Source organism: Solea solea, chromosome 6 (assembly GCF_958295425.1).
Source record: "Solea solea chromosome 6, fSolSol10.1, whole genome shotgun sequence".
NCBI classification, from domain to species: domain Eukaryota; kingdom Metazoa; phylum Chordata; class Actinopteri; order Pleuronectiformes; family Soleidae; genus Solea; species Solea solea.
The window spans coordinates 10,023,945-10,285,015 of NC_081139.1; the positions used below are offsets into that span (position 1 = coordinate 10,023,945).

Here is a 261,071-nt window from a genome sequence, read left to right on the forward strand (position 1 = left end):
TTCAAATAAATATAGACCAGAGGACATGTCAATGTATTTACCTTTGTTTTATTTATTAATTTATGTTTACCAAACATTGATATACAGATACACATATGGTTAGATTGACAGCGTCTGTTTGACATTGTGGATTTTGAGCCATTCTGACATTGATCTGACAAAACACAACACTTCTTTTTCTTTTAAGCCAAATCGGACAAAAACCTTCTTTCTGTCTTTAGGCGTTCCGACAATGCCCAGATAATTACTTCAGAGACTGATGAATAAATTAATGCTTCATTGTGAAAGATATAATAGAAAAATAGACATGAATCTGAACTTTATACTGTCGATGAATCAACAGTGCATGCTCTGATGTGCTGATATTTGTTACTTAATAAAATTATTAAGAGAAATTAAAATATCATGCGAACATTATGTGTCAAACTAACAGCTAAGCTAACATAATAATTTGTTAATATACAGTAACTACACAGTAGTTGGAAATGATAAAGATGTGTATATATATAAAAAAAAAAACTCCACACCTACATAAATAGTAGCAGCGACCGACGCAGTTCCCTTATTTGTGTAAGAGGAGAACTTCACCTCAAATGTTTGTTTGCTCCCCTCAAACTATCAACTGGAAACTCACGTGGATTCACAAAGAAAGTCTTATATTTCAGTTACTGACTCCTTCACTACGCTGAGATGCCACGAGTATGAATTGAATGTGTCGTCAAAGTGTCTTTGTGTCATTTTAAATTCTGGCAAACGTGTAACACAGATACAGTAGAAACCGTGGAGGATGTGGCAGTTTCAGCACAACACGTAACAACGCTCATTAATGAAAGCACACGGTGACGATACAGGCTGGTGCCCGTCTACAAGTCTACAAGGATCGCAATTGGTTTTTCATGTGAGATCTTTGTGCTTTTTTCTTTTTTCTTTTTTTTGAAGGTCATATTAATGAAAAACAACAAGAAAGGAATGAATGAATAAATAAATAAATAAGGCCACACATGTTTCTGCAAAATGTGCTTCAGAGGGCATCACATTCTGGACTGAGAATCATTATATAAAGGGACATAACATTTAGAATTGCTTCTTATCTTTTGTTCAGCACACAGAAATGATGACTTATGTCCATGACCTTTTTTTTTTTTCTTGTCCTCTGCTTGTTTGCATTTTTCATCTTAACATTCTTTCTGCTTCATAACTCAATTTTGCCAAATTATTCATGCCTTACAGGCGCACAATGAGAAGCAAAGCAACATGTCTTTGCATTCCAAATCCTAATCGTGGAGGATTTAAAAAAAATACAGGATGCGAGTAACAAAGAGACACCCATGTGTTATTTCATGTAGACTGCACTGTAACTGTACTGACACGCATGTGAATGCAGATGCAGATACATAGAACATTTCGCAATGAGACTTCTTTACAACAAGATATTGGAAGATCACAATGAATTGAGTTAGAGGCTACATATTCAGGAAATCTGAAATACAGCAGTAAGCATTATTTATTCCTCAAGAATGTAATCTCTCTTTGTTTTAAAAGGGCCTTCATTTCACTCTTGTCTCTCAAAGAAATCCTTTACCACACAACAAAACTGTCTTCTTCTCTTCTCAATTGTCTTTTATAAATTACCATATTTTCTCTCACGTTATGTTTTTTGACACAGTAATAGTTAGTCACATGCCTCGTTAAAGTATAGAGCTCTGGTAGACGACATCCCATAACATGCTGTTTTGCGATATCTAAGCGTTCTATGGAGTAGCATGAGGAAAGGTTTATCAGATCGTTAAAGATGTCTACTGCAGGTCTGGAATAATGTCTGCGCCAGCTGTTTCCATACCTTTTGAAAAGCACCACAGGGACATGATATGGGTCTGCTATATTCCGACTGTCAGCCTCTGCGATATATTGCTCAATCTCTGTGGATTTAAAGTGCACAGTGAACTCTGGCAGCTTGAAACTGGTGCTGGCGCCCTTTAATCTTTGCAGAAGCTTTTCCTGCCACTATGTTGGAGTTAAACAAACTGAGTCGTGTCCAGAGCTCTAATGAAGCAAAGTGTTTGTTGGCTTGTAACAAAGCTTGAGATGTTCACCAACCCAGAGACCACAGTTCAAGACTAGCTGTTTTTTTCCCCCCCCTTGGCCTAAACCATTTGTGCTTGAACCTAACCACAGCTCATTCACTCTGCATAAACCTAAACCTGTTTTAAGTTGTTTTTTTGAATATTAATGTCATTTTCTTAAAGAAGAATGCACTTTAGTTGTGTGGTAATGTCATTTTAGGAATCTTCCGTCATTAGCTGATGACGATGACCTGAATGACCTTCGCAGACGTGTCCTTATTAGGAGATGTTCATGTTCAACACACTTAAAAGCCTGGTATGTATGAAGCCAAGTAATACTGCTGGTTTAGTCTTTCACAGACTGGAAGAGAATGTAAAGCTTTTGAGACCATCACTTTTTAAATATATGTATATACATGTAGAGTGGGATTTGGCTTTAGTGTTGCCCTCGACAGAAGCTATCACTACCTCACTAAAAAAAAACTGCATCCACAATAGACCTCTTACAGCAAACCTCTCCTCTACCAAAGCCTAATATTTGGCAGATGACAATGAAACCAGTCAACATGATGTATTAAGGGGCTTGCCAAATTTAGGTCCACTATTTTAAGTGACACAATGTTCTACATAGATTCTATTTTACAGCATATTTTGCCATAGTTTTCAAGATTACATTGTCAAAGTTTTATTCATTTCTTCCTACACAGCTTACGGTTATCAATCTAAGGAATATACTGTATACCCGCTTGATTTGTATATTAGACTCTACAGTGTTTTCTATTGTACATCAATTTGTGATTATATAATAGTGAATATAGCGCTGAAACAACGTCCCAGCTCAACCTGCCTACAGTACAGTATCCTACAGTATCACCAAACCAAATCTCGCTTCAGTGTCCGAATCCTTTGTGTTGGACTGACTTATTTCACGTGTCGGAGGAGGAGTTTGTGAATCACCTTTGAATTTCAGTGACTGAGGCTGTCAAAAAAAAACAGACGTTGTTAATAGCAGGATATACCAACATGTCATGTTATAGGCAGTTAAATACTGAGGTCAGCAAGGTCAGTGTTTTAAATGATATCCAACCTTCACTAAACGCTGATGTCAGCAGGATTTAGATGCCACAGTTGGATGTAGGATTAGAGTGCAACAGAGCTGCAATTGCGATTACACACACACACACACACAAACAAAAAACAACTTTTACTCTTTCAATACAAAGGAGGTAGAGGTCTCTCTTTGTCTCTCTTCTGGAGTGGAGCTGGGCCTCGCTACTTTTTTGTCAGGACTTTGGCTCATTGAAAATGTCCTTCATTAAGATTTTTTTTAATATGTCCATGACGACAACAACAGTACTAGGGAGATCCTAGTCACCCAAAGGGGCGCACACTTTCTCCTGTGTCCCCTCATCGCTTTGAAGTACAAGTCCTGCGACGGCCTTAAAAAAAAGTAAAACCCCTTCACTCTTCGCTTTCCTCCTCATCTCCTTTTGTGCCTTTACTCCAGCGCTGGAAGCAATGAACTGTTGAAGCCAGGAAGAAGCTTGTCATGATGGCGACCACAGACACCGAGATGCCGGAGAAAATAATGATGAGCAGGTCTGTTAGAGTCAGGGTGGCCTGGCACTCACGGAAGCTGTCCTTCGAGAGCTGGGTCAGTGATACACGTCTTCCGTCCATGGGGAGGGAGCACTCCATGCCGTCCACTCCTGCACCCAAACAGGAAACAAGATTATTCAAATCAATTAGTTTGAGATCGAAAGTAAGAAATGATATGTTACGGAAGAGCAAGCAGACATTATAGCAGAGTCTTAAAGGTCCAGACTCCAGTGTGTAGGATTTGATGGAATTTAAATGAGTCTAATCCACTTTATTTATAGAGCACATTTAAAGAAACAAGAAGTGTTTTACAGTCACATTAAAATAATATAAAACATGTAAAATAAGCAAATAAATGCTAAGTAAAGTACATTAAAACTGAACATCTCACATTCACAGGGCTATGAATGCAGCCGTTCTGCAAATAGCCAACAGCTCACACTGCATTCAAAGGCCAAGGAGAAGAAGTGCGTCTTAAGACGAGCTTTAAAAACAGGAAGTGAAGGAAGTGAAAGTCTAACATTAACTGGCAACTCATCCCAGAGTTTGGGAGCCATGGCTGCGAAAAGACCGGTCCCCTCTGAGCTTCATTCTAGTTTTTGGTGCATTCAGAAGCAGCTGATCAGCAGCAGATCTGAGGGACCGCGATGGAGCATAACCCTAACCCTGCAAGTCGGAGAGGCAGAGTGGAGCAAAGGCCATGCAGCCGTTTGAAAGCAAACAAAGGGATTTTGAAATGGATCCTGTGATACACCGGAAGCCAGTGAAGTGAGGCCAGAATGGGTGTTATGTGCTCATGCCTGTGTGCTCCGGTTAACAGGCGAGCAGCAGCATTTAGGACCAACTGAAGCCTGACTAAGCCCTAAAACTAAAGTTGTGATGAAGACATGAATCGCTCAGGGTTAGGGTCTAATTTTCACTAACTGGCTCAATCAAAAGAAGCTCCTCCTTTACATCAGAGCTGATCTGTAAGTCCATATTTAAATGAAATGAAAGAAGTGGTACTTTTTTGGTTCCATTGTCCTTTTCTACAGTAGCTAAGAACAAATAAGACATTGTCTTTAGAGCCTTTTACATTATATGTTGCCTTGTGTTACCCTTTTCTTATTTTCTTGTATAACCTAGCACTTGGAACAATATCTCATGCTGTTCACACTTGCTTCTTGTGGTCTGTGTTTATCAAGTGGGTCTATGCTGGGCCACATGGTTGGTGTAGTGGCCTTTCTGCATGGAGTTTGCATGTTCTCCCCATGTGTGTGTGGGTTTTCTCCGGGTTCTCTAATATGGGGTACTAGGTCAATTGGAAACTGAGGTGGCTGTAGGTGTGGGAGTGGATGGTTGTTTGTCTCTATGTGGCCCTGCGATGGACTGGTGTACCCCGTCTATTGCCCTATGTCAGCTGAGATGGGCACAGTGGCCCCCCGCGACCCTCATGTGGAGGATGCTGTTCAATGCTGGTAGTGCTGTGATATAAAGAATATGAATTCAACACAGCAGTGTAGTTTTTCATCCTGCAAGTGGGTGCTGATTTAATAAGTGTGAGGTTGATCAGACGGCTGAAGCTACTCTGTGTGTACAAATACACCCACGTTCAGCATGACTGCAGGTGCAAGTCATAATGATAAGAAACTGAAAAGCACAGCGACACTGTAAATACACTGTACACTCGACTGTTACTTGATATACTGTACAGGACGTTTCATAATTACTATCATGTGTTCTGTTTTAAAGGCAAGCTGCTCCCACAAGTTTGGTACATGGTTTTGGACCAAACGTGGTTTTAAATCACTTTTATTGCATCTGCCAGCTAAAAGCAAACCTGTTTGAATACAAATATGACTCCATTAAATCTCAAACGTTTACTTGTGTATCAGAACAGGAGTCCTTCTGGGACAAGGGCACCTTGACCGAAAGCCATCTCTAGATGAAAGCATGATAAATCAGTAAGGAGTGCTTTCCGTGTGTCTCTCACATTCACCTTGTTTATTGTTCAGACATAATTCAAACAGAAAAGGACAATGACGTTGTCTTACTGGACGTCAAGGGTACAAACGTCTTCCACTGAACCTTCTTTTCCAACTCACAATGGGGCTGACGGCTGACGACTGGTGACTGATGACACACAGGGTCAATCAATGATTTAGTTTCTTTGACAACTTTATTCAACTTTGTCTTTAATTTGAAAGAAAGGAAATGTATGTGTCATGCGTCTGATTTTATACTGCTACAGATGATATGCACTGTGAGTTGCCTTCATACTGGCAATGTACTTGAACTGGACATATTGATGGGAATGTTAGTTTTTGGTGGGAGGAAATGTAAAGCATTGCTGATGTGGGTGTCCTCTTTCAACAGTGCAGTACATCAATTCTGGGCTCGACGGTACAGTATGATCTGCTGTATAATATTCAATATCTTTTGTATCACTGATGTTCTTTCATCACATCTCCTTAATTCAGTCTTCACATGTATTACCTCACGTCTGGACACTAGAAAAATGAAGATGTGCAATAAATGGTTGAACTCAACTAACAATGAAATTAGATTTAAGACTAATGTAGAAAGTATTTGCTAGAATTAGCCAGTGTTGAAATGTAATAATGTAATGAAGTATAGATTTTATACTTCATTACATGTATGCTTTGTTATTGTACTTAAGTACAACATACATGTATTTGTACTTTACTTTATTACTTTATTACCTGTATTTCCTCAATGAAATCAGAGTTGGTCATGGTCTGTATATTATGTAGAGCTTTTTTTAGCCTTGATGAGCTGCTCTACACTACAGTGTATTGCCATTCAGCCATTCACACATCTTTCATACCCAACATGGGGTTAAGTGTCTTGCTCAAGGACATGCATAGACTAGCAGAGCCAGGAATTACACCCACAACCTTCCAGTTGTAAGACAACTCACCGTACCACTGAGCAACCATGGCTCAATCCTAATTCCTCACTTTTTTAATACTTTTTACTAAAACTTAAGTGTGTTTTATATCAGAAAATGACATTTAATGAAGTAATTGTCATATACTTTAGAAATGTTTCTGTAAGTAATATTATAAAAAGTGACTTCAACTTCTACCAAAGTCATTTTCTGGTGAGATTTTCAAGTATCCCTTCTTGGTACTTTATATAATGCTGGAATTAACAGGACAAAGGACAAAAAAACAACCTGAGATCAGATTAAAAGTGTTCCATGACAATGGAAAAAAGAAATAATGGAGGTTAGTGATGGCATGGAATTGGTATCCATTCTCTGCTGATTGACTCTTTACAGTATTAATTAGGTTTGTAACTGAACTCCTTAGGATCTTGATAAAACTTAGTGACACTAATCCCTTAATACAAGATAGACATTCTCACATTTCTATTAACATTCCGTTGGGAGAAGACAAGATGCACAAAACACAAAAGGTCAAAACTAGAGAAAGGACAAGAAGAAGCAGTCAGAGAGCGCAGACCTTCACCAAGATTTAAACAGATTCTTCTGCATATGTTGACAACTTTACCTGCTTATAGCTGTTCCTGATCCTACATAAACATGACAAAATGAATCATGATGTGTTAAGAGGTTGCTGCGATATTTGCATCTAAATTTATTAAATGGAACATCCCTTGTTAAATTTACATTACAGCCAAATCTGTAATCTGGAAAAGATCCAGATCTTTTATAAAATAATCAGAAAATTAAGGTTTTTTGCCATTAATGGATAGAACAGTGAAGTGTGAAATGGGGGTAAAAATAATGAACACACTAAAGTTAAGCCATCATTTTATATTAAAATGTGCTTTTCTTGTTTTTTTTACATAATTGTGTGATGCATTGGTCACATGGTTTAGATTTTTCCTCAACTATACAAGTATTGAGAATGTTCAACTGAGGTAAACGTGAATATTTTAATCTGTTTTTATTTAAAAATCTTAGGGCAGTAGCTCTGAGGATTGTGAGAGACTTACATTCTAACCACATAACATCATGTGACACAACAGTAGGACACTAATGAAATTGTCATGCATGACATTCATCTTATTTATTTTTGACATGAGTTAAGATTTAATTCCAAATGTAAAAATGATTAAATAAAAACTAAAAACTCCTAAGATATTTGGGCCATGTTGTTAACAATAAAGGTTACTGAACAGAACTTAGTAGTGCAGAGGTAAGGATCTTGTTGTTTTTTTTCTTTTGCAATAGTTTATATGTGATATGTGTCAAACCAAAAAGTAATAATTTCTTCCGTGGGCCATGACCTTCATGCCCAGGAGTCGTTGTTTTTTTTTTTAATCAAAATCTGTCCTTTCCTTTTTGAGTTATGCTGCTCACTGTCCAAAAAAGTGGTTAAGTTACAATATTACTTTCCTCCAAAGTAATGCGTTACGCTCTAATACAGAGGGATGAACTATAAATCATGTTAAACAAAGCCAGGCTTTCTTTCAGTGATCTTTCATTTAATTTTATTATTGAATGATGTGTTCATTATTGATGTGAATTTAAAGTTACATGTTACAGGTTGTCTTAAAATTAGTTTCATTACATGAAAAATGTAACTTTTGTAACGTGTTACCCCCCAACACTGTTAATTAGGATTACCAGCCTTTTTCATTCCTTCATGAAAACATCCAGTCATGGCTCTGCTGAGGCCAAAAAGTATAACTGAGACCTGAGTGAAACTTATGTATCATCATTTGTGTTCTTTTTGTTTTATTCTTCTCACAGTGTGCTGTGTATTATGCAGACTTGATCTGGGCTTATTGGCAGAACCAAGCATCCGAGTGCTTACTGGACAAGCTCCACAGAAAACAGAAGAAGTTTTGGATCAGCATCAGTTCAAGTGATTCAGAAGCAAATGCAGCATCAAGGGAGAGGCTCCAAACTGACGAGGAGCTAGGACCAACAATCCTGGTGGAGCCAGAAGACAGCGCACTGGTTCCTGGCGTGATTATTCTAAAGCATTTTACCTTATGTCAGGGGAGTCGGGGAGAAAAACACACTCAAAGCCAGACACAGAAGGAAACTGCTGAGCAGCATGCAAGTATAGGGCTTTGAGGAAAATAGACTATTTGTTTTTGTTCTTTTTTTAACTGTTACATTTCCAACAAATACGTTATGAACTCCACATGGCATCTAATTGTCTCAAAATAATAATAATCACTCTGTATTATAATAAATATTTGTGGTTTTATGTATGCTACATATATACAGTTAATGACAGAGGTTGCATTTTTGTAAATGATCTAAATAAAAGCATTTTAAGTAAAAAAAGAAAGAAGAAGAAATCACCTTTAGCATCATTGCCATGCGCCTAAACTCATTTCATTACATCTGAAAAGTCAACATATTAGAGAGCCATGCTCTGCCAGAGATTAATGAATTGTATTCACTATCACAGGGCAGTCATTGTATAGTGAAGTAACCCATCACCTCAGAGATTTAGCCTTTGCCACTGAGACAGGGGTAGCTGGTCTTGTCTGCCCTAGATGCTTTGATTAATAACCCGCTAAGAATGGAATTATCCTGGTGAGCGCATGGCCTCTGCAGGAGTTACAGCATTATCACATTCATCATGATCAAAAATAACACCGTTGTTAGCAAACAGGTCACTGGGCAGAGACAACAGAGGGGGGGATTATTAATGTTGTTTAACCGTGCTGCCCTGAAGGCATTCATTGCACTTTTTTCTATTTTAATGTTGATTTATGTTTCCAGATGGTAACTGCATAGTTGTTGCTTTTTTTGCATTTTCATTAATTAACATTTGTCTAAACTAAGCATTTGTACCAGTTTGAATTATGACATCACTTCCTGTTATAGCATTTTGAAGGTACTGCCACTTCCTGTTTGGCTGCAAACAAAGCAGCCATGAGACATGCTGTCCGGAAATGATTGTTCTGGTGAAAAATCAGAGAAGCAGAGCCGTAAGTTGATGAATTCCATGCTAGAAATGTTAAAAATGATGTTTAGTGTGTGTGTGTGTTTGAGTTCAAAACAATGGTAACAATCATACCAACAGCTGAGTTAAGCAACATACAGTACATTGATTGTTTTGTATAAATAACTTTGATAAGTTTCAATTATCTGACAATGGTTTTGTGTTGTTTGTTTACTCAGTTTTCACCTTATACTAACTTACTTTGTTGACTATGGCTAAGCTTTATCTTGGTGTTCAGTCATACACGCTGCATGTTTACATTTGCTGACCTTTACATTGTTGAGATTATGATAAGATACACTTTGTGTGCCTGTGTTCTTTCCATTTAATACAGCTATGAAAAACTTAAAGTTGTCCGCATGACAGTTATTGCACAGTCTGACAAAAGGAGGAATTAATGAACAGCTGTGTTATTTGGCCAAATGTCGAACATTCTGAAACAAACAAACAGTTTCTCATTGTTAACATTGTCTGTGAGAAAAATCAGCTTTAACTGAGAGAGAGAGAGTGCCCACATTTACTGTGGATGTGGACACAGTTTAAAGATGGAGGAAACCTGAGGCTCATATGGAAGAGCTTCCATGGCTACAGACATTTATTGACTATGATTCACTTTCTGTCAGACTCACTTTTTGCCTGTTCCTTATTGCAACCTATTCCCTTTTAAAATATGCTGCGCACTTGGCCACTGAACGAATCTCAGTGAGGCCTGCCAAAGAGACACAGGAATTACCATACTAAAGAGATAAATGGAAGATGCACACGCTCCCTGCCTTCAAAACATCTAGTGTGGTGGAATTTCACTTCCTCTCAGCATTTATTTATTTATTTATTTATTTATGTATAATATAATAATATTATAAATATTAATATACCTGTAATTTCATTTGGTGCCGATTGGATAAAATGTCATGTTGCGATAATGTGCATGGAAAATACTTGAGCACCAGTTCAGCTTCTGATCACAGTACAGGGGTTTTCCTCACAGCAGAAAAAGTGGGGGGGAATCTCTCCATCTAAATTATTATGAAAGCTATTTAATTAACTGCTCGTAGAGGTAAAAGCCAATTAAAGAATATAGAAAATTAGTGGGGGAAAGGGTATAACATCATTTTTACTATAAATGAGTTCAAGTACTCAAAAAGTATCTCAGAGGATGGCATGACTTTGCCGTTCATAAATGACCCCAAATGCCTCCATTTTTACAGTGCGTGTGTGTGTGTGTGTGAGAGAGAGAGACAGGCTACTGTGCAGTAATGTAACAAATCATGGCCTTACACTATCAGGTATGTCAGCCCACAGCTATGTTACATTCCTGGCACAGACAGTTGATGGATTACATTTAGGATTACAGGCAGCTGAAGGACTGGGCTATCTGCTGTCCCAGCCGCGATTGATCCACCTCTCTGTGACAGACTAGTATTGGAGGCTTATTTCTCCCCCCCCCCCTCCCTCAACCACACACTGTCTGTCCAGATTAATCTCCACACCAATGGCAAATGCAAGATCACGACGATATTGCTCGTCCAGGTTCCTGCAGGAGTTGACTTTCATTCTAAGGTGTTAATTACTCCCAAGTCACTGCCACCTGGAAACTCCTCCTTAAATATTCCATTTCAGATAGTGACTCTCAAACTCTGCCTCTCCTACTTTATTTAATTAGATGAATTGGCCACTCCTCTCCAATACTCCTAGATGTAAAAAAGTCATATGAAGAGGGTATGAGTATATGAGTTAGACAGTGTGTGTGTGAGTGTGTGTGAAATGACTGCACTAAATGACGAGAGTTGATATGACAGCGTGGTGAGGATGCATCATTCAGGAGGGAATCTCTTTAGTGTGGAGACTCAGTGACATCGGCATATTGAAACTGTCTCACCACAAAAGCAAAATCAGGCGATGTTAAAAGTTGAATAATAGTAGTTCATGATAAGCAGCTTGATACACAGTGAACAGTCACAATCCATCATGATAAAACGGCTAAATAACACACAGGTCTAAAGGGAATTATCCATTTTTCACTGCTGCTGCTGCTGAAATTATCTTAAGCTTTTGCCTCTTCACCTTTTTTTATTTTTTATTTCTAACGCTTCTGAGTGCAGCAGCTGATGATGTCACGCTGTGTAATTCTGTCCACTCTGCCAACACCATCTCACTCACATCCCAACTTTAAATAAACATTAAATTAGGCCAAGATAAAAGACGCTGCCAGCCCGTGTTAATGGAACGGATATTTTCTCAGCGCATACCCATGAATATTGAGCGGAACAGTAGAGTCACGCGGGCCATCGAGCGTGTGCCAGGCAAAGCTTGTGAGTGTATTTTCTGCACTGTGTGCTAACAGGTCTCTGGGGAGCAACTCGATAGGCTGTGAAGGAAAATTCTGACTCTGGATCCGTCACGTGAACTGCTTCTCTGTAGTGAAACTGCTCAGGTCATGTCTAATGTTGATAGCAATGCCTCAGTCTCTCATGGGAGTCGGCCTGCCCTGTCCTGTAGGCAACTGTGGCTCCAATTACCCCGGCCAATGTGCTGTAGAACTGTGTCACTCTGAATTATACATGGCCTTTGTTCACCCTTAACCCAAGAGCACTGGAGACAGGAGTGGATCATGTTTACACTCATCCGTCAATTAAAACATTTATGAACCGGATTGGTGGCTAAAACAAACAAAGCAAAAAAAAAACAAAACAAACAAAAGCAATGAATTTATATAGAAGTTATAATGTGCTATAGATACTTGGCTGAATTTCACTGACAGGATCAAATGTTTGTGTCTGTATATGAACATATGAATGTGATAGGGTTAAAATGTATATTGAAATTAGTTATATAGTGTTGTGGCATTACTGCCTCTTTTACCCTTCATCTATCCATAGGGAAAGGACGATGATGATGATGATAACCATTTCCTGTTAATGAATGTGGTTATGTGAAGGCACACTGTAGTTAAGTTGCCCGGTTAGAGCTAATAATAGATTGTTTCTCATAAAAGCTGAGCACATTCTGCAACACATTTTCTGACATTCAAATGTTTTTTCTGTACAAAATACAGAAATTTAACATTTCCCATGGTTTGCAGAAAAGTTCAGTTGCAACTTATTTTTTTGAGGCTGACAGGTAGCGTGTCAATCTGGCAGTCAGTCAGATTTGGCTGTGGGACAATCGTATCCTGCGGTGCATATAGGAGAGGAAAGTAACTGATGAGGAAAGAAATCTGCTTTTCTGTTGAAGAAAAGTCCAGAGTTTTCCACCCACTCATCACGGTGACCTGCAGTAATCAAAGTTATGCAAACAGAGAAGTGTGCCGCTAGTGAACTCTGAAACGCAGGGGAAATCAAGATGTGAAAAATGGAATGGGAATTGGGTTTTACGGCATTGGCTCCACTGCTGCTACATTATGCAGGCCACCACAGGGGGACGCCTGGTGATCGCAGAGCGAATACGTATTAATAGAAATGCACTTTTCCTTTTTTTTTTTTTAAATGTCTTTTGATTACCTGTCAAACTGATATCTTTTACCAGAATCAACAACAAAGAAAAGAAATTGACCATTTTTTATCATTGGGAAAATAAACATACCGCAACTGACAACAGGACATTAAAGTGTAAATGTAAAGTGTAATTTGTGGCTGCAACGATAATTTGATTAGTAATCGATTGCTAAATTAATCGCTAAATTAATTTTCCCCACCTGTGAGAATTTAAATTTTCCATTCTGTTGTAGGACAATACTGTAAAGTGGGCATGAACCTCGTTTATGTTTGATAACTAATCTGTGATGCAAAACAGACACGATGATGATGTGATAACATAGAACAGAGCACTCGCATGCAGTTTGAAGAGTAACTTGAGTCTAGATAATTGATTTATTTATTTTTTTAATAATGAATGAGATCTTGAGTTCGAACACCCACAGTGGGGATGGTTATTAAGTCGCAACATATTGAAAAGCGTATAAAGTCACTCTCAATCACGATGAGTGCCCGTCTGATATTGTGTAACTACTTCTGATACACAGATCATCACGTTTTTTTCCCCCGTGGAGACCTCAGTCATTGCATGAATAAAGGTCTGGCAGTATGACGACGATCACATGTGTGAACCAGCCACGCTTGTAAATCTAACTCCTTATTGGTTTCTGTTTGTCCAGCAGTAGATTTGAAATCCACAGAGAGACTCTGTGTGACACGTCTGTGCTCACATCACATCCATAATTCATGTGTCAAGTGTCTTCAGCAAACACTTGACATGTGTCAAATCAGGGAACTAAAGGGATGTGTGATAAGCACTTGCATGGCATAATCTACAGACTTGTCTATTTTTTGTTCCTGACAGAAAGATACTGTTGTTTCTTTCATTCTGACCATATGGAATGACCACACTAAATGAGGCGAGCCTGCGAGGTAGTTCAGGCAGTCAACTCCAGCTGCATTTCAATATCCCTTCGACATTCCTCATGCATAAATGTCCCCATCTCTCCCTCTGCCAGTCAGTGCTACCGCTGCCTTGCTGCTCATGCTGCTGCTCATGCTTTAAGCTCCACCTCCATCCACCTGCAGGCTCCGCGGGGTGTTTTGAGATATTTGCTCATCACTCCTCGATATAAACATCTATGTGGGGAGTGATTAAATTGGAGCCTGGGTGCCAAAACCTAACCAGTTGTATTCTGATGCATTAAAAACGTGACTTGTCCGACTGAAGTGTACCCAGAAGTCAGCGAGTGAGTCACAGAGAAAAATGGCTGAGAAAGTGCAGGGAAAATTCTAAAGTTCCACAGACTACAGACAAACAACTTCAAGTGTTTTGGGAGAGGAGCTTTGACAAGAGGGCTGACAGTAGGGGGTGAAATGTATCCGTGGCATTATTATGGTCTGCTCTTGCTCGTTTTTTTTACTTATTTACAGACCGGAGCTTATACTGTAAGTCATGCAGTAGTAAAAACAAAGACTTGTTTAAAGGACATATACACTCATCAGTGCATTGACAAAGAAAAGAACAACTTCTGCTACTGTGTGATTTGCCATTCATTCTGCTGGCATTATTAGCATTACAAAACTGACATATTGAATATCAAGTCCTTGCGATGACCAAATCCTGGTCCTCATGAGACAGAACCTCATTTCTAAGGAACTAGTTTGAATTGTGGTGAGGTTAAGTTTACAGTTACTGCGTTAATGCAGTCAATGCAGAGTCCAGTGAACGCTGCGCTAATCTGTGCATTTGTATGTGTGTATGTGCATTTTTTTTCAAGCCGGTGGACTCAACTCTGGGGTCGTAAAGCAAACACCTACTGATGGGGATGTAAGGGCTGCACATGAGGTGAGATATGCATTACTAACTCAATTTGAGAGCCTGCATACACTGGGGCCAGTTGGCAGCTGTGCATGGAGCTTGGCTCGGCCTTTGGCATATTTTCTGTGCTGCTGATGTCTGCCTGGCCAGCATTGCTAATGCAGTTCATTATGCCATGCAACTGACAACACTTGGGTCCCTTGATTAATGCATTTGCAGCCTCACACTACATGAAATACTGTATATGTACAGTGCTCTTGCCGTGTGATCAAAGTTGCCGTGTCTTTTTTTGGGGGCAAATATAGGAGGAGCAGAGTGGAGGCTAAAGTGGTCTCAATAGTGCCGTACAGCCTGGCCTAAATGTATATATTCTTTTGAATAATCAGCAGTTTTCAACTTTCATTTATAAGGGAGCTGAATTGAATCTTTTTTTCTGGCCAGATCACAGTTAGTTTTGTCCGTTTCTTTTGAGCAAATTGCAAAATGACATATGAGGGCATCTACACAAAGGTGTTTAACCCTTCTGTTACCATCCTGTCGTCGCCAACAGGATTTGGCATGCGTACGTCTCATTACCATAACTCTTAGACCGTTTGTGATATCTAGAAAATGAAAAAGCTATGGACTGTCGGACTGTCTAGGGTGTTTCCGCCCTTTCGCCCTTTGTCAGCTGAGATTGGCACAGCTCCCCCCCCCCGCCCCATGACCCTCACGATGAAGCGGGACGAGATTCACCAGCGCATCAGCTTCTCAGTACCATAATTCTTAAATGGCGGAATAACAGATGACGAAAGTGAAGTCATCACCTGTAGACCTGAACATGGTGTACCATACTTACAGTATGCACACTGTATTGCACATATATACAACACAGCACACTGAGCCACAGTCAAACAAAATTCTCTTACTAAACCAAAATCTTAATTTTTCAAATCTCTACTCCGAAAAAATAAGAACACTTAGACTTCAAACTTCCCTACGATCCTATTTTCCCTCTCACTTTGAACTAGAACTGCTAGTAAATCTAAATATGATAACAGCGCGAGTTAGTAGTTGTGTGTGCCTGAACAGTCAGATTGTTTATTTTTGACTCCTCAGCTCCCACGTGCTGGCTTGCACTTAGGCGTTAACTGTGAGGACATTGATAGTAATACATCTACAGCTGAATTAGTCTCATTAGAATGGCTCTAAATAACTGAAATTTATTAAATTGTTTGTGTTTTATATGAAACTGGGATAGCTTTGACAGCAAATCATGAAATCATATCTTACCAAGAGTATACTGTAATAATTCTACAAGGACATTGCCCCTTTGTCTAGCTGGCTTCAATGCACACTGAGCTTTTCTTATGTGCTCAGAAAACACCAAAATTTCAGCCCTGTTATCTAACTAAACCCTTCAGGCCCCCATCACAGTGACAGACAGACAGTCTACAGTATGGGCCTATGATTTTCTGATTCTTCCTTGGGATTTACTGCTGAATTACACTGTCTACCAGTGTATTATATAAGTATTATATAAATATAACGTGCAAATTGATCACAAGTACCACGCAAGATGGAGGTCAACATTTGTTTTCTATGTATTTCATTGTGAAACCAGAAACCATGTTAGCCAAAATACTTCCTGTGAGTTGATGAATTTCTTTTTTTCTTTACAGATACTGCCTCATTTTGAATTTTGAAATTGAATTTTTTTTGGCTCTCCCTTTAAAACAAGTGCTAGTGCTGTCTCTGCTATTGCACTGTCTCACACATTATAAGCTATGGGGGTGGAGGACAAACGAGACTAAATTAGAACAGGGGAAGGAGGTGATGGGGCGATGGAGGGGTTTTCTCTCCTACAGTGAAAATATTAATAGAACAGAGAGGTGTCATGCCAGTGGATCTGCCATAATATTGTTGTACGCTGTGCTTGGATACGCTTTATTTGGGTCAAGCATATGGAAAACAAATGCCTCTTGCTACTCACCATTTGGAAGCTTCTGACTGTTCTCCATCAACCATGTGAACAGGTTGGCAAAGTTGCAGTTGCAGAGCCAAGGGTTGCCCTCTAGCCTCACCAACCGCAGGGAGGGCAACTGACTCAGCGCCCCCACTTTTAGGGTAGACAGTGCATTACGCTCCAGTTCCAGTTCTCTCAGAGAGGTGAGGCCCAGGAACGCATCCTCACTCACCATGCTAAGATACGGGTTGTTGCCCAGTCGTAGTTTGATGAGGCTTCGGGACTCCCCAAATGTCCCCTTGGGGATTTCAGTCAGGTTGTTGCTGCCCAGATCCAGGAACACTAGCCTGGAGGAAGTGCTTAGTGTCCCCGGTTCTATGTTGGAGAGGGAGTTATTCCGGAGGTCCAGGTACACCAAGTCACTGTAGAGAACTAGGAAATCCGAGGGGATGCGGGGTATCCAGTTGTCAGCCAGCAAAAGCCTGCGCACATCCAAAGGGATCTCATTGGGTAGACGGGTCAGCCCACGGCCGCTGCAGTCCACAGTGTGAGGATCGGGGCACAGACAGGTTGCTGGGCAGTTTTCCCCCCGGGTCCATAAGACAGAGGACAACAAGATGAGGATAGGTTGGAGCCAACAGACACATGGCAACATGGTCAAGGGGGTGAAATGAATTGAGAGGAAAAGAGGCTTGGGTCAGGGCGAACGGGAGAGGGTGGGGGTTGACAACAAGAAGGTGAGGGTTAGAGGGCAGGAGATCAGGACAAGGGAAGGGAAGGGGAAAGTTAAAGGGGGTGAACGGGGATCAATCCCTGTGAAGGAGCATCCTGCCGTTGTGGAGAAGAAAATCACCCCAAGGACTGTGAGTCGGCAGAGCAGCAGTGAACGCTATCTTCCAGGAGATCATGTGGCAAGCTGCCTGGATAGAATAGCAGACTGCCTGCTTTGAGAGAGCATAGAGAGGGTGATAGTAAGCAGTAGGGAGTGGGAGAGCGAGAAAGACTGAGCTTAACAGAGAGGGGAGGGTAGCTTAAGAGAAGTAAATAGACACGAGCGAGCGGAAAGTAATGAGAAGCAGGGGGCACAAACAAGGGAGCGGGGGGTTGAGGAGAACGCTCTGTTTGCCACACTACCTCACAGTTGATCTGGCAGTGGTGACAGACAAAGGCAATAAGATCTGTGACACAAAGAGATATATGCAGCTGTGATTCAAGCATGACAAGCAGAGAGTAACATCGTTGCATCCCTCCATTAGTCCATGGTCTCTGTGCAGAAAAGGCTCACAGTCTGAAAGGAGAGAGACTCGCGGAACATCGCTCAAGTGTGGTAAAGGTTGCCTCCCCCTGATTATTTCCTCTCTATCTCCCAATGCCCTGCAACATGCTGTGAAAACATGGCACAGCTCAATGTTACGCACTCTCCAGCACCGTGTCAAGGCTGTGTGGCTGTGAATGGAGAATCCAAATGTCCAGGGAAGGAGCCTCAGGGATGTAGATCACAGTGCTGAGCTGAGCACAGCCATGCCAGTCCAATGTCTGCCTCTGAATCCACCATGGTTTATCTCATGCCCTCTCTCCCCTCTCCTTATTTCCAAGGAGGCGTGTCTGAGCCACACTGTCAACATGTGATGTCACTTCCTCCAGTGTGAAGAAATGACAGTCAGTTGTATCTGTATTTAATCAGATAGACGACATTTATGTAGTATGAGACTAAGATTACATTTATTCATGTAAATGACATTTTTATTAAGAAATATTTTGTCTTTGCCTTCCATACAGTATTATTTAATTTTTTCACTTGCATTTTAATTCTTTCAAAAAAAACAAGTGTGAACACAGTTTGAAATCGATTTTTATTAATTGTCTACAATTGAAAAACTTTATACAAACATTATACAGTTTGTTCCCATATTGCAACATTGGCAAAGGTTGGCTTGAAAAAAAAAAAAAACACTTTATAAAGAAATTTTCTTTATACTGATTCATTATCCTTGTCATTTAATTATTTTTACGACCTCCATAATATGGACAGTTAAACAGAGGTGCTGTGAGTCTCAAGGCATAAGACATCCAATTTGAAAGGTGTATTGAATTTCCACAAATGGGATTTGCTCTAACAGGTAAATGGAATTAGACCCAAGGTTGTTGCAGCAGTCGGGTGAATTACATCGGAAGAGATGAGGGCAGAATGAAATGTCCAAGAAAGTAGCATTGTCATGGATCGTTTAATGTGTATTTCCATGAAGATAATACTGTATATCCGCACTGTGAATTGAATACATTAGTGAGTGCACACACTTGTATGCAAGTGCATGCATACGTGGATGAAATTACAAACATACACAACCAGGAACTTGGCAACAAAATCCAAGTCATTTCATCACAGGTAATCTAATAATACTGCTCCTTGCTCAAGGCACTGACTGAAGTCAGATACGTCTGCAGCGTCATCAGTGATGTTGACTTGGTGCCGCAGGGAACAGAGAGAGAACACCACTTTCATGAAAAAAAGCAGATTTTGATTACAGTCAGCGTATATCAAATGAAAAACACTGCAGCAGCTTTAGTTGGTTCCAAGAAAACACATTTAAGCTTCCAAAGCTGCAGGATTGCTAGAAAAATGTCTAATTTTGACACTGCCTTGTGACATCTCTCCATCTCTGAAATCCTGGCTATGAAAAGTATCAATTGGCTTGTGTTTCAACAACCTTATATATTTATTTTTTATTTATTTTTTTTTTTTACCAAATTCAGGAACAACATTCCATCGCCTACGTGTCTCTGGAAAGGGAGGTTTGGCACTAAAAATTAAAAAAATGAATCCTATACAGAAGAACACATTCGACAATAAAATAGCTGCGGTAAAATATATATTTCGAAATGGATCTTTTATTGTTGTCTGCAACGGTTAATATTTATTTATATTCTTGGCCATTCTCAAAAAATCTGCATCTAATTAACATTGATTATTAGTGGCTTTCACTGAGGACACAACTGATGATAAAGCATCAGCAATGCTACAGTAAACTTTATGGATCTCTAGGGCTTAAACCTCCGTTAATATTGTGAATGTAGGTGCTATTTTTGCTATTCTATTCTTTATTGTCTTCTATATACCTGCCCAAAAGTTGCAGATTATTAAATTATTAGCTTGGCTAAATTTGGATCATGATGATGTCAGTTAATAGTGTTTAAATGGATTTAAAAATGCACTAAAATAGCAAAAGCTATTGACTGACACCCCTTATAAAGTCTCATAATGATGAAGTGTATTGTATTTAGCTATGTATCAAAAATGATGTGGCAGTCAAGGTGGAGACTATAAATACATTGTTTTCAAGTCCCATTTTTCTCTAAAACCCTTGACAGCCTTTGAGGAGAATGGATGGAAAGTTGCTTTCTAAACAAATGATTGCAGAATCATTTTCATCTCTTGGCAGCAAGACACATCAGAGGAGTGGTATAGATAAAAAAAGATTAAAAAAAAACATATCTTTATTCCTGTGGTTTGTTACTATAATGACACTAAATGCTGAACACAAGAACTGTGTAATCTAATGCAAAAAGAAAAAGCCAAATATAGAACAAATATTCGTTTTCATTTATCCATTACTCAAACAACCTATTTTTATTCAGACAAGTTTCAATTAGTTTATTTCTTAAAAAAAAGAAAGATTCTTTAGTTTCTCTGAAATGGACTAGTGTATACTACGTTATACATTATAAATGAAAATATATTTCAATTAATGTCACTTAATGTCAAATGTGTGTAAATTCTGTTCTTGCCTAAGAATGTATTGTTAAACTTTTTATGTTTATTTGTCTAGAACACATATTGTTGTATTTTTTGTGACTATGTACTGGTTTTGTTATTGATACAGTATCTAGGCATTTTGTCTTCTGTATAGTTCAGTGAGATTTTGTAGTGGAGTGGAAGCTTCAAAGTCACTGTTATTTGGCTAAAGCCGTGGAAAAGCAATTCAAACTTTGTTGGTTGTACTGTAAATATGGGGGGAAAAGAGCCAGGTAAAATACACAATAAAATGTTAGGAATGACTTTGATGTTCATTCCCATTCCACATGTTTTGCTGATTGATATCCAGGGTTAAAAGGCTCTTGATGAGTTTCTCCTTAACTCAACTTCCAGAGTGGATAATTATCTCATTACTGCCCCCTACCCACCTACACTCTCGTCTCAGCTCAAGCACACATTAAAGAAGTGTAAGCAGAGAGTCAAATGCGGACAAAATGGGGGGAAAAAGGGTAGAAAAACATCACTGCGGGTTATTTTTTGTGTGTCACAACCAATAGAAATCAACAGCGGTGCTCCCAGTGTGCTCAGTAAATGTGGGGCCTCAGTGGGAGGGCCCTCCCTATGGATCAGCCAGTGTGAGAGCAGAGTATCCAAGCACTCTCCCGCTGCAATTAAAGAACAGCCCATCAATAAATGATGAATGTCAAACACAGCATGATGTTTGACCTGGTAAGCAGACTGGTATCCAGTGTAGATTCATGGTAGCAGCAGGGAAGGAAACAAGGAGTGCCATGCTGGAGACACAGAGGGAGAGGAAGCGAGAGGATGTTAAGAGGACCCGGCTGCAAATGTCACCTCGTCCCTTTCAACACTTCTTGGACTGTGGTGGTGGACATTCAAGATGCAGCGGCAGCTGTCTCTTTATAAGCCATCTGATGACATTTGGGATTCTGGGCAGGCTGCCCTGCTTCACGACAGGAAGTGGGATAAGGGACCGGGGTGTTCTGTCAACCAAGGGCACGGTAAAAATGGATGTCTCCACATCATCGTAGCCATCATCGCAGTGACACCAAAGAGTTTTCATGCAATGCAACACATTGTTTTCTACATGAAAGAGATACATCTTATCAAATGTGAAAGAAAAGAAAGACCACGCTGACTTTTTGAAGTTATTGTCTATAACTTACTGCCTAGCCCTGTCCTTTTTAGCCCAAACCTTCCACTTCCGTGCAGCCCAGATTTCGGAACCGCACGCAAAGAGCTTTTTGGGTGTGCTTGGACAGCACATGCACAAACTGAATTTCCACTCCATGGGTATAGGTGGAGTATAAGCCCAGCTTACCAAGCAGAAAAAACAAAAGAAGTAGCCGCCAAGGATAGTCATCTGAGCCTCGACCTGGCAACCCACAAACCGGCTGACACCCCGACTCCCCTGCCCGACGGGCCTTTCATCTGTGAACCAGCCGTAGCATTGTTCTCTTCTTCTTTAGTAGGAATGCGTCCTATTCCCTGCATCCAGACTTGATTGACAGTACCGCCACCCGATGGTAAAGTGGGATACTACAGGACCCTGATGTGCGAGTATACCAGGGTCCGCGATAAGTGGCACAATATGTGACGCGCACTTCGGCTCACGGCATGTGCGCCAAGTATACCAGGGCCTTTACCCTAACCTCACTAACACTTGTGCCTGGTTGAGTTGAAAAATGTACCGCTCCAAACTTACCAATGGTTCATAGTCAGGGGTTGACCAAAATGACCCATAGTTATGTTTCAGTTGGAGGACTTGTTGGTGTTTTGGGTGTGTCCATGTCCCCAATAATACAGTATTTTAGCTTTGTTTATAATTTATTCACCATCAAAATCTACAACAGTGACATCACTATTAAATGACCAGAAGGCCTATTCACAATCGGGAAAGATTCCTTCTGTTGCCCATTTTACCAGCAGCGAGTTGCATGAGATGAGATTTATTATTGTTTTTCTCTCTCCATCTCATTCTCTGTGCATGAAGTCCAAATCCACAGCGGTCCACACACACTCACTGTGTAGAGTTAATTCCTGCTCTGTACAACAATAGAAACCTTCTGTCCACTTATATTACACAATCATACCGCAAATAAAACCCACAAAAATAACAACAACCTGCTGACGTGCTGTATCTGATATCAGATGTTCCAACTTAAATGACTTCCAAGCCACATGGAGAGGATCCAAGTGCATTATGGGTACAGAAACCCTTTTCCATCTGTAATTTACAGAAAGATAAACATACTGCAGTATCCCCATGTTCCTTGGATTAAAAAAATTCCTTGGCAAACAAAACTGTATTTCAAAATCCAAGGATAAACAAAAATACTAATCTAAGAAGCTACACTAAAAGTAGATATCTTAAAGGATACATATTTGACACAACAAGGGCCATTATTAGTGTTTCAGTTAAACACATGGGACATAGTGAGGATTTCAGTGAAATTGTTCTTTTTCCATATTATTTCTGGCGTGTACTGCACTGAACTGTGAATACAATTAAGCTGATAAAGATAAAACTCTGATGTCAAAGTGATTTTAATCATCATGAATAGAAGGATAAAAGGTATGAAAGAAAGTAATAATTAAGAGGGTCAATTAGTTTTCACCTCATCCATAGACATTTAAATTTAAATGCTCCATCTGGTTCATCTGGTAACTTTCTACCCTGAAGTTGAAACACCGTCAGGTGATTACTGTAAATGACCATCCGACGAACTTGGAGATTATTGCTTTCTGATGTCACCGTAATATTTTAGACTTAAAGTGACATGATCTCATTCCATTCCAGAGAAGCCATTAGGTTTCCCTTCACACTCTGCCACTGCATATGAGAGAACTCCATCAAAGCCACACATCATATAAAAGTTGATTCCTTTTTCCAGATGAAAACAAAATGATCTATGGATAAATGCAGATGGCAGAGCTGCAGACACCTTACTGTCCCATAGATTCAAAGTATTTCAGTAAAGCCCTGTCTCTGGTACTCATCAATGTTCAAACATATGGCCTCACACAAAAACCTCACAAACAGCTGCAGCTGAGAGGCCACACGTACAAATCAAAGGGTTCCTTGCTTGACACGATCAAGTCGGATGTTGTTTTTCGGATGTTTGACTCAAAGCTCAAGCAGAAAACATCAACATCTGCTGTGTGATTAGGCGCAGAATTATATCAAGGGGGCTGTCGGCTGTAAATTTAAAAACCTCAAAAATAGAGTGAGAATTACAAAGCGGCTTTCATATGGATTATTTATTTTGGTCATAAAAACACAATGATTCGTTTATTTTGTGGTAGATCCCTAAAAAGCTTGTTTCCCTATCAATAATATAATATTCCAAACTAAACTCTACTTTTGGAACATATTCCAGCGTTATGTATACTTCAGAACTTGTGTTTTCGACTGGGAATCCAACCTCTGTATCACATAATACTGACATGTTGTCATTCATTATCAAATTTTACTACCTGAGACACCTAGAGTTCCGAGATCTACATCCAGAGGTCAGTGTAGTATTCAAATTTCCATATAAAGCTATAAGGTTGTGGAATCAGCTCCCCCTGGAACTTTTAGCACATGATTTTACCAACTTTTCCAGAGAAATCAAAGCATGGTTTCCTAAGAAACTGTGACACAGATCCTGTCTTATTTTCTACGATTGGCCGTGTTTCTGGACAAACTGAATGTTTTATTGTTTGTGTGTAAGGATGAAATGAATCTTATATTGTCCTTGTATTATGATGAATTTGATGTTTAGCTTTGGGATTTATGATGATGGCACTTAAGGTACATTAAGGCACCCCCCGCACCTCATCGGTAGGAAATGGATGGATAACCTCGTCAGTGTCAGTGAGCCAATGAGCTTGCAGCATACCGTTTGACCGAGATCTAATGTTAGAGACAGAGTTGTAGCTCATTCCCCACAGGAGGAGTGGTTGAGAACATCAAACACTGAAAAGGTTTTAATGAAATTGTTGTTCAATAATCGGTATTGAAGTCTAGATACCAATATCGATACCATATTTCTAAAAATCAATACCCAGCCTGAGTTGTGAGTGGGCAGCTCCGACTGTTTTATTACAGCAGACTAAGCTTAACGAGACATTCGATATGTCCGTGTCCCCACTGGGTCTCGTTCCTCAGTCCCTGTTGTGTTGTGTTGTGTTGTGTTGTGTCATAATAAGCAGTCCTGTTTAAGACAAGAAAAACCACAATAGGTAGTTACAGAAAAATGCCCTTCATTTGTGCCATTAGCTGAGTCATCATTTTCCTGTGAAAATGTCAAGAGACTAACAGAGTGAAGGCTTATAGAGAGCCAATATACAGTGAATGTGGATGGTGTCGTTTTTCTATCACCATTATATTGAACAATAACATCATAATGACAAGTTTAAAGTGTCTATTCCAGCCTTAATAGAGTAAACATGGAGTAAAAAAATAGCTTTTCATGCATTTTCCACAAGGTAGCAGAACAGTCTCTTTTTTATCACCACTCTATCATCTAGCATTCACGATAAATTCTTTAATTTTGCTGAATAATAGCTATGAGTTTCCAGTTTTCAGACTGGTGCACAGTCTACATGTTAATTAGCAGCTGTTAGTGATCAGTTAGTGACCAATCCACCGTCAGTGATCAGTGAAATGTGGCGGCCGGAGACTGTGTTTTAAAACACAGTTAAGTTATATGGTGCACACGTTTACAAGTCTTTGATGGAAAAATGTCATATCTTGACAAATGACTGAGTTACAATATGCACTGCAAGTTACTTGAATGGAAAGACGTATACTTTATTGCTCTCCATCAATCAATTCCTCCACCTCTCAATCTATCAGTCACTCGCTCTGAGCCAACTGGCTTTTTCAGAATTAAATGACAGAAAAACAGAAAACACACATATCCCTCCATCCTGAGGATGAACTCTCATTAACCATGACATCCTAACTGTGTCATCTCCCAGCATGCAGATGAGAAAGAGACGAAGCGAGCGAGAAAGAGGGGGTGAGAGGCAAAAGAGACAATGCAAGAAAAACAAAAGATGGTTAATCCTAAGAATGAGTGGGAATTCTACATGTAGCTGTAATCGAAAACAGAACGGAGAATAACATCGCAGATACACAAATTTGGGACCTTTTCTGATCACGTTGTTTGCCACTTGAGGAGAAGCGTGCCCCGTCAACCCAGGACTCTCCCCTAAGTCGTCAACGGCTGACGTACACCTCCCCAGCCGTGCCAACTGCCAGAGCAAATGAGATGGTCGGCTGATCTTGCAGAGGGGTTAGTTTGTATTATTAGCCTCCTGCAACCAAAAGGATAAACTGCTCCCTCTTTCTTCTCTTATAGATGTTCTGCTAAACTAAGGGGGTGTTTAATGCGGTGATCAGAGCTTAAAAACACGCCCTCACATGTCTGAATCTGTGCAATTATCTCACCACCATATTTAGAAGCTCTCAGAGAGAAGCTGAGCCTGAACATTTGTTTTGCTTAGTCATCACGAACACAGAGCAAGTTTGTTTGTTAGATGTTAGCTGGGCACCTTTGACTGTGGGGCAAGTTTATCAATATAGTCATTTATGTGATAGGTAATGAAGACTGAATGTTCAACTGCATGTTCTTAATACATGCAAATACTTTATAGTGGTTTTATAAAGATGCAATACATAACATTTAGACTTCCAAGTCAGGATACAGATATTACAGTTTGTGTGCAGTGATTGGGTTTTGGTAGCTGGTGCCTGGTATTTGAATAAACCTGGAAGGACTTGCAAGGATAATCACACACAATTTATAGAATAACTTCTGTGTGTGTGTGTGTGTGAATACTCAAATGGGTTCTTTAAGCATGTTCACAAGACGAGACAATTTGAACACTCCTCATATTCACAAATAAGTTTTCTGAAAGCTCTTGTTCAGGATGTCCTGCAAACACCATCGATAACATCTATATCAAACACACAGAGTGTTCAACACTGTGTTTAGTCAATATGTAATATTTATGATCACAAATCTGTCCATTCTTGTGGGCAGATTTGTCCACAGACTCAGACTCATCTTTCCTCACACTCTCCTTCTCTCAAACCCTTCAATTGTGGGGCAAAAAGATGGCTACACTGTCACAGCATCTTCACTCAGCTATTTTCACTCTGCACATTCTGTTACAGAGATACAAAACGCACACACACACACACACACACACACAGAGAAAACGTAGACAGGCTCTTCCACTACCAGGCAGCCTTCAGGCTCTGTGGAGCAGTGGCAGTGGAAAGGTCACTGTGACTGGCACGTTAAGTGAAGGCTCTGCCTCTGCCCTTAGTCTGGCTACTGTGAGCATGTTCAAGACAAGACAAAAACAAATGTAAGTGCTGCTCATGACGACAGACAGACAGACAGACAGACAGACAGAGAATACTATAGTAGACGCAGATGGACGAAGATTAAGAGAGCATCTGTTCCTTATGTAACTCTGACTAGATACGAAAGAGGACAGCAAGACTTGTACCTTCCAAAATCATGTACACTGTTGGTGTGGTATGCATATGAATGTACATACTTTTGTCCTCTCTTTTACAGAGAATATAGTTTTACTTACAAACAGCGTTTATGTAAACTGGCAGGTCATTTATGAAATACTGAAGTTTCTGTTCTGCGAGTTTCTGCCTTACACGATGTGGATAGTTAATCTAACGGAATGTAAACATACATTACAGTTGTTTGTTTTATTATTTTGTCTCTGCTCTATATTAATAAAAGAGCAGATAGGCAGAATAACATCCTTTGTTTCCAAATCCATTCCATTGCTCTGTTTTATTATTCATTTATTTATTTTTGAAGTGGTCTTATTTTTGAGGAATTTCATCAGGAAACATGTGACATTTTGAGTAAAATATGCCAAAGATGATTATGCAGGAGTATCATATTTTCACAACAGATATAATAAATATTGCATCTTGTGCTAGTTGTTTACATTGCAAAACCTTTCAATTAGAGAAAACAACAATAAATAATATACTGAAATGAAATCATTACTTAGGACCATTAAGTTGAATGCCTTTCCCAGATGGAGAGCACAAGGAAAGTAATAAGTCAATGATAAGACATGGTGTTTTGTTAAAAATATGTGTTCATTCAAATCAGGCGATGATACATTATGTTGTTTTTATTTACTGTTGGTCTCTAAAGGTTTTGGCTATGACTCTGAGTAGAGCAATAGTTTTTGTGTTTTTTTTTTTCAATAATCAAAAATATAAGATTAGATTTTTCAACTTGTTTATTTAATATATCTACAGTATCTGAAAATGCCGCCTTTCTCAAGGGCGTAGGTTTGGTTACAATGCAAACACAAAACCTTGGTTATAATAATGGGAATGAGAACTAAATCCGTCCCGTGTCTGACATGCATTTTGAAAATAATCCATTGATAAAAATAGTTTAAAGACACAGCATATTGCTGTTAAGCTCTACATCAGTGCATAGACTCTGGTTTTAGTTCCAGGTTCATTTGCTTTACTCCAACTAAGGCTCTGCTGGAAAACATTTCAGTCTCAAATCCTCAACAGATTGGCCCCAAAACTCTGCAAAATAAGCCCATTGTGAAGATGTCACATATGTGGAGCGCACAGTGAAGACAGAAGTCCCCCGAGTTCAGCCACATGCAAAAATAGATGTACTTTGATAGACAGGAAGAAATACAACCAGGGATTTCCATTGACAGCTGAGATTCATATATTCAAGTATGAAATCGCCCCAGTGAAAGTGATGGGAGTGATCTATTGACCTTAGCGTGCGTGTAGTAGAAGGAGAAATGTGACAGCTTGGATGTCATATGTGGCTTAAAGAGACACGTAAACAATAATAAATGATCTGCTGATACAGGGATGTGGAAGTCACACGGAGCCTGACGACCTTGTCTGCTGCCGAAGGGATGTGTTTGATTGACAGGTTGCTCTCTCCAACAACTGCAAAATAATGTCTCCTTCCCCCGGATTGAACATTTCGAGCATGTGAGAACAGTTGTCGAGTCGTCACAGGACACCAGCGCCATGCTTTTGTGTTATGACAAATCAAAGCTGCTGCGTCAGCTGCTCCCAGTCATATCCACCAGATGTGACATCGGGGTGTTAATTACAGTGTGCTTAAACCAAACTACTCATCAGCACCTATATTTCTTTCCTCTCTTCAACTTACAGTAGATATGAGCTGATATAATACGTTAGTATGTTGTTGATTTAATACAGGAGTGTTCAAACTTGTTTTAACAAGAGCCAGATTTGATTTCCAGGGGCCAATGGTCACTTTTTTTTTTTTTTAAACAGTTACATTTACATACAAATGTACTGTTTTATAAAACAAATACATTTCCAATGTCACAATTATCATTTTTAAATGGAAATGTAACCAAATCTAAGCCACGCAGGAGTGAAATAACATAATATGAGAAGAGCATATAGCTGTCAGTGGGTTTCAAACTAAGGGATTTTTAGTCCAAGTCCCTCCGTGACCATAAATAATACATTATAATACCGAAGCTGTGGGCCGTGCAAAATCTCACAGACACACCGTGATTGGCCCGTGAGCCAGACTTTGGCCATGCCTGGTTTAATACGTGACAAAATCTCTGCATCACATATTGGAAAAAGATAAAAAGTAAACCCTGAATATGACGCAAATGCTCCAATAAGCACAAGCAACATGCTGTAAAGAGAGGTGTCTTTTTATAGCCCCGTGATAAATGCATCAGCACAAATGTTTTATTAATACCTAAGTTGTTTAGAGGAGGAAAAACACTGTGTCAGTCTCAATAGTAATTCAAGGTTGTGATACTGGTCCAAAAGTAGTATTTAGCCATCCTTACTCCAACTCTAAATGTGAAGCCATTTTCCTTAGTCTCAGGTCAGTCCTTGAGTGTTACAGGTTTTGTCGCTGTCCACTCTCAGTCTCCCAAATGAAATCATCCAGACTTGAACGAATACTTTAGCATCACCTACCCCTTGTCTCAGTACGTGACATCAATGTGCGTCCATCACAAGGTCAAGGGGTCAAGAGGTCCAGCTGACGGAAGGCTCAAAATGATAACGTCATTAGCTCGGTGCCAGTGGGCAGCGCGATGGCAGTCAGAACACACACAGGGTGTTCCTGAGGCCGACAGCCACTAGCTCCTCCACCTTGCACAAAGTACACTCGGTTGTGCCAAGATTGTGTGTTGAAGTACAAGGTTAACAGTGTTTGTGTTGTCAACTTCATAAATTATGAAATTCTGACCAAAAGGAGGATGAAATCAGACATGGCACAAAGAAGAGAATTCATAATCTCAACCAAAGGCCCATTACCTTTGAGACAGCTAATGGAAAGAGGTGAATACACAAAGACGCAGATTATTTCAACTGCTGCAAGTTGGGGCGGGTGGGTATTGTTGCCAAGGAGATAAGTCCTGTGAGCATGCGTCACTGTCTTCCTTTTTTTTTTTTTTTAAATAGTTTAGTATTCCTCCCTCCTCTCGGCGATGCATCTCTGTCTTTCTGCAACGTCATACATCATGTCTCAGCAGCACGTCACCACCGCCACGTACTGGAGCGGGGCCTTGCATGTCCTCCTTTTTCCAAGATCACAGGGAAAGTCACCTGTAAGGCGAGGAGGAAAAATGTTTCTGACTATCGCCAAAGACATCTCCCTCCTGTTCACATCTACTCAGCAGGTGTAAGAATGTTCTGTCAGCACATGTCACGCAGAGGGCATGGGCTCGCTCTCTCTCTCTCTCTCCCTCCCCCGCTCCCACACACACACACACACACCTTTCCAACTGGATTGTCAGACTACATCAAAAATCATTTCTAGTCTTTGCCTAATCTGAAGGGAAGAGAATTTCAATGAACAGCATAAAAAGAGTTTCAGAAATTACTTACTGATTCAAGCTAAACATCGAAACATTTGACTTATTACTGTTTTAGTTTTATTCCACTGTCAGGGTAATATGGCAATCACATCCTGATGCAGGAAATCATTTCCAGCATAAACAATTTACCTTTAACAAGTTCTGGCTATAGTAACAGCGTCAAATTACCTCCAACACAGCAGCAGCGTGACTCTGTGTTTGGTTCTTCAAATTGATTGCCAGGAAGAAACATTGGTTCAATCATTCCAAGTTTCCATTCCAAAATGCAGATGAGGCACATTTTTAAAACACAGAGCGGTCTGCAAAGCTGCATTTCCACATTTCTCGATTAATGTGTAAATAAAACGATGGAGGCAAAAACAAAGAGTGTGACAGAGAATGTCACAGACATAAACACAGAAGGACACAGAATAGAAAAGGAGGTGAGGTCAGTGAGCTGTATACAAGCTGAAAATGCTGCTTACAATGGGACATAAAATGTTTGACCCCACGTCGCTCCTTCCTTTTAAAGTCGATGACAAAAACACAAAAACAAAAAAGAGGAGTTTTTGCAATTACTTATGCATCCCTATTAAATCACAACCCTCCTCTCCTGCCTGGAAAATGTCACCATCATTGTCACAGCCTTTAAACAAGCTCTGCAGAGCATGCATATGTTTTGTGTGTGCATGTGTGCATGTGTGTGTGTGTGTGTGTGGGTAGAGGACATTGAGACATCCAAGTTTGAGATGGATTGAAACAGTGCAGGCAGCAGGATGGCGAGGGGAGAGGGGACAGCTATCATCAAACATCTCCCTCTGCCCATATGAGTCAAAGCAATTCAATCTATCATGCTCCTCTCAACTCCTCACCCCCTCCACTCACTTGTCATTCTGCCATTCTGAGTGTGATAGATGAACTCAACTCACTGTTTATTCCAACTCCATGAAGGAAGCAATCCTGGGTACTTTGTAAAGATATTACAAGTACCAGGTGAGGACGGGTTTATCACACCTGTCTTGTATAAATGAAAGCTAAATACACATTTAAATTTCAAATATTGAGACGTCTTACGACAAACAGTTTAAAGGCTGTTGGAAAACGTCCATCTTACTGTTAGTATTTCGTTCTTAAGGCATTTGTAACATCGAGACTTGATCATTGTAATGTTAAATTGTCTGGTCTTTCCCGTACGAGCACCAAAAACAATTGGTTCAAAATGCAGAAACTAGGATTCATACTAGAAGTAAGAAATTGGAACATATCACACCAGTGGCAGCTTCTCTTTATTGATTTCCTGTTCAGCATTTGATTAATGGCATGATTGCTGATTCACTCAGGCTGGATCTGACCAATACGTTTTAATAAACGAGAAAAAACTATAGTTTCAGCACACAGCCCTGCCCTCCTACCTGGCAATCTGAAAATTCACTAGTTGCGATACTTCTTAGATACTTCTTTCAGGGAAAGTTTGGGGTCGGGGGAAAGTTTTTCCCTGGGTAATTTCAGTAGAAACACGCCAAGGTTTTTCTAAATGAGAAAAGTCCCAGCGGTGGAGAAGGGGCTATAGTGGGATTCTAACCAAGAACATTCTTGCCATGAGCTGATCTTTTATTCTCACTCTGCACCCTGAGCTATGTCCTTGCAGTAGATTCGTTTGGCGAGCTGGTGGGAACACTGTGAGGAGGGATAGTGACTCAAAGTGCCAGAATCATGGCCAGCGAGTTTAAGAGTGATGCTGAACATAGATCATAGGTCATAGAAATCATCAAACATCTGCTTCCATCATGGCACGTGTGCTACAGCAGCTTCACATCCGGTAAAAAGGGCATAATGTTGCTTTAACCTTTTTCATAAAAATTAGTTTGCGTTTATTCCTCAGTAATGTTCATCAAGTGGAAATAATCTCATTGTCCCTTTAATTTATTTCTTTTAATTCACATTTTGATTCTTTATAGATGTGTTTGCAATAAATAACAAAGACAATGTCTGGTCTTAGTTGTTTAAATTACAAACAACAAGTCTGATCTTTCACGAGGTCAAAGTAAAAATGGAAATTTAGTCTGACTATCAGTCCAACAGCACCAACAGTCCACGTCTTGTTTAAATGCCGCTAAAGCATTTGTTTTATCTCACAGAGATAGCGAGAGGCTTGTTTTCTTAGCGGGAAGACCTGAATTCTGATGAAAACAGAGCAGATAAGAGCAAATATCACACCACCCAACACAGCAGATGATCCATCACCGGCGCTGCTCCCTTTCGCCCGTTTACCTCCATGGATGTATTACAACTAAGTTTCTCAGAAAGGGCGTGTACAAGACTGCATGTGCTGTATATTTCAAAGTGAAAAATGTGAGAAGCATCCCGTGCACATGCTTTGACCTTGTCTGTAAACAGTAGATACAGGCTTTTGACTCTGAAGGTCAAAACGTCCCATATTCAGTATAAAAAAACATCTCACGAATGCAACATTTTTCACATTAATGTAGCATCAGCATTCATTTTACCTCTTGCTCTTGCGACAACTACTTTAGATGCTGAAAAAGTGTATTCAGCTCACACCTCGGGTGTAATTTGCCCCCTAAAAAGGATCCCGGGCCTTTCAGACAGTCACTATGTAACATCCTAGACATCACCTTATGATTCCATTCATCTGCAGCCAATCATGAGCAGATGGGACAGTGTGACTGCCATGTTAATAATGTCCTCCAATCAATCATGTGGGGAACTGTACTGTTAGCTGCTTGTGTAGTGTGGGGAGGAGATTGAAGATGAGCTATGACCTTTCCTGGATTACAGATGGACCCAGAAATCTGCTGAGACTGGGGGACACACCTTGCTGAATCCTTAAATATTCCTTAACTGTCTCCGCCTGCCGACAGAAAGGGGGAGGGGGGTTACCTTGCCACTACTGACATTTATCAGTTCACACCGACTGATGTCACATATGCCTGTTGTTTCTCCTTGAAGCCCAATTTCACTTTCGATTTGTTTGTTGACAAATTTCTTCCGGTCAGAGAGGAAAACAGTGGATAAGCTGTAAAGTAGTCTGTTTAAACCACTCAGATAGAAATGTTCACAGAGGTGGTGCTCAGTCTCACAAAACAGAGGAAAATTGCAAGTTGTCTAGACAGGCAGAGAGACCTTGGAGGGATATTTGTCCTCTGGAGCCTCACAATGTCTTACTAGCTGTCAAACACTGCCCCCCTGTGGTGAAATGTGCAAATTGTGCAGCATATTATTACTCAATGTCATTGGCAGTTTGACCCCATCGTTCATCGGTTTTCACTGCTTTTTGTCCTTGAGAAGCTTTAAGGTTGTAAAACTGATTCCATCTGACAGGTTTTGGCAGTATCATATATTATGCAGCATCATATGTATAATGCACCAGTTAATCGGCTGTACATTGATATCACCAATATTCATAATGTAACTAGACAAGGAGATGAATATATAGCTTTCAACGTATCTAAGAACAAGACTAATGTTTTTTTTAAATAGTTTACTTACAGTAAATTAGACAAGGTATTTCAAATGTCCACAGAAATCCATATTTCTATTTAATGACATCGTCCACTTTACCCGTCTCCAGTACTGTGAAATGACCATGGAGGCCTTACAGACTGACTTTAATGAGCACCAGAACAGGCAACAACGCAAACAGCTTTCACACATCCGACTCTCACTAACTGCATGACTTCCAGTTATCTCTACTGTATCTACTGTAAAGCACATTGCAAATGCGCAACCACATTTGTATACTACCATATATTACGGCTATAGTTTCTGGTACAAACCCCCTATGAAACATCAGAGTGAGGAAGGAAATATTTGGTACTACTGGTTGTGTTGTCTTTGTGTTAGCCTATGATGTTTATACCTCTGCCTTGTCTGACTATAAATTATGAAGTATTTGTTGAACATGAGGGGCATGTTGGTCTACAGCTGTTTTTCGTTAAATATAATTATATGTTTGGTTAATTAATGTTTTGTGAGAAAGGGGCAGATTATGTAAGAATTTTCTTCTTTCTGCTCCTTTTTATTCTAGTGTTTGAGATTTTTTGTTTGTATTGAATGTTTTGTTATATCCTAGTGTTGCCTGCCCCCACAAGTGCGCAGTCAGTGAACATTTTATTTTCACCCCTGCAATTCCAAATGTATGTGCACCCCACTGGTTACCCTCCAGGTCCATCTACAACTCAATACACTGCCAACCAAAGGCATGCAGTGCTTTCATTTATTCACCAGGTGGAGCTCATCATATGTGTCCAAAAAAGTTTTTTGGTGCAAAAAAGAGCTTTATTTATTTATTTATTTATTTATTTATTTATTTATTTATTTATGTCACAGTGCAGTGAACATACAGACATCCAAGTGTAAACAAAAAAAAAACACATAGAAAAATGAGAATTCATATTTACAAAATAAATTAACTTTTATAAACTCCAAACCCATATTTATATGTTATAAATATGCAAAACATGAATAACACAATCATAAAATGAGCGTCCTTTTGTGTGCAGACGTGGTTCTGTGTACACGTGTCTTTATGCAAGTCTGTCTGTAGTTTAATTTGTTTACTTTTGTTAATTTTTTTATTTAACTGATTATTCTGATTCTACATATTTTGATTTCGTTTATTATTATAATAATAATAATAATAATAATAATAATCAAAATATATAAACGCAAGAAGAAAAGTGTATTTTTTCTTTATCTTGCTTAAGAAGTAATTATGTGTATATTGTCATATATATCTAATAATGGCATTGATATAGCATATTAAAGATGAGACTGATTGATTGATTGATTGATTGGTGACACACAACACACCTGATCATCTTCATGCAGGTGTTTTCAATCAGCTGATGACCGCACATCCGGCTTCCTTCTCTTCCTCCAGTCAGTGCCCTTACTTCGAAGAGAAACCAAATAAACGAACCGCAAAAGTGACGCTGTTTAACTACAGAAACTATTCCTGGAGCAGTAAACTTTATAAAACAAAAAACTACCGTGACGTCAGACATCAAAGGGTTGGTACGTGCAGCAGCTCCTGTATAAAAACGCAGCATGGAGATTAAATATAGCTGGTTCGACCTGGTCCAAGTTAATGAGTTGTCCACAGTGGTGAGTAACTTAGTTATCTGTTGGCTTAATCTTTGCTCAATATTAGCCTTAGTTAATCGTTAGCCATGCTGTGCCTCATTCTCAGCTTAATTTGGCCATATTGTTTGCTAAGTTTTAAGCTGTTGTTCAAGCCATTGGCAGCTCAATATTGATTTTATGTTAGCTTAATTGTGTGCTCAAAATTAGCCTTAGCTCAATGTTAGTTCTGCTCTGCTTCATTGTCAGCTCTATTTGGCCCTGATGTTATTTTAATTATTAGCACAAATTTAGCTTTGGCTCAATATTTGCCACATTGTACCTCACTGATGTCTCAACTTTGGATTTTCTTTTGCTTATTTGCTAAATTTCAGCCTTAGCTCAAACTGAATTGGCTCAATTGTGGCTTAATGTAGCTCAGTATTACCCTGGGCTCATTGTTGACCATGCTTTGTACTAAGATAAAGATAAAGAAATATTTGAGCCAACAGTGGCTGAATTATTTCTTAATGTTTGTGGCTCATTGTTAGCTGACTTGTGGGCAATTTTGTTAGGTCACAGCAGGTAAATCATTGGTGTAAATAGGGCAGCAATTAATCATTTTAATAATTTGATTAATCTGTGATTAATTTTCACGTTTTGTTCCTAAAATGTTGATGAATGTTAACTGTTTCTCAAATCTCTAAATGTTCTCAATCCCAACTTATTTGGTTTCAATGATTTATTTATAAAGAAATTTGTAAATGCATACCGTTAAGAGGATCAAAAAAAATATGATTGTTAAACTCTCTGAAACAAGACTAAAAACAAGTTGAAATGGCTGCTGTGCTCACTGTTGCAGTTAACATTATTACAATTGAGTATTTTTCAAAAATGTATATGTATATATTTTTTTTTTAAATGTTTAAAGGCAGATCCAGTGTTACATTCTTGTCTATGTATCAAGTTTTTTTTTTAAAAAAAATTTTTTTTAAAGGAAAGAACTTCTGCTCCTGCTCGTGGAGAGTCGGACTCGTCCAGCGTCACAAAGACCCGACACTGTTGAGGTGAATGATGCCTTTTAGACAATTTATACCTCAATCAAACTAGAGGAAATTAACATAATTTATTGAATCAATATCTCATATTAATTTAATCACGTAATTTGTATTCTCCTTTCAGATCAATCTTCATGAAGATCTTCAAACAGTAGGTGTCATGTATTTTGATTCTGGGTGGCCGCCGTACCCCCACTCGCTCTTTAACTTGGCCGCCATGCCCCCACTCACTCTTTTTCTCGGCTGCTGTGCCTGAAAATATGTCTATCCGCATTGTCAGTTTGAAATTGCTGAAACTGTCCTTGCGTCCAATATGGCCATGTTATTTCTCTCCTTCTTTTCTATTTGTCTTCTTTTTTTGGGTGGTCTGTATATGTAAGATGTTAATCTGGTTCTTGTTATCATTTTGTGGAACTGTTGAGCCAGTGATTTGGAAGAATTAGGTGCTTGCCTGGTGCAGGGTTTTAAGGTGTTTGGCAGCTTGTTTTTCAAAGGCTGCTGATGGGGTTGAACAGTTTTGGGTGCATTTGTGAGATGTCTGGATTGAGTAGTTGAGATGCTGTGAGAATAAGATTCAGTTCACATTGAAGTGGCTATGGTGTGAAGATGCCTGGTTTCTCTTAAAGGGCTACTGTGCCAAGTCATAAAAATGCTTGATACACTGATCACTAACATTTCCTTTTTAGGTCAATCTACAAGGGTAAGGCTTCTTTGGGGTTTACCGTGTTGGCCTCCTTGTAGTTAGGATTTGTGTAGGGGAATAACCCATCTAAAACTTGTGGTGTCTTTCTTGAATATGAAGGTTATTGTCATCTTTAGTACTTAATTGTTGGCAATTGATTTGCTAGTCTAGTTGCCCACAACTAATTAACGAAGATTGCCAATCTGTCTGATCTATCCTGGCTGCTGTGCCTTTCCTCACATCCAACAATGGTATCTAATAAAAACATAGCAATTAAAACAAACAAGGACAATTTAAAATATTAACTTAGGTTTTCAAGGGATGGAACTGTGTATTAAAAAAAAAAACCCGGAAGCAGTGTTCTATAAATCTTTGCTCATGACCTTACTATTGCTGCATTCACACAGTAATTCTGATGTCTTTAGCTCTAAATGTGTCGTGATGTTGGAGTACCAGCTAAATCAGGTTTGAATGGATGTTGTGCAGTTGATGCTAGATATATTCTGGTGATCTACGCAGTACCTGGCTTTGTATGTCCCATACGTCCCATTGAAATCGGCAATGACATGGAACCATGGAAGAAATTATTACTGTGGTGGTGGTGATTGAGATTCAGGATTTGAACAATTGTTAATCTTTTGAGTGTATTGACACTAGGAAACTGAGTTGCCTTGGCAGAGGTTTGCCCTCTGAGTGGTCTAATTATGTGTTTTTCCCGAATGTTTTATCCAAAGCGACTTACAATAAGTGCATTTCAACATTTGGGTACAAACGAGCTAGAAGTAAGTGCTTCAAGTAAGCCAAACTATAAAGTGCTAGTCTTTTTTTTTTTGTTGTCTTAGTTGAGGTAGAGTACCCTTTTTTGTTGACCTGAATCTTATTGCCATGGTTAGTCCAGTTGTACTGTAGTGTAGTGGATTATCCCCAATTGCCATGGTCCAAACACAAAAGTTGGTACTTTTTTTTTTTTTTATTGTTTTTGCAATGTCTTTGATAAATATTGCTCATCATTAGACTCATCCTAATTAAGTGTCTCAGGAAATGTTCAGACTGTAAAACCCTTTGACGCAATACTGTGACTCTAGTCCATAAGTAAATACATCTGACCAGACTAAAGCAACAAGCCATATTGTAGTGCTGCATGTCTACCACTAGATGGTGAACAAGAGCTATTCTTCTAATAGCTTCCCTGACTTGACCTGATAGTTTAACTCAAACTCAGTTTGACAGGGTTTGACAAAATGTCATCCAAAGTAATTTCTTTTAAGATAATCCTTTTTTTCGTTTTCAAATAATATAACTATGCACAAATATTACAAACATAAATTGTTGAGAGCCTGGGAAACAATAGTGTTGTGGTTTTAATAACATTAAAGTAAAACAGATGCCTCCCTGTCCATTCCAACCCACTGCCTCTCGGTGAGTTTTGCCTTCATGCTTTGCAGCCTCCTGCTGCTGGAGGCAGAGATGGAGCTCAGGCTTAAACCCACAGTGAGTGCATTTTCCTGCAAGAGGGAAAAGATACGCCCCAACGTGATGTGGCATCTGTGGGTTGTGTAACTCAAGTGGAAAGGAATTAGGGAAGAAAAGTGGTGCAGGGACTCTAAAAGCAGTCACTGAGAGTTCATGTCTTTTTGTGTAACAGCTCATAGAAGGAAAAACAATCTTCACTTTGATGCGTATTTCAGCCAATTTAGTTTGATGACATTACTGTATTGTCTAAAAAATTGACACGTGTAGCACAGATATTGTGTCTCTGTACGTTTTGCAGACGGCTTATTTGTGGACAGTGGTTTCATTTTACATTTTACAATGCTCATATTAATCAGTAATTATGACAAGGTTCTTTCTGGAGGTTTTTTTTAATAAAGAACTTGGCTGTTTCATATAATAAAGATGTTGTCTGTCCTTGACTAATGGCTTCTGTTTAAAAGTTGCTTCGATTTTCCCAGCCAAGCCAGACATGAGTGCAGCGTGGATCAAACGTAGCTTTTATTTACAGCCAAGAACCCTGCAAGGTCCGCATTAAACTCCCTGTACCTGCTGGGCTGTATTAAGCAGAGCCTGAGTCCAGTTAGAGGTGGATGTAATTCTCCAAAACCCCTAGCCCATGTCCAGATTTCTTGGACACATTAATTCATCAATCCAGACAAAAGGTCTTTTAGCAGTCTGTGCTGCATTAGCCACTGTCTCGTAACTCTTAAAATCTGGCTCCCAGGGTCAAACTTTTGAGCTTTGTGCCAATTAAGGGCAGTTGTATGGTAAGCAGATCCATTCCCCCTGTGCCCGAAGGAATCACAATGTCTTATTTCATTCTAATTCCACCTTCCATCATGTTTAAGGAAAAGGAGACATGATGGAAATGGCCCGTGACAGTTCTGACCCATTTTGAGGTCTTTCGACACGATGTGAACTCTTCTTCACTTGCTCACATTGGTCTCCACATGTCCTTGTGGTCACATTTCTGTCTCACACACACAATTTGCTGCAACATGTTTAGAGAAAACGGCAGCAACCAACTTTGCGGAAGGATGACCATTAAACCTGAAAAACAGTCCTGGCCGAACATACTTTGCAGTAATTTTTATGGCAAAGTTAATCTTTAATCATGGGTTATAGTTCATAATGTTTATGCTTTTGAATGTTTAAAAGTCATTAAGCGCTGGCATGGACAACATTTTTGAGGCTGTACAACAACTCTGACAGTAGTTGGTGAAGATCTATATGCAGCATATTTTTTGTTTCTCTTGCTGCTCTTCATTTTATCATAAAATGTTATTTAAGCCACTTAAAATAACTGAGAGGGCTGTGAACTATGTGCACCAAAATACATTTATTAAAATTTCCAACCGCTGACGGAAGTTTATTTCAGAGTGAAATACCCACAGCTCATATTTATTGTTAACTTATTCATTTCTGGCTTTTTTGGTGCCAGATGTTCTGCATGTGTTTTTCTGGAGTTGTGAACCCATTCATTATTGCTATTTCTCTTCAAACTGTTTTTTTTTTTTTTAACCCCCTCTTTTGATTATAGAGATTAAGTGTTTTAATAGTTAGTCCATGCCAATATTTTGGTGAATTCAGAATGTTATTTGCTTTAAATGTGGCCACATAGTTATTCTTAGATGAGAGGAAATGCCTTTATCTGGGTTTGGTATTCAGAAATCCCATGTGAATAATTTAAAATATAAAAGATTTTTCAATCAAGCACTGCAAAACACTGTCATTTACACACTGTAAAATGGCAATAATATAAAACCTTAAAATAAATAAGCAGATCATTGTCTATCATGTAAGTCATCAGATGTATTTTATTTCAGAATGTTCTGTATTGATTCATTTGAGATAATTCTCAATTTAATACTAGTATAAGCTGCTGTGACTGGAATGAAGAAAAACTTCAATTGTATACAATTACTAATGGTGCAAGTTAGAGGACTGATGCATCCATGTGTAAAACATACATGAGGCTCATAGTGGGCAGTAGAGATGGACACAGGGTAATATAGCTATGATTTATGGCCCATATGCAGAGGAGAAATCAGCAGCCAACTCTACAAATCACTCTTCTTCTTAGTCAACTGTCATTCAGAGCGTGACGTGTTTGTCTCCCTGCCTGCAGCTCCCAGTCAACTTTCATCTGATTTCATCTGGTAGCTGCACAAACACCACATGGAAATATTGCCACTGTTAGATATGTAATCACTTTACTCCCTGTAATCTGTAATCTTTTCTACCACAGTTGTACAACATGACCGTCAGAGCTCAGATAACAAGCCTCTCCAAGGCTTTGTTCCCATGCTCAGCCGTGCTGGGCCACGAGTCATCAAGGTGTAAGAAGGTGGAGGGACTTGTGGGTGGTCGAGGCTTTGGCATACCAGCGGGGTCTCCCCGCCACTGAACTCCTGCACCCCTCCTCTCCTGCCCACGGGCTAAACCTTTTAACACACGCATCCATTCTCTGCCAGGTCAGTCTGGGGTCTCGAGCCTTTCACACTTTGGCTGCTAATGAGGTTTCAGAATCTCAGAGCAAGGTGAAGGGAGTTTGACCTCCACTCAAGGAACTTGAGTTGTGGAGAGGTGGCGGCGCTGTTGGTCAAATCGGTTCTGACATAAAACCACAGAACAATGTGCAGTAGCCTGGCTCAGGGGAAAAGCTGCACTCGAGAAGTGATGTGAGCGCACTGTTCTATTTGACCTCACAATTTGCCTGCACAAGTATTTGCAGCTGCTCTTTGCTAAGTCCAATATGAAATGCTTAAAATGTGGCTTTCATGGAATCTCAAAAATATATTCTTCATTGTAACATGATTACTCACTCAGTTTTTGTAGACATTACACCAGCCTTTTTCTCAGTCTACTGCACTGGAAGTTAACTGTGTTTGATTTTGTATAAGCCGTGGCGTCTTTCAGTAATTTTGGAAAGTATATTCAGTCTCAACAGACTGTTTATTGTACTGTAAATTTTGTGTATAGGGAAAAAAGAGTTGAAATTCCTGACATTTTTCCTTGCCGTTTTAAAACTAAACTTTATAAAATGAAAAGCACCAAAAAGGTAAGACGGAAAGCTTAGAAAAAATTCACAATATGTGAACAACAAATTATTTTAACAAATCCTAAAACTGATTTTAAAATTCCAACTTGATGTTTTAGTGATCAAAAGCATCTATGTATAAGTCTACTGTTGGTATTCAATTTAATTTCTCATTTTAAGATGTATACAATAAATTAGATATATCATTAAATTAAGCTTAATGGCTTAAATTATGTATCATATCCTTTGAGTGGCCTTTTTTCCCTCTTCGCTGCGATTAGATTATGTAGTTCTGTAGATTAACTGAGTCATTAAACTCAGTCATAATTTACATTTTCATTAACAGAATCTTAGTAAACACAGTAAGTTAAGCTAATTTAACACTAACTCTTATTTTAGGTTTTGGTTTTTACTTTGCTGTCTAGTTAACAGAAATTTAGTAACAGATTTTCAAGATAGAAATTCTATCTGCAGTTGACACAAATGCACAAATTTCAGTTTTAATTCCTACAATTTTCCAATAATTCCAATAATAATTAATCACTGTACTGATTGTATTTAATACCTACACACATATCAATAGCATTAAATAATTTAAAAGCACAATTTAACTTTCATATACAGTCAAATTCAGTTATTTTTTGGTTGTGTATTTATAAATGTGAGATCCAACAGTAACTAGTTTATTACTAAGAATGTTCACACTATGGACCCATACACAGAAGAATAATGTTTAGTTCCCTAAATGAACATCAAAGAAATTAATAATTCAGATGAACAAACCTTCAATTATTCTGCACTTTTTTAATAACAGATCATATTTTTATTGAGGAGAGTCAAGTTGGGCTTTCCATTTTTAGAAAATAAACCAATGACAATATTACAAATAATGAAATTGTTACATCATTCACAGGGTTACAGTCAATATACATTTATACAGAAATACAGGATTGCCCACATCACGTCACAGTGGTCTGAACTGGCACTGGTCTATAATGTGGGCTTTAACGAACCAGGGGAACCCGTGAAGCTCCCCTGCCTGCACTGACCAACAGCCAGAGTGGTAGTGGTGGGGTCAGGGCAGGGACGAGTAAACAATGGACAACAATTGGACATATAAGGGCAGTGGCTGAGTGCCAAATCGGTGGTATGAAAGTTTGTCCTTGCAGCAAACGAAAAGTCACAGGCTTGTTCTGAGCTTAAGTGTCCATCCTGATCACAAGCTCTGCTTGCTGGAACGTTCAGACTACCTGGGTGTGAAAAATGTCAGTCCAATGTGCGACATTTGACCACCACAGCAGTAGAGGGAGCTCCCGTGCTTTATGCCGCGACCATCAGCCATTTTCTGTCCGTCTCTACAGGAGGCAGGACTCTTTAGTCTGACCATACTGTAGTTGGGTGGTGTTCAAAAACCGCCCAGTGGGTACAACCTGGCACAGTTTTCTGTTTATGCACACTATCATGTAACTGTAACACTGAGACTTGCTTTTTCTCCTCCGTCCTTCAGATATTGGCACAGATAGAGGACAGGGCTGACTGGTATGCTTCACACATGTAAGAGGAGAACGAGTGTTTTGCTGAAACTTGCAGTACGCGAACATGTGAAACCACCATGAGTGTCAGAACCACAATATTGCATCTACACCACTTTCCAGGGGGAAAACAGTAAAACGGTTTTAAACCAGAGATACTGAAATCTGTATGTTTACATGACATATTTGTGGTGCTATAAAACTATGACATTTTGCAATAAAACTACATCTGTAAAGTTAAATACCCTTTTTTTTAACTGAAAAATCGAACAACAGGAGAAAAAGGGAGAGAAGCAACTGAACCGTATATCTGTACCCACACATTTTAAAATTGACACACTGTGGATTTGTGTGTCAAGGATTCAAAATTCATATGTCTGACTGCACTTTTGCACTGTGAAAATGATCATAATTTTCCTATAATTGAAATATTCAGTCTGATTTCAGAGGACTGATAAAGAATAATCCTCACATTCTTTGAGAAACAGACACTGTACCATTTTGTTTAAGTAACTTGATTTGTATAAAATAGTCTGGAGACTGGACTTTTTCACAGCTTCAGTGTAAACTAAGTAGCCTGTCTGCGTTTAACAGGAAGCCAGAAGCACTTGAAACACTTAAGAGTAACAATTTGATCGTTGCTCAGCCTGAACTGTCACATCATGTCTTTTTTTTTGTGACATCAAAATAATACGATACATAAATACTTCATGCAGTGCTTCCAAACGCTCCACATTCAATCAAGAGCTTTTCTGTTACTCCTTCAGATGAAACTAGAAACAGTTAAGTAACCCATTAGACGGGAAACACAGTTTCACTTTCAGCTGCAGGAAAACACTGACGATAAATCAAAAACAATCTCTGGCCGTATGTTTGGGGGGGGATCAACTCTGTATACCCACCCTGTTTAGGGTAGTTCCTTGCAGCATAGATCTGGGATAATTGCTTGATTAATTATCTGTCGGTGTCCATTGACAAGCATGTGGATGAGCTTCAATGGACCTGGTGTGTTTTTCCTGAAAACAGAAAATCTGTCATACCACGAGAAGACACGGTCTCAGCCTCTCTAAATAAAACTGATGAGCTGTTAAGTATTAAGAAATGAAAGAGGAAGACGGTCCTCATCTCAGGAAAAAAAAAAGAAAAAAAATCATGTTGGCATCAGTGGCATTTAGGTCACAGCATCACTTTTCTCTCGCCTCTTAGCTATGACTAACAGCTCATCATTCTCCTCCCCCAGTTTTATGTTATAAAAAGCTCCCAGAGATATATTCCTTCTGAAGTCTTGCGCAGCATATGGAAATAACAAGAGAGAGGATTATGAAGCATATAGAGAAAAAAAATCCCTTCATTCCTGGCCAAACATTCTGTGGACAATGAAAAGTAGGATAACAAAGAGTGAAGTAACTGAGGCTTCTCACTTTCTTTAACGAGGGCTTTGGTGCTTCAGCTGTCTGTAGTGACACCAGAACAACTCTGGTCAGGATCAGAAGATTTGGTACTAGTGAACATGGAAGCGTCTGGATGAATCCTCTCTTTCCTTAACGTGGCATGCAACATCAGAACAAGACCAGATGCAACTGCCTCAATGATGAGTGTCAGTCCTCATGCTGCTGTTGATGCTTTTCAACTCGCCAAGACAAAACCAGACAACTGCTTAAAGCCGACTGTGAGGAGATCAGTGGGAGCGGCAGACAGGTGGCCGACAGGCATGTATGTGATCAAGGGGAGAGGGAGGGAATCAGTGCCTGGACAGAGTGGCTGTGATCAGGGTGGGGCTGCCCCGCTGTGACCGCACACATCTGACCGATGACTCACAGCTGGACGCCCATGTCTGGCTGTCAGGTCTCAGTGCAGAGCCCAGTAGGAGCTCTGCTCTGCCAATATCACATACTGACTGTATACATAACACCCAACCTGATTTACCATCTCAGGGGAATCACTGCATTTGCTACGGGTGCCATTTTTTTCCCCCTCTGACCCTTTCACAATGTTAACGGTGATGACACAAAACAATAAGTGACACATCTGTCCTTATGAGACAAGTTTGTTCACAGGAAACCATACAGTAAATGCATATTCTGTCTATAAAATCAAATCAAAAACCTGTTACAGAGAAAAGCTGTTTGTATCTACATGTGCATCAACATGATTCACGTTCCAAAAAAAATCAAAGCAGTTGTGGAGGATCCAAAGTGTATTTTGGGAGTTGCACAGGAGACTAAAATATTCATAACAATCCAATAATATCCATACAGAAACTGCAATAATCATATCACATTGCTATTTTGAGTTTAATTCCACAAATGCCTGATTGTAAAATCTATGTGTGACTTTGTAAAATAACTGTGTGGTATCAAAAACTTTAACACTTTAAACATAAAAAAAAATGTCTTCAAAATGAAAACTGGAAGAAGAAGAAACACCAAGTATAACGCAGCCACGTTATACTCGGTGAGGTATGTCAAATCCAAGCTCTTACCAAACAGAGTTCTAGTAATTGCAGCAAATCAAAGCAGTCTGAAATGAACCACTCACTCATCATGCTATCAAACCAGAGTCCTGACGCTTTGTTGTGAACATGGTTTACACGTGCACATAAGCACAAGCAGCTGGAGATGACGGAGGATGACTTAGGTGGACGCCAATGTATGCCATTAGGAAGTCTGTTTGCTGTTTTGTTTTCAAAAATGATGGACAGGAACTGATGGAGACGACAGAATGAATCCTCCCTGCAGTCAGCGCTTCTGCTCCTGTACTGATCAGCAAAAATGTCTCTGAGTCATGTCATGACAGGTCAAGTGCATTTGATATTTACAGAACAGGATCATGATCAGGGTGCAAAAAGGAAGGAGTTCTGTTTGGCAGGCGGCTGTGAGTATTTCACTGTGGAAGAAGGAAACAAAACAAACACAGTTGCGTCTGTAGTAAGAGAAAGTGTAGTCGGAGGGAATCTTCATCGTCACAAAAGTTCACACAAAATAGAAAAATGACTTGCAGTGAGAAAAGTTGCTCTTTTTCATGATTGATTTCACTGCGTGAACTGTCAGTCTGGATGAATGGTTTCTTGACACGGAAGTTTTCCATTTTGTGTTTTTTTTTGTTTTTAATTTCTTATTTCTCTGGGGAAACAGTTGGAAGTGCACGTTCGATTCCACAGTCGCCTCTGCAGGGTGTCTTTTAGAAGGCCACAGAGAACTCTGTTTCCTCACATGTCCAAAAATGAAAACAACAAAGACAATATCCACACTGTCGAGGAAGGACTCATCCCCTCAACTCTTCCTTGTTTTCTTCTTTTTTTTGCCCTTTTAAAGGGTAGCTTTCCTACTCAGTTCATCTAGCATACAACCTTATATCAACTATAAATTTAGATAAACTCCTTGCCTTTTATCAGTTTTTCTTTTTTTTTTCTTTAAAAAATCTTTACAAAATTATCAGAACAAACAAACCAAAAACAAGAAAGTTCAACATTAAATGAAAATTGGTGGAAGATTGGAAAAAAAGTGTTGCTGGTCACTTCTGACATCTCATGTTTTTGGCGCATTGGCTGATGTTCTGATGCCTCTTAACATGGATTTTTCTCTCCAGTGATAATTTCAAGGATAGAGAGAGATGGAGAGAGAGAAAGATATTCAGGGTGAGGGGATGCCAGAATGAGAGAGGGAAGTGAAGAGGGGAACGAAGGATAAATGGTAGTCTTGTGGGAAGACCAGACACACTGTCACGCAAGAAGAAAGAAAGAAAAAAAGATCCACTCCATCTTCCGCACCCAGGACCTTACATCCCAACCGCCTTTTTTCCCCCTCCCTCTGCCCTCTGCGCCGCTCTGAAGGGTCAAACCTCCACTGATTGGATCTGGTTCATCTGTGCCCGCATCATCTGGACGCTGTTGAGGATTTTCTTTTGATGGCCTGCTAATGTCACACCAACCCTCAGGATGTCCCTGTGATGAGAGACAGAAGGAGATGTCAAGCTGATGTTACCACACACTGTACACAGTCTTTTATCCGTCCTTCATCTGTCTGTGTTTCCGTCACAACTCAACACAGCGTAGTGAAAAACAAAAAGACAATAACATATGGTGAAAAAAAACAGCAGGGATATTATTTTTGCCAACAAACAGCTGCACGTTCATCTGTCATTGAGGACAGAAAATTTATACGTTCCAAATAATATAATGCGTTTCCTGCGATTCACCAGAGCAAATGCTCAAAATGACAAAAGACTTTTATCATAAACACAATATTCTTCACAGTGGACAATAAAATCAAAAGGTACCACATGGTATCAAGGAGGGTTGCATTTGCTTCAAAATGGGGCTGCAGCTAATTAAAATTAAAAATTAAATCAATAAATTATTGATTAACCTACAATACTACATGATTAATTGTTGCATTCTCACGTTAAACGCCACCACTGAATGACTGGTGTTGAACAGCTTGTGATTTCTAAAGCCCTTTTCATACCAGACAAAATCGACTAAGACCCACTGGTTTTTTGTGTTCAGTGGGGGGAAAAAAGCGCTACCACTGGAGTTCAGCAGCAGTCACAGAGAATTTATTGGCTCCAAATCCATTTGGCACGGTCACCCAGGTGAACGCGCTAACTTTCACCCCTTTTCTGCAGTATGACAGCTCTCTTTCCAACACTGTTAACACAACCTGTCACGTGATTGTTTGCGATACAAACAGCACAGCTAAGCAAAAGTAAGGGCAGCTGACTGAAGTGTCAGACGGAGGCTCACACAACGATGGGAGCATTAATCCACATACTTGAGGTGACCTGTTGTATTAATCTGCACAGCAGCTCATTCTCACTCCTGACATCCAAACTGGCCCTTTTTTTTTTATCGGTACAAGAAAAAAAACAAAATTTCATGTAATTAAGGTTTACGACTATAGCATTCCTTTGCCCCATTACTGAGTCTCAGCAATAATCACACTTATTGGATAACGCAGAACCATCTGTTCTGTTCAAAGAACTCAAACATCTCTGTATTCTTTTCTGGCTCATGATACTGTTCTCCATAGACAGGAAATGATTTATATCTATTTCTCCACGGGTGGTATTTTTTAGTTTTTTGATCACATCTTGTGTTTTGTAATGATTTTTCTAAACACCGGCAGAGAATAAAGGGCACCGTTGTAGCTTTGAGCTATTGTACCCACTGTTCAGCCTCACAACGGAAATATTATGATCGGCTAATAACATGCAGAGCAGCTAGTGTGTTTAATGCCGGGCCAGAGGCAAAGTCTGCTGCTCGTTCATGCTTTAAGAATGCAAGAGGTGCAGCAAACCCAACTTATCGGATCCAGAACAGCAGGAATCATCAGCACTTACTCCATAGTCATCTGAGACACCACGTCAAATGTATTGAAGTTAGCACTGGCAAAGTTGTCTTTGTACTGGCCCATCTTGATGGCGTCCAGCCACTCATCCACAGTGCTGAAGCTGGAGAAGTCAGGGATGCTTCGGTCCAGGAGTGGGAGATGAACACTGAGGTGGACACAAGCAGAGAACATTAAGAAAAACTATAAATAAACATGGCTGAAATGAGAGAATCCTATGAGCCAATATTTTCCAACATGATCCTTCATAAAGTGTATTTTCCAAATGAAGTGATAATCTCTAGGGATCCAATATACCCACTCAGCGTCTGTGGAAAATCAGTCCCTTGGTCCAGCACCCGAACCACAAATGAAAGTACAGACGGGGATAATGAAAATCAGTAAGCACTGGCTCTCAGAAGAAACTAACACCCAGAGCAGAAACATTTCAAAATGTTTTGTTTTGAAAATGACAGAATTGCTTCTATCCCGGATTCGCCCGAAGCATTCGTGGGAAGGATTTGATCTATCAAACCAAAAGGCTTTCATTTACATAACCACTCGGCGCCAGCAGAAACAAGAGACACTGTGTTCGGTAAAATGCAACTGTGCCATGGATGGCACTGTCGCAGGAGCATGATTTTCATGTTAGAATGAGGGGAATGTTTTACACTAGGAGAAACTCGGATGCATTATACTGTTCTAGATGTTATGCATAGTAACGTGAAATGGTCCAAAGATCCAGTGGCCTCTCATGTGGTATGTCTACAGGGGCAAGATGAAACATACAGGCTGCAACCACACAGAGACTGATGGACAGAGCAAGGAAAGAGAATAACACTTTATTTAACAGGAGGCGACTCCATAGGTACTGACTATAATCAGTACAGCTGTTCTCCTGCCACTCACCCTGACGATAATGGAGTCATGGCCTTTAGCGAGTTGGGATTGCGGATCATCTTGTCGAGGTTGTTGACAATCTGACTGAACTTGGGTCGATTGTTGCGCTCTTTCTGCCAACAGTCCAGCATGAGCTGGTGAAGAGCACTGGGACAGTCCATGGGTGGTGGCAGTCGATAGTCCTGCTCTATGGCATTGATCACCTGCAGGGGGAGACACAGATCTCTGAGTGTTGCTTTGAGGCTCTGAAAAGGAGAAGTGGATTGATGGATAAAATAATTGAAGTACTTCAAATCTTTACTTAGGGATAATAACACCTTTTAAAACTGTTCAAAAATACCCAGTCAGGAGTAAAATAGCTCCCATCACAAATCTTATTTTGCTAAACATACATAAGTATTTGCATAAGAAAGAAAATGTCAAAACAAAACTGCAGCAGACCAAATGGCCTCTGTAATATAATATAAAATGTGATATTATTGCTAGTGATGGGTAACTTTGTACACAGCATTTTATTGGTTATAGCTATTTGAATGTTGCTTTCACTCCAGCGGTTCCCAAATTAAGCCTCTGAAAATTCACAAGATACATCTGAGGGGTCACAGGAGGATTTTTTCTGTAATTTCTCAAAGCATTTTGTAAAGTATTGGACATTTTCATTTAAATTAAACCATATGCAAAGTTTAGAGGGACAATAATTCTTTCATAGAACTACTATCAGCTCATATAAACATCACAAACTTCACAAGGGGCAAAAGACACTGCCTTTTTGGGAGAGTTTGCAAATCAGATACACTGAAGTGAACTGCTTTAGTCACTGCTATGTTACTGTAATCCAGACAAGACTTTATTAGGGCTGCAACAAATTCCATTTAATTCAATTAATTGTGAATTAGTTTGATTATTGATAAATTAGTGAGTCTGTCAAGTTCTCTCATTTCAGCTTTTTCGAATGGAATATTTTCAGGTTTATTTGCTCCTCTGTGACAATTAACAATTGTTTGTGCCATTGTTGTTTCATCAATCAATAAGCTGGTCCGAACATGAATAATTAGTATTAGAATAAGTAATTTGGAAATTTATCAACAAATGAATACATAACCAAAAAAAACCATTACGCACAGGCCTACTGTTAATTATAGTAAACATCAGAGTACCAGAATGTACATAACTTCTACTTTTACTAAGACTTGTTAACACCAGTTATGTCATTAAGTACATGAACCTTATTCCACTTGCACTCTGCCTGCTGTAACCTCATCTACTGGTCTTTACAAATTATTTAATGCTCTCTCTCTCTCTCTTTGGACTGGATGTTGTTGGTGGACACACATAGTTGCTGCGCAGTTAACAGAAACAACCTGACTTGTGATGAGGACGCACAATCCCTTGCTCATTACCAGCACCATTAAAGGAGCTCTATTCAGACCCAGATTAATCTCATTCATAAGACCTCCAAACGAGGACCCCGATGGAGCAGAAACACTATCTGAAGCTGCTAATAAGATAACCGTTGAGGTCCTTAGTCCCTCTTAACACATTAGTGTTCTCACATTCAATTTGAAACTATTTTCATTATCTCTCTCCCCATAATTTGCTCTCTCCTCTGCTACCCAGAGGGAGATCGGAAATGGAGGCTCCAGTCAAGAGCAGAAATTGTCCACTGTGCACTGCTGTGCATTTAAAATGATCTGATTATGTCTCTGTGGTGACAGTGGGGGAATTTTCATATAAAACCCATGTGTAAAACCCACTGTTTGGCTAAGGGAAAGCAGATACAATGACAAAATCTTTCTCTGAGGAGTTTGAGCCTTAGATGAAACCCATAAAGAAATAAATTTATTCATGTTGTGGCATTGTCTAAAAATATTCAGAAATTTGATTGAAGATTAAAGAGGGAGTTAAAAAGAAATCACTGAAGGCAAGTAAAAGACATACATCCTGATTGGTCATGTCCCAGTAAGGCCTCTCGCCGTAGGACATGACTTCCCACATGACGATCCCGTAGCTCCACACATCACTAGCAGAGGTGAACTTCCTGTACTGGATAGCTTCAGGTGCAGTCCATCGGATAGGGATCTTCCCACCCTGTGAACATAAAGGGCGCAACCTCAGTTAGGAAAGCAAGACGGAAACCTGACCGTCACAGTGTCTTGGCTCCAGAAAGAGTCACCGTTCAGGGCAACTATGCTGATGGTAACTCAAACTGGAGGTTGGATATGACTAAACCCCTAGGAGTCACGTATGGTACATGATCTGCTTAAAGAACATTTGAATGGGTGATGTTTGTCTCAACAGCAGCAAAAAAAAATGCACTGTACTGAATAGGAAAAAAAGTAAAGCAGCACTAGAATAAAGAGAATTAAATAATTTTTTCAAACACAAAACAACATATTAAACTTTAAATATGAGTCCCAGGCTGAATGAGTGTGTGTCTCAGTGTATCATACCAAAGCACTGGTGTAGGTAGGGTCAGACGTATCGTCCTCCAGGAAGCGTGAGAGACCAAAGTCCGACACCTTGCACACAAGGTTGCTGTTGACCAGGATGTTTCTTGCAGCAAGGTCACGGTGCACATAATTCATGTCTGCAAGGTATTTCATGCCTGAGGCGATGCCGCGGAGCATACCAACCAGCTGGATAACAGTAAACTGGCCATCATTTTGCTGTAGAAAAAAAAGAACGTGTTAAAACAAAAAAGCAAAAAAATATTTTTGCATGGAGTATTTCATGAGAAAAAAAAATATGGAACAACCATTTTTAGAAACAATTTTGGCCCATCATGCCTTAAATCTATTTTATTTATTAATAAATAAATAAAAATCTGGAATTGACGTGTCTTCAAAATATATAATTATTTAATTTTGACAGTTCTACTCAGAATCCATCATGTACAGTATGTGCTGACTGTCTACAAGTTTTAATGAACTTCAAGTTTTTCCTGAAGAGGCCCAGCTGGATATAAACAGCGAGGTTTGGGTCGGCCTCAGCTGGCTGCTACCAAGCTGGGCAGGGAGGGCTAAGCTGGGACTGGCTGGCTGACTGTCTACAGCTGTTCCCCTCCATGGTTTGGTGAGGGCTTTACCTCATACATAGGGAGCGTCTGGAGTGGCAGTGCAGCTGTGTGTCCAACTGTGCACACCTGCACTCTCCCCACCACCCACCACGACGCCTGGAGAACAGAGGATTCCAGAGAACGGATCATGGGAGCTCAGGGCCGGGTGTGGACAGACAGAAAGGCTAAGAATGGGAATTTGAAAGGGCAGGCGAGCAGGGCCTTGAGCGTGACCATATTTAAGAGTCTGTATGACCGCTCCCACTGGCCTATTTCCCTTTTAAACATTTTGCTTCTCATTAGCTGAGTCAAGCTTCTCCTCTTCATGTACCACAGCAATTAACCAGAATGCATTATTCATAAAAATCCTTCTCACAAATTCACAATGTCATCTAATCTGAGTGCTGTGTGTGCATAAAATGCAATTACAAGGATTCCTCCAAAGTCTTTGGGTTCAGGTTAGCTGGAAAAATAATAGTGCAATTAATATGAAAAGAAAGTTTCATATTTTTTTAATTCGTCCGGTGTCTCAGCTGATGGTTTGTTCCAGAAAACCGCTTTTCTCTGATCAATGTATCCTCCCTGGTCTCGCTCTCTTATTGTACAGGTTTTGCTGCAAGAAGCAGAAGGGAAGGAAAATCCTGCAGTAGCTCAGCAGCTCAGTATGCAATATTTTATCACCTTTAAGATGACACAAACCATGTTTTAGCTTTGACACCGTCACCGACAGTTGTCATAAACTGTCACTGTGAGGTGCTGTTTGCAATAGAATGTGCTGTCAAATATGTTTAGCAAACATCTACATATACAAACACCCTTCACCGCGAGATCAAATTCCCGAAAGAGCTGATGCTTAGTGTCTCAGAGGTTGGTGGCGGAATGCAAATACAGACTCTCATCTGCACAGTGCACTGACAGGAGCTTGCATGTGCATTTTTTCAGTATTAGTTTGATGCCATCTCTGAGGGAGGCTTACATTAAGGGAGGAGAGGTGTTTAAAGTGCTAGAAACTGTTATGAAGACGGAAGAAAAGTGTGTTTTCAGATTAAGAATATAGTTGGCCTCTTCCGTTACTGTAATTTACAAATGATATGACATAGATAATGAGACAAAATAGTATCCCTAAAACAACATAATGCTCTTTTTACATCATGAAATAAGGTAGAATTCTTCCTGTGCGTACATTAAATAGAGAGTTCCAATTACATCAGATAAAAAATGCACCTTTCTTGGCAAAAAAAAAATCTTATTTTAATCAATTCATATAAAACGGAATCCCAAAGATGCAAAGAGAGCAACTTTAGTGGATCCAAGTGTGACATTTTTTTTATTCCACTAACCTCTCCAGACAGTTGGGGAAGGGCTGTGTGACATCTCATAACCAGCTTCATTTTTAACTCTGACATCTCATTTTAAGACTTGCAAAGTGTTTAAATTATTTATTCAGGTCGTAAATGGAGAAGCTTGGCCTGTTCTGTAATATCCTTGTGCTGGCTCAGTTATGAAAGTTAAAAATCCCCACGAACGTGTGATTGCTGCATATTTCATGTCGTCAAAAAAAAGAAGAAATGACAAGTGCAATTCCTTCATGCGTCCAGAGATGGTGCTGCAAACAGCTCAGAGTGAATGCATGACAAAGAGAAGCAGTGTACTGGTGATATTCCGGTGTCTGTTGCTTCAGCATCACGGATGACTGAGATAATATACAAGAGAAAAACACACCCACAGAAATCAGTATCAAACACAAACAGATATTCTGTGAGTTGTAGATGAGAACCACCCAGACGTAACTAGTGACTGACACGCAGAGAATCTGAGTAATAACATTTACGCGAAGATTACGGCACTTAAGCGTATTAACTAATTGGACTAATGAACTGTATGTTCACATGTGTCTGTGTTTATTTGTTAATGTGCAGGTGCCAGGTCTCTGAATGACCTGAGTGGAATAATCCTACAGCTGACTGATTAATCTTATTTAAATAGACAATTCACAAAATTAAGATTTTACAATATGTAGGTCAAAGTTTAAAATGACAAATGTTCATGTTACCAGCTATAATAATAACTACTGTCATGCTAAATTTACTCAACCAAAATAGAATAATATTCTCACAGCCTGGCCGGGGGTGATGCCTCAGGATGAATTCTGACACGGTGCTGGCAGGTAGTTCAGCAGTTGCTGTTACAAACCTTGGTGGATGGTGTTGTCAGAAACTTGTGTTAAGCCTTTAAGGTCATCATACTACTTTTTTTTTAAGCTCATCACAGTAAAAGCCCTGAATCGAGACCTACAGGATTTAGTGCAGTGAAGCAGCTTGTCGTGTCAGCCTGTGAAACCATCATTAACTAGAGCTCAAGCAGTTACACTGCAGAGCTGTCAGCAGTTTCATTAGGTCCTGTCACTCTGGTATCAAACGCTGTCGGGCCAACTGTCATTATTACTGTTTGGCCAAATATGTCGCTGTTGAATTCAGTGGTTATATTACAATATTATATAGACAATTATAACGCTTTATGAATTACAGCTAAATAATCTATTTTTCTATTAAACTGCTGAGTAAGTTTATTGAGAACTTTCTTTCTGACTAGCAAATTACTTAATTTACAAGATCAGATTTAAGTGAAGAAGCAAAGTAAGTTTTGGAGTCAATTTGGTATAAACACACTATAAAACACGGGTCATATAATGATATTTTTGTTCAACTTGAGTCATTGAAACAACACAAATAACATAAAAATGTGTTTCCTTACTCTGAGGAAGGAGTCCAGAGATCCATTTTCCATGAACTCAGTGATGATCATGACAGGACTGCTCTTGGTGACCACGCCCTCCAGGTGAATGACGTTGGGATGGTCAAACTGCCCCATGATACTGGCCTCACTCAGAAAGTCCCGTCGTTGTTTTTCCGTGTAGCCAGACTTCAGAGTTTTTATGGCCACAAACATTTCCCTTTTACCTGGGAGCTTCAGGTTACCGCTGCACACTTCTCCAAACTCTCCTGTAAGGAGGTCACACGCAAAGTGAGTAACTAAAAGTCAGCAGCCAGGTGTATTTATAAATCTGCAGACCATCAGGCTGTTTTACAGAGCAGCAATTCATCAATATGTCAGTCAGAGTTTTTCATTACCTGCACCAATAACCTGTTCAATCTTCACACAGGATATGTCAATCTCCTTGGCAAACTCCCTCACAGCCTCGTTGGGGTCCTCGTATGTGAACGGATCTATATAAATCTTCATTCCTGGAGTCACTTGGAAAAAAGGACGGAGACGCTATAATTTTTGATTCTCATGGTCAAACTTAGAACTCTACACACTCAACCAGCCAAATCCACTGAGAGACTTTAAGAATGAATTCACCTTCCATTCACACATTCCAGAGCAAGTGTAGGGTTTCTTGTTTTACATCTGGTCAGTGAAGGTTTAGAGATGGAGTAGAGGAGTGCATTTGAAAATGGTGGTTATGAGTGATGCTTTGTGAACACCATGGTTAGCTACTCAGGGAGCAAGGGCACAGTGTATGTATGTATGTGTGTGTATATATATATATATATATATATATATATATATATATATATATATATATATATACTATATATATATATATATATATATATACTATATATATGTATATATATATATATATATATATATACACATATACATATATACATAAACACATATACATATATATATATATATACATATACAGTATATTGTATCAGTGCTGTCAAATAAACGTGTTAAATTAAACGATTTAGAAATATTAAATGCTATTATTCAAATATTTACACAATGGATGCAGCTACATTTGCTTTTACTTCCTGTGGCAGCTGACCTTTAACTAAGAAGGTCACCACACCATCCAAATAATAAGAAGTCACTGTGTTTCACCTGACCCCTGACCCAAACTGACAGACTGACATACTGGAGTGCTTCAGTTGTAGGCAAATGACAAAACATCGAAGTAAGAGGATAAGATACTACTTGGCAAACTTGACAACTAAAAACTGTTGCTAAAATAGCATTGTAGAGGATGATGGAGTCAGAGATATCATCCAAAGGATCAGGAGACGCATCTTAAATTCTACCCTTGAAAGGAACTCTTGTGTCAGGAAAACAAGCATTGTATGGATATTGAATGAATATCGTTAATAGTTTGGAATTGACAGTGTGATAGTAAAAATCTTTAACAAAATGAAGAAGGTTGAGGAACTGGTCCTATGTGATTCATGATAATTACGTGTGGATCAAGGTGCATTAAGCTGTTTAAGATAGGAAACTTGCATTCAACAATGAATAAAACAGAAGAGCAATGCTTTAATATGAGTAGGAATAAGACATGATTTTATTCTACATACTTTTAAAGGCAGGCCATGCGGTTGGTGTAGTGGTTAGCACTCTTGCCTTTGCAGCGAGAAGGCCTGAGTTTGTGACCTGGTCAGAACAAGAACAAGTCTTTCTGCATGGAGTTTGCATGTTCTCCCCTTGTGTTTGTGGTTTTCCTCCCACAGTCCAAAAACATGTGGATTTGGGGATTAGTCAAATTGGAAACTCTAAATTCACCGTAGGTGTGAGAGTGGATAGTAGTTTGTCTCTGTACAGTATGTGGCCCTGTGATGGACTAGCAAACTGTCCAGGGTGTCCCCCGCCTTTCGCCCTATGTCATCTGATATTAGCAACAGTGCCCCCCCGCGACCCTGATGTGGAGGATAAAGCGGTAAGGATGGATGATGGAAACTTTTAAAGGCCTTTGTGGCTCTTTAGTTTGGGCTGGGTTTTTCTGTTAATGCATACAAGTGCATGCAAGTTCCATCTATCATTCACAGGAGAGAAAGTTTAAACTTTTACGATGATATTAAACAATAGTTTCTGAATTTATACATTTCCTTTGAGTCCGTTCTGCATTTATTCTGTGATTTTACATTTAAACATCAATTATTACAAGCTTCAGTAATGAGATAAATCAATGTCCTTAATCTCAGCAAATTCTGCAATGTAATAGTCTATTTTCTTTTACCGATGACATATTGTACATATTGCAGTATATACAGTATAATCATCTCCTGTGAATTATAGCACCATTAGTACTCGAGACAGAAACCTGGGCACTATATCAGCATCGCTCAGCTTTACTCCAAGAAATAAATTGGCTCCCCTAAACCCTGATGCCAGGTAAATTGGCTTAAGGTGGCCTTTAAGTGTTCAGGGACTTAAGTGTCCTGAGTTTTAAATCCGATTACTCGTCTCTCACCTCCACGTCGGGCCCGAGGCTATCTGAATAGAAACTGAACTCCTGCCTGGCTGCTGCAGAGGTAGAAGAGCATGCACACCGCTTCAAAACCTGGCACACTACTCTGAAGAAACGTGCTGCAGTGATGAACAGATGGAGTGGATCTTATCACACAAACCCCCACCTCCCCACACTCACTGAAACCCTGCAATCTCTCTCCGAGCTGAAGCACTTTTCAACAGACCACCCTTCCTCTATGGCAGAGACCACCAAAACACAGGGGCAACAGGGGCACAGCACTGGTTTGAGGACAGAATGCACACAGGGGCGTATTGGCTTCAGCTGTTAATAGCTGTGAAATATCAAACCTTTTACTGGCACTCAATCACAAACTGGCCTTGTTTGCAAAGCACAATCTGATGGTATTAAAAAGCATTTGCGTTTATTAACATTCGAAAGGCTGAAGTTGTGCAATCCAATACACAAATTAAGATGGGCCATGAGAAATAGATTTGTGTTTTTCCGCTTATGCCAGAGAAAGATGGATTATTTTAATATCTTAGATGGAGCCATGATGGAATTACTCCTCGTGTATTTCTAATTTATGGTCAGCTATGCCATTTGCTACTATAATTTTTTTGATTTAGTTGATAATGAAATGTGATGATGCGAAGGACACACTCTCAAACTCCGGTTTTGCTCAAAAAGAGCAGTCAAACAACAGGAGTACTCAAAGGTGGGGGACAAAAAGTGGTGCTGTGCTGGTCTGTTGCCAAGGACGCCAGCATGCAAGGTGGTAGCCATGGAGACAGGTGTGTGAGGTAGAGGAGGGCTGAATGATAGCCATGGAGATGACTGTGTGAGGTGGTCGTCATGGAGACAGGTGTGCTCAGTGATGAAAGAGAAATCAGCGGTAAACAAGGAGGAGTGGCGGTCTACTCACTGTGGCCGCTGGTGTAGTGCTGCAGTTTGTCTGTGTATTCGGAATCAGCCCTTTCAAAGCCACGCCTCCTGGAGGAAAGACAAAGAACTCTAGCTCTGGTTCAAAGACAGGGAGCGGGGAGGGGTGTAGACAGATTTAACATCCCCAGGTTTACCTATACTGAACATACCATCCACCAAGATCGAATAAACAGACAGGGTTTGTGTAGATAGAAAAGCATTTGACTTTATGCTGCATTGGAAAAAGTAGCCAGCCATGCAGTCATATCATTCTTTTGCACACTCGAGCTGGGCAGCTACACAATGAGGATGGGAGTGGTGTTTTATATCTTTGATAAATGAAAATTGGTGAACACATGAATATCACTAAATGTCATTTGGTATAGTGAAAATAAACAACCCAGGTGTGTAGAAGAAATGCACTGATCTATTCTCCTTGATTTCTTTACTTCCCAGACATCATGCAATTGATTTGGAGGAGCTTCACGTTGTGACAACAATGTGTCGTAATAGTTACCAAGAGACAATGATATTTTGGTATATATAAAATCTCTCAATAAAATTCATTTGACTTATATGAAGTAAGTGAAATAACATTTCATACATAGAGATTTAAAGCTTGTTCAGCACTGGCTTAAGTTTTGTTTTTGACTGCATGTGCTGCAGTGTGACAAAAATGCTGCTCAGCATCTTGTAAAGGTTTGTGATCGGGTCTGAAAAGTGTTTTTAAACATTAATTTCTCTAACTTACCAGCTGTTTTCAGTATTCTGAAAAATGCAACTTTTTATTTAACCCTGGTGATGTTTAAAACTATACCACAATGCAGCACTCGGTCTTATATTATATGCAAAATGGTCTACCATCTGAGACCATTGCATCACTTGCTGAATAATTATTGATAATTCAAAACGTCTTACATCTCACGTCTACATATTTAATAAGAGTCAGTGAAGAAAAAAGCACGTCTTTGATCTTTTGATTTGTTTTTATATGTCTGCAGTTGAATGACAGGGATTTTTGAAGCGCTTGGAGCTCAAGAATGTTTCAGCTCTATAACTTACATTTATTAAGCCAACAGTACTAATGCCAGCATACTGAATTCAACAAGGAAAGGGAAACGTGTCCACTTTGTGAGCTTGTGCAGATGAGCCCACAGGCAGTTTGGTACAGACTGCGATGGGACTGACTCACCGGTTACAGACGATGATGATGACGACCACAGCAATGAGGAAAACCAAGCCAGCAGCCGCCGAGCCAATGATGAGAGGGAGCTTCTCCTGAATGCTGGTGTTGTACTCCTCTATTGAAAAGAGAAAACATATTCATTAGCACAGTGTTATGCATGCACACACATTCAAAGAGTCACATGCTGAAACATATGGGTAAGCATCTGAGCCGCTGCATATGGCGGGAGCAACGGGGTGACAGACAGACATACGGCTGGGGGAACCGCTGAGCATTTTGGCATCTTGACTGGCTGCATGGCCCATTTTCCGAGGCAAGCTGAATGGGCTCAGATGCCGCGGATATGGACAAATCATCTGGCAGAAATTGTGTGAAGTGAGCAGAGAGCGCATGTTTGGGTGAGACCCAGACCGGGTCTGGGAGCCAAGCGTAGGAATCCAGCTACTGAATGAGCACATGCGGACTGAGCCAGAATCTTCTCTTGAGCATTGCAAATGACACAACTTCACAGTTTTAGCCAAAAACATGGCTAAAAGATTAAAAGTATATATTTTGTGTTTTATATAGGAGTGGTCACCTTGCAAAAACAGTAACTTAACCTACTAATAAGCAGATATAAACAGTTTCTAAATGGTTATAATAGATAATGAAGTCATACTATGTTTTACACATTTCTCAACAAAGATTAAATGTTTGCCTCTAAATTTTAAATTCAGGGGTTTATCCTTTTGTATTTCATTCTGATGACTACTGGGTCTTGATGCCAGTCTGTGGAGATTATTTGTGCTTCAAGTTTATTTTTCATAACGTTTGCGTTGTTTTTGTTTCTTTCTTTACTTTTGTTTGTTGCAGAAGTAAAAGTAAAATCTCAGTGGATGGGGACAAAAACACAAGTAAAAAGGATTTTGAACAGATCTTTTTCCTTAAAAACAGATTAATTTCTGGTGAAATAATAATACACCTCGCACAGCCTTAGTGTATTCAGCATTTACAGTGTTAAATGTATCTTGAATGCTGGGATCTGTACGTGAGGCAGCATCAGGGACTTTTCTCTGAGAGTTGAGGCTAATGATGGGCTCTGGTCTCTGCAGGCTGAAGGAAATGAGATGTTCTGAAGGGAAAACCCAGGCACTTGGCTCGAACATTAACCTACATGACTGAGGTTTACTGAATGTTCCATCCTCTTCATGTTGTGTCATTGTTCAAAGATAAGACAACTCTGACCTCATCTTTGACTTGAAGGCTTGTGGTGGCAACTGGCAATAACATACTTTTGGCAAAATATCGTTTTGTGCCACATAAGAAAAATAATTCTTTCAACATGTCCTTATAAATATTGTGATTATTATGTAAGCATAATTTGAGGGATGTTTCCAAATTGTCTATTTGTATGTAATATGTATACAGTATTTCAGGCACTTGTACTTACTTTTACTTTACAAAATGATTCCATTCCATTTCCCCAGCTGTCTGAATTAATTGTGTGTGAATGAGCCAAACATGAGAGGTGATAACAGTTCTCCGTGCTTTGGTGAAGAAAGGCTAAATTCTCACCCTCAGTCATAGTCTGGAAGTAGAGTTTGCCACTGTAGCGTCCAAACCCGGCCACGGTGCGGGCCCGAACCTGGAACACGTAAATGCTTCCTGGCTTGAGGCCACGGATGACCACTGTGTTGGTCGGGCTCCTGACGGTAGAGGAGTTATATTCTGACTGGTCCTAAGAGAAGAAAAAAAAAAACATGTTAAAAAAACCATGTTGAATTGGTGCACATTAGTAATTACAGTCCCATTGCAAAGGCTTACAATTATGAAATGCCACAGGAATAAAATATATACCCAGTTAAGATCTAGGACAGATGATACAACATTGTCAATAGACACAGGATTTATTTTTCATATGGGGATTTTAAGACAAAAACTCTGCTTCAAAATTTTACATCCCTAACAGCAAGCAAGAAATCTTGCCTGATGAAGGTCTAGCAGAGAAATGTTGAAATAATTTAAAAATGTAAGTATGTTAGACTGCGTCGCCAGACTCGCCACCATCCTGTGCACCTGTCTCTTGTAATGAACGACAACATATTCTTTTGATGAGAAATCAATTTGAATCGAGAGCTTTTTATGAAGAAATAACATTTCAATTTCTTATTTTCTAGCATCAAACCTTGAACTGAAATGTTCCACTTTTATTTAATTGTGTACATACTGCTTTTATGTACATATATAAATATATATATATATATGTATATATATATGTATATATATATATATATATATATATATATATATATACTGTATATATGTATGTATGTATGTATATATGTATATATGTATGTATATATATGTATATATATATGTATATGTGTATATATATGTATATATGTATATATATACAGTATAAGTGTATATATGTATATATATGTGTATATATATATGTATATATATATATATACATATATATATGTATATATATTACAAAATGTTATTTTGTACAACATTGATATTTATATTTGTTTATTGCTGCTGCTCTGTCTGCTGAGCTTAATTTAATTGAAGTTTATAAAGTATATTTTCTTATCTTGGGTATACTTGAAAAATCAGAAGCAGAAAAGGTACAAAAAAATACCTCTACACTTATTTGAGCAGACTTTTGCAGCCACCAAAACAGAACTACTCTGAATTATTTGTCACCACAAAAGAATAATTCCTGATAAAGCAGCAGGACTCTAAGAGCCAGGCATCCACCAATAGGAGGTAAGAAGTTACATTTTGGTGGCAGTTTTAGGTCAGACTGCTTTTTTTGAGCTTTTCTTTCTGATGATCAGAGCCATGTCTCACTGCCACACTCCTTCTTCTCCAGAGCACTGACAGGTCTGCGTGCAGAGGCTCTTTTAGTTGCTCCCTTCAAGCTTGTGCTCAGCACACACACCTCAGAGCCACAGCAGGGGCCAGGACAATTGTTTTGACAGCTCTCTCCAGCAGTGTCAGTAAAACCTTTACTTTTACTTAAGTGGAATGGCTCAGCATGTCGGCAAAAGCTCAACAGATGCTGTATATGTATATGCGCATACATGTTTATTATGCCTATATGTCTGCGTTTGCTTGTGTGCATTTTAAGTGATCGCTGTCCTCGAGTCAACGCACATTTGTGACCGCAGGTTTACTTGTGAGAAAGAATGCCGTTTAGGAGGAGCTCGGCCCCTGAGTACTATTTTTACAGCAGTCAATGCACCATTGTTTCAACCGCAAGTCTCTACGCATCAATCCTCAGCGGCCCTGCTGCTGCTGGGCTGAGCGTGGTTTCTGTTCCCAGTGACTGACTGTGATTATAACTGAAAGAGAACGAGCATAAGTTCTAAGCAAGGTTCAGGAGCTTTGTGTACATGTCTCGCAGGATGTGCTGTTATGCAAACGCGCACGGGAAGATATTCTGAATTGAAATGTATAGTTTCTACGATTAGCACACAATTTAGTTAATCGTATAGAAAGAATGCATGGCTGCATTAACGGTACCTTCTCATAGTACTGTAGCTCATAGTCCAGGATGATGCCATTAGGCTGGTCAGGCTGAGACCAGGAGAGAGTGATGCTGTCCACGGTGCGACTGACCTGGTGCATTATAGAAACAGTGGATGGAGCTGTGGAGAAACAAAAAAAAAGTGTTTAAAGATGAGGCCCATCAATCACCACCAACTTCAGTCACGCACAGAGACTTTTACAACATCCTTAATCTTGCAGCTAAACACCAGGTTCTACAAACATGTGACATGCAAAGCCATAAAACTTATATAAAGTGCTGCAGTCTGTTTTCAGACAGTCTCACTGCGGAGTGTGAAGTGCCGGTTGGCAAGTCACAGCACAGGCTAGACCACAGCACCTGCCTTGTGGAACTTCCCAGCATCAACTGTGATTTTCCTCATGATTCATTTGCACTTGTCATGCCGCTGCAAATAAATCACTTTACAATCACAAGAGCACCGCATATTACAGTTCATTCTGTCAACCACATAAACTAAACATACAGACAGAGCCACTAAAAAGATCAGTGTGACACATCCTTGTCCTTTCAGCCTAATCTAATTTAAGCAAATTCACTTTATAACAGTTTGGGCTTTATTATTTAATTTACTTTAAGTAATCTTTATTGGATTGAGCAACTCCATGATTACTCCATTCCTCTTTTTTATTATCATAAGTGATGTTTATTCTTTTTTTTTAGACAGGCAACTTAGCAGCAACCTTTTAATGCAGCACACTTACAGTAATAATGTAATTATATTTCAAACATAAATATTTGCCAGTTTGCTTTCTGGCCTGGACATGATCTTTAGATCATTTTCAGTAGCTCATTATTAACATTAAAAGTTTACAGCATCCCGAACTACATCATTAGCTCTTCCAAGCAACTGCTGCACCACATGTACTGTGCACACATAGAATACAAAAGATACAAATATACAATAACAAGAGTGGGAGAAACAATTACTCGATTAATCGATGACTTAATTAATGGTCAACTATTTTGACCAACAAATTATCGGTTTGAATGTTTTCTTATTTATTATTCTTATTAAATATTCTGACATTTTATAGACCAAACAATTACTCGATCAATCGAGAAAATAGTCAACAGTGTCTCAGCCCTAGTGTGGATAATAAAGTTAATAAAGTATTCTGATTCTGATAATGCATATTAGTTCAAAAATAAAGTTTTATTTCTTTTTTTTTTTAAGATGTCTTACTATATACTGTTCATGCACTTAACTGAGTAAAATATATCTTAAAAGGTTTATTTTCCTTTTTATTGTATTTTTCTTACTTTCCCCACATTAATTATTTTATTCACGCACTCTTAAGTAAACACAGTGTTAGATTAATTGACCTGCTTTTCATGGGTGACCTACTATAGTCTCCCAATGACCCACAATGTTGTACATTCTTTTTAGCGTAGCCATAAGGTCAATGGAGTGTGATCACCTGATGTCTTCCAACAACCATTAAGATTAGTTCAGGGGGCCATTGGTTAGTGCAAAGCCGAGAGAAGTTGAAGAAAAAAAAAAAAAAAGCACTGTCTGGGGAGCCTGACAAGGCCTGTGGGCGTCTAATGCTGGAGCCTCTGTATGTGTGAAAGGGTTGGGTGGGTTGGAGAGTCAGGGAGGAAGGGAGGGAGGGGTGCCGGGGCAAGATTTATGGACACCAAGCTCCATGCTCATCCCCTACAGGCCCGTGCTGCACACACATGCAGACCTCAGACAGCAGCTCAGCAGTTCCCCCGAGTCACAACAACAAAGACAGAAGTCTATCCACCGACACAAGTGCTCTACGGAAAAAATCCACCGACTGGAAACCTTCAACTACTGCGCCTCTTTTATCTATCTTAGAATCTCAAGCTCCATGTGTGTCTGTTTCACATCTTCTCCATATCTGTATCCACGCAGTCTATGTAAAGAAACACAAGTGTGTAACAGGCCTTTGTGAGAACCTTTCTAAAGCAACACAGAAAATATAGTAGGGAGGGCAGATACAGTCTTTTTACAAGTCACCTGTTTTGCTTTTTTCTTCACATATGTCGTTTTGGTTTCGGATTTTAGTTTTTTATTTCCCTGATATCTGACCCAGTCATTTCGACCAGTATCACACCAATAGCGATTCTGAATCTTGTACCAGCTTATTCCATAAATTGTAGTGACTCTAAGTGACCACTGTGACTCTGAGCCAATGATAAAATAAAGTCACATTTATTATCCCACTCATTCTTATCAGCTAATCAGCTAAACCTTGCATGCTCTCTGACCCGAACAGAAGCATCCATCTGAGACCAAAAATTATGATGCCTCATATAAACCGTGATGGTCAAGGGTCTGAGTACGTCCTCGTGTGCTGTTGCCAGCAGATAATAAATAGATGCTCAGTATTTCATCTCAGAAAAGCACTTACATCATGATGGCCTCTGACTCTGCAGCACACATACTGTACATCATATGCCTCCTTCCTGGAGCTGGAGGTACAATAATGTATACAGTAACAGTCAGGACACCAGTCTCAGGAATCTCCTCCATCTCACTGTACTCACGAGTTTGTTTGCAGTCACAAGACGACAGCCTAATAAGGCAGAAAGTTACTCTTAAAGGAACTCACGAGTATCCCATTACGGATGTACATATATTCAAGACCACCACATGGTCTTTTCCTGCATAGCCTTTCCATTAAACACACAGCACAGCTATGCCTACAGTAACCTGATACAGGGCCAAAGAAACAAAGGCAGCTCATGTATTCATGTACAGAGGATGGGAGAACACTGTGGTTTTCTTCTGTTAAAGGACAACTTCCAGACGGCGGGGTGGCATGCCACATGTCTAAGCTTGAGGAGCTGATAAGGGGTGGTCTAACAAAAGGCAAAACCTGAAATTATATTCAAGGGAGACATAACATTTAGTGCTAGGAAAATATGGAGCAGGAAAGTGTTGAAACATTTGTCTAATAGAGAAAATAACAATTGACCTGTGCTGCATATTTCAAGTCAATTTAGTACACGCATTTCAAGCTAAACTGACGTTCCACCAATTGACTGTGGAATGTGAGGCCGTGCCAAGTCGACGTTTCATTGCAGTATGGCCTACAGCACTGTACCACACATGAAAACCATTTTAGTACATCTAATTTATGTACTCTGAATCTAAAGGTCTCCATTGTACTTAAACTGTACCTAGATCCCCCCCCCCCTCCCCCATAAAAAAAACTTGATCTATAATTTAAAGGGTTGAGTAAATACTTGGTTTTCATTGTGTCAACATCATTCACTGAGTTATGCCCCTAAACACATGTTGTAGTTGTTTCAAGCTTTTTTTCCTGTGTTGTTACAGTGGTTATTTTAAAATCCTGCGGACGGCACCCTACTTAAGACAATTAGAAATTAAAAACAAAGATGTAATTAAGTTCACCAGTCGTTCATGTACGCCGACTGCCTACTCCTCACAAAGCATGTCAAGTCCGATCAATTTATTCAAAGTGGGTGAGCGTCACTTTCACTGGATCCTTTTATTTAGAGGTTTGCCCTGTTCATGTTCTTAAAACTAATGAAGCGGTTCTAATTACAGAGACAGGAATTATAAGTCTGTGTAATTAAATTAGATGGCTGAATTGCAAAGATAAACGGCCTTGATGAATATGTCTTGAACGGCAGTATTTTATGGGGTTTCACATATACCACAGAGGAGTGAGAAAGCAGACGAGGGAGGGAGCTGATGATAATCACATTAGATAAAATGTCTTGAAGTTGTTGTCAGTGACGTACTTTTGTTAGAATTTGTGTTAAATTGCTCTGTATTCTCACAGTCATTACTGATCTGGAGGGTTTGGTCAGTCTCTGACTCTGTAAAGTCAATTTAAGAGAAATCCCCTGCATTCATCCATGCAAAGAGGTGGTCCTCTCTGCTCGTGAGATTAGGCTGCACCAAACCTGTTTAAATAAGTGATGTATTAAGGAATGAGGGGAATGCTAAAAGCGGGAATGGACAAAAAGCTTGCCAAAACCAAGAGGTTATTGCATGCAAATGTAGCAAATGGATGTGTTGGAGTTCGGTTTTTGCCCCACATTCATTCTGTAGAGATTGATATTGAGTGTTTTGATCTCAGATGTATCCAAGCCTGCAAAGCGCTTGTGGATAATCACAGTGGCAATCAAATTAACCAGTGAATACGCTGGACCCTCGGGAGGAGTCCAATCGTAACTTTCAAGGTTGTGTGTCACACTGAGGATGGGAGTCCCCAGCTGTTGTCAGAGAATTAGGTTTCAGATCCCACATTATTACCCAGCCTGGGATCTGATATGAAAGACAGCGCTTTTGGAGTCTATTCTAGCAAGAAGCTCTGGCCTTGGCCCAGCAACACAGAACACAAAGAGTCTGTTCTACTCAACATTTCTGATAGAGGTTATACTGGTATGTTTGAAAACCTTATGACTTTACTAATCAATTACAGATGGTGTTTACAAAGATGGTTAAAATCATTTTAAATTCAAGTTGGCATAATGAAGCATGCTTCTGCTAAGACAAATACAAAAGTGAGGCTTTCATTTATCCAATCATTTTATGTCCAGAATATGTTGTTTTTATTATACTACACTCGTGGGCATTTTTACTCTCTCTTGAATCATTTCCTTGATTTGAATGCTTGATTCCCACAGTCTCCTTCCTATTGTTGACCTTAGATTTTATTATTATTATTAAAGCAGCAGATTGGGCTCATGGGCTCCTTTTGAACAAAACACACTTATTGTACAGACCTCCAGTGGTGGAGCATTCTCCAGGACCCACAATAACCGTTAAATCAAGTTTGGAGGACCAGAAAAGGGTGGGTGGAAAAAAATCACAGCAATCAAAGTAATCGCTTTTATTTCCCATACCTGAATAATTTTACTAACAGCAAGAGATTAACTCACCACATGATTTGATACCTTTCAGTTTAATGTTGCTTTGGTCTTCAGAAACAGCACAGCTTCGGAAAAAAAAAGAGAGAGTCACCAGCTTTATGAATTGTGCTCATGATGAAGTATGTTTAGGACCTTTCAAGTGGAACTAAACTTCTGCTTCTACACCCAACACCCAATTTAAAATCCCAAGAAGTGGGCTGAGAGCTGAGTGAGAGAGACAGTGGGCTAGTGAAATCTGACACCAAGTTGCAGCTGTGTGGGGTGCTCCGTGAGAAGAGCCTCTCAATCGGGGAGGGAGACTGGTCCAATGAGCCTTGCATTGGCTGGACAAGAGGGTGATGAAAGCATGTACCAGTGACGCAACTGTGGACTAAAAATGGCAACATTTGAGTACATTAGCTGGTGTTTGACCAGAGAGGCAGTAGATGTGCCGATTTTTCATCCATCCATCCATCCATCTATCCATCTCCTGCTTTATCTTCCACATGAGGGTCGCGGGGGGCGCTGTGTCAATCTAAGTTTATCACACGGAATTTCAATACAGTGGATTGTTGTTTGTCTCTATATGTGGCCCTGTGATAGACTGGCGACCTGTCCAGGGTGTACCCTGCCTTTCGCCCTATGTCAGCTGAGACTAGCACCAGCGTCACAGGAGGTCTCGTGTGGAGGATAAAGAGGTAGAAGATGAGTGAGTGAGTGAGTGATCATTTCAATAATTTACACTTAAATGTGAAGATTTGCACCTGGATCATCAAATGACGCCTAGATACCCATAAACACTGGTTTTAACCTGAAAAAAAGTGGTCTTTGTTGCACTTAATGTGCATCTTTCTAACATCCCAGTGTGTCTGCAACCAAGGCTCTGATTTGATTAGAAGTTCTGGTGCAGTGAGCAATGCTATGATTTGGAGGAAACGGAGGAGGTAGCGAGAACAGGTCAAGGCTTGTAAATCCCTTTTCCTTTTCATTGTAAAAATCAGTTTCCCCCACAGCACAATCTTTCCTGAAGGAGTTAAAACAGCTGGTCCTTTAACAGGCAGCCCTCCAAACAGGCTGCCACTGCTCCACTCTAACAGAGTGACGTCTGTTTATGAGCAGTGCATCGAGCCCTCTAAAAGAAAGAGGCTCATATTTGCACGTACTTTTAGCACACTGGCAGTCTGCCCCATTTCCCCAGATGCAAAGGATTGTGGGTTTTACATCTATAAAGACTTTCCAGAGTAGTAAAGCTACATAAGTGAGATTTCAGTTCATCAAGCTTAAAACCATCTGCATTGGAAATGATTGGGGACTATAATACACTCATATACACACACGATAACCTAATTCTAAAATAGGCACTTCGGGGGCTTGAGGAGTTTTCAGTTGCTTGGAGAAGTTAGGCTTTAAATGTAAGCCAGTTTGGTGGGTCTGCAGACGGGGGGAATACAAACCAGATAAGTATCTGTAGAGACTGTGCTGCCGAGGAAATGAGAGACAATTCTCTTGCAACCGCTAGGCAAACCGATACACAATCAAAAACAGTACAGGTTTTTACAGATTCTCTGTTGGCGGGTGGCACTAACAATGAGAACCACATTAAGCTTTGAATGAACTTTGAGTAGCTTAGTAGTTCTACACTGCAGTTGTTAGAACACTTACTGTTAAGGACTTCTATTACTTGTGTATATACATATATATATATATATATATATATATATATATATATATATATATATATATATATATATATATATATATATATATATATATAATTATTATTATTATATGGTTAGGCTTAAGTGATGTTTGTTTGAAAATCCTGAAGCATCTACCAAGAACGCCTGTCTCTGCACTGATTAATGTTTCCTATTATAATACCAGGTACACTGATAGGAATAGTCCAGTGCTGAGTGTAAAACTTTGTATTTTTCATAAAGAAGACTAAATCATTTCCTACATTTCACATTGAAAACGATTGTATTTGAAATTACAAAAAATGTTTTCCTTGTTTCTGCATTGTTTCTGCTAACTATTGTCCAGTTAAAAACTGGAAGTGGACAGAAAGGAGACATTTCTGTTGCTAATTTAAAAGATTTAATAATTTCAAACAAAAGTTTAATTTAAAAACTCACAGACAGGCAAATCTACTGCGGTCAGTCAGTCTCTCGAGATTGATTTGGAATAAACAGACAGCATTTAAGCTGTTGGCCACAAAGGGTTTAGACTTGTACAGCTCTATTGGACTCTGTTTAATCAGCAAACTGCTTCTCTGCATTTAAACAACTTTCAAACTGACATTTCCAAGAAGAAGAAGAAAAAAAACAAAACTCTGCAAACCACAGAATGCATGTCGATATCCTACAATGTTGGAAAGGCGAGTGTGGGCTGCAGCTCTCTTTTACTCTGACATGGTCAAGTTTGCAAAAATATTTTGGTTTTATTGAGTTAATAGGTTCGTTGGTAGTGCAAAAACAGTCAAATGCTGACACGAGCAGAAGAGCGCCGTGTTTTGTGGATCAGCATAAAAAGGTTTGGTCAGAATATTAAAAAGAACATGTAAAACGACATGGCACGGTTCCATTGAACAGTTTTTATATGCCGTATCAAAGACCTCTGGAACCATAGTCTCAATATTTGACAACAATTTCAAGAGAATGTCTTTATTTGTGCTGATTCAAATGTGAAATAAAAAGCATATCTAAAGTAAAACTCAGCCAGACAATTTTACAACAAATATACATCAAATCCACTCCACTGCCGTTTCAACACACAGCGATGACGCTTAACATTGAAACCATGCTTATCTACACGGTATGAGGCTGCTGCAATGAGTGGCACACAAAAGCAAGGATTATAAAAGATCATCTCCGCTTATAAAGTTCCTGACCCCAATTTACACATAAACCTTGGAGAGGATGATGGTGGATGCAGATCGCATGATCACAGTGATGTACTTGTGTAAGTGAATCGAGGTTACATTAGGAAAAGAGGTATTAAGTGACATGTGAGCAGGAGAAAAGCAGCATGTTGTTTTCAAACCAGAAACTCCAGACAGTGGCAAAGACGGTCACTGAGACAATCACAATACCGCTTTTAGCAGCCTTAAAAGGGATAATAAATCTATTAGTCACCACAAGAATTTGAACTGCACAGTCTGATTCATGTTTGGCAAAGAAAGCGGGAGAGAGAGAGAGAGAGAGAAGAGGATACAAGAGATGCCCATGATAGTGCGACTGTTTTTGTTTTATTATTATGCACATCCATTTTGTTAATTAGTACGGTTAACTACACAAGGTTTATAGAAAAATTAATAAATTCAAAAACATGAGGCATATTGTGTTGAGACCCCTTTTTTTTTTACTTCATCACCGTTATTTATTAACTTTTTTTATTATTATTTTCGACAACGTCATACTCATGGATAGCAAGAGCAAATAAATCACTTCATTAAAACACAGTCAATAATTCAAGCATTTCAGGGTACAGTTAAAGCACTCAGTAATATCTAATTGTATATTCACATTATGTTCTCTTTTACAGCCCACTGGGCCAAAAGATTGTGGCTTTTTAACCTACATTTTTATGCAGTTGACGTGCAAAGTCTGTTCCTCTGTTCTGTGCACAGGATTAAAGCTGCACATCGCATCATGAAGGAAAAGAACGAAGTGTACTCTACGCGGAGGAAAAAAACACAAAATTACTGAATGATTTATGTACAGCGATCAATTACTTAACTAGTTTTGACAATCCATATGCTTATTCTCCTCTGGGGACTCATAATAAAATGCATACAGCATGCTCAAGTTAAGTAAAGTCATCTGATGAACTTCACCATTGGCCCTAAAAGCTACTTATAAACCACTTTATTGCTAAGTGTACAGCGTCTCACTCTCTCTGCGATATTGCTTGCTTGGATGTGTCTCTGTGAGCAGTGCTGTGCAGCATCAACGGTTGCATGATTGTTGTATATGTTGGGGTTGTCTGGCAGAAAACTAGAGCGGCCCCTCTCTCAACGCTCCGTCAGTGCTGAGCTCCAGGTGCACGCTGAGGCCTCCTGTCTGTCTGCGTGGCTGACCTACACTGGCAACCACCATATGTGCCCTTCTTACACCTTCTGTCACTGTCACACTGCACGTCATGTAGAATGGTGGTCCTTGTCTGACCCTCTGTCAATTGGTCTGTTTCTCTTTTCAGCCCACGTACCTTTAGAGACGAGTTAGCCGATGATACAGTCGTCTGAATCTGTCGTTTTATTGCTAAATATGCAGGTGCAATTTTTTTCCTTTGTGGTAATTATACTGTATCTCGTACCTTTCAACGAAAGACTGAATAATTACAGAGGTAACGGATAACTTTCACATCCCTTGTAGTTTCTATTTGCACACTTTGGAAAATATGTAGATGCCGGTAAGGACACAGGTGTTTCTTTTCTCAGAGCATGGTGTTGTGTTTTGTCATAATAAGCACCTCTGCATGGAAAACATCATAGGCGCCGGGTGAACGCTTTTCTCGTCATTGTTTTGTTATTGATTTCATTGTATGAAATAACACAGTGTGTTGCTTTACAAAGTCTAGGCTGCATGTTCTGCACCGAACCCCGTCCCTGTGGTCAAGTGAATAACATAGTCAATGCAGGACCAATTAGATTAAAGGGATAGATTAAAACTACTCTCCATGATACAAGCAGATAATAAACCATGAAAGCCATGGTATTGCTATGACTGACTCACTGGCTTTGTTTTAAGTGGCACCCTGTGCTAAAATCAACAGTGCAGCAGCCACGTTTGGCTGGCTGGTGTGTTGACACATTCTGGCAGTCCCACCTGGCTTTGAACCAGTGCTTTTCACACCACAGCCCAGTGGAGCCCTGGTAGCCTGGTTACAGTCGACCTGGACAATTTGGACAATAATTAAGTCATAAATCTTCCCTAGGCCATATGAAAAGGCTGCACCCGATTATATCCCCACCCTCCAAGTAAAGTGGTTCACTTCCACAATCAGCCAGTTTCCCCTGATAAGGAACCAATTCTGGCTCTTGAAAGCATTAGCACCAGACGCCGCGGCTCACCTTGAGTTAATGAAATGCCTAAACAAATATGTCCTCTAGAAACTAATATATCCAGTCACTATAGAAGGCAATATGGCATACACATGGGAGTGTATGGGGATCAATCTTATTTGTTGTGCAATGCTGAATTACCTCCAAGAATACTGATAGCTCTCATTCAAGTAGGAGATAATCTCTTTTCAATGCACTGACGTTGATGAAGTCAGCGAGCAAATAAGTGGCAGTCATTAGTTTGCTCTTGCCGGTTTGCCACTTCATAATCTAAAGCACCAGTGTCATCTGTATACAATAAGTGTACATTCATTTTATGATTAAAAAAAAGAAAGAAGAAGAAACGATTCTGCTGGCTTCATACACACACACACGAATGACATATGGTGATGACTATAATTTCCACCCAAGCCTCACTTAATCAGAACCATGCCATTTAACTGTTACTGACAGCTTGAACACAGACTGGAGAGGGATCACTTGAAATCAGACACATGCTAACGTGTGTGCAATGTGGGAACATTAAACTATACTGTGTTATGTTCTTGTGTGTGTGTGTGTGTGTGTGTGTGTCACGCGTCTATCTCGCCACATGTCCCAGACTGTGTCAAGAAGTCAAGATGGCAGGATGTAGGGCTGTCTGTGTTGTTGCCACTCAGCTTTTTTTTTTTTTTTTTCCCCAAAAACGTCTGATTACACATCATGTTGCAAATTCATTTTCAGCAGCAGATTTTTCTCAGTGAGACTCACAGCCCCAGAATAAGCACAGAGTACGCTCCAGTGGGCACCATGAATGACAGGTACATACAGAGGGCACTGGTAAACACACAAACAGTATTTTCGTGCACTGGAATTTGTTTTAGTGTGCTTGATGGCCAATTAACCTGTCACTGTCCATGCACTCAAAACAGCTTCCCTCATTTACTGCATGCCATTTGCTTTATTTCACAAAGCATTCAAATCAGACTGAAGACAACGAAAGCTGGTTAATTCAAATATATTGTGCTCCATGTCTATGTCACTGAAACACAAACAAGCACATGCAACAAATGCAAATGCTTTTAACGTAAGATCAATGGTGTGCATTACTCTGGATTTCATTACGGCATGATTTTATATTTAGTTTTTACTTAATTTACTATGCTTTATTTATTTGTATTATTCTTATGTGCATCTGGCTACTCTGTCTTGAAATATGTTCCATCTCACCCACACTGTCACTCAGCCACAAGTCCATTCATTTGTAATGAAGATGTAAATCTCCAATAGAGCGGGTCACAAACATCGTCAGTATTTTTCCTTAAACAAATCGGGTGCTTTAAAAGCCAAATACATTTTATTTGGGACTATACAGTATATTAGTGACAAAATAATTCACATTTTGGGCTCTAATTTACAGCAGCAGAATGATGCATGTGGAGGTGACTTTAAATAAATGATGTTGACCTTGGCAACAAAGGCACATGGCACCGCCCAGCCGTGTGACTGATGTATGTGTTTTCAATAGTTCTGGGTAACGATGGAGCTCCATGTAACACAGAGGAATAAGCTAATGTATGTCCGGCTTATGTTATCCAGTCAAAGCTTTTGGTTCTTAAAAACACTGTCATCGTTAGTATCTTTATCTCAGCTAAAACATTGTTAACAGTATAAAGTGATTGGTAAAGATGTGTGCAATTAATATGTTAAACACATTTATATTTGATCCACCACCCTTACAATACTATATATACTAGAGGTACATTTGGTAAGACAATAAAAATCATATTGCGATTATTTGTACACGTTATGATTACGATAAGATTCATAATTGGAATAACTGACCATATTTACAATCCTAACTGTCAGTATTCTAATAGAACATCTTTTTTCCACACCTTTTTATCTTAAGCATTAACTGCAGTGTCTTTAGGTCTGAAGACACTTGGACATAATTGCAATTTCTATCTTTTTTTGCAATCGACTGTGCAGGCCAACTGCATTATACCCCACTGTGTGTGCGGCTGGAAATTTGACCACTTTCTCACCCACAGACGCAGTTAAATTGTCGGAAAAAACCGAGACACAGACTAAGTTTTCACCATCAGTGTCAAACACAAGGCGGCGGATTTGTAACTCTGTCATTCTTATTCTGCTCATTTAACGTCACACAGAGGCTCACGTTTTATAGGCAAAGCAAAACCAAAGTAGAGAGCTTGCATGTGACTCATTATTATAAACAAAGAAGAAAAAAAAGCTTTGGAGGCACGTTTCAAAGCTTTTGAATTTTCTACACAAAACATTAGTCATATGCTTATAAAAATGAGCTTAAATGCCATTCAGCACGCTATCTCCTTTTGTGTGGCATTACAGTGTGTAATCAAGCACTGCACTTTCCAGGGCAATCAGGTCTTTTATCACAGAGGAACTGTCGCTAACCACCTACAGGGTGGGAGGATAAGCCCCGAGGGTAACAGAGTGTGGTTGGTGCTTGATTGGATATGGAGAGTGAGAAGTTTTGCTCACATCTCACACCACTCTCCTCCTCCTGCCCCCGCCCTTCACATCAACAAGTCAGGGTAGTTAAGGACCACAGCCACAAGAAATCAAACACCTTCATGGCGCTCACAATTCATTTACTTTTCTGTTTGTTGCTTTCATGGAACACCTCTGTGCTGGTTCAAGCTCACTAGAGAACTGATTAAGACACATCCAAATTTCAAACAAAGGATTCTCACTCTCAGTGTAACAGAGAGGTGCAGGGCTGCCTCAGGTAATTAGGGGTGACATGATGTTTACGTAACCTCCAAGCCCCCACAAACCAGATGCAATTATGGGCTCATGGTCCCTGTGACCCCAGCCCTGTAGCGTGGCACCGAAAAACTGCAATCCCGTGTCCCACGAGCGAGTCTGGTTTTTCCAGGGTGATGGGGGAAGGTGGGAGGTAGGAGTGGTACAAACAAGAGTTGAGTTCTTTTCACAGTTCCAACTGACAGGAGCTCTCCCTGTCTAATCCAAAGTGACAGGCACTTCAGTCGAGAGGGCACAGAGTCCCTCAATTTCCGCCAGGACCCCTCGGCAGGGAAGCAGAGAAGCCATGGGTTGGGGTGGCGACTTATTGTGGGCCAGTGAGAAAGAGTGGGGCAGGGGCCTCATTACAACGCTTAACTGCACTCACAGGCCCTCATTAACCCACCACACCAGTGACTCAAATCAAAACAGACAATAAAAAGGGGTCACCGTTTGAGCAACAGCCTCCATTTTTGCGTGACTTGGAGTTTTAGCATTGTAACCCAGTGTTTTATGAAACTCAAACAGACTGCTTTAAAACATGAAGTTTGTAACAATGAGTCCTTTTAAGTGAATTATTCCCTTTTAAAGTGCATTCATTTGACTTGTTTTCACTTCCTATTAAACTGCAGACATATGGCCACACGGGAATTTCAGAGGAAAGTAATGAGACAGTAAGAGTGTAGTTGGAAATAAAAACCCACAATATGTCTGCCGTAAAAATAAAGAGACTGCCCCAGCGTGTTGCGTTTTAAGGCTTGAAGTCAGATGTATGGGCATGTGCGTATCTCGTTGATGAGATGTGCAAAGTTAAAGCTCAGCCTGTATTTCCAGGGTTTCTGAAGCTTGGCATGCCCAATGATGTGTTTCATAAAGACAATTAAAGAGCAAATCAATGCTGCTGCCTCTGTGAAATAAGGAGAGATGAAAGCACCTCAGTGGCATTAGAAAGCAAAGCTCCAGTAGCTTTAGAATAAAGACAGAAGCTTAGATAATGTTTAAGAAAAGTTAAACCAGTTGTGCCTCTCAATATACTGCAACTAGGGCCTTAAATCTAATAAAAATTGTAATTGTTAGGGTTACTTCATATACTAAAAGACTATGCCTACTATATGCTTTATCTTATTTTAATATTTCACCACAACCAGGTAGGTGGATGAGAGCTGTAATCACAGAACAGTCGATGAAGTGGAGAGACGGGAGTAGCAAGCCAGCTCTCTACACCACAGTCTGAAAAACATGGTGATGAGGTCATGCTGTTAAGACCAGCAGGCCGACAAATTCTGTCTGTCACATCATCAGTGGCGCTCTCCTTCCCATTTTAGAGTCCTTCATCTGCATACATCTCCATACAGGAGAGGAACATAGCTGACTTAGTGGAGGACGGTGCACTGTGCATTATGTGCTTGTGGAGCAATGAGTGCACTGGAGAAGTACGGCACAGGGCAGAAGCTACAAAGCACAGAAATAGACATGATAAAGAGAGAGGAGGAGAAGAGAAGAGAAACACATGGGTGATAAAAAAAAAAAGCTGTAGAAAAAGACAGATGGGGCCACTTACCAGCCTGGTTAGTGGTAATGTTGACTGAGGCGTACTGAGGGGAATACGGGCTCTGGTCTGACACCCCGTTGACAGCCTGCACCTCAAACGTGTACTGCGTGTGGGCCAACAGGTCACTGATGTAGACCCGGGGTTCTGTCAGGCCCAGCTGACGGGGCAAAAACTGAACGTTGTCCCCGCAGCGGGTGCAGCCTCCGCGTCCTCCGCCACAGCTCTTGCAGATGATGTTGAAGACTACATCCTCCCGGCCCCCTGAATCCCGAGGAGGCATCCACTCCAGCATCACGGAGGTTTCGTTTACGATGGAGATCACGTTCTGTGGAGCTGAAGGAACAGCTGAAAAACAAACAGAGGAAAAAACTGATGTAGTTAACATGTGAGGAATCCTCTGTGTTTAAAGATGGCTGATCCATATGGCAGATCTCTCAACTTAGGCAAACGTGTTACTAACCACCTTGTCAGATTTGAATGACTGAAAATTGTGTAAGATTTTGCAACATTTTCTGCTCTGAGATGCTGGAGGCATGTCTCCACAGACACGCATTAGTGGGGGCCAAAGCAGGTGAACGTCCCTGTTCATCAGTGTTTGTACAGAATATAAATGTAAACTCTTTGTTGTCAAACCATTTGTTTAACAAACATGAAGAGAAGCAACGTTTTCACAATCGCTTGATTGGCTACACTCCTCTCTCCTCTCTCCCTCTTTCTTTTATCTATGGTAATTGCAGCCTCGCAGCAGGACACTGCTCTTCTGTGTTTCATTTCCTCATTTTTAGGAATTTTAAATTAAGTGGCAGCGCTTTTATGTGTATTTTTGAGACGAAACATCTCAGCAAACCAAAGGTGTAAGAGCACAAGTGCAGTTACTCATGAGTGACACTGTGGCTTTTCATATCATTACAGCGTTTGGGGGGGGAGTTATGTTGACTATGGCTCTGCTGTGTCACCACAACATATTTTTGGACACTCTTAAACAAAACACTGGAGAGAAACTGTTTTCAGTCTTGAATTGATAATCTTTTACACTTCTACACTATTTTATATCTTATGAAGTATAATGTGTGAAGAGGAGAATCTCTGCATCTGCTATACAGTTCTCACACTTTAAAGTTTCCATAAAAAGACATACTATTACTATACTGTTTAATGATGGATGAAACCACATAACCTATTTCATTCGGAACAAAAAAGAAAACGGTTGAACTGGCTAGCGCTAATACAAACCAAAAAGAAAGCAAAGAAAAATGGAAAAAAAAGGTTGTGCCTTAAAGTGAAATGGACATGGTCATGAATCTCAGGTAAATCAAACTTTTCCTGGAGCCAATTGTAATCTACCATAAAATGGCCCACAATTAGGTTACTTCTTCCCTGGTTTCACAGCCTAATTTTCCTCCATAAAATCATCTCGAGTTGAACGTTGGATTGTATAGATTTTATTCCTGATTTTCCGGTACACTTCAATCTAGGAAGTTGTCAATATAATCTACATGCCACAGTACAAACTCTCAAGAGTTCTGCTTTTGTATCAGCTTCAGTGTTCTAATTTTGTGATGGAAGCTGTGTTGCGTCCTTGAAGACTTAAATAACCCCTACACAGGAGGAGAGAAAAAGCCACAAGCTCACTACGATAGCATATAGCCTCTTTGAGGTCTGAGCTGACAGCATTTCAAGCTGGCACTGCCTCTTCCCTCGGGAAGCCCATTTACATGGTCTCCTTTTCCATGCTGGTGTCCACTTTGTCAAGTGTTTTCTTAACATCGACTCTTGACCATTTTCTCATGGAGCATTGTATAGTGTTACTGCAGCGGAGAGAAACCCACTGTTCCTCCAACTGCTGCATTCTTAGCAGCATGGCATTACGGGTTGGAAACTTTCCACGTGGTGCAGCGTGGTGAGTGACAGGCCATACAAACAAACAGTGACAACAGTTTATTTTTTTAAGTCATATACATCTAATTAGGGAACGCGTATCCTCGAGGAATAATGAGATAAACAATTCCACTCCGCCCCAACATCCTAAATTTGAATTGAAAACTTCTTATTAAACCTCCTTTTAATTGGCAGCAATTAACACACATCCAGCTCTGGAAGGAAGCCCACTGAAGTGCCCTCCTTGGTTGTTTCTCATACATGAAAACATAACTCCTCCTTGCTTTTTCTTCATGGGTAGGAGGACTAATACTCCCCTTATTAGCCACTGGGACGCTCTGATGGGCCCATTTGCTTGCATTAATCAGGCTGGGCCCGGCTATGCTTAAAACGGGTGACGTGACGCTGCTGCTTTCTCATTCACAACAGCTGCTCTACTCCCAGAGCCAGGCTTATGCAAATCTCCTTTGTTGGAAACCATCAAATCTTTTCCCCTACTCTCTTGCTTTCAACACATAGAGAGGGAGAGGGAGGAAAACACACTACTAAAATGTTGAAAGGGGCTCCTTTTCTTACTCAACCATTGTGCTTTATTAAGACCACACTCTATGCACGGACTCTCTGTTTTCTCACAAACACATAACCTCTCCCTCTCCTTCATTTTTAACTGTCTTCCCCATCACGCCCTCCCCCCCCTCGCTCACTTTTCTTTTGCTTTAGTCAATCCTTCCGTCTCTTTTTCTGTCTCAACCTCGGTGTCAGCCTCAAATTCAAATTCAAATTCAAACTGCTTCATTGTCATGACAAGAGAGAGTCTCGCCCGGGCTCATTCTCCTTCCTTGCCCCATCACAAAGCTGCGCGCCCTGGCCCAGTAACCTGTGCACTGGCCTGGAGTACGGGCTGTGTGATGTTGAGGAGGGGCAGCCGAGCCTTGTGTGTTGGGTCAGACCTGGGGACAACCACACTTTGGGCATGTCAGCATTGTGTTCATGTGAGAGACAGCTCTGACAGGGTGTCTCTGTTTGGACTCAAACAGACTACGACTGTCCTTTGATCCGGGGGGGGCTCCTGTCTCTGCTTGTGGGTGTGAAATGTGCATGTGTCATGTGTCAGAGAGTTCATATTTTTTTTGAAATCAAAGACTTTGTGAGCGTGCATTCAACATAACAACATAACCACAACATTAGTACAACACGTACTTGTGCAAGGCATCTGGAGAGGATCGGAGTCGGTGCGATAGTATCCATTGCGGCAAACGCAGTTGATGGCGCCTTCACTGGTCGTACGGCTGTTGATGGGACACTGCAAACAGGGCTCATCTCCTTGAGTTGGCTTGAAAAATCCTGATGCACACGCTGAAAAACAGGGGAAGATAAAAAATAAATGAATACAGTGTTCTCAAAATACGCAGTGAAACAATTATTTGAATTTCATAGTACGGCCACAGGAAACGTTTGTCTAAGATGTGTTTCAAGTAACGTTTTTCTTTAATTAATGGCTTAATCTTTTAGTTGTTAAAAATGCTGGTCCAATTGATGTATTTATTTATTTATTTATTTTGTAGTACCAACACAATTATAATAAACTCAATCCATGAAAATATAAAGATAAATGTTTTCTTTTTAAAAAATAATCTGTTACAAGAAAGAAAGTCCAGCATATGTGTAACCCGACATATAAATACACAGCAGTGAGGCCTTGCATGTGAGGAAGCCCTCTGCCGATATGGTAACATGGAAACAAGTAGTAAGTTTTCTTTGAATTATTCAACATGCTCTAGTTGCCTAAGAAATCTCTGAAGTGCCGTGCTTTCTGTTAAGAGCCCTTTTAAAGGGCGCTCTCTCTGGAAACCTTGGAGGAAGGTAACATTCATGATAAAAACAAAGATGAACGCAGCCACACATGCTATTAAATTCACTATATGTGCACAGTTCAGGTGAATCACAGATTGTACCATCAGTCGGTGTGTTGATAAAAAAAAAAGGTCTGTGAAATCCCTTTGTCTTCTCCTGAGTCACAGTGCACCTGAACATACACCAAAAATATTAATAATAATAAATACAATCTCTTTGACTGCAGCTTTTCTCTATCTTGGGCAAAACCAGCGACAGTTTTGCTTCAGGTAATCCAGTTCCCACCTGCTCCCCAGAAAAAACGAGAAAATACAGCAGTGTGGAGAGAAACGGAGGTGTTGGAAGTGTAGCAACATGAAAAATTCACAGATGAGATGCACTGCACCTCTGAAGTTCAACACCCTCAGGTCTGACTGTGCTGCAGTTTTTATTTAGTAACAGTGTAAAAAAACCATTTAATACTAGCCATCCATTTTTGCCTCTCACATATTTTTATTATGTCTAAATTAAATGTGCTATGTTCTTATGAAGGTTTTTTAATCCCCTATAAAAGCTCGTTTTGATTACGATCATTTCCTGTGTTTGTAATATTCTAAGTGCCTAATTCATTATAGGAAAAGCTCCTTCCTTTTTCTGCGTTTCTACAAACTTACCATCGCGTTACTGCAGTTTTCTGCACTATAAAGCAAAACACACACAGCCATTATTTCATTCTGAGGCTGTTTCTGCAATTACGACTCAACTGTAGCATCTGGAATGTGGAAACATCTGCAGCTGAAACTTCCATTTAAAAGAGGGTAACTCGCAGAATGAATCCAGGTCCAGTCCCGGTGTTTATATTGGACAGACACATGACTGTGTTCAGAGACCTACAGGCCAGACCCTTAACGCACTTTCCCCCCCTTGTTACTCAAAGTACATTACTCACAGCCTTCACCCTCTAAGTGTGTATGACGATCCTGGAACTGTGATGACAGAAACTTCTCAACGGTCTCAGTGAGCAAGGTGTCAAATTACAACTAAACATACTTAGCCAATAAATAAATAAATATAACTACAATACATCAACTATGGAAAAGGAGAGCAGTGTCATGTAAATTCCATAAATCGATGTAGCTGCAGTAATGTGATTTAACTGCCAACGCATTAGTGGCGATTGGGCACATCGCGCAGTTTCACAGTATAGTTTGTTTAAAGAATAATCTGTTTGTGTTAAATATCGAGCTCTTTTGAATCCAGCTTGTCTAACAAGTGTATTATCAGACGATGCTTAAGTGAAGCACCACATGTTTACAAAGTGGCAATGGTGCTTTCTTGTAATGACAAACATCAATGCCACAGAGAGTGATTTAAAAAAAAAAAAGTAATCCATTATATCTCTTCTCAAATATTAGCCCTGACATGTTTTTCTTGCTCCATGATTGATGCGGGAAAAGGCTGTGGGTACAGAGCGAAACATGAGGCCTGGACATTCACACTGCCAGTCAACACACTCTGTGAATGAGGCCCAGGCAACAGCTATGTGGAGAATTGGGACTGAACCTCGGCAGCACAGTGAGGTCTATAGGAGAGCGGCGCTCTGAGGAGCAACACCAAAGGAAGACGCATAAAGAGGCAGCGAAGGGAGGGGAGGAGAGAGAGAAGTGTAAAGATGGAGACAAAGAGATGGGGGGTGGGGGGGGGGGGGGGGGGGTGTAGAGGTGGGGAAGAGCTGTGTCTGCATGGGGAGGAATGTTAAAACATTTTACCGATAAGCACTTAGAAAGCCACATGCTGCCGAGTGGCTGTACTTGAATAATCCGATGTTAGAAGGCACACGGGTGGGTAATGCAAATTTCCCACAAAGTACTGCAAACATACAGACACATTTCTCCTGGTGACTGCGCGTCTCGCCCATTTGGTGTGTAAATTAACATAATATATGCTTTTACATTCACATTTGTCTTGTACTTAATTCAAATGTTCATTTATTTTATATATAATATATACATTTATGTTTATACACACATATATACATTATATATATTATACCTTCAATACTATAAATGCACCAATTATTTCTGTATTATTGTGATTTATTTGCATATTAATTCATATATTCATTTTTTTCCTGCATTTGAGTTTAATATACCTTTTATATATTAACATGTTAATGTTTGAAAAATCTTTAAATGTCTATTCCAACAGGAAAATATGTTAATTTTAGACCAAACTGACATATCTGCTTACATAATCTCAGACTGAAGATCAGTTTTGTGCCAGATCATTCAAACACTGCCAAATACTAAATTAACTGTACAGAAATGAAGTAATTTTTATTAAGTATTTATTTGTCTTTGACAAGGCTATCTCATGCGGTAAATTGAAAAGTGAGACAGTCAATGAAAGAAAAGGTATTTTTTGAAAACATCCTGCCAGTTACACTATGACGCAGTGCTATGTGTCTTGACATGACTCTCTGCTCTGCCATGGTAAATATTTAGGGAATTTCCACTTCATGCCTAGATGACAGATTTTAAGAGTTGGGAAGTTGTCTGGTGTCAGATTTAGAGAAGCAAAGACGTGGAAAGCTGTGATTAAGAAACAGAACGGAGCTTTACTTCACTACCTCCCTGCCTGCCCAGATTGCTGCTGTTGAGCTGTTTGATCACCAGCCTGGCAGTCTCGCTGAACATTCCAAGGCTTAGGGCTGTTTTTTTGGATGTTTCCCCAAATATTCAGATATCCTTTTGGCTGCAGGAGTTAATTTTTGTAAGAATATTCATCAACAACAGCTTCTCTGTTGTTCCCGCGCCCTATACTAAGAGGAATACGAAACCCTGCTGCTATTAATATAATGTCACAAAGTAAACATGCTACGTTTTGTTATCAGATATCTGTGGACTGCAAACTGGATCCTGGAAATGTGACAGACACTGAAATGTGCCAAAAAAGTACAAAAGCCACACAGAAAAGTTTTAAGGGAATTTATAAACACTTCAAACTCAATTTGGTGGGTAGCTGTGTCAAAAGGCCCAGATCACCCTCAAATTGGTTCCAGAGACACAACAGCCCTGTACACTCACTAAATCTCCTATTTAAAAAGAAAACAGAAACCTATACAGACCGACTATTAGATTAACCAATTTTGAATAATACCCTCCTCAACATATACATTCCTAACCTCCAGCTGCTTAGTTATGTCTTCTTTATGACTTTTAATAAAATATAGTGACATTAAGCCTTTAATTAGGTGGTTTGAATAAAAATAGAACTGTGTGATATATGAGAGCTATGTTACTACTGGGGTGCTAGTCAGTTTTTACAGCTGGTAATTTGCTGGTTGTTTCAAAGGTTTCTAATATAGTACAGCAAGGGAGATTTATAGCGCACCGACGGTAAAAACCTGGAGCTAAAATCACCTGAATTATACAAAAGTCTGCAGGTCTGACAGTGCAAGTATCCATATGTTTGAGAGGTGGACCAAAAAAAGAGAAGACACAATAGAAGGACAGACACAGGGAGGAGTATTGTTTTAGTGGCGATGCCAATGTGACCAGCCATCCTGGAAACTCTCTCTAGGAAGCTGGCTCCTCTGATCGCATCAGCAGACACACACACAAACACACAAAGACACAAACACACTGCACATACAGTAGGTAGCTGCCAAACAAAGACCAGGCATTTGACATTTCCATCATGGCTGCCTGGGTGCTGCACAGTCAAAACCAGATAATCAAATAGCTGATACCTGGTAATTCAGCCAAAGGCCACATTTATTGAGTAAAAAAAAACACAAAAAACAATAACAACAACACCCGTGGCAACCCCTCGCGGGTTTTTTTTTTTCACCCACCATCGCTCATCTAACCAGCCAACAGAAAGACTCTTTGTCCAACAGTCTGGGGCATCACACCCCTCTGCTGCCCCCCCCCCCCCCAACACACACACACACACTCTTTCCCCATTTCCCCAGTTCCTCTTTTTCGGGATCCAACCCACCCTCCCCCCACAAACCTGCTTTATTTAATGAACACGCCATTAAAGAACAGGCAAGGAAGACAAAGACAGGCTAGGTGTGAGTATGTGTGTGTGTTCAGGATGTGAAAGAGAAAAGATGAGGGAGGTAAAAGAAGGGAAAAAAATCAAAGGTAAGGTGCTAGGTTTTGTGAGCACAGCAGGAAAAAGTGCTGAAAGCAGTGAAAATGGCCAGTGTCAGAGGTATTGTGTGTGGGTGTGTGTGTGTGTGTATGCAGGGTATTTCCCTGTTTTCCATTGTGACCAAAGAGGCTGCTGCAATGAGCCACACACACACATTTGGACCTATGTTTGCTTTGGTACTGCCTGTAAAAACTATTCATCTGCATCACTGCTGCATGGGCAGATCAGAGGCTATCGTAAAGAGGTTTCTTTTACAAGATCAACCACTGTGTCTCAGGAAATTAGATTAGGACAAGCTGTCAACTTTTGCAGAAGTTTTCACATGACCTCTACTATTCTACGACCACAACTGCAGGCTATCAGCCTTTGAACTGGTCACAGCTAACTAAAGCTTAACCTTGTGAAACGTCAGTCACACAGCCACAGATCAACCAGAGGAGAGCAGCCATGAGTTGTCTGTCTGTTCCTGGGACAAGACAGCCTGTCCCCCCCCCCCCCCCCCCGTCTGCCTCTGCACTTCCATGGGGAACACAAACTTGCACTGTTTGCAACACAGGGTCTCCGAAATTCAATTAGGACCACAGTCCTGCTCGCCATCTAATTCAATCAGGCTTGTGTGAAACCTATTAGACAACTGGTATTCGCTTCACCCCACACGCACACTGGAAAACAAATGAGATATTCATTTCCCCCTCTGGGTTTCCATGTCTAGTGCAATTAACAGGTCCGGGACACTGTGTGGCTCCTCACACTCCGTAAGCCAGGACAATGCCATTGTGTGAAGGTGGCCACTGATGAACTTCAAGGTGTAAATCAGGCTGATCTCAAACTCAAGGTTGTTATATGAGGATTTATTTCTTAAATAAAAAAGAATACAAAAATCACCTTTATAATGTTCAGCCTGAAAACAGAGCAAACAGGACTGTACCCCTGCATTACCATCCAACTAAAAATAACTAATAAAAATAATAAAAGGGGAACGCAGAAACTTTCATGAGCTTATCCAAGGGAATAAAAAAACATTACAGACACTTATTTTAATGATTAGGTACTGTTTTTAACTCTATTAACTTAAATCCTGCCCTTCAAGCTTTAAAAAAAAGACTTTGAATCAGAGATCAGAGGAATTTGGTGACTTACCCAGAAATAAGCGATTGCCCTAAAACTGCCTTTAAACTTCTGTTTGCTAATCCAGACATCTGGAATACATGTTAAATTTGTGTATGTGTGTGGCAGTGTGTATAGGATGACAGTGGAATAACTGGCAAGTGACTTTTCCCTCCGTGTGTCCTTTTTTTTTTTTTAGCCTTTTTGCTCTAAGCTGCATCTCCTCTACAGTTGTCACAGAGATCATACGATGATACCCACACACCCTCCACAGCAGCTTTCTCTGAGACAGATTAGGAGCCGCTGTGAGCAGCAGATTAGCGGGAAATATGGGATACCTGGGAAAATGAGCTTTAAGGGGGTGCGGGCACGGACACAAACAACACACATGTGATATACACAGTCACAGACGGAGAGAACTCATTATAAGCTGTAGTGTGCAACTGTAGCTGGGTCAATAATGTTGATTTATGTTGTATTTAATTTGATGTGTTTTGGATGAACTTCTTCAAAACTTGACTGACTGTGCCTAAAATGGTTTGTGATAGTTACATTTCTTCATGAGAATATGTAGATAAGTACCTATTTTGCCTGTTGCAACTGGGACATCACTTAGTGGCGCACCAATAGGTGGTACTGGCCCAAACCCAAAGCACTGTGGATGCTGAAAGGGGGAAAAAGAGATAGATTGCCGCGTGTGTGTGCCACACGGTGCTGCTTGTATGCAGAATAAACTCTTCAGATCCCCGAAATTCTGTGTCTGGTGTGTGCGGATTCCACGGATATGCAATCACTGAACTTTGAAGTCTGCTTCTTAACTTTAAAATACAAACAAATGTCTGCTACATTCAAACAGTTGTCAAATAAATTCACAAAATGCCGATTAGGCCTTTCGGGTCCACACGACGCTCTCTGCGACCGTCTGTGTGACTCACTCTCTCGGTACAGCAGTGTTTTGTTTTTGTGTCTGTGGCAACGTTCCTGCACTGCACACAGAGTGATGCCTTTTAGGTCACGACTGAGCAGGCAGCGCAGAAGACGCACACACACCAGAAGCAGACAGTTTGACAGCTTCAACAAGAGTCCATGAAAAGTTTTAGAGGTGGATTCACGACTAAAAGTTAAACCTGGACGTTCACGCCCGTGATTGTCCGTTTATGAAAATGCAACACAGCTGCTGCCGCGCTATACGGCTCCACTATATACACTGTGTTTAAAGGCGGATATACAACACATAACTTACTGAACCACTAGCAGAAGGTAGGAGCTGTCTCTGCATGTGCGTGTGTGTGTGTGTAAACCACAGTGCTTTGATGGGTAATAAAAGTTTCACACTTGAGCTTTAATTAAATGTTTTTACAATGCATAAATAAGCAACGTGCATGTGGATAAATGCTGCTAATGAAGCCCACCTGGACACTGCAGAGGACAATTCAATGCAGCGTATACTGCACTGACTTAACCTTGTATATGTGGCACACACACACATACAAGGCTGACCAACACAAGGACAGAATAAGTGTGAAGCACTGCTCAGAATGTCAGTGGCAGCTAAAAATATCCCATAGGGAAAATACTGTATTAACATATGACTACTGGTATAAACTCATTTCCCCACTAACTGACCTCATTTCTCAGATATAAAGTGAAAGTAGAGTATTTTCATGCTTTCACCTTTTGCAACTTTGTGTGTTATTATTAAAACGTTTTCTCATAGGGAAATCATTGTGGCCAATGACACATTCACAAACATAAATCTATTTTTATTCATCTTAAGTCTGTAAAGAAATGCAGATTTCAGTTTTCCAAAGCCCCACAAGACACATCTTAACTAATGGTGCACAGATGGTAAAATTCTGGTCCAATACCGAATACAGATGTTTTCAATGGCAATTTGGTAGATAGTCAAGAGTATAACCTATACTTGTGTTGTTCTTTTGTCTCAGGAACAACAACAAATCTTCATCATAAATGAATAAAAGACATGTTTTTCAATCTTGCATCTTTGAATAATCGCTAATTCAATCATGCACATTTAGGAAATTACCTTCACGACTACCTGTATGATTGTTCATTTATTTACATATATTCTATTTAACCATGTAATGTGTTACAGTGTCAGATGCAGCACTGTATATTTCGTTGCATTTTCTTGTGCAATGACAATATAGGCATTCTATTTTATTCTAATCACAAAGGTAACCGTTTTAGATAACTGCATTCTCTTTTCGATTATTCAATTAGACACCCACATAATTATGTATCTGTATTGGTAAATGGCAATAGGCTGATAACAGGCAACGAGGTGAATATTGATGTGCAACTGTTAAACGGCACACCGGTAATTATACATACTTTAGATAATGAATGAGACTATTATCTTTCCATTAACCAATATAATAATAACTCTAGTCATACAGACACTACATGAAGTGAGACTATACATACATATCTTGCCACCTAACTCCTAAAAAAACCCCACTTCAGCCAGAGATAGTGCGTCACTGCCATGTGGCAAATGTTAGTTTGATTCAAACAACACTGGCAGAGTGATTCTGTGCGAGACCACAATGCTCTCATGGTGATCATCAGGTCATAAATACCAAAGGGGAAAAAAATCAGTGAAAACTATCTTAACCACAGCATTTCCATACTGTCTGATAACTACCATCTGTCAATAGAGGAGGAAACTGAGATGAAAGGGAAGTATCACTGGAGCCATGCATGCAGCACAGTAATAACGTCTGGAATTTTCACTGCAATCCCATTTTCTTTCCCCCCTTTTCCCTTTTTTTTTTAGCACGGGGGGAGGGGGGGCGCACAAATGTGGTGCGGTGAAATTACAAGCATCTGAGCCAACACATATAGCTGTACTCTCAAGGTAAGAATATGAACAAGGCTTGAGGGTGGGCGGTTAGGGGAATAAAGTAGAAAGGGTCATTTCATGGAGGCAGATCACTTGACAGCTTGCTCTCCAGAGGATGACGGGGTCCAATCAGGTTGCTGGTGGACTCTTCGGTACGCTGGGCTGCAGATGGCTGGGGTGTGGCAAGAGGCAGGCCTTTTTGTCAGCATTAATCTCCATTTAAGATGCCTTGTCAACCCTAAGGATCCACATTGCACAGGAACCAGCTACCTTGCATGTTCCATTGTTAGTAATGAATGATTATTGTGTTACTTAATGCAAATAATGGCACTAAAATGTAATTTATGGTATGGTGCTTTATTGTGTGGTCACCAATTGATGTGCAGATGGGGTACCTAATTCAGTTAGATTCTGTTGTCTATTCCATATGGGTCGGAATTAGCAGATGTATGCATGTCTGTTAGTTAGTGGTTCAAATTCAAATTAATTGAGCTCAATCCATGTTGTACATCTATTAGATATCAATAGCTTTGCAGCCCTAATTCACAAGGAAGAGCATGTCATTACATATACGTTTTAAACATTTAAATTTGTTTACACATCAGCCTCTCTTTCACCAATCACCCTCCACCCCCAACCAGTGATTTTTCACTTGTTTTTGTGGGTGTTAACATTGCTGCATGGAGTTCTGACGTGACCTAACATTGCATGCAAGCTGAAAGCAGAGACACTTAACTTTCACTGTCATGTGACACCAAGAATAAGTTGCCCCTAGTGCTACTGTGTCCTGACACCCGTCTTTTCAGGCACAGCACTGCCTGAGTGGGTGTACTGTATTGTTTCAAATTTGAGACAGGTAGAAAACGAGGAGACTCGGATGTCACATTGTTAAGCTGTCGTTGTTGTGACAATCGAAAGAATGCGGGCAGCACCCACGCCCACCAATGTCCTCATGGGAACAGGTCACCTGCTGCACCACAGGATTCACCGAATATCCCCACATTCCAGGAAACACCCATCTCTGACAAGATTGTAGAGGTGGTGCGATGATGAGAAAAACATTCCTTTTACCTGTGAGCCGTCGCACTCATGGACCCCACTCCATTCAAGCTCTATGCCACCATTCTCTAAGCCCATGATTTATAAACGTATTGGTAAATTGCTTGTGTCTAGGGCTGTGTTTGCAGTACAGAAATCAATGTGTCTGAAGTCTCTATGAGATTTGACGTGGATGTGTCAGTGCCTCGGCTTCCAAAACCCCCCAAATGTGCCCTTTGCTCAAGGACAGCTAGTTGCTACGGTAACGGGAGCCATTTCTATGTAAGGCAGCTTCTTCGTTCCGTTCCACAGGCTGCATGCGGACCTTGCAGCCCTGATCACAGCCTCAGACTGCTGATGACAGTGTGGACTGGGTGGAGGAAGCAGAGTGAGAGAAGCGGGACGAATGTAAGATAAATAACCTCAGGTACCTGCCGAAAACGTATGGCAGGCAGTTCTAGAATTCACATTAATGTCTTGGTGGAGATAAGAAGCAATACAGGATGAATTATGCCGCCCAGTCCGTGAAATAAACAACCCATTAAAGTTTCCTCAACATTCTGGAGCTGGACAAAAATATCATCAGCTTTATGTTGATTTAGATCTATCCAATCTGGTTCGACAGCCAGCATCGTCTGCCTTGCATCCTGGTGAATACAGGTGAGAAGCAAGCAGGGAGACAGTAGCAGGCAGCTGTTAGGACCGTCATTTTTTATTCAGAATTCAATATTATTTTGAATATGGGATGTAAGGTTTATGTTGGAACTGTACCTGCTAATTACCTAATCCAATACCCTCTGTAAGACGGCAACATCTTCATGGTCTATGTGTTCTCATCAGCAGGTAGCATTGTAAATACACAGAGAGCCATACATACTAATCCTGATCAGGTTGACAGATGTTTCTGGCAATTATTATCACTTGAGCTGTTTGCCTTTTTGCATTTATTTAAAAACTGTTGGAGCTTCCTCCTGTTGTCAGTAAATTCCCATTTAGGGAATGTTTATTCCATCCTACCCTACTGAGTGTTGTATGTTATGAAATCTCTAACGCTAGCAGCATTGTTAATAAAGCAACAATTGTTCATAAATGAATGCAAATTTTGACTTTTGTGGTAGATCAAGAAAGCGGCTATGGCAGTGTACATGGAGGGGGCGTGGGATTGTTGGGGGGGGGGGTTAAAATGTATTTGAACAAAATTACGGGTCATTATAAACTAGTTTGAACTTGATTTTGGAAAAAGTGACAACCCTAGCAGCTGTGGTGGTGTCCTTTATGCCTGGAGGCAGATGTAGGAAATGGCTGACAGAGGCCATCACTAGTCTCTATATGCCTGTTTTTCTGTCTGTCTGTGTTTGTAAAGGACAACACACAGAGCAAAAGAGAGCAAGATGGAGCGAGGAAGGGGGAGGAAGGGGAGAATTCAGCAGAATCCAAACAAAGCAGCAAGAAGCAGCTCCAAGCTCAGTGACAGAGGCTCCCCAAGGTGCGGTCTCACTGATGGACAGGTGGCATAAAGGGGCTGCATGTTGTCCAGTCAAAGGGGACAAGGGGGTAACACAGGGAAGATGGTGGGGGTGTGAGGGGAGGAAGGAAGGGGACTGGCATTGTGAGGAGCAGCTGGCGCTGAATCCTGCCACTGTCCCTGCGTAACCCTCTAATGCACACACACAAACATGCAGGGAACACACACAATCGCATACAAACACACTTTAAACAAAGCACGAAAGACAAAAAAGTGCCCCGAGCCAGTATGTGAGTATCATATTCATAGTCTGGATTTTATATCTCCAGCCATCTCTCCCCAGTGTGTTTTTATTAAAGATTATATCAGTTCTTCTGACCACAAACATTTAGTGAGGCAGCAGGGAGTCTCTGCGAATTCTTATCCATCTGATCTACAAGAAGAAAAAAAAACAACAGCTGTAATTTGCCTATTTCACATTCATGCATGAATCCAAAATGCTCATGTTCATGCCTCACTTGAAACTTATGAAACAAAGAGAGAACATGAACTCTCAACAGCCGCTGATTTTTCTTTTAGCAGCAAGTACATGTATTTAATACTTCCATATTTTAAAATCGAATCAGACGTAGTGGGAAAAAAAAAAATCATTTTCTGTCTAATGACTGTGACTTTCAGGGCGCTTAGAGTAAAATGAGGTGAAAATGTTCCACTCAGCCAGCGGTAGATTCTCTCATCATGTGGATAATAAGCTCTTGAAAATTGAAGGCATGACATGACATAACATGCCACGGAAGATAAAGCACCCAAATATTTCACCTGATATGAAGACTCAAAGATGCGCCACGAAATCACACATTTACAAAACACAGACAACCTTATCCCCCGGACCACTACACCTGTGCCTGAACAAGCTGCTATTGTTAGTTGGCAATTCGTTTGAAGCCTTTAATGGCTGTTGTGTAGAGGTGGAATACATTAAATAGCCCAATCATGGCTGCAGAGTGAGGTGGTGGTCTTAGCAAATTATACCGAGTGAATAGATCAACTAATTAGCCTTTAAAAACGTCATTGATTCAGCTAAAACAAGGAATTTGTGAGCTATTCATTGGTCTGCTCTGCGTCTTCTCCCCCCTCTATGACTACATCCTTAACCCTGATAAAGGAGGGGCTGGCCTGGATGGTCTCCCTTCCATTTGTCCTAATCAATGGAAGCTGTTCAGTACAGACCCAGGGGGTACGTGAAATTAAGTACCCAACTCACACAGGGAACGCGCCAATAGTATAGTGTGTGTGTGTGTGGTGCTGGGAGGGGGGGGTCCTCTGTTACCTTGGCAACTTCCCTGCTAATGAGTTCCTCCCAGAATATAACTCTTCTCCCCTTGATAAGACAGACTGCACCAAAATGGCTGCACTTTAAAAGAAGTGATATTTAACATGGACGGAAGTAAAAGAAAGAATGGGACACAACTGTTTTTTGTTTGTTTTTTCAAGAAACACTGATTCATTGTATGTTCACAGTCCATAAATTGACCGTGAGGTGAATATCACCAGATACTGTTTAAAAGTCCATGTAAAGATATCAGTGCACAGTGCAAAAGTCAAAATATTGAATTATTGAATATACATAGCACTGCAGTGAGTGAGTAAACGACTGTACACTGCAGCAGGTACTTCTGCACCATGATAAAGTTCAATTTGCTGTGTAGAGTCTTGGAGAATAAAATATTTCATTCAGTTTCTACCTTCAGCTATATTTCATAGAACAAAACAAGTGAGGCAAGAAAGTAGGTACTTTCTATCAGGCCTAAATGATATTGTGGAGGTGATTAAGAGAAGAAGTGAGCAATATGAGGGGAACATTAGAACATTTTAGATATGTCTTTATATTTCATCCAAGGGCCTGAATGTTCCCTCACTCCACCAGTGACTGACAATCTGCACTTCACCAACTGGTACTTTAAAGAGGAGGAAGTAGAAGTTTCTTTTTTATGTGCATATTGGGTTTTTGTTTTCACTGCAAGGCCCATAAAAGATCAGGTTGTGATGCCGTGAAGCTCTTTTGCAGTTTAAGCATGAAAGCATAACTCTGCGTAGTGAATTAATTTGACAATTTATGAGGTGGGCAGTCTGATGATTTTGTGTCATGCTCATCTTGAAGATAATCAACATCTGAGTAATGTTGATCGTGGAGTCTTTGGCCCCCTTTACACCTGTGATCGGACTTTAATCGGATTCCGGGTGATAGTTGGTGGCCCCGAGCACGGCTAATGTGACTGCGCCGACATAACTGCAAAGTCTGCTCCGCTGTCGTCGGTTTCCAGCTGCAGTAGCAGTCTGATCTTACTGTGGACAATGTAAACGCGTGTTAATACCAGGTGTAAATGTATGTGTAAAGTGCTATCCGTCTAATGCCAGGTGTAAAGGCGGCCTTTTTTGTGTAGTGGTCAGCACTCTCAAAACAAATGCGACAAATCAGATCAACCACTTTAAATTGAAGAATTGAACTGCAGGAGCATGCCAAGATTATTTCGTTTCAAGAAAACTGTGGCATCCATAGACCTTAAGACACTGTCCATGCCCATTTTAATGCAATCCTGTGTGTTATGTAGGTCTATAGTGTGGCTATCCTAAACGGTAAATTTCAAAACTTGGAAGAAAGTTCACATTTACAAAGACCACAAGGATTGTGGTGTGATTCTGGTTTCATTGAGAGAAACTGTCTTTTATTTGTCGATGGCTCACGTCCTTACACACTGAGGTTTAGCTGCAAGCCGAACCCTATGGAGCAAGTGGTGAAGCCTACACGTCAATCATCCTCAGTCAAACAGGATTAGTCATATGGTTAAAATTCATACATTTCACACTCAAACCCATATAACCCCAACACAACCCATCTAGCCTGAAGGCACAGGTTTCTCCTTGCACAACACGGCAGACTCCAGCACTACATAACTGACATAGTCATACTGAACAGCATATACTGTATCCACACTGACGTTAATGCTGGTTAAAATTCAATGGCAGAGTGGATGCTTCTACATTTTGGGGGCCAGCTTGTGTGCTTATTCATAAGCTGACAGTCATGTGAGTCATCAAAGCTGCGCTTGTTTGTGTCCTCCACAGGCCCGCGATTTACAATGAAGAATAGAAATGATTGAAGTGTATAATGTATTTACAGACACTAGAAACACCCAAATCAGGATCAAAATCCAGATTTGTGGCCAGGGCAGTGAAGGTGAAGGTTAGTGATGGTGTTAGGGAAGTTAGGGCAGCTTGAAATGAGTGACGACCTGCAAAAAGAGAGACTGGCAGATTAGTCTTGGGCTCCTAGAGGCAGCAGGATTATCCTAGTGGGGGTCATGTCATTTACACTCAGAGTAAAAGCCCTTCCATAGCAGACACGCATGAAATGGTACGGACATGTTTTAACCCGGCTGCAAAATATAAGATATGTTTGGTTTGACAAAGCACTTACAGAAAGGACTCAAGTAAATGTATGTAGCGTGTGTGTTAATGGTTTGGCCTTCTTAAACCGGATCATCTACAAAACTAAGTACAAAATTGTGTGCAAAAACTAATTCCACTGCCCTGGCATAGACAGTGACAAAAGTGGACGAACTGAGTAACAGTTAGTCTTTATTTACTGCATGGGAATTTAAAGAGACATAACTAGTTGATCAAAAACAAAAGTCTGACTTGTAGTGCTGGGTGGTGACGTACTGGGTGCCACCATTTCCCCAAATCTATTTGATTCCATTTCACAAGGTTTCGATTTGATTTCTGGTTTGATTCAAGATCAATTTTTCTTGGAGATGAAGGATATCCTTAGATAACTAGACACTTTTGTCTAACTCTTCTCTGGCTTCTAAACTATACTTATTTAATCTGACATGAAACCATACATGACTTTAGTTGGTCTTGCCATGTTTTCAGCTTCCCTATTCTGTCATGTGGACAGATCTAAGACTAATTGGGTTAGAAGCTAAACAAGGACCTCATGATTTGCTGAAACAATATCACTTAATTTAACTGAAGAGTGATTTTAATCAGGTAAATAAGTCAATTTTTTTAAACTCAGCCACAGAGATGTGATGTTTTTCCGATTTCCAATCTAACTGAAATGACACACCCTCTTCCTAATTCTATGTAGGCGTGGTATCTGTACATGGGGCAAACATTTAAATTGTACTACTATTGCTGTACCTTATACCTGCTATGTTTTTCTATTCAATACAGAAGGTCTTTAAGGAATGTGTTACACATGGCACTACCAGGTGCCTCCAGAGAGGTCAAATACCTTCTTATCAGCACACCAACAGATTCGGGCTAGACAAGCTCAATTAGTCAGCATTTAGTGCAGTCTATGAGGGGATCATGCTCTCAGCGGGAGGCCCATATCAACAGAACCAGAGAGATGACAGACAAGCCAGGCCAACAAAGGCCTGATTGTGCCGTTGACTAGAAGGTCGGTGAATTGGTAAAGAGCGAGGAAGGACTTATGCTCTCAGGGGTTTTGTTGTGGGGCTGATAAGAATCTTCCATCTGAATGACAATGCCACTGTAGAAAGTCTTCGGGATGAATTACTTCCATTGAGGTCAAAATCCTTAAATGAGCATAATGGAAAAGAGTGCCCATAAATGACTTTTAAATAAAAGAATGCTCTACTTAATTTGAGGCTTTAGTGCATTTTATGCATTGTTTCCTTCTGTATATTTTAGCATTAACTGACAAGGCCAGGCAGCTCGCAGTGCATCTTTGACAAGGCAGCTGTGTTATCTGGAAGGAATTAAGATAAATAGTGAGATGTTTGGGCATGTTACCCCACTGTTTTGATAAAACAATGACAATGATTCTGGATCTCAACTGCCTTGGATAACATAACATCGATCCTGTTGGTGCCCATCCCTCTTGCAACACTACACTGACTGATAGCGAAGCACGTCAGAGCCATGATTTCAATCATAGTTAGTCATTCAGGAATGGGAAACCTGCCTGCTGGCATGGTGTAAATACAGATGGAATTCAAGCCATCTTTTGCCAAGCTTTCATTGGCTCTTTACCCCTTTGCCACACTTTAAACCCTGTGAATGATTGTTACTTTATGACGCTGCTTGCAGACCCAGTAGATTCTCCTAATCTGACAACTTTGCACCATGTCGTGGGTAGACAACACCTGATGGCAACAAGAGCACACATAAACATTCACTGTAGTGATAACGATTTCATGAAATTGATGCTTTAATATGCACTTCTCACAGGATTGCAACATAGAAAATACACCGTAAGGCCTTCATGAATACATGATGGTATTGTAACAACTGAGGTATATTTTGTCTCCACCCAGTCTGAACATGTGGCTGAGTCTTCTTCCCCCTGCAGCCCAGAGACAAAGAGTGCAGTGAAAAAAAAAAAAAAAGCTTAACTACAAGCAATCTGTTGAAATAGGTCATTATCGCAGAGGCATGCTGTGAATGCACCACGTCTCCAAATCAATACATGAATTGCTATATTTAGTAAGAAGGTCGCAAGGAGGAGTTATCAAGGCCTCGGCAAGGGATGAGTGACATGAGTGTATCAGCCTGATTTAAGCCTGCGTCTTTTAAGATGTAGATATAGAAGCTCCAAAATGTCTAGTGGCTGTTTCTGTCTGTGGAGAGTTGAGATATTCCTCACGATGACTGAAAATGTCACGTGCTGCTCGGTGTGAATGTCATAACGTTAACCTTCAAGGTGGTACACGGAGATTAGATAATGACGTATCTGTGTTCAGTGCGGTATTGTTATTACATAGTGGGCATGCAAAATAATACCAGAAATAACAGAAACCCAACATTTGAGCACTCGATTAAAAGCAGAGACACGTTGTACATCTTATTCAGAGTCAGACAAACCATTCATCACCATATGGTATTAATAACACCACGACCATGCGGATGCCAAATGAAATGCCAGTTGAAGTATTTGAGTTATAGCCTCCCAAAAATCCAATAAAAACTGAAACCTGTACTGTATATCGGCACTGACGGACAAAATCCATCATGTGAAGTAACCTATGCCATTGACATTTATGTGTGCTAATTCACATTTTAATTTACTCCCTTTACAAGTGCATAACATAATGTACAACACAATATAATGTGATTAGGAAGTGTAGAACCAGTCCACTGTATCAAAACTTTTTTTTTTTCTCTATGATGCTTTCACATCAGTTCTACGTCTCGTTTTAACTCCGTCCCCCTGCTGAGCTGACAAGGTCTGTCTTTTTGTTAAAGCCCAAATCCTCTGCATCGTCATGACGTAGCACAGCGGAAAAAAGGCAAGGCAGAGAGCAGAATCAAAACAACCTCATTAATAACTGTGACTAATGTATTCCAGACGGCTCTTTAAGCCTCTTACTTCAGAGAGAAGAGACGCTCATATTGTGAAGGGAGGCAGCGGTGGTCCTGGTGTGTGTTGAGATGGTGCCATACCGAGTCATTTGGCAGGATGGAATGAAAACACCCCACACATGAAAATGCGTTCCCCCCCACCCCCCCACCTAAACCACCAGAATAATTCTGGAGAGACCACACAGCCTTGAGATGACCATAATAAACCAGAAAACTGGTCCCAGCACGAACTGAGCATTTCCCAGGCATCAATACACTGCGAGGCCAAACAACTCTTTGTAGTAAACACTGGTGGGTGGTTAATGTCTGGTCCAGGGGGTTGGGTGTGTGATTTTTCTATTATCTGTCTTTGTCCATTGAGCTTCTCTTTGACTCATGTACATTCAATGTACAGTGCAGTGAGGCCTTGAGTTTAAGAAACAAGAAATCCTGAAAATAATGTATATTTCTTTCTTTTTTAACAAGTCAGTACAAAAAGTCTAGTAGAGGTAATGGATCGCCAGGCACCTGTTTGCTTTGTAGAGAACTATCGTTTCAGAAACGACACTTAAATAAAAATGTTTTGTGTTCAGTGAGTAGAGAAATGTACCAGTAGAGAAGCAATTGATCTCTAACTTACTGTATGTCCTTTGAAAAATGATTCCTACTACACAGGAAGTAAATATTATTGTGTATACAATTACCCGAGGTAGAGAATTACGTGAAACTGAAAGGCAATACTTCCGCTTAATATAAAGAAATTTAACAGTAATTACGGTCTAATTTTCAAACATGATAAGGATATAGGAACTTTATGATATCCCAGCACTGCAGTTAAGCTCACACTGTGAGGTGAACAGGAAGAAATTGTTATTTTACCACACAAGGCAAAACAGAGTAGCCTTCTCATTAGGCTGTTGTTTAGAGTCTCACCTCCCCCTACAAATAAAGTCAGTATAAACAGAGAATCCCTAAGGTTTTACTGTATAAACTGGGAAATTGCACTAATCACAAAGCAAAGACCTAGAGCTAGGAAGGAAGAAAAGGGAGGAGAGTGAGAACACGGTGAGATTACTGTCATCCACAAACCAGTGGTACAGAGTAGACTATAATGCACTGGGAATATCTTAACTAAGGATTAGCCTGACAGATTGTCTATGCCTTTCATCTTCAAATCCATAGCTATAGAAGTGGTATCCTTTAGATGAACCCAGTTCTTTACAAGATACAAATTTGAAAAAAAAAAAAAAAAAGAAATCCCAAACCCCTCCATGTATACTTTTCAGCTGAAAGCACAGGAATTCCACAGGAGAGGGGATTGGCTCATTATACGCAGTAATTTATTCTCTTATCTGCTTCCCATAGAGAAGCTAAAAGTTTTAACATCCAGAAAATGTTGTAAGAAGTCAATTTACAAACCCAAGCTGTGCCCTGCAGCAATGGAACACGATCCCCCTCAACAAGGCTTCAACAATTAAACCAAGCCACTGAAGCCAAAACTGTTTTTCTGCCCAGCTCAAGTCCACTCCTCCTGCACAATTAGTCTCAAATGAGAGCTTTGATAAACAGGCAAAGGTAGGGAAAAATATTAAATACTGCAAACAATATGGCTGTGTGACAAAGCCAGAAAAAAATATTCATGAACAGTGATAGTCTGTCCACAACCCAGTCGGAACAAAGGCCTTTCTGCATGGAGTTTGCATGTTCTCCACGTGTGTGCGTGGGTTTTCTCCGGGTTCTCCGGTTTCCTCCCACAGTCCAAAAACATGCAATATGGGGATTAGGTCAACTGGACGCTCTAAATGGACCGTAGGTGTGAGCGTGACAGTGGTAGAAGTTGAGTGAGTGAGTGAGTGAGTGAGTGACTGAGTGAGTGAGTGAGTGTCAGTCTGTTTGTCATTTGGTTGTTAAAGCTCTTTTGTCCAGTCTGAAAAACCCTTAATCTACATGATGAATTGTAATCCAATTTGCTACTGATGTCTATGGTGCTAACACAAGGAGTCTTTTGTAAAGCACTGATCTTGCACTAGTTATGAGCAGGCTTAAGTTTAGTTTGCTAAAAAAAATTTGCTATAAACACTAATGATTCCAAGTTGCTAAATCTTTGAATTTTCTCTGACTTTTCTTTTATTGCGATGCAATTTGGTACACTCATGCCATCCTGATGATGAATTGTTATAATAAATGCATTTCTGAGTGTGCAGGCATTACTCTTCTTGAGTGTTGACAAATGATGTGATGAAGGACCTAAGCTGTATGTCTACTGAACAAATTGTTATTCAGCAAGATTCCGTCAGCAGTCGGGAACATGGAGGTAAAAGATAAAAGAATGAACAAGGTAAAAAACAAAGTACTCACGGAGTGGTTGCACTTGACAGTGGAGAGTGGACTTAGCCCAACACTGACGGGTTTTAGTGGCATGTGTCCAATTTCAAACTCAATAACCACTCAGATACCACCCAGGGAGGGAGATAGGAGAAGCTGTTTTGCTGTGTTGCTCCAACACAGCAAAACATTGAGTTGACATTAGCCAGTGGTCTTGTAAACATTTTGGAATGAAATCCCAAAGTAAAATAAATCTCAACATAACCTGCTTGATTTGGTTGTTGATTTTGCTCAAATACTGCGGAGGCCCCAGTGGCTAGATAAGTCTTGTGTAGACACAATCACCTCATGAGATTCAACAAGTGTAAGTGAGATGTTGCCCTTTAATCCAAAGATACTCTGGGAATCTGCTGTTTTTTTCTTACTTGGTCCAAGGCGCTAGAATTAGTTGTTAATTAAACTCAGCCCTTTTTTTTCTTCTTTCCCTTCAGGAACACAGTGTACTTTTCCACATCTAAATCACTTTGTTTGCCAAATACATCAATGCCCAGGAATTTGTCTGAATGACACTGACAGAGAGACATATCGACAACTCAGGAGATTTACATTGCATACCAACTCATTATATGATTGAAAAGCAACCTCAAAGACTCCATACAGAGAGAACAACAATTTATTAAAATATTTAGTGTTTCAGAAAGGATTATCAAGAATTATATTCAGGGCGGACAGACAAGAAATCCCATAGCAACCATCAAAACTTCAGAATCATGAAATATTGGCGCAAGAAACTGAATCCACTCAAGTCTTCCTTTTAGGTTTCTCAAAGGAGATGATCTCTAGCTGTTATTGCTGCAATATGTTGATGTGGGAGTGATGCATAAAACGCTGATAAGAGAATCATTGTCTTTATCTTTATCATTATATTTTTATTCTGATCCATCTCCAGCCCTTCTTCCCTCGCATGCTCCACAGTTCCCGACTTTGACCCAGAAAGTCGGGGTGCATTTTTTGGACTAAAGAGGAGGCTGACTTAATGCTACGCCAGCTCAAACAATTGAATATTTACAAATGAATGCATTTTTATAGGACTCCAAACCGTGCTCCGCATGCTACTACCTCACTGCCAGATAGCTAACCTTCACTCAGTAGCTACAATCAAATTAAACTGTGCATGGAAACGTACCGTCTACCGCGCTGCAACAGAGTGACGTCCTTTGAGATTGAATGACCTTCCTGTGTGAGGCAGAATAAACTGTAGGCTCAGTCGTCTATTAATGAAAGACCATGGGGTTAACTCTGCATGAACAATTAAGCTCATCTGTTGGACACTGGATGTCAATGGAATAGATACACTTTGTCTTCACCCTTACTTTTAGAAAATGCTGTAATGTAGGTCAGCACCATACAACACAAGACACCGCGATTTTCTCTCACTGTTGACCGAGTTGTAATACATCATTGAAAAACAAGGTCACTGATACTCAAGAGGGATTCCTGTCTTTAACAGTGAGCCCGATTGCTTTTCATCTTTTATCCAGACAGATGCTTGATCCATCAGTTTCCCTTAGCCCAGAAAGCAACCTGAATCCTCTAACAGGACACGGGTTGAGGACATCTGAGAGAGAGAGAGAGCACATGGGGATGTTTTTGACAAAGCCCTGGCCTTGTCCCTGATGAGAAAGCAGAGGCACATATGGCCGAATCACTACACAGTGCCAAGCTAGCATTTCATCTGTCTCAGTACATCTTGTCCACTGCAAATGTATCGTGAAAAAAACAACGGGGTTAGAAGGTTGTCACCAAAGTCCTTTCGAGGAGAAACACCGGAGAACTTTCTCTAAGGACTCTAGTGTCTCTTGACTTTCGGGAGTGGCAGGATAAGGTGTTACAAGCAACAAACAGACCTGTAGGACACCTCTACAGCCCATGACAATACGGTCTCGTCATGGAAGAATAAGGAGTTTGACAATGGGGCATATGGAGCAGAGCCTGACGAGTGTGAAAACATATGGAATACATTTACTGGCTTAACAGGCCATGATCTTTGAGTTTAGGGGGATTTGCAGGGATAGTGGGCCATGTTATCACATCTACATATGATAAGCCTACTGTGAAAACAAGGCTGATAACGTGTGTGTGTGTGTGTATGGCTTTGTGTTCTTGAGGGCACACATGACTGCCTGCAGCAATTTTAATTTGTGTGCTGTAATAATTTAAGAGCTATGCATGTGTTTAATATTCCAATTTCTCGCTCATTAGACTCTTTCCCACCTCTCCGACTTTCTCTTTCTCATTCTGTATGGATGTGCGCAGGCTACAGAGCAGACAAAGAAAAAGAGAGCTCACAGGCAGGGGGGGGAAAAAAAGCACCTGGCCATACTGAAATCCCATCACAGTGGGTAAGAGAGAATAAAGACTCATGGATGTCCCCTGGGGCCGGAGCAGACAGAATGACATGTCTTTGAGTTTGCCCATTACCCTCCTGCTGAGACAACATCCTATGCTATGTATGGACCAGAGAAACAACATCTATCATATATACATCACAGGATAATTTGGGACTAAATGAAAAGATCAGTAATGGAAATTGAATCATGTTGTCTAAGATGCCATTTAACAGCCAAATGGTGTCGTAATGAACATCTGTTCAGGCACTAATTTGTTGTCCTCGTGTTTAACTCAACAGCTCATATCATGCAGCAGAAGCAGCCATGAATCTGAGAGAATAAATTTAGCTTTTACTTTTGCACAATATTGCCTTGTTGTAGCAGTAGACTGTTGACATTCAGATCTCTTATTTTATCCCCCCCCTCGCCTTTTCTCCCTCGATCTCTTTTCTACTACAGCCGGATGCAAAGCTTTTTTTTTTCATCTCTGTTTGCACAATGCACAGTGCAGCAATATCCTTGTGGGGGTGTGTTTGTTTTGTTTTGCTTCGCGTCTTGCTCCAGTGCAGAGGACAGTCATCCAGTCATCAGCGTGGCTGTTCCCCACGTGCGCTGTTAGTCAATTAGGGCTGCCATTAAAGACGGAGGCACCCAGGGAAATAAAAAGGCAGCAGCATGGATTTGTCAGTGCTATACTGAATTCCACCCTGAAACCTTCTCCAGACGAAGATACTGCAATAATTGGGATTCTGACAATGGGGTTAGGGGAATCATTTGCTGCCGTTGCCTCCTCCCCTCTGCTTCTCCAAGCGATCATGTCTGCCCAGTATCTACCTTTGCATTTGATCCCCTAACTCTGTTTATCTACAACCACATTTAGTTGCAGAATAACTGAATCCTTTCCTCCTAGTCGTATTCCAAGCAGCTACAACAAACCACTGATAGAGACCTCACAAAGAGACTGCCATTAAAAGAGGTCCTGGTGTTCTTTCAAATTCTCCACACTGTGACCTCAAGTCCTTATCATTCATGTGACTTACTGACTCACTGCAGAGCCTGTGGTGCATGTGTAGTAATTTGCTATGCTCATTACACTGTATATCTGGATCTTGAAATAGAGTCAGTGCCCGTGAAAGTGTATATCTGCCAGTGTATCAACATGTTTTTTTTTTTTGTAGAAGTAGAAATTGATTTGGGGAATGTTATTTGAAAAATGTACCCAATTTACTGTAGGACAAATGCAGAATGTGCAGAATTCCACTACATGAGAGAAAGAGCATACAGAATATGCAACAGTTGCACTTTTCTGTGCTGTGTCATGCTGTGTGATGTGATATCTTAACTGTTCTCCCTTCAAATGAAGGCCACAAGGTCACACAAAAAACTTTTTTGTTTGTTTTATGTCCTTGCTTCTCCCCAAATATAATCATTTATAAAAACATAACCGAGATATGAATCAAGCCGTTGTTATCGCTGTGACAGATTGTCTCCATGTGAATCTTCATTGCTCCATAACACGAGCCACGCTCCCATTGTCGAGACCCTTGAACTCACAATAGCATGGGTTAGATGATCAGATTACAGTGAAGAAACACACATGGCCATTGTTAGGAGAGTTTGCAATCCCAGCCATGGACATGGCTTTCATTGTGCCCCACTGAAGAGAATTCTTTTCAGTCAGAAATGAACAGCAAGAGAAAACAGGACCTCATGTGTCTCTGTGGTGCACCATCTCCTCAAGGCTCTTGAGTCGAAATCAGATCTCTCTTTTCAGGGCCATCTCTACTGAATGGCCCCGGTGTGGTTCCTTCACTCCCATTACTTCTTAGTCAAGAAACTTAATCTCACTTGTAAGACAATCACAGAGAAAAAGGCCTCTGCAATTTGATGTGAGCACCCCCCCCCCCCCCCCCCCCCCATACTGTCAATATTTTGACAGATTGCATGACAGCATAATTATTTGCCAGAATCCCTGCCAAGAATTTAATTGTAACATGCATAATTGCATGTTAAGTTGCAGGCATGCTGGAACAAAGCATGGGTTGTGTTACTAATATTGCAGTACATATCATCCCTTTTATTTTGGCTGCTTCATGCTGTCTCTGTGGCTCCATAATCCTGCTATGAAAGTGGATATCTCTTACAAAGCCTCTGAGGGCAACTCTCAAAAATCAATTCATTAGCCCATAATATCAGCAGGCAAAGACGCATCCTTCATAGATCAATTCCTCATCCAACTTCTGGCAGATGAAAAGCAGAGTGGTTGACCACAGTTTTGAGCACTGATATCAGCTTCCACTGCTGAGGAAGCTGACCAGAGAGCGCAGACCAATTTGTGGCAACTTTCCATCAAACAGGGCTTCAGAAGAATAGAGACTAGACGACAGACCATTGCTACGGTCTGAGTTGTGAGATCTACGAGCTCTGAAGTGGTCACATCTATAACTTTCCCGACAGCATGCATATGACTAAGAAGTGGCTGTGATTAGTGGAGATTTGCCTACAGCGGATTGCAAAGATAGTTTTTTTTTTTTTTTTGCAGTAAAAGATGATCAGAAGTTAAAAGATGGGTGAAATTCTACATTTTTTATGTGCTCAGGGCAGTGAGGATATAAAAACAATTGATGTGCTTTTCCCTGCTGAGTGGACAGCATTTAATTGTGTAATCCCATTTAGCACAAAAAACTCACCATGACTGAGAGGCACCTCTGAGATCTGACAATCCAGCACATGCAGATAATTACACGTAGCTTTAAATCGACAAGCAGATTTGTTTAATTATGCACGGATTTGACATCAGAGTGGTTTGCTACAGCACAGTAGCGATCGTCCCATGCTTCTGTTAGGACTGTAAACCTGAAGGAGGAGCTGGTGCTCGTCCTCAATAGAAGCCACTGAATGGCCTGGACTCTTACCCTGCCAGAACCTTGAACCTTGAACCTTGAAGGGGTGTGTGTGTGTGTGTGTGTGTGTGTGTATGTTGTGGTAATTACCACCACCCATAAGAGACAGCAGCACATGTAGAGTATGTAAAGCTGATGGGTGGTTTGTTGTGCTGGGCTGGAGCAGCACGGCTCCAGTCTGCAGGCTACACCCTGTGATGCTGTTTGAATCGATCAAGATCTCTGAGCACGTTGACTAAATACCACCTGCCAGAGTGCGGATAGGGCATGGCACAAGTAAATGCTGGGTGCACTAATGTGTCAAAAAAGTCGAAATGATTTTCCTGAGAGGAATTTCCAGCTGACAGGTAAATGCAGGTAATTCTGAAAATATCCTCTTTGTCCCTGACAGAAAGCAGGGAGCATTTACCAACAACACATCGGGAATGGGATGTTGTAAATTCAAATTATGTTCCCTGAAGCATTAGTTCTATAAAATATGCCCAGACAGCTTCTTCTCTGAAGGGCCATAAATGTTGTGTCTTTCAGTGGGAAATTGAAATATGCCGGAAAGACCAAACTCATAATTCCATGGCAGTTACACACAAAACGTGCATTTGAGGTATTTCTTTACATCTGGAGATTTTTTTTTTAATAATAATAATTTTGATTTAAATGTGCTACAAGGTCCAAGAGAGGAACAAGCAATTTGCTCTCTGAAAAGCAGCTGAAATTCATACCTGTGATGTCTGACATGAGGCACATATTACACAGTGTATTCCTATTTTAAAAAAAAAAGAAAAGCTATGTTCATTTATATGTAAAAAAAAAAAAAAAAACTGAATGAAACAACTGAATTTGAATTAACAGATCCCAAAAACAGTTTCCAGTGGAGAGTGCCCTTCCAGTCATAAAGTACATTGGTACATACCTCGACAAACAGTTCCATTCTCCACAGGCTCGTTCCCAGACTTGCACATGCAGCGCCCGATGGGAACCATCCATTCTCCATCTCCATTGCAGTAGAGTTTAATGGGCACATCCACCTCTTCTGCATTAGGGATGCAAACACCTCGTGCAGCAACAAGGGAGGTGCTCTCTGCGCCTGAGAGTGTCTCCTGGAACAATGCCCCGTTGGTGATGATACGAGGACATTTCCGGTAGAAGACACGCACAGCAATGAGTGACATGCAGCCACCGTAGTCTTGAAAGGCCAGGTAGAAGCCATTTCTTGACACAGGGCCAAAGCTCCGAACCTCCGTGTTGATCTTCATCACTCTGCCTCCTAGGTCCACCTGGGAGAAGCTCTCATCTGCTGCAATGGTGTCCACCTTGATCCAGGGGTTCTCCATCCAAGCTGGTGAGGTTCTGGTGGCTGTGTCAGCGTCAGATTCATAGTAGTACAAATTAAATGTCTCTTTGCAGGAGCCCGGAACGTTGGGGATGCTACTGCAGTCCCTGACTGAAAATTTCATCTCCACATGGATTCGCTGTGCGCCACGGCGCCGGATGTACTTTGTCCGTACCCAGTTGTTCTGATTGTTGTCAAAAACATTGCAGACCTGGTACGTCCGGATGGTGTTCATGTTTTCATCATAGCCGCTCACCTCCTCCCACTGTAGGTGAAGAACAGACAGAAAAAGAAAGTTAAGCATTTTTCATTCCACTTATCTGGAAACAACTTTTAATGAAAAAAAAATACATTAAAAAAAAAATGACTGAGGTGGTTCAAATGATTAATTTAATTAAGTGAAATCCAGCTGTGAAGCAGCAAGAGCTTTGCATGTTTCCAATTAACATAAAATGTCATTAAGTCCCCAGTGATACCTACTTTGCAGCAATAACTAGAATGTTTTCATGTGCATTTTGTACTTTGCTCACTGGCTGTGCATAAGGCACATCTGTGATTAAATTGATGACACGGTGCAAAGAAACGAAGAAGAAACTGTGTGAACTGATGCCTTCGAAAAAGTCTAAGTGATCAAAGGATTGAGTCTTTCCCGCAAGTCCTTCATTTTCATGAGGTACTAAACGTAAATTTACAACGCAATCACAATTTTGCTTCTCTGAAACTTACATTTACTTTTAAATTAGCCTATAAACCTAGTCAAGTAAATAATATTTTTTTTTACAAAACAATATTAGCTCGACGAAGGATTTTAGGACAAAACAACACATTAGGGTTCACTGAAAACTGAAATAACCTTTGGATATCCAAAGTTGAATGACATTTTTTATGAGAACAGCTGCTCAATCCCAGGTTTAGGACAAAGTAAGAGTTGGGTGTCTTTGATTATCTGTCCTTTGTTGTCACTTTAAGGTTATACATATGAGAAGCTGGAATTACTGGTTAAATAAAGTTAGTTTTCAGCATGAGCATGAGTTTCTGCTTGAAGAAATCTAGAAAAGTATGAGACCTGCTTTCATGTCTTCTATCCCACTGCCGCGTCCTCTCATTGACAAAAAACATGCACATACTGTAATGCTTTAAAAGAATCGCTTGAACACTGCGGAGACTCTGGTTTATGTGACAGCGTGTCCTATTTTTATTGTATCTTAATAGGACACATTCATAGCACATACAGGGATCGGTTACTGGCATTGTAATGGAAGTTTTTTTTCCCCTGTAGTGAAGCAGTAAAGAAAAACATAATCATATTACACAAGTATTACTATGATTACACAAGTAATCATAGTAAGAATAATCAACGTAAGTTTCAACCTGGGTTTTCTGGATACGCTATTCTACGTGTTGCACACCGACTGGAGTTTGCTCTGGCCTCCAGCCTCCAGATGCAACCTCTGTGGTTTCCTCCCCATTGGCCCTGGATCAAACACGCTTTAAACACCATGCGCGCTACCTACTGAGCAGGTTATGACCTTGACCTCAGAATTTCAGCTAAAGAAAAAAACAAAACACTGTTCTCAACCCCCAAGGGCCACTTTGCTTCAGCCTACACCCTCTGCTGCTTCCATAACTTCACCTCCCCCTTCACTCTTCACTTCACAGCTGATATAATTTCTCAAATTAGAGCCCATTTAGTGAGGATTTTGACAGATTTTGTTGGGTCAGGAGAAGAAATTCACTAGAGCATGGATGCTACGGCCCGACCCAGCCCGGGTTTGGACTAAAATCCAGAAATGAGTGTCATAATCCGGCCGGGTTCTGTCACATCAACTGACACGGTCATTTCAAGTCCTTTAAGTTAAACGTAGAGTAGAATATAGTTCATTCAAATATTTGTTTTGGTTTTTTTTAGTTGCTTCACTGAAATTACGGTATAAACATTTAATAAATATATGTATATCAAGTAAGCATTAGTGATAATTTATACAATAGAAAGTGAAAAGTAATCAGTGAACACAGGCTGGCAGGATTATGTCCACAGTTATCAGTGGTTACAATTGAACAAGATTTATAAAGAAGGACTGACGGCCGTTAATGGTGAGTCTGAAATTTTATTATACTCTTAAGTGCCAATAACTAGTAAGGTGTGTGATTTGTGTGTGTGTTCATTATGGCACAAGAAGTTGGTTGTAAAAATCTGTTTTGTAATTTGTCATTGTGACTGGCGACTTTGTCACTGGCTGGGTTCAGAAAAAAAAATCATGGAATCTCTGTTTGAGAAATCTCCTCTACTGTCTCCTGTATCCTCCTTCTTAACTTGTTTATGCACTACACGGGTTTATGTGGGCATATATGATGTATTGTTCTTTCTTTTTTTGCATCGTAAGCACTCACTTCAAAACATTTAAAGCATAGAAACATGATGTGTCTTTTGGCCCGAGATGGCAGACATCATCATCCTAGGTCATGAGCAGCTATTGACCTTCCCACTTGTTGAGGAGTGTTGGGGAGGCCATGGGCCAATTACGCAAGAGCTGCAGACCACAGAGCGCAGGACAGACACAATTTAATAAAGTGAATGTGCAAACAGGTGGGAGTTGCTGCTAATGAGGAATATAGAGAGGGGATACTGCAGGGGCTAGTGTTGGCAATGATGTGGGGGAGGAGGCCTAAGCCAGGCTGAAAAAGACCCCAAACAAAATGTGTTTTGATGGAGGGCCCCTTTTTGTCCTGTCCTGGCCTCTTTGGCCCGCTTTCATCACAGCCACTGGAGGGAAGCAAATGAGGCATAATAAGAGCCTAACAATCAAGCACGGAGTGTGAAATTAGAAGAAACGTCTTCGTTTTCACAGCTTTTTCCCCTGGCTCTTTAGAGAGAGTGCGGTAAAGGGGTGGTCATGTGTTGTAAGTACAGAAGGTGGAGGTAACACTGGTGGTGGATGTCAACATGGATTAGTTCGAGGGGATGAGCCGCCCTCATATGATTACGAAACATAAAAAGAAAGTCCAGTTTATTCTACCGAGATCCTGTTATGTTTGAAAAAAATGTTGACTCTGAGTGAGGTCAACACAGCCTAAAGAGAATATACAGTCGATTGCTATTTAAAACCAGAATGATTAGACATTTTCTCAATGAGGAACAGTGTAACAAATATTATCAAGTGCTCATTAGCATTTTAAAATAATCTAGGAAATCCTAAAGTGCAAATGATTATTTATTACTGAAGACTTCAGTGTATTTTTTTCTCCAAATACTACTGGTAATGTGTACTTCCTTCCTGTGAGAAACCTCAGCCTAGTAATAATGAAAGAGCAATGGTGTGAAACAGAACGCACGACTGGCTCCAAACAAAAGCAAACTGTTCAATGTTTTAATTGCTCCAGTCTGGGTCTACTACTTCTGTGTCGATCAGTGACTGTAAATAATTTTCAGTGTTACGTTTAACCTGCTGGGTGTTACCCATCCATTATTCCAAGCAGACTAAAGCAAACCCTAGGAATCTTCATCGGGTAATAACTGAGGTTTCAATAGAACCTGTCATTTTTAAAGAACAGACCTGTGGAGATTAGTTTAAAAGATATGAAAAAATCTATCCCTCACAATTATTACCAACATTGGTATTTAAGAACAGAATGCAGTACTCTTCACTGTCTTCTGTGCACCTGCTGTTTAGATAAAGCATTGTTACAGTTACAAGCAACTGGCCTTGTATTATCAAAACAAATTCCTGCAACTTTATCTATATCAGAATCTGCTATTTAACCGTTTGTGTGGATGCTATCTTTACTTGATGATCTGTAGAGTTTGTATACAGTGTAATGCTCGGGCAGCAATACTGAGAGACGAATGTTGTGAACGGAAAATCCGTCTGAAGTGAATATACAGTATATGGTAGACTGTTGCTGTGCCAGCGGATACTGTTACGTGTCAGCTGCTTCTCTCGTTCTAAGGTGTTACAGTTCAGTGACGTTTACTGAAAATGAGGTGGAGAATCAATATCTCTGCCACTCGAGGTTCAGCTGACCCGCAATCCATATGTCTCAATGACAGTAGGTCCCCGCTTTATCTGTAAAGTCAAGTGGAACGGGCAGTCAAGGCTGATTTATAGACGTTTCCCCTATAGCTGAAGCAACTCAACAGATAAAGCTGGTTATTTATAGCAAATAAAAAGCACCCCCAAGGACACCAACTTCAGGTGTTTTTATGTCGACCTTTGGGACAGTTTTAGCCCTAAATACATTAACAACACCCACAAAATAAATAACTTAATCCTTAACGAAAACAGTGGAGAAAAAAGCAGGGAGCCACTAACGGTCTGCCAGGAGACCACTGGTTGCAGATGTGCCGCCTGTTATCTTGCTCTATCAGGACTGTATACTCACTCAAATGCATTCACACTGCAAGTATAGCACAGTCAGGTTGTCGGGTTTCTTAATTCCTGTATATCTGCACAACAAGGAAAACTTGCCAGTGCACATATGGTCAACAAGTCTGTTGGCGGCAAAAAGGTCGACCACAGCTCCGCTCATCATGAACTAGCTGTCAACGACCAGTCAGTCAGAATGTCTGGCAAGCAGCATCGGATGAGCTGCTGATGGTTGTTACAGTCATTCAAAGCAGCTTGAATGGCTGCAAAAGTGTTATTTTGGGAGAATAAAGGAGCAATCGACCCCAAAACTAAGGAGTACATCCATCAACTATGGTTCATTTTTTATTGAGTCTATGTCTAATTATTGATAGACAATGACAAAGCAGCACTGAAACAAGTATATATATACATAGAAATGTTGTTGTAACATCTACAGTGATCCTACCGCTGTAAAAAGCACCGTCAGAACAGTCAAACATTTAATAGTTTCATTGTTTTGACATATCATGAAGTGAGTGTTTATCACATCATGTCATTTCAGCGCCTGAATTAACCTGAACAGGCGTCATGATCTGCAGGCACATTACATATCACTGACAGAAGTAAATAAATTATACACACAAAAGCAGGGGGAAACGGGCCCAGTGGAAAACTCCCGGGGAACAGTTGCTCTATTTGCAGTTGTGGGAAATCTGTCAGAGCAGGAGTGGTGTCCCTAGAGGGACAGAGGACAAATGACACCCGCTCTCTGCATTCAATTACTATGAGAGAGGCCATGGGAGCCAAATCCTGCTGCAGAGCAGGCATCATATAGTGGATAAACTAACAAAAAACACACAGAGACTTAAGCAGAGCTGTCTGCTGCAGTCAACTCCAATTACCATTGTCCACTACGTCATACATAGCATGCAAAACTAGAGGAACAAGTCTACCTTTTACTCCCTCATCCCACGTAGTTCCTCCAACATAGCTGCACAGACTTAAATTGTGAATCATGCCGAATTAGTGGTCACTTAAAACTCCAGCGAGACCAATACAATGAATTTCAGCAAATTGCTTTTTAAGAAGTACACAATGTCGGTCTGCCACAGATGCCCACAATTATATGTGAGTTACCTCAGTCTTATTCCAAAGGAATGGTAGTACAATATGCAGCGTCTTTGATGTTACACAGAAATAAGTTGTTTTACAAGCATTTAGGCCCCTGCAAAACTCTGCTGTGTCCCCATGTGACGTATCCCGGTATACAGCGCATTAGGACATGTCCACGATAAACTAGCCCACACACACACACACCTCCTCATATTTGTTCTCTGCCTAAACAGGAGACCTCAGCTTTCCTTCCACAGTAGCTTTGTGTTACTCCCTGCAGCCAGACGTCCATTTCTAAATGTGTGCCGCTGTCAGTCCTTCAGCGCAGGAGCGAGTGAGTCAGGAGGTCTGACCTGATGTTCACACATCTCTCAGCTCCACTTGAGAAGAAAAAACATTGACCACTTAACCCCTGTTCTAATAGCCGGCTACAGTATCTATAAGCGGTGTGTTACATAGCAGATTCTCAGTGGGTCAAGAACTCTGAGTAAGTTTCCACTCCCTTTCTCTTAAACCTGTCATTTTCATTTCATTTCATTCTGCTGGTCAGTGTGTGTGTGTGTAAAATCAATATCTGTAGTGTTTGTAACATTTGTGCGTGTCTGTGTGCACACAAGTGGGTCTAGGCTTTCACTCAGTCGCCCTGAGACACGTGTCTACATGACGGAACAACTATACAGACAGCGCCAGTGTTGTGCATGTGTGGGTGGAGTGAGGCATAGGATACGAGTGCTTTGTTGCAAGAATCTGGAAACATTAATCAGACGACACTAAACTTCCTAAACTGCCCCGGGACAAAGTCTGCTTGGTTAATATTGCAATAGGTGTGAATGTTTTTTTGGCAGAGCTATGAATAATGAAGATGTCTTCCTTGTCTGGCTCAGGGACAACATACGTTTAGCTGTCACTTTACATAATTAAAAGGAGGAGCTGCCAAGCTATACACAGAGCGGGATATAAAATTTGGTTTACACAAGCTTAAGTGTAGTACTGTTTTCCATTAAATCACTCTCTAAAAACCCAGTGGTGAAAGTTAATTTTATAGCTCTGTTTGGAAGGATTTCTTAAACTAATAATTTTATAAGCATTATTCAAATATCCTGTAAAATAAAAGACACCAACTGCAATAACACTTCTGACTTTTACTGTTACTTGTTTGCATTTCAACTGTGTCGCAATGTATCACATGTCGAGTTAGGATATATTTCATGAAGCCATGCAGAGTAGTGAAAGCCAACTGCTCGTGCGGCACTCTGCTGGATGTTACTGATCCACCGGCTAAGCCCATGAAGCCATGCGTATATGTGTGTAAGACAATAGCTTCTGTAAAGCACCTCTTGCTGTTTTACAGAGCGGCACAGCGAGCTCTGTTTCCACACCTGTTGCCCTGGGCCATAAGGGACAAGCTATCCTCATCACTCTCACTCTTCACTTTCCTGTGGACTGTGCTTTTGACGAGCTCAGCCATATCATCATAAACCTTCCATGCCCACGCTGATAAGGCCAACCTATACCTGACTAAAGCCAGTGGCTAAAGCCAGGGGCTTAGGGACATTTTTTTCACCTTACCCCAAGATAGGGTTATAGCGTGATTGCATGTGGATGTTATTTAGACAGGAGCATTAAATTATCTATAGCTTAAAGGGCACATATTTAAACGTCATAGATAAGCTTAACAGGGACAATTTTCAGGAAGAGAAAAGTACCACAGAGTTGGGCATATACGCCACATATTAATGAAACCCAGAAGATCTTGGAGAGTTTAGTTTTCGGATGTTTGAAGTTTTAATGTTTAGACGTTAGACTTAATAATTTCACTTCACATTTACAGAGTGCATAATGACTATAACCTTTTATTTCTACCTTTAATTATTAAAGTGTTTGAGTCTGAAGTTTCCACTTCATATTAAACCTGATTACAAAATAAGGGTTGAGTCAGTGTTTAGCTGAATCCAACATTTTACGCAGATGAAAGGGAGATGTGATGTAAACTCTCTTTGGAGTTGGTATGCGTGTGCGTAAGCACGGTCTGGGAAGATTGGATCCAGAGCTGGCGAGAGAGAAGGAAAGGAAGCGTCTTTGTTCTTTGCTATTGATTGTAGGAATTAGCAGCAAGGAGACAACGTGCCCTCAGGTTGGGAGAGATGAAGTTGTCCTAAATTATAGCTGAGATACTTTGAAGTTGTATCATGGAACCAGTGAATGCCAGCTCTCTGCGCTGCCATTCTTTGCTTATTTTATAGTGCAAAAAAGACACAGCATGATAATTCAAACCATCTTTAATACTAGCCACAGAAGCATAAATAATTGAGTAAAATTGGCAGTGGTTTATTGAAATGCACCAGCAAATAAGTCTACAACATTTTTTTCTGTCCAAAAGACAGAAAAAATGTTGTGGTGGGGTAGCAGCGAAGTAGCGAAGGAAACTGAGACTCTGTTTTTGGCTGGCTTTAAGTGGGCCTGGCTTGCATGTGGCGAGGAGAAACCAATGCCCTGGCAAACCATGTGGAAATACTGTGCATCAAACACCAACAGGGCCCATATAACACAAACCCTCTAGTCTGGCATATGAACACACGTATTAAGCTTTAAGTGCAATTGTTCATTCATACAGTGCTTGTCATTTGTCAGGCTAAAATATATATATATATAAAAAAAAAATCAAAAAAGGACAGATCACTGCAAATAAAATGCTGCTGGTGGACATTAAAATATAGGGTTAAAATGTGGAACTAATATAATGAAACCCAAAACATGGTCTTATCTCTTAAATAACACACGTTTACATTTAAATGTCTTCCGTCTAACTTTAGCCCCCCCCCCCACACACACACACACTTTTGGTTTAGCTCTCTCTCGGGGGCAGATGGTCTCATTAATTGATCTTTGACCCAAGAGTGGGAAAGCAAAACACCAGCTACCGACAAAGACAGAGACAAAGTTATTCTGAGGGGCTGAGCAAATTTAGTTATCACCTCCACAAAGCAGGGTGCCGCAGTCTTATTAGCACCTTTAATTTAAACTTTTATTATTAGACGCAAAGCGTGCTGAAGTCAGAGAATGTCACTTACGCTGTTGTCACTCGACCCTGACACGGGGTAGACTGTCCAGCCCAGCTCCGCCGTGGCTGTGGTGGAGTCCATGAGCGTCTCTGTGGAAAGAGCCAAACAAAGAAGCTTTTCAGATCATGTCCTGGCAATTTGTCAAAAACTGCTTTAATATAAGAAATACTTAGCAGTGTAGCAGCGAGGTAGACGTTAGTAGAAAAAAATAAATAAATTCAAGCCAGAAAACATTTTCAAATCTTATCAACAAAGAAATAATAATAAAAACAGGTTATTAATAATACTTTGAAATCATCGTACAGAACTATTTTACATTATAATTTTATTTTTTTCCTGGTCAGCAGAACTATGCCATTATTGTTTTAACTACGTGGGGAACACAAATCTCCATGGACTGGAGCACCTCTGGTAATTGGGGTCAAAGAGAATGTGTCTCTTGTCTGTCATGAGGTCCTCAGCAGCACACATTCCACCATGCCGACTCAACTGTCTGTCATATTTACTGAACCTCTCACAGTGTCACCATCTTTCGCTCGCTCCGTAGCCTCTGTGCACATGCCCTCATGGCCTCATGACCTTGTTTCCCTCCCTGACATCCTCTCAGCTCCGCTCCTCTCTGTATGCAACAGTGGTTCAGGTTTAATGAATTTCTGCTGCTGATAAGGCCTGCCTCAATCTTGTGCACCAGTGTTGAGTTGCAGCAGATGGAGAGAGCATTCATCAGGTCCGAGGCGTCAGCTGCTGCCCCAGAATGCCACAGTGGGATTTAGAAACCCCCCACCCGACAAACCCGGCTGTACTACAGGTCTGCAGAACAACTGCACACTGCAGCAGCGGCTCAACATCGATAGAAGGCTAGAAACTGATTGAATTTGTGATAATATTGTGGGTTCATGTAAAGTAGATCCTAGTGAGGAAAGAAAGCCCTGGAAGCAGATATCATGTAAATATTCTCTTCCCACAGGTAATGAGTAGAGGGAATTAAAGACAGACGTGAAGTCACATCTCACTGGTTTTTATTTAATGCTTTATTGCATACTCAGCTGTATACAATCTAGCAGGATGTTTGTGAGACTTCCAGTAGTTTGGTCTGATTTATATTCCAGCAAAAGCCACATCTTTTAATTAACAGTCTCCGCACGCATCAGTTTATTTCAGGGCCTTCTGCTGACTCTCACCCATCCTCACAAGGCGTAATAGTAGATTTCACATCCTATTCAGTTATCACAAAGCCCAAATCGTATAATTAGGTAGATGAGACTGCAATTGAGCAGCTATTGATAACCTTGTGTGTGTGACTCAAAGCCGAATAGCCTACTTGGGTGTTAGGCAGTGAAATGGTAATTATCTCCCATAATGATAACGATAATTAGTGGAGGAGTAAAGTGAGAATGATGAACCCCCTCTGTGGAGGTTTAGGGAGCGTAGCAGGGGAAAAGGGAGCAAATTTCCCCAGGAATGTTAACACAGACTGGCTGACTACCCTCTCCTTCCACCATCCTCCTCCTCTTTCACCCATGTCTTTCTTTAGCCGCACATTTCCTCCGTGAACTCACTTTCTCTTCCTCTGTCGTCGTCTCCCGCTCACCTTTTTTTCTCCCCCCTCGTTTACTCCCCTTTATTTCATGCTACGTCTCTCTCCTGCTATCTGAGTCCCACATGCTGGTCAAGTAGCACCTCACCCGCAAAGTCTGATCACTTTCCTTCCTCCTGCCGTCTACACTTCAGTCTCGCCAGTGATGCCGATTCATTACCGCCCCTGCAGCAACAGCAGCCCATAGCTCACCACTGTCAGCCCCTGCCTTGTTCTCAGTCTGAACCCCGAGTCATGGCAGCGCGTGGCTGCTCGGCGAGATCATTTGGCTATTAATCAGGAGGAGGACAGGGCGCAGACATTCCCATCTGAATACAACTGCAGACATTATACTTTTTACTTGTCGTTATTCTTGTGGGCACATACATTGTACCGTAGTCCATGCATTGTTTGGAGTTTGCCGTTCTATGATAAAAGCAGCAGGAGATTCTCCGGGTCAGATACATTCAGAATGGCAGAGGAATGTCAGGAGCATCCAAATCTGGGGTGGCTGCTGGGTCATGCACACAGGACAGACAGGACAGTCACTCACTTGCTCACTGGAGCATCCCCTGCTGCTCTGTCTCACATGGGATCACTCGGACATTATCCAGAGATTTGACAAGGGGGCTGGCAGTCCTGGACAATGTCAAGAACGTGTTCTGTAGACATTAACATTCTAATATACGGCCCCTTAGGACAAACTCTGGAAAAGGCCCAGACTTTAGTGCTTGATCACAATCACCCCCATGCAAAGAAATGAGGCCTGAATACTGTCAACAGACCAATAAATCTGTTAGATTAGAATAATAAAATCACAGAAGCACAAACAATTGTAATACACTCGGGTAGAGATTGGTAAATTACAATAATTGAAATGTTTGGCCCTAATAATCTCCACATCGAGAAACGGCAAAAACAGATTTGTTACACCTGGTATTAAAACATTATTTAAATGTAAAGTCCGTCAACCAGATCATTTAAGATCTATTATAAACTTCCAGAGCCCCTGATGTCATGCATGCAAAATGTGTAAGCTGTGTCTTCAGACTCGTTTCCTTTTAATTAATAAAACATAATCTAGCAAAAAAAAGCACAGTTAATCAAAGCAAAGGAAACTGAAGGTTGTATAATTGTTTTTTTTTTCCACACAGGTGGTTTGAATGCAGTACGAAGCTAAATGTTTGATGCTGTGCAACATTATTTACGTAACATTATGGACATTGACGTCTGTGATTTTATTGAAGACGGGCACATCTCATGCCCCACTGACAGCAGTGTCTTTGTATTATCTTGTGTTCTGTCACTTTTCCAAAAAATCATGCTCGGACAAGTATTATGTGACACGCTGTTAGCTCCACTAAAGCTGCAGGCCAACCTGGTAATTACTTACAAGGCTGTATATTTTACACACACACACGGATAAAAAGTAACAGCCCTAAAGTTTTGTAACTGTGTTAAAGCGGCAGTCGAAATCCGCAGCAACAATTCACTGTCAGCACTGAAAAATAGAACACACACATATGTTTAATATTTACAGAGAATATGATTACTATGATAGTAAATAATTAAAGCCAGGATGTGTTTTTTTTTCTTTCTTTCTTTCTTTCTTTAAACTTGACACTCTCAACTGCAGAGGAGCTTATGAATATGCAATGAGATCTAGGGAGTCTAAAAAAAGCCTATTAGGCTGAGAGTGCTTCTTCCGACACTTCCTGAGACTAAGAAGAGAGTTTAGTGCTGATCTGAGAAAGAGCTCTCCAGTGAGAAGCTGTCTGAAGTGACAGGCTGCAGGAGAGGAGGGGGTGGGGTTGCGCGCACGACTACGACAGCAAAGAGAAGTCAATGCTGCGTCTCAAAGCGGGAGCAGACCCAGAGAATTGTTATACATGCAAGTACAAAAACATTATTTACACACAGCGTTGTGTTCCAGCATGAATAAATAAGAGCCACTCTCCGATATTAAAATGGTATATTTGCAGCATTTCACACCATTCACTGTGAGTAAAAATGTATTCCTCCGTTTTTTTTGTTTTATTCCCTCAATATGTCAGACACTTTTTTTTCCTCTGTTTTTCTTGCCGGCACGTTTCTCGGCACTTGCAGTTGGTTTATGGTGACTGACCACTCATTCTTTTGTCCAAAGGGCAAGGAAAGCAGGATTTGACAGATGAATGGCCAATTAGTCACAGGGAATAGACAGGTCTCTGCAGTCTGAGTGACGGATGGAAACTTTCTCTGCTGCCACGAGTCATCACTCAAGTGAAGTACACCTTCCGGCTCGTGGTCTGTTCCCCCCCCCCGGGGCAGAAAGCACAACAAGTGCAGCTTTCCAGACAAACTGACATTTGTTGTCTTTCTATCACAAGTCCATATACATGTTGATACACGCCCGCGTGTAATCCTATTGTTCAGTGGCTGACTTGAGATATTTCTCTGTGGGTCTTTTTTGGCAGCACAAAGAACTCAGTTTGACAAGTTACATTACAACTTATTGCATCACGGGTGAGGAAAACCCTGCATATAAATGATTCCGACATAGTAGTTTCCAACAAAGTGGATGTATATTTAGGGCCTACAGTTTAATGGGGGTATTTTGAAGAAGCAACTGACCTCCAAAAGACATCTCGGCGGCATGCCTTGTACTCTCTTCTCTGTGTGAAACAAATCTCTCAACATTCACTTGAACGCCGACATAAACCGCATACGGTGCTTTCCGTTGCTGTGATAACTTCAGCCAGCAGGACTCAAAAACAGCTTAACATTCTCACCATAAAAGCTGTGCTGTTGAGTACAATTTAACCACTGCTGAGGGGTGAATTTACTTGTATTTCACTAAACACCTGAAACCACAGTATTTGATGGCAAATGTGGGAAGATTGTGGTATGCAGTACAGTCGCGGAGTAACATGACCAAGCTGTTCGTTGCGCTAAAAACAGAACCCTATATAGTGCAGAAATCTGCCCAGATTAAGGGACAAAGCAATGATATGCCCCTGAGGGAGCCAATGCAAGTGCAGAGACATGATTCATAGCTTTATTGATGGACACAGCTACTGTATGGCTTGTTGGAAAGAATAACAGTCTGATTCATTTAGAAATAAGAAAAGCGATAGAGCCCCAAGTCTGGAGCAACTCAGCTCAACTCGTCTGTCAGCACAAGCTGGGCCCATTAAGGTACAGTGGGGCTCGCAGCAATGTCACATAACAGCATATCGCTGTGTGTTAAATGATTTTTTAATCCTACTTTTACAATGAAACAGGGCCTTTGTGGACCATGTGGCACTGGCCCAAACAACTTTTTTTTTTTTTCTTTCAGCTCCCAAGACACAAAGGTAAAACTAGCACACAATTGTGAGTTTCCTAGTCCTGGATACTACCTGATGTGTCACTTATGAGGAATCACTGTGTCAGAAAGACGTATGTTTGGAGGAGTTTATCACTGAGATGGCAGCCTTGGGATTGTGTTTAGGGAAACGACGAGGTGGGGCTCAATGTTCAGACCCAACTCATCAAGGGTCTGCGGCGTGGTGAGTTTTCTGAAGCAAGGAAAAATGAGGGAGGAAGCCTAGCGGTTGATTTTGGCAGACAACGGTGCAGTCTGAAATATGGTACCACACACAAACGCGGACACAGAGAAAGTAAAGCACTCTCTGAGCACCAACTGATGACAGAATGATACAGCATGGTGTTCCCAAGGGCCTCAAGCAGGATGTCCAGTGGTAATCCCAACACAGCCGAGCTCTGTTATCAGTCAGTGGAACTGAACTCGTCAGCATGGCCCAGGGGAACAAATATAAGAGAAGCAAAACCCTTTTTGACGTGCAATGGTCAGGGCCAATTGCCTTTTAAGTGAATGTCTCAGGGACTTTCTTTTTTTTCTGATGAAGCAATCAAGTTCAATAAGACTGTGTAATACGGTGAACCGTTGCACACGAAAAACATTATTAATGGGCTGACATTTAAGTTGGTAATGCAGAAGAAAAGAAACTGATTATCTCTGGAGCGCATGGCCTAATCAAATTTGTATACTTTGCAATAGCATTAGTATTGAATCCGCTTTATTGTGGAGATGAGGCTTCCAGTATGCATGTGGTTTGGAAAACAAAGTCAAATGAGGCTGAGAGGGCCAGTCAGCAGTGAAATGAGCCGCATGAAGATTAAAGAGGCGTCTGGAGACGAATGAAGATGAGCTGGTTATGGAGAGGTGCGCTGTGCAGCTAACGTGGTCGAGATTTGACCAAGCAAACACAGTAGCGGTGTTGAGAAATATAAAAATACATACTACATCATTTGAATGCAGATGTAACTAGTGATATAAATTAGAAAATGAAATGACACTTTCAATGCATCAAGGTGTTTTACTTTTTCTCTCAGCAACACCTGTAGGTGTATCATTAGTGCAGTCTCGCCATTAAAATGTAGTTCGTTTGAAGGGACACCATATTTCACGGCACAGAGACCTCAATCCAAGCAATAAATTGTGAGTGGAAAATGTCACCTGGCCAGTGGGAAGCTGTGTGAAGGAAGCCTGGCTAATAACACAGGCTAGAGAATTTATAAGTACGCTTTTCCATATTTCCAAAATCCCTGACAAGCCACCGAGACCTGTTTTACAGATCAGTACATTTAAAAATTGTGCGGTGGAAAATTCTGTAAAAGTGGGTCCTACATTTTTATAAGCTGCAGCTGATTGCAGCTGCAGTTGTGATTCAAACCCAGGCCGCAAGTGACACTCATCCGTCCATCCATCCCAATCATTCATTGAAGTGTAAATACCTGCAGCAAAGTTGGGCAGCAGTGTGCAAATCCCTTTCTCATCAAAGTGACAACATTTCAGATTACACTACTAATTGACTTGATGGAAATAATCATTACAATCCTCCCACACCTTGCCTACAAGCCATTAGTTAAAAGTGGATGATTAAAAACTGTTCGGAGCTCGTGTAAGAGCATTCCACAAATGTGTGGTCCCTGGCTTCACGTAAGGGATTTCATTCTCTCTCTCTCTCTCTCTCTCTCTCTCCGCCCATATTTTTTCATTTTCTTGGTCTCTTTCTCTCCCTCTCCCTGTTTTTGATTAGACTTGGTAATAACGGTGCTAGGGGCCCTGTAGGACCACGATATGCTTGTATTAGTCCAAAAGACAAGATGTTCCCCCAGCTTAAAATACACTCAACTGGAAATGTGGGAGCAAAGGGAGCCATTTACCCTCCTAATTGTCCTACATGAGATGATGTCTGTCATAGTCAGGGGAGCAGCCATCTCCCTGCCAACAGTTTTGATTGGCAGCTGGGTGGGTTAATGGTGGGTTATTAAACGAGGTGCATCACACCAACTAGAAAGTGTGGCGGCGATATAGTGCAAAAAAGAGAGATTTGGATTCGGGGGCCTTGCTGCTCTTTAGTTAAACTTTGGTTTGAAAAGGAAGTGCATGTATGGTCTGTGTGTCTGTGTGTGTGTGTGTGTGTGTATGCAAAACTTCATTGTAAAATGTAGGTAACGCTCATTATTGTGATGGCCTGTCCTTTTCTGCTGATAAGGAGATTGATCTATTTGATATCCATTCAAGCTCCATCCTCCCACATAATGTGCAAAGTCAGTTTTATGACCGATTCTATATCCTTTTAAAAAGGGCCTTTCATCCCTTGAAAGAGCCTTTAAAAGCTGCTGTAAATTCCTATGCAGAGGCTCTGGCTCCTTATCATTTGAACGCTGGTGATAGAGTTGGCCTGTTGCTCTGCAAACAGCGCTGTCTCCTATCAGAGCTGTGTAAGAAAAAAACAAAATGTCCGTCCCTGTTTGAGTCAGGCAATGAATGCCAACCTATCCGGTAAAGACAAGAAGAACTAAATGAATTATGTATAGGACAAGACTGTGTATTACATGCTGTTTTAGACATTATTTGTGGAGACATTCACACCCACAAACACACCAAAATATCCCAGATAACCAGGGGTTTTTGTGCGTTTGTTTTTGCTTTGTTGTTGTTATTGTTGTTTTTTAAGGGGGTCTGGTACATCTAGCCTTTGTGAAGTCCACTATGTCCAGGCAAATCAGTGATCCATTAACTGCACAAGTTGTGCTTTAATGGAGAGACCTTCAGAAGGACGGAAACCTTAAAAAAAAAAGGTTTTACAAGCATCCTGCTCCAGCTGTCTGCTTGACCACGAAAATATATGACAGAGAAAATGACAAGACAGATGTTTCCACTCTGCTTATCACATATAGAGAGAAATATTTCCACTACCATTTCAATATCTAGTGAATCAAAAATAAAAACCACAACAAAAAAATAATAGCCAAAAGATGAGAAGCAACATAAATCTGTGACCTTTGCTGACATTTTTAAAATTGAATACCAAACCATCACGGTGACAAAACACCTTTTGAAGTTAATGTGTCTGACATGGTGGAGCACTTTTACAAATGTAGTTGCATTTACGCCATTAAATCTAAACTTTCAGCTACTCTGTCTGGACCAGTCTTATACGTTTAGCTGGATTAAGCCCCTTAGAGCTTGAATTTCAGAGCTCTTTCTGATACATATCAACACCATTCACACACACAACCACTGCTGCAAAAGACAACTGAAGACTGCAGCAGGAGCCCGACAGATTAGTTTTGCACGTCATCATATATCAAACAACTAAAACTCAGAAACGCCTTTTTTCTTCTTTTTTTTTCCCTCTGAGATTTGGTTTCTGGGTCAAGTATAGGGGAGAGACAAAAGATCCTTGTGTTTAATGATAAATGTGGCTCATCTAGAGCTGTAAATGTTTCACCAAATCAACATGACTGAGTAGTCGCTTCTCACTTCAAGGCTGTGTGGATTTCTTTCTTGGCTAAATAATGATTACAAGCAATCACACTAACAAGGAACGGTTGCTCTGCTTGAGAGGATTTCTCTGTGCCAAAATAATCAGCGTTGAGGAAATTAAGCTGCAATAAAATCTGAAACAACTTCACTGCTACTGTCAGGGATTGTACCAAACCCTTTATTACCGTCAGCAATGCAACAGCTTCCTTGCTCATACTATAATCACTGAAAGTGCACTAAAAGTGTTCTACTACCAATAAAAGAATGATTATGAAATCACACGTTTTCTTTTACTGGCTTAAATGAACAAAAGAAAAACCCATGTCTTTTTTTAACGTATAAATAAATAAAAATTGAAATTGGTAGGCTACTGTAAAGACGTGTGTTCCAGCTCATCTGCCATATAAACTGGCAGAGACTGGCCCAGTCTGTCCCAGGACTGCACCAATATTGTGATGATATGATCTATGAAAATCAACTTTAGTCATTTAACTATTGTTGTCTTTATAAGTCCCTCTCTTAATGGCTAGTTTTCTCTCCTGTTACCAGGTGGAAAATGCTCTCCCTACTTGTCAGGCAGAGCAATTTGAACAGAGTTATTGATGTGTGAGAGCATCACAGGGTCAACTATAGGTGAGCTGATCTCCAGCCAGTCGATACAGTCTGTCTGCCAAGAACGTCAGCAAATCAGAGTTGTTTCTTTGTCTGAGGCTAAACCCTCGCTCTCCCCACATTCACATACACGCGCGCTCACACATTAACCCGGTCGTCCACCAACCGGACCCCTCGCTAGTTAATCAATGTCACGGTGTAGTTGGTAGTAACACATTTTCTCACTTCTTCATAGCTTCATGTTCGGGGGCAGAATAATACCTGAGACAAGAGACCTTAAAATATGTGTGTGCATTAAAAAGCAATGAGGTGGGCACAGAAAAGAGAATGAGCAGTGTGCAGTAAAATAAAGTTGTTACGGATGATACGGTGCCATCATATGAGAGGGAGGCTAGATGTAAGGGTGTAATGGTATGTATTGATGGGCGTTTTTACGTGTGTTTTACAGTGCCTGAAGTCATGGAGGAATGCTAAAAGAGAGGCGGTGATTTACTCTCAGTCAGCAGTATGCCAAAGACACCGTGTCTGAATTCATCTCCCAAACTGCCTCTCCTCTTCTCCTTATTCTTCCCTCACTCTTGACTTCATCTTTCCCATTACCCACATCCCCTAACGTCCTTCAGCTCATTTGTTTATTTCCTACTTTATTCCATCAACACGACACTCCACTTTCGGCTCCCATCCTCTATACTCGCTGACCTGAGGAGGAGACGTCTTTACCTCTTAACAGCCATGACTGTTTAACTATCACCGCCCCAATCCATCCCCACCTTGCTTCTCCTAATGGGGACCACACATTATACAGCAGAGCAAGGTGGTGATGGCAGCAGCAGTGAGGGGAGATCATATGGGAAGTAAGGCACATTGGTGGATTCCAGGCCTATGAGCATGCTCCACTCCCTCTGGCTTTGGAAGAATTATGGTGGGGTCATGACCTCCCTGCAGGTCTATAAAGCAGAGAATGGGAGGCAGTGGAAGTCAGTACCTCGGCCATATGCCTGCCTGGCTGCTGCACTGCCGGGACCATTACTGTATCCAATCACACAGACACAGAGCAACAACAAGCCTCAGAATAACCCAAATATCACTTACAGTACAGTCACCCCTAAAGCCCCTGCAATCAACATCCTATTAATCACAGACAGCAAGCCACAATGGAAATTGTGTTGGCCAACCATTAAGGCACCTTAAGGACCTTCTGTTAGTCAAACTAACACACACTGGGAGATATTGGATACCAGCGGAGCTCAAACAGAGAGCTAATGGTTTCATGGTGGTCAACTCGGAATGAGTGATATCAAGATGGCGAGAAAAGATAGAGGAGACAGCACAGCCCAACAGACTTTTTATATGAGGAAAGAAAACTGACCTATATCCGACCTCAGAGTTACAGGGTCGACTCTCTGTGTCAATCAGTCAGATAGACCTTATTCAAACACGTGGGGTTTTAACAACATGTAAAAATCATTTTTATAAAAGAGAAATAACTGCACACAAAAGAAAATGATTATACATATTTACATATTTTTATACTCATATTCTAGAGTACTTAAGAATATCATGACAATGACAGCCTCACAGGCAGACTCTGCAGGAAACCTGTTCACTGTGTCTATCAGTGCACAAATAATTAGTATTTATTTACATTGTCGGCACTTTGTCTAAATGTAAAATAAACACTGACTGAGAAATTGTAATGGACATTGGGAGGAAAATGAAGGAAAAATCTTAGTTCAGTTGGTCCTTAAAGCAAACTGTATCTTAATCAAACAAATGCATCGACCCAGCTTCAGCAATAGATTGCCGGCTTTTCAAATTTGTATTTCCCCTATTAGGATGTATCCTGTGCAATAAGAGCCAAGTTGCTTTATAGACTATCTGTCTCGTGGCATTATGTCTGGGAGAGGAAGGTGTACACCAGACTTAGCTGATCTCCCATAAACTCAGATTAATGTTTACATTACAACCTGCAAGGTAAACAAACAGTGTCTGGCTCAAGTTAAGTGGAGAGATGCTTTGTGGTCATCTGTGGAATGTGAAGTTCCTTCTTTCCTCTAAAGCAGTGAGTCCTCAGTCTGTTTGCTCTGTAGCCATTACAGCCACTTATCCCGACAGAGCACTTTGTTTCCCTTATCTACTGCACAGCTAAAACGTATAAGTGTTTTCAGCGTCTGGTCGACCTTTGCTTTGACTTCCCATCAGCATGTTTACTTGTGACACAGATAAAAGACGGATTGCTTTGAAGCATGCAGTTGTGAGAGCCGCGGTATGTCTGTGGGTGACTTTATGGTTCCATTTCGACAGGGAAAAAGACAAAAGGTGTAGTTCAGCATAAGCTCTGACAGGTGACCACAGGAGGAAGATGTCCAAACAGAGCAGATAATTCTGCCAAGGCGAGAGGAACCGAGTGAGAGAGAAGAGGAGAAGGAGAGGAATATTTGTCTGTTTGAGTGATTTGCCTGCGTGGCGTTGCTCAAAGTCAAGGAGCAAAAAGCCTTCTCACCATCCTAGAGCAGCTGTTTCCTGCTATGGTAACTAGTCAGCAGGGTGCTAAGGTGTTATAGACAGCAAGTCATTAACAGCCAGGAATGACTCGCCGAGATAACGTTGTTGTATGGGAGCAAGAGGGAGTGATGACGGAAGCTGAAGGAGATAAACCTTCTGAGCTACATGGTGATGGATGATCCTGTCTGACCATCCAGGTATTCAAGTCTCTGTAACTCCACAATAAAGTTTGATTTATTTTCTAAACAATTCCATCTGGGTTGCATTGCAATCGACCAAAGCCTAAATCCGGTTTTGTTTTGGCTTGAGTGTTACAACTAAAATCTCATTCTGCTGTCCAAAACAGAGAAACATCGTCAACACTGACTCTATTCATTCTCTGAAGCATCCTTTGTTAAACGTCATCCGACAAACTTGTTTTGCTTTTGGACACCAATAACAAATTGCTTCTGAAAGCTCCTTACTTCATCCGTTTGGCTTAATAAAGTTATTCCATTACAGTGTTGCACAAAAGCATTCTTGCTGTTAGGAAATGACGTCACGTTACAGAGTGGATTTGTGTCAGACATGTGTTTTTCCATGAACCTGAAAGATAAAAGGCAGCGTGCTGAAAATCAGATGGTGTCATGTTAGGTTAAACAGCAACAGTCCCAACTGAAATATGTAGAAGGGTGTCTTTAAGGCCTTTAAACCTATAGAGACCATAAAGGGTTGCCTATGCACATGTTTTCACATGGGGAGAATGTAGTGTAGCTCAGCTTCTAAGGCATTTTCAAGCCTACGTGTCTGAAGTGCAGCAAACTTGTCATTAGAACTTTACAGCGTTGACGGAAAATGATTAGAAGACTTTGATCTGTGTTAAAGAACTTCCAACTATAATTTTGGACTTGCGACACTTACGATCTACAGCCTGCTAGAACTGGAAGCAGAAGAACTTTATAGGCATAATACCTTGGGCTGGGTGATGGAGCCAAAAACTTTATGAAGATTAAAATTACAGATAGGAATAATATCTGATATTTTATTTATATGAGAATTAAATATTTGTGATTGTCATGACCTGGGAGTCATATTTAGTTGTATATGTTAATTTTGTTGTTTTTCAGTTGACCCTCCCTGCCTGAGGATGGCGCCGCCATCTGTTTCTCTCCCTCTCCCCCCACCCCCCCTTTTTTTTGGATCTCAGCTTCACCTCAGGAGCACATGGTGTGCTATGGCTGCACCTTTTTGAAACATTTTCATTTATTAAATTACACGACATAATGTCATAATGTTCGTCCGTAATTCTTTCGTTTGGTGTCGTATTATTATTTTATTAAAAAAACATAATAATTCCCCCTAGACTGATGTTTCTTTTCTTATTTTAGTTAGGAGATTCATGCTGATGTTGCCACGTGAGGGAAGTTTTTTAAGTTTGACTGGTTTAGTAAGCCTGTGGGTGTTGGAGAGTCCAGTTTTATTTTTGTGCAGTAACCCTGGGTGGCCCCTGGCAAGCCTGGCAAAGTCAACAAAAGACTAGTTGGGTTCTAGTTACATAGAATTATAGTCTCTAGACTAGGTTAGTTAGAAACGCCAACATCAAATCTAGTGATAGTATGTGGTGATGTTTGCCGGCCTTTGTTCCTCGTTTGAAACAAATGGCATGATGAGCAATGCTGTTACTGGGCTAATATTACATATTACATCCCTGTTTGCTGCAAACTCACCTCATTTCACATCTCTCTACTAACAGCTTGATTAAATGCCATTAATACATAGAAAATAGAGGTCTCAGCTCATGTGTATTGTGAAGATGATACTTGCTATGATTGGCCCATGGTTTGAGGGCGGAGCCAAGCCATGTCAACTGCCCAGTATCAACTCGGTCTGAATTATGCCTCAGTGTAAACTTTTTAAAAGGACCTTACAAAGCTGCCTGATAGAAAGGTATCAACAGGTGGCAGTGAGGAACACTGAGGACAGTCACAAAAGTGGAAGAACAATGCTACAAGGACAGTCTTGAAAACCGAAAGAACAAGTAGAGACATGGGAACCAAAAGGGAAAAAATAATAGATACACAGACGGACAGATAGACAGAGTGAAGGATTGAGCCAGCGGAAACAGAGGAACTGATTCACAGGCATGGTGAACGGTTGGCATGCTAATCAAGCCAGTATGTGGTCACAGGCAGGGTGAGAAGCGGGTGCATGAAGGAGCTTCACAGGCAGTCATTTGCCAGCATTCAGCTCCCATCAATATCAGGGCCGATTAATGAGGGAATTGAGGGGAGAGGAGGGAAAGGGCAGAGAGAAGTGAGAGGGGGGGGGTGCAATAGCCAGGTGTCAGAAGAGGCACAGAATGGGAATAAAGAGGGTGCGGGCAGTGATCCGCGAGGAATTCCTGCCGAGCGGCAACAAGAACGGTGGGGGTGACGGCCAGTCATGCACTGAAAAAAGGGTCATTAAAAAGTTGCACTTCTTTCTATTTTTTTTAGGTAACTGTCATCTTATCAACTCTAATCATAAGAACCTATAATTAAAAAAAAGCCAACAATTGGGATGACAAAGAGCTGTCTTTCCTAAACAAAATGTTGTTTCATGCATATACAAATTTACTCTGAACCTTTATTTCTTCTGAACAATACTGAGTGAGTAATCAGAGTCTGGGTGGGTGAGCAAAATCATTGGGTCATGGTATGTTATGTCTGTGCACAGAAGTTGGAACTGTTTTTTTAACAATCAATCAATCAATCAGTACTTTTACATCTTTGTGAATCACAATACTGGAGCACAGTAAAATGAAATGACAACTATTTCAGTTGTTTCTCTGTGTTTTTGTCGACGGATCATTTAATAATGCAAGCGTGACAAGACGTGACTTACTTATATTTTTTTTTGGGGGGGGGGGGGGGGGGATTAAGGAGAGGGAAGTAAGGCTTAACGTGCATGTGTCAGCATGAGGGCCTCTAGTGTTTTGAGAGGGAGGTTTTAAGGCTAAAATCATGTTTGGACCTTGAATGGCTCGCCGCCCCAGGAGGAAAAGGTCCCAGTATGGATGACAAAGGGTAATGTTCTTTCAGGCACATGTGAGCCCAAGGTTGTGTTTAATTGTCGGTCATGCCTGTTGTGCATGTGGGTGGCCACGCATACATGTATGACTGTGTTTACACATATGGGTGTCTGCATGAGTGAGTGTGTATGCAGGTTTGGAGCATCTGTCATTGTGTTAAGTTGTGTATGTGTGTGCGTGTTTGTGTGTGTTGGCACAACAGTGAGGCATTAGAGCAAAGTGGTTTAGCATGTTTGTGGACATGAGAAAGGGCTGTGGCCCCACAAAAGCAGGATCTTCAAGAAGACCGTGAGGGGGGGGGGCAGCCAGCCAGGTCATCTGACCAATGGTTCTCACAGGGGCAATGACCAGTCGGAAACAAGAGGGCAGCGTGTTACGGCCGACGTCTGTTTCATTGTTTGTGCGGGGTGCCTCACTGCTGAATGCAGACGAATCAATCCTGAAACATCAGCATCAACCCACAAGCACAAACTGAACTGGACAAGAAAGGACAGAGGCAGCACTGTGCCGACTCGTCTCTGGGAACTGACTCAAAGGCAGCAGAGAGCATTTCCTCCTCATTTATCTGTCTCTATGCCTCCTCTGTCCCTGGCTCTTCATTTGTCTGTTTCTGTTGTCTCTTTCTCAGGACAGCGAGAGAATGGAAACTATGTCTCTTTCTTTCTCTCCTTGTCGTGCTCAGCAATTCTGCATTTGCTCAGAGCAAGCAGTAAATCCGACACACTGAAGGTACTACACTACATGTGAAAACACAAGATGGGGTTGAAGGAATACTGAGTACTAATTTGAAATCTCCCAGTTACATCTCCGGTCTGACACGCAACACTTGAATTCCTTCACTGACAAAGTGTAAGACAGACAAGGAGCAGTTTATCAATGCACACGCACATTGCCAAAGGAAGGATAACAACCATGTGATATGTTACTGAGGGTAAATGTTAACCAAGCAGACTGACGAGCAAGACACTCTGATTTAAAAGCCGCCCCCCAGGAAGGCGGTCGGGAAATTGAACCATCCATATATAACAAGTCCTGAGAGTTCGCTGGCCTTGACCAGATTGGCATCCTGAATGAAACATATGCTGTCTTGCTCTTTCACTACGTAGAATCTAGAATCTTGATGGCTTTTGATTTCTCCAGAGAGTTACTGGGATGAGTTGATGGTTGTAGTAAGGTCAGCTTCAACCATCATCAGCTAAATTAAACAAAATAAATTGAGGGGGGGGGCACAACTCCTTTGGACGTAAATGCAGCCGCAGCTGTGAAAAAAAACACAAGGCACAAAGGTCGCCTTGATTTCCAGACAACTCAGTGATTCCCAAGAGGGGACGAGGCCTGGTGAGGACAGTTTTGGAGGTGTTGGAGTGCAGGGAGAAACCAACTGTGCGCCTCTGACACGTCCCAGTGGTACCGGGTGCCTCTCTCTCTCCGGTGACCTGAGAGTGTTGGGCCTTCACTGAATAACCAGCCCCATTCTCCACATTTAGACGAGGGCTAAAAGGTTAATTGAACCTCTGCGCTGAGCTTTCCTCTGTGTAATTTACTGTGATTAATGCGTGAAGGTTACTGTCAGACTCATTTACTAATTGTCCCAAGAAGTACATAATTAACCACATCTGTTAAAATGCGTCTGGAACAGTAAGGGCTTGGCAGAACACAGGGCCTGTGTCTGGATGGCTATTTGATCAGACTACAACCATTTCAAAACATCAGCTCTCGTATTGCACTGTCATCCCTTTACTGCTTTAAAACTGATTTATTTGGATTTTTTTTAGGACAGGCTCTTCTTCAGCAGCAAAACACATAGTTACTCACTTCAGAGAATTAACACCTCATCCCACCAAGGCTATCTCACAGAACTTCCTCCTAAAATAACTGACTGCTCTGACATGAAGAAGTTTTCATCGAGAGAACAACTTACGTCAAAGAGATCACAGAGTTCTCAAAGTACTTAATGTGTTCCTGACGAACAATGTGATCTCCAGGGTAAAAAATTTCGAAACTTTTCTCTTTCTTTTTTGTTTAATCCCTGTCAAACCCGGAACAGTTTTGCTTTGCAGTTATTTCTGGAAGTCCTTTTAGCCTCACTGTCAGGCAGCTCTTGTACACAAAGCATGCAGCTCTGTAAAGTGAGAACACTATGTGAACTCAGCTTGTGCTGACTGTGTGTCTGCTTGTGCTTTAAAAGTCACAGGAAAACATTTTCTGGATTGCTTGCCATACAGTAAATAGCATTTTTAAACCAAAAATGACAAATATAGTGTCTTATTCTAAGCCCCGGTTCTTGAAAGGTTTCTTGAGAGGATTTTCCCCTGATGATGTGCTGTCACAACTCATCTCTGAGAGAGAGAGATGGACAAAGAGAGAGAGAGGTAGAAAGTGTGTGTGTGTGCATTAATTTGGCTGTGTGTTCTCCCTGCTGGGGTGTGTGCCTGCATACGTTGAGCACATTCTGTCAGCCCAGTGCCGTGACCTTGTGTCCCCGTATGTGTGATTGTGTGTGTACTTAGCGCTCAGGGTGCCTGGGCTATTCTCTCACTCTATCTTGATAATAGGTGTATATACATTTTAATCTTAGATTACTCAACGACTCAGTGGAAGGCTTTTCTGTCAGCCTGGTGAATGCAGACAGACATTTCAACGTCCCCAAAGCTGCGTAACACAAACACTTTTTTCATGCTTTCTCCCATTTTAGCACAGCTATACAGACAGCGTCTTAAATCCTAAATCCTAATTCCTTAAAATACTGAAGGACAATGCTGGCTCCATTCCCCCCGAAACAATCCACCTTTTTTGGATGAACCCACAACCTGACAATAACTATATTTACATGAATTAAACACCACTTCCCGAAGCTTTAATAAGATTCCCAATGCCATGTTTAAATAACACAGTATATTCTGAGGGCATCTTTTAGAGGTAATTAGAGCAAAGTCGAACTTTCCTGCCATTAATTGTTATTTATGAGGGTGAATTAATTTTGAAATTCAAAAGATGTGAGCTACTTTGAAATGTACTTCGACCTTGGTAAAAGGACACAACACAGTAATGCATTCATACCTTTGGCAGAATTTATGCAAAACGAACAGCAAACTGAATATTTGATCAGTTTTTTCCTCACCAAGGTTACATGTTTGGATGTTTTCCCTGCAACTCCTTCATTCTGTATTCCTTGTAGACATTCTGCTATAAAGTATGACTGGTCAAGACTGACTATGCTACTATATAAGCAAATGGTATCATACTACATTTAAAATGTTCTGTAATGTTTGGCGTTTCCATGTCTCTGGCTGCTGCTGACATCCAGCCTATTTGAACTAAAGTGCAAATGTGGTCAGCTCCCACAGGGAGTACGGAGTGGAATGAGGGATTGCGGTTTGTAATTAATTTACTGCAAGATTACACTGGATAATGCCCGTATCATTACAACATTGGGTTGACAGTGCTCTTGGTGTAGATAGTGTCAGGCCCATGTCAATACACAGAAGCATGTGCAATTGTGTGTTTGTGGAGATTATTGTGGCCCTTGAGACACCCCTAAGTGGGGACGGGTGTTAAATTATACACAAGCGCATGTACACATGGGCAAATAGCCTGCATAACTCACTGAAACAAAACAGCTTGGGCATGATGCTGGGTCTGTTGTCTGATTGCAAGAGAGCTTTAAGGGTTAAGTTAAACCAAGCCCAATAGCCATGGAAATTAATTTCAAAAGAGCAGCATCCACAGATCGATCAAACCAGTATAATAAGCATAATACATTACTGGCCGTTATTAAATCTCACATTTAGTTTCTGACTGAATATTTAAGACTTTCCAATAAGTATCTGATCAATGTGTAATGATCATTTCATATCAGTATTGTTTTCTTTTAGTTGAACCAACTTTGGTTCAAGTTTTTCCATCTTTCAGTGATTTTCAATGTTCTCATGAGTGGGCAGGTGTAATTTTATGCCAACAACTGAAAGTCAAACTTATATAATAAGAAAGCTGTTCATTTCATTGTATAATGCTACATGAATATTGTTTGTGGTCATTATTAAAATTCCATAACTGGTAGTCATTAGGGATTGTACTGTATTAAGTGGAAACCTGCAAAGAAAAACTTGCATGGCCGAGGAAACACTACCATAAAGTTTTAAAATTAACCACTGATCATAACCATAGATTTATGGCAATTCAGACTCAATTCATCTTGAGGACCATTTCATTCATAATTACCTTTTCTACATTTTAACACAATTGGTTAGAACTTCACAGTTGAGCAGGAAAAAATGATCAGACACTGTCATTATGTCTGGCTTAATTTTCTTTCCTTTTTTTTTGCTCTTTTCTGGTTGAACAAAGCCGACACACGCTCTGAAGAATTCGCCCTTCATGAAAATTTGCACATTGTTTGTTCTACAACATCAAAGCTCATCCCTACTGCTGTAACACGGACAAAAAGGTTTCAAGAGGAGCCTCCAGAAAACACCAGACCATCCCTATTCTGTCCTTGTAATTTGCACTTGCACAAAGGCAGTCAAAATGCAAAAATGCTTGACCATTCCACAGGCGTTCTCCCTCTGCATAAACTTCTCAGTTGCCCCTTTGTCTGATTAATACCTTCATGTCTTTCAGACTCGCGTCCAACCCTCCCAACCCCACATCGCCATCGCAGACAAGCCTTAGTCCTCATTATACACAGCTTCCACTCTAGTTCCCAAGATTAGGCAAATGAGCTCCAAAGCGGAGTCTATAGGCAGAATCAGACCCCACTCCTCTTTCAGTCCTAACATTCACCCAAATATAAGCTCTATTTTACTTTCATATACAATCTAAATATGTAGTTTGACAGGATATTGCTGCAATCATGACAAACACCTCCTATAATTGTTGCTTTTCTTTGGTTTTTCAAATTCAGCATGATTCATTCAGAATTCCTATCAGTAACAATGGCGTATTCTTGAGCAGTGGGGTAAATCTCTTCACAGAGTACCAAATGAAGCCTCTTGAACAAAACCCATCACATGCAATGCAAACATAATTCACTGCCATTTGAATCACTTCCTGGCATTTCAAAAGCAGCATGCACCAATACATAACTGCTCACTTATTCTTCAATGAACTCCAGCGGCACTTGCTGTTGGAAAAAAGCCACGGTTTGAAAGAAGACTACTGAAACACACAGAAATGTCTTTCACTGTTGGTCTATTAACAAGTTCACAAGATGAAGGCTGCATTTACAATGAGTGTAGTTTGTGCAAAAAAAAAAACGGTTTAAACATGAGACCAACAAAATTATTGATATAGTTTGTATAGCTTTCTTTCCCATAGAAAACAAGCAAATGCAGTTCTTTAAATTATCTCATGATATACAGTACTTCCTAAACTTCCATATAAGTACAATAATTGCATGAGGGGGATGTGAAAGAATGACAGCAGCAGTTGGCAGCAGGCAAAAGAAAAGATTATATGATTTACCACATTTCAAATTGTGAGTTAATTTACCACAGTGCAAGTTGTAATTCCAATTTACAACCGGGCGCACAACATTTCTCTGGGAAAGTCATTTCTTTCCTTATCAGATAATGAAATCTCAAATTCGAAAATCCCATATCCCAGCTTGTAATATATCCCTACTGTGCATTATCCACCAAACAACTGCACAGCACAGTTAACGGATGGACACAGTATAGATTTGAGCCACAGAGTGATGTGAAGCTAATGATTGACTCCCACTGCCTACTGCTCCCTGGGTCATCAAGCAGTCTTAACCCTCCATCCTCCTCCCACCTTCCATTCCCACCGGTCCTGACACCAGGGACTCGGGTCAGCTGAGAGAGGGTTAAAGATCAGAACCAAAATCAGGCTTTGCTGCCAGGGGTCACACTCTTTGGGATTTGTCCAATTTGATTTTGACTCATCAAGGTCAATATTTTCATTTAAAATCTATAATATATTTTACAAAAATGGAATGTACTTCAACCATTTCTAGTTGTGCAAGTGTGCTTTATTTATATAAAGGCTGTCATTTGCCTTCAGAGCTGCTCACACAGTGCAGTCGACCTTCTGCTGTTTGTTTTAATCTACAGCAGTTATACAGTAGTATTATTACTACTACTACTACCATCACTACTACTACTACTACTACTAAGCCTGAAAGCAATGGTTTATTGTTTGGGAGGTAATGAAATTATAAATGGATTGCGACACTTGAATATGAATACATTAGTTCATAGCATAGCATGACATCGTCCACAGCATATCAGTTAACTTTAACTTTAATTCATCTATATTGTCTCTGGTTTTATCTTCAGGACAATAAGGTGTCATCACTTATTGACAGATCTGAACTCCAAGTCGTCAAAGGCAAAAGTCTACGAAATTCAGCCCTTAAGTTGATTAAACAACTCTCTACATCTTATTGGCATTAACCATGACATACATGCCTACACGCATACTCCCTCTCTTACACATAAAAACCACATGAAGTTAAGTTGTTGTAAAGCCAGGCAGTACTCGCTCCTTGTCACTTGCCCTAATTTAATCCATTTATGTGAGCTTATCTGTAAAAATGGGGGAAAAAAAACTCACGTTATAATGGGTTTATGGACATTAGTTTTCTAGGGACAAGCATAAAGGAGGGCCAGAATCTTTGGAAAATATGGATGTGATGTGCATAAGTTGCCTGATAAATCACTTGCTCTATGGCTGCATTTGTTTGGTTTCATCTTTGTACACCGGGACATACGGTATTATTTGCAGATAAAACTTTTCTAAAATCCATGTCGCTACTGCTTAATGCGCGACAATATTGCAGCTATTTCAAAGTGGGAGAGAAGTGTTAATCCCAAGCAGGCTGCCAAGATAATAACAATTCATCATACATAGCTACTGGCCTGATTTAAGCTGGAGGACAGCCAAAAGAGCACTTTCAAGAGAGAAAAGACACCTTTGCCATTTAAAGCAGCCATAAATCCCATTGATTGGAGTTAAATGCTTTCATTCTGTGAATACTGGCTATTACACCAAGCAGCGTGTAAAAGGGGGGAGAGATCATTCCAAAACAGCAAGGTACTCAACTAATGTTCATTTTAGAGGGCGTCAATATTAGACTAAATGTGTAGAATAGTACTGCAGGTCAGATGTTTTAGAAACCTCTGGAAACATGACTGTGCATATTTTTACTGAGCCGCAGGTATCTTGAGGGAACCGAAATGAAATGAAGGCCAAAACATGTCATCACCTTTGCTCTCCCTGGTCACAATTGTGGTTAGTTCAGTCTACTCACTACTCATTTGAGAGAATGCAGGAGAAACACTGATCCCAACCTTGCACAGTACATTCTGCATCATCTTTACTGTTAGAGGAAGAATAATTTATCATGTCTGGCAAATGTCAGCAAGTGGGAAGATAAGCATCAGCCTTGTCCTTACATCTGCTACCTTCACCATGTTTCCTAATAGGGAAGAACAAAAAAGTAGACGGAGTATGTTGCAACCAAGGTTCTCTTACTGGAGGGAAGCGGCGTTTCTTGGCTCGACCACTGTGGCTATTTTTAGCACAAAGTTTTAACCTGGAACATTTTGCAAAACATTTACACAAAGGCCAGTCAAAGCCTTGACTGCAATGGCAGAAGTGTCGGAAACGTTGGGAGTCACCAATCTAAGACCGACACTTTGTACCTGAGCTCCACAGCCACCAAAAATACAGATAATCATTAATTTACAATTAGCATGAACCTTGTTCTTAGACAATTACATTTTTAACAGTTAAAAAGATAGCAAGACATATTATTAGCTCCATACTGTCATTGTCATATTGGCAACCAGTGTTCAAAGCAATCCACAATTGATTCCCAATTAATTCTGGTTCATATTGCAGAGTAGTTGCTTTGTGGGTAACACAATTTGTGGTTGTTTACCTTTTTTGTTAGCTGAATTTGTTATTTAGCTGGACAAAATGACGTATTGATTAGTTGTCCGGAACATCAACATAATCTCCCATCACTGGGTAGTATGGACATCATTTCTACTCTGACTAAAATACTGAACTCCTATGTGGCTTCCTGATTCTATCGCTGCAATAATCTGCAGATTTATTTCAGAGAATCATAAATTAATGTGTCACTCTAAGTGTTCATATGTGTTCCAAGAAATGCAAGATGTGAGGCAGTGACTAAGCAGAGCAGGTCAAATCCCTTGCCAATCATCTTGTTGCAGACATGAAAGCAGAAAACTCTATGATGAAAAACAAGACCAGAGTTTGTTATGCTAACCCAAGCAGCATATCACCGACTGTATAAAAGAAAGAACAAAAGGGGGGGCATGCTGAGGAGAAATTATAGACCTATATATTCCCTTGTGGTTTCTGTGCTTCTATCTATCTATCTATCTATCTATCTATCTATCTATCTATCTATCTATCTATCTATCTATCGCTGCATTTATTGGAAAATCAAAAACAACTATTGCACATATAATCTTTCAAGCCAGATACTTCTAGAGGGCTTGAAAATGTAGCTAACCACACAGTTCCCTGTCCCCCCTTCTGGCCTAAAAAGCTATACACTAACTTTGCTAATGCAGATAAAATGCAAATGGCCACTTATTAGATATTCGCCATTGAGAATGATGAACGTTTGAACTTGCTCAGCTGTGTAATAACCATAGATAGTCTGCTAGCGTCTCTGAAATAATTGCGGAAAGAAGGAAATGATATGCTGATCATGACAAAGTGTGATGAACCTACAAACGAGATAGGCACTCCCACATCTGCTTCAAGTGTCCAGCAACAACCTATAGCCTGATCCAGCAGAGCCCATCTCCTGATGAGGTAACAAAGGAAGCACACAAACACATAATAACAGAAAATGACATGCTGCCTTCTGCGTTTCTAATTACGAGATTAGGTATGATTTTCCTCGCTACAGTTCTTGTACAAAACTTCATCATGTCTGTCTAATGCCTTGCTCCAACCTCATCCTGCCAAGCCTGGCTTCATAATCAGCACATTAAATACTGCTGCAGACAAGGAAAAGGCAGTTGGGTGCAGTCAATTCAGGATCTTGCAGTCCAACAAAAATATGTGATTATTGTTCGCAGTAAGTCCCTCCGCAATTCCAGACCTGAGTCAAATATGTGCAATCTGTTCGTGTCTACTGGCCAGGGAGCTAAAAGGAACTAATGACTCATGTTCCACTGATAGATCTGATGTGTTTTAAGTGAGACAAGGGGGATCTTTAAGAGTTAACCCCTCACTGTCAGATACTCCTGACCAAGATGGAGGATAACAGGGAAGGTGCCACGGCAGGTTAATTCACTTAGGATATTAGCGTGTTCTCAGTTATCTACATACTGAGGCATATGCTGCGTGCACAAGCAACAGATCCTCAGTGAGTGCAGATGGTCTTCGTTGGAAAATCCCATTCGACTCTTACTCAGCCGTGTAAACTCCTGTTGGCATTGGATAAGGAGCTATACAGCCACACATCAGTAAGGCGGCAGAAATGAGCAACAGGAAGAAAAAAAAAACATGGAGAGTCACCAAGATGAGGTTCATACAAAAATATGTGATATGCTGTTCTTCATACTAGCAATGACAACCTATGCTTCTTTAAGGCAAAGTTTTGCTCTTCACAGTTCTAGTAGGAAGACAGAGGTTACTTGGGGGTGTAATTTTCCGTCTCAAAGGTGAACACATTGTTGATGAATGGTGAGCTTGCTGTATGTTGACTACCATGTATGGCCAAAAGAAACGTCAAAGAAAACACACAATTATCTTGGCCATAAAAGAAAGTTTGATGTGTCTGCTATGACTGTTTTATGTTATTTCAGCAGGCAAACATAAAGCAAGTTTTTAAAACCTGGACTGCTCTCAGTCTGATAATTGAAAGAGTAACCAGCACAAAAAGAAAAGCCTATAGTTCAGACAGGGACTATCTGCTGTTTGTAGCTTTTGCTGCCGAGTGTATATTACAAGGGGATTTTTGCCTGATTTAAACTGAAGACTGCCAAAGGCCCAGCTCTTGTTTGAAACTGATCATAGGGTGAAAACACAATGAGGAAAAAACCCTGTTATCCAGCGTTCTCTGGTAACACATTACATTACATACACCAGCTCGTATCCTCAGTGACACTGCCTGAGAGCTGGGTGCACTGTCTAGCCAGAGTGTTGAGAGTTTTAATTGCAACTGGGTGATTAAGGCTCAGTGCAAAACTTGATTAATGCCATCTACCCTCCCAATCAGTCCAATCATCATTTGCCTTGCCCACCTATTGTGCATGGCATCTGCAAAATGTCTTATGACATTTGAGACAGGGATGTTTCAGGGGTATAAGTAAAGATTAGTATGAATTTAAAAAGTGTTAATGCTAAACATAAGCACCTACTCTTACATTACACATACATTGTAGATGAATCAGTTATTTTTGACTGTGGTTGTCTAGTTTTATTTTACTTTATTGTTCTCTCACTTAAAACAGTTTCACCGCTACACATTTCAGATATCTCAGGTATCCACTTGTTATGTATTTAGCTGTAATTTGCACAGAGAAAATTTCCCCAATGGACCTGAATGATGGCGCCAGCCACGTTTACTGGAAATGTGCGATGCAGCTGTACTGACTCGTTAAAATGGATGTCTGCACACTAAATCCAACCATACTTTGCTTCTGACACAACCTTGCACCTTCTCCGGAGTGCATCCCAAAAGAACAATTCACTGTGTCAGTGATGTTAAATGCCTCTACTGACCACCTACACATCCACTCTACTGCTCTCCGGCCTCTTCCACACTCCTGCGCTCTACCAGGTTAGCAGTAGACCCATTGCAAGAAAAACTGGTTGGATTAAATGAACATGGAATATTTTTCTTTCCTGTTTCCTATGAGATGCCTTGGAGCTAAACACAAATCCCCAACTACTCCGGCAAGAGCTGCACACTTCCGTCTGTACAAGTTCCTAGTAAAACAGCTTGTTCTATTCTGTGTTTGCATGGTGCATAAAGACTTTACATCAAGTATGTTTTTCTTTGTTTCCTGGGGGGGGGGGGGGGGGGGGGGGGGTTGGAACAGAGCAGGGATCTGGGCTGTGGCTCTGGCTGTAGTGGGAGGAATGGAGATAGAGCTCAGGAGGAAGGCTGGGACTAGACTAGGCATAAAGCCAGGCAGAGAGGAATGGGGCTTGGGAGGGATGTGGTTAGAAGAGGGCTGAGGCAAACTCAGGCTACGGAAAACAGCAAAAGAAAACCTCTTGAGTTATTTATCAACCAAAAAATACATGATGTAATCACTTTTTAAATAAATGCTTCAAATGCAGGTTTCCATCTTTTGGGAACTGTCATTGAAGAATGCAGCGAGAAAAAGTGCACTACATTTGGATTACACTGGATTACAGAATCTACCGGGGGGGAAAAAACTGCCTGATCAAAACTGAAAAGCAACAACACGCTGAGCAGAGCAAAACAAAGAAATCTGAAGCCTATGCTGAGAGCCCCATAAATACCAGATATCCACTGCAAAAGACTCAAGTGTAGCATGAATCATCAAACATTGTATTCATCTTTAAAGGTCCCATTTTGACCAATGGTAAGTCTTTGAATAAGAGCCGTTTTATCAGATTCAATACAATGATAAAGAGCTTCTCCATGTGGTGTGTCGGGTAGAATGATGGTTTCAGACAGCCCATTAACCACTTCAATTACACCTGCTGGTTCTCACCTCCTCCTCACTCCACATGGAACCGACTTAACCCTACCTCAGTGCAGCTGCACACGGCATCTGACACACACTCTAGTGAGAGAAAAAAAAACCCTAACACCATTCACCACACACATCTGGTGCTGCCTAACCAACGCCCTCAAAAAAAGGAGAGAGGAGAAAAGGCACATATGTTTTTTTTATGGACAACCTTGCAAAAGGCCCTTAAATCATTTGTCACTGGCAAAGTCCTAATCCAGAGACAGAGTGATAGGTAATGTATTTCTATGCAGTGGTGAATTTCTATCCAGGCTCCTAGGCTGTTAATGTTTCACATTAGTGTAGGGATGACAGGTGGCGGATGGTCAAAGCAAAATAAAAATTGTGAGGGTGTAGTTTTACAGAACCAGCCTGCAGCAGAACAAAGGAGGTAAAGATGGCGGTGAATATAACATTTTGAAATGGGACATTCAAGGCTGTAAGAATGAACTGCTGAGAGGTGCCCTCCGGCTATCTAACACTAGTGAAAGCGACAACCAGTGAGAGTTTAGCACACTTCTTTTGTCTGCTGAAGGATTAGGTACTGTCAGTTGTTCCCACCACCTTGAAAAGGCAGGAACATTGAGTATCAGGGTTCCCTTTTGCCACGTTAGTGCGGAAGTAATCACTCTGTAAAATGCGTCTGATTCCAACATCCAGAGAATTTGTTGATGAATAAATGGAACTATCTGGGCTCCTTTTTTAAAAGTGGCCACAAAATACACGCATGTGTCCTTCAATGGTTCCTTCATCCAAATCTTTGCTCTCTAATGTCTTCATCCAGTAGCATACAGACCTGGCAGTTTACTCATTGTTCGCCATTTTAAACTAATTCACATACTTAAACTAATGTATCATTAAATTAAACTGTATGGTAGTTGGAGTGCAAGTGAAGCATTAAAAATCACTTGTTGTTTAAAGTGCTCTTCATATTGATTTAAATCATGTTTATTGGGTTTGTCAGCTTGCACCTGCCTGCTTTACAATGCAAATGCATCTAAGTTTATCACTTCAGTAAACACTGTATTTGTATTCATGTTGCGTAGTCCATCATTGACATTTCGAACCTGGCACAATGTGGAATGTGGTTTTTGCGGAAAGCAATGCATTTCAGCTTTGAACGCCCATAAAAAGATGACTGTCAAATGTCTGTTTCACTGACGGTCTAATCTTTAACAGTCGAGGCAGATCCAGTCTGTGCTGTAAAAAGCTACCACAGCCTTGCTTTGTTAGGGTGTTGAGCATACAGCTCACTAAGAAATGGTTTAGTCAAGAAAGGGGATTTTAAGGCTCCTTAAAAAGAAAATACTGCCTCGAGCATACTGTATATACAAGAATAAGATGCAAGTAAATACATGAGAGAAGAACACAACCACTATAACTAAACTGCAAAATGAATGTTCCTTTATTTGCGACAGAAAGTTTGTCTGTGTAAAGAACCAAACTTCTGTGATTAGACACACAAGGGTAAAAAGTATGATAGAAAATATTAGCGGAAACACTGTCTTTGCCCTGACCTTGTTCACACCTCCTCATGACTAATCCAACTTCAGGCCTCTGGTTTCCATGTTAATGCCATAATTCCAAAAAAAACCCTGACAGCCAAACCCTGCAGGTGTTGTGTAGACAGAAGTGCTCAGACATTTGTGTGTGTGTGTGTGTTTGAAAGTGTGAAAGAATTGGAGAGATAGATAATTAGCATGCTAGTATCCTTGTAATAGAAAAAGTAAAAAACCACTAAACACTATTATGGGTCTCAATTTCTATTTTTACAGAAATAGGGCATATCACTGTAGGCACTAAGATCAAAAAGGGAAAAAGAATTGTGTTATGGGAGGAAAAGTCATAAAATGACTTGGAGGCTTTCCGTTTTGTACAATGAGGCAAAATGAAGCTAATTCAGAGCAACAATTTTGACACCGTTGAATCCAGTGAGCCCACAGGATGTCTGGATCGAGGATTTAAATGATGTCTTCTTATATTCTCATTAAGTGGTGGCATGACTCTATGGAGCCACAGCGTGGGGACATGTACGGGTGGATGTGTGGGCATCCAGATTTGTCTGTCGGCACAGTCTGGAGACCTGATGTCCAACATCACTCCGCAGCAGCAGAGCCATGCAACCCCTGGAAACAAACTCCTGCCTGAGAGTCACACACACACGAGGACAGACAGCTAATCCCAAACATGTTTTTTCAATCACTCAAGCAGGCAGGCTTCCTGACAGCAGCACAGCAGCTCACACAGGCACCGTTATACAAGTAGCCTGCCTGCCTGACCAATACATGTCAAACTATTTCTAAAGTAAAGCAGACTGTACTATGCTTGAGGAAGGTGTAATAGACTAGAAGTCTAATATTGGCAGCCTTAATGTAATATACTGTGGCAGGATGAGGAAAGGCTGAGACTTAGGTGAGTTTCACAGGTTTATTCAGTATCAGTTAACAGCGAGAGCACATGTGCCCCATACAGCAGATATATATATCTACAGAACCACCCCTTACCCAGAAACCCACTGGGTGAGAGAACACACCTCTGAGTGCCCGCCACACAGCCCCCCCCCGAACATCCAGAGGGAAACCCCAGGGTAAGAATCAGTACCTCACAGGAGGCTTAACCAGTCTGCCATAACGGGTACGTCGCCCCACGTCCGAAACCACAGGGGGGCGACAGGCAGGAGAGAAATCGACCACAACAGGGTCCAACGTAGGACACACAGCCGGAGAAGACACAACAGGGGCCTTGGAAGGGGGGCGACCCCGACGGGGAACCCGGGCCGGTAACACTTCTTCACCGGCCACGAAATGAGCCGGCTTGAGTCTATCCAACGAAACACGCTCTCGACGCCCGCCCATATCCAGCACAAAACTTTTCGAGCCCGCCTCCAGCACCCTAAACGGGCCATCGTAAGGAGGCTGGAGGGGCGACCGGTGAGCGTCATGCCGCACAAAAACAAAACGGGCCGTCCCGAGCTCAGCAGGCACAAATGACCGAGGAGAAAAGTGGTGAACCGGCACCGGAGCAAAAGCGGCATCAGACGGAGGACACGCAACAGGAAAGGAACAGGGGGCCAAGCTCGCAGGCAAAAACTCCCCTGGAACACGGAGCGGCTGTCCGAGGACCAACTCTGCGGGTGAAGCATCCAGGTCCTCCTTAGGAGCTGAGCGCAACCCAAGCATCACCCAAGGCAAACGATCCACCCAGTTAGCATCAGAGAGTGCAGCACGCAACGACGCTTTAAGCGACCGGTGAAAGCGTTCACACAAGCCGTTAGCCTGAGGATGGTACGCGGTAGTACGGTGAACCTGCGTCCCCAGAGACTTTGCCAATGCAGACCAGAGGTCCGAAACGAACTGAGAGCCCCTGTCAGAGGTGATGTCCGATGGGGAACCGAAACGCGCGACCCAAGCAGAAAGAAACGCGCGTGCCACGTCCGCGGATGTCGTGGAGGACAGAGGAACCGCCTCTGGCCACCTGGTGGTCCGATCCACCATTGTGAGCAGGTGCGTGAAACCCTGTGAGGGAGGTAGAGGTCCCACCAGGTCAACATGCACATGGTCAAAACGCCTGGCTGGAATCGAAAACGGCTCGAGGGGCGCCCTAGTGTGTTGGTGAACCTTAGCGCGCTGACAAGCCACACACGCGGCTGCCCACTCCTTGACCTCTTTGCGCAGGCCAGGCCAGACAAACTTAGACGCCACCAACCGCACCGACGCCCGGACCCCTGGATGAGAGAGTGAATGAACCATATCGAAAACTCGACGGCGCCAAATGACTGGCACGACCGGGCGGGGACGGCCAGTTGAGACATCGCAAAGGAGGGCGGGACCACCGTCTTGCACCACCGCCTCCTCCAATGTGAGACCGGTACTGGTGGACCTAAGCGCAAGGATATCGGGATCACCAGGCTGATCGGCAGCCATAGCGGAAAAATCAACCCCTAGATGCACAGGACACACCAGCACCCGCGACAGGCAATCCGCAACAGGGTTCGCTTTACCCGCCACATGCTGAATGTCTGTCGTGAACTCGGAGATGGCTGCCAAGTGGCGCTGCTGGCGAGCAGACCACGGCTCAGTCACCTTCGCCATAGCAAACGTTAACGGTTTGTGGTCGACATAAGCCGTGAAAGAGCGGCCCTCCAGCAGGAAACGGAAATGGCGGGTAGCCAGGTAAAGCGCTAACAGTTCCCGGTCAAAAACGCTGTATTTGCGCTCATTGTCTCGCAAACTACGGCTAAAAAACGCGAGAGGCTGCCATGCACCAGCCACACGCTGCTCGACCACCGCCCCCACAGCCACGTCCGACGCATCGGTTGTGAGAGCAATGGACGCCCGAGACGCAGGATGCGCTAGTAGCGCCGCGTTTGCCAGGGCAGACTTAGCCCCATCAAAGGCCTGAATGCGTTCAGGGGTCCAGTCGACCTGGTCGTTGGCCTTCTTCAGCCTCAGGGCCCCATATAGAGGCAACAAGAGGTGGGCAGCACGAGGTAGGAAACGGTTATAGAAGTTCACCATGCCCAAAAACTCCTGCAAGGACTTGACCGAGACCGGACGGGGAAAATCCGCCACCACTTGCACCTTAGAAGGCAAAGGAACCGCACCCTGCGACGAAATGCGATGGCCCAAGAAATCTATCACCGGCAGTCCAAACTGACATTTTGCTGTGTTGACAATCAAGCCATGTTCATCGAGGCGCCGGAAAACTTGCTTAAGGTGCGACAGGTGCTCATCAGCCGACGGGCTGGCCACCAAAATGTCGTCCAGATAGACGAAAACGAACGCGAGGTCACGCAACACCGAGTCCATCAGCCTCTGAAATGTTTGTGCCGCGCCCTTGAGGCCAAACGGCATGCGCAGGAACTCGAAAAGCCCGAATGGCGTAATCACCGCGGTTTTGGCCACGTCCTCCGCGCGCACGGGAACCTGATGATAACCACGCACCAGATCCACCTTAGAGAAAATCGTCATTCCCGCCAGGCGGACCGAAAAATCCTGAATGTGCGGAATGGGATAACGGTCATGTGCAGTAATGTTATTCAGGCGGCGAAAGTCACCACACGGCCGCCAAGACCCATCCGCCTTGGGCACCATATGGAGCGGCGAGGCCCACGGGCTGTTCGAACGCCTCACGATCCCTAAACGCTCCATGGTAGCGAACTCCTCCTTAGCCGTAGCTAATTTAACAGTGTCAAGGCGTCGCGCGCGTGCGAAAACTGGCGGACCTGTAGTCGGAATGAAGTGTTCTACGCCGTGCTTAGTAACCGCTGTAGAAAACGCGGGGGTCGTTAAAGACGGAAAATCTGCCAGTAAACGCTGAAAAACATCACCCGATGCCGAAAAGTTAGCGTGTGTTAACGGCCCGGAGCCCCCTGTCTGACATGGAAAGGTAGCAAAAGACACAGCATCAATCAAACGGCGATTAGCGACATCCACTAGCAAACCATTAGTACAGAGAAAATCTGCCCCGATAATGGGAACTGTAATGGAGGCTAACACAAAGTCAAACTGAAATTTGCGTCCATTGAAACAAACAGTCACAGACCTGGTACCAAATGTCTCGATAGAGGAGCCGTTGGCTGCACTCAACCGTGGGCCGCTGCCACGGGCCGACAGGTCCGCTGGTGCGGGGGGAAGAAGACTCTTCTGGGAGCCGGAGTCCACCAGAAACCGTCCACCTGACAGTGTGTCTTTAACAAAAAGCAGCTCCTCTCGATCACCGGCGCCCACAGCTGCTATTGAGCGCCGGCTCCGCCGTTTCCCGGTGCCTCGAACGCGCACGGAGGAACGCAGCGCCGAGCCTTGCCGCCAAAACGCTGGTGGAAGAAACACAGGTCTCCTCGCCGCCTTCTGGTGGAGACTCCAGCCGTCATCGCCGAATCCGCGCCCTCCACCGTGGGCTGCAGGTAATCCGACGCCACACTCTGTACGGAAACACGTCTGGAAGTCAGCAGGATCCGATCCGCTTCCTCAGCCAAACCGCGGAAGTCGCCAGCGGCCAGGCACGGGGAGTTTGCCAGGGCTGTGCGCACCGGCAGCGGGAGTTGGCGCAGGAAGATATGCGGGAAAAGGAAACCACCGTCCTCCGTGCCCAGTAACGACAGCATACCATCCATCAGGTCCACCGCCGAACCATCGCCCAAACCGGGAAGCGAAAGCAGCTTATCCGCTCTTTCCGCGGGGGACAGGCTGTAGCGCCGGAGGAGAAACTGCTTGAGCGCGGCGTACTTTCCGTGCCGCGGCGGGGCGCGCAGGAGCTGCATCACGCGGCGAGTGGACTTCTGATCCAGTGCCGCGACCACCAAATAATACCTGGAGTCGTCAGCCGTTATTCCTCGCAGGTGGAAAAGCGCCTCGATGTGCTCAAACCATGGAGCAGGGTCACTCTGCCAAAACTCCGGAAGCTTCACCGGCCCGGTAAAGCCGGCCGGCGGGAGTTGGGCCATGGCTGAAGAGGAGGCATGTCCACTATTTGCCGAAGAGGAATCACACTCCTCTGCTTCGTCGAACATGTTCAAAACAGGGTCACCAATGTGGCAGGATGAGGAAAGGCTGAGACTTAGGTGAGTTTCACAGGTTTATTCAGTATCAGTTAACAGCGAGAGCACATGTGCCCCATACAGCAGATATATATATCTACAGAACCACCCCTTACCCAGAAACCCACTGGGTGAGAGAACACACCTCTGAGTGCCCGCCACAATACCACATTTTGACTAAGTGAAGTGAACAGCCCAGCAATACCAAAGCAACAGAAGTATGTTTAATCTTAGAATGCCCACAACCTGACTGCTACGGAGCTTTATCTGCTATTGCTGCTTATTTGGTAATAAAATACAGTGAGACACAGACCAAATAATATATAAACCTTTCATTTAGATAGAATCATCTCTGTTGCCAACTCCTGTCTTCAAGGCTAAAAATAGGTCAGAGACATGGACTGTTTGACTAAATCTGTGATGTCTTTATTGACATACATGTCTGCCTGTATTATCTGTAGATGAAAACCCAATTTGGACAGTATGAATAATAATTTTCTCCATGTTAACCCTATCATATAACATGCATTTCCTTAAACGGTCTCAGCTGGATCTCTGGTGATTGATTTCACAGGCACAGTGACTCTCTCTCGAGATGTTCTATGGATTTTCCAGCTGCCCTCCAATATGATTGTGATATCTACCCAAAAGGCCTTGCCAGAAGAAAGCCTGGAAACCAGTCCTTATTTCACCATCTCCTGATATACCTGGCTCCCATTTTGTAAGCTTTCTTTGGCAGTGTTTGTTTGTGTTTGTTTGCATGTATTTTTAGGTCGCACTTTCTGCTAGAAATTAGAATTAAATAACATTGCATTGTCAAGGGAACCAAGAGACGAACAAGATGTTTCATAAAAGGCAGCTTTTATAAGTGCGAGTCTAGCAGATGCTGCTGATTGCTCCTGACACTAGATCCACTTTTCAGACAAGTGGTTATGGAAATTTAGATAAAACTCTCTCAGCCCAAAAATGTGCATTTATCATCAGATTTGCTGCATATGAAATTACTACAATGAAGTGTCAATTAATAAGGCTCCTGGGCATAAACACAGTGATATGGCCCTCTTCTTTGCTGACTCTAGGATATTGATTCTGGAACCATGAGCCCAGGAAGACTGATGAAATTGGCTCGAGGTCAGAATAAAATAAATAAAATCCTGCTTTTAATCAATCAAAATTATGGCCCTGTTTGAAATTAAATAAATCGTCAGAATAAAACCACGGGCAGGTTCACCGTGTCCTCCTGACGACCAGAAATCATTCACATGCCGACTTTTAACTCTGCTGAGCTCAGTTTTTTTTCAGTTTAGGAAGCAACGTATCTGCTGCAATAATTTCATATCAATTGTATTACTCAACTAATGCCAAGTTTAACAGTATCCGACTACACATTTACAAAAATCCTAGTCATGATTTTTATTTGTTTCCCATAGCATCACCTTAATACTACAGTTATGCATATTTAATCTGACTCACTTTGATTTTTTTTTTTGTGCTATATTTGTAAATTTCTAATTTTGTATTTGTATGTTCCCTCAGAACATTTTACAAAAAAATATCCTCGCTTTTGTGCTGAACACAAAACAATAACTTTCCATGGTCCTCAGCAGTATTCAGCAGCTTGTGAACGTGAGAGGTTTGTGTCTAACGCCTGCATCTTCACAACCAGAAATTGGGTTTATATTTTGCTTGGTGGATTGGTGAAACACGCAGGACATTGGAAATTTACAGAAGTCATGGAAATTAGTTTAGGACTGGAATGACATGCCAACCTAATCGAGTCCATGCAAATACGCTGATTTGCGTGGAATGACTTAATACATCTAGGTTGAAAATCAGACTTTACCTCAAAAGCCAGAACCCCTATCAGCCAATGTGTGAATAATTCTTTAAACAGAAAACTCTTCAAATGGTGCTGCTCTGGCTTCTTCTCCAGAATACTCATTCCTCTCTTGCACATAGAAACAGCTGTTGGCTTGCAGTTCTCTCTCCCTGTCCATTCACTTGAAATTACAGCTGAAAGTTTTATTTACAACCGCAAAAAAATAAGCAAACTAAGAAAACCAACATGTTATGTCTGCCTGTCAGTGGAATTCCCACACACAACCAATGGCAGTCTGAGCTGTGTTGGTTGGAGCATGTGTGCGTATGTGTGTAGACAGAGACTATCTATGTTACAAATAAAACAGAATGTTGACGTAAAAACAGATGTGCTAAAGAGATCTGAGAATCTGCCTCTAATTATTATACAATGTCATCGTGAGACAGGATAGACGACTTCAGCGTCACTCTGTATAATGCAGCATTCTGCAGTTCGACAGCACCCCAAACTAATGATCAGTTGATAGAGTTGATTCAACAGTTTCAACAAAGACGGAACAATATAACCTTCCTGAGGCAAGGATTTATAGCAGGACAGCTGCATTAAACTGGATTTGTTTTAGCTGCGTGTGCCCAACAAATTGGCAACCCAGCGTATATTAGCCCTTAAAAAGCCTAAATGTTTTCACGTTCGGCTACATTTCCTCTTGAAATAAGCTTGTATTCATTATAAAAAAGGAAAAAGTTGTTCTCGCTCGTCCACGATGAGTCATCCGTCCAAACATGTGGCTTATTGTGACTGTAAATATGTGAGGGTGTAAACCAGCTAAAGTGCCTCGGTCTCAATGCACTGTTCAGGTCACATGAAGAGTCTCATTAAGAACACACTCCACTCTTCAGTGAGGAATATAAATGAGGTGTCCTCTGCAGTTCCCAGCAGATCCTTCCCTGAAAGCTGAAATAAAATTACACCCTTACTGTTGACAATTAGCCATCGTGGCCTGGCAGTTCTCAGTAATTGGACTGCAGGTGATTAGCCACTAATGCATTTACTGTACTGTGCCTTTACGATGACCCTTACCTTTGGGATTCATCACCTCTGAAACTCCCCCCACCCCCATGCTGCATTTTTTATTAGGTTTACTACAGCTTCATCAAAGTGAACCATGAAGCAATGGTTGGTTTCAGTTGTGCATTGGTTTACGTATTTCAACAAGGTATATCCCATTCTAGGACTCCCAGTGAGTTTACTAGGTTTCAAATCTGACTCGCTGTAATTTCAAAATGAACACACAATGGGCTCCTGCTCTCTAAATTCACTCAAGTCACAGTCAAAGGCCAGATCACTTACTTGCTTTGTGTTTCCTTCCAAATTCTCCACATATACTGTATGTAGCCACTTGAGAACAGAAATGAACAATCAAACTTGGAAAACTGTTATTTTCTCCCTTTCTGTACCTCCCTTAGCCATACAATATATGGAATCATTTTAAGTAGCAGATTCAAATATATATATATATATATATATATGTATATACATTTCAGCTTCACTTATCCTGAAATTAACATTTTATTTCAAGAGTGGTACAAGACTTTCAGGTTTTAAGTTATGCAAGTAAAACAGGGTTTAAAAAAGTAAGATGATAAGGACGATGATGATGACGATCAGGTACTGCAAAATAAAAATCAACATAAGGCTTGTCATAGACGCATGTCTAAGTAAGTATAAGGAGATAATCCAAAAACAGAGGCTTGATCCATCTCTGTCATGGCTGGTGGAACTGGCTGGGTCACCACCACAAGACAACAGTCATCAGTTGTAGAAGAGCAAAGCCTGCCTGCCTGAACACTAATCAGATAAAACGTGTGGCTTACTGGCAGCACCTCAGCTGGGGTGCTCTGTCTGTCCGAGTGAGACCGATAGACCTGTTAGGGTCTGACAGCGGGAGAGTGGGCTTTTTGTCTGATGTGTCTGCATGTTTGCCGAACTGAGATACAGCTGGCCCACCACAGCCAGAGGGGGAAAGAGGAAGGACATTGGATGTGTTAGTGGCTCTTTGTCGTGAAAGATGATGTACATCTCACTGAGCACATAACTATCTGCAAAAAAAAAAAACATAACAGTTCTGGTGTAGACTGAGAAGGTAGTTCAACTGAGGAAGGACGGGGGGAAGGGGGAGGGGGTCCTGCTGTTGATGAGCCATGGTGGACAGACGGTGTGGGCCAGAAAGAAAGAATAGGAGGGGGGGGGGGGAGACAGAGGGTGGTCAAAAACACAAAAGGCAGATGTCACGTGAGTCCAGAGTTGCTGATAGATGTGATGTGCAGTGTGGCGCAAACACAACGGTTCAGGTAGAAAAGGCTTCTCTTTGTGATGCAGATGACCACGCAATCAGCCGCGCTTTGTCTCGCCCGATGGGCTCTGCTCCCGGGGACATTGAGAGCCAGACACTAATCCGGTGGGTTTGTGTTCGCTGGGCACACTCATAAAGACAGTGTCACAGTACCTGGGGTGTGTGTGTGGTTGGGGCTCTCTGAAACAAGGTCTGACCTCTCTCAGGGTATACGCTCCCTCCACCTCCTCCTTATTCTGTCCGTTCTCCCTGCGTACTAACCCCTGGGTTAATATTTTTAAGCGCCATATTGTTAATGTGTACGACACAACATTCATACGAAGGATGTGAGAGGAACGGGGATCACATTGATCAGTCCAACGCTACTGTCCAAGCCAATTCACTCATTGTTGTCATACCTATGAACAACAATGTTACTGACACGAAGAGGAATCACACAATGACAAAGATGCTAGAGAGTCAAATGAAGCAGACTGCACAAAAAATTCATATGAAACAGTAGGCTTACGTGTCGGGGCCATTTGGATTGTGAGTACAACAACATTTTCTGTTATAAATCATGTATGGAAATATATTTCACTGTCCCATAATGATTTCTATTCCCAACGGGTTGGGATGAATCGGGCCTGCCAAGAGACTGCGCATCGCCAATTAACATGTGCTAATTAAGATAGCAGGATAGAAGAACATCCTTGATCTAGATTCCTGTGCGAAATATCAGAGGTTACATGGAGGTAAAGCAAGTTTCTTCCATCTACTCTACAGTAGTCAAGAGAAAAATATGCAAAGTTTACATATCCAAACTTAATTGCACACAGGTTAAGGCAGGCCAGTGAGCCATGAACTTTAACAGAGTTGCAGATTCAAACATCATGAATTAATTTATACCATAGATCTGGAAACCTATCTGTGTAAAAACAACCTTCATCAAATCAACTCAATTCTTCTTCTTCAATTTTATTTTATTATTATTATCATTTTTTTTTTATTTAAGGACTGGAAGCACTACATCTTGCACTGTAATACTCTCCAGTTCTGGTGACTCTCCACCAAACATATAATTTCTGGAAGAAAAACAAGTTTCTAAATCCAAATTGTGGTTGTTCCTAACATTTCCTACCTGATGCATCTTTTGACCAATGATATGAACTTGAAAACATAATTTCCAGATAAAGTCTAGACATTACAGTTAAGTTTTTTTTTATCCTAGGAGTTAGGTGCAACTTTTAATTAACGGACACATGCTTTAATTTGGGATTACCAACCCCAAAATTATGTGAAAGTGGATTGTAGGGCCCTTTATCTTTATGTGTTTAAGATTAGATTAAAATATCTTTTCAGACTTTCTTCTGAAAAGATTCGTCAACTGAAACATGTTCAAACTTGTGACAGATTATAATAATTGCTGTGCCCATGCAAGTAGAACATGCAGCTGTCAAACGTTAAATTTAACTGTACGTGGCAATGTGCTCTCACCAATAATTTGACATTTAAATTACACAAATACACCTTTTTGGTACCTTTTAGAGTTAAATTCCATTTATCTATTACATTTCCAAAAACTATGAACTTGCAGCACAAAACCTAATGCTAATGGACACATTATGGTGATTACTGAAATATGTAATGCATATAATGAAGGCAAAAAAAGCTTTTCAACACAATCATTTGTGTTAATTTAACACTGAAAGTGTTTTAAATCAAAACCATGCAAGCATCTAAGTAATTAGGTTTACCAGTAATTCATGAGGAACTGCACTGGGTGAAAACAGTTAAATGGTTGCTTTCCCCCCTTTTGTTTCCCCCTTTAGTTCTTTTTTCCTCGTGGCACTTTCTCACTTTTAAAGCTTAAAAGACAATGGGGGAATTTCATGCCTGTCATATTTACTTTTAAAGAAACAGTTTTTATTCAGTTGCTAGTTGGAGTCACACATTGTTGGTATTAAGTTGAATATCGAAGAATTTGAAACAACTGGTTTGAATAATTTTTTATTCTTTAAAACGTATGAAGTAGGAGCCAAATCTAAATGGCACTCTGAATACAGCTGACAGCAGAAATAAACATAATATTTTAAAAGGAAATAAAAGTGGGGGAAAGCTGCTGTCCATGTGGTAAACCTAGGGTATGTGATGATGCATGACAGAGCATGTAAAAGCACAAGCTAAGTTTTTACTGAAAAGACTATTACATTGTGTCGAGCAACAGTAAGAATTCAAGCCACTGTGTGCAGTCTGTGTTGGATGTGCATTCAATTACATTTCGGATTGTCATCTTATAGGAGCAGGCTGTTTTACCCTTTTTTTTGTGTGTGTGTGTAGTGTAACCCAGTATGGTTTTTAATTTCAGAATTCAAGTAAGCAGATCATTAGATGCTTTCAATTTAAATACAGCATGAAAGCAAGTAAATCTGACACGGATATGACAAGCTTGTAGATCTGTGCGAGCTGTGCTACAGCAACAACCGCAACTAAAGTCATATGCTGCATAGATGTGTAAATCTTTCACGTGTACACTGCAACAACATTCCACATCAGTCTTTTATACCAACCTCCCTGCACAAAACAAATTCCCAAAGCCAAAAAAAATTTTTTACAGAAACCAACTGCAGCCAGGAGCAACATAAGCAACTATTTCGCTTTCGGAGCCAGCTGGGGCCAAAACCTCAAAAGGAAACTACCTTAAAGGAAATGTCCATCAATATTTTTTTCATGTTTAACTTTACAAAATAATATGTAAAAAACAACTGAAAATTTAACTACAGAGCCAGTCCAATCGCCAGAAGAAGGAAAAGCAGCTCAGTAACAATGTCACTAACCTTATACCAAGCGAAAGGCACTAAATTTTCTTTCGCAAAGCAGTGATACTTCTGCCCCAATCTCACCCCAAAAGCAGCCCAAGATGTCTCTGAAATATGACACTCTTCTTCAAGTGAAACAACTGGTACCAGCACTAATTGAAATTTTGCATGCAAAGTGACAATGCCTGGGCTCTCGGCAGCATGGATTAGGGCTTGAATAGAGACAGATTCTTTGTGAAAGCCTACTGTGGCGGTTGGCGTGCAGACCAGCTCCCTGCATCTGCTCATTGGGTGGACTGAGAAAACAGTGGATTGCATACGGTCGCTCATTTTACCTTTATCTAATCCCGTTGCTGAGCCCACCTCCGCCTGTCTTCTGTTACTCTTCCACAAAACATAATGCTGCCATGTTACGCTCACATTTCTATGCCTTACAAAACAATTCCGGTTCCCAAATTTACATATGAAAACGCCTTTAGCGAAATTGGCAGGATTTTCTAAACATTAACAATCATGTGGTGCCTTGAACTGTCAGCCTGACGTTTTTTTTCGTGCAAAAAAAAAACCAAGTTAACTAAAAAAGGGTCATGCAAAAATGCTAATGTAATTAAGCAAATTAAATCAAACCACCAATATCAGACTTACAACTTAGTCAGTGTTTGCCAACTTTCAAATGAGTGGGCTCCAGTGCTCCACAGAGCAGTGAAGGAATGCAGCGCATATTGAAATGCAATCAAATCTGTGAGACATTTTTTAAAGACTCCATGCTGTGATCTCATTCTAACCCACTTCTCCATCCTCTGCTGTGGTTTCTGTCCCATTATGTCCTCTTCAAAGAACCAGAGAGAGAGAATCTTATATCAGAGTGATCTATCGTCCTGTTAACCCAAACAAGTACTTGCAGACAAGGCTGGGTTATTGCATCATAGCAACTCCAATCCTACCAGAAAATGATTGCAGTGCTTGCATAGTACAAACAGTAATACCACAGCAGAAAGGGTGGGCACAACATGGAAAAGCCAAGTGATTTGTCTGTAAATTTCACAACAATGGAAGCTACAACAATTTTATACGTATGAGTCTAACGTTTCCCACTCAGCAGAATTACACAAGCGCCGTTGTTAGTACATGACTGTCAAGTGAGCACTGATGACAATGAATGGGTGAGCTAATGAAGGTATAAATCCACAGCGTGTTTTCATAGACATGTTTGACATAGCTCGGCTAATTTCCTTGGCAATTCTACCTCCATTAATTTTTGAAAAGAGCCTGTCTTTTCCTGTTAACCACACCAATAATACATGGCATCAATTGCAGTTCACATTAGCACTAATCAACAAGTTAGAGTGGTTTCACATTTGACAAGGGAATTTAAATGCTTCTTTTAAAAAAAAAAAACGTCAAATGCTACTAATGAATGAATTTACACTTGTCCAACATGGCAATACTGACTAGAGAGAGGGGAAGATATTGTCTAAAAAGAGACAACACGCCAAAATAAAGGTCACAGGCTGACATTAGCACTGTGCAGTTTATAGTACATAAGACTTAACAAGTTTGAAAGTCCTGACACACTATTCGCAAAATGGTTACTTGGGCACAGCCAAGACGTTCTTAAGTTTGGCCCGGTTTTAATCCTCTAATCCGCTCCACTATGGTGCCTGCCTGATTCATTGATCATTTGTATAACAAGTAACCCTTTCGTATGATTCTGTCCGGCAATGTGGGAGGTTATATAAAAAAATATATATATATATATAAAATTAAATTTTTTGATCAATGAATAAGAAATTAAATTGTTTGCGAGTGAGACACAGAAGTATTAAATAACCTGTCTCTCTCTCTATATTTAAGAAAAATATCAACAAGAGAAACGTAGCGTCCCAGCATTAAATGTGTCAAAACAATCCACAGAACAGTGCTTTTCTGTTGCATGCTGGGATGTTTTTTTTTTTCTGGATTAGAGCTGCAGTGACCTCTTTTTCAACCCTTTATTTTTTTTCACACGTAAGACATCCTTGAAACTTCATTGGACAATCGGCTTGGGTGATTCACAGGGCAAAATGGAGGGGGGCTACTGCGTTGGCGATGGGACTAGCTGGATTTCTTTAATTAATAAGTGACGCAACACAGGTCCGAAAACGCACCGCGTATACACCAAGCTATGCGTCTTGTTTTTAAAGTAACATTACATATCAGCAGCACTGCTATCCATCAAGCAATAGGTGTATTTTAACACATTGAAATAAGTATGTGACGAGCCGTGCGGGGTGGCATCTGAGGCACTGAATGCTCTCGGCTTACAGACACACAGTGGATGTTGCATGTAGACAACTGTGTTTGCTTTTCAAAAAGCCTCCTCTTTTTCTTTTCTTTTTTTACAACAGAGTGATTCACTTAATCGTAGACAGAAGCGAGATACAATGATAACAATAACCATAATAACACCGATTATGACATAAGTAATTTAAAAAGAGAACAAATCATATGGAATTTTCATGTACACGAAGGGCTAAATGCATATTTTCACATATTATATTTATACACAAATCAAACACACATTTAGTGTATATCAATATTAAATGTATTCTTCATTATAACAAAGATTGACATTGATTTTATAGTGTGTGTTTATGCTGAATTTAAAAAAGAAATCTAAAAATGTATCCCAGAATAAATTCAATTTCAGGAATTGTATGAAATATAGGTCATAAATTCTCCCATTCATTAAAACGGTCTTGTTTTGTTTTTAAAACTGTACAACGCATAAAATATCCTACAATATAAATAATATTATCAGGACAAGTGTTCTGTCACTATACCTAAATGTATATGACTTAAATTTTAAAGCTATGATGCAAGACTTAAATCTGCCGCAATGGGTAACACAATGTCGGCCCTGAAGATTTGCTTTTGCTAAAAAACATCTTGGATATGTTACCACATTGAGACCATAAACACGAGCCGTCAGTACAAGTCTGCACAAACACGCAAGACGATTGTCAAACTCTGTGCCAGTCCAACAGGAGACTTGACAGGCCATCAGTATCCCTTCATGGGTTTGACACGTTATTACACATGTACATTGGAAATGATTTAATTTCTCACACTTGTATTTATTACAGGGTGTCCTTTTGTTGTTTTAGTTACATCCTGTGGTTGCTTTCAGTTGAGTTTCTCGCGGCGTTTTCTCAGCTCCGTCTGTAATTATGAGGTTAAGTCTAACTGACCAGAGGAAGAAGACACATTTGTTTTCTGACAGCGTTCTAAAAATAACCTGAATACATGTAGGATTGGTTTGACACGTTCCATCCTTCAGTGTCTCCTGTCCTGACACAGAGGCAAATGAGTCCACCTACACAAAAACACAATTTACACTGCAAAGTACTCACTCATCACCTTTTATATTCATGGGAATAATGGAAAAAATGCTATTGTTGTCTCAAAATAATGAATAAAGGAGTAAATGGGATTTATAGATTCCCATTGAGTATACATGTAATATTTTAAAAAGACAATAATACTGAAAGATCAATACACTGTTATTTTTAGACTCCAGTGTAAATACATTATAGATATTATTTTCATTTTTCAACCTGTTTCTTCGTGTTTCAAGCCACACTGCTGCCTTTTTGTCAAGCTTTACGTCCTTATTTAAAGCACTCATTTAAAACAGACAGGTTTGATGTACTGTATTATGAATATTTAAATTAAATCTCTGTGTGAAAAGCGCCATTGTTTATAATTCACGTTTGTTTGTTTTTTGATTTGATTGTATTATTTGTTATTTAACTGTGAACCAACTGTGACACACCTCCACACAGGATGCGACCTCTGAGATTTCAACGCATGAACACGAACCTGCTGCAGCTCTTGCTGCGTGACGCAACAAAACCCCCGCAAATTAATCCGCAATTAACAGCAGCAGCATCCGTTTACCTGCGGAGATGCTGGAGCACGTTATTGTGTCCCACCATCATCATCACCACCATCAACCCATATACCTGCTGCTTTCACCTCACTCTGTACAGCACCAACAACCGCCACGTTACCCTCCACGCAGTGGAATGTATTAAAGGAAGAAGAGACTGATTCATTTAATTGTTGGCTGTTTAAATTTTTTTGAAGCGCAAACGGCCATTAACGGGCTTTGTCTCAAACTAAAAGCCGGCATGAGGAGGAGAGGATGCGGCTTCAGTCGCCGGGATGAAGACACGAGCTTACCTTCCACTGCTATTACGGCCGGTATGGTCCATAATATCCATAGAATATCCATTATTGGTCACTTCAAGGGCCCAGGCATTCACATAAAATACGTCCCGAAAGCCATTGACAGCGACGGCAGAGAGGGGACAGGCGGTCCTTCACCTCCAGTCGAGCGATCTCAGATAGCAGCGAAAACCAACTCAAATCTGAACCAAGTTTGGGCGAAACCAAAAAAACACAGACGGAGGGGAACACCGGGCGCTACAGAAACACCCTATCACTTCAGGACGTCACAATAATCCACCGAGCCTCTTTTAATGCATAAAAATAAACTCTTTGTTTCGAATTAATATCAGAATGTTTAAAATGTTCGAATTATCGACCGAGCCGCGCATCTACAGCACTCGTCGTCCCCTTCAGAGCCACTTTAAGTGACCCCACTGTCAATCACTGAGAGGAGGACAGCCTTACCTAGCGATAATTAAGTGTTTTGGGAGCATGTAGGACATTTAAGAAAGATGGAGCAACTTCATTCTCTCGACCACCACTCCGCGCGAAATGGGAATAACGAATGAATTTACTTTTTTTTTGCTCTAGTTAGCTCTCAAACATGGCTGTGAAGATTCAACACTGGGGTTTTTACCCGTCAACAAGGGACCTTATAGGTGCTCTAATGTGTGATTGTAGCACAGGGAAACAATCAAAGTAAGTTTGACACATTGTTTTTATGACTTTTATTCTGTTTTGTGTGCAGGGAAACTGACATATAGTGTTACTAAAACTAAAAAAAAAGTGTTATTCGTATTACTTTCATCAGTAATGAGTAATAACTGACAGTGTTTTGGAAAAATCTAATTCAGTGTATGATTGAATAATACCTTTTTTTTTCAATGCATCAGTACTTTGACCCACTTTTTTACAAGTGCCCCAGCATCATGTTTTTTTGTCCTGATCTCTGACTGCCATTACCTCACACTTTTTTATTTCATGCTGATACAGTCAATTTGCAGTGTGATATCATTAAACATCTGAAAAAATAGCAGAAGCTGCTACAACTCATTTTGATTGAATATAATAGTGTGTGCGTAGTTGCTGAGTTTGCAACCGTCACTTCCCGGCATTTTAAGAAAATTGTTTCATAAACTTAAAGGTGCATATATGAGGCTGATGTCATTTCACAACATTAAGATGGACTGACGTCTACTAGGTGAGGGTTAATCAATAAGCACAGACTGGGCTGTTTCTGTGTTGCACAGTAAACAATTTAATTCAATTTAGCCAGTAAAAGCAGGAGGTGCTGTTCGGTTATTTGATTTATTAAATGTGCTGTATAAGGCAGATGAATATGAGCAGCTGTCAACTAGAGGTTACTTTTCCCAACCCAGAGCCAAAGAGCAAAATCTGAAGTGAAATGTAACTTCCCTTCTGAACGTTCCACTTTCCTCCCTGCGTGTGAATCATCCTAAAACCAAAACCGGTTGATGCAATGTCGACCCACAGTTCTGCACAGTGTAAAAACATGCCACAATTAATTATGCAGAATTGTAAAAAAAAAAATAAATAAATAAAGAGCTGTGTTTGCACTACGCTGATTTAGCTTGGCAATCATTTTCCAACAATCAATACAAATGTTAAACATAAATAAATGCATATTTATAATCATTCAGATGTTGACTTTGCTGTCTTAATCTGATTAGTCTCTTCCTCAGCATATCAACAATTCATTTTCCATAATTTGACATCTGAATCATTTTTTTGGTTTTCAGTTTCTTGCCTTATTTCCCTGCAACAAACACTCGTGTTGAAGTTCCAGAATTTCCACACGTGGTTAAAGAATAAAACACGGATTATGACGTGGTTTGCTGTCTTAATCTGATTAGTCTCTTCCTCAGCATATCAACAATTCATTTTCCATAATTTGACACCTAAATCATTTTTTTGGTTAGCATTTTCTTGCCTTATTTCCCTGCAACAAAAGCTGCTGTTAAAGTTCCAGAATTTTCACATGTGGTTCAAGAATAAAACACGGATTACGACGTGATGATAGACATGCGGCATCTGGGAATACACTGAAACAACCACAGAAATTATTTACATGCGGAAATGTTACTCCTTTGTGTCAACTCTAAAGAGGTGGCACACAGAGAGGATAACACATTTTCATGACAACCAAATTGTTGTTGTTTTTTTGTTATACAACGAAAAAGACCAGTGTCATAGTAGAGAGAAAGAACTATGTTGGCCTGCAGGTGTCACGGACTCATGGAGACTTAAAGTAAACATGAGGAGAGATGCCTCACTTTGTGAGTCACAGGGGAGCAGAGGGCTTAGAATAAATTATTTGTCATCAGGCATGTCTTTCTCATTACGCTCTGCGCTGCTGTAGCATGTGCAGCAGGAATCTTGTGGGTTAAATGAGCCAGGCTGATTTATTTGCCTCCACTGAGTTGGACTGTATTTATTCTAGGTCACTTAACTGGCTGACTTCAGATCATGTTCAGGTGACTACAACACAGATGGAACAAAACAGCAAGGCACTGGGAAAGCGGCTTTGGCTCAGAGTAATGACTTCCATGCAAGCTCAGTATTGACTCAAGCCAAAGGAGACGTGAAAGATGCCGGAGAAAATGATATTAATACTCCTCTAATATTGCCCACAGACATCATTCTCTCACGCAATCCTATAATGGCCCAGATAGTCATAAAAAGAATATATATAATGTAAAGCAGAGATGTCTGAATGTGGCATAAATCTTCCCTGTGTGACTCAGTGAGCCACTAAAGGCAAAATGTGCTCTGTGACACTGTGGAGTCTGAACACAGTGGTAACATTGGCTGCTGCGGCAGTAAACACAAAACATACGTACAGTATGATGCATGCAACAAATTACATCATAATGCACACAAGGTGCAGCGAAGAGAAACTGGTTCAGACATGCTTGGAGAATGTCAGTGTACTGCTTAGAATAATCACTAAATTAATGATGTGAGGGCATCGTGCATGTTTGTTTGAAAGTAGTCAGCACGTTGGGATATTTCAAATAATATATCTTTGATTTTTATCCTTTCTTTCAATTATATTTTCACACTATACGTGTGTGATGTCACGAAATGTATCTATAGAATTTATAGCATTAATTAATCCCCGTAATCTTAATTATTTTCTCCTCACGAAAGTTTTATGGTGTATGTTAGTCACTATATAATTTTGCCCCAAAAATGAACATAAAATAGACGCGCTGTATTTCGCCGTAATCAGGCAACAACATCATTCATCATTTATTTATGTCATTTATAAAATGTATTTATTATGATATGTCTATAATTATAATTTAGTTCAATAAAATCTAAAATAAAAAGCAATTAATATTACTCTGTAATATTCAATTCCCTAATGTATCACATTTATTTTATCTTTTAATTTCTGCGTTGTTTTGTTTATTACAAATAAATTACAAATGTACAAAGTTCAAAATTTCATGTCCCAGTGTTTGAATTAATCTGATTTATTAGAATTTCTTTGTCAAAATCAATATTAAATTCACATTGAAGAAAATAGATGTTGAATACCAATATGATTATATGAATTATACAGATATTTGAATAAATGACTGCTGTCTGGATATGTGTGAACAGGGATTGATCATTTAGAGTCTGATATACTCAAAAATTAACCAAAACAAATACATAATTCTGTTTTCTTTTTTTGTAAATAATGTACGACTAAAAACACAGTGTTAAAATAAGTACCTACATTTTTTAAACTGGTATAAGAGGTGGATTTCTCTCCCGGAAGCCGTGTAACATGTCATTGCATCAACACTGCCACCTAGAGTTTAACCAATGAACAGTCATGGGTTCATTTTTTGAACTGGGGTAAAATAAGAGTGAGTGTTTTTATACATTTGGCTCAAGGTCTCATCTTTTATTAACACTCATTGACATCAGCAGTTTTTTTTTTTTTCTTTAATCCTGCAAACTCAAAACATTTAGAAATGATCTTTAATTTAACTGAGCAAAACAGAGAAAAGGCTTTTAGAAATGCATTTAATCAATGGAAAAATACTAAATAAGTGTTTTAATTCGTATTATATTATTATTATGTTTGGTGTTAGGGTCCTCGTGGTCTCATGTGACCCTGCCGTTCTCTGGCTTCCTGTTAAATCCACAGTCCTATTCAAACGCAGTATTAACCTTGTGGTCCTTCTGCAGTCATATTGTCTTCTTCTGATCATGCGTTTGCTTGTGTAGTTTTTCTTTATTCACTGTATTATTCATACGAGTTATGAAAAATATATATATTTTTTCATCTCCCCTGTGAAGACGTGACCGCCCTTGAAACATACTATTATGTTTGTTTATGACTTTAATTATTATTTTAACCTCACACAAAATAATGATATAGCCGGGGTGCAATATGAGACGTTAGTATTTAACACACAAAAAAAAAACTTTTACGACATAATTATCTTCTGACAACGAGGTAGATTTAGAGTCATTGAAACAAAAACAAATGACAAGTGACCCCGGACAATCACCGAGCCTCATTATCTTTTAAGGCAAGCAGCTATTTGTCAGGAAGGATGAAACAAAGCTGATGAGGGTGAGAATGTGTATCCTGCAGTCCATGAGCTATGACTTATCCTCTGGAATATTTAGCCTGACCTTAGGCCCATTCACAACAGCCACTCTGGGGCTGGAATCAATTTCACCTTGAGCCTCGCGGGGCTTACAGTGAAGTATTGCACACACACTGTGGGCATCAGCAGCTGGATAAAGAGCGAGCGGGGGGAAAAAAAAGCCTGAAGTTGTTGCGTGATCCCTGACCCTGTGCTTAGAAAGAGCTATGGACTCTCCTAATCTATAGAGACCTTTTGCACATGGATCAGCCTCAGCTGAGACCACGTTTTCGCAGACATGCAGGCAGAGAAGAGTCGGCTGATTGAACTCTGACGAGCACAGCAACCAAACCTGACTTGGATAATCCGGGATTTTAAGAGCCCTATTTACTTATTTGTCTTGAACAGATAAGGCTAAAACCTCATCTCCGTCAATCCTTTTCTTATTCCTGGCGCCGCCGCAAAGGACACAAAGACGTCCCTAATTGTTTTTGAAAAGATAATATTTTATCAGCAGAGCTGAAATAAAGATGGGCTCTCTGCTTATCTTTCATAAATAGTCTCACCCCACTCCACTCCACTAACCACAACCTTCCCAGCGTATTGGTTTACTCCTGCCAAAAGTTTAATTTAATCCCACAAAACTGTCCTTGCTTTAATTAAATAGACTGAAAGCCTTGGCAGGACTTTACGCTTTACGTTATTGTTAAGGGAACATTACAGATTTTTCACCAGTAAACGCAGCCTCTCAACAATGAACTTTCACAAACTCAATAAAAAAAAGAAATGAAAACAAAAGTCAAAAGAGTCCAGGTGAGGACAGACAGCAGCGTCCTCATTTGCGGAAAGAGTGCGTTTGTGTGGCGCGCAACAGTCGCGGGGCAGACAACACTTTTTATCGTCCCCGTAAATCAAAGCACATAAAACATAAGCCCAGTAAAAAGTGATTCAGCTGACAGTCATGACGAAATGAATGCCTCGATTAAATGGCAGTCATCAATCATGGCTTTTGGTTTTTGGATGCTAACATCCCCAGGAAGCTCTCGGCTAATTGATATGAACTGTTGGCATAAATCAGCAGCTGTGTTTTTGATGCTGAGAGCCGTTGTCGCTGTGGTCTGCGTTTCAGAACCGCACGTACATATATATATTTCCCCGTGTAACACAGGCCGAGCCGTCGTCGACATGTGGTTTAGTCGTTGGTGGGTAGAGTTTGGTGTCTGATGTAACAGAAATAGCCTGAAATACGGAATGTTCTCACTTATTTGAAATGACTCGTGGGACAATTAAAAAAGAGTCTCTTGAATAATTAAATAATTGCAATGTTCAATAGGAGTTTACCCTTCTTCTTTTTAAAACTGAATTTTATTGGCTCCAAAAAGGAGCACAAATGTCAATGAAGAAGCTCATTACCAAAATGATAATAAAGACATTTTCATTAATATATACATATATATATATATATATATATAGCAGTGTATTATTCTTGGTTTTTTACCATAAGTGTACTCACTTTCATCTTTAATTGGCACAAAAAAGGGGCTTATCTTACTCTTAATAATGATATTCTTATTTCTTTTATTCCGTGTCAAACTAAAATGGGTTACACATTGTCAATAATAAAGCGGAATGTGAAGTACAATATTTACTGATGAGCCAAGCAATATATATTCAATTCACAACAACGACAAACAATCGTTTGGAACAAAGGTTCAATGCCTGTGAAAATATTCATTGTCCTCCACAATAGCAAAACAAATGAACAGATCCATAACTGTTATTGATGACTTGCAGTCGTTCATCTCTTCCTGTCGTCCTGTGCATAAAAGAATAATTGTAGGCAGAAAATGATTTTGTTTCACTGGTTTTGAGTGTTTTAAATACATTTTACACTTTACTTTTAAAGAACACCTGTAATTCTCTTCACGTTACTCCTCCCTGTGTTTTCTTCTCCCTTCGTCTCCAGCAACAGATGGACGTGCACACCAGGATATTACTATTAAGAGGATTCCTCTTTCCTTCTCCTTCATGCTGGACTTTTTTCTTTCTTTCTTTCTTTTTTTTTCTTTCTGTGGAGACAGACTCTTTCGTCGTGAACCGGCTCGACTGGGTTTGCAGGAGCTGCTCTGGGGTTGTCGGCTCAGCCCGCTGAAGCTGGCCCGCTACCCTCGCTAAACTGCTCGGCAAACAGTCAAGAGTGTTGTAAATGACATGAAAATAAGTCACCAGGTGGGATCAGAAAGTCTTGATAGCATCTTGGTTCTCTGAACTCTGACCTTTTGTGTGCGTGTGTGTGCGTGGACGGCCTTGATCACCTTGTCGTGCGACAATAACAGTCGGCAAAAACTCATGTGCAGGGATTATAAATGATCAACTGTTAACATAATCATAAAGAGAATAGAGTGACATTTTCACAACACTGCGACAAATGAGCGATGACGCTGTCAGACAGACAGACAGACAAATTGTGTTTTAATGGCCAATAACTTGTCCGTCTGACTGCAGGATGACTCAAAAACTACCCAACGTCAAAGAAATGTCTTGTTGATATGGGGAGTGACCCGAGTATGAACCCATTAAAATGTTCAAGTGGATCCAAATTAACGGTGCATTTTTGTGTTTTTCCACTCTCTTTGACGTGGTGATATGTGCATTAGTGGAGAGGAGGTATGTCGTCTTTTCATAGGCGCTGAATAGATACAGCTTATTTTTGTATATGTTGTCGAACACGGCGGGTTTAGAAAGATGCTGGCACTTCATACTGAAGGTGTCCTCAGACCTTGGAAGTATGAGGTTGCACAGGTAAAAGTAAAAGAGGCTCCAGGGCAGCAACTTGATCCCATTAACGTCGTCTTTATTGTGCAAAGCTTTTTAGAAACGTAGCGTCTTCCTCGGGTGCACAAAGCCTGTGCTGTCCCTTATACAAATACTCTTCTTGAGTACTCTGTCTGTCTGTCTGTCTGTCTGTCTCTCTGTCTCTCTGTCTCTCTGTCTCCATGAGCCTGTAAGGCAAGCTGTCCTTCTCTCATCACGCGAACACGCATGAAGCTGTTTCGATGACATTTATACGTCTAACACAACACATGTGACTTAAAGACTGAAGTGGCCATAATCGAGGCTTTTTTTTTACTTGGATCTGTGCTAGAAAAATATTGTTTTATCAATATCATTTGCACAAGTGACACAATTAAGAATAACATCGCAATTTAGATTTTCACAGGACACGTGCACTGGTTTTCTTTTTAATTCATTATTAGCATATTCTTATAAAATGCCTTTATTGTCATGACAACCCCTCAAATCATTTTTACACTATAGTTTTTTTTTCCCAGTCACACTCACACAGTAGTCGGGGAAACAGTGTGGGGCACGTGTGGCCTGGAGGAGCCAGGGATTGCATCCAACTTCCTGGGTAGTGAATGACACACTCCTCCTGAACCTGAACCCCCTCAGAGTAATAGTTCACTCTTTATTTTTTTTCAGCCATGATACACAAAGTGATGTTGATTTCTGTCCTCTAAAATTGTAAATTGCTGTATATGTATTTCACACTATAGTGAAACTCCTGCCGTGATAAAAAATGACTTCATGGGATCGAGACACTTTGTTGGAAAGCATTAAAATGGTTAATTTAACTTGGTTGCTGCTCTGAGGGATTTTACCTCTTTATTGTATTTCCTTTGTATTTAACCTTAAACCTGAGAGGAAGAGGGAGAGGAACTGGAGATTTCCAGAGGGATTCAATTATATTTTCTCCCGTGTTCACTGCAATATAATGGCTTTGCAACAAGACCTCTTTCTGCTCTAAGTTTTCTTTCCCCCCCCCTCGCAGATTTTTATCTCAATAGAAAAGAAGTCGTTTATCTTGAGAAGCCTTTATCTGACCTCTATATTTCTTATTTCCTGTGACCATCTCATAATTTTACCCCCACTGAATATAACAAGCAAGTACAAGCCTGTAATAGAAGCTCAGTGCTCACGGTAAATCATCCCATTTCACTAAAAGCCATCGGTTGTTGTCTTTTGATATTTGCTTGGAACAAAGTAAATGAACATTTCCCTTGCACATCGCAGATAATGTTGAATTCAGCCATGAAGTTATGCACAGACATGGTAACTTTCCAGGGCTAATAGCCTGTGGCCTTTTCTTTCTTTTTCTTTTTTTTTTTTTGCTGGCTCACATAATTTGTCGCCACTGACCAGAATTTGTCTGGAGGCTTAAAGAGCTTCAAATGACGTTCCACCGAAATGACTTGCCAAAATGTATTAGAACGAGCATTTGATCAAGTATTTAAAACAACACAAAAAAATGAAGAGATGTTTTGTTTTTTTTCCTTTTGTTTTTCTTTCCTTTCCCCCCGAAAGGAAACACAGTCTGAACCATTTAACCCAGATCCACACAGCTGGGTGGTTAGTTTATGTTAATTTCACCATACACAAATCAGTCCACCTTTATGTTACTGCCCAAAAACAGGTGTTAAAGTTGCATGTTTGTCCCATTTAGCAGCGTTAGCAGGGCTGGAGGGGGAGGATTATTGCCCCCGTGTGTTTTGCCATGATGCCTGCACATGTATGTGTCAGCATCTGTGTCCCAATGCCGCTGCTTGTAAACATCTGTCTGAGTGGAGAGGAAACAGAAAGAGCTCAAAGTGTTCAAAAGAGAGTGAGGAAATAGAGCGAGAGAGAGCGAACGGGACATAAAGAAATCCCGGATTGTTTTGGCCTTAAGATGTGTGAGGAGTGCAAAGAGCAGAGCGGAGCATCCAGAGGTCGTTCCCATGGCAACCTTTGCCTGGGGAGATCACTGACCCCCCCACCCCACCCCACCCACCGACCCTGCTCTGCAGTACAAGGGTAGCACAGATTGTAGGTCACATATGGCACCAGCGATTCAATCAGGCCTAATCTGGCTTGACTTGTGGGTCATGAATTGCACTGGAGAGCTAGTTTACACTGGGGCTTATCTCATACTCTCAAGTGTATGATAATGGCGGTGTTTGGTGTAATGTGATAAAGTGACCTCTTAAATGTACAATATATGTCAACAAATGTATGTATCGTCTGCAGGCAGTGAGCAATAATAGGTCCGGAGGGATCAGGGATTACCTGCACCATTTCGGAGATTTTGAGAAGTTTGAAATAAATCCTGTATGTTTAAATTCACGTTCACATGTCGCACCTTGTTTATTCTAAATAGGAAATGTTCAATTTTGTCCTTATATCGGTTAAATCTCTTAAAGAAGTGTATCAGCTTTATTATTTTACTATTCCAAAGTACAAAACTACAAAATGTTGTTTAAATAATTCTTAATTCTTCCTTTTTTATGTTCAGAGTAAATTATATTATTAACAAAAACATTATTATTATCTTACAAATTAAATACATACAATACAATATGACAGTATTTTTAAAAGCTAAATGTAATAAAACACAACAAACATTATTAGAACTTTGGGATTTTACAGCACTATAAAAGAACGTTTAACACCATACACAGAATATTATTTAATCCAATGTTTTTAACAACAGTTCTTAATTTGTACATTATATATTAATATTAAGGGAATATTCATTTTATGCTATTGGTTGTTTGTTTATGATAAACTCAGGGGGGTAAAGGAAGTTTTGTTAAAGGAGGAGTCTTCACATGTGTTTTTCTGTGGAAAAAAATAAACATTTTTGCTATTTTGAAATGTGCCATTGTTGAGGCTGAACATCTCTGTGCAGAGAAGTAACTCAATAAAAGCACCGTCGCACAGAATCACCGGTGCAGAAAACTCACTCGCTCCTCGACATGCAGCAGAAACACGGATATGATTTGAATGATTTATACGCCGTGTTTCTGGAGTATTAGGATAGTGCAGATCGCCAACCTCAGAGGTAATTTATACGTTTATACTTTCTGTGCCTTTGGTTAAGGGTTTCCAGATACACTCTCATACAGTACAGCAACAGTGGGAGCTCAGAACAAACTCTTCTTTTCTGAGGTGCAGAGAGCTGTTAAATCACATTCAAGGTCAAATCAGCTTCATGGTTTTGGATTATCCAGATTCTTAGCACTCACTTTTGCATTAATAAATCCATGATTTGTATATGGGAAGACATTCAATTTTTTTTTCTTTTGCTGCCGTGGCTGCAGAGGATTTCTTTCCCTTGCGTGGGATTCTGACAAATACTCCTGATTCAGCGCAGTGTGCACTAAGACTGCTGCACACTGATTAAAAAAAAGAAGAAAAAAAAACAAAGCACAGAATCTAATCTGGATGTAATAAACAAAGCTGGAGGAAATGAAAGTCTTTAAAATAAAAAGCCTCTCAGTGGAATATACTGCAGATATTTCATGTGTGTGGATTCAAATTAACAGTTTTGGTTTGTGGGTGTTTGGCTGGAAGTTATGGACAATAACATATTAGGGTTTTTTTTTTTTATCTGTTGGTGAGGCTAAACAAATCAGCGGTCTGTGTCTGACTGTCTCTGCTCCATCGCTGCCCCGTGGTTGGCAATTTCATGAGTGAGCTGGTAATAATCACGGGTGACTGCATTCTCACCTTTTTCGCGCCGAGATCTGTGAGTAAGAGAAAGTGCGACTCCATTTGTCAGGCCTTCAGTGGCCACATGTGAATGCTTGAGCTCTGAAGTCAGAGGGATCTTCACATCTGCTTTTCATCGCTTTATCTGCGTCTTATATTCTTCCAAGAGGAGGAAATAACAGGTTGCATTTGGCAGGATGTGGCCGCAGTTATTTGAAAACTATAACTGTGACTTATTTTCGCAGTAAAACTTCAGTTTTGTCCTGAGCATGTTTGTTGGATCTCTTACATATTGGAAGAGAGTACGTATTTAAATAGTGGGACCATAGATGTAGATTGAATTTTATGCATCTTGACATACGTACTGGAGGGAAAGTAGTTGCAGGTGTTAATAAAGTCAGTGTCTTGCGTTCGGGGGGGGTGAAACACTGCTTCACTTGCATATTATATTTTCGTTCCTGTGGGCATAATATCTCACAAGCAGCAGTAAATATACTGAAGTCAAAATTTAAGTGAGATTTAATCAACACATATTTGTTGGATCATGGAAGTAATTCCACACACACACACACACACACACAGCTCATGTGGGAATTAAAACCATCATTTCATGCAGCGTTGGAGCCTGTACCCACAGAGCTGCACGTACTGCAGCTCCTTTTAAACACAGCCTTGGTTTTTCCTTTCAGCTGAGAGAGCTGCTTTCATCCGTCTCGACGTCTGCCCACACAAGAGTAACTGCACACACCATCCACTCTATTCAAAACAGAAATTGTTTTTACCGTTAAGTTGTTTTGAACACATTTTGAAAACAATCAAAAGATACTAATACAAAGCAAACTGTACATTCCTAAATAATAATTCTGTGATTCAGAGATGTGGTTTAAAAGAAAGATTTTAATAGTTTAACTCCTCTAGAGACACTATTGATTTTTGGTAAAAAAAATAAATAAATATTAATTTTCTTTAGCATTAAATACTCAGCACCTCTTGGCACTTTATCACAGAAAGAAAAGAAAAAAAAACACACAAAAAACACTATTCTGGCTTGTCATAAGTAACATGTTTTTTATATTTATTATATGTAATCTGTTCTAAAAATGTCTTTGTGAGGTGTGTGACTCTGTCCCCGTCCCTACGGCTGTCAATGTTCATATGTTTCGTTGTCGTCTGTTATTTTACATTGCTGTTTTGTGTTACCATCAACCTGCCAAGGGGCTGAAGATGGAAATTAGCCACTGGCAATAATCTTGTACACTTACATGAAAATGTCTAGTAACATGCCTGCTCCCTATTTTAAATAAATAATAATAATAAAAAAAATTAAATCAACAGTCACACAAATATGAGGATGTGGCACAAACCCAGCAGCTATCAGGGTCAGTCATAACACTTCAGACATAATTCTCAAGTTGCCTTTTTGAACTCTGCAGCAGAATCTATAAAATGTCCTCAGAGTTCACTGAGCTTGATGGAACTCAGTGGCTCAGTATATCCGACTGCACACAGCGTGAATGCTCAGGACTTATCTTGTTACTGAATCATGCAGAGTTCAGCCTCTCTCAGACTGCTTGTTTTAAGGACACGAGTCTTCCACACCTGCATGCAAGGATGAGGTACAACCACAAGAAGGAGGGGGGAGGAGGTGACAAAGAGTAACAACTGTGACATTAATGTCATTTGAAATGGCCTGTAATGCGCGGCTTCTAAATTGGAAAAATTGACCTTCCTCGACGAGGTGACACAAGCCTGCACTTGGAGACGTTTCAGGGGCTAAGTAGAGGTTTTCAGAGCAGGCTGCAGCAGAGCCTGGAGGCCAGGCAAATATTTTATGAGTAATTTAATATCTGGAACATGAGAGCGCACTCCATTCAGGATGCTGGCCCGGATATAGACAGTGATCTTGGAAGGAGGAGGGAGAGAAAGGCGAAAGGGCAGACCAATGAGTAGTTAATGCTGTACATCAACTTCCCTCCAGGGCTGCTCGAGGGATAAAGTACTACTACTACCTTCAATAATTCTGTCCTCTGTCTGGGAGCTGCTCTCCAAACCTCCCACTGAAAGGAGCCTTATGTCCAGAAAACTGTTTTTTTTGTTTGTTTTGTTTTGTTTTTTTTTTGTTTGTTTTTTTCTTAAATCAGAACAGCTAAAAGAAAACAAATTCACCTATAGCAAGCACTATTACATTTTTTTATGACATCTAAGTCCACTTTATTTATTTATTCATTTTATTTATGAGACAAGCATGGAACTAAAAATATTTACCAGCAAAATTTCATTTATCACAGTTAATAGAAAAATGACCTAACGGGCGCAAAAAGATGCCAAGTTTTTAATACACTGTGTCCATTCACTGGAGAAGAAGGAAAACTAAACATTTTCTTCTTGTTAGCGTGGAACAACCCTGCTATGATGATGGATCACTGCATGTGCTGGCTGAGCAACTCTCCTTGCACTGAACGGGCACCAGATTTTTATGAACTGAATCGTGTGTTAAGTTCATAAAAATAGTTTCAGCTGCATGATAGCACTCGCAAACACGCCAGAGTACGATTTTCTTTTCTTTTTTGTACATCTGTTAGATGCTGAAAGAACACAAATGTAACATTCAGTGCACCAAGTTTTAGTGGACCGTTTCTATGACGCCGTTCATGGCAGACGTTTGGATTTGAGAAAGCAGGAAAAGCACATGTGTGGCTAATTACATTAATGATCCTGTAGCTCTGTTCCATCCATGGAACCAGCCCATCTACATGGAATGCATTTCTTATCAGTGTTATTAGTAACACCTGTGGTTTTCCTTCTAAAAATAAGAATAAAACTGGCAGCAGTGGGAGGAAATGGGTTGAAGGGGGACTTTTTGCAGTTTGTATGGTTAACCCTTAGATGCACCTTTACAAAAGTAATGATAACACACCTTGTTTTAAACCAACATCAGTCCTTTCCATACATAATAAATATGAATTTATTTTTGAAATGTTTGATGTCCAGAAAAACACAATAACTTATTCAATTATTATTATATTATACTTAATATACTTATTGTAAATTATTTTCTTCATCCAAACTGGATTATTTCTGTTTTGATTATTGCAGCCTGGTATATGTGAAAGTGTAGCAGAAACATTTGTTTATTATTTTTCCTAAAATGTCATAAAATACTCACATTAACACACATTATTATGCTATACAAATTGTATAATTTTCATACAAACATTAATGATTTTTTTAAAAGGTTTTTAACTCTTAAATTGCCATGTTTGTGTCATGATAAATATGGATTTCAATGAGGACATTTTTGTGCGTAGCTGTGTTAGTGTGAGTATTTTAGTTAGCGTTGTTTTATGACAGACTAAAAATACACTCAAAAAATGCAGAACCTGGCATAAATCTTTAACATTATGCATGAAAAAAAAAGATAAAACATTCTAGAAATGAAAAGCCAAAAACACACAAATGTGTCTCGGTGTGTTTAAGGGTTAATATCATTGATTTAAATTGTTGTTGTGCACAATATGGTTAGTATTGACAAGGGACCAATTTTTAGTTCAGTCTTTTCAATAAATGTAATTAAAAATGTTTAAAAATACAAATCCAGCATGAAGAAAATAACCTTCAACGTGTCACATGAGAGGGACAGTGACAAGAATATCAGCCCCGCTCACTTACTGCAAAAGCGTTTAGAGTTTCAGGAGGAGAGTGTCAGTGATCTTGTCGGTCTGGTGTCACTTGATGTCACTTTGAAGACAGACACGGTGGTGGAAGGTTAGGTGAGTTGAGGTCAGCTGGGATGAGAAGCAGCACACACGCAGTCGCGGCTCATGTATTATTGAAATGAACTGAGCTCCCAGAACACAGCAAAACACTGTGTTGATGCCTTGTTGACAACAGAGCTGTGTTAAAGTAAACATGCTGTTTGACCAGCTGTGTGCAACACTATACAGTCATGTGGTTTAGGTCTAATACTGACCAAGTCACACTACAACCACTTTATTTATGAAGCACTTTAAAGACAACACAGTTGAAAGTACACAACTGTGTTACAGGCCATTTCAAATGACATTAAAAGAAAGTAAAAACAATAAAAATAGTAAAAGCCAACACCTTTAAGAGAGGACTTAAAAACAGGAAGTGAAAGGCAACTCATTCCATAGTTTCTGAGCGACTGAAAAAGCGTGGTCACCTCCAAGCTTCCTCTTTGTCTTAGGATCGACTAACAATGACTGATCTGAGTGTACGACTGAAGCAGGCCGGAGAGATACTGTGGGACAAGACCATGAAGACGATTAAAAACAAATCAAACTATTTTAAAATCAATCCTGAAAAAGAGCCAGTGAAGTGCCACTAACATTGGAGTAACATGACGAGACCATGGACTCCACAAAACTCCTCAGGATGTCCCGGGGCACCGCGGTGGTCAAGCGAGGCCTCTGTGGGATGGACCCATTTCTCCCAGCGCAGATGCTTGATCGATTTAAAACCAGTGGAATGTGGATGTGCCAGCTAAACACTATAATCTTGTAATCACGTTCCTCAACAGTCTCCAGAAGGTCTCAGCAGTGCACTCGCTGCGTGAAAGGTGCCCTTTTAATCACAGTTGGTAATATGGGAATAAACGGAAGCAGCACAAGGTTAAGTGGTTCTCAAAGTGAGGTCCTGGAAACTCTGCTGGGCTTATGACCATATATCTTATGGGCTGCAAAATAATTAGTAATAAATTGTCAATCTATATTCCTTATTGACAAGCACAACATAAAAATAAAGTCTGTGACCCCACAGGGAATTGTTTTAATAACCACCTTGTACAATTTGAATGATTAAAAAGTTGCTCCAGTTTTTAAAAATTGGATTTTAAATTATATACAATTGTCAAAGTGAAATGCTGTGAGCATTGCCACTAGAGGAGGAAAGACACACACACACACACACACTCTGTGTCTGTAGTTGTCGCAGACAGCTACTAACCACTGTGCCAGCGCGCTCAGTCGCAGCGGCTCTGATCAGCCCTCCATTTGACCTTGAAATTGTGTTATGCAATTTCGGTTGTATAATGACAATGAAGATGATTTCCTGATTATACATAAACACAGAACTGGTTAAGCCACAGTCCTCTGTCTGTCCCTCTTTATCTATCAGTGTCACCTGCAGCCTCACACCAGAAGTCTGTTCTTTTATAAAAAGAACATTTTTATAAAAAAGTGCAGGAAGCAAGTGCAGTTACTATTTAGGGAATGGGACATTAAAAAAAAGAATCTTGTTGATGGTTTTTATATCATTACAGCCTAGTTTTGCTAACTATGGCTCTGGGGCATCATTGAGCCATATTTTTAGACATTCTTAAAGATTCCTTAATAGAACACTGGAGAGAATCTGTTTTCAGTCTTTACTCCATAATCCTTTAGTCCACAGTTGTAATGTTTTCACATGTTCTCAGCCACTGTTTTCTAAAAGATACAGTGCTTAACAAAGGCATTAGACCGCCAGCCAAAGCCACAGATACCCTTAATGAACAGCAGTTGGTAATTTTGAATCACTGGTATGAAGAAGCTCTTTAACCAAAATGATATTTTTAATGCTAAAACACATTATTATTGTTATCCATGAATTTTTAAATTTAAAAAAAATATATGAAAAAATTGATTGATTAAGATGTCAAATTATACTTCTTTTCTTGCATTCCTGAACAGAAACATTCATTTTAGTGGTTGAATGTTATGCTTGATTAATTTCTGACTTCTCAGAGAAGAAGCCCAGTGAGTGTAAAAAGGTGAACTCAGTTTGTTATTTGCCAAATAAAATTATATTTTTAGTTTTAAACATGTTTTTGCAAGACTTCTAAAATATGTATGTTTTCTCATTTACATGATTGTATATATATACGGGCACACGGTGTAAACAAAAGAGGCTCCTTTCTCCCCGTTACATTTGTAGCATCAGCATATTGTGAAGCTGTAAGAAATAGCTGTGATTTTACTGTAAACCAACTCAAATTTCCAAACTCAGAGCTCCTCCTCCGTCTCCACCTCAGTCCATGACTGCACATATGATGTCTTTCTCTTCCCCAGGAGGACACTGTGAAGCTGCTGACATTAAAATCGACCGCTGTCAACAGGCTGTCACTCCAGATACCACGGCTGACATTGACAGCTGTGGCTGGTGTGAACACCTGCAGACGAGGACGCGTGTCCCCAGTGAGCTGTAGAGGAGGGGAGGTGAGGGAGGAGGATCTTTATGCACTTACTGTAGCTGTCACTTCCCTGGAGTTCCTCAGTGTGACTTTATGGATGCAGTTTGTTAATACTTTCATTAATGTGTGGTGATATAAGTAATTACGAGTAATAGTATATGCCGGAACACCTTTAAAAGTTACAATAAGTTGAATCAATCACGCAATCATATTTTATTCATACAGGCTTATTCTCTTATTTCAGTTGCCTCTTATTGGGTTATTTGCAAAATAGCATGATGAAATAATTATCCAAAAAATAAAGTTGCACATAAAAAAAACAATTATCATGATTTACAACTATCTTTTTTGTTGAAATCATGTCTTCATGTATGTATCGATGAATAAACTGGTAAAAACTTGGAAAAAGGAAAACGTTACAGTAGCAATTCTGATTCTAATACTACAAATCATTTATTTTAAACTGGATAGAATAATCTGCCAGTGTAAGTTGTTATTTGTTACATTTGTTGTTGTACATTTGTACACAAACATGTATACATGTACATCCAACAGTTGTTTGTTGGCTTTGTAGCCAGTATATATAATGGACGAGATGATGCCATGTTATCATTTTTTAATGAAATCACAAATGTTTATGCTGAAATAAAACCTAAGAGGGAAAAGTTAAAAGTTTCCTCATTAATTTGTGTGTGTGCGTGAGAGAGCAAACCATGTTAACAGCCGACACTGGATTGTGGAACAGAATTCTCATGCTTCCTTCACTTTGAGCCGTACCATAAGTGGTAGCTGGCTGCATCACGAGTGTCACACGAGGGTCATCAAGGCTTTGGTTGCATGAACTCTGCGATGTTAGCTGAAGCACTGAAGCATCAGTGCTGTCGCCTCACGAGACGCACACTGCTCGCTAAATCTGTGTCAAACTCCATGAGACGCACACATCTCCTCTGCACCGCAAAATCACGACAGACATGAGTTGTTCGCCTTTGCAGGCTCAGGCTCATCCATGGGCCATAATTCGAACACTTAACAGAGGCCAGTGAGTATGAAACTGCAATTAGGGAATCAGGAAGTGATGAATATGAAGATTTACATCTAATGCCCTTTTTATTGTACATTTAGAATTTAATTAATTCCTGTAACTTCCTAATTGCCGCCATTGTCCTCAATTTCACATCTTTCTTTTTACCCTGTAGAAAAACTATGTATCATATTCAGTAAGGGATCATATATATACTTATAAATGTATACTATCTGTAAGGTATATAACAAAAGAAAACTAGAACTCAAGTGTCCCCCACATCGGGGAGTGAAGTCTCACTGTCTCCCTCACTCAACAGTCTTCACTGTTGGAAAGCCACTGATATAATAATAATCTGAAGGATTACAATAGGCTCCTCGCACAAATTTGTGCCAAGAGCCGTTTCGGCCACTGGCATTTGTGCTCGGGCCTTATAAATAAATAAATAAATTAAATAATGACTGTTAAAGCTATGGGATTTCCAGTTTGAACAGGTGGGTGATTTGTGATTTGATGGTCTGTAATGAGTCAGAGTTCCTGGAAGGAAATTCCAGAGTGTAGGGGCCACGGCGGGCCCAAGGTTCCATGCTTGGTTCTAGTGATGGGGGTCAGGAGGTTGGAGACGGCGGGGTGGGGGAATGGCGGCGGAGAAGGTCGGTGACATAAGAGCGGGCAAGGTTATTTAGGGCTTTGTAGGTGATGAGGAGGATTTTGTACTGGGCAATTTAAATTTCCACTTAAACCATAGTTTAAGACAAATAAAGTGACGTTAAATTGAAGTCCTTTGTTTTAATTTGGCAAAGGGGAAAAAAAAAGATACATAGTTTATGTCAAACATTGCATTTGCATCTCGTCACATCTCGTCTACTTTATCCCATCACCAAATATTTACATATTTACAATATGTTTTACAAAATACAATATAAAACATGATGGGGGTTTTTTTTTATGAAAGATATGATAAGTTGTTGTTTACAGATCAGAAGAAACAAGAAGCTGAAGGACTAAACCAAAAGTGAACTGTGAGCACTGAGCAAACCTTGAAGTGGAGAGAATGTAAGAACAACGACATTATAATACAAAAGGATATTACTGTGGTTTTATATCTCTGGTCTCTGTTAAAGTATAAAGAGAGGAGCTTAAAAGCAACATCCAGTAGAATGAGAGCATCTATCAGCGTTACCATCATGTCATGCACGTCCTGACAAATAATTAGACAAGCCATTTGAATGGTCAAACAAGCATGGAGAAGCATTGGCAACAGATGGACTCCCCCCCCCCCCCCCCCTCCCCCCGTCATGTGAATTGCACATCAACCCTGCAATAAGTTGGATGCACTCATACACACACAGGCGCACACACACACACACACACGATGGTGCATTCTCGATCTGTTTATGGTTTGCAAGTGACACTGAGGGCCATTTGCTGACCTACATACGGCGCGGTGTTAAACTCATAGTGCGAATGCTGCGTCCATATGCCCTTACTCTCTGTTCCTGGGTGAAAATAGGTCAGAGGTCAGGAGGTGAACTCTTACGTGCGAGAGAACAAAAAGCCTGGGCTGCTTGTTTTTTTGCCATGTCTGCAATTGACTCAGCTTGTGTGTGTGTGTGTGTGTGTGTGTGTGTGCGCACATTAACACCACAGGCGTGAATCTTCATATCCAAACACGGGAGGTGTGAGGTGAATGAGAAAGCACTGCACTGCACTGCAAGCCTCAGAAATGTTCATTAGTAAGTGATTTGAAGGCGTGGCACAGAGCGGTTTCTCAGGGAATGATGGACTGCTGCTTGTACTATGCAGCGGTGCTGCCGGCGGAATTCGAGCAATGTGTTCCTGCTCTCCATTACATGTTAATTCTATCAAAGATTCATGTTCACAGAAAAGTGGGATAATGAAGAGTTGTCACTTTTTATTACAGTATAAATGCCTTTGATTTATCACCGTGAGCCCACAATACAGTTCACGGAGGAAACTGAAGAACTTCTCACAGCCCTGTGGAGTTTAAACAGACTGTAGGTGTTATTTATGGCCGCGATCGTGAAGAGCGAGTCGTCCAGTAATCAGAGGGGGGTTGGTGGTTTAATCCCCAGCTTGTTCAGATTAATGGTATGATTTTGTTTATGTGGGTAAAATAATAATAAGAAATGTTTAACAATTCACAATTCTTGTTCTAGATGACAGAACATGGAAAAAAAAATAGTACAGGACGAGGTAGATATAGCTGAGAGAAGAAGATCCACAGTTAGAATAAAAGCCCTGAATCATATCTGAACTTTTTGTTTGGTTCCTACAAACAACAAAGAAAAGCACTGATGATTGTTTTAAGATGTTTGTGTGTTTGCCGGAATGTTCCCTGATGCAAACCCATGCGTACCATTGCTCCCTTGTGTTGCAGTCATGTGATCATTCTGGCAATTGGCACCAGCTAATTTTCCACTTTTCCCCTCTCTCTCGTGCTCCAGGCTTGACGTGCGTGCTGGCAGACACTGTAACGATTAGTTGCCATCGACAGAACATCACAAACTAGAGCCTGGACCCCAACTTCCCCCCGCAGGCCTGACTTGATTGCAATTTTGAATCAAGGATGGTGAAGTTCTGTGGGTTTTGTGTTGGTGGCGACTGTTGTCAGGTCTGCAGAGACTCGGCACACAAATACCAAATTCAACGAGAAGGCCAACATGCTACGCAAGCACACAAGTAATGCTATTTACTGTAAAAGTGTTTTTGTATACAGTGGGAGATTACCAGTATTTTTCTTGTGATGATTCATTCCGCAAGTCATACAGTACATTATTATTTTTTTTTTTGTATTTACCAAAGGCATTTTGCTGTGTTGCAGTCCACTTCAAGATACTTAGTCATGCAAAATTCCTTACATGTGATTTGGGCTTCAGCTGGGGACTGCTAATAATTATACCTCTTAGTAAGAAGCTGGAGCATCACTGCCATCTAGTGGGAACACATTATCATGACATATCAGTGGTTCAGCAATGTCTGTTTGAAAAACATCCACGTTTTATACATTCTGGTTGCTGTCTGAATCTAAGTGTTTTTTTTTTAAGTGCACATATTTTGACTTATCTTAACAGGACAAGTACAGATACACAAATTACATTTAGGATTATTGTCCTACACTCCTATTGGTTGGACAAAACAGTGAGCAACTGCCCTGACATGTATGTACTGTATGTAAGTGCACATAACACAACAAGGGGTGTGTGGTCTACAAGTGGCCTGTAAGTTAGTCAGCATTTACAGTACCAGGACCTCGTAACTGAAGCAGTTCCACCATTGTTTTGTATGACCTAAATCTCTGCTTTCCTACTGTTGAGAGAAAATTGTTTGTTCCCCAGTTCTTTTAGTGATATTTATTCATTTATTTATTTATTTATTTTTAAACAAACATGTTTCTGGGTGTCGCTGCCGTGCCAGGGATGTCATCCCTCATCACACTGAACAGCATGTGGGTCTGTCAATACATGTCACTCATCTACCTGCAGCTCATCTTTGGCTGAGAGATGAACAAGAGAGGAGGAGGAGGAGGAGGAGGAAGAGGAGTAGGCAGCAGGCAGCAGTGCAGGAGGTGTCGTCTGGGAGAGAAATCTGACAATGAGTTGCAGGTGTGTGAGGTATGGCAAGTCTTTTTAACATTGAATCGTCAAGTTTGACTATCTGGATTTACGATGACAGATATCTGTGAGATCTGTGATCTGTAGTCACAATTACGTTTGCCATTCATGTGTATGGGGTTTGTCATTATCGATATCTACAATTCCAGTTTCAGATATCTACATTCTGCCCACCTGAAACTTGAATCAAGCTATCTAAATGCCATAATCACATGTTGCTATTGTTTTTTGTTTTGTTTGTTTCTTCAAAACCACCTGACTGGGTTTCTCTGAGGTCAATCAACAAAAAGTTAAGTTGGTTTGTTTGGTCATTAGAATTCAACATTTGTAAAATCTTCATCAGGGACAAGGCTCTACTTTGACGTTTGTTGTGAGGCTGTTTCTCATAAGTTGCTTGTTCTTAACAGTAAAGCCATCTGTTGTATCAGACGTTTTTAAGCCTAGGTTTTATGGTAATAAACTGTTATAGTAACGATTATAGTCAGAACACTAAACAGTATTATACTGTTAAATACTCTACACAGAAATGCAGGCTACTGTATTATTTTGACAGTAAAGAACTGTTGTAGAATTCAGTAGGTTACTGTAAAGTTACACGTAACTCCTGTACTTTTACAGAGAGTGAAAATAATTATATTTATTTACTTACCGTTGGGAAAGGGAGAGATAAGGCGTTAAAGGCCAAGTGCAATGAGAGTCCAAGCCAATCAGTTTCTGCACAGCATGACCAATTTCAAAGAGATTAATTATCACTAGTCTAGACATAATCTTTGAAGTCCAAAGTTACCCCAGGGATAAGCTCATTAAAGCTTCCTCACCTTACTCACATTTTCAAACCTGTAAATTAAGGAAATTGCATTTGGGATCTCACAGAAAGTCACGTAGAATGTAAACGGACATGGAGGCAGACTGTGCTTGGTTGTGGTTGCAGGACACATTAAACAAGCAATCATACTGTTTGTCCTCTATCTATACCGTCCTCCGGGACGGTATTCACATTCATCCTCATCGCACCGTGGGCAGCCAATCACTGTCCAGTCATAAATATCAAACATGTTTAATACACTGAATTCGGGAAGACTCTGATGACGTTAAAATCACGTCTGTTAACCCATCACACTACAGGATCATTTAGCCAGATAATCTGTTCAAATCAGCCTAAAATTGGAAGATACTCGCAATTTTCCTCTTGTGTTTCCACAAGAGGAAAAGAAAGGGGAAAGATTAACCAGAAAAGAGGTAACAAAGTTAGCAGAACTTTTATTGTAATTGTAGCTTCCTTACAAACAAACGGGTGGAAACATGAAACTCATGGTGGGCTGGCACCAATTTGGCACAGGTCTCTACTAAATTAAGGATTTAGTAATGGCTAAACTGCTACTAAAGCCTTAGGAATTACTGGCTAGGTTGCAGCTAGTATTTTACTAATTTCAGTTGCACCAGAACAATTTGCACAATCCTGTAGATAGTAAATTGTTGGCAGGCAGGGAAGCAGCAACAGGGAAAGAGGAGAAGGAGGTAAAAACCACACAGGCAGGGAGTCACTAACAACACATTAAGCCACTGTCACAGTAAAATAAGTGTGTATGCTCAGGATTTTAAAACCCAGGTGAACACACTTAGGGCCACATGGCATAGCAGCAGCTAGTTCTGTTTGTGTAAGAGCAAAAAGACCAGAGTTAGTGACTCCGTCTGATCATGGTTGCATGTTTTCTCCCGGTGTCCTAAAACAGACTAAAACCACACAGAGGTTAACTGGACACTAAATAAACCAGTTGTTGATGGACTGGCCACATGAACGTGAACCCAGCCTTTCACTGTATGTCAGCTGGGATTGGTTCCAGTGACCCCATGACCCTTTTGTGGAGGTGGTAGACAATGAATGAATGAACACACTTAGGCGAGTAATACCATTCCAATTGCCACTGGTTGGTCTGCATTATGGTTGGTGTTTTTTCACCGTTGTGTGAAATGTGAAAATCAACACAACAACACTGTGGAGCTCAGTGATGTCTTAATGTCTTAATCCCTTTGACACGTTTGCGCAAGCGCACTTTGCATTACCCTAATCACGTGACGGTTCGTGCTGTCGGAAAACTTTCACAGGTTTCTGAATGCTGGTAAAGTTGCACTGTAAAGACAACATTATTGGTTATTATGTGTTGTATTGACGCTTTAATTGTGTGGTGACTCTTTTTTTTTTTTTTTTTTTTAGAACAGTGTACGAAGTCAGTATGTTTGTACAATGTTTGTGTATTTGTACTTTGTTTGTGTGATACGAACTATGGCACGTGCTTTGTTTGTTTGTTTGGTGACTTTTTTAGTATAGTTTACCAAGTCGTGTATGTGTTTGCACAGAGAACCATGCCTTGTTTGTACTATATAAAGTGTGAGTGACCAGCTGAATGTTTTCTTCACTACTTTCAGTTTGTCTTGTGATGAGGAGCAGCCATACTGGCAGAAGGAGAGGACGTCCCACTCACTGGAAACACGTACGTATTTTTATTTTATTTTTTTATAGTAGCTACTAAAAAGATCCACCCCAACCGTTCCATTTTTAGGTACCCTTCCCCTGCGGTACCATAGTAATGGTGCATTATAGGGGGCGCTAGGCCCATGACAGTCAAATGGTTAGGCCACAGAAAAGGTTGAAAACTGAGTCTATTCTCATCCAAAGCTGAGCAAGCAGCCTGTTTTTGCACATTGAGACAAAGGCTCAAGTGTGTTTAATGTAAATATGTTTTATACTGTTCAAATGTGAAATGCAAAATATGTTGTTCATGTACATCTGCAGTGTTTTTTTCACAATAAAAATGTTTTTGTTTTGTTTTTATCCATTTAAAATGATTGCTACATTATTGTTTAACAAGCAGTAACGTGTAAATAAATAGATATGCCAGATATCACTTACTCACAGGACATTTTCTGGCCCTCTTTATGGTTAAAGTCCAGACGGACATTTTTAGGCTTTGGTGTTTAAGGTTAAAATATGGTCCTCCATTCAATCACTTGTTCGCTTGATCAGACGGATGAAATTAATATAATGAGCAATGTCCTGAGTTGTAAATAATAAGCTTTGTCACAAACATTAATGGCTATGCTAATGGTTGTGTTTGCAACTGGAAGATGAATGTGTGAATTAGTGTTGTACCAGAAATGAAGCGAACAACAAATTAGTGTGTACACCCAGGTCTTGTGTTCCCTGTGTGTATTACAGAGTCACTTGAATCAAGAGTGAATGCCAATTAATGAGGTTATTTATTGGCTTTCACTCCTGGTCACTCCCTTTTGACCAGTGGAAAAGGGGTAAAACAGTATAGTGCATAATGAGTACAATCAGAAACCTGGGGTCACGTGTACTGTGTGCAGATGAGCTCAGGAGACGAGGAGGAGGGCAACAGTGGATGAGGAAGGTGTGGGGGCATCTTGTGGGTCAGATGGAGAATGACATGTCTGTAGTGAGGAACAAAAACATGAAGAAACCTTCTATTAACTTTATTTCATGTATTCACTCTAAACATAATGCAACAAGTAGAGGGTGCAAAAGTGGTCTCACACCTGCAGAATGTAACTATCGTTTGACATTATGAAAATAGAATGTATTCATTGTGACAGTTTTATAGCTCTCATCCTGGGAAAAAAAGGAACAATATCAAGGACTGTAGCCCTTGCTGTGCTGTACATAACCAGTCATTTTGTCTGCATGTCATTCGCTGAAATACTGGTCTCCTATTTATTGATGGACCTGAAGAGGATTTCAACCAGAACCATAAAAGTGCTTCAGAAACAAATGACAGACATTAAATTAAAAATCACCCATTCATTTGTCCGCTGATGTTAATACTGAAGCCAAAGGATTAGTGATGTCTGCTTCAGTAATGATAGGAAGAGTGGATATTAATCATAGATTATATACTGGATTTAATGAATATAGAATTAATTAAGTGGAGTGGAGACCAAGGACATGGAGTTTTTGCAAATAAAAGAAGGGAAGGGAGGACAACAGCATATTTTTACATCAGTATTTGGTTTTTAGTGCTTGAGTTTGCTTTTCATGACACTTTTAAAGGATGTTTATGTTGCTGCATTGAATTGAATATTAATACTGAGGATGACACCTATAGCATTTGTGATTCACTTTAACTCATCAGTTCAATCATCATATGTTATCTTGCAAAAAAATACCTGCATCATAAATCAAATATTATTGTCCTTTGTCAATAATATCTGACCTCTATTATGATCAGTCCCTTTGCAACATCATGTTCTCCAGATAAGGTGTTTGTGTAACAAGGGGATTGTTGTCTGCCCGTCTTATAGAGGACATTCAACACAGCATGTTCTCTCATATTACTGGTGATTGTGAATGTAATCACAATGCCAGTGAACACCGCAGCTTGCAATAAGCCTGCAACCCCATGCAATAATAATAATCCATGTGCACTAAAGACGGCTGCATATTCAGTTCCCCACCATTTCTGCTCTAATAGCCCTGAGAACATTTTGTCTTTTATGTACAGATCTGAAGTGTTATGCTGCCCCTTGTATCTAAGCATGAAGTGACTAACAGCATAGCCTGTCACAGACAACAGGTTCAGTTTGAGCACTGATATAAAAAAAAAAAAAAAAAATGTTTATTTGTTGCTTCATTCTGAGCGTCTACTATGGCGCACTTCTGGAGTGATGAGAAAAACATCACCACGGCAAAGCCACAAATGTGTGTTCTTGGCTTTTTCTTTGGCAGCCTAAACTGGCACTCGCATCCAACTTCAACAGACAGTGGGTGCCAGGAAGGGTCGACAACAAACAATGCCTCAAAAAAAATGTTTGCACACCGGTAGTTGCCCCCAAACCCTTCAAATATTACGTGCATGTCGTGTCTGTTTGATGATGGATAAATAATGATAAAGTATAAGAATCTCAACTAAATGATGATAATAGACCCAAATATTGTGTGTAACCTAGAAAAACATGTTTGTATTCTGCAGTAGAAGCAAGAAGGCAACAGTGGACATGCACATTACAGTAATATACATGCACTTTACTTGGTAGAAGTGCATACAAATGTAAGGGTCTCCAGAGACAGTATTGGGTATAACGTGCAAAAAACCTCAAGGCACAATAACCATGAGCATTCTATTATGACTTAGACGTAGGGCTGTATTATGTCCTACATCCAAACTGATGAAGGGACATGACAAATAAGGGCTGAAATCTATTATACCTGCCCCCTTGTAAACAAAAAAATATTTGTTATTGTTTTTTCATATTTCTGTTTTACTTTTTGTGTTGTATTTTGGTTTCCTTTAAATCACTATGAAATTTCTTGTTATATTTTTGATACATTATCATTACAGGGGGTCTATGTCTCGTATTTTATACAAGTATTAAAATTGTTAAATGTTTGCAAGTAGAATTCCATAAATTGTACCATTCTCACAATAAATTACATCGAAAACATTGATTAGACAGCTCTCACACAAGCAGACCAGACCTCAGTTAGACCGCCTCACCTCATTTCACACCTGCTCCCTCCATTTGCGTCTCTAACTCTAGGCTCTACACGCGTTTAGTTCCACTGGCCATTTTTGCCGACTAATGTGTGTGTGTGCGTGTGCCATGTGTGTAATTTGCATAGCGCTTTGATCAACAGCTTAAGCTGTGTTGAAATAAGAGTTTCAAGTTTGTGAAAAATGTCAGGTCGTTGAATAGCACTAGTTGTCTTTCTGCTTTTGTTGAGTGACCTTGTCATCCAAAAAACACAGACTATGCACACACAAAAAAAATCACAGATACACACAAAATACACACACACACACACAAACTCACACACACACATTTTAGTGCCACGGCAGATGTGGCCATTGGCTGTAATAGTTAGTTAATCCAGAACGCTGGGTTTGCTCTGAGGAGGATTTAGCCATAACCATGATACATAACCATCTGTCAAGGTCCTGTTGCGAGCTCCCAAACCCACATTGCACAAAAGTGGAATTGTTTTGTCTCCCTGCCTTAAGAAGAAGAAGAAGAGGGGACTGTTCAAAGAATCCGGACTCAAGGTAAGTGCACCAGGAATTATTCAAGGACTAGAAAAGAGCTGCTTGAAACGTTACAAGTACACAAGTTTTCATGTTTTTCCACATGTTTTCCTCATGTTTGGAGCCAGCATGTGACGCGTTGACAACTTTAGCGTTGTTTACTGTTATGAATCCACCTAAAAATGTTAATTCATTATCAAATTCCACTTTAAATCAATGGAATCCTCTTCAACATCAGCTGTATACTTGGTGTTTAGTAATACAGTTCAGCAGTTCTTGACTAATTCACCTCACAGTTGCATGTAAAAGTTGTTTTTTGTCTGAACATCACATAATTTCAGTAAGTAAACACTATATTAATACAGCTATTCATGTTGGAATGAGTGCAAATGTCTTCCGTCATAGCTCATTTGTCCACAGATACCTGAATGTCACACAGGAGAGAAAACCAGTGTCATTTATTTATTTACTTTACTGCTTCTGACGAAAAGCAGAATTATAACTGAGCTTGTCCCTGAAGAAAACAACTATATTGATGGATGAATGTACCACAGTTGCATAGTTCATGTCACTAGAAAAACAGCTTAAATAGTGTTTTATTTTTTTCAAACTCTGAAAGCTGCATTTATTTTATCAGCTACTATGTGTCCTGATATATTCTGTCAGACAGTGTAAAGTAGTGAATGTACTAAATGTACTCTACAACATTTAGAATGAGCTGCTTTTTCCACTATAGTCACCTGTTGGAATTTGTATTACCCATAGAATGTATGTCACAAAGAGTGAGTGATGTCGTCTGTTGGAAATATTAGATTAGGCAAAACTTTTTTTTGCAAAAACACGAAAGAAACATGAAAATGCCTTTAAATGTGTAAGATGTCGCTGATTAATATTACTGGGATAGTTACAATTGTGGCTACGTTTGTACATTTATATACAAAAGTGTCCATATTTACAGTACATTACAGAGTGCTGAGGGCAATTACCTGGATAAGGAATGCATTTACAGTGTAGATGCATGGATGTACTTTATTCAACCCTGACTGGGACATTGTGTCCATTCATTTGAAATAATGTCCCTTTAGTCAAGTCAATTAAAATAGCACATTTCATAAGATGAACTGGTATTTAAAACCTAAGAGGGAAAAAAAAGGACAAAATAGACTAAATGAAATATGTCCCTATTTGTGCATTTCACCAAAATGTAACATCTCTGTGTCCCCACACCTTTAGCCTGGCCACTAAACAAACAACATGTTCACACTTAATTCATATCTGACCTTAAGCCATGTGTGTGTCAGTGTTGGCCATTTCCAGCAAGTCCACTCTTTGAATTTTTTGGAAAGGTGCAGCAGAGCAGAATGGTCCATGCTTATGGGCTCTCTCCGGGCAGCCGAGTCCAACCGTTGCTCCCCTGAGTCTTGTTTAACAAGATTACTCTTGACAAAATGATGAGAGTGAGCCTTAAACCATCAGCGGGATCATGTCCCTCTGCTTTGCTCTGCTAAATACAAACTTTTGTCTGACAGTGTGATGCTTGCAGGTCTCACTCTTTCACTGACACTCCAGTGTCACACACACTGCACCAAACACTGTCAAATCCATTAAAACCCCACATGATGTTTTATGATCACACACCAGCATCACAATGTAATGTTTGGTCTCAATCTAGATCAGAGGTCTGCAACCTCTATCACAAGAGCCACCCCTCTTCACCCTAATGTAATTCAACTGGAGCCACAAAATCTATTTGACCCATTAAAAGAAAACGTTAGGTATAAAGTGTTTTGTATAAATATAATTGCTAAAGTTTGTTGCATTTTTGGACATTTAAGAACTATAAAACTGTTGACATTTCATAGCTGTTGACAAAGCAAAGCACACAAAGAAAACACTGTTGGAACGTAGTATCTGGATCTTGACTTGAGGTTTGCTGTTTGGTGAACGTCTCACTACTGCTCACTGGCCCTGTCAACCTCCACGCAAGAATTTTGATTTAAAGATAAAACAAAAATCTTGAATACCACTTGATGTTATACTCCACATAAAGGCAGAAAGCCCAAATGCAGGACTCAGTCAGTCTTGTCTTATCTGGTCCTTGTTTTGTCTGATTCTGCTTTGTCAACACAGTGTTTATTTTTTCTGTAAATAACTCCTATTTTTTTAAATGCACTTCATAAATAAACTTACCTTAGCTTAGTATTGCTAATACTGTGAGTGAAATATTGCACGGACAATATCAAATCTTGCAGGTTATAAATAAAAATATAAACAAAGTAAATACACTAAAAAAATATTGTGTTTGTCACGCTGTTGTCAGAGGAAAAAGTGCCACAGAAAGATTCTTGTTGCTATTTAATAGCTCAAATTCAATATCTGTGGATGTTGCATACAGAGAGAAGTGTCAGATAATGCATGCATGCTGGCTTCTGTATTGATCTTACAGTGAGCAAGAAAAGCAAAGATTTCTGCTATAATTGCTTGTTGTTTTTCTTGTTACAGCTGGTGGAGTAGAGCCATGGGCAAAGTGGGAAGTAAATTTGTGGGTGAAGCTGCAGTGGATGGTGTGCAAGCACAGGTAACACACACACACACACACACTAGTTTCCATGACTTTGTAGGACATTGCATTGACTTGCATTCATTTCCTGGAGACTAACTCTGACCTTAACTAATAATTACTATTGGCCTAACCCTGATGTATCCTTAACCTAACTCTAACCCTGGCCTCAGCCTAATTTAAAACCATGTATTCACCTTAAAATGTAGTAATTTATCTTATGGGGACTTGATTTTTGTACCCATAAGGAAGACAAATCCCCATAATGTGACTATGTAAACATAGTTAGGTCCCCATAACATAAGGAATACCAGTTATACACACACACACACACACACACTCAGGGCACAAGCCTCCCGCCTGCACATGCACAGGAACTGAGTTGGCTCTTTAAATGTGCTAAACTACTGCTTTGATGGTGTGTGTGCGCGCGTGTGTGTCCTGACTGGACCAGCTGCTGCTCTGCACTGCTCTATCACAAGTTATGCAACGGGGATCAGAACAAGCTTGCTTTTCACACTTAATTTTCCACATGAAAATACATTACTAAGCTTGGGGGAAAACCATTAATCATTAATTTTCAGGTTAAATGAACGATTATCACTGGATGTATCCATGCTGCCGATGAATTACCCTCCTGGAATCCATACAGTTGTCTGAACACTAATGTATATTCTGGAAACTCGGGGATAGGGACAGTGATAAACACAGTGAATATCATCATATCATCCAGGACTGTACATTCAGTTGGTTTATAGATTTTAAGATTTTCAAACAACCCATAAGAAACAAATTAAATCATTAACTTATCCCAAACATATTCGTGTCACTTAGTAAATTAATTACAGAATGAATTCACCGGAAAACATATTTATATTTTAACTGTATTTCTGTGTTTCTCTCTATATAACACAGTTGTTTATAAACACCATTCAATGGATTCTTATTAAAGGTTTAAATCATTGGTAATATGTAATTTTTAGAACTTTAAAATTCAGCTCCTGCGCTACCCAGGAGACACAGCCTATCGCCTTCATCTCCGTTTGTTTTGCCTGAGTGAGAGCCATCTTTCCCGCTTACATGACTCGTGGTGGGCTTCATAAGGAAAAAGCGCTGGACTAGAGTGAATTGATTCACAGAGATTAAAGATTAAGATTTCTCCCGGCCGCTTTGGTGGAGTAAATCTGGGGGATTATGATGTCAACAGCCCGTGGCTGCTGCAAAGGAAATTGAACTGTGTGGGATGAGAGTAACGATAACCCGGCGTTAGTGCACAGTCAGTGAGGAGTCCATGTCTGTGCCTTCACCTCTGTGGGACACCATCAACTGCCTTCAGGGAATATGACTCACCTGTACTAACTCTGAGTAAATGTTTCACATGTTGATTGCGTGATAAGAGGATTTCTGTGTCACTGGTAATCCACCCTGCTTGGGCCTGAGAAGCATCAGGTGGTGAGTACAACAGAGATCACTTGGGTAGTGAACAAGGCGTCAGGGATTTCTGCCTTTTCACACGGAAGTAAATCGGTAGTTTTTAGGGGAATAGTAGTCTTTCTTTTTTTTTTTTGGGAGATGCTGCAAACACTCATACAGAGATGTACTGTATAACCTTGTCATTTACACATTCAGTGTTAACCCACTGTCTGTGTGTCTGTTCTTGAAGCCACCACCTGCCGTGGCTGCTCCTGCAGCAGCTGTTAAGTTCGAAGGACTCACAAAGGCCAACAGGATGAAGGTGAAATGGACTCAGCTGGGTTTGGTGTTCTTCCTGGTTCTGTCCCTGGTGATGACAGGATGCTTCTTCTGGCAATATCAGCTGCCAAAGGTTCTGCCAGGTAAGAACCAAAGTAACTTCTGTGCTTCCTCACAGGTGGGAACAGAACAGCTGTGTTAGAGTGAATAGAGTTTTATCATTGTGTCATGTGTAGTGTTACACCAGGACCAACATACAATATAGGTGCTTTTGAGGAAGAGAGAGACGAATCTTCAGAAAACAACTGCAACATCTTTCTCATTCAAGTCTCCCTGACTTCTTTTTCCAGATGAGTTTTTAACCCAGACTGGGTTTTATATATATATATATATATATATGTATATGTATATATACTTTGATGGTTCTAGTGTCCACTGACACTATTGACATCGATTGTTGTGTCATAGTTTTATTCTCAACAAATTATATACAATGTACAGCAGCAAAGAATAATGACATGTGAATTCATTTTTTGCTTGATTTTAAACATCTATAGAAGTTGGAGAATTTTCCCTAAACCATAAATGAACATAATATCTTTCCATTTTATCACAAAACCTACAGTACAAATACAAATGCTTCAGTCAGGGATTTCACTGTCCCTGTGACCCCAGATGTTGGATAAGCGCTTGATGATGGAAGGATGGCTTTCACTGTAAAGGCAAGGGTATTAAACGTTTTTATTGACAAAATGAACGAGGAACTAAAGCTGTCAGACACATATAGTCAAAAGAGTCAAAAGTATAATATTTGCCTCTGACATATAGAGGAGGAGAATTAAAAAGTGGCATTGAATCTAAATACTTGCCCCTTTTAGTCCTTAAATTTTAAGTAAAAAGTATTAAATTACATTCCACCACTGGAAGCAGAACTGGTCTTCAATCCCGTGGCTTATGGAGAGAATAGGGATAAGTGAAGTAGGATGAAGCAGAATTAGGGTGACAACACTGAGGGATGAAGATTAAATACAAAGATGCAAGACCCCCATTGCAGTGCCTTACATCCACTATACAATGATCTATTGTATTGAATTGTGGGGCCACCATAAATCATGATAATATTTTTTGTTTCATTAAACCTGTAAACGAGATCACGTTACTAATGGAGAATTGGAGACACTCTTATGATAAATTGAATATCCTTATTTCGCAAGATTTTTTTTTTCTCATTAATCCATACAGGAAAGACCATGTCAGTCAAAACTGCCCTTAATAAATGTACCATTCTCATTTTAATTTAGTCAAAGGTCATTCATTCTTTCATTCATTCATCTTCTATCGCTTTATCCTCCACATGAGGGACACATCACACCTACGGTCAATTCAGAGTGTCCATTTGAACTGACCCCCATATGTGGGAGGAAACGCACCCATGGGGAGAACATGCAAACTCCATGCACAAAGACCTTTGTTCTGACCTGGTTGCAAACCCGGATTTTCTTGCTGCAAAGGCGAGAGTGCTTTAGTCAAAGCTTTCATTTCATAATCTTAAGATTGAAGGCAACATTCATTAGGCATGTGACATACCCAACCATGACTCAGACCTGGGTAATCAGTGTACACACATCAGAGAACATCACAATGAACAAGTGGTCCTTGAAGTCTGATATTTATTGTAATAGCACAGCACATTTTCATTGTTCCCTAAAGAAAGTAAAGGTACATCAGGTGATACTATTACAGGGGAAAACAAGGCACGCTGCATGCTCTGATTCACAGATACCCATATGCACTAATACATCTTTTTATATTTCAAAAATGTAATTTTCATGTATGATAGTCTCTGACAATGAAAATGTAAATGGGAGCCTCACACATATTGAAATATCACTGTTCCCTCAGAGTTCACAGTTGGAGCAGGCTGTGTCTCCTTTGATTGTATACCATACATCCTGTCAAATGATTTCCTGTAAGATTAACACGGTCCTTTAGCAAGCAGTGAGATATAATGAAGTCCCAACACCTGGTTATATGATGTTGGCTTTTGTGCCATTAATGTATTATTCTCTAGAGGGAGCTACGATATCCTGTCCTTCTGTGTTTCTTTTTGGGGTTTTTTTTTTCTTCCTTTTATTTGCCTTTTGTCTTTTGCGGTCCACCTGCCAGATGAAGGCAGCGGTCAAAGTGCCAAATCTGAGATGATGTGTCCCCGCTTCCCCGAGCCTCTCCCGCTGAAGCATCCTATTCCTAGTCTGAAAGAGGCTCTGGAAAAGGTGAGAGCACTCGTTCATCATGCACTGAGTTATACCATGCACTCACTAGAGTCTGAGGAAATGTACACGCCGGCCATAATAATCCTTCACACCACACGCCTCTGCCGTTGACAGAAGGAGATTAAAGATATAGTGGATAAGAAAAAGTGACTGTCAGAGAAAAAGGTTGTGTGTGTGTGTTTCATTACTAATGAGGACGAGTGGAAGAAAATATGAACATGAAAACCCTTTTCTGTGTCCAGCAGTAACATTTGTTTTTGCCTTTCATCGCTACAGTGAACAAATACTAAAAGACTGAAAATGAATGTCGGACATAAACATTTTGATGTTTGTGATGTGAATTTTCTTGAGAGTCTTGAGAGTAACTTGAAACAAATTCATTTTAACATTGCATCATGCAGTTTTGTCTGGGATTTACAGATTGACTGCTGTGGGCATAAAAACACAGAAATTCAAATGTTAACATTTATTTTATTCAGATAGAACATCATATTTTTTTTGTCCTGTCCAGTACCCAGGACATGTAATATGGTTGACTGCAGATAGAACATCTTAGCCGCGTATGACTATAATCAACATGGAAAAGATGTTAAATCCTTTTATCATATGATCCACAAAGTGAACATACTCAATTTAATACATGGATTAAATCACTTAATTAAAATAATGTTGGTCAGTTACTTTGCCTAGTTAAATGAATACAAAGCTAACTTGTTCAGCAGTAACCTGAGGCATGTTTTATGTGTCATTTCAATAGATTTATAATACTGATGCATTAGTGTATATGCATCATTTTTAGTTCAGTAGATAGGGACTGCAAATGTGTGTCACGACAATATCATGCTGAGGCATTAGATAATTAATGGGTTCAGATGCAAATCTGTTACTCATTTATCCTAAAGAGAATATTATATACATTCAATTATAGAACATTAATCTGTGCGATCTCTACTCTTCTTTTCCCCCTCCCTATATTTCCTATACACAAGCACCTCAACATAGCCACACGCATGATTTCCTCATATTGTACATGTGTGTATCGTATGTATGTCTATATTATGAAAAATATTGTATGTGAATGAGTTTGATGATTTTAATAAATAGGACAAGAAACTCTAAACAGACATGTAGGTTGGGGTTAGGTGAACGAGCTCCATGACCCTCTCAGAACAGGTGTGATGGATGGATGGAGCCATGCAAGGTCACAGCCTGCTGTAGCTTAAGTTTCAAGATGAACTCCTCATTTTCTTTTCCAGGTGGATGTTTTACTACGACAGAGCATCAACGCTATCAGCCTCCCTGCTCTGTCAGCGATTGTGATCTTAAACGACACTGTTTTATGGACCGGAAACTTTGGAAAGAGGAACGGCAGTGACCCACTCTCACAAGCACCCAATGAGTACACAATCTACAGGTGAGCACTGCACTAAAGCTGACATCACACATGCCACAAGCTAAGAAACAAAAAGAAAGAAAATGCTAGGGTGCTGTTGTGTGCATGTTCTCACTGTGTTTGCGTGGGTTTTCTCCAAGTTCTCCAGTCCAAAAACATGCAGAGGTTAATTGGAAAATTGACTGTGAGTGTGAATATGAGAGTGAATGATTGTCTGTCTCTATGTGTCCCTGTGATGGACTGGCGACCTGTCCAGGGTGTTCCCCTGCCTTTTGCCCGTATGTCAGCTGGGATTGTCACCTGCAGCCCCGTCACACTCGTGTAGGATAAAGCAGTAGACTGTGAGCAGTGGAGTGAGTGGGAAAATGTCCTCTTTATGCGAATAAAGAGGACTGCACACAAGAGAGCCTAATATGAGTATTTTTTAGAACCTGTGGATCAACAATCAACCCTTTTCCAGGAATCCAGCTTCTGTTTTTTTTTGTTAAACCTCTTTGTAACCTGACACACCACATCACTTGGTACACAAAACCAACTGTTTGTTAAAGAGTAGGCGCATTAGGAAAATAACATCGCTCTCTACTACTTGTCTCTCAGAATTGCCAGCTTATCCAAAATCTTCCCCACACTGATGCTGTACAAACTGTGGGAAGAAGGAAAGATCAGCTCCCTCGATGACCCTCTGGAGAAGTACGTGGACAACTTCACCATCAAAAACCCCCTGGGGAGGACGCGAGACTCTGAGCTGAAATATGTGACCGATGGCCTGATATTTCTGGACAGCGGGGAGGTTCAGATCCGTTCCTCCTCAGTCACACTGCGTAGGATGGCCAGTCAGCTCTCAGGTGCATAGATATTCTAGTTTTATGGCAGCAAATTAGGGCTGTGTTTTAACCATTGACCGTATATAAAATTGGACGCATTCTTCCAGTTTGGAAGTCTACGGGAAAATTAGCCTTATTGTCACTTTTTCACAGTTTATAATGCCGGTAAAGATTTTCCTGAGTTAATAATCTCAATCACTAGATTCCTTCAATAGAACATGTCATTTATGTAAATTATGTTGCTATATCGAGCAAAATAGACACCACAATATTGCACACTTGAGTGGAAACCAGTGTGAGTGAAATCTGAATTTCTGGTTGTGAGCCTTCAAAGCTGGAGTTCAGAATCTTATGGGCAACATCACAGCTGGTTGCCACTTGGTTATGATGTTTCACTGCCATATTATTTTGATTCAGTAAATTAGCAATTTCCAAGAGAAATATGTTTGATCGATGAATCACAACTACATTATGCTACTACTACTTCATTGTGCTGGTGTTATTGAGTTTTATTTGTGTACATATGCAATATAGTTCATAAATTAGACCACATTCATGCAGAGTAAATGACCAGGTTAATGAAAAATAATCTTTTACCAATTGTACTAATGAAATGAAAATGGAGTCGTTGGCCCTTGGACTCAGTGGCGAGCTATTAATATCAAAGACATCTGTTCTAATAAACTAGACAAATTTCCCCTTGGGGTCTGTGGTGATGGTGGTGGTGATGGAGGTTAATGATTGAGAGGATGAATTATTCAATGTGATGCTACTGTGAAGGCTGGGCAGTGATGTGTTGCTGTGCTATTGAGCAGCATGGATGGATTACATGTGTAAAGACATGCAACGTCCTGCTCCAAATTAATAAGTTAAAATGTTTAAGTTCAAGTGTGTTTCTGGGTTGTAAGTTAAGAATATTTTAGCTGCTTTATCTCGACACAGCCATTTCAAACTGGAAAATCCAGTTTCTATCACTTTGTAAACCACGCACTACACATACCAGAGTGAAAATCAATGATTTTACATTGATTAATATGAGAGATGAGAAGATGCCTGAAGCGAGCGGTATCATCAAGACATTGAGTTTATAATCATGGCACATCTTGTTTGGTTTAAACCAATGAAAAAAAAACATGAGGAAAAGACAGAGCAAGTGTCTTGTGCGCACAAGTGATATTTGCTGTTTTGACTCTGTGGTGTTTATATGTACTAAAATAGTTTTATGTGACATTGTTTATACTGTGGGCCGATCCAGGCCTGCCCAGGAGACTCCGTGCAACAAATCTACTTTGGAAAGGAAAAACACAATCTGCTATCAATCTGCTACAAGACGATGTCCTTGTCGCAGACCCAGGCACCAAGTAAGATGTGTTCCACTGTTTCAATGAAATTGTATGGCATTGCATTGTTAAATTTTTGTTTTGTGACTCTTGACACAATTCAACAACTGGAAACTGTATTATTGTTAACACCTCAATGGCAGCAATATAGTTCACAATTCAAATATGTCAAAACTTCTAGTGCAACAACAACTTTAAACATGTGACCCTTTTTTTGTAGATGGACTGGTGAGGTGGGTTTAGTTTACCTTTCGACTGATCCAGGCTGCTGTAGTTTCATCATTCATCTTTCATCAACAAACATTCTATTCAAATTTTCAATAGTAAGCAACAAATTGTTTTTCAGAAGTTCTCTTTGTCCATACTTGTTTCCTTCTAGGTGTCACTATAGCAACCTGGCTTTCTCTCTGCTTGCTCATGTAATGGCTGAGTGGGTAGCTGGCGTCGACTATCAGCGTTGGATTATGGACAACATCCTGGACCGGCTGGGAATGGAGGACACCGGCTTTGACATCACCCCTGGAGTGCAGAGTCAAATGGCCGTGGGAGTTTATTCTAATGGAAAGCCAGCTCCGCTCTATGACCTGGGCTGGTACCGGCCTTCGGGTCAGATGTTCTCCACCGCGGCAGACTTGGCCAAGCTCGCCATGATGCTGCTGGGTGCTTATCACCGCAAGCTGCTGGAGCCAGACTCACTGAAGATCATGTTGACACCGCTCTTCAGGTGTAATGACGACTACTTTGCTAACCGCACGGGGACGCCATGGGAGGTGAATGAGCTGATGGGCTACGAAGTTTTGCGTAAAGATGGTGATCTGGACGGGTACTCGGCAACCTTTTCTCTGGTACCCAGACTGAAGCTCGGACTGGTAGTGCTAATGGCTGGCAGCAGAACTCAGAACCAGGACGTGGTCACCAAGGCCTACAACTATATGATCCCATCCATAGAAAAAGCCTTTAGGGAAGCCAAGAAGGTCCTATCTGGCCCCCCAAACCCAGACCCTTACACCGGCTTCTTCACCTACAGCAATATTACCTTCTATGAGATCAAGGTTGGGACAGATGGAGTCCTGATCATGCAGCAGTTTGGGCCTCAGATTGAAGAGCTGATCCCAGAAAAGTACAGGACAATAAAGCTCAACTATCTGGTCGACCGTGTGTTCAAAGTGGTGTTTGAGAAAGCATACCCTTGTGATTTGCAGGTAGGCACGGCCTCAGTCTCCCTGGAAGCCCAAGACGGTCAATTATTTAACTTCTACATGTTTGATAAGCGTGGTTTGTCCCCCGGTTTTGACGCTCCAGGCTTGAATACATATAATGTGGTCAGAATAGCCCGCAGGCCGTCTTTCTCGAGCTGAACATCTGCAATGCCATGGCCTAAAGACACATATGATGCAATTTCGGGATGAGTGAGGGGTTGAAAACAGAGAGAATGTAAATACCAAGAGACCAAATAAAAACATCTGTGAAGATTGTCAGGTCAGTGTGTCCTCAGAAGTGCACATGCTGGGTTGAGACCTGGAGTTTTCTTGAAGACATTTTACCAAGAGGCTTATCGAGATCCGAACACATTCTGACTTTAAAAGTGAAGACGTGTCTTGGATGTGTGTTGAAATTAATTCAGGTAAAATGCGTGTAAGTCCAATTGTCGATATCTATACTACTGAGGATCAAATAAAAAGACGGAGTAAGTCTGAGTCACAGAGAAGATCAAAGCTCTTCCTTCAGAGAGAGCACAGCAGGGACAATGTAAAAGTCCATCTAACCGTGCCATGCCGTGCATAGACAATGCATTCATTTACTTTTCTGAATGATGTTTGTGATTGTTTTCCTTGCACTTGCTCGTCATTACGTCTCATAATTGGCCACTCACATTATGATGATAGAGTGTTTGTGTGTCTCCAGTCTCTGCTCTCCTCCAATCTTCTCTTGAGTGAGAACAGCCGGCACACCACAACATTTGTTACTGGTCATTTATGTAATACACTGCATATACAAAGATAACCTTTTTAAATCATGGACCATGAGTGCATTTTCACAAAAGCATTATCACGTACAGTACATATTTATCTTGCACCTATGACAAAGAAAGAAGAGATTTAATTTGCCTTCTTGACAGATGCAATGGGAATATTTTCATAGCAAATGGTGAATATGTATTTTGATTTCTGTTGATTCATTTATTGCCTACCGCTTTATCATCCACATGAGGGTCGTGGGGGCCACTGGAGAAAATCCTGGCGGACATAGTGCGACAGGCGGGGTACAGGTCAGGGCCAACACAAAGACACAGCCATTTCAAACTGGAAAATCAAGTTTCTATCACTTTGTAAACCTACACATACCAGAGTGAAAATCAATGATTTTACATCGATTAATATGAGAGATGAGAAGATGCCTGAAGCAAGCGGAATATAAATAAATCTCTGACTGTCCATCCTTGTGTCGGGTTATCATCAAGTCCTCGGGTTTATAATCATGGCACATCTTGTTTGGTGTAAAAAAAAAAATGGAAAAGACAGAGAGAACAGCGAGAGTGTGCACTCAAAATGATACTTGCAGTTTTGATTCTGTGGTGTTTATATGTACAAAAATAACTTTATGTGACACTGTTTTGACTGTGGGCCGATCCAGGCCTGCCCAGGAGACTCCGTGCAACAAATCTACTTTGGAAAGGAAAAACACAATCTGCTATCAGTCTGCTACAAGACGATGTCCTTGTCACAGACCCAGAAACCAAGTAAGATGTGTTCCACTGTTTCAATGAAATTGTATGGCATTGCATGAACGTCCTCCTTGTTTCATTCTTGTTTAGTGACACTTGACCCAGATCTGACAGGATTTGAGGAATTCAACAACTGGACTCTGATGTTTGTATTATTGTCATTAACGCCTCAACGCCCGACATCAATATAATTCACAATTAAAATATGTCAAAACTTACCGTACAACAACTACTTTAAACATGTGTTACCTTCTTTTTGTAGATGGGCTCGTGAGGTAGGTTTAGTTGGCCTTTCGACTGATCCAGGCTGGTTCTCTCTCCGTGTTTCCTGTAACACAAAGACAAACACATAGAGCCAAACAACCGTTCACTCTCACACCTACAATCGATTTAGAGTTTCCAGTTAACCTCTGCATGTTTTTGGACTGTGGGAGGGAACCGGAGAACCAAGAGAAAACCCATGCGCACACATGGAGAACAAACTCTATGCAGAAAGGTCCTTGTTCTGACCGGGTCTCAAACCCAGGTCTTTTTGCTTTAAGGCAACAGTGCTTTTGATTTATATATTACGGGATTTATGACGTTGCCATGGAAATGGGGTTGCTGTTTTAATACCAGCAATCTTGCACTGAAATATAGATAATATAGTTCAAACATTCTGGCTTTACAATAGGCAGCAATTAAGGATATTGGGGCTTTTGATTGCCTGGGAAATACACTTTCCCTTTTAATCCCTGAAAATTGACTCCAATTCCCCCTGACACCTCTAGTAATCTACACAAGGCGAAAGCTGATGTTTTTCCCTTTTGTGACAGATTGAAAGTCGGGATGTGATGGAAATGGAGGAGAGATTGAAATCTTGATTGTATAGTGTTGAAGGATCAGGTGCAACGAGTGAGTGAGTCAGTGAGTGAATGTAGTGCTGCCAAAAATAAATGTACTATGTGTGCTTTATCCATCCATGAGAAAAATCCTGACGCTAGAATTCAACGCTGCAATCCGACAGACCATAGAACCATAATTGTGTTCTGATTGAAAGATGGAGGCGGAGAGTATAATTTGAAGGACTGAATCAGTATGACTGGAGAAATGCATACAACACACTGTATACCATGTCCTGCTAAAATATCACAAGTTTTTACAAAGGAAAATAAGAGCAGCGATAACACAGATATTTATTCAAGCTTTTTACTCAATACACAATAGCCATAATCACTTGTATCAGCTGTCACAGTGAACAAGAGCTTACCCATCAACTAAAACATGACAGGTAGTTCAACAAGAAACATACACCACGCTTAGGTCACAGTAGACGGTATTCTTTTGTTTTTGATCCACTGAAACACTGACAACCACTTGATCAGTTTTTTTGTTTGTTCTTTTTTCAGTTGCTTAGGACTACAGCGCTAAATAATTGGAAAGAAAACGAGACAAATTGAGGACAACAGCACATCATCATTTAAGTGCCCTTATTTCTCGGTATAAGGCAAACAGCAATGACGGTATAAAGAAGCAGATACGATATGCAGGCACTGTCGAACAATTGTAGTAAAGATATCAAATTCTCAAATATATGCATACAAGCTTATTTTAAATTACATGTGGCAGCTCTAGAGGAATAGTTTATCATGTTTGAGAGATTTAAGTAAATAATACTCACCGACACAGATTGGAAACGGAGGTACACAGTTAGAAGTGGTCAGGTATGTAAAAAACTGGGTACTGAGTACTTGTGTGCTTATGTCTGGTTTCCCCAAGGTGGGAAATGCTAAATGTCGTGCTTCTAACCCATTTTTCATCACAGGACAAACACACAGTTTGGCCTTTTACAGAAAAATCCAATGGAAAAGATAAATCAATGAGAAATTCTAACATCAATTACTAACATCATTTTGCACAGGTGAGCCACTGCAACATCCAAACGATTTCTCATTCCTGTAAACATGTCACACAAACCGAGCAATGACAGTCACAGTAACATGTTTGTGAGGATAGAATAGAATGCTTTGTCATTGCATGTGACACAATTCAGTGTCTCTAATTAAACAAGAAACAGACAAGCTGCAAGAAAGAAAATGCGCTGATCTTACTCTGTGCTTCTGCTTCCGCTGCTTGTTGACTTTTTTCTTTCATATCAAACCTCAGTTAGAACACAGACGTCTTACATGTCACGTCTTTACACGCACATTTAAGGACTGCAGTGTCCACAGTCAGTGTCACATTAGGGGACAGCAGTGGGATAAAAGCATTCGAGTCCTTACTCCTAGTCTGCAGAGCACTGGAAGTTGAATTTGAGTGACCCAGTAGGGTTTTGCAGAAGGGCGGTGAGTCTTTGACAGAGCTGCTGTCCTCTGTTTGGGAGCACATGAGTTCCCGGAAACTCTCCCTGAACCGCGTAGAGAGAAGGCTGTAGATGATAGGATTGACTGCAGAGCTGAGGTAGAAGAGGACTCCTGACACGATGTGGACGTACTGATAGATATTGTGCATCAGGTCGGTCCACTGGCTGATGGAACTCCACAGCAGCCGCTCGATGTGGAAGGGCGCCCAGCAGACCCCAAACACTGCGACCACGATCGCTGGGATGGGAGAGAAAGCAAGCTGGTTACAGGTGCACCGATTTTCTGTCTTTTATTATTTCAGAAGCACAAACAGCTGCTCAGATGGAAAGAGACAGTGGAACATGCTTCAAAACAAGAGATGGAGATCCACATGGTTTTAAAGTACATGTTTATTCAACTACTTAAACTACTACATTTTACTTTTACTTTCTTCTTGTTACTTAATTCCTTTCAAAGCTATACGCCTACAAAATGTATTGGGATTTATTGTGTCACTCTTTAAAATAATTTGACCCCTTGGAAAGGAAGCCAATAAAACACACTTTTTATTAAGTCATCTTGTATAATAGTGGTGTTTTTAAAGATACTTGTGACACGGGAGTCCTGGAAAATGAAAAATTGAGTGCCTTCATTTTGCAATCACCAATCTTACTCAAGCAGATTTGCACATTGTCACTTTAACAACAATCGACGACATCTACGAAAGACAAAGACCTAGTTTTAAAGTCTCTTTAAGTTGAAAGAGTGTAAGGTTTAATAATCTATGCTCACTTAAACATGACAGGATAAAATTATCTCGTTAAACATCTGCATGAGCATTGGAGCGTTTAGCCTTTTAGAAAGGCCAATGAACACTGCAAAATGGCACAAAGTGAATGCTAATGCCTGCTACATCTCTATATGTGTACACGGTGGTTAAGCTTATTCAGGAAACGTCTTTGAGGAAAACCCCGGTAGAATTCACTACCTGCTATTTTGTTACATGTGGTGGAAGTATAACGAGATGATCAGTTATCAGAGATCTATTCAATCACTGGTGAACAAACAAATGCAGTTATCACGGAAACATATGTGTGTGTGTGTGTGTTCTTTTTTATGGGGGTTTAGAGTCTATACATGTACATACAATCTCATCAAATTCTCCGGTGTGTGGAACCATAGCAACCTGTTCATAATACAAATGATCCTTTCAAAGAAAGACTGAACCTTTGGCTATGACATTCTTTGTGTTTTTGGTCTTTGTGAGCATGTCTTGGCATTACCGGCACACATTAGAGGAGGCCACTCATCAAACTGCAGCCTGTCTCTGGCCTGTCGTGATAATGCATGTTTTCTAACTCACAAAGCATTTTGATGACCTGTCTCCTGCGACTGTTCTCCACGCTGATCTTCCTCCGAGTGCTGTTGCTGCAGTTCTTTCCCAGGTTCCCGATGGGCTGCCGGGATTCTCTGCTCAAATGAAGACCCATCACCAGGTACAGCATGCTAATCACCATCATGGGCACAAAGTAGAAGCACACTGTGGTGATCTGCATGACCATATTATAGATCCACAGGGGTTTTAACACCGTGCAAATGGCCGATTCCTCCATTCTCTCTGGCAGGAAGAAGATGCCATGCAGCAGGGTGTTCGGGATGGCGCAGATCATCGACGCAGCCCACACGGTGGTGATGACCTGCTTGGCGTGCTGGTTAGTGGACAGGTATCGCGTTTTGAGTGGATGCACCACAGCTATGTACCGCTCCACGCTCAGAGCTGTTACGTTCAGGACCGAGGCGAAGCAGATTGTTTCAAAGAGGAAGGTTTTGAAGTAGCAGCCGCTCTCACCAAAGGGGAACGGGTAGTTCTGCCACAAGTCGTAAATCTCCAGGGGCATCCCGAACACGAGCACCAGGAGGTCTGACACCGCCAGGCTCACCAGGTAGAGGTTGGTGGGGTTACGCATCTTCTTGTGTTTTGCTATCACGGCACATGTGAGCAGATTTCCGGACAAGCCGGTGAGGAAGATGAGAAGGTAAACACTGGTCACTTGGAGAAAGAAGGGCGATCTTTTAGGACCCAGGATTTCAAGAAGGTTGACTTCAGTGAGCTGGTCACTGGTGTAATTCCCCGTTGTGTTCAGTGTCAGGCTTGTATTGAGGGCCACTTTGAAAATGTTTGAAAAGAGCTCCATCTCAGCGAGAGACGCTGGTGTCAACACATCCTGTGGATGAGTGTCAGTTCCTTCAGCAGTTTACCTGCAGTAAACCAAAACACAGAACACAGAAACGCCTTCAGAAAAGGATTTGATTCATTTACCCCCTATTGGGATCAAGCCTCACTTTCACACTTTGCCCACGTTTCATTACAATATATAATTAGGTTTCTTTGAAACTCATTGCTCAGAATGGGTCATGGCAAATGCTTTATTCAAACAAGGGAGAGGGATTATGACTAATGACTAACAAGAAAAGAAGCAAAGATAATTATATTTGAGAAGCTGAAAAATGCCCTTTTTAAAGTTGCTTTATTTTATTTTTTATTTGCTTTATAAATTAGTTTTCTACTAATTTATAAAGTCGACGATTTTAAAGGTCTCGATTATGCTGACCAAAATAATTGTGATTTACTGTAATTATTGCTATGACTGAAATGAAAGTGTTTTAATATATATATTTCTTATTAGATGATGAGTGAATGAACGATCAGCCACCTCCCCATAGGCACATCAAGTAGATCATAAGCACTGTGTGCTGGTGAGTTAACACAAGTCATGTCTCACATGAAATACTGATATTTTCTTCATTCACGATTAGCACCATAATAGAATTTCACCACGACTAACTTAATGTAAGGGCTTGTGATCTAATATCCCAAAATATGATTTTCTTTGTATATAGGTGTGATCAGAATCAGAGAAGGAATTTGTCTCAGTGAAACGGTAGATTTTCCCCGTAGACAGAGGAATAAATAATTTTTTATGCTTCACTATTCTAGTCTGTCAGTGACTTGATAATCGGCGTCTCTGCACTGATGATTGCTTTATGACAAGGTTAAATGTGTTGCCGAATGTCGTGCGTCACACGGAGTAATTGACCAAGATCTTCTCACTATCATTTTTTAACATTTATATCAGGAGTTATAACCCAAACCCTTTTTAAAAAAAAAAAAAATTACACAGTTATTATCATTTTTTTTATTATTGTTCAACTAGAGAGCAAATACAAATAAATATACAATGGCGCACTGTACTACTGCACAGCGTACTTTAAGCTGAATACGATGTTACTCACTTATACTTTATTAAAACAAATATTTACAAGTGATAAAATCCTCACCTTCACGCCACTGTTCCTTCCTCCTTCTTAGCGCGCGCGCGCCCTCTCGCTCTCTGTGGTCATGTTTGGAAATAAGATATCAAACTAATAAGGTACATTCAAATGTAGACTTTACACGAAGGTAACATTTGATAGACGCGACGGAAGAAGAAGAAGAAGCAGACAACACAAAGCAGCGCTGCAGCCGCGTCTCATTCAGACTCCGAAACGAAACGATGATGTGTGAAGGAGAGAGAGAGAGAGAGAGAGGGAGAGGAGTGAGATCATCATATTGTCTGATTTATGATGGATTTATTATGGTTTTCTTAAACTTTCAGTCAATAAAAAAGAAAACACGAATCACCTTTTTCATATGAAATTGAAATTATTAATTAATTGATTTTTTTTTTAAGAAGGACATTTATGAAAGACTGGGGGATCCGTTATTGTGTATATGTAGTGAAAACATTGAAAACACTGAATTTGTACGATAACACATTTGGACAAACTGATGGAGGCAGCAGTAGACTGACAACTCCTGTGTGCTCTTGATGCGACTTTGCGGATTTCCTTTATGGACTTTGGTGTGGGGAAATTGTGTTTTACAAACTTCAGTTTCTTCCCTTAGGTTTTTTTCTGGCTAAGCCAGTGGCTATAATCTGTGTTACTGCCTGTGCCTGGCTTTAAATCCCAGCCTGGTTCAGGGTAACATGGCAGCATGCTCAGGGAAGTCAGTCAGTGTGTTTGCATGCATGTTAAAAGTCACCAATTTTAGCCAGACTACCCTCGTGTGGAGGATAAAGTGGTAGAAGAGGAATGAATAAGACAATCATTTGGTTTTCTTAATGTCATATAAACACGTTAATCCAATTAAAATCGAGCTAGTCTTAGTCGGACTAACATACCTGGATAATGCAATTCATAGTTTGATTACTCCTGCATGTATGCGCTTTGTCGGACTGCAGTCAGACTTGGCATTTGCACATGCACCGAACGTTAGAAGGAGATGACATATAAACTGCAGTACTGCTGCTGGAAATCATACGGCGGCGGCGTCTTACTCCGGACAACATACAATACAACGTTGTAGCATACCGACAATGTGCCTGGACACTGCCTCCCAAGATTCTAATGTCCTTCTTTGTGCCTGGTATCAGCAGATTCCCAGACACTGTCCAACACCGCACACTTTCCCCTGAACCACTGCACAAACAGCCTGGATGCTCTGTGCTGTCTGTTGCTCTTGCAAGAAGAATAAATCTCACAAAGACAGCTGCTGGTCTTTTGCCCTAATTTCTACAATCACTGTGTTCTTATTAAGATTTTGGAAAAAGGAAAGTGGCAGATCAGATTATCTCCCCCATGATTCTCCTGTGATTCTCAGAGGGTAAGGGAGGGAGGGATGGATGGATGCATGGATGGATCTATCATTTATGTGTGAATGCTTCTGATGATGTTGATTAAAGCCCCACTGTGGAACTCCTATCTCCCCCTGAAGACTTCTGAGTAGTAACCACTCTACATCCTTCTCTCTCTCTCTCTCTCTCTCTCTCTACAGTTCTCTACATCCCTCTCCCTGTCCGTCCTCACTCTCTCAAACACACACACACACAAAGAGAAAGAAAGAGAAAGAGAGAGATTCTGCTGTGTAAAACATACATTTTCAATATCTGACGATCACATTCATGGGAACCCAAAATTGTAGTAGAATCCACTTCCCACTTTTTATCTGGACTTTTTGGCCTTTTCAGTCATCGGTATAAAGTTGTCTCGTTTTTTCCTATGTAGCTGTTGTGCTTCCTCTTGCCTCCATCATCCTTGACTTAAATACGTCACTCTATGTGCAGCGTGGGAATGTTGCTGGGCGACAGCGAGAGTCATAGTGGACAGTTGTTTATATTTTAAAAGGGACAGACTTCTCACAGACACGTTAATTATCCTCTCGATACTCTCAAGTGTTTGTGATGGATGGATGGATGGAGTCATGGGTAATTGTGTTTACTTGAAAAGCAAAACATGTCCCTACATCACTAAAAGAACATAAAAAAAAAACTTAGCACTGACATCCAGTTGTATACAAAAATATGTGTTATTTAAGATAGTGGGGAAATGATTTTAAAAAATAAATAAAAATTGATCATAAATTGCTCTCAATTATACTCCTATTTTGCCAGCAGCCTCTTTATGAATCTGTCTCAAAGCTAAGGTCTGCCTACAGGTGTAAAAACCACAGATGTTGCCAACAGGGGGCACAATATGTTCAGTTTATGAACACCTCCACAGGTATTGTGTCATTGTGCAAGACTTGGCAGCGCCATAAGTGTCATATATGTCTAATAATTGCACGTCTTAACACTCATAAATAAATACATAAACGAAGGCAAAAGAAGAATGCAACATTGATGATAGTATATGGACACCTCTGTCTCCTCTGCCCCTTAGTTCTAATGCACATTATTATTATTATTATTATGAACAGGAGTTGTTTGGAGGGATGTAGGTCATTGAGATTACCAACACTCTGCCCTCCCCGAAACCCAGGGATCAATACAGCGTCTTTCAGCCAAATGTTTTTTTGTTTTTCAACAACTTTAATCTTTTTCTTTCAAACCGTCAATAAAAAAAAAAAAAAAACTTAAATAACCTTAATTACTACCAAACAGCAGAGAGGCACAGCAACCAGTCAGTGAATACACTGGAGGGTTTTTTAACAGGTACAGAGCCAGATATTTCCCTCTGGAGCTGGTGGAAAAAATAGACAAATAGAGTACAGAGAGTAAGAGTGCTGCACAAACATGACTCAAAAGCTAATGAGCTCTGTAGCTGTTAGATATTTCAAATAATATTTCAAATATCTAACATGGTTATCATGGATGTTATGATGCCCTCTAGTGGCGATATGCAAAGCATTCCGTTATTTCTTTTGAAGACAGTTATGGCACTTTTCCATTACATAGTACCGGCATAGCGCAACTTGGCGCATTTTATTTTGCTTTTCCATTAGCGATAGTACCTGGTACCTGGTCCTTTTTTTAGTACCTGCTCCGGCGAGGTTCCAAGTGATAATGTTGCTAAAAATGTGACATCAACAGAGAGTGTGTCGTTACTGGAAGTGTCATGAGCAAGACGTCCAACACAGGAATCAAACTGAACAATGTCGAACTGTAGATCAATTAAAATTCCTGAAAACTTGTGTTAATCTCCAACATTTTGCACAGACATGCTCTACTTCATGGACACAGCATGGGGAGAGCGCTTCCTGCTTCAGCCAGACAAAGTGAGGTCCATAGATACATGTTTTCTGCAGATTGATGTGGAAACACTTGACCAACCTGCACAGAGCCCTGACCTCAACCCCTATCCATCACTTTTCCACTGAAGCACCCTCTCTCAGCCAGGCCTTATCAATGATCAGTTCCTGACCTCATTAATGCTCGTATGTCTGAATGGAAGTGGATTTCGATTGAGATAGGCTTTTTTGTCAGCAATCACAAAAAAGAAAAGGCAACTTACTTTTATTGCAGCCAGATCATATCTGTATATCTGGTGCCATACCTTTCATAATGTATCTCTCACTGGTGCCCTTGCAACACTTCCTCTTAACTTTATCATATGAACACGTTTGACTCCTTCGTGTGTGACTGTTTTCAAGGTCAGCCACATAAATCAAATGCTCTTTGCTTTAAGGTGATGATTTACAGATGAACAGTGAGCATTGTCTGAGATGAACACACACGGCTACATGAGTGCACATAAAGCAAGTCAATAAATGTCAGCTGGCGATTGTATCGTATGAGTTTTTGACTTTGGCAATAAAGGCCTGTGTCATTTCATATAAATAATTTAAAGACCAACAATCAACTTTTGTCTTCACGACTATTATTTTATTGTGTGTGGTCGGTGACCAGGGCAATACAGGAAAAATTGTTTGGACTTTTTTATTGGTTTGCCAGTGAAATTTGCATGACTCACTTCGCCTAGATTTGAAAAGGCAGTTTCCACACAATAATCCTGTCTTGCAGAAATTACATTCCCACACGACAAAACGGCATTTTCAAATTATGTTTTGCAAGACGCCTGTTTGTTTGTGAACCCTTACCACTTCCATTACTGGGAAATGTCAGTGAGGTGGTTAAGCAACTTTACTTCCAGAAATGCTGAAGGCTCTGGGTGTTGAGGGGCTGCCTTGGCTGACACGCTTCTTCGACATTGTATGGAAGTTGGGGACGATGCCAAAGGAGTGGCAGACCAGGGTGGTGGTCCCTCTCTTTAAGAAGGGGGATTAGAGGGTGTGTGTCAATTACAGGGGCATCATACTGCTCAACTTCCCCGCCAAAGTTTACTCCAGGGTGCTGGAAAAGAGGGTTGTCAACCCTCAGTTTGAAGAGGAACAATGTGGATTCGGTGCTGGCCGTGGAACAGTGGACCAGCTCTTTATACTGGCAGGGATCCTGGAGGAGGCCTGGGAGTACAATTTTCCAGTCCACATGTGTTTTGGGGATTTGGAGAAGGCGTATGTCCCCAGGGATGTTCTCTGGGAGGTGAGTATGGGGTAGGTTAGGATCTGGAGGCGCAGCTGTGGTGAGGAGGGGTTGCAGTTCAGTGGCCAGAGGATTGCATCGTTATTTTTTGCAGATGATGTGGTCATGATGGCATCATCGGTCTGTGAGCTACAACGCTCAATGGATCAGTTTTTAGCTGAATGTGAGGCGGCGGAGATGAAAATCAGTGTCTCTAAATCAGAGGCCATGGTTCTCAGTAGGAAACCAATGGATTGCTGGGAATGAGTCTTTACCCCAAGAGAAGGTGGTTTTTAATGGATGAGGGAAGACTGGAGCGTGAGATTGGCCCAAGAATCAGAGAGCAGCGCTTGCTCGACTGCACTGTTGTGACAAAAAGGGAGCTGAGACAAAAGGCAAAGCTCTCGATCTACTGGTCAATCTTTGTGTCTACCGTCACCCATGGTCGCGAGTGATGAGTCATGACCGAACGAACGAGATTGTGGAAAGAAGCCAGTTGGGGTGGTTCAGGCACTTGGTAAGGATGACACCAGGGTACCTCCCTAGAAAGGTGTTCCTGGCATGTCCAACTGGGAGGAGACCTCGGAACAGACCAAGGGAGAGATTATGTCTCCTCATGTGGCCCCTGTGAGAGATGCTACCCCTCCGACCCAATCACAGAAAAGCGGTTGTTGATGATGGATGGATGGTTAACATCACCCTCCTTTCTTCATGTCAGCAAAAATGCAAAACACTACTTCACAAAATTGCAATTTTGCAGATATGTCAATAAGTATTTTTAATTTTGGTCCACCAAAACATTCAGTACAAAACTTAAATGAGAATGCAGTTTAGTTGAGTGAGACCATACTTTTTTAGGAGCCAAGGATGCAGACAAAGAAACTCTATTATCTATCTATTAAAATGTATTACGATAACAACATATCCATCATTCAGTCAGAAACCTGTAAAATAACTGACTGATATTATATAAACGTTCATTCATATTATAAACAGAATGGCTTTGGTATCTATTTGCATGCAGTAAGTCTTATTTACATTCTCATATCTTTGTCAATTTTTTTTTTCACGTTTTACAATGTGTTTGGATCATTTGTTTTCATCAGCGCAAGGCTAGTTATTTATTATTCCGACTGATAATTATGGGCAATAAATTGAGCTGGCCAGATCATCCTGTTCCTCTGTCCTGGGAGTGTTTTTCACCCTCCTGCTTCTTCACATCTCAAATAAAGGAACATGTGAAAACAATAACTGCATGTTCAAGGTAGTTTATTAATGCACATACAGATTTTATTTTCTAAGTCTGTGCATCAGTCCCACTGTTACTGTTTTTTGTTGTTATGTGCAGCCACATTTGAGCTGGAAGTATCTAATCAACACAGTGAGATAATCAGTTACTTCAGTGGATCAGATAAACACTGCTGTTGTTGTTCTGTGCTAGGCATATACTGGCACAACTCTTGCTTGATTGTGATTAAAGATAACATCACTGCACACTTGAAACACAATCAAATCCACATGATCAGGTTTAGCGAATTACATAAATCTCCTTCCCCCCCAAAAAAAAAAGAATTACAGAGAAGTCTGATGCAACTCAAACATAAAAGACATAAAAATGTATATTTTTCTTCCTTTTCTATTATAGTCGCATGCTCCTCATCTTCTGACTCTGTGTCTAAGGCCATAAGGGAAAACACAGGATAAGATCAGTCATCACAGATGAGAGTCAAGCTATATATTGGTTGAACGTGAAGATCACATTTAATCTCGGAGTAACTTTTATTATATTTCATATTTCTCACAAGTTTTTTTTAGTTTGTGCCTGCTGCTCTGCTCATTTTTCTATTTGTCTAAGTTTCATAGGAGATAATACACAAAGACCTGGGAACAGCAGCATTGGACACACCAGCGACCAAAGTGACAACCACACTGCAGGTGAGATACTGTATACAGTGATTTATTGGTGAGAAATAAATAAGCCAAACATAAACCCTTTTAATACTTTTCCACAAGTTTAGACTGCAGGAACTGTAGTCTAAACAGTGAAGTCGCCTGGGTCAATTTATTGTGTTTGTATTAAACACGGTGACTCTCTACTCCCCCAGGTCTCATCGAGGGTGAAAACAAAACACATTGTGTTTGAAATAAATAAACAAATACAAAACACACGTAGTCACCTTCTACCTGAACTGTACCGGGATAATAAAGCATAATCTGATAAAAAAAAATAATGTATTGCACAATTATGTCTTTAATATTCAACGAGATAACAAGGTCAAAAAACACAGAGAGAATAACAACAGGCAATATTATTTGTGAGTATCACTTAGATCAGAGATCATATGAAGATATAAGATCTCTTTTTATGAATAATCACAAAATCCTGGTCTCACTTCACATGAGAGACTTTTTCTATCATGAAATAGTGTCAGTGGTTGAGACCGTGTCATTATGTCTTTATTGCCCGTGCTGTGACATAACATATTTCACTGTGATTTGTCCACTTTACACCTGCAGATACGCCCGAGGGGGGGGCGATAAGGGGAGGCCACAACCATGACACAGGTGAGACAGAGAGAGTGGTGTGTACACACACATGCAACAACGCCAGTGTTATAGTTGAAACAGTCTTTTGTCATAAATTAAGAGGAGGTTGATATCAGCATCATTAACGCACTATAAATATTGATTTACCGTCAATAACTGGGTCATGTTGCTGAGCACAAAGAATGGAAACCAGGGGCAACAGCTTCAGTCTTCTCTAAAGCACACATTAGATTTATCATATTTAACAATTCAAAGGTGTTAATAAAACTTTTTTTTTTTTTTTAAAACAAAGCACAGCACCTGCAGGAAACTGAAACCCCACTTGCGTTCTATCAGTTATTAATCCACTTGCTCACCGAGAGCTGATAAGTGTTGCACAGACTTGGCCTTTGTGTGCAACAGCATGTGTGCTCCCTGAAAAGCAGTATAAACTTCTATCATTTCAAGTCTGATAGTTAGTTATCTCTGTTTCAGTCGCTCCCATGCTGATAAATGTCTGTGTCTGCTTTTATTACACTGGGAATGAAGCTGCTCCTTTCGGGCGTCATTACAAATGTTGTGTGGCAACTGCTACTCTTCCTTTATTTGGGAAATTTAATAAGATAGATTTGAGGAGAAATCGACCTCGGTAAACATCTTGCAACAGTGCAGAAAACACACAAAAGCACATTGCTCCGACAACACGGTTGAGTGCCATTATTGATATACAATGTTTGGGCATTCAAAACAAGGAAACAAGGTTTACTTTCAATTAAAAAAAGGACAAAGCTGAAATAGAAAAGGTGTGTTTGAGGCTGAAGAGGAAAAGCTGAACATTTGCTGCGCAGCTCAACTTCCTTTCTTTTGACTTTCAATCCAAAGAAAGCCAGAAGTGCCAATTATGTTTAAGAAATTTCACAATCAACGGATACACGTCTAATAAAACTTTTATTTCCGTTAGGTTAGACTTCTGTAATCGTTTCATGGGTCTTCAGATCCCTCAGTGCCTCAAAAACTGACCTTACCTCCCAATGGTTTTAGGGACCTGGTCTCTGGACCTCTTTGGTCAGAACTACCCTGCTTTGTCTTCTTTTATTCACTTTTATACCATTTACCAAACTCATGGCTGAAAAGAACCGCTGGTCATTCTAAAATGTAGCACAACCACCCAACAATTAAGTTTAAAACATTTAATGTTCTCCTCTGCTTTAAATGCCTACTATAGCCATCCTGCGGCTATTTTTGATGCGTTGTAAATTATAGATAATAATTGTTTTATCATTATGATAAGGGACTTGAAACTGCGTCTGTATATGGCATAGATCATATAAATGTATTGCCTCGGCTTTATTGACTCAGAGGCAATTTTTCAAAATGATCTACAAACACATCATCACAGTAGATAACACAATTAATCTATCACTTTTTTACTGTACAATACTTTTTGTAGGGAAGGGAAAATATAATGCCTTATCCAAGTTAAACCCAAAAAAATGTTTTGTATCTTAGTGAGGACACATAATGTAATGTAATTACTGGGCTTCCCTGGGTTTCCCTCAGAATTGGGTAGAGGGAGTAAATATTAGACTTTCTAACATTCTGTAAGCACAACTTGACAATAATCCTCTGCGTCCGCTGGATAAATCACGCTTTGCTTAAATATTTGACACTTTGTTCCGCAACAAATTGTAGTTTTAAAGAGTTGTTGTCTCGTTCGTGGGTCACAGGTTCACTTTCATCCGAAGACATGAAGAGAGCTTGATGAAATATTCTTAGTGAGGACCACTGATTGCAAACCTGTAACATGTCAGCTTTGAGAGGGGGTCAAACAAAACTCCAAACATGTTCTTTTCACACTCAGGCTGATGATTTACTCGTCTCAGGCCGACATTGTCATCATTAGTCTTACCTGTCTATGAATAATGGCCCTTTCCCATGACTGAGAGACTATTCAACCTCTTGGCATAACAGAGAACCACTTAGCCAAATGGTAAATTTGATGAGGAATCGTCAAACTGACTTGACATCAATCTGAAAGTCAGTCAGTTTAATGCGTTCTTTTAAATCACCGGTTCTACTGAAGCTTCTGGGAAGATAATGTGATTGTCAGAGAATATTTCATGTGAAAAAATGTTATGTCGCAATTATATTAACCGGCCACTTCATTAGGTATGCCGGTTCAACTGCTCATGAATTAAAATATTTAATCTGTAATTCAATGCATTTAGCATTTAGACATGGGAAGAAAGGGGATTTTAGTGTGATTTTGAATGTGCCAGAAACTTTTGAAGTGATGGGATTTTCATGCAAAACCATGATTTCTAGGGTTTACAGAGAATGCTCCGAAAAAGGGAAAACATCCAGTGAGTGGCAGCTCTTTTAACAAAAATGTTGATGCCAGAGGAGAATGACCAACTTACTTTGGTTTGAACTTAGGGAAAGGCAAAAGTAACTGAAGACCAGACCTCTGACACCGTTAACATGCACGTTAGAAGTCTGATTTTTGTCAGACTAAGACAAAAATTCATATTTTTTCGGTTAGTCCGACTAAAATCGAACTGGTCTTAGTCAGACTAACATACCTGGATAATGCGACTCATAGTCCGATTCTTCTGCATGTATACAGTACACTTAGTCGGACTGGTGTCGGACTTGTTGTTCTGTTTACACTACAGTTTTGCCATTCACACCTCTTTCATACCCATTTACACACTTCAATGTGGGGAACATGTCACCATACCACTGAGCTACCATTGTTCAATCCTAACTAACCTAATAAAAAGTAAAGTATCACCCACACATCCCCACCAGACTGTTTGCCTGATTTCAAAACAACAAATAAGGTCTGAAATGAAGATCTCAGCTACGCCTACGTTGTGTACTCCTACCTGCCAGCGTAGGCTGTGTGATGCATTCAGCACGGTGACTAACACTGGCTTAAACACTGTCATTATTTCAGCTTTTATCAGTCCATAACTGCTTTGGGAGTTCACCAGGGGCACAGGCATGTTCAATTACAAGCGCCGCAGAGGGCCCGTGGGTTCACCCTGTCACTGTGTCTCTCACTGTCAGACAAGCACACACACGCCCAGAGTATGTCCTTGGACTGTGGGCAAAACACACACTTAGATTGATGGAGAGATCTTTCCTGCATCAGTCGTCGTGTCTCTCTCTCTGTGCTGAAATGATGCCGACACTACCACCAAACTTCTGTCAGTGACAAAGATAACTCATTCGCTTGACTAATTAACCTCTGCAAATGTTCTTTGGTCGGCACCAAAAACCTTTTAAAAGGTATAAACATATTTGTAACTAATAATTAAATCAAATATGGCAAAAAAAGACCCAAGGGCTGAACAGATAAATTAAACTTTTTGTTTTATTCAGCAGTAAAAGGTGAATACCATTTCATTATTGCACACCACAGGAAGCTCATCTCTTTTAGGATAGAATAACATTTGCATATAAATGTAGTGTTTATACACTTTCATAAGGTGATTTAAAAAAAAGTTTCACAAATTTGCATGGCTTTGAGTAACAGAACTTTCAAGCAATGCCGGGGGGTTGATTAGGTCAAGGTATAGGATTAATAAATTTCTCTTTACAACCCTGTTAAAAAAAATCTGTCGCTAATCATTTACCCACGAGGAACAATTCCTATTTGTAGCACTTCTGGTCACATGATTGCGGGGCAGCAGGGTTTAAAAGAGCTCGCAGACACAGGGAGTGCAGACACTGAACTGAGCACCCGCTGAGCACATACATGCCAAGAGACAGCAAAGCTGTACGACACAAACTGAAAGTCAACTCTCAAGATGAAGGCCGCCTTTGTCACCATCACTCTCCTGGTCCTGGTCCTGGCTCTCGGCTGGACGTCTGAGGCCGTACAAGTCGAAGTAAGTGCATCGCTGAGCATTTCTGTTGACCTGCGTAGATTGTACCTTTGACCTTTTTTTACTCATTCGGAGGTGTGGCTGTTTATATCTGCATGTGCTGTAAATCACGTCGGTTAGATTGCGCATACGACATTTATACTAACCTGCATTCTCTACTGTGAAGGAATGCAAAACTGTGTGTAGGCCCTCTGACATCTACTTTGGTTTGATACAAAATCCTGCCTCTTCCTCCAGGAAAATGGACAGATTTTTTCACTGGAGGCCGTCAAGAGGCTTCAGGAGCTGATGCGGAGCAGAGGGTCAATGGGACAACAAAACCCAAGACACAGGGCCAGCACTGTGTCCCTCTGTGCCGACCCCATGCTGCCACAGGAGTTCATGCCTCTCTGTAAGCAAAGAGGAGCGTCCGCATCTCTCACCAGACTAGGTGAGTCTGCTGTGTGAATATGTCGGCTCATAAATATCAGGGTAGATGTGATAAAGCTGTGTCTCGGGCTAATCGGTCATCTTTCTGGGGTTTTTTGTCTTCTTTTCAGATATGGTTCCCATGGACGTCTGTGAGATCTGTGCATTTGCCGCCTGCACTGGCTGTTAAACAAAGCCAGCAAGCCAGAAGCAACTGGGTCGAGCTTAAGAAATGTGAATTTTCATCTGCCTGCAGTGATGAAACAATGACTTTCTTTTCCTTGAATACTGTGGTTCTGACTCTGTCCTGCTAGACACTTTTGATTATTATTATTATAATAGTATTTTAGGGGAAATTTGCTATTTTTTTCACAAACTGTTCTTTTGTTGCATATAGTTAGTACTTTATTTTTCCAACTTGAAGTTCTCTCTCATAATGTTTTATTTTAAAAAAATTACATTGTTACATTCAGCTGAGAAAATATGTGTTTCAAGGTGTTTTCTTTTTTTTTTCCTTTTATTAAAATTGTTTAAAATAAAAAAAGCCTTCACCGATGCATTTTGTTGAAAAAGTATTTTAACTTTTGTAACTAAAGTTATGGCCCTGAGTTACTTGTTTTAATTTAATTTTGGTCCGTGGGGAGCAGAAATAGATCATCACAACCTCACAGATAAAAGGCTGCATTCACAATGCACAATGCATTACTTTGCTTGGTTTACTCCTGAATCCATGCTACTGAACCAAACATGTCCCCTTAAATAAGGCTTATCCTTCAGACTGACTCATGTAAACCTAAACACTTCCTTACTGTTAGGCTGCATTCGATGCACATGCAGCAGTGAATGATCTCTGATCTCTGCATCGGGATTTCTCCCTGAAAACTGACAGAAGTATTGTACTTTTAAAGGTGTCATTACTGCAGACACAAGCAGGAACAGCATCAGCATCCACTATTCTAAGGTATGATATGTATCTTAAACTATTGCAATTGTTGTTGGGTGTGGTAGATTGAGCGTTCACACATTGACTATCGTTAAAGTGACAATGTTCAGCCCAGGGCCCCCGCAAAGGCTTGAGACGGCCCTGACATCTAAATATGCCCGATTATAGCTAATTTGCATCTATTGTCCCTGAACAGGTTGATGGAATAAAACAAAAATACACCAGTAAGGAAAGAAGAGGAAAATATACAAAATACCACACAGTGTTAAGGTTTTTTTGAAGTTAATATGTTTTACAAGGAATATGTATGTTTAAAAAAAAAAAAAAAAAAAAACCTGGTGAGAACAAACACTTTTGTTTGATATCATAAATTGAAGAGTAACATGAATGCCAGACCATTAATTGTTTGTTCCTATTCTTTAATTTACAATGGACATAGATTGTGGGATATACTGAGTATTCATATAAAACAAAATAGTTTATTATATAAACATAAACAAATGTAAATAATAGATGAGGAAAAATCAGGACATACTACTATGAATATAAAATATGTAATACAGCAAGGCAAACCAGAAAATGTGGCTCATAATGGACCAAATATAAAAGTGATTGAAAAATATGAAAGATTTTTATCTTTGACACCGACCTCACCTTTGAGAACCACATCAACAAAACTGCAGTCCTCCACCTTAACAACAACAAGATAATAATAATAATCATCGCTTGCATCACTCGTCCTCATCAGTCTCTCTCCCCCATCCATAAATGCATGAAGTCCAGATTCTACGACTGCAATAACATTCTTGACGACGCGTTGACAACAGTGTTTTACCAATGGTTTAATGAACACTGGTGTCCATCGGAATAGTTGAAGTTATTATGGGCTGCCACCCCTGAACCCTAATTCTAATATTGTATAGTGTTTAAGTTCAAGCACAGGCCTTTACACTATTATTACTATAATTTAATAACACAATACGTGTAACGTCTGCTGAAACCTTCCTGCCTTCATTTCAAGCTCACATCGTCTATGCTCACATCGTGAATAATTTATTTGATGCATCGAATCTGACTCAGCTGAAATACCTCGTTAAACAGATATAGCGTCAGTCCAAAGCACTTGTGCATCCACCACATACTGCTATACACTCACACATATATACTTGATGTCTGAAGGTAATTAAAATAATCATGAGCGTGTGCATCTGTAAACACATACAGCACAGAGAACTGGGAGTAGCACGACTGAGACCTTTCCGGGGTTTTAAGGGGAACAAATTGACTCCGTTCTGTTCAGTGTTTATCCACCAGTATCATATCCCAGCAGCTGAACCTCTCTACATCAGAGGTCTCTAACTTAATAATATATTCATTTTGCATCATAAAAACATTTTTATTGTGAACTACATATATATATCAGTCCGTATCAAGCCAGAAACTTTTATTTTGAAATACTCCTGAACACTTGCTTTTCCCCAAAAAGACATGTCACACTATAGACACTCATTGGCCCCCCAGGTCATTTGAGTTGGAGTTGAGCAGGATGAGGGAAAACATTTACAGGTGTCTTTGTAGAGTTTTATGAGAGAAGCAGCTTCTCAGGGTTGTATACCTGCTGGATTATGATTATGATTATGATTAAGTCATTTGTTGAGGTGCTGCTGCTTCCACTGTCATAGACTCCAGCCTGCTCTTATATTTCAAGTCGTAATAACCACACTTAGCAGTGGCGGTTGCTGGTTCTCGAAATAGGGGAAGCTAATTTCAGGCCTTACATCAATTCTGCAAACTAACAACTTGAACAAGGAAATGTGATTATTATGTAAAACTGAAGTCTTTTTATTTGCAGTGTATGTACAAATGAGCCCTTTTGCATGGAGTTTGCGTGCTCTCCCCGTGTGTGCGTGGGTTTTCTCAGGGTTCTCCGGTTTCCTCCCACAGTCCAAAAACATGTAATATGGGAATTAGGTCAATTGGACACTATTAATTGACCGTATGTGTTAGAGTGTGAGAGTGGATGGATGTTTGTCTCTATGTGGCCCTGCAATGGACCGGCGAACTGTCCAGGGTATACCAAGCCTATCGCCCTATGTCAACTGAGATTGGCACAGCACCCCCCAAGACCCTAATGTGGAGGATAAAGCCCCCCAGAGAAGCAGAAGTGACATATTTGCCACATTTGTACAATCACCATCAAGCTCACCGCATTGAAAAAAACCTATTATATGTGTCGTCCCATAGAGAACTTCCCTTGTTGTCTTAGCGCAATAACCACTGACAGTTACACACCACTTTATATGATACAGTTGGCTGGTTACGTGACTGCGTGACCTAATGTGTCACAGATGTGTTTGAATAACGTGTTTGATTGCTGTCATTAAACAATGGCATGATGAAGAGGCCTGGAGCAGTGGCCCAACACACAATGGAGCACATCATATTAGGCATCATTCATAGTGAATAAAGCATAGAATTTGGTCAGGTAATGAACCGGAGTTAAAGACATCACTGAATGGATCCACAAAACAGAAAGTGGGCAGAGCATGAAGCTAGACTAACAGATAATAGAGAGACATTGAGATCAATAGAATGGACCTTAAGGAATCACACCAGAAAGCCAGGACTCCTGACGACTATAGACAGAGGGATGACCTTGTGAATTGTCATGGCCCAGCCTGGTCATGGTTGGCTAAAGACAGAAGTCAGTGGAGTGAATATACCTTGATGATGATGATCATGATGATGATGTTTGATTTCAGCATTTATGTCCAATGCATTGAGGATGAATGATTAATCTTGAAATTAAAATATGTGTACTGTTGCTCAACCTTGCAGCTCTGGTGTGTATTTGGCAGAGACCGGATGATGGCTCAGCAGCAGATGATGTATTGATGTTATGTATATACATACATACATACATACACCTCAAACCTTCTTCGTTGTCTTAGGGATGACTAAATATGACTCATCTGCCAACATGAGGGAGTGTGAGGGAGTGTACGACTGTAGCAGGTCGGACAGAGACTATGAAGACATTTAAAAACAAATAAAATAAAACATTTAAAAATCACTCCAAAAACCAACTAGGAGCCAATGAAGTGGCGCTAGAATTGGAGTATTAGTGATGCCGAGATGAATGATGGAAAAATGGTTAAGCGTTGGTGCGTTGTCTCAATTGACAAAAGCTGGACTTGACCACTGAGCTGATCTGTGCATCACGTTTTAGATCAAGGCCCAAACAATATGACATGCTTGTGCTACTGGTGTATACACACAAACGCTCCCTCAGTCAGGTCTGATGGTATTACTTGTCAGAGATGGTTTTCAGACGAAGCTTACAAATAACATGACATCGTTTCTCTTAACGAAGACCAGACCGAAGCCGAATAATATCAACGACAAGAGGAACATTATCACCAAAGGTTATGTGCTGCAGCTTTAAGTTCACACGTCATAAATTTACATTTATTTTCTCAGGCCTGTATTTGAATGCTCCATTTATCTCACACTGTCCATTGCTGCAGCATAACTATTCACCCTCTATACCTACTTCAACTAGCTGTGAACTATATATCTCACTCCTCTTCTGTCACTTTACATGAGGGTCGCATGGGGCGCTGGTGTCAATCTGACATAGGGCGAAAGGTGGGGTGCACCCTGGACATTTTAGAGTGTCCAATTGACCTAATCCCATGTTTTTACACTGTGGGAGGAAACCAGAGAACACAGAAAAAGGCCTAACATATCAAAAATGTTTTTCAAAGTTAGATATAGGAGGGGAAAAAAGAAATGTGAAGCCTCTGTGGAAGAACTTGTGACTACTGTTTTGAAACAATCCCTGAGTTCACACAGTCAGACCACAATCCATCGCTGACGGAGGAGCCGCAGACTGTGACACATCATGACATCACAGATCACACATTGTTAAGTCCAAGAGTGTCTGATGAAAGTTACTTTTCTAACATTAACATTAATATTTTGAAATAACGGATTAATTTATCATTATTATTGATTTGGGCGAGCTTAAATTGAGTCTTTTAAGACGAACTTTTCGCTGTGGGAACAAGTAAAAAGGGAAATGTCATAATTTGCAAATATCACAACTATACAAACAAGGGACCCACATGGTTGGGCTGTGTATACAGCCACCTGCTTATCAGATCAGACAGCTCTGTGACGACTATCTGTGGACAAAAGACAGGAGATGAGATTTATGAGGCGACACTGAAGGCTCAGGTGCGTTGGTATGAAACCCATAGTCAATAATAAAATACCGTGCTGACGGAGGAAACATCACGGATAGGGGTTATAAACAAATTTAGAGGATAGTAGTTATAAACTAAAAAAGAGGATCCAGAACGCTGGGAGCACAGGCGTCTTTGTTTATCTTTGTCTGATCAGTGTCCCCCCCACTACCTTTACTCATCCCAGCCTGCCAGATTGTCTTTGTTAATAAATCACTCACTAATCTGTCCAGGCGCCTTATAAAAGGCAGCACAGCTACACAGAAGAACCACAGAAGAAACACTCCTCTAAAGCGAGAGGCATCTTGCATCGTCTGAAAATGAGATCCCTCAGTGTTGTCGTTGTTTTGGTGCTGTGTGTGTGCAGTGGAGCTCTAGGTGTGCAGGTCATGGTGAGTATTTTTGCTTTACGGTTTGTCTTTTTACTCTTTAATTCAATGTCTTAATTTATTTCTGAATATTATATATACTGAGTGCATCTAGAAGAAATAGAGTATGCTGTTTAAATCCCTGTTGTATTCCTTTGATGTTTAAGAATCAGACTTAGTCAAAATTGTATTTGTTTTAGATCAGCCATTCCCAAACTTAAGAGCGCTGGGGCCCACTTTGAAATCTGAAAAACCTCTGAGGCCCAACCAAACTTTGATCCACACACGAGACTATGATCAATAATTCATGTGAACAATGGGATACAAAAATCCAGTGCAGATCAATAATTAGTCCACTTCGTCTTATTTGTAAACGTGCGTATCTTTCAACACATGCACTCAGTTATCACAGCTGGTCTCCGTGTAATATTTGAAAGGTTCAGCTTCACAACAAAGTGCTCACTCTCAAAGGGCATAATTATCCATCAACATAAAAACACACTTACTAATTACCATTGTTTGCAAATGCTGAAATGTTAGGCCTGCATGCTGACTGGATACTTACAATATTGTTATAAACATTACCTGCTATACACTTGGTCAGATAAAAGAAAAATAACACATCATTTAAATGTCATGCTTTGTTTTATTCCTTGTAAGTATTTCTTAAAATCGATCGCTCATATTTTTTTTACAGCAATTTAAAACTTAAGAAATATTGGCCGTGGACCACACTTTGAGATAATATTGTAATGTACTCTTTTTTATTTCTGTTAAGCACATTCAACAACACCATGTGCTACACAAATACATATGCCTTGACTTTACAACAAGTGGGTTATTTGAATGAAAAACCCAGATTTGTTTACATTGAGTATCTTGTCCTTGTCCCCCAGGTTGGAGACAGGAGCTTCCCCTTGGAGGCTGTGAAGCAGCTGAAGGAGCTGATGGATTTAAATGACAACGTCAGCCCTCGCCTCGCTGAGACGAGTGTTTTAGCCGCTTGCACAAACCCTCTCCTGCCTCAGGTCTTTCGGCCAGTTTGCCAAGGGAAGGGAGCAGCCATTGTTTTCTCCAACCTTGGTAAGACTCCACCAAGGATACATAAGGAAACTGTTCAGCTTGGCACGAATGTTAAAATGTTAACATATAACACTGAGCTCCTTGAAAGTTATTTTCTGATATAGCCCACAGAGAAATGTACCAACACGATTCATCTGTTTATATCACACAGTACATGATTCTGGTGAATTATTGGTATTCATTTGTTGTCATTAGATATATTTATCTTTAAAAGTTTGTCCCAGTTTGTGAAATCATGATGACACATTTTCAAACAACAGTGGAGCTCTATGGTAGGGACAATAATTAAGCTGCACCAGGCTTCAGCTGCACTGACATCATTTAACAATAATAACATATATAATATCATCTAATCTTTACTGAAACACAAGAGGCTTGCCTTGCTTTGATTGCAACGTGCAAAGGTAACAAAGGGTGCCTTTGTCAGTGCGTAAACGGTTTCCAAGTCTATGAATAAATTAAATCTGTTCAATAATCTCAACTTCAGACAAGCGAGCCAGGTCAAATCAGTTTAACTCTCAGCAAGAAAGTGAATAAAAACACATACATATAACAGGTTTATTTTATAAGGATGTGTGCAATGAATGTAATTGATTGTGACATATCAGTAAAAGTTCTCAGTCATCCAGGTTATGATTTGTTTACCAAAATAAAAGAACTGAAGATGTATTTTGAAACAAAGGTGAAATATCTTCAAGTAATTAAGGAAAATCTAGTTGACCACATCAATGCACACATCTGGATATTTACCTGGACTACAGCTGTCAAACTACCTCTTCTTTGTTAAATGCATGAGGATGCAAAAGCACTGTGAAACCATGTTTCAAGGACACTTCATAACACATTCTCTAATGGAAATCGAACTGCTGCACCATGAGTTAACAGTGTCATGGTAATGCCATTTATAAAGGCCTTCATGAAAAAACTGTGCAAACTCTATCTGGGTAAACAACAAGGTCACTTGACACAGACGGCACTGTCACCGCCGAGACAGACACAGATATGGATCCAATAATTGAGATTAACAGAAAAGACCCTCGTACAAAAACAGTACTTCAGGCCAACTCATTTGAATGTGATGTTTTCTTTCCCTCTCCAGTGTATATCACCACGCCTAATGATCCTTGTGAAATATGTGCCAACCCCTCCTGCTATGGATGTCTGAACTGAGGCTGCCATCATTGACGTACACTGAGACATCGACCGAGAGACGCAGGGGAGCTTCATCCTTCTCTCTTTGTGTCTGACATCTGTGGACGTGGGTGAAACATATCATGTCACCCAGCATCCAAGCCAAATGGGTCTGAAGAATCAGTGTTGGATTCATTAAAACAAAAAATGTTATTCACCATTTTTATATGTTTGGGTAGATGCTGTATATAAATATATATATATATATATATATATATATATATATATATGTATATATACATATATACAGTACATACATACAAAGGCCCTAATCAATTAAGTGTCTAAACAGCTGTTCTGTACATTACTGAATATTATTATCGTCTTCAAATTTCTTTAACATTGAAGTTTTAATTTATTGAGTCTGGTGCAGCCTCCTGATAATAAAGTCTGTTATTTGCATCACTGAAAAACATTTCTTCTCAATAAAGGTCGTATGGATAGTGTATACGTATATATATATATATATATATATATATATATATATATATATACATAAAAGGTAAGGTTTACTAAAAGGTAAATTCCTTTCAAGTTCTAAAGTTGTTGAAAAACTTACATATGAATAAAGTGACAATTACTGATTATGTGACATTTCAACAACTTTAGCAAAAATAAAATTACTTAATTTAAATAAAGTCCAGTAACACTAATGCAGTATTCGAAGTTATGCCAATCATACCCATTTCAACTAAATTCCTATCCCCAAACCTAATTTGGACATTAACCTGGAAATTAATTTTAACCCTGACCTTAAAACCAAGTATTTACTCTCAAAGAAATTGTGAAGAATGACCAAAATGTCCTCAAGATGATGGTGTTGAACCAAAATTTGTGTTAAGATTTAGAAAAACTGTATCCAAATATTAAAAGAAAAAAAAATGGAAATGCAGGGAGCAGAAGACATGCAAACAGAATTGGTGAAAACAGTAAAACTGAACAGACAAACCAACAAAAGGACTGAATAAATGCAACAGGAAGGCAACGTTACAGTTTTTTATCATAAGACGCAGGTGAATCACATCAAGGCATGGAAGACAATCACAGTGGAAGGAAAACATAGGAACTAAAAAAAAGACCAAGAATCCAAATTAAAACAGGAAGCAAAGTAAACAAAAAACACAGGGAGGAAAACTACAAAATAGGGCCAACATGCAAAGAGCCAAGGAAAACAAAAAAGAAATCTAAACTCAAAGGAGAAAGTACAAGACGGAATTGAAATGTCCAAATAAACAAAAAGCACAGTAAAAAAAAAACAAGAAAAAAACTAGAAAAACACAAAGTTGAGGAGAAAACCAAGCAACAGCAGCCATCCTGAAAGACTTAGACTTCATGAATGTTTGTCCACAAAAACAATTAGCACACATATACACACATCACTCATAGTAAATATATACACACACTCTCGCTGTGCTTTCATTTTTTCCGTCCAATTACAGAGGACCAGTTCATGTCACTATTTCTGGGCTGCAGATTTTTGTGTTGCCAGTGACAGCACAGCTTCTCTATAGGGCAGCCAATCCGAGCAGCTACTTTATATTAGATCATTCAGGAATATGTGCATCACAGACACCAGGCATCAATATGCAAACATCAATGACCTGCTTTTTTCTTCCACTGTGACCTGCAGGTGTCTCATGTGGCCATAACAAGAACTACAATCATTGAAGCGCTGTGTTAAGTTGCCTCTACTAGTCTATAGACACTGTTACAATAAGAGAATAATGGACCAAATAAGACTGGTCCAACTGAACCAAACTATTTTGTTTTAAACCCCAACATACTTTGTTTTGGTCTTTGAATCCACACTGGAGACCCTTTAGAAATTAATCTGGCCCTTTTTTATCAAGGCAAATGCCCATATTTGTAATAAAAACATTTGCATCATTATCCGGGTTTTGAGACGCATCATATTACAGTCATATTTGAGATTTGGCATTTACATGGGACACAAAATGTGTATATAGTGTACATTCTAATATACATGATCATAACAGTATCCACATGTCAAAGTCTTGACCCCCTCCTGATCTCTATCAGAGTGCTCCAGGTAGTATGACCAGACCAGATTCTTTCACATCCCAAACTTTTAATGGTGAGACCTACTTTTGCAACCTGCTCCAAACAATTTCACAATATAAATCATGGAAAGAGCACATTTGTGCACAATATAACATTTCTGTAACAAGTAATAATACTTTGATTTGTTACACCAGACATTTTCAAGAGATTTATAGACTAATCTGAACTTAATTTTATTGAAAACATTAACACGCAAGGACACAAAACAGAACGTTTTTAACAGTAACTGGGCCAATGGAGCACTGCATTTGTAAAGGGTATCAAGATTCTAAAATATGAGACTATTAATGCATTTTACTTGTAACTACACAACGTTTCACATTGACAAAATGCAGCTGAAAGAAAAAGTTGAGAGGGCAGGTAAATGTACCTAGATTTGTTGTTTGTTTGTTTTTTTTATCTTGTGTATATCATGTATATTTTAGGTAGCCTATTGTACATAAAGTTTAAATACCAGAATATTGCAACAAATCTACCGGATAATAAAACTGAGACAGAAACTAATAAAACACAAAGCAATGACTAGCTTTCACGACTAGCAGGATTTAAACAAAACCGGAAGTAGCAGGGAGTGAGTCCTCTCTTCCTGTTGCACCTCTACTAGCCAAGTAGCCTCGACCTCTGACGTTCAACCGATGGCGTAATAAGACATATCAACGTTCCAATGATGAGCACATGACTTTGAGTACTTCATTTCTACCGATAACTGTCGATGAAAAACATTTCACTGTGGGGTGTATTTGTGAGTCGGCAAAATGTCGTCACTGAAAGTCTCATGAACTGTCAAGGTGAATTTAAAACAAACATGTGGTGCTTACAAGCAGAGACGTTGAAAAGGAGATGTTGTAAACTTAGTTCAGCTTTGCTTTATGTTTTAGGACACACACAAAACACTTCAATGGAAGTTGACTGCACCACAACGTGATGGTAAGTACACAAAGACAGGCAAACAACGTGTGGCTACTCACTATCGCGAGTAAATACTGTATTTGTATTTGTTTGTATGTGTTTCTCAGCAGTATTTTTTTTTTTTGTCGTTTGTTTGTGTGTAGTTACCGCCTTGCCGTTGGCCACTTAGTTAGAGTACTGTCTATGTAGTGGTCACGTGGCTCGTTGGTCTAGGGGTATGATTCTCGCTTAGGGTGCGAGAGGTCCCGGGTTCAAATCCCGGACGAGCCCTCCTATTTTGTTTTTTTTCCAGTAGAAAATCCCTTTTAATGCAGTATATTCTATGGGGTTTGGGTTTCGTTGGCATCAACTCAGCTTGTTAAGTGTTTGAATACATTTTGGTATTCAGTTATAGAGGCAATACACTTTGGAGAAAACATGCTCAGCAGCCATTTTGACAGATCACAAAAGGTGCAAATAAGCAAATTAATGATGGCGGAGTTCCATTTAACTCCATCAGTTTCATTGTGCATGCTGGTTCACTGTCACAATGACCTGAATAACATGAATTGAACACTTGTGTTCATTATTATGATCAGTAAAACGTGCTTTTCTTGCTGTGATATGTCAAAATGGCTGTCATGCAAAGGGCCCATTGGATTTGAACATTTCGCAACCTTTATTCAACAAAAAACTTGTTTTATTGTATTTGATTATGCAAGCTTAGTCTGCATAAACTCCTGCTCTCATTCACATTTGCTCATTACTCGTTATACCCACCAGAGGGCACACTTTACTAAATTATTTTACCTGCATGCTACAGACTTTCCGCTGGCCATCAGACTGCTAAATTCCAAATAACTTCCTCTTCTCCATCTGATAGAGCCAAACTTTTCTCTGGAACCTGAGCGATTTATTGTTACTGCTTGTTTTATGTGGTTAACAGGAACCTTGATACCCTTTCCTCTTACTTCATACTTACCATCCTGTTCAGGGTTGAGCTACTGGAGCCTTTCACAATACATAATTTCCTTTTTGACAAGCAGGGCCAACACACACGTGGACTGATAAGCACAGTCACAACCACACATACTTTGATTTTAGAGTCCCCTTGTCCTTAGTCTGTGGGAGAGCAAGCATTGTCAATACTGAAAGGCCCCAGTCCACAGATCAGATTCAACCCAGATTGTTGTAACACAATAAAACAAAGTATTTTGACTTTGAGGGGTTTAAATATTATACACTCCTCAAACGCGACCCTTACTTAAAAGACGTAGAACCATCGAAATATTTTATTTCCTGGTTGGGCCATTTGACCATGCTTTATCATAAACTAATTTCACCCGTTTGCACTGTACCCAGCATTACAAACGTAAAAAAAAGGAAATCTGTATTTCAGCATGTTGCTTTTGCTGTAACATCAAATGAGTCAAACCCTCACATTTCCCCTAATCATGTCCAGTTCTTATACATTTCTACAGGTTTCACAAAAACTCAGTTAGTTTTTCAATAGATATTCATAATAATAGATATCACTATTGATTTTGTCAAAGCTCCTGAATTGTATTAATTGTTTTAACTGAATTGTATTCTCTTGAATAGCAATCATGGGGTGAGTCCACTGTCTGTCAGATTCTAGCATATTGTCTTTGACAACATTATCCCACCGATTTACCGCCCAGCACTAATTATAATAAAGATAAATTGACTGTAGGTGTGAATGTTAGAATGAATGGTTGTTTGTCTCTGGGTCACACAGAGAAGTAGCGCCTAGTACTGTTGCCTCACAGCAGGAAGGTTTATTTGACCGAGGGTATTCCGGTTTCCTCCCACAGTCCAAAAACATGCAATGTGGGGATAGGTAAATTGGACACTCCAAATTGACCATAGGAGTGAGTGTGAGAGTGAATGGTTGTTTGTCTCTATCTGTGTGTGTGGCCCTGCGATGGACTGGCGAACTGTCCAGGGTGTACCCCGCCTATCGCCCGATGTAGCTGAGATTGGCACAGCACCCCCCGCGACCCTCTGGCAGAGGATAAAGCGGTAGATGATGACTGACTGACTGACTGACTGTAGGTGTGAATGTTAGAATGAATGGTTGTTTGTCTCTGGGTCACACAGAGAAGTAGCGCCTAGTACTGTTGCCTCACAGCAGGAAGGTTGATTTGACCGAGGGTATTCCGGTTTCCTCCCACAGTCCAAAAACATGCAGAGGATTACATAGTATAAATTGACAGTGGGAGTGAATGGTTGTTTGTCTCTGCTGTTTTTTGGCCCTGCGTGGACTGGCGACCTGCCATTTCGCCCTATGTCAGCTGGGATTGGCTCCAGTGGTCCCATGGAATATAAAGCAGTAGACAATGAAAGAATGCATAGATACTATTTGTATAGCACTCGTAAAGATTGCTCAAAAGACACTACAAATATAAAACAATAAAAAACACTAATAGTACACAAAATAAAAATTCACAGCATCCATCTTGAAAGTGATGTCCCCATTTAATTAAATAGACCATAAAGCAGGGTATATGTTGTTTTAACCATGTTCTCTCAGATCGACTCCTCACCTTTTCCCCAGCTTCTCCGTCTTATTCAAAAATTAAAATGGTCTCTTCCACCTTCAAAATACCACAATGGTGCAAACTAAATTGCAAAACTCAAGACTTCAGACACAGCCACTTAAAAACCAGTAGTTCTCTCACACTTTAAATATAAATATCCTGCATTTCAACAGGACAATTTTCCCTTTATATTTTATATCATTTTCCTCCTTTTTCAATACAAAAAGAGGACCATTTTCCAGGCACATTGCTCTTCACTGTGGAGGGACATTTAAGCATTGACTTTCAACTGCCTCTCTCCCCCTTTAACACAAACTAATTCTTGGCAAACCCATGCCAATTTCTTGACTGGCTACATTTTAAGTATGTGTCGCTGTTTCTTTATTACCAGCTTGTTTCATCTTTCATTTCTGGCGAGTTTTGCACGTGCACAAAAACAGGGTATGTGGTTTCAGACGCAGTAAGACTTCAAATCATTGCAATCCTCAACACATCCCTGAATCCCTGAGCATGTATCGGAGACTTATTTTTCAAGCTTTTTATTCAGTTTACACTGAACTGCCACATTTTGTGGGTATCTTAATGGCCTTTTAAACATCTTTTTTTGTCTTGTCTTTTCTGTGATCAAAAGGTTCAAGGTTTTGGGTGAATGTAGTCTTCTACAGAGGTCACCATGACACCAACTCCAGTGTTCAAAGGGAAACAAATTGTCAAGTTCCATCTGTTTTTTTTTAATATCATTTATTGCCACTCTTCTTTCCTAAGAGCATGGAAAGACTCTGAGGAGTACACATTATGTTCTGATATGTTGTTGTTGTGTTGAACAAAATCTCAGAACTTAATAGAAAACGTGTTGAGTAATAGCACAGCTTGCCCAAATATTTTATTTTATATTCATTATTATCTTTTCTTAAGGCAATTGGAAATAGAAGCTCATGAGTAAAGGCAAATAATCTCAATTTATGTTTTGCCTTCTGAGCTACCTGCCACAGATATGAATTATATTAATAATCCATAGCCCAATCTTTTAAAAAATGAAAAACCTTTGTGCCAGACACGTAACTGTGGCTCCTGTCACTGAAAATAAAAGCATGGGCATGGCACAAAACCGAACGTTCTGAAAGGGGTGGTTTTGGCAGGGTTATTGAACTGCTATGGTGTTTCATCCTTATGGTATTTTGACCAAAGTATGTCACAGACATGTTCATTAGGACACCAGGGAACTATTTTAACTTGGACAAATAGGGTATAATATGTCTCCTTTAAGTAGAGGATATCAATTCTTTCTAAGATTTCTCTCTCTATCTTTGTGCCTTTAGTATTGCTCCCCCCCTCTATCCACCAACAGTAATCAGTGGTTAATCCCAATTTATATCCAGATGGAGAGATAATGTCTGGATTTCAGAAGCATATCAGCATGTTGTTGTAATGCTCTATGCACTCTATTCCAATACAAATGCTTTGCTTGTTTTCAAATTGGGGATCAGGGATTTGTAATCTGTCTACAGCATCCACAGAATTATATCTTCATGACCTGAGCATAAAATACAAGTAGATGTTTCCCAGAGCTTATAGAGTTTACTCTACATAAAATTGTATGTTTGTTTACTTTGATGGATCCAGTCATTTGAATGGAAGGATGTGTACACACAGGACACGTCTATGTACAAGGATTAATCCCCAATGTTTAGGGATATGTGGATTGTGGAAAAGTTGCCCATTACCACAGTCCAACTCCAACAAAGATTCCTCTGTTTCAGCACTACTCCATTCATATTCTGCCATCATGAATAAGCAACAAGGATTTAGATGTTAGATTTTCTAACAAAGAGTAATTGGACCTCCTGTTAATTGCCATATAATGAGCCCCCTAAATATGGTGCTTCAGTTGGAGCCATTATTTTTTTGTTCTCTCAGTGTAAGATGATTACATCAGTTGTGGGACGTCAGCCAAAGTACAATACTCAGTTGAAGCCAACTCCACAGCTAAGAAAATATATACAATACAATTGATATAAAATCTGATCTGTTTTATGTTGAGTAATGATAAAACACAATTCTGTTACTTACTGTCATCAGTGAAACCACCTTGTTAACTTAAGCTGGTCTCATTCCAGCTAGATCCAATGGTCCCATCTTAACACTGTAACTCAAAATGTCATGTGCAAGATTAGATTAGATGAAGAGATCTTTGTTTTAGTTGAACAGTTTTCATTGTACAAGGTTGGAATTATCTCCAGTCTTAAACTTAAACTTGAAATTCTGTTTTTAAATGTCGAATAAAGGAAGCGTTGCTTTTGTAGGTACAATAGATACAATTGGTTTTCCGCTTGTTGAAGACAAATTCTTCCCTTTCCCAAAGAGGAGTCCATACAACTATTGCTGTTGATATGGCGGCACACAGGATGTGATGCCAGTGACGCAGCTGTGAAAGAAAGTCAAGATGCTGGGTGGGGGAGGAGAGGAAGACCTTAAAAAAAGGTCAGAGGGAGTGTGTGTGTGAGCCAGGAGAACATAATGGAAATCAGCTCCTCATTTCAAAGAAGTGAGAAAGCTGTACCAGAAATGAAGGACACATTTCAAATGTGGGTTACTGAGTGTTAGTGTATGATGTGATCTCAAAAACAAAACGTGTAATTTGTCCAAATGTGAGCCTCAACCTTTCCAAAATATTTATATGAGTTTCAGTTCAAAGTTTCACGAGACACTGCAGATATATTTTTTCATTTATAGAGCAGTTTCCAAGTAAATAACCACAAAGTGCTTTTCAAGGTTAAACATACAACATTAGAAGGTTACACGCAGTGCAAATAAAGCAGATTAAGTTTGAAGTATATTTGCATATTAAGAAGGTAGAATGTTATTGTAGGAAAACACATACAGCAACAGGATTAAAATGCAATAATGGCAAAAAAAATAGCTCACACAAAATAGCTCACACAAAGTAAAGTTTATCAGTTTAAAAAGGCCTCTATAAAAGTAGATTTTTAAGACACAATTTAAAAGTCGCAGCAGAGTCAGTCATCTGATGGCCTGTGGAAGGCTGTTCTCAATCAGAGGAGCCCGCTAGACTCTGTAACAGTTTAAAGAGTCATACTGGCAGACCTAAAGGCCAAGAGCCTCTTTGGTTTGTAAGGAGTAAGAAGCTCACTTATGTTACATTACATTACATTACATTACATTACATTACATGTCATTTAGCAGACGCTTTTATCCAAAGCGACTTACAATAAGTGCATTTAAACATTTGGGTACAAATAAGAGCTAGAAGTAAGAAAGAGCTTCAAGTAAGCCAAACTATGAAGTGCTAGTCATAAGTGCGATGTATACGTTTTTTTTTTGTTTTTTTTGTCGTCGTCGTCTTAGTCAAGGTTCACTGGTAAAAGTAAAGAGCCTGGAAGTAAATGCAGAGAGTCCAAAATTGGTGTTATGTGGGGAAAAACAGTTTGTCCTGATCAGTCATCTGTCATCTGTTGAATAATCAGTAATTAGCAGCGTCTTGACTGTATGAGTAGTCAAGTGAAGAAGTGTACAATCTTATTATCTTAGAATTATTTTGGAATTCTTCCTTAGTTAGTGAACATGATGGCATTCAAGGCCACTCAGTATGTTTGCATGACATGAGGAAAACTAAAAACAAATGATTGTTAGACAGACTAAAACTTGGCTTTTAAAACACATTTTTTAATGATAGACTGAAATGACACTAAATCGAATTTCTCAAGTCAAATTAATGAATCTGCAAATTAACTGAAATACCAGTAAATGGCAACATACTTCATTTGACTGACAACTCGAAAGAAATTCCTTGCACCTGAAATCTATAGAGCTGTTCTTGAGGCCCAAGGAACTTGGTAAAGACATACTTTATTTTCTTGTCCCGTGACGGTAAATCTGAAGAAAAATGAAATAAAGCCTGTCAACAGTATCTGCAATGTCATTGATCCACTCTCTCTGGAGCTGTTTCATTGTAAAGCAAATGTAAGGTGATGTGCATTCTGTGACAGTACAATAAGAGATTACCTTATCAATGGCTCACAGCTCGTGGAGACGTGAGTTGTGTTGACACACAGAGAAAACAAAGTAGGAATTTAGGGCAGAAGTAACTCTTAGGCCTTAGGACACGGTAACAGAAATGATTGTTCTTAAAAAGTTTTCTGTAAACATGTAAACCGAATGGTACAATTCGGTTTGGTACAGTATAATACTGTTTGGAATGCCTACACATCCTGCTAACCGCAATGACTATGAATGATGACATTAAATATTAACACCGACCGTAAGGGAGTGACGTTTTTATGTTGTCCATCAGCTGACTGTCATGGGTGAAGCTGGTCTAGCTCTACCCTTACCATACCCTACCATTTTACTCTGCCGAAAACAGATGGGTACCGAGACTAGTACCAATTATTTTGGTACTAGTCCTAATGGAAACGCATAAAAATACATACCATATTGTACCAAATTGAACTGCTCTACTTGGCTGAAACACGGCTTTACATCCTCCAGTATTATTAAACTACCTGTCCAACAACCATGTAGGGAAGGTTTAGCTACAGCCCTGCATCTCTTCCTATTTCTCTTCAATTTTAAATAAATTGGCAGAGCTTTTTTGTGGGTTTTTTGCACCTAGGGAAGATACATTTGTACGACAAAGACATCTCAGCCAGCAAGCAATCCAAAGGCAGTAATGTAAAAGCAGGTGTAATTACTCATGAGGCATGTTTTTCCACAAAAAAAAAAATCCCATAACCTTAAAAGTGGAAAATGGCCTGTGTGTGTGGGAACTCTTAGTTGTAACCCATGTCCTGTAGTATTTGCTGTTCTTAAAGTATGCAGATTACACTGGCTCTAGCTCCACACAACTGTCTCTATGCAAAGAGCAATCAGAATGTAATGTACCAACAGTAATGAGAAAAGTTTGTAACATAAGCCCTCTGCTTGACTACATCAGACTGCTATGATCATCCCATAATACATACATACATACATATAAAAATAGACCGTACAGACCAAAGCTTTTCTTTTCATTTGAGGAAGACTTTAAATGCACTGCATGCTAATGTGCTGAACTACTGTAGATCACCCAAGAGAATGAGGTCAATGAATCCACCTTTGCCCAGAGAAGGATCTATGCTTTGAAAAGGGGAGAATTAGCATCTTGCGGCCTCAAAGCTCCTTTTATACAGCAGCTCTTTAGCTGTCAGCCGTGCATGGCTTTCTCAGATTGAGCCGTCTGCTTTGTAATCTCACCACGTTTGTATTCTTCTTTTTCAACATTTAAACCATGCCCACAGCAAATCAAAGTGCTGTAGATCATGACACAGAGTGAGTCTCTTAGAGACAGATTGATTGATATAAAAGTAAAAAACTCAAATAAAAAGTAGCCAAATCAAAGTGAGTGTGAAAGATGCAGTGTAATGGAAAGCACTGAGCTGTCACAGAATGTTGGTCAAAGAGTTAAAGGCGATGTGTTTGATGAGCGACTTGATGTGTTAGTAATAATGATTTGATGACAATGGAAACTGTTCTATCACACCCAGGCTTGTGAAAGCTCTGATTAAGGCTACATCCTCTGCTTTTTTTTTTTTTTCATTAAAAATGCATACATTCTGTCTGTTATCCATCACTCTGCGATTATCTTTTTAGACTACATATGTTTATGTTGAGCTAATAGAGCTAGTCTCGATATTATGTGACTCAGTTTGTTTACTCCCCGATGGTGGCAGGAAAAGGGTTCTGCAAAAATGAACAGCACCAGTTTGTTTTAATCCGTCAAAGTTCACGGAGATTGAATATATCTGACCTCAAGTTAATGTCTCTTATAAACAAGATAATAAAGTTAGTAAGCAGTGGAACCTGCACCTGATATGAGCTGATCACTAGACAAGTGTAATCTGTTACCTGTGGATTCCCATTGCTCTGTCTTCTATGCCGCATAGGCCTCAAGCACATTTTATGATAGTGATCCACTGTAATAAATCTTAATATCTTAGGAGGTCTTGTGAAAATTGCTCCCATTTGCTTGTCCCCAACTGTTTCGGGATCCCATGAGCTGTCCACCATTTTCACTTTTTATGAAGACCGCTGGCAAAGAGACACGCTGCAGACATATAGCCTGGTATATACAGTATGCTGCAAGTATACAGTATGGCTATGGATTTCAACAGCATGGCTTCTTGCCAAAACGGCATTGTTTTAGTTCCGGGCATGGCTGACTGGAGTGTGGGATGTCCGCTACCAGAGCTCTATACATAGTTTGTATGAAATGGCAGCTGAAATGGAACTCTTGCAAAGTGCAAATGTTGTTGCTTAAACATTTCTGAAGTAGACATTGTATCACCTCAGGTTCATTGCACTTCTTAAGTGAAGTAATCAAATACAAATACATCAAATACAAGCTTGTCTGGACACATGTCCCTTTTGTCTGCAGATGCCAGGGTTTCAAAAATTGTTGAAATCCCACTTGAATATTTATGCTGTACAGCCTGATTGCCACTGACGCTATCGTCATACTGTATATCTCTGAATAAAGTGCAGACAAGAACCATGGAAAATTTTAAATTTGCAAAGTTGACAGAAATGTGTGAAGTGGCACTCAAGGTTGAATCCAAGCATCTTATATTTATGCTAATATGACAATGTTATAGTGTCAGCATGAGATCTTCATTTCATACACGATGAAGCTAAACTTTCCCTTTTCATGCTTCATCCCCCATGAGTCCTGTGTTTTCCTTAGTGAGCATGTGATGCCAAGGAATGGGTGGCTTCAGTCCATTGACATTCCACACAAACCACAACAGAGCAGATGGAAAAGTACAACAAATGTCACATGTAGAACTTTTAAAAACAGTTGTTCACCTATACATTAAGGCAGTGGTTCTCAATTATTTTCTGTCATGCCCCACCCCCCAGAGGACAGACATATTTGCTCTCTCCCCCAAATTGAAATACTATTGAGAACCTGATATTTATTTATTTATCTGTATAAACCACTGTATGAGTTGTCCCGCCCTGCCTCTCACAACACCCCCACCCCCCCACCCCCTCTCCACTATTTGAGAAGTACTGCATTAGGGAATGTATTAGGTTTCCTATCTCTGCAGATATATGGAACTTTGGTAATTAGTGGTGTATTTCCAAGGAAAAAACCTCTTGTGTTGTCTGTACAGTAGTTACACTCACATGTGATGGAATTAGCATTTTCAGTTTCCAGTCTTCATTAGGCTCATGTGAAGGATTTTTTGTTATTTGGTATATTGTTTTTATATATATATAGTTTGTGGTAGCTGAGGTATTGTTCTACAGATGTGTATCAATAATCAAAATTATTATAGTAAAAATGTTGTAAAACTCCAATTTGGCAATTGGAATAAATCTTACAGAAGAACATTTAGAAGAAGTTTAAATTGTTAATGTTGCTACATAACTGACAACAAGACTTACAGAAAAACATTTTTTGATTAGGAGATTGTCTATCTGTAACTGGACACAACAAAGGAGGTGTGGCAATTCACAAGGTAAAAGAAATATACAGTATTTTTTCTGTTTCGTTTATTACATTCAGTTATCTCTGGTTTCAGCAGATTTGGCCAAAGAGTCAACAGAGAAGTTGAGTAATTGTGAGAAGGACTACGATGCTAGAAAGGACGGGGTGTGAAATAGCAGTCCCGCTGCGTGACATACAGTGTTCCTTATTCTGGCCGATGCAGGCTGCATAAGCCATTACATGGGGGATGTAGTTCTGCTCCTGGACCCCGTGAAGCAGGTGAGCCAGAGGGCCTTTAGCAAACACAGCAACATCTTCTCCTCCATGAGTCTCCGAGCTCAGAGGTACAGCTGCCTGAGCCTGATAGTTGTTTGCCTCTGAAAGGAAGCAACATGGAGATATACATCAACATTGTTACGCCACTAGGTGTGTCTCCGTTTCAATCAAAACAATAACGAACGATATAAAGAACATGAGTTTCAGCTCACTTCCTGATTAGGTGACCAATACTCAGTGCTTTGTGTTGCATCTTATTTTTAAAAAAAATTTTTTTTTAAAGCTGCATTTGCCAAACAATGATTAGCCTTTTTAAAGTTTAACAACAACAACAACAGAATATGTTATGGAGACGGACAGACAGTACTTGCGTTAGTATAATTAGTCAGACATTATTTGGTGGCATGACTCCTTAACTCATTTGTTGTGTTGGCCTTTTCTTAAACCTGATGTTGGCAAATGTGGGATGATCACAATCATTCGACAGCTCGTACATCTATTCACAGTCTCAGTCTCCAAATATGATCTCACTTATATAAGGGAGGATATCACTTTCCTCCCTTACATGGAAATAACCATGTTTATAATTTCTGTCTGCAAAGACCAATTTTGATAGAAGATAGAAGATAGATAGATAGAAGAAGAATGATAATTGATTATCTCACCATGGATGTTAAAACTAGGTCAGAATGAGATTTAATTTAAATGAAATGAATTATTAATTGGAGAATACATATAAAAGAGCATCCTTTTTTTTATATATATGTAATGACATTTTTACTTTCCGTTTCCATTTGAATATATATTTTTTATTTTACCTTTATTTAAACAGGTAATCTCATTTACAAGAGCGACATTAGTTTTGTTTATAAAAATACACAACAGCCTGAGGCTACAAGACTACTTACGGTAGTCAATCGTGGACACATTCTCCCTTGTGCCATTGATTACTTTGTAACCTGGTCCATTTCCGTATAAGATGGAAGTGAATGGCTTTTGATCGATGTCACTCGTCATGGGGGCCAGACCTGTAGATGGAAAAACAACTTTAGGCACTTTGACTTTGCCATAAGGTATAACTTAAAAATGTTAAATACATATAGAGTACATACCAAATATTGTGTTTCCCCTGTGTGTGTAGCCTCCAAAGTTGAACATATGAGAATGGTCAGCAGTAACAATAGTCATTGTATCATGGATGCTTGTCAAGAGACCTGCCTGACCAATGGCTCGGTCCATTTCCACAGCTTCATATAAAGCTTGCTTTGCTTTGCCCTCATGGTGTCCATGGTCAATACGTCCCCCTTAAAGAGGAGTACAAAAAGTAGTTTAAATGACATGTTGTTTGACCATATCTAAAGCTGTTACACCAAGGGAGATGGCACAATAACCCCTCACATGGGTTCAGCAGTGTACACTTTGAAACAGACTGAACATGTGAGTCAAAACAGTCATCTGGGGTGGAGTGGCTCAGTGGTTAAGACTGGTACCCTGTGTGCGACATCATGGTCGCAAGTTCAACTCTACCCCTGGCTGATTGTACTCAATTCCATTGTAAGTCGCTTTGGATAAAAGCGTCTGCTAAATGACATGTAATGTAATGTAACATCTTGAGAGAGAGTAAAGTTTACACCCTGTAATCATCTTCACAAACGTGGTCGATCACTGCATGAAGTTGGAATTAATGTCAGAATGGCAGTTCAGCAAAGTTTCAAAAGATGTGCTGACCACTTTAGTTGGGCTGTTGTCGACATACTTTCACATTCAGATGTTTGCCAAGAACACTTTGTAATCGGCAACACAATTCCAGTTTTAAATTGTGACAATGAAAACAATGAAAGGAAATGAAATGTGGTTGAAATGGATCTTTTCCAGTTTCCTCCCATTTAATACACAGCAAAGGATGACAAATATATATTTATACCACAAACTGTTATGCATAGTTAACAAATTGTGTTTTTTTTTCTGATTTTATGTTTTTATACCATTTACACACAAGTGTTATTAAATTAAAAATAAAATAGAAAGCAGCAATAAATGTTTCTATTCTTTCCCATGTTACCACAACATATCACCATAGATGAGTTCTAGCAGTAGTAATAGTAGAAGTAGTAGCACAGCAAGAGGAGAACATTGGAGGAATTTCACTATAAAAGACTTACAAACTCACCTTCTACCAACAGGTAAAACCCATTGGGGTTCTTCTTTAGGATTTTGATGGCCACTTCCACCATCTCTGTCAGTGAAGGATCAGTATCTATGTTTCTTTCCAAGTCATACATCAGATCTCCTGGTTCAAAGAGACCTGGAATAGCAGGAGAGACAGTTCAAGAAAGAAATGAAAAATTACATGCAGAAAAAAAGCCCGCAGCAAATGCGTAGTTTGCTCTTCATTTACACTTCAGTGAGAGTCTCATAATAACTCCAAGACTAGAAACTCACCCAATAAGTAATCCACGTTGTTTGGGTTCAGTGATAAGAGCTGCTTCTTGTTCCATACATAATGGCCTTTCTGCACAGTTAAATAAAAAGAAATGTACAGCACAGTGTGACTGGCATTACTTATTACGACACCTTACACTCCAAAATATGCAAATGCACCTGGGAAGATAAAGGAGGGGAGCTGAGGGAGGAGAGGAACTAACACAGCAAAGAGGAGGAGAAATTTACCTTTTGTGTCATTTTGTCGATCCACTCCTGAATCAGGTTTCTCCCGTCTTTTCGTGTTCCGCTGTGCTTCAGGATGTTAGGGTACTCGACATCTGACTTGTTTTTGGGGAACATGTACTTCCTTCCTCCACCCATGATCACCTGAAAAGCAGCAGCAAAGAAAAGAAAAAAAAACTGAATTACAATGAAATTCAGCATTCATTCGAAAACTGCCATTTTAGGACAGTGGTAATAACTGTTAAAAGTGTTGGAGTCATGTTGTAAATGTAAATTGTCAAAGGTCACCTGGAACTGAGTGCTGTTTGAAGCAAAACTGATATGTGATTATTTTCATTCTAATTATTTAAAGAAAGAAATAAGATCTTAGGTTTGTAATGAAACAAGTAACGCACACCGTCATCTTAAAAAAAGGCCTGAAGCCTGGAACTTCATCCCTTTGAGGAAAAACAATGCATATGCAGCAAGAGTGCTTTCCTTTTTCCACAATCTTAGGTTTGCCTACTTTAATCAGCACTTTAGTGAAGCTGAAGTTAATGTCTGACAGGAATTCCATTGGTTTTGCTGGAATTTCGTATTAGACAAAGTAAAATAACTAATGCCGGCGGATAAAGGTAGGGCATAACCAGAATTATTGGGCTTAGTTCTGTATGGATGAATGTCTATGGCAACTTAAATCCAATGCAATCCATCTACTACGTATTAGAATCACTGTAGGGGGATGAATAACAGAGCTAAATAGAAATCCCTAAAGCCGGGATGGCATGGCTCAAACCCATGAAGAACAAGATAATGTTTGGAATTGTTGCTTGAAAAGTGACAGACATGGATTAATTGATTCATCGACTAACTAAAGCTTTTGTCAGAATCAGTTCTTTGGACTCACGTCAATGTTGGGAATGTTTTCGAACAGTTGTCTGGCGATATCCTTGCAGCCGGACTGCAGGGCTTCCTCTGGCATCTCATTGTCTGAGTACCAGTCTCTGTCCACACAGTGGGCATACGCAGCACTGGGAGTTGCATGGTTGACGCGCGTCGTTGTCACAATTCCCACAGACTTTCCTGGGTTTGAAACACACATGCAGCTGTCTGAATCAAGAGCTGAATCATGTTTTGACTGGAAGGAAGGTCCAGTAGTAGTTACTTCACAGCAAGTATGAGCAGCAGTGATGATTATATGAATGAGTCACTTTTTGAGCATAACCGCAAGTGAACATCGTGTTAAAGTAACACCAAGGAACAATTTTTTTTTAACCTTAAAATAACAGCTTCACAAACAGGTTGAAATAGGCAGGATGGTGCCTCCTTCATTCCAACTCTGCACTTTGAACCTTTGTCTATGTAAATGTGATGAGCGGTTAGGAACAGTGTGACAAGTGTATCACTTAAAGTGGCAGCATAGATCTTTTGTGTCTCTACTGTATAGCGGTTGCTGTTTGGTCACCGTTGTAATGACGCAGCAGAAGCAAGAGGGCAGTGTGTTGACATCAGGCCAACGCTATTCTCTGCAATGTTTGGATAAGATTAAGGACTATAAATGACTAAGGGGTTATTACCTACACATGCAGCATTTGAAAATGTTTGAAAAACACATGGAAGAAGCCAGAGTTGTTTTTTAACCAAGGCGCTTGTGCGGTTGGGCTTCTGTCATGTCTGTTGTTTGTTACCAAGCAACCAAAACCTGAGATGTAGAGAGATGACAGTGAAGTTGCTGCAGCCTCTGTGAATTAATTAACACATTCAACTGATTGAACAAAAAAATAAAAAATAAAAAATAAAAACAGACAATTGATACACAGCAACGCATTTCCCCCACTCCAGTTTTGTTGCTCCATTCACAGGGGATCAGATTTTGATTAATATAAATGTAGATGTGTCAGCTTTAAAGCTCTTGTAAAGTACTGGAATTCCCTCCCTCCTCCCTATGTGAAAGCATTTGATGATGGGAGGCATTTATTCACCAACAAACATTCTAACCTCATGAGCAAAGAGAACTGCCTGTCTGTGAAGTTTCTGTGTTATTGAAGGCAGGAAAAGTGCCATTTACTGTCAGAGTGCCGAGACTGAGAGATTCGTGTCACTGACCCTCTAGATCAGCGATAGCTGTCAGAATATAACACAAATTTTAACCTAAGCATTTCACCGACAGCAGCTTGACAGATCCACTAAGTTTAAGAGTAGCATTGACCTGAGAATCATCAAAAATCGGCTCTCATCATGCTGTGTTTGCCACAGTGACAGCACATTTCATCAAAAGTTGCATAACGGTTGCGCACAAAGACAACGCTTATCTTTTAATTGAGTAGAGACAATTGTGAGGCAAGACGTGAGGAAAGTTCACTGAAAGAGCATGTTACACACATAACATCGTGGAAGTTTGTTTTAAAAACCAATTCCCCCCCAAGAAAATGATGATGAACACTCCTGGTAGTCGAGTCGTGTAAAAAGGACCTGATGAAAACCACATTTCCAATAGCAAGGTGTCATGTGCTGCCTTTCATGTTCCCTGAGGAATGATTGGATTTTTTATTATCTGTGACCCCTGATCCCACACACATAATGCCTTTATCTCTCTCACACATACTCACACAGAGTGACCCTCCCCTGCCCCTAAGTTATCCCCACCACTGCTCTCTGAACATCCGGTGGAAAAAATTCCTTTCATATCTCTTGTTTCCTTCCCTGTGGTGCCTCGTGTCATTTTGTCTTTACAGCGTTCAAGCAGATAGCATAACATTATGTGTATCCTTGAAATGTGAGTGCACATGTTTTAAGAAATTTAAATCAATTTTTTTCTTCTGACTATCAATCAAAAACTATATTCATGGGATGTTGCTCTATGTCGTGTCTGGCTCAATGGATACAACCTTAAACTTTTTATTTAAACCTACAAGCATATATTGTTTTATATGCACCTACAACCACACCATAACAAAATAATGCCACTCAAGGACACGGACACAACAACAAACTTTTAGAGCAAAGATGTCCTTAGAGAACATTTAAAAGAAGTAATTAATGAATTAATTAATTGAATCAATGAAACAAAGAAACATCTGTGGAAATAATCTGAGTTATATTACTTTAGTTGAATGTCATTCTACCTGCTTCCTTTGCCCATCGGAGGATGGAGGTGACCTCATTGCCCTGTGTAGTGTTACACTGGGATCGGACAGCGGCTGCACTCACGCCCACTGTTCCCTCGTTGGCCTTGACCCCGCAGAGGTACGCTGTGGCAGTGCCAGCACTGTCCGCCACCTGAGCATTAGTGTTGTATGTCTGCAGAAACACAGGCCAGGAAAATACAATTGGATCGATGCACTGTTTGAACGTGACTTATCTCGTATGTGATTATCGTTGGAAAACAATCTGGGTGCGATTGATCAATTCCTTGATAGATTTCTGCTCCTTAAATGTGAACATTTCCTATGATAAACTGAATATCTAATCAGTTTGTGGACAGACCCAAGATATAAGATGTCATCATCGTAGAAAAAAACAAAGATTTACATTTTTACCATTTTCTGCCATTTTATAGACCAAAAAGGAATCACATTAAAGATGACTCAATAATGGTTCCGATGTGAACATGAACACTTATATGTCTAGTTTATTTTATCTGTAACATAACAGACAGTATGACATGACACAATGACCTTGTGTGTGGACACAGGCCTTTGTCTGGAAGCCATCATTAGCCAAAGCTAGATCAAAACATTGTCCTTTACTCAGGGATATGATAACCAAGCCTGACCTTAGCCAAAGAAACAAAGGGGAATTTGTCCATCTCCAGCTGCGTCTCTTCTCCACTCTTTCCCTTCAGTTGCCCTTTCAGTATTCGAGCAGCAGTTACCGTGGGAACACCCATCCCTAAAGACAAAAAGCAGGTTGGCTGTTATTCTTCCCTCTCAGGTCAGGCAGTTACAACAGTACCACATTTTCTTCACTGGTGTTTGCAACACATGAAATGCCTTTGCTTTTTCTGACATTTTATAAAAGGAGCACTGTTAGGTAAATCATTTAGTTTGAAAGCCTGCTATTTTTCTTAGGTCAAAAATACTTCATATCCAAATACCAAAAAAAAAGAGAAAACAAGACTTTAAAATAAAGATGATTTGAGGAGAATGGGATCTTGAGTAGTTATAGAACAGTCACACTGACAAACTTGTGGCGTGTGCTATACTTCTTAGGTCAAAGGAAGTGAGGACTGATTTATAAAGATTATAAATCAGTAACCTTAAACATTCTGGTTAGACATTTTGTAGTGATGAATTTGCCTTTTCTGCATTGGATTTTCTGTTATGTTTTCATGGACTTTCCGTTCTGCTCCTGTCAGTTTTCTTCCATGTACAGTCCAAATGTAGTGTGTTTCATCTTTTTTAATTACCCCTGTCTCACTTTTGTGAAAAGAACAAGGTCAGGTCAAGTCAACCTGACTCTAGCACATTTAAAAACAACCAGTGACGACCACAGAGAAAAAGGTACAACAACTAGAACATAAAGCACAGTGAACCATGATAAAAACATACAATTGTAAAATATTTAAATCATAAAGAAGTAAAAATCTAGTAAGGACTGTCAGGATAAAATGTGCTCATCACAAAGGGGAGGCAAGAGAGAACAGATGGGTCTAGATTACATCCCCCACCTTGTATTGTATAGAAAAACGCACTATTGAAGACGCTTCATAATGAAATGATTCACATTACTTTTACACAAGCCTGATTGCTAAGAAAACCACAGCAAGTCTGACAAACATGTTTCAGTAAGACAACCATTTCCTGCTGGGAAGGCCTGATATTTAGTTTACATAATATTAATCGTATCAATAAAAAAAAATGATGAGAGTAACGTGGTTACGATTCTGCACCGACAATTTTAAGTGGTTTTACACTGGGTTGAGAAGAATTCATAAGATTATGATATATAAATAGTGACTAAAGCTTACCGTCTCCAAGGAAGAGGATGAGATTCTTTGCTTTGTTGAAGTTGAGACTTTGCAGAGACAGGGCTTGTTTCAGGGTCCGCTGAGCCCAATCATTCCAAAACTTAGGTTCCTTCTCCTGCTCTGTGCATGGCAATAAACAATTAGTCTGGTTAGCATGGTGGATGGTTACAGGATTCTATAGGCACAGCTTGTTACAGTACATAAGAGTGTTCAGTGTAGTAAATGTGGACTGGATTATTCAGAGTGTAATAACATGTTACCAAGACAATGAGCAATCCATATTATTAATCCCTGTCATCAATAATCAAACAGTAATTCAATTAAGTGACTAATTGACGGGGCTGCTGAGTTCAGTTGTAGAGCGAGTTCTATGGGGTCACCAGCTTAAGACACTTAAGCCCAATATTCTCCTGGCAGCAGTGCCCTGGGTAAATGGCAAAACCTTCCTAAAGACTAGGAAAGCGCCATATAAACACAGACCATTTACACACCATTTAAGTGACTAATTGAAACTAAAATGTCAACAAATTTAATTTAAAGAGGCAAAGTTCTTGCCCCTAACAGTTCCAGGTGTATTACTGTCTGTCACTGGCATAAAGGCACAGTCGTGGCAAGTCATCGGTGAGGACACAGGTACCTTTCCTCAGAACTGGTGTTATGTTGTGACATAATAAGCGTGTCAGCCATGAAAAACAACCCAGTCATCATGAGCCACAAATGTGCAGATACTGGCTAAACCCTATTCTCTGCAGTGTTTTGGTCAATATTACAGTTCATTTAGTCCTCATAATGAAAGCAAGGCTTGCAGGGAACCAATATAAATGTGACTAGTGTTGTTTTTCAATCACCATCTGCAATTATTTTTAATATCATAATGACACATTCAAAACATTTCCTGCCAAAAATAAACATATTTCATCGATTAATGGCCCAAACAAAACAATATGTTTTGGAAAAACACACACGCTAGTTCATGTTTTTCGTGGCATGTGACTAACATCAAAGTGACATACCGGGGAATTGTGGCGTCTCCAGAGTTCCCAAGATTAGACTGGAACAAATGATGAGCAGCATCGTCACCTTCATGTTTTCGTGTCCATGTGGATGATGTGTTTCTCTACGCAACCATAACATGGTGCTATGCGAAGATGTTGGTCTGCTGTTGCCTTACAGCTTCTAGGGAGATATTACACAAAGTGACAATTATTATGGGTTTGTGTCGTCTTCTCATTCACTGAGCCAGAAATGCAAGTTCCATGTTTGTCGATGTTAGGTGGACTTAAGCTAATGAAGTGCACACATGTGCTTCTTGTGTCTTTGCATAATACCGAGATGACGTGGTCCATCCTCTAACCCTTGTATACAGTACATTTGGTACTGTGAAAGTAACACTAAAAGTGTCAATACAGTTGGGCTGTGTTAAATTGAACTCTTTTAGTGGTTAGTGTTAACAGTAAAAGACAAATATAATGAGGTTAATGGGCTATAGTAGTGTTACTGTAACACTGCCAGACTGCTTTACTGTGAATATAAATCACAAGGGTGTCTATATTTCCCAAATGATAAATGTTAATAATCACATTTAGTTTTAGTGTTACTTTGATGCTGGTAGATTGAATGTGTATTGTGGGATGGGAGGATGACCTGAAGAAGTGGCCTTAGCGAACATACACTAGCGTATTTAGCTACTTCATTAACTTAGTTGCTATAAGCGGTGAAGCTATAAAAAAATATGCAATTTGTATGAAAAGTTCTGAAGCGCATCAGTATTTACACAGGAGTAAGGTCAGTCACGTTTCATTAAAGTTCTGAAGCGCATCAGTATTTGCACAGGAGTAAGGTCAGTCGTGTTTCATTAAAGTAGGTGGGACACTTTCTTATTTATTTACAGGCAGACATATGGCGCCTTTCCATTATACACTTCTAGCATGACTCGACACAGCTCCACTCCAGTTGGGTTTATTTTGCTTTTTCATTAGGGATAGTACCTGGTACCTGGTGCTTTTTTAGTACTTGCTCTATTGAAGTTCCAAACAAGCTGAGCTAAAACTAAAATGAGGAGTCTGGTGTATTTAGTGACAGAAAGCCGGCGATCGTGAGCTGAATAACAACACGTTCAGTCGTATTTCAGTTAAGTGACTGTGTCAGACGGAGTCTGCTCTCCGGTCATGCAGGAAGTACTAATCTTTTTTAATGTACTGATTCTCATGATTCAGTACACCGAACACAACTGCTTTGCTTGTCACTAGTTTATTTTTTTTATAAAATAATACATTTTATCGAAATCACAATATGGCCTACTGCAATTTTCAAATCACAGGAGGTGCAATATTTATTAAAGCCAAAGTGTGTGTCAAAATATCATTATAGGTTAATTATTGTCTTGCCCTATACACATCATATTATACAGACTGAAGGGAACATCTTTGTTTCTCACAGATCTGCACAAACATCACACAGTAATCATTTTAAATCTGTTTTTTGAATGAAAATGTGTAAAAATGACCGTTCCCTCTGATAACGCGAATCATAACTCGATCACAAATCCTGTCAAAATAATCGCCATTAGAGATTTATTGAAAATCCAAGGAGGTACTATTGAGTAATGGAAAAGCGCCAATAGAGCCAGTCAGAACTTCAGTGTCCAACATCACAGCACCGGGAAGATGAACCAGCGATCATTTCTCCAGTAGCGCCTCCAGGAATGAGGTGGATAAGGTCAATTTGTCAACAGAGATGATTGTTTGTACAGCTCATATGCAGACAGTACATCCGACCATATGAAAGGAAGCAGATAAGAAAATGATCACAGGCCAAGTTAGGTTTGTTATTGTCTCAATTCACATATTATCTCAGTGGGAGGGACATGGTGCCCCAACACAAAATATGAACACCCACTTCTAAAAACTTTCCATAACTGTGGATATGCATATTATACTGCCCATCATTTCCTTGACACATGTGAACAAAAAAGGAGAAAGAGAAAACGTCAATGACAACCTGAACAGATTTAATATACGAGGGAATTGGGCTGATTTACTCATTCCCTTCTCTCACACAGGCTTTTCAAACAAAAGGAAAGCTAAGGCTGTATAGAAAGACAAAAAGCATGGGGAGACTGCTACTGGCAGATGTTTTTTGCGTCATCAAAGCAGTCTAGATGAATGACTTTTATCTCTCTCCAGCATTGTTTGCCTGTGGTGTTAAAAGCAGAATTCTCAGCCCATCACTGGGCCTCACAGCAGAAACAACAAGAAAGCTTGTTAAGTAACTCCTGAGGCCAGGCTTTGCTGTGGATGCAAGTAGTCACAACGGGGGCCCCTATGGGTCCTGGCCAGTGAGGCTTTCCGTCGTAATTATCCATACCCTCCTCCTCCTTTCTTCCTTGTGCTTATAGTCAAGGTCATTTTAATGGGATTGCACTCCATACCACTGAGAGGTTTATACGAGGCCATAACTAAGGCGATTAATGCCAAATGATTGACTGGACACATCCAACCCTGAGAGAGGAACTCACAACTCACCTTAGCAAGACTTCCATCACAGAAATAGCTCACCTGCCAATTTCTAGTGCATTTCTTTATGTAATTGAATCAGTAACTCTCTAAGTCAAATGTGGCCTGTTGTTCCTCTACCCTTTAAACTACACTAAACTGAACAACCCAGGATAAATAATAAATAACACTGCAGCAACCAGACACAAGTCAATGTATTTAATAATCAAACATTCTCACTACTTATTGACATTGTGTATTGGCGATAAGATATAAGGCGGTATCTGTATCGGACACAAAAAAGTGGTATCGTCCCATAACTAATTTGAAGATTAAAAGTATTCCATCCAACAAGAGTAATGATTCGTACAAATCAATCTGTTGTGGCATTGATTTGAGTACTGCCGAGTCCTCCACATGCAAAATCAACAATATGTCAAAGTCCAAGACAAGCCTGAGGCCTTCAAAAACACTGGTCTTGAACAAAAACTACGTAGACATATCAGTAGTTAGATGCACCATACCTTAGATATAGTAGTTCAGAGCGTTCTGCCAGGTCCACCCAGGGGCAGTGAGCCAGCCAGTCTGCAGGTGAAATAGCAAAGCAATGCCAACACAGCCACCATCAGGATGCAGGACAGGACAGTGGTCAGTATCAAATGAAATCCCACCATGGTTTCACCGAGACTCCCACAGCTAAAAGGTGTCAAAAACACCCAGCATGCATCTACTAGGGAGAACCTTTACTTTTCCTTCAGCTCCACGCTGAGCTGCTGTGGAAGTGAGAGACTTATCTTGTCTACATTAAAAGCAGGTAGCAGCTTTAAAGTATGGATTAGGCTTTTCTTTGTGTGAGTTTTGCAGAAGGTGACGGACAGAAACTGACCTCTGAAGCGTTCCAATCGAAACCTGAAATTTATCAGGGCTCGGAGAAGAGAGCTGATGAGTGTCAGGCTTTATCTTCCCTGTCTCTGTTCACTGTGACCAGCAAGGACACATGACAGATTGTAAATGGGCAACTTGGTTTGCTTCTCACATCAGTCTGTCTCACACAGTGTCCTGCATGCATACAACGATCTAACACACACACACACACACTGAAGCCAGACATCTTCTCAATTGTTTCTCCATTCTACTAAATATCTGATATGTCACTGTGTATTTGTTAAAAAAGTGAATAAGACATTAACTTTTAACCTACCAATAATAATAATAATGAACTGCATCACATTATTGTAATTGTAACATCACAATAGGTTGAAGAATATGGGGGTACAGGGAAACTATAGGTTCTTTTACCATCTCCACTTGCCGACACAAACATCTGAAACCATTCGTTAATAACTAAGTAAAGTAAGTAAACAGCTGCTGTTGGTGCAACATATTTCTCGTAAAATAAATCCAGATAAAATCATTAGACGTCGCAGTTACAGCTCGGAGAAACTGGTAATCGCGACAAAATACGCGCGCGCGTTTTTGTTTGCACCCCCCACATCAATAATGTGATGTAAAAAAAAGATTTTCTTGTAGTTTTACTCACTGAAAGTGACTCTGCGGGAGCTTAATTACATCCAAATGTGCGTGCGGCAGTTCATTCACTCCTCCGTGCATCGGCGCGTTCACAAGCTCTTTTATAAACCCACGAGTGTCCAACACTGGTCCTCCGGAGTACTGAGAATAGAGGTCTGTGTCCCATGAGGGGAGGAAAAAATGACAAATAACGGTTCCTAACTGCTGCTGCGGATGAAGATGGCGCGAGAGCTCCGCCTGCCTGACGATGGAGGAACTGCTTCACGGACAGTATGGAGTATTATTAATTAATAATGGGAAATATACGGTTACACTGACAAGGCAAGTGTAAAAATGAAACAAAACTGTGAAGTGACAGAAACAAGATTAAAAAAAATATATGAATAATATATGTGCAGTGGTTAACAAACGTATTGGACCACCTGTAAAAATGTATTTTTACAGACTATTTTAAAAATATTTCAAAAAGTAACAATCTAAGAATGTTATTGTTATTTATTTGGCAAATAACAAACTGATTCACCTTTTTATAACCAAATCTGAGCCGGCTCACTGGGCTTCTTCCGAAATGAATCAATAATCACATTCAACCTCTAAAATTGCAAGTATAATTTGACATCTTGATCAGGAAATAATAATGTGCTTTACTATTTTTTACTGTTTTCTTGGAAAACAGTGAATTTGAAAATTCATGGATAACCAATAATAATTAAATCTTAGCATAAGTAGTAACCATTACAGAAAACATAAAAATATATATATATATGTTGATTACTACCAATGCTGTTAATATAGGGAACCTGTGGTATAAACCTTACATTATAGGTGGTGGTTGAATACATTTGGTACAGAGGGCCATAACATATATGTATTAAAAAGGTAAAAGTGCTGCTGTTTTAAAGAGGAAATATTAAAAGGACCATGTACACTCTGTTTACTTTACAGTAAAGTAAACAGAGTGTTTACTCCTGTTCAAAGTGGTTTTAGTATGTAAGAAGTCTTTGCAAATTATTGTACTTGTTTGTTGTAATCGTTCAGGTTTTCAATGGGTGTTTGTGATCAAAGGGAAGTATGTATCTCTCTCTCTCTGGGATTACATGAAAAGAAGAAGGATTTAATCCAGCCTACATCCACAGAAGGTATGTGCTTACTTCTCCAAGATATTTGGAACAACCTACCTGCAGAGTTCTGTGTACCTAGAAGAAGGGATGCTGTTTTGAAGGAAAACGTTGGTCACTCCAAATATTGACTTTTTTTTTGTTAGCTCACGCTGCATTTTGTAAATTCATTGAAAAAAATAAATTTTAATTTATATTCCAAAGAAAATATATGAAAAGGTAAATTTATTACATGTGGAACTAAAGTGAGGAAGCGGGTTAGCCAAACAGGTGTGTATGACACACGTGTGACTTCCCTGGGTAGCAGAAGCGAAGGGAGAAAGGTTTTCAGGGAACTATCTTGACAGTGAGGCGCAGACTCTTTGGATGTTTTCTCTGAGGCTCGCGCACTGTCCTCCCGTCAGAAAACACGTTGGAGCCACAGCAGCAGCAGCAGCTTCAGCAGCTACAGGGTAAGAAGAAGAACACACACAAACAAACAAACAACAGCGAGACATGTCGTTTAACTCAACAGTGAAACATTTGCTAGTTTAAAAGTGTCATTTGAGAAGCGACACAACATCACTTCAGCTCAGTTCTGCGCTGGGGCTGATTTATTTACTGCTTTTTCTTTGATGGCGTGAGAGTTCATGTTTTCCAAACTGAGGTTCACAGTAAATGTATCAACATCAACCGATTCATGTTTAGTTATTCTGCTGATTATTACTCAATCTTTTAAGTTTACACGTTTTTGCCTTGAGAAAGTTGACAGTCAATCAGTGCTGCTAACTCACTTTGTTTTATCCAAACCTTTATTTGACAAGTTAAAGTGTTTTGGTTTATGTGTTGTACTAAAGTGCAGACACAAAATGCAGTGGTATTCAGTAAAAACTTTTAACTTGATTTTAGTTAACTTAAATACACAAGTCAAATACATTTAAGTTTACCATACAACTTAAATTCAATACATTTAAGTGAACTTGGCACTGATATCTAAAGATTGGCATCATATATAGTGGTCAACCTGTTTGTAGCACAAGCAAAGCAACTGATAAAAGTTGAATGAAATGCAAAGATCCAGTAGTGTACTAAACTGATAACTTATCAGAATCACACACACAGACAAATGGCACCAAATTTAACACACTTTCATTTGTTTCAGTTTAGTTTAGATTAGATGATGCTCAGGTTATCACAGATCCAAAGGTGTCATTGCAGTGCTATGCAAAGTTAAACAATCACGAATCATGTTTTTTCATCATCTCAAATGTTCTGCGGAAGTCATGTGATTTCCCCGTTAGGGTTTCTCATCAGCTGTGGTTACTCTCGGTGAGTCATACAGTGTCTAACAACAATTTACCCTTCGAGCATTTTTAATCATTTATCAGTGACCTGTTCAGCATTTCAGACCCCAGGCGCTGAGCAAATGGGTGTTGCAACCAAAGTCATCAAACCAAATATCTTAGCCAGTGTTATCCAGCAGCCACCATACTGCTGCGTGTTTGTTTTTGCCTGATTTAACCAACTCATATCTCAAGCAGCTCAGGGAAAGAGATTGTCTATCAAAAAGAAAAGAAGAGCAAAACCCGTGGCGGATTTTGGTTTCTCTAAAATCAGCTGTCATGTTTGGTAGCACATCCTCCCGAAAGCATGCAATAACAAGGGCTGATTGTTTTCGTGTGAAAGAGAGAACTTTCTGAGAATCTGTGCTTCACTGGAAGAATGAATAGAAACAACACCAGTTTTTTTTCCATTTTATTTTCGCATTGATGCACTGACTTTCTAAAAGGAAGAATGAACCCTCTTTCATTCCCACATTCCCAATAGGACAGTGTCAGGCTGGTATCACATGTAGTGATGCAACAGGTTAGAGAGATCCACAGTTTATACAAATAGCAGCATTAGTTCCGTGAAAATTGACATGGAAACTGAAATACCTCTAAATCAATTGATATCGAATTGAATTCAAATGAAAATCAAACCGAATTGGGACCTATTGAATCAATAAGGGAGTCCAGTAGTGACATCCAGTCTTAGATAAGTGTGTAACTTCATGATCATGTGAGACTAACATTGCAAGTGATGCTGAATTGGAGTCACTTAAAAAAGCACCTCAGTGACCACTGGTGTTGTTGTTTCTTTCTCCCCCCCTGACTCTTTTGTTTCAGACAGGCCCATGACATCTAGCTCACGCACAGGTGACACAGGGGTGGAAAAATATCACTGCAGGACAGAACACCAATTTGTTCTCATGTTTTAAAAATCCTGAGAGCGTCACTTTAAAGCCCGGTTGTCAAATCAAGTTGTGTGTTCTGTGTTGTTGTTGATGACCATTACGCAACTCAATTGAAAAACCAGTGTTATTAAGTCAAAACAGCTTGGCTGAATAGCTCCTGAGAGTGAGTTTGTGTTTTACTGTGCAGGCGTTAACACACTGATTCTACACCTATGGCAGAGCCACTGATTGGTTTTACAACATTGGACTGCTCTGGATTTATTGCTGGGAGTTGGGGAGTGTGGTTTACTCTGCAGTTAATCATTACCTTGGTTTGATGCTGAATGTGCTGCTGGAGCGCCATAACAACAGCTGGAGCAGTTAACCTCCCGTTATCTGTCTGTGTCTCTGGCTTAAAAAAAACAACAAATTGAAAGGAAGTTTGCACATCCGTGATTCCTCACTTTATTACATTTGGCAGAGGAAAATTTCATCAGCCAATTTAGAATGTACTGATACAAGAGCTGATATTTGTTCACTGCACCTGCATCACAGTTCCTAAAACTTGCATGGAAGAATGACTTCAGTTGTTTAGTCGATCCAAGAATATGAAGAATTTCACTGCTGCAGCCTGCATAGTAATAACCCAGTGAGGAAAAATGCAAGCTCTAAATTGTATTTATTTATTTTTTTCAAAGGGGCGGTTGGTGTAGTGGTTAGCACTCTTACCTTTGCAGCAAGAAGACCTCGGTTCATGACCCGGTCAGAACAAGGGCCTTTCTGCATGGAGTTTACATGCTCTCCACGTGTGTGGGTGTGTGTGTGTGTGTGCACGTGAGCGTGAGCGTGTGTGTGTGCGCGCGAGTGCGTGCGCGTGTATGTGTGTGTGTGTGTGTGTGTGCGAGTATGTGCGAGTATGTGTGTGGCTGTTTTTCCGGGTTCTCCAGTTTCCTCTCACAGACCAAAACATGCAGATTTGGGGATTAGGCAAATTGGACACTCTAAACCGTAGGTGTGAGTGTAATATATATGAATGTGTATATATATATATATATATATATGTGTGTGTGTGTATATATGTATACAGTGTGTATATATATATATATATATATATACACATATATATATATATATATATGTATATATATATATATACACATATATATATATATATATATATATGTATACAGTGTATATATACTGTGTGTATACTGTGTTTATATATATATATAGGTGGGTGTACCCCACCTTTCACTCTATGTCAGTGAGTATACACACACACACACACACACACACAAAGTAATCTGGTTAAACTCCCATAGCTTAGTTTAACAACAATCCTGCTCCAGAGTAAAGAAAAGCTGATTGCCAGTGGCTAAGGAGCTTGTTTTAATACTTGACATTATCAGGCTGATTTCCCCAAAGGAAACATCTCTGAGCTGGAAAAATAAAAACAATTTCTAAAAAGAATATTCCAGCAGCCTCTTGACGTCACAGGTCAGTAGCTAAAGTCTGAGAGACAACCTAGTCTTTATCCGCATCCTTCAGGCAGAAACGCATGGGACTGGGCAGAAAAGATAAAGTGTAAGAGCCGCAGAGGCAAGCGGCTGCAGGGGGACGAATGTCTCCGTGTTGAGTCATCGCCTCGTTGTGTTTGTGTGCTTCAGCTGATATGTGAACATACAGTCAGCCCAAAGACACAAGCACATACTGTACAAGGCACAGGGGTCAAGACCTCGCATGCGGGTCAAGGGTGGCAGCACATGGCAGCTCCAGTCACTCCAATAAACCGTGCAGTGTTTGTATCTTGTACACAGTTTGCCGTCGGGCGACACAGTGTTGAATCACATGCATGTTGTGCTGATACTTTCCTGTGAATGTTTTTCCAAACCTCTGTTTCTTTTGGGAAGAAAAGGGTCAACTGGTAGTTTTACACCTATATGGGAAGTAGCTTTATTTTGGCTTTTGTTGTAATTTGTTGGCTGTGTCTGTGGGTTCGGAGAGGAGTCTTTTATCAACATGGAAAAGCAGAAGTTATATTTCAACAAGGATATGCCTTCAGTCGAGGGTCACATTTTACCTAACTGATAGTGGATCAGGTTTATAAATCAATATAAATAAATATAATAAATTTTTTTTAGCCTTAGAGGGGGAAAAAAGCCTTTTAAGGGGCCTCCTTTACCGAGGCCACAGTCTCGAGCCAACATGTTTCACCAGCAGTTTGAACAGACTTGTGCTCAGCATTCTGAAGTGGGAGCTTATGCAAACAGTGAAGAACGGCTTCACCCACATAAACCTGACGCATAAATCAGTGAAGAAGAAAAAGAGGAAACAGAGGAGAGCTAGGGAGTTGAGATAAATAATGTTTACATCCCTTTTGGTATGCAAAGGCCACCGTCGTTCCCTGGTGTGCTTGCGAGCAGAGGAGTCCTCCGTCATGTCACTCACTTTCACCAAATGTAGCACAATGGACCTTTTAGATTTTAAATGTTGTACACTTTGTGAACATTACTTATTCAAGTAAACGATCACTAACAAAAATAAACAGCCCTATAAAACAACGCGGCTCTTGCTTGGAAAAGTTGCTTGTATCGGCTTGTTGTTAAGTCAGGATGCAGCAAACACCACGTCTGGGATACACAATCCCTAATTGCGGCTGTAGTGCTGCTGTACATCACCAAAGTTGTAGGTCAGAGGCCACTTTATGTCGCCTCACATTTGTTTCACCTCACCTTATGTTAATTACATCAGTACTTTGGTTGATGCAAGCCTTCTGCAGGTATAAAACCTATTTACACAGCATTGTGAGGCTCAGCGTAGTGAAACATTTATTTGGTTTATTTATTAATGGGGTAAGGGATCATCTAAACCTGACCCCCAGCTTTGTAGGCAGTTAACCAACCTATGGTTAGTTGTTACCATATGTACTTTAGTCCTAGAGGTCATGTAGTGTAACCTGTATGAGTGAGTACGAGACTCAGATTGTTACTGACTTGTGGTCTTTAATTACTGGCTGCCTGTGGTCTGAGGCCATATCTTCAATAAGCATCTGTCTGGCTTACCATATCATTTAAGCCGTCTTTACTTGGATGCAAAACGTGTTTACTGCCGACTTGTGTCAAATGTTTGCGTTTGCAAAACGTCTTTTACAATATTCTTTTTTTTTTCTCTCTATGTAAATCAAGCAGTCTAAGTGCAAAGTAGATTTCTGCTTCTCCTCAAGGCTTTGTTTCCAGACTTTTTCAGTCTCATTGTTGAAAAGGTCACTGTATCGGCTTAAGCAACAAGCGCCCATGGTCTGAACCAACCTACTGCAAGGAAAAAGACTCTAAAGGGGATTCAGACAATCAGCGTAATAAAACACGTGTTAGTATCATGTGCGTCTATCTGAGATCATCTGGTAGGAATGGATTCATTATTTTTTTCTGATTTCTTCTATAGTTTTTTCCTCAAACTAACAGCTTCAGAATAATTGCACTGATGGACTCACTTGTCACCGTTAGAACCGTTCAGCCTCTTTAATTTCCACTTCGGGCCCTGAACATCTTTTGTTGATCAGTTATGAGCTCAACAATGATCTCACTCTGGTCTCAGCCCACTTTCAAAATCAAGCATTGGCCCGGAGTTTGCGGTAGAATAGGTGGTTTAGTTGCACTTTTAAGTCCTGATTTTCAGGACCTGTAACTAGAACCTGAAATTGAGCGTTGGCTTCATTGAGACTTGATCGTTTCCTTCACAGTAGGTTGAAGATGACGACTCTTGACTTATTTGTGTTTTTGTAATAGGCCATTTTAATGTGGTGAATATGATATTGAAACAGTGTTGTATTATTAATGCTGTAATTTTAGCCATTTATATAAAGCTCTAGTTACACCAGTGGTTCTCTATTATTGTCTGTCATCCCCCCCCCCTGAATTGAAATACTATTTTTCTGTATAAACCACTGTATGAGTTGTCCCGCCCTGCCTCTCACGCCCCCCCGACACCTCTCCGCCCCACTGTTTGAGAAGTACTGAGTTACACAGTAGGAAAACTCTTGGAAATGATGACGGTCTCATTTGTGTAATGTAAAATATTTGAATGTCAGCGCTGAAGCTCATGGACTCGTATTCAACCTTGAGGACATGGACCTGGTTCTGACTCTTCCAAGGTTCAGTGGTTCAGAATCTGGGCCTGTGATCATCGGGATTGTTCTCAGTTTTTCTGTCTTTCACCTCAGTGGGTTGGAATATGCACTTTTACATCTTTACATCAGAACAATCACTTGGACAACAAGTTAAAAGAAATGAAGACAAAAAACACTTGTCGCTGCAGCAGATGCTGCTGCTCAGTGACGTTATATTGTTTTGCTTTAAATTTTGTCCTGCACTGTTTTTCTTTCTTCCAAAAGTTGTCAAATGCTGCAGCATCTGATCCCAAACACAAACACACACCAGTTATTCTTGGAGGAACGCCCTGGCGCTGCAAATAATCGTCTGGTTTGAGGGATCAGTGACGCATACCTGTGGTTTATGGCCTTACTGAAAGGCAGTGGCCACACATGGCTTCCAAGAATTGTGGGATAGTGAACCCTCGTGCTGTCAGCTTTTCTGAGGGAAGACATCTTCACACCCTGTAAGACACACAATAGGTGGTTCGCTTCAAAGAGTGCAGAACTGACCTTGACCACAGACTGAGGAAGGGACTGTCTTTTATTTTTTAAATGGCTCTCGCCTGAGTTCTTGACGTGACTTACAGTAAGTCGGGGACATCAACAGGAATTTCTCAGTTGTTCAGGTCACAGCAGTGACGGCTGATGTTAATATTATAAATGCTTCTCTTCTCTACTACCAGGAAGTTACTATGTGACTCAGGATCAAGTTATGTAGATCAGGATACAAAAGTGGAGACCTTGACCAAAGTTCTGGTACGTACGTACGTCCTTAAAAAGTACCTGATGTTAGTTACCCAATATCATTGCATTACATTACATTACATTACATTGCCAGGAAAAGGGAAGGCCAGTGATTCAGCTCTGGTTTGGTCCGTTGTGTATCAACATGCAAATACATCTGCACACCAGTGCCAGGTATTGGTGAGGATTGTGTGCGTGTGTGATAACTATCTGCTGCTGGATACTGCTGCTCTGTGTAAAACACCAACTGATTCAATCAGTGATGGTGTTCGACATGTAATGCTTTTGTGAGGTAGAGTTTTGGCAATTCAGCCAACTTCCTGTTTTGCAAACTGCAAAGAGAATGAGTCAAACATCAAGAATTCTCAATCGGTCTCTTTGCTTTCAGCTATAGATCATTTGGAACCCTTAAAGGAATTGAATAGGTATAAATCCAACTGGTGTCATGTTACTTTGCTCCTTCTCCCTGTCACTCACTTCACCTTTCATCACTTCATTTCTCCACATGACCGAAACAGGAAGGGTTTGGACAATTGTAAGAAAGCAGTGTTTGTTGTTATTTTAAGGTTTTAGTGTTGGGGGCAACAGATACTGTATCCCCTCCTGATGTTGTTACTGGTTCTGATTTGTGGCTTCTTGTTTGATAGAAGGCAAGATTTAACAGGAATCCCTGCTCTGGGTTTTACTTGGCGTTCTCTGGAATGTTTGTGCTAGGAACACAATTTTCTCCTCTGAGGCATGGTTATGGGAAACAAAATAAAGCATGGACTGGTGACTGGATTGAACTTTTGGTTACGTTCATGAGAATGTCTCAGCATCTCTATTATGGACATTTGTGATCCATGTGATCACGGGTTTGTTTTGTGTTCAGTGGATGTTAAAGATGGAAGCCAGAGTGTGATGGTAAACATTTGCAGGAACAGAGCCTGAGATTGTATTGAGAGAACAAAGACAGTCCTCAGCTGCTCTCTTGCGGCTGCACTCGGGTTGGCAATATCAGTACAGTGGGTAAAATGTACTTAAACCTTAATGAATTTGAATAATTCATTAATAATGATTATATCAGGCGAGAATTCAAAATGCAGTATAACTTTTTTTGTAGCAATGTAAGACTTTGATTCCAAAATACGATCGTAAATTAAAGTGAAGTAAAGTGATGAGCATTGTGTAAGATGTAACAGGAATCTCTCAATGCCATTGACTTACTTTTCTGGCCGGGTCTCTTGTGTCACATATGAAGTTTTGAGCCGATTAGTCAATGTAAGTT

At 40.2% G+C, this 261,071-nt stretch overlaps 7 protein-coding genes and 1 non-coding gene across 13 annotated transcripts; 4 read left to right on the plus strand and 4 right to left on the minus strand.

Annotated features, from left to right (window-relative positions):
- Nucleotides 1–3,061: 3,061 nt before the first annotated feature.
- lrrc38b (leucine rich repeat containing 38b) lies at nucleotides 3,062–18,411 on the minus strand. Its single transcript, XM_058632345.1, has 2 exons — nucleotides 16,866–18,411; nucleotides 3,062–3,772 (listed from the first exon to the last, which is right to left on the minus strand). Exons 1-2 carry the CDS (start codon nucleotides 17,491–17,493, stop codon nucleotides 3,525–3,527), a joined length of 876 nt encoding a protein of 291 aa, XP_058488328.1. The 5' UTR covers nucleotides 17,494–18,411; the 3' UTR covers nucleotides 3,062–3,524.
- A 28,055-nt stretch (nucleotides 18,412–46,466) lies between these two features.
- On the minus strand, nucleotides 46,467–160,195 carry ephb2b (eph receptor B2b). 4 transcript variants are annotated; one of them, XM_058631126.1, is made up of 16 exons: nucleotides 160,026–160,195; nucleotides 116,021–116,100; nucleotides 107,071–107,755; nucleotides 80,901–81,056; nucleotides 77,832–78,167; nucleotides 63,540–63,664; nucleotides 61,581–61,743; nucleotides 60,033–60,141; nucleotides 58,842–58,906; nucleotides 55,794–55,907; nucleotides 55,417–55,664; nucleotides 52,058–52,273; nucleotides 51,546–51,695; nucleotides 49,617–49,810; nucleotides 48,721–48,876; nucleotides 46,467–47,323 (listed from the first exon to the last, which is right to left on the minus strand). In XM_058631126.1, exons 1-16 carry the CDS (start codon nucleotides 160,075–160,077, stop codon nucleotides 47,215–47,217), a joined length of 2,958 nt encoding a protein of 985 aa, XP_058487109.1. In that variant the 5' UTR covers nucleotides 160,078–160,195; the 3' UTR covers nucleotides 46,467–47,214. The 4 variants fall into 4 exon arrangements, with proteins under 4 accessions (XP_058487109.1, XP_058487106.1, XP_058487108.1 ...); XM_058631123.1 differs by having other exon boundaries at nucleotides 55,794–55,916; XM_058631125.1 differs by having other exon boundaries at nucleotides 58,842–58,909.
- Nucleotides 160,196–160,496: 301 nt separating this feature from the next.
- Nucleotides 160,497–200,557, plus strand: lactbl1b (lactamase, beta-like 1b). The gene is made up of 11 exons (XM_058632903.1): nucleotides 160,497–160,712; nucleotides 180,834–181,068; nucleotides 181,804–182,000; nucleotides 184,428–184,492; nucleotides 190,541–190,616; nucleotides 192,262–192,433; nucleotides 194,457–194,563; nucleotides 195,820–195,977; nucleotides 196,554–196,801; nucleotides 198,036–198,141; nucleotides 198,500–200,557. Exons 5-11 carry the CDS (start codon nucleotides 190,557–190,559, stop codon nucleotides 199,476–199,478), a joined length of 1,830 nt encoding a protein of 609 aa, XP_058488886.1. The 5' UTR covers nucleotides 160,497–160,712; nucleotides 180,834–181,068; nucleotides 181,804–182,000; nucleotides 184,428–184,492; nucleotides 190,541–190,556; the 3' UTR covers nucleotides 199,479–200,557.
- Nucleotides 200,558–201,957: 1,400 nt separating this feature from the next.
- On the minus strand, nucleotides 201,958–206,638 carry nmur3 (neuromedin U receptor 3). Its single transcript, XM_058632116.1, has 3 exons — nucleotides 206,506–206,638; nucleotides 204,530–205,425; nucleotides 201,958–203,424 (listed from the first exon to the last, which is right to left on the minus strand). Exons 2-3 carry the CDS (start codon nucleotides 205,359–205,361, stop codon nucleotides 202,991–202,993), a joined length of 1,266 nt encoding a protein of 421 aa, XP_058488099.1. The 5' UTR covers nucleotides 205,362–205,425; nucleotides 206,506–206,638; the 3' UTR covers nucleotides 201,958–202,990.
- A 10,611-nt stretch (nucleotides 206,639–217,249) lies between these two features.
- LOC131461053 (guanylin-like) lies at nucleotides 217,250–218,152 on the plus strand. Its single transcript, XM_058632033.1, has 3 exons — nucleotides 217,250–217,426; nucleotides 217,661–217,853; nucleotides 217,963–218,152. The coding sequence occupies exons 1-3, from the start codon at nucleotides 217,346–217,348 to the stop codon at nucleotides 218,019–218,021; spliced, it is 333 nt and encodes a 110-aa protein (XP_058488016.1). The 5' UTR covers nucleotides 217,250–217,345; the 3' UTR covers nucleotides 218,022–218,152.
- A 5,121-nt stretch (nucleotides 218,153–223,273) lies between these two features.
- On the plus strand, nucleotides 223,274–226,065 carry LOC131461049 (guanylin-like). The gene is made up of 3 exons (XM_058632030.1): nucleotides 223,274–223,413; nucleotides 224,286–224,472; nucleotides 225,572–226,065. The coding sequence occupies exons 1-3, from the start codon at nucleotides 223,342–223,344 to the stop codon at nucleotides 225,640–225,642; spliced, it is 330 nt and encodes a 109-aa protein (XP_058488013.1). The 5' UTR covers nucleotides 223,274–223,341; the 3' UTR covers nucleotides 225,643–226,065.
- A 2,787-nt stretch (nucleotides 226,066–228,852) lies between these two features.
- trnap-agg (transfer RNA proline (anticodon AGG)) lies at nucleotides 228,853–228,924 on the plus strand. Its single transcript has one exon. It is a non-coding gene; the product is annotated as a tRNA-Pro (tRNA).
- A 9,791-nt stretch (nucleotides 228,925–238,715) lies between these two features.
- Nucleotides 238,716–251,767, minus strand: alpl (alkaline phosphatase, biomineralization associated). 3 transcript variants are annotated; one of them, XM_058630792.1, is made up of 14 exons: nucleotides 251,609–251,756; nucleotides 250,955–251,046; nucleotides 250,593–250,653; nucleotides 247,588–247,750; nucleotides 246,575–246,694; nucleotides 245,381–245,496; nucleotides 244,731–244,905; nucleotides 242,513–242,688; nucleotides 241,630–241,770; nucleotides 241,402–241,471; nucleotides 241,130–241,264; nucleotides 240,072–240,263; nucleotides 239,868–239,987; nucleotides 238,716–239,060 (listed from the first exon to the last, which is right to left on the minus strand). In XM_058630792.1, the coding sequence occupies exons 4-14, from the start codon at nucleotides 247,706–247,708 to the stop codon at nucleotides 238,795–238,797; spliced, it is 1,632 nt and encodes a 543-aa protein (XP_058486775.1). In that variant the 5' UTR covers nucleotides 247,709–247,750; nucleotides 250,593–250,653; nucleotides 250,955–251,046; nucleotides 251,609–251,756; the 3' UTR covers nucleotides 238,716–238,794. The 3 variants fall into 3 exon arrangements, with proteins under 3 accessions (XP_058486775.1, XP_058486774.1, XP_058486776.1); XM_058630791.1 differs by lacking the exon at nucleotides 250,955–251,046 and having other exon boundaries at nucleotides 251,609–251,767; XM_058630793.1 differs by lacking the exons at nucleotides 250,593–250,653; nucleotides 250,955–251,046.
- Nucleotides 251,768–261,071: the final 9,304 nt, after the last annotated feature.

Excerpts from the sequence above, each read along its gene's own strand:
- lrrc38b (XM_058632345.1), bottom strand. The coding sequence starts at position 17,493 with ATGTTGCCATGTGTCTGTTGGCTCCAACCTATCCTCATCTTGTTGTCC. Across the intron at positions 3,773-16,865 it reads CAGTCAGAAGCTTCCAAATG|GAGTGGACGGCATGGAGTGC; the intron begins GTGAGTAGCAAG and ends GTTTGGGTGCAG.
- ephb2b (XM_058631122.1), bottom strand. The coding sequence starts at position 160,077 with ATGGATATTCTATGGATATTATGGACCATACCGGCCGTAATAGCAGTG. Across the intron at positions 55,917-58,841 it reads GCACTACACCAGCGGCCACA|TGACTCCAGGAATGAAGATT; the intron begins GTGAGTAGACCG and ends CTTTTTTCCAAG. Across the intron at positions 49,811-51,545 it reads GGGACATGACCAATCAGGAT|GTGATCAATGCCATAGAGCA; the intron begins GTATGTCTTTTA and ends CTCCCCCTGCAG.
- lactbl1b (XM_058632903.1), top strand. The coding sequence starts at position 190,557 with ATGGGCAAAGTGGGAAGTAAATTTGTGGGTGAAGCTGCAGTGGATGGT. Across the intron at positions 192,434-194,456 it reads GCTGCCAAAGGTTCTGCCAG|ATGAAGGCAGCGGTCAAAGT; the intron begins GTAAGAACCAAA and ends TCCACCTGCCAG. Across the intron at positions 195,978-196,553 it reads AATGAGTACACAATCTACAG|AATTGCCAGCTTATCCAAAA; the intron begins GTGAGCACTGCA and ends CTTGTCTCTCAG.
- nmur3 (XM_058632116.1), bottom strand. The coding sequence starts at position 205,361 with ATGGAGCTCTTTTCAAACATTTTCAAAGTGGCCCTCAATACAAGCCTG. Across the intron at positions 203,425-204,529 it reads ACAGGTCATCAAAATGCTTT|CGATCGTGGTCGCAGTGTTT; the intron begins GTGAGTTAGAAA and ends CTCCCATCCCAG.
- LOC131461053 (XM_058632033.1), top strand. The coding sequence starts at position 217,346 with ATGAAGGCCGCCTTTGTCACCATCACTCTCCTGGTCCTGGTCCTGGCT. Across the intron at positions 217,427-217,660 it reads CTGAGGCCGTACAAGTCGAA|GAAAATGGACAGATTTTTTC; the intron begins GTAAGTGCATCG and ends CTCTTCCTCCAG. Across the intron at positions 217,854-217,962 it reads CGCATCTCTCACCAGACTAG|ATATGGTTCCCATGGACGTC; the intron begins GTGAGTCTGCTG and ends TCTTCTTTTCAG.
- LOC131461049 (XM_058632030.1), top strand. The coding sequence starts at position 223,342 with ATGAGATCCCTCAGTGTTGTCGTTGTTTTGGTGCTGTGTGTGTGCAGT. Across the intron at positions 223,414-224,285 it reads CTCTAGGTGTGCAGGTCATG|GTTGGAGACAGGAGCTTCCC; the intron begins GTGAGTATTTTT and ends CTTGTCCCCCAG. Across the intron at positions 224,473-225,571 it reads CATTGTTTTCTCCAACCTTG|TGTATATCACCACGCCTAAT; the intron begins GTAAGACTCCAC and ends TTCCCTCTCCAG.
- alpl (XM_058630791.1), bottom strand. The coding sequence starts at position 247,708 with ATGTTATGGTTGCGTAGAGAAACACATCATCCACATGGACACGAAAAC. Across the intron at positions 245,497-246,574 it reads CATCCTCTTCCTTGGAGACG|GGATGGGTGTTCCCACGGTA; the intron begins GTAAGCTTTAGT and ends TTTTGTCTTTAG. Across the intron at positions 241,265-241,401 it reads CAACGTGGATTACTTATTGG|GTCTCTTTGAACCAGGAGAT; the intron begins GTGAGTTTCTAG and ends CTGCTATTCCAG.